Below are 227,318 nucleotides of genomic sequence, written 5' to 3' on the forward strand. Positions count from 1 at the left end.
GGATCACCGGTGACATTATACACAGGAGCTCTGCATATAGAGTTAGTGTACAGGTAATACAGGGATCACAACATTATACACAGAAGCTCTGCATATAGTGTACAGGTAAACCAGTGACATTATAAACTGAAGCTCTGTATATAGTGTCAGTGTACAGGTAATACAGGGATCATCCATGACATACACAAGCTCTGCATATAGAGTATTGGTATTACAGAGATCACCAGTGAAATTATACACAGGAGCTCTGTATATAGTATATAGAGTATTGGTAATACAGTGATCACCAGTGACATTATACACAGACGCTCTATATAGTGTAAATTGTGCATGTATATGTGATGCAGTGACTCACCAGTGACATCTCTAAGTGAAGTCCTTCATCTCTTCTTCTGGCAGAGACCACCATCACTTGTTCCTGCTAGGACTTGTCTCTGCAGAAAAAGAAGTCATTTACAGCTGATCTCATCTAGAGCACATTCCCAACTTATTCCCCGACTTTTACAGAATGCCTGATGAAGAAAAGAAGTGGCAGTGCCACCCTGCACAGTAAAAGAACCCCACTTTTCTTCCTCCATGGAAAAGTCGTCTTAAAAAATAAATTTATATTACAGTAGTAATAATGCCCCTCCACTTGCCACCATAAACTAATAATGTATGTATGTTCCTCATAGAACACAGTGGACCTACACTGTGATATGGCTCCCCAAACCATCACTGATTGTGGAAACTTCACACTAGACCTCAAGCAGCTTGGATTGTGTGCCCCTCCACAGGGCTGTGGAGTCGGTAAGCCAAACCTCCGACTCCTCAATTTCTATGACACCGACTCCACCAAAATGGGCTCCGACTCCGACTCCACAGCCCTGCCATGGCTGGCGAGTCACTAAGCCAAACCTCCGACTCTTCAATTTCCAAGACTACAACTCAACAGCCCTGCCTCTCCACTCTTCCTCCAGACTCGGACCTTGATTTCCAAGGTCTAGTGTGAAGTTTCCACAATCAGTGATGGTTTGGGGAGCCATGCCATCTGCTATATAAGCCATAATCATCAACATTAACAGAAATAAACACTTGAAATCGATCACTCTGTAATGACAATATAATATGAGTTTCACTTTTTGTATTGAAGAACTGAAATAATTTAACTTTTTGATGATATTCTAATTTTGTGAGATGCACCTGTATGTCCCTTAGCTTGGTTGGCCCCCTATATGTCCCTTGGACTGGCTGTCCCTTATATGTCCCTTGGCCTGGTTAACTCATATGTCCCTCAGCCTGGCTGTACCCCATTGACCTTTTGCCAGGTTGTACCCCATTGTCCCTAGGCATGGCTGGCCCCCTATGTCCCTTGGCCTAGCTGGCTGTACCCCCCTGTCCTGGCTGGTATAGCTGTTCCTTGGCCTGGCTGGTCCCACTGTCCCTTGGCCTGGCTGGCCTCCTATGTCCCTTGGCCTAGCTGCCCCCCTGTCCCTTGGCCTGACCCCAGCATCATGTCACATCCAAAGTAAAAAAAAATTCCTCTTACCTGCCTGCGCCCCCTTTGCTGCACGGTGTCTTTTTCTAAAAGATCCAGCGCTCTCATGTTAAAATGGCTGCCAACCTAGAAGAGGCCGGTGGCTGCTGAGAGTGGGCCCATTGCATGCGCCGCATGACAGTGTCATCATATGCTTTTTACGTCACTGCCATGCACTGGCTGCGATATGCGCACACACGTCAGCCACCGGCATCTGCCAGGACGGCGGCCTTGTTAACTATTGCGACAGAGCAATACATTCAGTTGAACCCAGCGGGCCCCCTCTACGTCCATGCTCGCGGGCCTCCTGCCAAGGTCTCACGTGGAGAATTCTCTGGTATACCAGTGGGGGCAGCCCGACCCTGGGTGCTACCATCACATAATATCAAGTCACATCACTCTGTGGGAACAGCTGTGGAGACATTGCTGGGTTTTCCAGTAGTAGATAGCCCCTTTTAATTTTTATACAGTATGTAATTTAGAGGGGGATTTATCAGGACTGTTCTTTCATGGTATAAACAAGGTGGATGTTTTGGTGCACTCCACTTTTGTGGAGATATTTGACAGTAAAAGTGGGTGGGAATGTAGCGGAAGGAGCATGCAAATCATAGTTCAACATATTTAGTATGAAACAGAAAAGCACAGTAAAAAAAAGTATAAAAATACTCTGTTGTAAAGAAGTAACAGTAAAAAGCAAGTGCTAGTAAAAAGATAATAAAAAAACGGTATTTGGTTGATACATTTTTTGAAAAAAATATATACTAAGCTGCTCTACCAAATGTCAAGGTAACCCATTTCAGAGCAGTCCCTATGTTAGGGCTGGCGGAACGCACCAAATAATAAAAGATGCTAACGAGGTGGCGTTTGGAGCCTGGGGTCCACCATGCAGAGACGATAGACTGCTGTTCGTTAATGGCGGACAGAAACTGGCGGTATAGCAAACACATTCGGGTTAACTTCACCCAGTGAATAGGAGGCGGATCCTGTTGCTTCACAGGGCCGCGATACCGCAGAGTGAACGCTATGTCTTGGTCACAGGAGCCTGCCCCAAGGACACAGGGTTAGAGTCCCTCTAGACCCACTAGCGTTCGGTGCCACAACTGCGACGCGAGGGATAGACCCTTACTGAATGCTGTGCCCTGTTAACAGACACAGGGTGCAGCTGATAGAATACCCCACGAAGTACATACAGCGCAGCTCTGGTGGACGCCACTAACCAGCCTAAGCTTTGGTCTGGAAAGCGCATTAATGGCACACGGGGCCGCTTTGACTGATATCGCTGAACGTGCGGCACCGTAGTGGCTAATGTAGCGTGGCACACACTGGCGCTAACGTGATAGGAGCTGGAGGCACTGCGGCGCTAGGCAGTGACACTACTCGGCGCTGACTCGAGACTCTAAACCCTACTAACATGCGTATCAGAGGGAAGGGGTTTCATAATGAGTCAGTCAGCGGTTCACAAGCATCCATCATCACACACTACTACAAATTACAGACTATACTAGCGCATGGCCGAGCGGCCATGCAAACCTTTTATAGCAGCGTCCTTCCGGGACCTTCCCGATGGTCCAATTCGAGCTGGAGAAGGACCTGAGCGTGTGACCCCCGACCTCCAATGAGAGGTCGTCCCACGGGCATGCTCAGAAGGCTGCAAAAAGGACTCTGGAGCTGCTCGCTGCTGGCTAGTGTGGATTGCCAAAGCTGACCCAGAGGTGGCAGCAGCAACCTACCTGACCGCCCCAACCTTGAGAAAGACCCTGGGAATGACGTCTTTGCTGAGCAGGCTCCTCTGTGGCTGGGACTGAATGGGAGATCGCAGAAGGCAAGCCTTGACATTCCTCCTGTGCAGAGGCAGGAATCTGACGCCTAACACCCTAACTGATGTATTTAAAAACCTGTTCGTGTATAGTATCTATATCAGCAGGATTCAGGCAGGTAATGTCCGATGTGGACACGCTGCAGAGGATGGCCTTTATGTGCATGGCCCACAAGGGAGGGGTGGAAAACCTCCCTAATCTTACAAAAACAAGAAACAAATACAAACACATGGGCCATGCACACAGTGAACAAGTCTGTAGGACAGTGTTCACACCACCAAAAGACTGAAACATACAAAAGCACAGTAAAACAAACGTATAAAAATACTCTGTTGTAAAGAAGTAACAGTAAACAGCAAGTGCTAGTAAAAAGATAATAAAAAACGGTATTTGGTTGATATGTTTTTTGCAAAAAATGTATACTAAGACGCTTTACCAAACGTCAAGGTAACCCATATCAGAGCAGTCCCTAACTGATGTATTTAAAAACCTGGTCATGTGGAGACATTTGCGAGTAAACGTGGGTGGGAATGTAGGGGAAGGAGCATGCAAACCATAGTTCAACATTTTTAGTATGTTCCATTCACACATGACAGCACACCTGAGAGAGGGATCCGCCCAGCCAGGACAGGAAACCTACTGAAATAAAAGGACGATACCTCTCCCCCACTTCAGTTGGTTTTCCTGTCCTGCGGGAAAACTCGCGCTGAGACCCGGGCGGGTTGAAGATTTTATTATTTTTATTCCTACTTACTCCTTTCACGGTACTAGAAGAACAGGTACATGCCTGTATGCCGTCCTTCAGGTGCTGGAGGCACCGTCTGCAGGTCGAGGGGGCCATGGCGTACGTCCCGGCGTGGGCGACACAGACGCGGGCTGGGTCGGCTCTTCCGGATCCACTGCACCTCTCTCCTTCCTCCGTCTTCTGGCCGCAGCACCATAGTGAGCCGGGCTTCCAGGGTCACGCTCCTATGACGTCACGGACATGGCACACTGGTAATGGACGTGCCCGAGTGAGGTAGGGGGTACGCCAGAAGCAAAATGGTGGTGCCCTGGGTGAAAAGCTGGCTGGGACGTGTGGAGACTTGGCGCGTCCTGGTGAGGGGAGATGGAGGATCTGAGAGGACAACAGCAGCAGCAACTTTTGCAGCAGCAGTCACCACTATCAGTGCCTGGTCACCAGCTCGGGCGCACTAAGAGGAGCAGCCACTCAAGTGGCAGGTGTGGCAGCCGTCCCGTCAGAGGTCGCAAGACTCATTGGTATCCAGGAGGGACGTCGTATGTACCCCTGATCAGCCTCCATATCCGGTTCCCTTGATATGACAGCTGTTGGTGAGTGATCTATGAGAATGTCACCTTTTTTTGTTAAGAAGGGCCATTTCTTGCTTAAATCTCTAGAGGCCTAGGAAGGCTAGCGCCAAAAGCAAGAGCAAAGTATGTGCCCTTTGTAAGACCCCGCTGGCAGTTCATTGACAGAAAAGTCTCTGCTCTGAGTGCATCCAAAAACTATACAGGATGAGACCCCTGACTTCGCCACAAGCCTTAGGTCCATGATAAAGGCTGAGGTGCAAGGTTCCCTAAAGACCCTGTTAAAAAAAGGGAACAGAAGAGCTCAGGATTAGAGATGAGCAAATTTGTTCGGATTCGGTTCCGAATATGATTGGAATCGAATATTGTTTTTGCAATATTCGTCGCACACAGCCGAACGTCATTAGAATCAATGGGAGTAGAAATTACCGAATATGTTCGGAATCGATCATAAGACGCACCTGTAAATTAAGCAGGTTCTCACCACTACAGAAGTGCCAAACATGTGGGAGATATATGTAGTTTAGGCCCACTGGGGCTCAGAAGGGAGGGGGGCATTTGGATTTGGGAGTGCAGAAGTTTCTGAATTTCTTTTGGTGGATGAGGAGCCATTTCGCTTTTCCAGAGCCTTTTTGCTACCATTAACGTGGAAGCCCCCTATATTTCCGTTAACAGATGACAGACCTGAGTGGGGACTTGCTTTTTTTGTGGATTGAGTGGAAACTTTCATTGGGAACATTTTACATAACGTTTGGGATCACATGTATCCGACGCTCTACGCTGGCCACTTACAGTTAGGTCCATATTTGGACAGAGACAACATTTTTCTAATTTTGGTTCTAGACATTACCACAATGAATTTTAAACAAAACAATTCAGATGCAGTTGAAGTTCAGACTTTCAGCTTTCATTTGAGGGTATCCACATTAAAATTGGATGAAGGGTTTAGGCGTTTCAGCCCCTTAACATGTGCCACCCTGTTTTTAAATGGACCAAAAGTAATTGGACAGATGGCAGCTTGGCATCCATCAGTGGCGTCCTCTTTTCATTCCATCCAATTTCAGTGCCCAGATCAGAATTAGCGGAGCAGAAATCAGTGGCAACATGACAACAAAGGATTCTGTGCCAGACACTGATAAGTGCTCATAGAAGCAGCTCGGGTAATAAAAGTATATTAGAAAATTGATTGTTAGGGAAGAGACATATGAAAGGAGGTGAAATAGTAGTGGGAAACAACTTTAACAGTGCTTGTGATGTGGTGGATATTCTGATGTAGTGAGGTTTAATGAGCTGTTTCTTAGTTGGCAGGCTTTGCATTAGTGAAGGTTGTTAAACTGATATATAGTAACAGGGACATCACAGAGCATCGCTATTCACAGATGAAAGCAGGTTCACAGTGAGCACATGTGACAGAGTCTGGAGATGCCGTGTAGAGCAAGATACTGCCTGCAACATCCTTCAGCATAACCGGTTTGACAGTGGGTCAGTAATGGTGTGGGGTGGCATTTCTTTGGAGGGCTGCACAGCCCTCCATGTGCTCACCTGAGGTAGTCTGACTGTCATTAGGTATCGAGATGAGATCCTCAGACCCCTTGTGAGACCATATGCTGGTGCGCTTGGCCCTGGGTTCCTCCTAATGCAGGACAATGCCAGACCTCATATGGCTGGAGTGTGTCAGCAATTCCTGCAAGATGAAGGCATTGAAGCTACAGACTGGCCCGCCCATTCCCCAGACCTGAATGCAATTGAGCACATCTGGGACATCATGTCGCGCTCCATCCACAGTCACATTGCACCACAGACTGTCCTGGAGTTGGCGGATGCTTTATTCCAGGTCTGGGAGGAGATCCCTCAGGAGACCATCCGCCGCCTCATCAGGAGCATGACCAGGCGTTGTAGGGAGGTCATACATCATCGGTAGTCACTGAGGCTGCGCAGACTCCCCACCTGATCTGCAGTAAACTTGACAGCGTGGGAAAATGTTCAGAAACGTTCCCACGCTAATGAGTTCATGTCCCATCAGACGGAGAGACTTCGCAGGCAGCTTTTCATTCATTCTGCAGTGGTTTACAGCCAGGGCGGTATCATTAGCACCGCTCCAGGTTGTAAACTATTTAACCCCTTGAGATTGCAGCATGGGACATGACTGTATGGCCCACCCACACCCTCAGTGTGGACACTCACTTTCCCCATCAGCAATGGCCACCTGGGGTCTATGATTCACTACAGAAGGTTCAGCCTTAGATTCTTTTTTTATGCATACATTATTCAGTAGCTTAAGTAATACATATATTAGCGCTTTTACGGCTACATAAAACAATAAGCAAAACAACAAACTTGTTAGAAAAGAGAATGTGTTACCTCACCAGGAGTCTCTGCTTGCACTGTGTTGTTTTAACCATTGGTCTCTAAGTTCACCTATTTTGTCTATACTGGCCCTGATCTGGTGATTGCCAGCAGGGTCGATATAATTACAACAGGTGGGTCCAATTATCTGACACATTCCTCCTTCTTTTGCTGTCAGGTAATCTAGTACTATAGTATGTTGGTTAGTAACTATGATTAATTGTCTCTGTATTGTATTAGTTTCATTAAGAACTTCAAGAATCTGGAAAATCTGATCATCCAGGTAGTCGGTAGCTTCCACTAATTTATCCCACATTTGTGTTATGAAGGGGTATATTAGCATGCTACGGAATATTTTATTTGTTATCCCCATTTCTACTAGATGCGGCCTACCATTTGGCTTATTGTCTGAAGCCCTTCTATACAAGGTATGAATTGGAACTGCTGCTGTGTCTGTTTTACTATGAGGAACTATGAAAGTGGCTGGTGTCAGTTTAGCAAGAGTGCAAACTCCTCTTATGTCCGGGTTCACTCACCTGTAGGCACGATGTCCGCAAACCAAGAATACTCCTTCAGGGAGAACACAAACGTGACCAGGGGTCTGTATACATTGGTATAAACTCAAAAGTCCTGACCTACTGTAGGCTTATAGGCACACCGAGTATTATTCATTTGTTTTCCACTTATACCAGATGTACATTTACCCCTTTCTTTCCTTATTATTTTACCCGTAGATGATTTACAGCCTTCAACACCATCTTGGTACACCGTATCATTAACCTGTGTTTGATCGCGAGTGTATATGCGGAAGCAATTATTGTCCTCACCACAGGTGTCTGCTCCAGTGTGTTGAAGACTGAACTACAGTCCATCATTGGGAATAGGGTCTGAGTGAGGAATTTCAGTCCTCCTCCTGGCGACCATATTTCCGACATCTGAGTCATATTCCCGCCACCACATTTATACCTTTAGGCCGCGTTATATTAAACTGAAACCAGGGATTAGCGGCCCATTCGACTATAGCCAATGAGGCAGATATATCATGGGGCACATCTTTTCCCCAAAACCTAGATTGAGTCCAAGTCTCATTGTGTATGCAGTGTGGGGTTAATACCTCCCATGGCTCCAGAGGTAAGGCTAAGTACGGCATAGTCCTTGCAGATACAGGGCTGTGAGTACAGATCCAACAGTCCTTCGGTTCCTTTCCTTCCATGTCCTTTATAAGAAGAGCATGATGCCGAATAAGTTTGTTATCCCAATCAGCATTTAAGAGTTTGTCCTGTGCCTCTGTAGAGTGCAGTAACCCTGTCACTGCCAGCAAGGTGATGAGGAGAACAGTCATTCTGCTGTTGACAGGACCTTCTTGCAGTGACTGGCGTGGATCCAGGTGGCTTTCCCTCAAGTTTTACTGAGGTGGATGTGGATAGCTGGACTTGGAAGGGGCCGTCAAATCGTCGGTCCAGGCTCCTTCTCACGTGTCTGCGTATAACCACCCAATCACCTGGATTCAGCTGATACACATCTGCACTGGCATTAGGATCTGGAATGTATGAGAACACATGTTTATGCACCACATTAAGTCTTTCCTGCAAGGCCTGGACGTAGGCTGTCATAGCACCGTGTTGCATTTGTAGCACCTGTGGGAAGTACAGACCAGTCTTTGGTGCACTACCAAACAGGACATCAAAGGGAGACAAGCCTGTCTTTCTATTTGGAGTGTGTCTGACTGAAAAGAGTGCAAGAGGCAAGCACTCTACCCAGCTCTTTCCTGTGTCTGCCATGGCCTTTTGAATTTTCAGTTTAATTTTTCATTTAGTCTTTCCACTTTCCCACTACTTTGTGGCCTATATGGTGTATGAAATGTTTGCTGTACACCCGGGGCCTGCATGACTTCCCTCATTATTTCTCCCGTGAATTGTGTACCCCTATCTGTTTCTGTGGCTTCTGGGACACCATTCCTGCAGATCAGTTCTTTCATCAGTTTGTCTGTAGTTATTTTAGCATTTGCACATTTTACCGGATAGGCTTCCGGCCAACCAGAGAAGAGATCTACACATACTAGGATATTTGCATACACTCCTACCTTGGTAGCTGTATGTCGTCAATCTGCAGTCTCTGAAACGGGTAGAGAGGCCTAGGTGTCGCTTTCTTAGTGACTTTTACTGTTTTACCTGGGTTGTGCTGTGCACAGATGAGGCATGATTGTACAAGTTTCGCGGCTGCGTAACTGAAACCAGGAACGATCCAGAAGGCTTCTACCATGGCACACGTGACTTTTTGAGGTGTGAGTGGGGCTATGTGCTGCTTGCGCCATCATTGGGAACAGGGACTTTGGTGGGCACATTTTATCCTTATTCTCCCATACTCCATTTGAGTTCAGCTCAGCTCCCAGTCTCCCCCGGTGTACCTTCTCTGTTTGGGCAGCCTTTTGCCGGAGGGATTTCTGGACATCTAGTCCCAATGTGGCTGGAATATGCTGACTCCCCGCCACCGTCCACTGCTCTCTCTAGGCCGCCTTGTGCTATTTTAGCAGCCTCGTTCGCCCTTCTATTGCCCTCTACCTCCACGGAGTCACCTTTGTGTGTGCTTTTACCTTGACAATGCCAACCTGGACTGGTAATATCAATGCCTCCATCAATTGTATCACCAGCTCTGCATTTTTAATGGGCTTCGAATCTGTGAAAATATTAGCGACTTTACCTGCAGCGGCTCTACACGCCTCAGTGAGTGCCTTCAACTCTGCCTCCTGCGCCGACATGTGAGGAGAGAGTGGTTCCGCTCAGATTACCTCATGTGAGGATACTACTGCATATCCAGTGTAGAATCGTCCATCCTGGTGGTATCTGGAGCCATCTACAAAAAAGAAACTCAAAGTCTGCATTAGGTTTTTCATGAACGTGTGCAAAACCAACTGTCTCCTGACTCATCAGTTCTATGCAGTCATGTTCATGCGTCATGTCAAAGTATCCTTCCTCACTTGCTAATACGGTCACCAATTCCCCCTTTTCTGAATCCACAGGCAGGAGGGTGGCTGGATTCAGAATGTTACATCTTTTGAGGGTGACATACTCAGGAATTAGTAGAGCACACTCAAGTCGGAGCTGTCTGGCCATAGACAGATGTTTTGGTTGAACTTGTACGAGTATGACATGGATGTCATGTGGGGAATAAATTGTCAAAAGAAACGTCAGTGTGATCTCACATGCCTTTCCTAGTAGTAGTGCAGCTGCTCCTACCGCACAGACACAATCAATTTTGTGTGAGGTCCCGGGTCTGATGACAAGCAGTCATAAAGTGGTTGGAATATTTGTGAAGCGGACCTTATCCAAGGCCTGCAGTAGGTCACTAAACCTAGGAAAGTGCATAGATGCTGATGTGACCTGGGTAGAGGGAGATTTTGAATTGCCTGTTCCCTGTCAGGTGTCTGGTACCTTCGGCAATATAATGTCCCAACAAATGTCACCTTTTGTTTGTAATACTGTAATTTGTCACGTGAGACCTTGCAACCCTTAGGGTCATCCACGTACTGTAATAGTACAATCAGCGGATGAGGTGATTTCCACTACTCAAGGATCCCTGCCATCGCTGCTGAATAGATGGCAGGGGATTTCTTTCCCCCTTTGTGGGAGGACTGTACAACAATATTGTTCACCTTTATGAGTAAAGGAAAAAGATACTGACAGTCAGGGTGCAGGGGTACAGAGAAAAATGCACCTGCTAAATCAATAACTGTGAAACATTTTGACATTACTGGGATCTGTGACAGTATTTTGTGTGTGTGTTAGGGACGATTGAGGTCACACTCACTGTATCATTAATGCACCAGAACCCCTGCCTTAACATACTCTCTAATATCTCTGCTCGGGGCAATTGATTTGGCTAGGCTCAAGGGGTATTGCTTTAAACAAGGAGTGTTTCCTTCTTTCATTTTAATCATGACAGGGGGAATGGGCAGCCGACCCACATCAGTTTTTCCCCTTGCCCAAACAGTGTCTGGCACCTGTCCTATTTCCTCATCCTCAGGCATTTTGGTGTCAGGTGTTAGTTTCACCGCTTTTGTCATATACACCATTGCCGCAATCTTACACAAATGTTTATATGAGAGGGGACTTGTGACTGTAATACCCTCAAGAGAGTACTGTATGGTGGCCTGGATCGCACTCAGCACATCTGCTCCCAGTAAATTCGTAGGGGTATTGTCACTAACAATAAGTTTTGTAAGTACCACAATTCCAGCACCTCACTGTTTCTAGGTCCTTAGGTCCCTTATTACGTCTCCACTGTTTTCCTTGTGCTCCAGCATACATGACAGGTCGTCTTATTGTCCTTGTTTGCTCAACTACTTTAGCCACCTTAAGGAGGTCTTTCGGACCTACATATCTCCATTCAGGTCTGGTTGTCTGTACTGCGTCTCGTAAGTCTTTGTTCATACCGTCAATGAATGCATTCACCAGTATTCTAACATCAAGTGGGTTTATGCAAATGTACCCCATGTCTGCCCATTTCAGCTGTAACCGTCCAAAGTACATCTCTACCCTCTCTCCTTTTTGCTGTGTCACATTAGTCAGGAGTACGGACTGCTCTGATTGTTCCACTGTAGCCCATTGTCTTAGTGACTCACAGTACATCTCCCCAGACCGTGCAGATTTATCATCCATGCCCCAAGCCTGATTCTTTGTCACATCTGTGTGTGTCTTAATTATATGTCTTAGTGTGTCACCTGCCTTTAAACTCACCAACCTCTCTAGGTCTGCCCAGGTACACTTATATGTCTGCTGTATTTCCTTTATGTGTCTGTAAAATGGGAATGATTGGTCTTCAGGGTCAGGCAACTGCTTCAACAAAGCTAGCTGGTCAGAGGGGCTCCAGGGATAATACACCTGCATCTTTCTTATTCTAGTCGCACTTCTAGGTCCTGATGGGGTTGGTTGTCTGATGTCTACTGTCAGCTCACTCCTCAAAGGTCAATGTCCCCACTACCCACTATCCACACTATTATGTCAGCTTCTTATGATCTTGTCTGGACAGGATTTAGCGCAACTCGCTTAGGTCAGTAGCACAGGTCACACAAGTAGCTATTCAGTCTGGGTTTGTCTGAGTCTGATCACAGTGTTTACAAGTCCATCTGTTTTGTCTGGGTCTCTGGTTAAATTTTGTCAATCAAAACATTCATAATACACCTTCCATACTGCTGCACATTCATTCTCAAGCATCATTTATTCACTTGCTATTTTCTTCCCTTGTCTGTGCCTTTTTGTACATCCAAACATTCACACTCTGGTATTTTTGCCTTTTTCAGTATTGGTCCAACCTGTTTCCTGTTTCACTGCTTCCTTTCTTCTCTGTCTTTTACAATTTGCATAGCTGCCTTGGATCCCATTGGGGGCACCGACTGTACACAGAAAAAGTTGCCATGGCTTCAACCTTTTTCTACCGACAGCTCACCTTTATTCTGAAATGCCCCTTTAGTGTGCCTAACCATATCTACGGGCGGCCACACATAGCAAGTCAGAGCGAGCCTACCAAGGTGTAGCGGGAAGGCTCCTTGCCTCTCACCCGGTAGACCTACAGGATGTAACGAGAAGGCTCTCTGCCTCTCACCCGTTAGATCAGCTGGCTAGAATAGGAACAGGCCTGCATCCTTCCAGCCCAGCTCCATGGATTGTTGTGGGAAGGCTACTTCAACTTTAGACAGCTCACCTTTATTCTGAAATGCCCCTCTAGTGTGCCTAACCATATCTACGGGCGGCCACACGTAGCAAGTCAGAGCGAGCCTGCCAAGGTATATCCAGAGGGCTCCTTGCCCTCGCCTCTCACCCACAACAAAAAAACCCGCTGACTAAAGTAAGAAGGCCCAGGTGTGATAGGCCTCTGACCTACTTTATCAGCCATACAATCGGCTACCTCCATTGTTGATCCACAATTTGCTATACAAATCAATCAATCATACAACTAGAAGCAGGTTCAAAACACATTAATGACCAAACAATCACTTACAATGACCAAACAATCACTATTTCCTTCTAAATTAGGCACCATATTTTACTTTCAATCTTCCAACTTACAAAATTTAATTCCACTTAAATTAAGTACTGTTGCTTTAAAATGCACAAATATTTCAGCGCGTACCTTACTGATAGAATTACAGAGAATTTTGAGCACAGCTCACAATCAGCAGAGATAAGAGCGTAGGGAGAAGAAAAACTGCGCAGCGGCATCATTCCCCCCTCCCATCAGAATGCAGCGTCCTTCACAGAATTCCATAGTTCTTTAGACTTATCAAAATCAACTTCTACAAAGAAATTCAAAATCACGGGATTTCACTGTAAGAGCAGATAACTGTATAATGAGATTAACTGAGTCTTGCCCTTTTTCTGGCCAAATGCATTCAGGAAACTTTACAATGTAATGCCACATATAACACGAGCTATATCATTACTCAATTCATTCAGTCTCAGATGTAGATTTGAAATATCTATAACGCATCTGTCCGGGATTCCACCACAACTAGACACAAAAATGATCTCTGATGATTAATTCATACGTGCTCATTCAGGGATTTTTTTATACTCAATTACTCATCTCTCATCTTATTCAGAGGTTCTCATAGATATATATACAAGGATTCACACAGCCTGACTATCTTGCACTTTGGATTTGATTTTAACCTACAGCAGTGTCCACTGACACTCCGAGAACACCAAAGCCAACTTCTTAAACAACAAGAAACATTGAAAACCAGAGCAACCAAAAACCACAGCCTTATACAAATTTACCGGCAATCCAAAATAACCACTGCACAGAGTCTATCCCAGACTTTGTGCTACACAGTACACCAGTACACAACCAGTTACTATATTAGTATATTGCCAGAACAGTTTAACAGATAATACAGATGACAATTATTATCTTATTACTCTATTATTCAACTCTCATACAGACATACTCACCACTCACTGGTGATGTGGGTTCTTTTGAACCGTGTTTGTACAGTCTTACCCAGAGATATGTAGACATCCTTAGAAAGGTTGCAGATGCAGAATCAATGTAAGAATAAATGTTCTCGCCTGCTGCAGCCTGGATTCTGCATTTTCAACCTCCCAGGAAGCTCCCACATACGGATTCCGAATAGGCTGGTTTCCACGGCCCCACTTTGGGCGCCAAAAACTGTCGTAGCTGCTTTTGTTCTGACCAAGCGTCAGCTGTGCCAGATCACCAGTGAGTCCAAATTACCAGGTTTTTCGCCCTTTCTGTTGCAAGCGCTTGGAGACAAAGAGACTTCAACACACAAGCCGTGGTCAAATCACTTTATCTGACGTAATGAAATACAAGGAATGTTTTTATACCATTTACAGCAATATGTGACTCTATGGAGCTCATTTGGCCCCCACCATCACCTCAGGGTCGTACCTTGTTTACAATGTACCCAGAACACGTTGTTGAGGACACATATGATAACAAGTATAGTTTCCTTGAAGACAGAGACTAGTAGTCTACATAAGAATAATTCTAGCAATATTAGGCAAAAGGCAATTGAAGTCTTAAAGGCATTTAAAGGGATATAAAAGCAAACCATTAACTCTTCTTTATCACTATTAATATCTGCCCTCAGTCACTGGCTTTCCCTCTCTGGCGGAGAAAATTGCACGGGAGCCCAACCCAGTTTTTCCCGTGAATTAACTCTTAAATTTAACACCTACAGCTCCAATATTTTACACACATACACTACTAACATTATTAGTGAGGGACATACATAAATCTAACGGATATGCAATGGTATAATGTAAGAAAACCATGTCTCATATCCTGTCGGATTCTGTAATGATTTCATATAAGTCGGCAATTGAATTTTCACCTATTCTGCTATCTAGCTCTGTAGAAATATAAATATAAATTATATATATAAACTAGCTGAAGAGCCCGGCGCTGCCCGGGCATAGTAACTAACTGTGGTTAGTTATAGCAAATTATAATTATCCTCCATCCCATAGTCCCATGCCCATATACCCATCATACATATCCACGATCCCATAGGCCCGTGCCCATATACCCATCATACATATCCTCCATCCCATAGTCGAGTGCCCATATACCCATCACACATCCCCCATCCCTTAGTCCCATGCCCATATACCCATCACACATCCTCCATCCCATAGTCCCATATACCCATCATATTCACCATCCCATATTCGAGTGCCCATATACCCATCCTTCATCTCATAGTCCCATGCCCATATACCCATCATACATATCCTCCATGCCATAGTTCCGTGCCCATATACCCATCATACATATCCGCCATCCCATAGTCCCGTGCCCATATACCCGTCATACATATCCTCCATCCCATAGTCCAGTGCCCATATACCCATCATACATATCCTCCATCCCATAGTCCAGTGCCCATATACCCATCACACATCCTCCATCCCATAGTCCCGTGCCCATATACCCGTCATACATATCCTCCATCCCATAGTCCAGTGCCCATATACCCATCACACATCCTCCATCCAATAGTCAACCATTATGACATCATAGTGAGCGGCGGGGCTTGCAACCTATGATGACATCAGCGTCGCCATGGCAACAATTATGACATCATAATGAGGGGCGAGGCTTGATACACACACACTTTTTCCCCATTATGTAGATAGGGGCAAAATTGGTGAATTGGAACGCGCGGGGTTAAAATTTCACCTCACAACATAGCCTTGGGGTCCAGACGTGTGACTGTGCCAAATTTTGTGGCTGTAGCTGTGACGGTGCGGATGCCAATCCCGGACATACACACATACACACATACATATGGGCCGCCCTCACACCCAGGGCAGTGGGGTACTCGGTACTGGTCCCGATGGTCCTCAAAGGGGAGATGTCACGGTAGCTGGAAGCCGGCCCGTGGCCCTGGGCGCCCATTGTAAATGTTCAGTATCAATGTGTAAGTCGTGACGCCACCTGTGGTGTTCGGCAATGAAGATGTAAGCCGACGCTGCAGACAGATCCTCTGGGAGTGGTGCAGCATCACACATCCCCCATCCCTTAGTCCCATGCCCATATACCCATCACACATCCTCCATCCCATAGTCCCATGCCCATATACCCATCATACATATTCACCATCCCAGTCGAGTACCCATATCCCCATCCTTCATCTCATAGTCCCATGCCCATATACCCATCATACATATCCTCCATCCCATAGTCCCGTGCCCATATACCCATCATACATATCCGCCATCCCATATTCCCGTGCCCATATACCTGTCATACATATCCTCCATCCCATAGTCCCGTGCCTATATACCCATCACACATCCTCCATCCCATAGTCCCGTGCCCATATACTCATCATACATATCCTCCATCCCATAGTCCCGTGCCCATATACCCATCATACATATCCGCCATCCCATAGTCCCGTGCCCATATACCCGTCATACATATCCTCCATCCCATAGTCCAGTGCCCATATACCCATCATACATATCCTCCATCCCATAGTCCAGTGCCTATATACCCATCACACATCCTCCATCCCATAGTCCCGTGCCCATATACCCGTCATACATATCCTCCATCCCATAGTCCAGTGCCCATATACCCATCACACATCCTCCATCCCATAGTCCCGTGCCCATATACCCAACATACTTATCCTCCATCCCATAATCCAGTGCCCATATACCCATCACACATCCTCCATCCAATAGTCAACCATTATGACATCATAGTGAGCGGCGGGCCATGGCAACCATTATGACATCATAATGAGGGGAGGGGCTTGATACACACTCTTTTCCCCATTATGTAGATAGGGGCAAAATTGTTTGGTGAATTGGAACGCGCGGGGTTAAAATTTCGCCTCACAACATAGCCTAGGACACTCTCGGGGTCCAGACGTGTGACTGTGCCAAATTTTGTGGCTGTAGCTGCGACGGTGCGGATGCCAATCCCAGACATACACACATACATACACACACTTGAGCTTTATATATTAGATATACAGTACAGACCAAAAGTTTGGACACACCTCATTCAAAAAGTTTTCTTTATTGTCATGACTATGAAAATTGTAGATTCACTCTGAAGGCATCAAAACTATGAATTAACACATGTGGAATTATATAATTAACAAAAAAGTGTGAAACAACTAAAAATATGTCTTATATTCTAGGTTCTTCAAAGTAGCCATTTGCTTTGATTACTGCTTTGCACACTATTGGCATTCTCTTTATGAGCTTCAAGAGGTATTCACCTGAAATGGTTTTCACTTCACAGGTGTGCCCTGTCAGGTTTAATAAGTAGGATTTCTTGCCTTATAAATGGGGTTGGGACCATCAGTTGTGTTGTGCAGAAGTCTGGTGGATATGGGTCGCCCTCCCAGGGCTGTGGGGTACTCAGTACCGGGCCGGTATCAGGGGGAGGCGTCACAGCAGTGGTGACCCGGTCCGTTGCCCTGGGCGCCCAAGTCAATGGTTCGTGACGCCATCTGTGGTGTTTGGCAAGTGAGGTGTTAGCCAACGCTGCGTGCAGGTCCTCTGGGGCTGATGGTGTGTTGCAGCTTCGATGGTGTAGCTCCCCACAGGTGAAGCTGTAACCCCAGGGCAGTGTAAAGGTGGTTGGCACGGGGATGTAGCAGTGCCGACAGGGTAGTAAGCAGACAAGACACAGCGGGGTGCAGTTTCTGTACCTTTACATGATAAATGCAGTCCAGGGTCCTGATTACAGATGGTAACGGAGCAGGCTAGCCTGGAAGCAACTCTGGGATTCTCTCTCACTGACGGGCTGTGCAGTCTCCTTCCTAGCGCTTGTGTGGTGTGAAGCACTCCAGTACTTAGTTACTCTGAAGTTCCTCCTGTCAGATGTTCCTAGAACTCTACTTGTATGGCAGACAGCTGTAGCCTGATCAGGGCCGCTCACTCCCGGCTCTCTATCCAATTTGCTGTTGTGCCTCAAGTCTTAGATGGGAGTAGGGCATTTACAGCCTCCTACTCCTCTGGTGTCTGTGGCAGGACCGTCAGTGTCCGTACCACCGTGGAGACCAGGCTCCAGTTCTTGCGCTCTCAAGCTGAGGGAGCTCGCCTTCCGCAGCTAGACCTCCAGCTTCTCTCTCCACGTCTGCACACTTCACCCTCCGCAGACTAACTAACTATTCCCTCCTCCTGGCCCACAGAGAGCACTCCTCCCCTTAATCCTGGTTCAGAGTTCCCCCTGCTGGCCCGGAGTGGAACTGTGTTGCATGTAAGGATTGACTGAGAGAGACCCATCATTGCCTCCAAGCCTGGCATTACCCTTCCCTGGAGGAAGGCAAAGCCAGTGTGGTGACCATACTCCTGGGGGCGCCACATTCCCCCCTAGTGAAAGTCAGCACTCCTGGGCTGAGCAAAGAAAATATGAATAACATATAAACATTTAGACAATAATAATTTGTACAAGATTTAAAAGGAAACATTTACAAAAACCAAGTGTTTCCAAAAATGGTCCTATGATGATAAGTCCAGCATCAATGTCCATGGTCCAGTCCTGGGCAAATGGTAACTATTTATAAGGAAAGTTTTTGACCACACACAAGTCCTGTGGTTCAGTGTCCATAAAACAAACTGGTAAAATCAAAAGGGAACTCTTACAGGTTACCTGTAGGCACAAAACTTGGAAAACAGTTACATATTTACATTCAATTTCAATATTCACGTTTACTTTATATGCGGAACCTAGCTGGTAGTATTCCCTGTGTGGTACGAGTAGATCTGCATAACACTGGTGCTGTAGTGGCCCTTACTGATTGTCTGGTTCTAACTACCGGTGTAGTATGTGAGGTACTGGGTACACTACTAGGGATTCCACATGGCACAGGGGTACGTGATTGTCTGTGAACTGTTGGACTCACCAGGGGCACAACAGGTTCACCACTGGCAGGGCGAGGGTTCTCTGGCTCCACTGCTGGTGTGGCTTCTGCTACCTGATTTTCCTGATCCTCTCGAGTCACGTCCTCCTGTGCTTCCACTTGGGGCAATAACAACACTGGTACCACTATTGCATCATTAATTCTAGTCCAATTCGCAGGGAATTCCCCAAGCACGGTTCTGACCTTTTCTGCCTCTACGGGTTGGAGGTTATCTGATTCTTCTGCTCTTTCTTTCAACTGGTCAGGGCATAACTTCAAATGATCCCTGGATACTGCTGCTGAGGTTTCTCCTCCATCTTTACTAACAAGGCATACTTTAGTATTATCAAAGTTTGAGGGCAGAATGGTATAACGTTCAGCCTCCCATTGATCATCCAGCTTGTGCAACCTCCTCTTCCTTTTGAGGACTTGTTCTCCCGGCGAAAAGGCAGCAGGTGCATTCTGATTGTAAAGTTTCTCCTGCTTTTGTCTTGCCTGGGCCAGACTCTTCTCCACACACTCCTGTACTCTTCTGTACTGCTGCTGCTTCTCCTTGTCCCAGTCAGCATCTGGCGATGCGGCTTCCAGCGTGAGGACTCCCATGTCCAAATCCACAGGCAGCCTACCCGGTCTTGCTCTCATCAGGTATGCTGGAGTACAGTTGGTAGAGTTCACTGGAATATGGTTGTAGAGGTCTACCAGATCTGGCAACTTTTCTGGCCATAGATTCCTCTCCTCCAAGGGCAATGTCTTCAGTAGGTCAATCACTACCTGGTTCATCTTCTCGCACATGCCATTTGTCTGTGGGTGATAAGGTGTTGTCCGGATCTTCTTACAACCATACAAGTTGCAGAACTCATGGAACACTTCTGCCTCGAAAGCTGGACCTTGATCTGTGAGTACTCTTTCAGGATACCCATGTGGCCTACAGAAGTGCTGGAAGGCTCTGGCTGCTGTCCTGGCAGTTAGATCTTTGACAGGCACAACTACCAGGAATCTTGAGTAGTGGTCCACAATGGTAAGAGCATAGATGTAGCCCGACCGGTTTGGAACCAGCTTCACATGGTCCAGGGCTACCAAATCGAGGGGCTGTTTGGTGATGATTGGTTGCAGGGGAGCTCTCTGGCTGTCTCGATCCTTTCTGCGCAGGTTACATCGTCCACACTCCCGGCACCATCTCTCAATGGCTTTCCTCATACCAGCCCAGTAGAACCTCTCCCGGAGCAATACTTCCAACTTCTTCCATCCGAAGTGTCCAGCTCCATTGTGGTAGCTTCCAGGATCATTGGTGCCTCTCTCTTTGGGACTATTACCTGCCAGACCAGTTCATGTGCGTGGGCATTGATACTCCTCCGACACAGCTTCCCTTCGTAGATAAACAGACGGCCTCTCTCCTTCCACAACTGTTGGGTTTCTTCAGGAGCATCCAACTCTGGACGTGAGTCAGCTCGTATCAACAGCTCCTTCACCAGGCGGACTGCAGGGTCACTATCTTGCGTTTCTGCCCAGTCATGATGGGGCAAAGGATTCAGGGTGACCTCCTTCAAGCCAGACCGTCTGTCTCTCACTCCTTGAGTACGTTGGGCCGCAAGTGGCCGGTGGAAGGGAGGTAGCTCTATCTCTTCAAGAGCCTCATTGTCTTCTCCTTCATCTGGTAGGTTCGGCATTCTGGACAGCGCATCAGCATTGGCATTCTTGTGCCGTGCCCGGTACTTGATGGTAAACTCATAGATAACCGAGCCATCCATCGCTGTTCCAGTGCACCTAGCTTTGCAGTGTCCAAGTGAGTCAACGGATTGTTGTCTGTGAAGATTGTAAACTTGGCCGAGGCTAGGTAATGCTTGAATCTTTCGGTGACAGCCCAGACTATGGCAAGGAACTCCAACTTGAAAGAACTGTAGTTATCAGGGTTCCTTTCGGTGGGACGCAACTTCCTACTGGCGTAGGAGATCACTTTCTTTTCCATTCTCTACCTGCGACAGTACTGCTCCTAGTCCCACATTGCTGGCATCTGTGTACAGCACAAAGGGTTTCCCATAATCTGGGTAGGCCAAAACTTCGTCACCTGTGAGAGCCATCTTCAGTCTGGTGAAGGACCTCTCTAACTCTTCAGTCCATTCAAAGGTGGAATTTTTCTGCTTGTTCTTCTTGGACTGCCCCACCAGAAGGTTTTGCATAGGGGTAGCTATTTCAGTAAAGCCCTTGATGAATCTTCGGTAGTAGCCTACCAGTCCAAGGAATTGGCGTACTTCATGAAGGTTGCTGGGCTTCGGCCAGTCCCGGATGACTGTGACCTTGTCAGGATCTGGTGCCACACCTTCTGCACTGACCACATGACCGAGGTACTGTACCTTGGGTTTCAGGAGGTGGCATTTGGAGGGCTTCACCTTCAGGCCAAAATTGGACAAAGCTTCAAACACTTCAGCCAGGTGTTCCAGATGCTCTTCATAGGTTTTGGAGAAAACAATGACATCATCCAGGTACAGCAGGACCGTTTCAAAGTTCATGTGTCCCAGGCAGCACTCCATCAGCCGTTGAAATGTTCCTGGGGCAGTGCAGAGCCCAAATGGCATATAATTGAACTCACAGAGACCCACTGGAGTGGTAAATGCGGTTTTCTCCTTATCTGCCTCTGCCACGGGAACCTGCCAATACCCACTGGTGAGATCCAAGGTGGAAAAGTAATTAGCAGTTTTAAGTGCAGCTAAGGATTCCTCAATCCTAGGTAATGGGTAGGCATCTTTATGTGTAATGCTGTTAATTTTCCTGTAATCAACACACATTCTCATGGTACCATCCTTTTTCTTTACAAAAACTATTGGAGCTGCTCAGGGGCTACAACTGTCTCGGATAACCCCAGCCTCCTTCATCTCCCTCAACATACTCTTAGCACACTGGTACTGTGTTGGGGGTATAGGTCTGTACCTCTCCTTTATGGGTGGATGGTCTCCCGTGGGGATATGATGTTGAACCCCTTTTGCCTGCCCAAAATCTAGTGGGTGTTTGCTGAATACCCGCTCATACTCTTGTGTCACTCTGTAAACTCCATTTCTCTGGTATGAAGGTGTAGAGTCAGTTCCCACCTGCAGTTGCTGACACCACTCCTCTGGCTGCTTCACAGAACCATTGTCCTCCACCTGATCGGATGAGACCAAAGGCTCTGCTGCCTGCAAAGAGTTGTTATTAACGGTGAGCAGCTTAGCAACTGTGGCGTACCTGTTATGAGCTCATTTTCTGCTCCACCAGTTGAGAGTTCTCCTTCCGTTCTCCCTCTGGTGGTGACAGGAGGTAGTGAGGTTGGTTTAATTGGTAGTGATCTGCCACCTGGTGAGGAGGATAACGATTGGATCTCTGGAGTATCAGACTGGATATAAGACAGCCAACGCCCTATCCTGGTGCTGGTGATTCAGTCTGCTTCTCAGGTCTTGGACTCAGCTCTGTTCCAGTCTTCTCAAGTTAAGTGTGTTTTTGCTAATGTTCACACTTGCTCTTGTTGGTCAATTCAGATTTTTGTGTGGTCAGCCAGCCCGGCTAGGCTGTGCTGAATTTCCACTCGTATTTATCTGTATTTGCCAATTTGCTTTTTTTTGTCCCGTATTAGATTGGCCTCTTTTTGCTCTGTCTCAGAATATTTCAGAGTGCTGATATAGTGGGAGAAGTCTAGTGACTTCAGGGTTAATTTTGCTACCAGATGTGTTGGACATTATTTTTGGTAGGGTTTTTGGCAGATTGCAGACAGTGTCTTTCCTTTCCTGTCCTTTCTAGTTAGTTTGGCCCCATCGTTTGCTCAGCCTATTTTCCTGCATTTGTATGTGTTTTCATCTTGTTTCACCGTCAATACATGTGGGGGGCTGTCTTTCCTTTGGGGTCTGCTCTGGGGCAGTTAGTTTTCCTCTTTTCCTGCTTTAGGCTTATTTAGCTCTCCGGTTGTGACGAGGCGTCTAGGACCAACGTAGGAACGCTCCACGACTGCTGCTAGTTGCGTGGTTAGAATCAGGGATCTGCAGTCTGCATAGTTACCAACCTCTCTGGTTTTCTGAGACTTAGCTTGTGCTGTTTTTTTTTCCTTGGCAACCCATTCATAACACTATCCCTTTTTTTTACATCAACCACCCCTCTGGCTGTCAGGACAGTGGGTCTGCTTTTGGAGTATACTGGTTCTACCAATGCCTGGTAATCTCTCCCTCTAAGACCTATGGCTGCCCGACACCAAACCAACATTTCACATCTGGGGGGTATTGCAATGGGGAAGGCATCACTCACTCTGACGCTGCCAATCTCTCCGCCAGAGAGTTCCACCTGTTGTCTTTGCATCAGGGCTCGGATCTCCTTCTGCAGGACTCTTTGTTCTCCGGAACCAGCAGTCTCAGCCACCTGTTGCAACAAGACAATAACCTCGGACAGACAGTTTTCAATTACATTGGTACCAAGAGTCATCATAGGGTTACATTCACGTCTATCAATATCAACAATTATCAGACCTTGAGACTTTAATTCCACCCTCCCCACTTTAACAGTAATCTCCTTACATCCAATCTGCGGTGAGGTCTGACCATTACTAGCAACTACTGTCAGTTCATCAGTGGGACCACGGGTGAGTTCAGAATCAGCCCAATATCTTTTATACAGAATGTACGGCATAGTGGTCACCTGGGAGCCAGTGTCCAGCAAAGCGTTCATAGGGATGCTGTCAATCACCACAGGAAGGATTGGTCTCCCTCCCACATACTTGGCTCTCCAGTTCCTTGGGCCTGGGGATCCTACTCCTGGGGGTTGGCCCTCTGCCCCAGGGGTTGCTCGTTTAAAGGACAATATCTTGCAAGGTGACCTGCCTTGTGACAGCGACGACAGATGGGACGTCCATCCTGGTCATAGCGATCGTTGTTCCTCGAAGTGGCGGGGTTCTCCTCCTCTGGAGCCACGGGACATCCTCTGGACTGGAAGCAAGCTGGATCTTGTCTTTGGAGGACACCTGCAGGGACTGCACGGTTTTAGTGGGTGCAGCCATTCCTTTGGTCAACTCCTGGACCTGTAGACGCAGCTCCTCAGTTGGATCTTTGTCCAGAGTTTGTGCATCAGCCTCCGCAGGGAAGGAAGGAAAAGATGGGGCTTCCTGATGGTAGATGATGGCTAGGTGTCTAGGGGGCGCTGGACGGCTGTCAGTGGATTCCTGCAGTACCCGGATAGCCCTGTCCTTAAATTCAGCAAAGTCCAGATCAGGGTTTTGCAGGGTTATTATACGCAACTGTCCTCGGTGGGTACTGGACAGGAGTCCTTCAATGAACTGCTCCTTCAACAGTTTATCTTCTTCCTTTATGCTGTCAGGATCAACTTGCTTAACTGCTTGCAGCGCCTCCTGCAGGTTGAGAGCATAGTCCCTGATACTGTCCTGTGCCCTCTGCTTACTGCCAAAGAACCTCATCTTGATTTCAGCTGCAGGGCGGGTGTCAAAAGTGCTCTTCAGCTTGGCTAGGACCTTTACAACAGTCTCTTTATCAGTGTCCTGCCAGGATTTCACTTCCCTCAGCGCTGCACCCGTTAGCTGTCCAATCAGGATATTCACTTTCTGGCTTTCAGACAGGGGGTAAACTTTAAACAAGCTGCACAGTCTCTCTTTAAATTCACTCAGGGTATGTGACTCACCCGAGTACTGCGGTAGCCAGGCCGCTCCCGGTATGTAGGGCATAGACAGCAGCATGATGAGGACCACTGCGGTGGGTGCTCCTCCTGGCGGGGTTTGCGGCGGTGTCCGCCGCTGCATCGTTACTTGGCGCGAACATCCTCTTCCCCCCCTAGTTAACGTTAGCCAGGGCCGGGGATTGTATGAGCTCACCGGCGGCCGCTTCACAGGCCCGATGCTCCGGCTGTAGGCCTCTGCTCCTCCTCTTCTCACACGCTGTCCTCTCTTCCCGTGTGGCACTTAACTGCTTTGTGCTCTGCGGCAGGGTCCGCCCACGAAGGCCGCCCCTCTTTCTTCCCGCACGCGGCAATTGGCACCAAATTTCACACAGTACCGGGCTCCGTAATCCTGTTCGTGACGCCAAGTTGGGTCGCCCTCCCAGGGCTGTGGGGTACTCAGTACCAGGCCGGTGTCAGGGGGATGTGTCACAGCAGCGGTGACCCGGTCCGTGGCCCTGGGCGCCCAAGTCAATGGCGGATGATGTTTGTAATGTAGTTTATATGGATAGTTCGTGACGCCACCTGTGGTGTTTGGCAAGTGAGGTGTTAGCCAACGCTGCGTGCAGGTCCTCTGGGGCTGATGGTGTGTTGCAGCTTCGATGGTGTAGCTCCCCACAGGTGAAGCTGTAACCCCTGGGCAGTGTAAAGGTGGTTGGCACGGGGATGTAGCAGTGCCGACAGGGTAGTAAGCAGACAAGACACAGCGGGGTGCAGTTTCTGTGCGGCACGGGGATGTGGCAGTGCCGACAGGGTAGGAAGCAGACAAGACACCGCGGGCTGCAGTTTCTGGACCTTTACTTGATAACTGCAGTCCAGGGTCCTGATTACAGATGGTAATGGAGCAGGCTAGCCTGGAAGCAACTCTGGGATTCTCTCTCACAAACGGGCTGTGCAGTCTCCTTCCTAGCGCTTGTGTGGTGTGAAGCACTCCAGTACTTAGTTACTCTGAAGTTCCTCCTGTCAGATGTTCCTAGAACTCTACTTGTATGGCAGACAGCTGTAGCCTGATCAGGGCCGCTCACTCCCGGCTCTCTATCCAATTTGCTGTTGTGCCTCAAGTCTTAGATGGGAGTAGGGCATTTACAGCCTCCTACTCCTCTGGTGTCTGTGGCAGGACTGTCAGTGTCCGTACCACCGTGGAGACCAGGCTCCAGTTCTTGTGCTCTCAAGCTGAGGGAGCTCGCCTTCCGCAGCTCGACCTCCAGCTTCTCTCTCCACGTCTGCACACTTCACCCTCCGCAGACTAACTAACTATTCCCTCCTCCTGGCCCACAGAGAGCACTCCTCCCCTTAATCCTGATTCAGAGTTCCCCCTGCTGGCCCGGAGTGGAACTGTTGCATGTAAGGATTGACTGTGAGATAGACCCATCATTGCCTCCAAGCCTGGCATTACCCTCCCCTGGAGGAAGGCAAAGCCAGTGTGGCGACCATACTCTTGGGGGCGCCACAGATTCACAGCTGATTATTCAGTAGGACTGACTGTTAGAATTTGTATTATGGCAAGAAAAAAGCAGCTAAGTAAAGAAAAATGAGTGGCCATCATTACTTTAAGAAATGAAGGTCAGTCAATCCGAAAAATTGGGAAAACTTTGTAAGTGTCCCCAAGTGCAGTGGCAAAAACCATCAAGCGCTACAAAGAAACTGGCTCACATAAGGACGGCCCCAGGAAAGGATGACCAAGAGTCACCTCTGCTGCGGAGGATAAGTTCATCCGAGTCATCAGCCTCAGAAATCGCAGGTTAACAGCAGCTGAAATTAGAGACCAGGTCAATGCCACACAGAGTTCTAGCAGCAGACACATCTCTATAACAACTGTTAAGAGGAGACTTTGTGCAGCAGGCCTTCATGGTAAAATAGCTGCTAGGAAACCACTGCTAAGGACAGGCAATAAGCAGAAGAGACTTGTTTGGGCTAAAGAACACAATGAATGGACATTAGACCAGTGGAAATCTGTGCTTTGGTCTGATGAGTCCAAGTTTGAGATCTTTGGTTCCAACTACCATGTCTTTATGCGACGCAGAAAAGGTGAACGTATGGACTCTACATGCCTGGTTCCCACCGTAAAGCATGGAAGAGGAGGTGTGATGGTGTGGGGGTGCTTTGCTGGTGACACTGTTGGGGATTTATTCAAAATTGAAGGCATACTGAACCAGCATGGTTACCACAGCTTCTTGCAGCGGCATGCTATTCCATCCGGTTTGCGTTCAGTTGGACCATCATTTATTTTTCAACAGGACAATGTCCCCAAACACACCTCCAGGCTGTGTAAGGGCTATTTGACCAAGGAGGAGAGTGATGGGGTGCTACGCCAGATGACCTGGCCTCCACAGTCACCAGACCTGAACCCAATCGAAATGGTTTGGGGTCAGCTAAACCGCAGAGTGAAGGCAAAAGGGCCAACAAGTGCTAAGCATCTCTGGGAACTCCTTCAAGACTGTTGGAAGACCATTTCCGGTGACTACCTCTTGAAGCTCATCAAGAGAATTCCAAGAGTGTGCAAAGTAGTAATCAAAGCAAAAGGTGGCTACTTTGAAGAACCTAGAATATAAGACATATTTTTAGTTGTTTCACACTTTTTTGTTAATTATATAATTCCACATGTGTTAATTCATAGTTTTGATGCCTTCAGAGTGAATCTACAATTTTCATAGTCATGACAATAAAGAAAACTCTTTGAATGAGGTGAGTCCAAACTTTTGGTCTGTACTGTATATATATACATATATACTGTATATATATACATATAAAGAATCCATGAGCTCAAGTATTCGTGAGACACGCACATTATATATATATATATATATATATATATATATATATATATATATATATGTGCGTGTCTCACGAATACTTGAGCTCATGGATTCGTTATATGTCCATTTTGCAAGCCGGCGAGAATATCTCGCCATACGGATGCTTACAAGTGAGAAAATCGCATCCTCGTATTGCACAAGGATGACATACGGATCACTGTTCAGGGAACATTTCTGCGATTCTCATACATGTAAAACGGACCATTTTTTTATACGTTGTGTGTGACTACAGCCTTAGGGGTTTCATCTGAATCACATCACGGTGAGATTTAAATGTAAATCCCAATGTAAGTGCTCAGTGTAGAGCACAGGATAAATGTAATTCCAAATGTTATGTGAAATGTTCCATACAAAAACTTCAATTGAATCCACAAAAAAAAAATCAAGTCCCCACTCATGTCCGTCATCTGTCAATGGAAATATAGGGGGCTTCCATGTTACTGGTAGCACAAAGACTCTGTAAAAGCACTATAGCTCCTCGCACCCCAAAAGAAATTCAGCAAATTTGTGCTCCCAAATCCAAATGCCCCCCTCCCTTCTGATCCCTAGAGTGCCTAAACCACATTTAGAGTCCACATGTTTGGCATTTCTATAGTGATGACATCCCACCTAATTTACTGGTGCATGTCTCCAGAAGCATGATCTGAACACCACAACGCACTGGGCACTATAACGTACTGGTGACAACGTACTGGGCACTACACTGGCAGATTTACAATTCTCACTTGGCATCATCTACTGCTACTTGTTTCTGGACAACATGGAGTTAAAATCATCACTACACCTGTAGATAAATTCCCAAAGTGAGCACTTAGGGGCTCTGTATACAAAGTCCACAAACTAGTCTAGCAAAATCCATGGTCCAGGAGGCAAATAGTGCCAAGTCCTTCCTTAACCCCTTAGTGACAGAGCCAAATTTTTTAAATCTGACCAGTGTCATTTTATGTGGTAATAACTCTGGAAAGCTTCAACAAATCCCAGTAATTTTGAGATTGTTTTTTCGTCTAAGCAGTACTGTACAGCCACATATGGGGTATTTCTACATTCAGCAGAAATTGTAGGATAAATTTTGGTGCCATTTTTACTCATTTCCCAGTGTGAAAATAAAGAATCTGGGTCTAATTTGGTGGTAAAAATATAATTATTTTTTCTTCACTGCCCAATGGTATAAAATTCTGTGACATACTTGTGGTGTTAATATGATCATTGCACCCCTAGATGAATTGATAGGTGTAGTTTGCAAAATGGGGTCACTTATGGGGGTTCCTGCCGCCCTCTACCTCACGGTCTGTAGCAATGTGACATGGCACTCTCAAACCACATTCAGTTATTGGTGTACTCAAAAAAATTGCACAATTTTTGGGGTCCATTTTCTTCTTTTACCCTTTTGAACATAAAAAAAATCAGGGCTAAAAGAACATTTGTGGGGAAAATGTGATTTTTTTTATTTTCAAGGTTAAGCATTATAAACTTCTGTGAAGCACCGGGGGGGAGTGCTTCAACATACTCACCACACAAGTTACCTGAGGGGTATAGTTTACAAATTCAGAACATTTGGGGTTTTCCACTGTTTAAGCACATCAGGGGCTCCCCAAACGCAACATGGCATCCGATCCTTCGCTTCTGGACCCTGCCATGCGCAAAACAGTCGTTTTCCTTCATATATTGGTTATCTGAGTACTCAAGAGAAATTGCACAACAAATTGTTGTATGGTGCATTTTCTCCCGTTTCCCTTGTGGAAATAAAAAGAATTGGGGCTGAAAACATTTTTATGGGAAAAATGTAATTATTTTTATGGCTCAACATTATAAACTTCTGTGAAGCACAAAAATGGGGTCACTTGTGGGTGGTTTCCACTTTTTAGGCACATCAGGGGCTCTCCAAACGTGATATGCCCGCTAATGATGCCAGCAAATTTTACATTCAAAAAGTCAGATGGCGATCCTTCCCTTCTGAGCTCTTCCACGTGCCCAAACAGTGGTTTTCCCCCACATACAGTTGTGGCCAAAAGTATTGACACCCCTGCAATTCTGTCAGATAATACTCAGTTTCTTCCTGAAAATGATTGCAAACACAAATTCTTTGGTATTATCTTTATTTAATTTGTCTTAAATGAAAAAACACAAAAAAAATTGTCCTAAAGCCAAATTGGATATAATTCCACACCAAACATAAAAAAGAGGGTGGACAAAGTATTGGCACTGTTTGAAAAATCATGTGATGCTTCTCTAATTTGTGTAATTAACAGCACCTGTAAGTTGGCAATAACTAAATCACACTTGCAGCCAGTTGACATGGATTAAAGTTGACTCAACCTCTGTCCTTGTGTGTAGCACATTGAGCATGGAGAAAAGAAAGAAAACCAAAGAACTGTCTGAGGACTTGCGAAACCAAATTGTGAGGAAGCACGAGCAATCTCAAGGCTACAAGTCCATCTCCAAAGACCTGAATGTTTCTGTGTCTACCGTGCACAGTGTCATCAAGAAGTTTAAAGCCCATGGCACTGTGGCTAACTTCCCTAGATGTGGACGGAAAAGAAAAATTGACAAGAGATTTCAACGCAAGATTGTGCTGATGTTGGATAAAGAACCTCGACTAACATCCAAACAAGTTCAAGCTGCCCTGCAGTCCGAGGGTACGACAGTGTCAACCCGTACTATCCGTTGGCATCTGAATGAAAAGGGACTGTATGGTAGGAGACCCAGGAAGACCCCACTTACCCCGAGACAAAAAAGCCAGGCTGGAGTTTGCCAAAACTTACCTGAAAAAGCCTAAAACGTTTTGGAAGAATGTTCTCTGGTCAGATGAGACAAAAGTAGAGCTTTTTGGGCAAAGGCATCAACATAGAGATTACAGGAGAAAAAAGAAGCATTCAAAGAAAAAAAACACGGTCCCTACAGTCAAACATGGCGGAGGTTCCCTGATGTTTTGGGGTTGCTTTGCTGCCTCTGGCACTAGACTGCTTGACCATGTGCATGGCATTATGAAGTCTGAACACTACCAACAAATTTTGCAGCATAATGTAGGGCCCAGTGTGAGAAAGCTGGGTCTCCCTCAGAGGTCATGGGTCTTCCAGCAGGACAATGACCCAAAACACACTTCAAAAAGCACTAGAAAATGGTTTGAGAGAAAGCACTGGAGACTTCTAAGGTGGCCAGCAATGAGTCCAGACCTGAATCCCATAGAACACCTGTGGAGAGATCTAAAAATGGCAGTTTGGAGAAGGCACCCTTCAAATATCAGGGACCTGGAGCAGTTTGCCAAAGAAAAATGGTCTAAAATTCCAGCAGAGCATTGTAAGAAACTCATTGATGGTTACCGGAAGCGGTTGGTCGCAGTTATTTTGGCTAAAGGTTGTGCAACCAAGTATTAGGCTGAGGGTGCCAATACTTTTGTCTGGCCCATTTTTGGAGTTTTGTGTGAAATGATCAATGTTTTGCTTTTTGCTTCATTCTCTTTTGTGTTTTTTTCATTTAAGACAAATTAAATGAAGATAATAATACCAAAGAATTTGTGTTTGCAATCATTTTCAGGAAGAAACTGAGTATTATCTGACAGAATTACAGGGGTGTCAATACTTTTGGCCACAACTGTATGAGGTATTGATATTTTAAGGAGAAATTGCACAACACACTTTACGGTACATTTTTTCGAAAATAAAAATTAGATCTAAAGTAAAATTTTTGTGACAAAAAGTTAAAATGATCATTTTTCCCTTCCGCATTCCATTAATTTCTGTGAAGCATCTGAAGGGTTAATAAACTTCTTGAATGTGATTCTGAGCACCTTGAGGGGTGCAGTTTTTAGAATGGTGTCACTGTTGAATATTTTTTGTCATATAGGCCTCTCAAAGTCACTTCAAAGGTGAGGAGGTCCCTACAAAAAAAAATGGTTTTGTACATTTTGTAGGAAAATTGAGAAATCACTGGTCAACTTTTAACTCATAACTCCCTAACAAAAAAAAAGTTTAAAAAATTGTGTTGATTTAAAGTAGACATGTGGGAAATGTTATTTATTAACAATTTTGAGAAATAACCCTCTGATTTAAGGGAATAAATATTGTAAGTTTAAAAATTGCAACATTTTCACAAATAAATACGAGTTATATCAAACAAAATGTACCACTATCGTGAAGTACAATACATCATGAGAAAATCTCAGAATCAGTAGAATCCGTTGGAGGGTTCCAGGGTTATTACCTCGAAAAAGGACACTGGTCAGAATTGTAAAATTTGGCCTGGTCAGGAAGGTGAAAACAGGCTTTGGGGTCAAGGGGTTAAACAGACGAGGCCTTTTGAATCCACCTCTTACAAAGTCTGTACTAAAGGAACTAAATGGGGAATGTGATGGCTCCAGTTTGTAATGCCTAGAACCATTTCTACCTATGTCCTTTTTTTTATTTGCCTTTTGGGTTTTGTATTTGTTCATTTACATATTTTTCCAGAGCTGCTAGATTTGTGAGGCTGCCAAATTACCTTGCGCTCTAAAGGCCCCATTACACATAACGATGTCCCAGCGATCCCACCAACGATCCGACATGGATGGGATCGCTGGGACATAGTCAGGCTGATCGCTGGTGAGCTATCACATAGACAGCCCCTCCAGCGATCAGGACCAGCGAGCAAGCTGGTTTCTAATGTAAACATCGGGTATCCAGGAGCCGCGGCTCTTGGATACTCGCTGTTTACCTTGGAAACCGGCGTACACGCTGGTTTCCAAGGTAAACATCAGGTATCTAAGCCGCACGGCTCCTGGATACCCGCTGTTTACCTTGAAACCAGCATGTACGCCGGTTTCCAAGGTAAACAGCGGGTATCGAAGAGCCGCGGCTCCTGGATACCCAATGTTTACATTAGAAACCAGCGTCGCTGATCGCCGTTCTCTCGCTGCCACACTCAGCGATGCGTGCTGGCCAGCGGGAGACCAGCGATCAAAAAATGTGACAGGACCTTAAGGGTATATTCCTTCCTGTGCTTCTTGTTCCTTTACTTCAGTGCAACTTTTTTCTACTCCTGTTTTACCATCATTGTATGCCTATTTCTCCCACGTACGAGCATACGCAATTCCCATCTCATTGCAGTGGTTTCCCTAGTTACAGCTTAAAGGGAACCGGTCAGCAGGATTGTGCATAGTAGCCCACACAGTGTCAGGTCAGCGCTGTTATACTGAATAAAATGATACCTTTGTTGATGAAATTCGTCTTATGGTTGTTTCTTAATCTTTATTTTCCGTTTTGTGTTAATGATATGCTCGTGTCCTAAGGCAGGGCTGGTGTATGTGGTACTCTTGATTATATATTCATAATGCAGACTGCTGACAGGTCACTGATCTGCCCCCTAGTTTGCATAATGAATATACTAATATGTGCATTTGAAAAAAGTCACTTCATCAAAATGGCGATGCCTGCACACTATCACTTGTCAGTTAGTGCCTATTATATTGCTGTGATGAAAAGAAAAAAAAAATCACCATCAAAATGGTGGCGTCGGCTGCACCTGCAGATTAGCATCTATCGTGTACCAATAGATGCTACTGTGTAAGCACCTGTCCAGGCTCCTTGTTGCTGCAGCCAAAAAAAAAAAAAAAATTACACTACATCAATATGTCGCACCCAGCTGTACCTGTATAAGGCTGGTTTCACATTCGCGCTTTTTAAGCGCACGCACGGCCGGGGGTAGCTCCGCCCCCGAGCCGGCTCTCTGCCCGGCGTGCCCGCCCCTTCCTTGTAGCGCCGCCTCCTAGCGCACAGCGGCGCCTGCGATCGGCGCACCCTATCTTTAGCATAGGGTGCGCAGATCGTGCGCAGTCCGTGCGCTAGTTGCGCTTTGACCTGCGCTGCGCACTTTTGACGGTGCGCCGTGCGTGCCAAAATACGAAAAGTTTGATTTTGGCGCGCACGGCGCACCGTCAAAAGTGCGCAGCGCAGGTCAAAGCGCAACTAGCGCACGGCCTGCGCACCCTATGCTAAAGATAGGGTGCGCCGATCGCAGGCGCCGCTGTGCGCTAGGAGGCGGCGCTACAAGGAAGGGGCGGGCACGCCGGGCAGAGAGCCGGCTCGGGGGCGGAGCTACCCCCGGCCGTGCGTGCGCTTAAAAAGCGCGAATGTGAAACCAGCCTAAAGCAGGCAAACGGATGCAGTAACACAAAGGCGCAGAGCAAGGGTTAACAGGAGTGTGGTTTAATTAACAATGAACTCCTCGCAGGGAGATAGCAGGAAGGGGAAAGACAGCTTAAACAGGATAAATGTGGTTCAACACAAGTCTTTCTATAAACTTTAACTTATTGCAACGCTGCTTTTAGTCGCCTGTAGTCCAATAGATGATGTAATACCTGTGGGGGCCGACACTGCATCTTCAAGCTCTCCTGACCAACACACGGTCACGTTTCTGGTGTTAGCGGGTGGTCTCCGGTTTTGCCCCGCTGAGCCCCTAGTCCATTCAACGGCAAAGCCAAATTGTGAAGCTCAGCACAAGTCTCCCCTCAGCGTGTGCTCCCCTGCGCACCTGCCAACTGGATGCACGCACCATGATGTCTCACTTGGCGCTCATCCCTCGGTACACCCAGCGGTACCTGCACCATGCTGCTTTAGCCAGCGCCCTTCTCTCTGTGCGCCCAACAGTAACCGGGAGTTCTCACTGACCCCGCCCTGGGTCTCTGCTCTGCGCTGCATCTCGCTCCGCAGCGTGCAGCCGGTCCCTGCTCTCTCCCCTGCGGCAGGAACTTTCTGCCTTTTCCCGCGCTAAACCCTGCCATCTTCCCTCGCTTACCACGCCTGCTCCTTACAGGTCATGGGTTTGTTCCGTCTCCTCTTTTCTTCCACCCCTGCAACACTGTACGCGGCCTCTGCAGTTCCGGACCCGCTGTCTCAGACGTACCCACAGCCAGGTCCTCTTCCTTACACCTGCGCATTAGCATCTATCGTGTACTGATAGATGCAACTGCGCATGCGCCACCATTTTGTTGTAATGTAAATTGTTTTGGCTGCAGCAACAAAGGGCGGGCGGAGGCGATTGCGCAGTAGCATCTATTGGTACACGATAGATGCTAATGCGCAGACGACGCTGCCATTTTGATTTTCTCTTTTCATCACAGCAATAATAGGCACTGACAAGTTATAGTGCGCAGGCGTCGCCATTTTGATGAAGTGACATTTTTTTTCAAATATACACATTACTAAATTCATTATGCAAACTAGGGGGCAGGTCAGTGAGAGATCAGTGACCTGTCAGAAGTCTGCATTATGAATATCTAATCAGAGCACCACATACACCAACCCCGCCTTAGGACACGAGGATATCATTAAAACAAAACTGAAAATAAAGATTAAGAAACAACTACAAGACGGATTTCATCAACCAAAGTATCATTTTATTCAGTATAAAGGTGCTGACCTGACACCAACAGTAGGTTACTGTGCACAATCCTGCTGACAGGTTCCCTTAACCCCTTCCCGACCAATGACGCCACATAGGCGTCATGAAAACCTGTGCCAATCTGACCAGTGATTCCTATGTGGCGTCATGACTTCAGAGCCCCCCTGCGGGTCAGGTGACCGGGGTCACTAAAAGGTCACCCGACCCTCAGATACAGGGGGCTTTGTTCTTCACCACAAAGGGCGTGGCTTCACTCCCACGTGGCTACAATTGCTCTGATTGTCTGTTAAAAGTGAAAGCCAATCAGAGCAATAGTAATATTTCATCAATGAAAATTGATGAAATATTACAATCCAGCCATGGCCGATGCTGCAGTAGCATCGGACATGGCTGGAGACCCAGATCCGACCCCCCACTCCACGACTCACGGGGCCGATCGGCCCCAGATACCGACTGATGGCGGCAATGTGCCGCCGCCGTCATCATCTGCTCCCCTCCCCCTTCTCTCTGCTCCCCCCACCTTCCAACCCCCCCCCTCACCCCCCCGGTACCTCCGATGTCCCTCTCCGGCTCCTGGTGTCCCACCGTCCTGCTTCATGGGCGCCGCCGGCTGCAGATTCATTCATTCATTTTGATCACTGTGATAAACTCTCACAGTGATCAAAATAGAATGAAAAGTAAATAAACCCCCCCTTTATCACCCCCATAGGCAGGAACAAATAATAAAATAAAAGAAATTATTTTTATTTTTCCATTAGGGTTGGAAATAGGGTTAGGGTTGGAAATAGGGTTAGAGTGGAGTTAGGGTTGGAATTAGGGTTAGAACTAGGTTTAGGGTTGGAATTAGGGTTAGAATTAGGGTTGAAATTAGGGTTAGGGGTGTGCTGGGGTTAGGGTTATGGTTGGGATTAGGGTTAGGGCTGGAGTTAGAATTGAGGGGTTTCCACTGTTTAGGCACATCAGGTGGTCTCCAAACGCGACATGGTGCAACCATTGATTCCAGCCAATTTTGCGTTCAAAAAGTCAAACGGTGCTCCCTCCCTTCCAAGCCCCAACGTGTGCCCAAACATTTGGGTATCAGCGTACTCAGGGAAAATTGCACAACAACTTTGGTGGTCTAATTTCTCGTTACCCTTGGGAAAATAAAAAATTGGGGGCTAAAAAATTATTTTTGTGGAAAAAAATAGGCATTAGACCTACCGGTAATTATGTTTCCAGGAGTCCATCCTGACAGCACCAGGGAGGACGTCCCTCGCCTCCTTGCAGGGACAGGAAGAGCACACAAGAGGTTAAAAACAGTCTCCACCCCCATTCCCTCAGTGTTTTTTCCAAGTACCACACCGTGGATGATGCAACTGAACACTTTATTTACAGAATCATATTACAACATATGACAATTTTTTCGGGAAGGGAACTATCTGTGCTGTCAGGATGGACTCCTGGAAACATAATTACCGGTAGGTCTAATGCCTATTTTCCAGGACATCCCTCCTGACAGCACCAGGGAGAATACCAAAGTATACCCTTAGGGTGGGATGACTGCCTGGAGAACCATTCTCCCGAAAGCAGTCTGTTGGTTAGATAACACATCGAATTTGTAATGCTTACAGAATGTATCCAACCTGGACCAGGTTGCGGCCCTACAGATTTGGTTTACTGAAGCCCCTGCTCTTTCCACCCAGGACACTGATAAAGCCCGTGTTGAGTGAGCTTTTAACCCTTCTGGGGGAGGAACCCCCTGAGAGATATAGGCTAAACTGATTAGCGATGTTATCCATCTTGCGATGGAGGCTTTTGAGGCTTTTCTTCCTTTTGTTTTTCCCCCAAAGAGTAAAAATAGGTTATGGTCCTGATGTAATCAATCACTGCCTGGTGTACGTCTAATTTGTGCAGGGCCCTTTCTTTATCATTTGAGGGGTTCTCACAAAAGGAAGGTAAAACTATTTCCTGGTTTAAGTTTTGGACTGACGCAACTTTGGGCAAAAAGGTGGGGTCTAATCTCATGATTATTCGATCCTCCCAGATTCGGAGATATGGGTCTCGGATAGATAGCGCCTGTATCTCACTTATCCATTTTGCAGTGATCGCCACCAAGAATGCTACCTTCATGGTTCGATGTGAGATGGGCATCTCCTGACTCTGGATAAAGGGATCTGAGCAAAGCGACCGCAGGACAAGACTAAGATCCCATGGGGGGACTGACCTCCTGACTGTGGGACGTAACCTCTGAGTTGCCCTGATAAATCTTATTACCCAGGGATGGGAGGCCAAGGGGTAGTCCAGAAAGGCGCTTAATGCCGAGATCTGGACCTCCAGCGTGCTAGGCCTAAGACCTTTATTAAAGCCTGCCTGAAGAAAATCCAGTATCTTTGGGATGTCTGGCTTTCCTTCTGCTGAGTCGGGCCTGCCACAATCCAGACAGAACCTTTTCCAAATTTTGTGGTATATCGCAGAAGTTACGGGTTTTCTGCTGGCCTGAATAGTCGATATGACCTGGTCTGACAGGCCTCGAGCCCTCAGGATCTGCCGTTCAGGATCCAGGCTGACAGGTGAAGTCTCCCCGGATCTTGGTGAAGCACCGGCCCTTGGTGAATGAGGTCTTCCCTCTGTGGAATCAGGAGTGGTCGATCTTCTGCCATAATCCCCAGGAGTGGAAACCAGCTCCTCTTCGGCCAATAAGGTGCTATCAGTAGCACTCTTGCCTGATCCTCCTGAATCTTCCCGAGGATGGCTGGAATGAGAGCTATCGGGGGGAATGCATATGAGAGAGTCTGCCCCCACTTTTGGCTTAGGGCATCTACCCCTTCTGGATTGTCCAATGGATTCAGAGAGAAAAACCTGTATGTCTTCGTATTCTTTCTGGTTGCGAAGAGGTCTATCTGCGGTCTTCCCCAGCGCTGGCATAAGATCTAAAAGATCTGTGTGTTCAGCTCCCACTCTGTGGGACAGATCTTCTGCCTGCTTAAATAATCTGCCACTGTGTTTTGCGACCCTTCGAGGTGGACGGCTGTTACTGACAAAACCGTATTTTCTGCCCAGGAAAAGATTTTTTTGCCAGGTCCTGGAGTGCCCAATGCCTTGTTCCTCCCTGATGCCGGAGGAAGGAAACCGCCGTCACGTTGTCCAATAGAATCTTGACGTGTTGATTTCTTAGTTTGTCCTGATTTCTTCTTAGGGCCTCCCATGTGGCGTAAAGTTCCTTGTAGTTGGAGGAGGATCGCATGTTTGCCGGCCATTCTCCCTGAAGAATTCTGCCTTCTAGGTGAGCCCCTCAGCCCCATTTGCTGGCGTCTGTAGTGATTATGACACATGGGGAGGTGATCCAGGGGACACCCCCTCCTTAGGTTTTGTCGCTGCATCCACCACACCAGGGATCTTTTTGCTGCTGGAGACAAGGCCATTTTCTTGTCCAGGGAGATTTGGTGATGATCCCAGGCGGCCAATACTTCTTTTTGAAGGGTTCTCGCATGGAACGGTGCTCATCGAACACAAGGGATGCAGGATGTCATGAGGCCCAGAGCGTGCATGGCTATTCTGATGGAAACGCGGCCCTTTTGAAGTTCCTTCATGCTGTCCCGTATCCTTGTCTGTTTTCCTGGTGGTAAGAAGGAGGTTCTGCTTCTGGAATCCAGTAGTACCCCCAAAAAAATCTTCCTTCTTTCTGGTACTAGGTTCGATTTTTCTTTGTTTATGATCCAGCCCAGAAACTCTAGAACCTCTATTGTCCTCTCCTTGTGTCGCCGTAGCTCTTCTGCCGATCTCGCCACCAGGAGAAAGTCGTCTAGGTATGGAATGATGATTATTCCGTGATTTCTTAGGAACGCCACCATTTCCGCGATCAAGCTTCGTGAAGACTCGAGGCGCCGAGGCCAGACCAAAGGGAAGACACTGAAATTGAAAGTGGCAGGTCCGATTCTGAAGTCTTACTGCAAACCTCAGGAATCTTAGGTGATCTTAGGTGAATTGGCACCTAATAGTAGGCACTTTTCAGGTCCAGGGTACACATCAGGGCATTCTTGTCTATCAAATGGACTGTGGATCTGATTGATTCCATTCAGAATCTTTTGTACGTGACCCAGGCATTTAAGGGTTTCAGATTTATAATGATACGGGATTCTCCGGAAGGTTTTGCGATGGTAAATAGGGACGAATAGTGGCCCGCTCCAATTTCTGCCCGGGGAACCGGAATTACCACCCCTAAGTTTGCCAGTTCTGTCACATTGACCCACATCTGGGAGTCGTCTTTTATTCTGCGAGGAGAAATGGACCTTTCGGGGGGAGGGGATGAAAATTCTATTTAGTAACCCTCTGCTATTGTTCTCAGTACCCACTGATTTTTTGTGATCTGAGACCACTGGAAACTGAATTCAATGAGTCGACCCCCTATGTTGGTATAGTCATGTTCTCCTGGATCTAGTACGTGATCCCGAAGGGGGGGCTCTAGATCTTCCAGCTCTAGAGCGGGTGCTACCGTAGGAACCCCTCTGAGAGCTCCCCTGGTACCTATAGTACTGCTGCCTTCTATACCCCCCAGGTCTACGAAAGGGCTGGTCCCTAGGCTTCTTTTCCTCAGGGAACCCTTTCTTTTCATCGGATGCTTTTTCTAATATATCATCCAATGCAGGGCCAAAAACTTTTAACCCGGAGAAGGGAAGGGCACAGAGCTTATTTTTAGATGCTCCATCACCCATCCAGGTCTTTAACCAGATGGCTCTGCGTGCCGAATTCGACAAAGAGCTATTCCGGGCGGCAATTCTAACAGATTCCGCCGATGCATCGGCTAGGAAGGCTGTGGCTGACTTCATGATCGGAAGAGAATCTATAATTTCTTCCCTTGGGGTTTTGTTAGTTAAATGTTCCTCTAACTGGCCCAACCATAAACACATAGACCTTGCTACCGAAGTAGCTTCTACGTTTGTCTTAATTAAGGCTGCTGATGTTTCCCAGGCCCGCCTTAGCAGGTTATCCGCCTTCCTATCCATGGAGTCCCTCAGACTAGACACGTCCTCAAAGGGGATCGATGTTTGCTTGGCTACTTTTGCCACAGGGACATCAATCTTGGGAACTACCTCCCATTCTTTTATGTCCTCGGGGTCGAAGGGTTGCCGTCTCTTAAAGTCCCGGGATATCACGAGACGTTTTTCCGCCTCCTCCCATTCCTCCAGGACCATAGCTCGCACATGGTCTTTCACAGGAAATACCACTTTTCTCTGTGCCCTAAGGCCTCCGAACATCATGTCCTGCCTGGACTGAGGTTTCTGGACCTCCTCAATCTGCATTGTCTCTGACTGCCTGAACCAGATTGTCAGTATCATCCGAGGAAAAGAGGTATCTTTTCCCATACTCCGGTTCGCTAGTGCCCAGCTCGCCTTCTTCCTGATCTGACTCCGAGGAGTAGGACCCTTCCTCCGAACTAAGCTCCATCTCCTGCCTGGTTCGCTTAGCACTAGGGCCTGGACTGGCTGGGACAGGGTGGCCACGGAAGCCTGGACCTCCTCTTGAATCAGCGATCTCATCTCCGATAGGAGGGACGGCTGTTCGCCCTTCATTACTTTGGCCGTACAGGTGTCGCACAGCAACTTCTTGTGCTTGCTGGGGAGCTTAACACTGCATACGGGGCACTTATTGGGCTTCCCTGGGTCTTTCTCCGCCTCCTTGGTCGTGGGCGCTGTCGGTTGTGCCTTTTCCTGCATAGTGCAAGAGAGGGACAGTCAGGCTCTGACCTGGGCAGTCTGGGTCTCCGGTCGGTCGGTCTGTGCTATGCACACTTACCCCATCAGGGTCGATTCTGCCCTGGTTCTCCATTGCTGTTTGAGAGCCTCTGCGAGGTCAGGACAGGAGGACGCTGCCTGTCTCGCTGGTACCGTGCTCTGCTGCTTCAGAGCGCTCGCCAGCGGCCTGTATTTCCCGCACTCTATCACCGGAGGTGCGTTTCGGCCTCTCTGCACACGACTTCCGGTCCCCGCACTGCAGCCGGCGTCGGAACCAAGAGCCTCCGCTGCGGGAGGAAGCAGCTCTACCCAGGGGGCTCGTCCTCCCCTGGTCTCTGCGGCTGAGGGACTCCCACCCAGGAGGGTTTCAGCGCCAGGGTCACTTTGCAAGAAGGATTGGCAGGGCCGCCCGATCCCCCTGAACCCCTCCGGTAAGCAGACTCCTCTTGTGCATCCCTCCATGCAGGGACAGGAAGAAACACTGAGGGAATGGGGGTGGAAACTGTTTTTAACCTCTTGTGTGCTCTTCCTGTCCCTGCAAGGAGGCGAGGGACGTCCTGGAAAAAAGGAGATTTTTGTGTACTCACCGTAAAATCTCTTTCTCTTAGCCTTTAATTGGGGGACACAGAACCGTGGGTGTTATGCTGCTGTCCACTAGGAGGCGACACTATGCATAATCTGAAAAAGATTAACTTTGGCTCCTCCTCTGCAGTATACACCCCTGGACGGCGTCAGCCTTCTCCAGTTTTGTGCCAAAGCATAAGGAGGAACGTAATCAAATAACATAACCATGCCTGTAAGAAGGCTACTATGTACGAGCTCAAAGAACAATATGAGAACTCAACAGTAAACAACGGCCCGTAAGGGCAACAGGGTGGGAGCTGTGTCCCCCAATTAAAGGCTAAGAGAAAGAGATTTTACGGTGAGTACACAAAAATCTCCTTTACTCTGTCGCCTAATTGGGGGGACACAGAACCGTGGGACGTCCCAAAGCAGTCCCTGGGTGGGAAGCAGTGGACGAATATTGTGTTGACAGTTCCCTAGACTTGGGGTACTGCCGCCTGCAGAACCAGTCTACCCAGGCTCGCATCCGCTGAGGACTTTGTATGAACACTGTAGTGTTTCGTAAACGTGTGTAGGCTAGTCCAAGTGGCCGCCTTACACACTTGTTGTGCCGAAGCCTGATGCCGAATGGCCCAGGAGGCCCCTACTGACCGTGTAGAGTGTGCCGTGATACCGGCCGGAAGAGGGGAACTGTTAAGTCGGTAGGCCTCATGTATGGTGGACTTGATCCACCTGGCAAGGGTAGCCTTGGAAGCCGGCAGCCCCTTGCGACTACCTTCCGGAAGAATGAAGAGGGAATCAGATTTCCGGAAAGGTGCAGTCCTGGACACGTAAATCCGCAGTGCTCTGACGAGGTCAAGCGTATGCAGAGCCTTCTCCACTCTATGAACCGGAACCGGGCAAAGGGATGGCAGTGAAATCTCCTCATTGAGGTGAAAGTTGGACACAACCTTCGGAAGGAAGGATGGTACCGTGCGGAGAACCACCTTGTCCTGGTGAAAGGCTAGGAAAGGCCGTCTGCAGGAAAGTGCTGACAATTCCGACACTCTGCGTAACGAGGTGATCGCCACTAGAAAAACCACTTTCTGAGACAGAATGGAGAGTGGAACTCCTCTAAGAGGTTCGAAGGGTGGAGCTTGCAATGCTGTCAGGACCAAATTGAGGTCCCACGTATCCAGCGGACATTTGTAGGGAGGAACCAATCGGGAAACTCCCTGGATGAAAGTCCTTACTTGCGGTTTAATAGCAATGCGCTTTTGAAAATGGACTGAAAGCGCCGACACCTGACTCTTAAGCGAACTTAGGGATAGCTTGGCATCTAGGCCCGATTGAAGAAAACCTAGTACCTTCGGGAGGGAATAAGGGAGTGGGACTTGTCCATGAGATTCGCACCAAGAAAAGAAAGCTCTCCAGGTACAATAATAGAGCTTAGCGGAGGCCGGCTTCCTTGCCCTGATCATAGTTGCAATGACTGCCGGTGAAAAACCTGCCTGGGTTAGAATCCAGGTTTCAAGGGCCATGCCGTCAAATTGAGAGCCCCTGAATTCTGGTGGAAGAACGGACCTTGAGACAGAAGGTCGTGACGGTCGGGTAGACGCCAGGGGGTGTCTGCTGTAAGTTGGACGATGTCGGCGTACCATGTACGTCTGGGCCAGTCTGGCGCGATGAGGATGGTCGGAACTCCCTCTTGCTTGATCTTCCTCACGACCCTGGCGATTAGGGGGAGGGGTGGAAAAATGTACAGGAGTCGGAACTGGGACCAGTCCTGGACCAGGGCATCCGCTCCGAGCGACCGCGGGTGGTGTGTCCTGGCCATGAAATTGGGGACCTTGGTATTGAGATGGGATGCCATTAGGTCCACCTCCGGGGTTCCCCAGCGTTGACAGATTTGGCAAAAAATCTCGGGATGGAGAGACCACTCCCCCGAGTCCATTCCTTGCCTGCTGAGGAAGTCGGCTTCCCAGTTTTCTACACCCGGAATGTGTACCGCAGAAGGTACCGACCTCGTGTCTTCCGCCCAGCGGAGGATATGAGCCACTTCTCTCATCGCCTGGGCGCTGCGGGTCCCGCCTTGGTGGTTCACGTATGCCACAGCCGTGGCATTGTCCGACTGTATCCATATGTGCGAGGCTGCAAGCAAGTGATGAAAGGCTCTCAGTGCCAAGAGAATGGCCCTGATTTCCAGAACATTGATGGGCAATGTCACTTCCCTCGGTGACCACTTGCCCTGTGCCCTGTGATGTAGGTGCACCGCCCCCCAGCCTGTCAGGCTTGCATCGGTAGTCAGGATCTTCCATTGTCCTGAGAGGAATGGCTTCCCTCGTGTAAGCGAGGTTGGTTTGAGCCACCAATGCAGGGACCTCCTGGTTGATGACGTCAACCTGAACTCCCTGTCGAGGGAGAAGGGGTTCCTGTCCCAAGATCTGAGTATGGCTAATTGAAGGACCCTGAGGTGAAACTGGGCAAATGGCACTGCCTCTATTGCTGCTGCCATCCGGCCGAGGACTCTCATGGCAAACCGGAGAGATCGAGGAGGACTGCGAAGTAGTGTGCGAACTCCCAGACGGATGGCCAGTGTCTTGTCCTTGGGAAGGAGCACCAGGCCCCTGGCGGTGTCGAATACCATTCCCAGGAATGTTAGATTCCGAGTTGGGATAGTCGACGATTTCTGTAGGTTGACTAGCCATCCCAGGCGACTCAGAGTGTCTAGTGTGATTGAGACACTGACCTCGCAGTCTTTGAAAGTGGGAGACTTGATGAGGAGGTCGTCCAGGTACGGGACGACTAGAATGCCTCTTGAGTGCAGGACGTCCATGGTGGCCGCCATGACTTTGGTGAACGTTCTTGGAGCCGTGGCGAGTCCGAACGGAAGGGCGACAAACTGGTAGTGGTTTTGGTTGACCGCGAACCTGAGAAACCTTTGGTGGGCGGGAGCAATTGGTATGTGGAGATACGCATCCTGTATGTCTATGGAGGCGAGGTATTCTCCCTGGTCCATGGATGCAATGATGGACCGGAGGGACTCCATGCGGAAATGACAGACCCGTACGTAATTGTTGAGCTGTTTTAGGTCCAGTATGGGTCGGACGCCGCCTTTCTTGGGGATTACGAACAAATTTGAGTAGAATCCTCGGAATCTCTCGTTCGCGGGAACCGGCACCACAACTCCTGATTGAAGGAGAGAGGAAACCGCTTGGTGGAAAGCACAAGCCTTTTCTGGTGGTGTTGGAGGAATAGAAAGGAAGAACCGGTTCGGTGGAAAGGAAGTGAACTCTATCTTGTATCCGGAAGACACTATTTCCCTGACCCACCTGTCTTCTGTAATAGGCAGCCAGACTTGCTGAAAGAGTAAAAGTCGGCCGCCTACTGGTGGGGTGTCTTCTGGAGGTCGCGAGTCAAGATGAAGCGAAGTTCTGAGGTTTTCCTCCCTTGGGTTTTGCTTGGCCTGCTTTCGACTGCCAAGCCCTGTCCGGTCGCTGCTGCGTCCGTGGGTTGTCCCTGCGTGGAGAACGGTTACGGTTTTGCACTGGGCGCGAAACGGACCAGCCCGAGGAATTCCGAAAGGATCGGAATCGCGTCTGGTTTCTTCGTTTAAACGTGCGTTTCGGTTTTAGTTGAGGGAGAGAGGTACTCTTACCCCCAGTGGCATTGGCTATCATGGTGTCCAACTTTTCGCCGAAAAGTCTTCCAGTAAAATACGGAAGTCGCGTGAGGGACTTCTTTGAGGCCGCATCCGCTTTCCTTTCTCGCAGCCAGAGGATGCGTCGGATCGTGATGGCGTTTGATGCTATTCCCGCTACACCTCTGGCGGAATCCAGGGCTGCATGAATCATGTAGTCTGCTACCACTGCTATCTGGACCGCTTGGTCCGAGAGCTCAGGATTTGAAGCCTGAAGACCCTCCTGTAGTTTTTTTGGCCCAAGCCAGGATGGCCTTGGCTGCCCAAACTGAAGCAAACGCAGGGCCCAGAGAGGCGCCTGCCGCTTCGAAAATAGAACGAGCCATGCGTTCTACTTGCCGGTCTGCTGCGTCCCTGAGGGTTGAGCTATCCGGCAGAGAGAGTAAAGTCTGCGCTGCTAGCCTAGAAACCGGAGGGTCCACTTCAGGTGGATTTGTCCATTGTTTGGTGTCTTTCTGTGGGAATGGGTACTTCGCTTCCAAATATTTGCGATTAGCAAATTTTTTCTCAGGCTGCGCAAACTGTTTGGTAAGTATTTTCTCAAACTCATGGTGATTAGGGAAGACCTTAGGTGGTTTCTGAACACTTTCGAAGCAAATCCTATGTTCTGGGACTTCCGGGGCCGACTCTGGAATTTTTAGCACCCGATGAATGGCAGAAATTATGTCCTCAACTAGCGCTGTATTGCTAGGGGGAGAAGGTACCACGGACCTGTCCGTTTCGTTATCTGAGTCGGAGTCACAGATGCCCTCCGAATCCTGTGCCTCGCTAAGGTGATCCCTGGAGGGCGACCTGGGGCGGGGGTCTTCTGTGGTGGGGGATCCCTGTGGTAAATTGCACTGTCTGTGGCAGGGGACTGCCCAGGAGACCTGGAATGACGCTGTCTCTCCCTGGAGGGGGACGACCTTGTGCTATAGTGCGATTCAGGTGATCGAGACCTGTGGGTCCGCTTACGTCTGTGAGAGTCGGAAGCAGCGTGTTCCTGAGACAAGCTGTCCGTTTGCTGTGTACCGTCCATAGCCGGGGCCCGACTCTGCAGAGCTTGCAGCAATGTAGCAGTTAGGTTGTCTATGGACTGTGTCATGGACTGAGACATCTGAGTTGCCCATTCCGGCATGGCCTGTGACACTGAAGCGTCAGTAGGGACTCCCTGGGGTTCTGACCCAGAGTTCAGGATGCAGTCCCGGCAGTGCGGATACGTGCTGCCACTAGGGAGCATGGCTTTGCAGGCTGTGCAGAATGCATAGAAACATTCCTGCCTGGTTCTCTTCCTTGAGCCCGGCATAGTGCACAGAGGCTGGCTATAAGGGATCGTACAGGGGTGGCTACGCAGAGGGAACCCACAGAGAGCCTTATAGGAAGTATAGATTCACAGCTGAGTAATGAAAACCCAGCTGTGAGCTTACCCCACTGGTGTGCCCCTAGGTCCAGCGCCGACAGATCCCAGTTCTGTGCCCCCCAGAGACCGCTGTGATGCTCCTCTCCTGGATCTCATCCAGAAAAAATGGCCACCGGGACTCTGAGGAGAGGGAGGAGGGGGCGGAGAGCTGAAAAGGGCGCGCTGGGCTGTGTAAAAACGCCCCCTTTCTGCCTCAATCCGCCCCTTCTATGACACTCCAGTGTGTCATTTTGGTCATCTGGGGGGTGGGGCGGGGAAAAGGCGGCGGCTTCGGCTAGGCCGAAGCCGCGGTCTAAATTAGAGGCCTGATGCCCAGGAGGGCTCCAGAGCGGCGCGGTAGTCCGGGGGGGGGGGCGGATTTGTACCAGACCCCCCCCAGAATGGTCGACTGGATAGCGGTGGGGGTAGCAGGGGTAGTGGTTTCTGTATGGGGGGCCCCTGAAGCGCTATGGAGCCGCTGCTGCTGCAGAGACAGGGACGCAGAAAAAGCCCCGTCTCTGCTGTGCCATCCAGTCCGCACCCTCCCCCAGCCCCAACAGGATCCCTCAGCCGGCCTGGGGTCCCTGGAAGCTGCGGAATGCTGCCTGATCTCCGACCCTACCTGAGGCGTCTCAACCTAATGCCCACTGCGGGAGATTAGGGAGGGTGCGTCTGTCACCATCAGGGGGTCTTCATCCTCGCCTCAACCTCAACCCAGACCCCTTAAAGGGGTTGGGGAAGGAGGGGGGGTCTCGACCTCGAACCAGGACCCGAGGGACTGGGGAGGGAGCGACATGGGTTATAGCCACCTCGACCTCAACCGGGTACCCCTAATAGGGGACCGAGGAGAGAGCCATGCCGGGAGTCTCGCTGGAGACCCTCTTTTCTTCATCTGTATTTCCGGACGAAAAAAGGAAAAAAAACGGAAGAAAAAAGGTGTGCCTCCTTGCGACACTAAGCAAAAACTGGAAAAGGCTGACGCCGTCCAGGGGTGTATACTGCAGAGGAGGAGCCAAAGTTAATCTTTTTCAGATTATGCATAGTGTCGCCTCCTAGTGGACAGCAGCATAACACCCACGGTTCTGTGTCCCCCAATTAGGCGACAGAGTAATAATTTTTTTATTTTCACGTCTCTGCGTTATAAACTTCTGTGAAGCACTTGGGGGTTCAAAGTGCTCACCAGACATCTAGATAAGTTCCTTGGAAGGTCGTTTCCAAAATGGGGTCACTTGTGGGGGGTTTCTGTTTAGGCACATCAGGGGCTCTGCAAACGTAATGACGACCGCAGACCTTTCCATCAAAGTCTGCATTTCAAAACGTCAGTACTTCCATGCTGAGCCCTTACGTGTGCCCAAACAATGGTTCCCCCCCATATATGTTGTACCAGCGTACTCAGGACAAACTGGTCAACAACTTTTGGGGTCCAATTTCTCCTGTTACCCTTGTGAAAATAAAAATTTGCGAGCAAAAAAAAATCATTTTTTGAGGAAAAAAAAAAGATTTTTTATTTTCACGGCTCTGCGTTATAAACTTCTGCGAAGCACTTGGGGGTTCAAGGTGCTCACCACACATCTAGATAAGTTCCTTGGGGGGATCTAGTTTTCAAAATGGGGTCATTTGTGGGGGGTTTCCACAGTTTAGGTACATCAGGGGCTCTGCAAATGTAACATGATGCCCGCAGACTATTCCATCAGTCAGCATTTCAAAATGTCACTACTTCCCTTCCGAGCCCCGACGTGTGCCCAAACAGTGGTCCCCCCCTACATATGGGGTACCAGCATACTCAGGACAAAAACTTTTGGAGTCCAGTTTCTCCTAGTACCCTTGTGAAAATAAAAAATTGCGCACTAAAAAATTTTTTGAGGAAAAAAATATTTATTTTCACGGCACTGCGTTATAAACTTGTGTGAAGCACTTGGGGGTTCAAAGTGCTTACTATGCATCTAGATAAGTTTCTTAGGCGTTAAAAAAACATGTGACATGCACAAAATGTGAACAAGTCGGTCAGACAGTGCTCACGCCACCCAATGGCTGAAATAAAACAAGAAAACACAAAATGACAAATTTGCAAAAATACTCTGCAGTAAAAAATATGGCAGTAATCAGCAAGTTTTTTCCTTGCTCAGCATGGTTTGGGAGACCCCACCCCTCTCTTGTGTGACATGCACATAAATGAGCTGCAATAAACCACAAGCCCATATACTAGGAGGCGCCTGTCTGTATCCTGTTCATTTAGACACTGTCCACATGTTCAGGTTTTAAATACATTAGATAGGGACTGCTCCGTGAAGGGTTACCGTGACGTGGTGGAGCAGCTTGGCATATATTTTTTGCAAAAAATGTATCGACTAAATACCCTGTATTTGTTATCCAGCACTTGCTGATTACTGCCATATTTTTTACTGCAGAGTGTTTTTCCAAATTTGTCTTTTTGTGTTTTCTTGTTGTATATAAGTTCCTTAGGGGGTCTAGTTTCCAAAATGGGGTCATTTGTGGGGGTGCTCCAATGTTTAGGCACACAGGGGCCCTCCAAACACGACATGGTGTCCGCTAACGATTAGAGGTAATTTTAATTTCAAAAAGTCAAATGGTTCTCCTTCCCTTCTGAGCCCTGCCGTGCGCCCAAGCAGTGGTTCCCCCCCACATATGGGGTATTGGTGTACTCAGGACAAACTGGACAACAACTTTTGTGGTCCAATTTCTCCTGTTACCCTTGTGAAAATAAAAAAATAGCGTGCTAAAAAATCATTTTTGAGGAAAAAAAATTATTTCACTGCTCTGCGTTATAAACTTTCGTGAAGCACTTGGGGGTTCAAAGTGCTCACTACACATCTAGACAAGTTCCATAAGGGATCTAGTTTCCAAAATGGTGTCACTTGTGGGGGGCTTTCACTGTTTAGGCACACAGGGGCTCTCCAAACACGACATGGTGTCCGATAACGATTGGAGCTAATTTTCCATTCAAAAAGTCAAATAGCGCTCCTTCCCTTCCGGACCCTGCCGTGCGCCCAAACAGTGGATTATGACCACATATGAGGTATCTGTGCACTTAGGAGAAATTGCCCAACAAATCTTAGCATCCATTTTATCCTGTTGACAATGTGAAAATGAAAAAAACTGAGGCTAAAAGAAAATTTTTGTGAAAAAAAAGTACTTTTTGTTACGGATCAATTTGTGAAGCACCTGGGGGTTCAAAGTGATCACTATGCATGTAGATAGGTTCCTTGGGGTGTCTAGTTTCCAAAATGGGGTCACTTGTGGGGGAGCTCCAATGTTTAGGCACACAGGGGCTCTCCAAACGCGACATGGCAACCGCTAAATATTCCAGCATGTTTTCCATTCAAAAAGTCAAATGGCGCTCCTTCCCTTGAGCCCTGCCATGCACCCAAACAGTGGTTTATGACCACATATGAGGTATCGGTGTACTTAGGAGAAATTGCCCAACAAATTTTAGGATCCATTTTATCCTATTGCCCATGTTAAAATGAAAAAATTGATACTAAAAGAAAATTTTTGTTGGAAAAATTAAAATGTACATTTTTTCTTTCCACGTTGCTTTAGTTCCTGTGAAACACCTGAAGGGATAATAATCTTCTTGAATGTAGTTTTGAGTAGCTTGAGGGGTGCAGTTTTTAGAATGTTGTCACTTTTGGGTATTTTCTGCCACATAGACCCCTCAAAGTGACTTCAAATGTGAGGTGGTCCCTAAAAAAATGGTTTTGTAAGTTTTGTTGTAAAAATGAGAAATCACTGGTCAACTTTTAACCCTTATAACTTCCTAACAAAAAAAAATTTGGTTTCCAAAATTGTGCTGATGTAAAGAAGACGTGGGAAATGTTATTTAGTAACGATTTTGTGTCATATAACTCTGGTTTAACAGAATAAAAATTCAAAATTTGACATTTTTTTTTCAAAATTTGAAAATTGCGAAATTTTCTAAATTTTTGCCAAATTTCTGATTTTTTCACAAATAAAACGAAAAAATTATCGACCTAAATTTACCACTATCATGAAGCCCAATATGTCACGAAAAAGCAATTCAGAATCGCTAGGATCCGTTGAAGCGTTCCTGAGTTATTACCTCATAAAAGGACACTGGTCAGAATTGCAAAAAATGGCCTGGTCATTAAGGTCAAAATAGGCTGGGTCATGAAGGGGTTAAATGCTGGCTATTCCATCTGGTGCACACCTTTAACTTACATGTAACACCTGACACCCATATTAATTTTCGGCACATCTTTTTAAAGACCACAACCTCCTACACATTGCCTTCCATATAGTGACAGCTGTCACATTCCAGCAGTGCTGTTTATCTCACACATATATGTTCCTTTCTTCGGCAACCCAATAAACAGGCTGTGACATCTCATATCTTTACCAAATTCTTATGAAGTCAGCACTGAACTACTGTACCCACTTTATTATATATTTTAGGAGTCTGTCCATTTTATACCAGCTCCACAGCACTGCATACAAGATCGTCATTTAATTCATTATGTGACTGCTGAATGCAGTGCTCTGCTGGTAAAACAGTAGACACAGAGAATGAATGAAGAGGAGGTTGAATATGCTCAGTCACTCCATTCTCATGGGCATAAAAGCTCCCTTTTCAGGCGCTGGGCCCGCCACTGATCTATTAGCTGTGAGATATAATAAAATCCTTTCTGAGGTGGAACTGTCCCACAATATGTGGCACTACTTTCTTGTTGCAGACCAAGAGACAAATTGAGCAGCAATGACAGGTAACAATCACATTCAGGAAAACACACCACTGAAGGAACAGGTAGGGAATCTTTACCTGTGGCTGTGTTGGGATTGCTCAATGCTGATGTGTGATACAAAGCAGAACCATAAAGTAATCCAATTTCAGAGATTATAAAGCCTTGTGAAAGTGAATTCACACACAACGGCTGCAGAACCCTTTGGGATACTATACTTCCATGTACCTGCTATCCATGAGTAAAAGAAACTGAGTGGACATTTGGAGAGTTCTGTGGATTAAAGTTTCTGAAATTGTATTGATCCATGGAACAATGCCATTTCCAGTATGACTGAGCACCCAAGGCTAAAGTTATAACCAGGTGGCTCGGTGAAAAAAATATTTTGGGTCAATGGCCAGGAAAGTCCTCAGATCTCAAACCCATTGGGAACCTGAGGTCAATTCTCAAAAAGTGGGTGGACAAACAAAAACACTGAAATTGTGATATACTACTCCAAGCACTGATTAGACAAGAATGGGTTGCCTTCATTAAGGATTTGGCCAAGAAGCTGATATCCAGCATGACAGAGCAAATTGTAGAAGTTTAAAAAAAAATAAGGGTTAACACGGTAAATATTGGATTGATCATTTATGATTTACAGTTGTGTTTCATTTGGACCTCTGTCTTTGTTGGTGTCAAATGAAAGGTTTGCTTTAAAATCCTTAAAGTGAGTTCCCAAATATAAAAAAAAGTGGCTCGGTTTAATTGATCACAGCTTGTGAGGCTTCAACTCCACTAGGAGGCACCACACAAGTTATCTGCTACTGTTTGTCATATGTCTTAAAATATTTTGTATTTCTTTGGGAAACTTTTACAAAAGAACAGTTTTCTGGATATTGGCTTTTTTTATGCCCATTCAGCTTCAGCATTGAAGAAAAAAACAACATATTTGATACTCAAAGCAATCTTTTAAAAATAATGCAATTTATTGCAGTATATGGAGTGTAAGAGCAAACAAGAATTGCCATAGGAGTTTACATGCTTGCAACGTATAGGAGCTTGCTAGAGAATGTTCCAGCTTATGTAATGCAAAACAAATTTTTATGAAACCACGCGGTTGGACTCAAGTATTCACAGCTTTAAAAAAAACAAAAAAAAAACAAAAAAACGAAAAACAGGAGGACCTCAATGGGGGTTTTACAATAAAAGCCATTTATTACTTATCCATTGAAGCGGTGACTGACCAATGTATCTTAATTACATCGGTCAGTCACCATGAGTCCCATATTCACTGAATAAAGTGGAAGCGGACATATGCAACCATGCTGCTTCTTTGATTTGACTTCTTACTGTAGACTGTCCATCTGGATTTGGAGATGTATTCTTGCGATTAATAGGATTTCCAAGCAGTGGGGCTCTAACCATTTTACTTATACTTTTGTTAGGTGATAAATATGCTTTGTGCGAAAACCCATTTAAGTGGTGCAATAAGAACCTCTGATTTAGTGGTAAAGCTTTTGTAAAATTGCTTAAGGTAAAAAAGGTCCAATTTTTTTTTTTTAAAGGGAATGTGTTGTCAGAAAACTACCTACTGTTTAAATAGTTTTTGAGTTACATGTATTAAAAAAATATGCCATTTTTACATATGTGTATTACGCAACAAAACTACTCTTGCAATTTTCACACTGGCAAATGGGGCTATACTAGATTTGTAATTTATGCACATTCAGGAAGAGCTTTCAGCAGCCTCATTATCATCAGAGGCAGGATTACAATGACCAGTAACTCTTCTATATGTAGCTGATAACATATTCTAACTAATGTACATGCAAATTTCCTAAAGAATGAGTTTAGAATAACCCTAGTAACCAGAGTGAATATTGCAATAGTTATACATTTTTTAATATACATTATAAAATAGTGTATTTCTAAAAAAAAACCCAAACATTTAAACACAAAAGCATGATTAAACAGTGGGTAATTTTCTGATGATTAAGTTGATAAATTTCCTTTACAGAACGGGAAGGATAAACTAAGTGTCTTATTGAAACATAAGTAAGGCAGAATACATAGGATGAAATTAGTAGTTTACCCATCATTCTTCCATTCAACAGCTTATGTAATATTGTTCCCAATAAGTAGATACGCATCATTGAATAACAACACAAATGTCTGAGACCTGACATGATATAAATTATTCATATATTTTATTTTTCTTAATGGATTTAGGAGAAAACACATCAAATGTCTCCAAGTTCACCGTTTCGTTGTTATACGGATATGTAACTATGGGCTCATGACTAAAGTATATCTCCTTCATCGAGTGCTTTTTCTTCAATTTTCTCAATCACTATTAAGCCAACCCTTACATTGGGCCTGCTTAGCCTAATTGAAATTTCACTTCTCATACCGACTTATACATTTTCAGAAATTATGATCCCTTTCATCATCTTCTAAGAACTTTGTTTGCCAAAGACAAACCTACTTGACCCAATAAAATTCTCAGTTGGACATAGAGAGCCATGTTTATCCCATGACCAGATTTTCTTAATGCGCTCTTTCAGACAGTACATTATGTTATAGCAGCAATAGAAAAAACTAAGGTCATCTGGCTACAGCGGTTTGCTCCTTCCCAGCCTGAGAGTAGGTGACAGACACAAAAAAGGGCAGACGATGACTTGCCACTGAGCCACATTGCACCCTTTTACATTATTAATACTATTCATTATAGTACAAGGCACCATGTACTTTTCATATATAACTATGGTAGAAAAAGAATGTATTAACCACAGGAGCCTAAAGAGCAGACATACTAGAACCAAAGTGCGAAATGTGGTGAACTGCGTTGCTGGTTACCAGTGACATCAGTTGAATATTACCCAGTAAAGTTCTTGAGCATTAGAAATCCAGCTGCTCACTGCAATCCTCTGTTCTGCTCAATTTGTCACAAAATCGGTTTAAAAGGTAACAGCAATAAAATGAAAGTTGGTCCGAATGGGGTCAGAAGAAAAGTAGACCACATCTACAAGGTTCCACAGTGGCTCCTCCACACAGAGGGGTCAGCTTATACAACCAGCAAGCGGATCCTGCCAGTTAGCGCTCGAATGGGATTTCTTCCTACGAATGTTGTACACTCATATACCGATGGACTGCAGGACTCGACGTTCAGTGTCATTCAAATGGTTGGAGAAAGCAGAAAAGCATGGTTGCTGAGAGAACTGTTGCAGAAATTCCGTCAAGTATATCTGTAAAGAATAAGAGCAGAGACAAGGATGTATTGAAAAGACGACAAAGTTTGAATAGGATTAATACATGTAATTACATAAGACCTACTTGAAGATCAATCTGGTATAGAGGGTCCTTCAGTACATCAGGATCATCCTCCTCGTCATCCTCATAATAATCTTCATCTGTAACATTATATGATGAATTATTTATTGCTCAGAAAAGAACACAGGAATTTTTACGCAACATTTAAAGGGAATATATGTATCACAAAATTACATTAAAAGGGTTGTCCAGTTTAAAGAAAGTATGCAGTCACTATGTTTGCAATGATGCACACTGTCACACTTCCCTGTGTGGGTGGTCACATGTGGACTGGACTCTCCTCCGCTATAGCATTGAGAAGTGGAGGTCTAGTCGGAACGTGACGGCAAGTACGATACTGCACTGCCACCCGCAATACATTGGAATTGTGACACTATATGCATTTAGCCGTCTCAAGGCACTAAGTGACTTCAGACTTGTCTTCTAAGGCTGAGTGAACACGGACTTTTTTGCCCTGCGGATTTTTCCGCGCAGAATTGAAGAAATCCACAGGTCAAATGACCTGCATTTTTCCTGCGGATTTCTTCCTTTTTTATTGCGGTTTTCCCCCTGCGGATTTGGAGAATGGAGCAGGTGGAAACCTGCACAAAACAAGTGACATGCTGCATATTTTGTACCGCAAGAAAACCGCGCGGAAAAAAACCACAGCGTCTGCACAGCGTTTTTTTTTTTTTTTTTTCAATTGACTAACATGCTACTGTACATCACAATGCGGATATGCAGCGTTTCTGCGAGGTAAAATCCGCTGCGGAACCGCTGGAAATCTGCATCATGTGCACATAGCCTTAAACCTGTTTCACACATCCGTTTTTTGACGTCCGTCAAAATCCGCCGTTTTGGAAAAAAAACGGATCTGCCATTTTTATGGCGGATACTTTTTTTCCCCACAGACTTGCATTAGTGGCTAAAGCGGATCCGTCCAAAAAACGGATCCGGTAGCGTCCGTTTGTGGCAAAACGGAAACTGATCTGTTTTTTCACACTCTGGCGGACGTAAAAAAAACGGATGTGTGAAACAGGCCTTAGACTAGACAATCCCTTTAGATTTCTACAATTTTTCTTCAACGGACGGTAATCACACACTCCATCCTTGTCCTATATTTTCGACTATCTTGTGTACGTTTCATTGCCTGTGTTGCACAACCCCCAAAGGTAAACTCATTCTCCTGTAACCAACATGCACATATACCTTGGCATTGGGTATACTGCTCTATGAAGCAGTGTTTTTCTATCTTTTCAACAGTTTTCAATTACCTTTTTCTATGTCACTAATCATTTAAAAAAGAAAAAGCATTTTTTTTTCTAGCTTAAAGAATAATCATTATTTTAATTCTTAGTCAATAAAATAATTGTACAAGTGAAATCAACTATGTAATAATAGATCTCAGAAATCAGCTTTCTCCACTAGGACTGATCAGTCATCAATATTCTCAAGATCGGAGTACTCAAGTAGGGTGTAATGGTCAGCAGTCTTTTTATCAGATGGCAGAAGACTCATTGTCAGATGACTACTGTACTGCTGGAGGCCTGGAAAAGAGAGGCTTTAGCAGCACTATACCCACAGATAAGGCTCTACCATGTCTCTAGGGGAGTGACAGTAATTCATAGGGCTCATGCATGGGACAATAGTAGGCTGGAATCAGGCATGCAGTTTTTACAGCTGAACACAGGAGTAAATAAACAATAAAATATACAAAAATTGTCATCTCATGCTTTTGATAGGATCATTTACATAAATGGACTGATCGCACTAAACATTTACCAGTTGGCGGTCGTTTCATATCCTGTGTACACAGGCAGACTGCGATAGACTATAGGCCCCGTCTCACATAGCGAGATTGCTAATGCGTCACCAATTTTGTGACGCAACAGTGATCTCGTTACAAGTGAAACGCAGCAGCGACCGGCACCCCTGCTGGATATCGCTGATCGTGCAGGAATGTCCTGGCCATTTTTTCGGCGTCCCGCTGGTCAGCATGCATCGCTGTGTTTGATCACTGGATCGTTGCTGTGTCACTGAAGAAATCTGCCTGTTTGGCAGCTTACTAGCGATCATTTAGCGACGCACCAGCGATCACTACCAGGTCGCATCGTTGTCAGGATCACTGGTGCGTCGCTAAGTGAAACGGGACCCTATGACACTAGATTGCTCAGTACACAGCTCGGCACAGAGTCCTGGTCACATAAGACGATGCGCTGCTGAGAATGATTATCTTTTGCTTGTAGATCAGCAGCATGTTTACACTAAAAGATTAGCACAAAACAAGCGTTTACAATAATATTTCAGTGTAAATGTACCTTAACATTATAGCCAAAGCACATTAACACTTTGCACATTCGATCCCATTCCTTGACGGATTCCATATATCAAACACTCTTCATTCTTGCGATCAGCGAGTCCCAGCCGTTACGGCCACACTGATTGCCTATTGTTGGCAGATCTAGGATATACTATCACAAACAATAGATAATAAGTAACGTGTGAAATATTTACCATATTTATTGCTAGAAATAATGTCCGATAAAAGCTGTCCAGCCAAACCTTCATCATCCTCTTCATCTTCCCACATATCATTTGCATCATCTGAAGAAAAAATAAATACATAAACCAATAATGAAAAAAGTATAAAGGAGGGCATATTGTTTCGATAAAAGTGGAAATGTGGCAGCAGAACACTAGTGATGGCACTGGTAATTAATAGACAAAAAATACTTTAATTTGAATGGTTTGTGCCATGACCACAGATGGGAATGGCACCATAAGAAATTGACAAATTAACATCTGGCTGTTCCTGATGCTCCTATTTGGCTCTATAGAGAAGGACCTTCCATAATCAGAAAGTAATCTGGTGGAATAGTTCAGACCCCAATGCCGCAAAATGGATTTATTCTTCGAGAAAGCCTGTAAAGCTATTCTACCTCATGATATACCTTTTTATAGTGGCCACCAAGCCTCTTAATTCTACAGGTAACAGCAGCCGAGCAGGTAGATTAGCACAGATATATAGAGTAGTTTTTCAGAATCAGCAGTGCAGGGCAATCAAGAAGTCATCCTAGATCCAAGGGACATGGGACAGCATCCAAACTTGAGAATACCCTCTTTAAAGGCGACTTTTGAGTTCCATATTTAATTTCTCAAAAAAAGAAAGGACCCAGTCTCTAGTAGTATAACGGGTTATTTACGGTGAGAGCAGTAAAGCTTTTTATATAGTGTATGCATCACTACAAAAGAGCCAATTAAGCCCTATGGAATTTTATCCTCTCTCTAGTCTAGATGGACCAACTGACAAAGTTTTTAAAGACTACATATTCATAACCAATCCTAAGCATTCATGCAATAAAGAGTAAGAATTCAGCGTACTGTATATAAATGGAGTGACAAGTACTACAACCTCCTGGTAAGGTAGAACGTTATTGGATCGATGAGATGTTGATGCGCTTCTTGATTATACCGATCCCTTTGTCTGGACTGTGTTAATCACACAAGACTTCACACAAACATAATGAACATAAATTCCCTTAAGAACAGTTTTTAATAATAATCATGTTAAAAAACACACCTTTCCCAGTGAAAAACAGGCCAATACCCAAAATATGAAAAAATACAGACCAGAAAAAATCTATACATGCCCTACAACAGGTCTGTCAGCCTGCCTTGCTGTGGAGATTGGCACCCTAAAAGAAACGATATTTTGGTGCCCCCACTCAACGAAGACGGTCTCTCATCCCCCCAACTCATCCTGACAGTGCAGGTGTGAAAACAATAATCCGATAGAACAGAGATTATGGAAGCAAAAAAACTGGTCATAAAAATTTTAAAAAAATCCCCAGTAAACCAAGATCAAAAAAGTCATCCTATACCACTGCTCCGAAAGATATCTAAAGCCAAAATAGGCGTAAAATGACTGAACATTCAGCCCTCGTAATAAATTACTTCTACGGTATGCCTAAATCATTAGCTAAATAGAAAAACATCCTATGCATCCTAAACAGCAGATGGCAACATGTCATTTCAGGGCATGCGCAGTAGGCTGGAACGCACGCTGGATCATCATCTTGATCTTATACTTGTGAGTTTAAAGTTAATTGATCCAGTTTACGCCGCCAAATATCATAGGGGCGGGACCTACAAATGACCTGAGTATCCTATCCCGATAAATCCCCACATTCTGCATCAAGGGTTACCCCTATGATATTTGGCGGGGCCTATCATGACACTTAGAATCTAAGAGTTATTTAAATCCACCTGTTCTGACCGCCGTTCATGCTATTCATCCTTAATGGCATCCGGCATCTTTATCCATCACCATCACTAAGGCCTCCTGATGAACCGTAACTGCGGGGAAACGTGTTGGGGCGCATCCTACACATAAGTGACTTCAATGAATATTATGCATTAATTGGACTAAATGTGGTTGGGCATCAAAGCTTGTTCAATATCTGATTGTTGAAGTACTGCTTAGGACGGTTTTTCTTAGGGTGCACTCTGTGCATGATAAATGAATTGGAGTAGGTTTGATTATAGAGCTTGTCCATGTTGTCATCTGCTGTTTAGGATGCATAGGATGTTTTTCTATTTATCTAATGATTTAGGCATACCGTAGAGGTCATTTATTACAAGGGCTGAATGTTCAGTTATTTTACGCCTATTTCAGCTTTAGATATCTTTCGGAGCAGTGGTATGGGATGACTTTTTTGATCTTGGTTTACTGGGGATTTTTTTTCAATTTTTATGACCATATTTTTTGCTTCCTTTATCTGTTCTATCGGATTATTGTTTTCCCATCTGCACTGTCAGGGTGAGTTAGGGGAGTGAGGGACAGTCTTTGTTGAGTGGGGGAGCCAAAAAATTGTTTCTTTTAGGGTGCCAACCTCCACAGCAAGGCAGGCTGACAGTTAGGCCTGTAGTAGGGTATGCCGACATTTATACTGGTTGGTATTTTTCCATATTTTGGGTATTGGCCTGTTTTTCATTGGGAAAGGTGTGTTTTTTAACATGATTACTATTAAACACTGTTTTTAATGGAATTTACGTTCACACTTTTTGATTTAATTCCTAGGATAATTGATTTTGTAATAATAATAATAATAATAATAATAATAATAACAATAATAACAATAATAAAAGCATCAAAAAAAGTGAAAGGTTGAGAGTGTGATGTATATTAGGTGTCACTAAAGAGGTGTTCTATCAACTATTATATTGATTGGGAAAACACGTTATGCTGGCAACCTTTGACCTTTTTTTTCTTAATGTGACATTTGTATGAAGTCTTGTGCGATTCAGAAATGCGTCAACATCTTATCCAACCACTAACATGCTACCTTTCCAAGAGGCTGTAGTACTTGTCCATCCATTTATATATAGGAGTGGCGCGGTATGGTGAACTCAACTTTTTTTTACTCCATGAAAGCTATTTGATCGACAGACCAGGCTGGTTCTGGGCAAGGGTCACCTGCGGCAGCTCCAATTTTGAAGACCTTTACCAGGCACACACAGGTGATGTGATTTGAACACAACACCCTAAGGTGGGAGTAAATATTCTAGGAGACGGGAATCTCAACTATAATGCTTAAATGCATTCCCTATGAAGCACTTTCCCCTTTCCTTTTTCTTCTAGCAATTTTTTTCTCAGTCCTAAGCAGAGACTATCAATGTGTGATTTAGGAGTTCAAAATCCCATGTACCTCCATGGTGTGCAAAATGAAGGTGGCCTTGGCACTATTTTTTCCCTAAGATTAGCAGTACATTTATACAGTTGTGGCCAAAAGTATTGACACCCCTGCAATTTTGTCAGATAATATTCAGTTTCTTCCTGAAAATGATTGCAAACACAAATTCTTTGGTATTATCTTCATTTAATTTGTCTTAAACGAAAAAACACAAAAAGAATTGTCCTAAAGCAAAATTGGATATAATTCCACACCAAACATAAAAAAGAGGGTGGACAAAACTATTGGCACTGTTCGAAAAATCATGTGATGCATCTCTAATTTGTGTAATTAACAGCACCTATAACTTACCTGTGGCACCTAACAGGTGTTGGCAATAACTAAATCACACTTGCAGCCAGTTGACATGGATTAAAGTTGACTCAACCTCTGTCCTGTGTCCTTGTGTGTACCACATTGAGCATGGAGAAAAGAAAAGACCAAAGAACTGTCTGAGGACTTGAGAAACCAAATTGTGAGGAAGCATGAGCAATCTCAAGGCTACAAGTCCATCTCCAAAGACCTGAATGTTCCTGTGTCTACTGTGCGCAGTGTCATCAAGAAGTTTAAAACCCATGGCACTGTGGCTAACCTCCCTAGATGTGGACGGAAAAGAAAAATTGACAAGAGATTTCAACGCAAGATTGTGCGGATGTTGGATAAAGAACCTCGACTAACATCCAAACAAGTTCAAGCTGCCCTGCAGTCCAAGGGTACAACAGTGTCAACCCGTACTATCCGTCGGCGTCTGAATGAAAAGGGACTGTATGGTAGGAGACCCCACTTCTTACCCCGAGACATAAAAAAGCCAGGCTGGAGTTTGCCAAAACCTACCTGAAAAAGCCTAAAATGTTTTGGAAGAATGTTCTCTGGTCAGATGAGACAAAAGTAGAGCTTTTTGGGCAAAGGCATCAACATAGAGTTTACAGGAGAAAAAACATACCTTCTATGTCTGTTTGGTTTTGACTTCTGCTTGGCCCTGACTATCCGTTCTGTCTCATCCCTGGTACTATACTGATATCTCTGTGTATGACCTCCGTTTTGCCTGACTCTTAGCATTTCTGTATAGTGTCCTGCCATCTCTGAAAGCAGGACGCTAAGCCCCGCCCCCTTGCAGTCACATGACCGTAGGTCCTGTGACTGCTTGCTAAACTTCAGCGTCCACAGGTCCTGTGTATCTGTACTTTCCGGCTGTACCTGACCCCGGGTCCCCCTACAGTGCGGGTGAGTCCCTGCTCAGCGGAGGCTGCACGCCGGCGCTGACAGGATCCTGACATTATAACTGACCGTTAAGTTTTTGCGTTTTTTTTTTTTTTCTTTCTCTGCTGAGAAATATGGATCCCATACAATCTCTTGCTGAGCAAATGAAAAATCTGAGTCAGATGTTTCAGGGTTTATCTCTGGAGCAGCAAGCTCTGGCTCGTTCTCAGCAGCAGGTTTCTGAGACAGTGCCGGGGGCTTTAGCTGCTGGGTCTCTGTGGGCTGGGGCGAGTGATGATGTTTTGGTGTCCCCAGAACCACCTGTTAAACTGCCTGATTTCTTTTCTGGGAACAAAATGGAGTTCAGGGTCTTCATGGAGGGGTGCAAACTCTCCTTTAGTTTGAGGCCACGTTCCTCTGGGGACGAAAGTCAGAAGGTTGGGGTCATGTCTCTGTTAAGAGGGTCCCCACAAGCTTGGGCTTTCTCCCTTCCTCCCACTGGCCCTGAGTGTCTGTGAATGCGTTTTTTGAGGCCCTCGGGCACATATATGATGAGCCGGACCGGGTGTGATTGGCCGAGAACATGGTGATGAGTGTCTGTCAGGGGAAACATTCGGCTGAGTGGTTTTGTACAGAATTCCGCCGCTGGACCGCAGAGGTCTCTTGCGCACTCCGAGGACTCTTTCGCAGAGGCTTGTCCGAGCGGTTACAGGATGCCTTGGCATTACATCCCCCACCTAACTCACTCGAGGACGCCATGACCCAGGCCGTCCGGATGGACCGCAGGCTGCGGGCCAGGGGGGTGATGCAGGTTGAGACTCCATTGTTCCCTAGTGGAAAAGAGACTGTTTCTGTGCCCATGGACATAGGGGCTCTCTCCCTGAATGAAAAGGAGAGAACGCCGGAGAGAAAAGCAGTTATGCTTCTACTGTGGTAAAACGGGACATTGGAAAAGGGAGTGTCCTGATTGTCTATCCTCAACCCGGTCGACGGGAAATGACTAGGTCTGGGTAGTCAGCGGGGAGACTACTCAGACCCTCAGGTACCCTTTTCCTCGTTTTCTAAGGTGTTGCTTCATGTGGAACTGTTAGTGGACGATTGTTGTTTTCCCTCTACAGATTTTGTGGACTGCGGATCATCCATCAATCTCATTGACTCCCAATTGGTCACACGCTGTAAGATAGGGACAGTGAGACTTAAGGTTCCGATCAAAGTGGTGGCCATTTACTCCTCCCCCCTCACTAAAGAGGGAATTCTCTTTATGTCTGACTTGTTTTCGCTCAAAGTGGGCGCTACCCATGTGGAAAAATTAAGTTGTTTGGTTCTGGACAATCTACCAGCAGGACTGGTGTTGGGCATGCCCTGGTTACGCCGCCATAACCCAGTCATTAACTGGAAAACAGGGGAGATTGTTCAGTGGGGGTTTAATGATTCGATGTTATGTGATAAGTCTGCACTATTGGTTGAACCTGTTAAATTTGTATCTGTGTCATCTGTTGAGCTGGAAGTTATTCCGGAGTACCTGAAAGAATTTGAAGATGTGTTCTCTGAAAGCGAGGCAGAGACGTTGCCGCCACATAGACCCTTTGACTGCGCTATCGAGTTAGTCCCGGGGGCTAAATTGCCTAAAGCCTGTCTGTTTAATTTATCTGGCCCTGAGCGCTTGGCCATGAAAGATTACATTACTGAGAGTCTTCGCAAAAGACACATAGGTCCCTCAGTCTCACCTGTGGAGGCAGGGTTTTTTTTTGTAAAGAAAAAAGATGGTGGTTTACGTCCCTGCCTCGATTTTCGTGAGCTCAACAAGATTACTGTACGAAATACGTACCCCCTTCCGTTGATTCCCGATTTGTGTAACCAACTTTCAGGGGCAAAATGGTTCTCCAAACTGGATCTTTTGAAGCAGTCCAGGGAGACGCTGAGTCCGCTGCTCCTCCTGTTTTGGTCGAGGGGCAGGTGGAGTACGAGGTTGGTCATATCGTAGATTCCAGGTTGGTACGGCGGTCGGTACAGTACCTGGTTCATTGGAAGGGGTATGGACCGGAAGACAGGTCCTGGGTACCGGCCCGGTTGATGCATGCTGATCGCCTGGTGCAGGCTTTCCATGCTAAGTACCCGGGCAAGCCTGGGGGTCCAGAGGCTCCCCGTTGATAGGGGGGTACTGTCATGATCTCAGTGCGGGTTTGACTCGCACATGTGGGGTTAATGTCTGGAACCAGTGCTGATGACTGGCATTTCTGGGGTTAAAGGTTGTGATCCCAGTGCAGGCTTTCCTGCACACCTGGGGCATGATTGTGTCCTCTCCCTGGTTCTGGGAGAGGCTTCTTATAGCCTCAGGACGCTCCCATCCCCGTCAGTTATACTTTCGCCCTTGGCATTGTGTGGTGACCCCGAGTGTGTTTGTGCTGTGTTCTGGTTGCTTGATTCTCTGTGTACGACTCGGTCTGTTCTCTTGATATTGCTTTGGATTCTGCTTGGTACCTTCTATGTCTGTTTGGTTTTGACTTCTGCTTGGCCCTGACTATCCGTTCTGTCTCATCCCTGGTACTTTACTGATATCTCTGTGTATGACCTCCGTTTTGCCTGACTCTTAGTATTTCTGTATAGTGTCCTGCCATCTCTGAAAGCAGGATGCTAAGCCCCGCCCCCTTGCAGTCACATGACCGTAGGTCCTGTAACTGCTTGCTAAACTTCAGCGTCCACAGGTCCTGTGTATCTGTACTTTCCGGCTGTACCTAACCCCGGGCCCCCCTACAGTGCGGGTGAGTCCCTGCTCAGCGGCGCTGACAGGATCCTGACAAATACCAAAGAATTTGTGATTGCAATCATTTTCAGAAAGAAACTGAGTATTATATGACAAAATTGCAGGGGTGTCAATACTTTTGGCCACAACTGTACATGCGGATGTGCCTGATACAGGAGGGTCAGTCCAATTCACTTTCACTTTAATTAAAAGGCAGCCACAGGCATGTCGGATTGGTGGCTTACAGCTTGATCAAGTGCATGCATTAGCATACCAGAAGACAGCAAGCAAAATCTTACAGACTACATTTCTCCCATCAATTAGCGGGGTTACATAAGCCAATATTGAGCCATTTGAAAAATGATACCAAGAATATTTTACCTTCTAATTTAAAAGGTTGTCCAATTACTTAATAGCATACCCATAATATTTGTCATAAAAGTCTGATGTTGGTCCCACACAGATCTCCAAAGGAGAATGACCACCAGTAAATGGAGCAGTGGTGCTTTCTCATACACTGCTATGGGAGTTCTGAATACAACCAAAAACATCTGACAAATGTCTAACAGCGGTATTTAAGCAGTGCGGTCTGGGGGATACTCCATACTGGGCACCCATAGCCACTCTACATTTCATGACGCAATTCCAAAGTGCTGATGAATTGCCAAGACAGTTGGGAGGCCTGCAGGTTCAAGTCCCCTGAGGGTACTTAAACAGTAAAGAAACAAAAAAAAAAAAAGGTAGAATCACCATCTTTTCCTCCCACTGAAAATGATGCCTTTAACTAAATAAAAATATTTGGCATCTTCATTCCCGTAAAGGTCCAATCAAAATACATTCAACCCATAAAGGAAAGGTAAGTGAAAGAAAAGAAGTACATTTCTTTTAGGCTGTCACGCACGGGTAAGGAGACCCGAAGCCAGTATGTGCATTGTGGTCCATGATCAGACCAACGTCCACAGGTGCCTGCATGAGTGTAACAATGATTCAGTCCCCCAGTAACAAAATAACAGAAAAGTGTATGGACACAAATAGGGATCACCATACACTAATATAGTCAAAAATCAAATTTTATTATAGTGAACACAACAAGCAAACACTTAGTTTAAAAACAATTAAAATGTCTGAACTCACAGACACACACAGACAAACAAAAACAATGGGTCATGTTAATAGACAGTTAAATACTGTGGGCCCCAGAATTAACCATTTAATCAAATAACAAATATCTACTGAATTTCAATATCTGGGATCTAACACCACAGGTTAACAATCCCAATCTTATTCATTGTCATAATATCATGGTGTTAATACAAATATACCAGAATATCTACATATCAAGTCCTATAGGGAAACACTGTGATTGCATAAGGGATACACAGGCAAAATAAATGCCATGTGTATGCATCAAATTCTCAACATGTTGCCACTAAATCAAATACCAGAAAATAGGGACAACATAACCCCTTTCCCTAACATGATATCACCTGGTTTCTGAGGACAAGCAGACCAATGGTTTGGGGGTCCCATACAATTTAACCATTGGTCTGCTTGTCCTCAGAAACCAGGTGATATCATGTTAGGGAAAGGGGTTATGTTGTCCCTATTTTCTTGTATTTGATTTAGTGGCAACATGTTGAGAATTTGATGCATACACATGGCATTTATTTTGCCTGTGTATCCCTTATGCAATCACAGTGTTTCCCTATAGGACTTGATATGTAGATATTCTGGTATATTTGTATTAACACCATGATATTATGACAATGAATAAGATTGGGATTGTTAACCTGTGGTGTTAGATCCCAGATATTGAAATTCAGTAGATATTTGTTATTTGATTAAATGGTTAATTCTGGGGCCCACAGTATTTAACTGTCTATTAACATGACCCATTGTTTTTGTTTGTCTATGTGTGTCTGTGAGTTCAGACATTTTAATTGTTTTTAAACTAAGTGTTTGCTTGTTGTGTTCACTATAATAAAATTTGATTTTTGACTATATTAGTGTATGGTGATCCCTATTTGTGTCCATATACTTTTCTCTTAATTTGTTACTGTGATAATTTATTTATATGCACTAGGTGATCCCACCTGAGTATATATTGTGGATGGTGCCCGTTTATCCCTTTTAGTCAAATGATTCAGTCCCCCACTTCCTTACTACCAAAAAAAAAAAAAAAAAGATTCTGTGTTCCACGACAGTTACACTTCTAAGAATCCATCGTCTGACCTGGCGTCAGCTGTAAGTAGTTCAGATAGACATTTGTTTAATCTGTGGACAAGAGAAGCAGGAGTCTCACTCTTACCATTCGACTGGGCCCATTCCTCTTCTGTATTTCTGGTCGCATTAGCTTCAATTACACTTGACAATTCATTAATTATTAGCTTGTAAATCTTGATCAATAAAGGTATGCTTGTAAAACGTGGAGGATCTTCAAGTAAAAAAAACAAAGATGCATAAAAAAAAAAATGAAATATTATGATAATTTTTTATGGAGATATGTGAAGCTTTATTGTACAGTTCAATTGTGGCCAAAAATTGAAGCAAACAAATTTTAGTTTTCACAAAGTTCGCCGCTTCAGTGGTTTTAGAGCTATTAGTCAGATGTTTCTATAGATAATGATTTTTAATTATAGGTATTTCATATGTTTATACCTTTATTGACAAATACCTCAGGGTTACAAATACAGACTGATACACTGCATCTGACATAGTTGCAAACCGTGCGGAATAAGGGAGGGGAAAAAAAAAAAACAAAAAAAAAAAAAAAACACACACTTGGGGGTCATCACCAGACCAACAGGTTGCCAGGACTATCCCAATAATAATGTATAGGGTGCGTGGCCTGAACATGGCACAGGGGGAGCACACACTGAGCTCTCTACAGACCGTATACCTAGGGAGATTTCAAGTAATTTACAGCGCCCCATGTCTTTCATTCTCATAAAGTATGACAAGAGACCAGAGGTTAATCTGAGGTCCTCACCCTCTGTCAGCACATCTGCTATGCAGCATTTATCAGAGGGCTACTCTTTCCCACCAGACAGCCAGTGCCATTATTGCCCCACCTCAGCGTGGCACAAGAAGCAGTCTTAACCCTTGTGATGCCAGACCTCCCAAATCAGCATGTACTGCACCAACTTCTCTCAAAGTTGGCCTCACAAGTAGAGTTGAGCGATACCGTCCGATACTTCAAAGTATCGTATCGGATGGTATCGGCCGATCTTTAAAAAAAGTATCGGTATCGCCGATTCCGATACCGGAAGTCCCATTCAAGTCTATGGGACTTCCGGTATCGGAATAAGAAAAACCCTTTCCTGCCCTTGTACAGCCTCTCTGGGGTCTGTACGGGCCTTTCGGGGGGCTGTGCCGGCCTGCCAGGGGGTCTGTGCAGGCTCCGGTGGTCTGTGCCGGCCTGCCGGGGGGCTGTGCCGGCCTGCCAGGGGGTCTGTGCCGGCCTGCCAGGGGGTCTGTGCAGGCTCCGGTGGTCTGTGCCGGCCTGCCGGGGGGCTGTGCAGGCTCCGGTGGGCTGTGCCGGCCTGCCGGGGGGCTGTGCCGGCCTGCCAGGGGGTCTGTGCAGGCTCCGGTGGTCTGTGCCGGCCTGCCGGGGGGATGTGCAGGCTCCGGGGGGCTGTGCCGGCCTGCCGGGGGGCTGTGCAGGCTCCGGGGGGCTGTGCCGGCCTGCCGGGGGGCTGTGCAGGCTCCGGGGGGCTGTGCCGGCCTGCCGGGGGGCTGTGCCGGCCTGCCGGTGGTCTGTGCAGGCTCCGGGGGGCTGTGCAGGCATCGTCCGATGGGACTACAAGTCCCATCGGGCGATGCCTGCTACCATGACAGTGATTGACACATTAGCCAATGATGGGACAGTAGTAGTCCCATCATCCGGCTAATGTGTTAAATGTAAAAAAAAAAAAAAATTACATGCTACATACATACAACATGCATACTACATACATGCTACATTCATACTACATACTACATACATGCTACATTCATACTACATAAATACTACATGCAACATACATACTACATATATACTACATACATACTACATATATACTACATGCATGCTACATACATACTGCATGCTACATACATACTACATGCTACATACATACCACATATATACTACATACATACTACATACATACTACATGCATGCTACATACATAACACATATATACTACATGCATGCTACATACATACTACATGCTACATACATACCACATGCATGCTACATACATACTACATGCTACATACATACCACATACATACTACATGCATGCTACATACATACTACATGCATGCTACATACATACTACATGCATGCTACATACTACATGCTACATACTACATATATACTACATGCATGCTACATACATACTACATGCTACATACATACTACATGCTACATACATACTACATGCTACATACATACTACATGCTACATACATACTACATATATACTACATGCATGCTACATACATACTGCATGCTAAATACATACTACATACATACTACATGCTACATACATACCACATATATACTACATACAATACATTCATACAATACATACATAGACATACAGTACATATAACATAGAGTAACATACTTACCAATACTTGTCACATTGTTCCCCGAAGCCATTGTCTTTTCCGGAATAAATATTAACATAACAAACCACAAAAATACTCACCCACGATCCGAAGCAGTCCACGAGTGTGTCCCACGACGATCTTGGGTAGAGAACTGCAGCATCAGCTGATGCTGCCGTTCTCTACGGGCTGCAGGAATCCAATGACGGAAGGTAGGTATCCTTCCGCACTGTATTCCTCCGCCACTTAAAAAAAAAAAAAAGTCCCTAGTCTCACTTTATGCCATTGCTGTGTGGGAATTTCCCACGCAGCAATGGCATAAAGTGAGACTAGGGACTTTTTTTTTTTTAAGTGGCGGAGGAATACAGTGCGGAAGGATACCTACCTTCCGTCATTGGATTCCTGCAGCCCGTAGAGAACGGCAGCATCATCTGATGCTGCAGTTCTCTACCCAAGATCGTCGTGGGACACACTCGTGGACTGCTTCGGATCGTGGGTGAGTATTTTTGTGGTTTGTTATGTTAATATTTATTCCGGAAAAGACAATGGCTTCGGGGAACAATGTGACAAGTATTGGTAAGTATGTTACTCTATGTTATATGTACTGTATGTCTATGTATGTATTGTATGAATGTATTGTATGTATGTAGTATATATGTGGTATGTATGTAGCATGTATGTAGTATGTATGTAGCATGCAGTATGTATGTAGCATGCATGTAGTATATATGTAGTATGTATGTAGCATGCATGTAGTATATATGTAGTATGTATGTAGCATGTAGTATGTATGTAGTATGTATGTGGTATGTATGTAGTATGTATGTAGCATGTATGTAGCATGTAGTATGTATGTAGTATGTATGTAGTATGTATGTAGCATGTAGTATGTATGTAGCATGCATGTAGTATGTATGTAGCATGCATGTAGTATGTATGTAGCATGCATGTAGTATGTATGTAGCATGCATGTAGTATGTATGTAGTATGTATGTAGTATGTATGTAGTATGTAGCATGTATGTAGCATGTAGTATGTATGTAGCATGCATGTAGTATGTATGTAGCATGTATGTAGTATGTATGTGGTATGTATGTAGCATGTAGTATGTATGTAGCATGCATGTAGCATGCATGTAGTATGTATGTAGCATGCATGTAGTATGTATGTAGCATGCATGTAGTATGTATGTAGCATGCATGTAGTATGTATGTAGCATGCATGTAGTATGTATGTAGCATGCATGTAGTATGTATGTAGCATGCATGTAGTATGTATGTAGCATGCATGTAGTATGTATGTAGTATATATGTAGTATGTATGTAGCATGTAGTATGTATGTAGTATTTTTTTTTTTTTTTTTTTTTTAACATTTAACACATTAGCCGGATGATGGGACTACTACTGTCCCATCATTGGCTAATGTGTCAATCACTGTCATGGTAGCAGGCATCGCCCGATGGGACTTGTAGTCCCATCGGACGATGCTTGCACAGACCCCCGGACATCAGCACAGCCCCCCGGCAGGCCGGCACAGCCCCCCGGCAGGCCGGTACAGACCCCCACAGGGTGCACAGACCACCGGCAGGCCGGCACAGCCCCCCGGCAGGCCGGTACAGACCCCCACAGGGTGCACAGACCACCGGCAGGCCGGCACAGCCCCCCGGCAGGCCGGTACAGACCCCCACAGGGTGCACAGACCACCGGCAGGCCGGCACAGCCCCCCGGCAGGCCGGTACAGACCCCGGGCAGTCCACACAGCTCCCCGGCAGGCCGGCACAGCCCCCCGGCAGGCCGGCAGAGACCCCCGGAAGGCCCGAAATGACGGCGCATCATGATGCGCACACACCGCGCATCATGATGACGTCAGTCTGTCAATCAACTTTGAACTTCCGATTCCGATGCCGAATTCCGATATTGAAAAAATATCGGAAGTCGGTATCGGAATTCCGATACAGCAAGTATCGGCCGATACCCGATACTTGCGGTATCGGAATGCTCAACACTACTCACAAGATAACTCTAAAGTCTCTCTGTACTCACCGGAGCCCACATACTCAGTAGCGCTTGCTTCACAGGGGAATTTAGCCCTCCCTGCCAAAGGGGACTGTTATATGGGGAATGCCATAATTTATTTAAATATTGTGTCTATCCCTGCTAAACAAGACGTGGAGAAGATGTACAAAACTGGAATACAGTCCCTCACTTCTGGCATGTCAGAGCTTACTGACAAGGTACAGAGATTAGAGAATGTTGTAATACAAGTTGTGGGCCATCAATGCTCATAAAGAAACACTGGATCTTCACAGCCAGCAAACAATCTGTTCAACCCCTTCATGACCCAGCTTATTTTGACCTTAATGACCTGGCCATTTTTTGGAATTCTGACCAGTGTCCCTTTATCAGGTAATAACTCAGGAACGCTTCAACGCATCCTAGCGATTCTGAGATTGTTTTTTCGTGACATATTGGGCTTCATGTTAGTGGTAAATTTAGGTTGATAATTTTTGCATATATTTGTGAAAAAAAAACGGAAATTTGGCAAAAATTGTGAAAATTTTGCAATTTTCAAATTTTGAATTTTTAAACCAGAGAGTTATGTGACACAAAATAGTTAATAAATAACATTTCCCACATGTCTACTTTACATCAGTACAATTTTGGAAACAAAATTGTTTTTTGTTAGTAAGTTATAAGGGTTAAAAGTTAACCAGTGATTTCTCATTTTTACAACAAAATTTACAAAACCATTTTTTTAGGGACCATCTCACATTTGAAGTCACAAAAATTTTCTTTTAGCATAAATTTTTTCATTTTTACATGGGTAACAGGATAAAATGGATCCGAAAATTTGTTGGGCAATTTCTCCTGAGTACACCGATACCTCAATTGTGGTTATAAACCAGTTTGGGCACACGGCAGGGCTCAGTAGGGAAGGAGCGCCATTTGACTTTTTGGATGGAAAATATGCTGGAATATTTAGCGGACACCATGTCGTGTTTGGAGAGCCCCTGTGTGCCTAAACATTGGAGCTCCCCCACAAGTAACCCCATTTTGGAAACTAGACCCTCCAAGGAATTTATCTAGATGTATAGTGAGCACTTTGAACCCCCAAATGCTTCACAGAAGATTATAACGCCGAGCAGAGAAAATAAAAAATCATTTTTTTCTTCAAAAATGATTTTTTAGCCCCCTATTTTTTATTTTCACGAGGGTAACAGGAGAAAATGGACCCCAAAAGTTGTTGTCCAGTTTGTCCTGAGTACGCTGGTACCTCATATGTGGGGGGGAACCACTGTTTGGGTGCACGGCAGGGCTCAGAAGGGAAGGAGCGCCATTTGACTTTTTGAATGGAAAATTAGTTCCAATCGTTAGCGGACACCATGTTGTATTTGCAGAGCCCCTGTGAGCCTAAACTTTGGAGCTCCCCTACAAATGACCCCATTTTGGAAACTAGACCCCCTAAGGAACTTATCTAGATGCATAGTGAACACTTTGGACCCCCAGGTGCTTCACAGAAGTTTATAACGCAGAGCCGTGAAAATAAAAATAAATGTTATTTTCCTCAAAAAATGATTTTTTTTTAGCCCGCTAATTTTTATTTTCACAATGGTAACAGGAGAAATTGGACCCCTAAAGTTGTTGCCCAGGTTCTCCTGAGTATGGTGGTACCCCATATATGGGGGGAACCACTGTTTGGGCACACGTCAGGGTTCGGAAGGGAAGTTTTGAAATGCTGACTTGATGGAATGGTCTGCGGGCGTCGTGTTACGTTTGCAGAGCCCCTGATGTGCCTAAACAGTAGAAACCCCCCCACAAGTGACCCCATTTTGGAAAATAGACCCCCCAAGGAACTGCATAGTGAGCACTTTGAACCCCCAAGTGCTTCACAGAAGTTTATAACGCAGAGCCGTGAAAATAAAAAATCATTTTTTCCCCTCAAAAAATGATTAGCCCACAATTTTTTATTTTCACAAGGGTAACAGGAGAAATTGGACCCCAAAAGTTGTTGTCCAGTTTGTCCTGAGTACGTTGGTACCCCATATGTGGGGGGGGACCACTGTTTGGGCACACGTCGGGGCTCGGAAGGGAAGTAGTGACGTTTTGAAATGCTGACGTGATGGAATGGTCTGCGGGTGTTATGTTACGTTTGCTGAGCCCCTGATGTGCCTAAACAGTTGAAACTCCCCACAAGTGACCCCATTTTGGAAACTAAACTGCCCAAGGAGGAACTTATCTAGATGTGTGGTGAGCACTTTGAACCCCCAAGTGCTTCACAGAAGTTTATAACGCAGAGCCATGAAAATAAAAAATTATTTTTTTTTTCCACAAAAATAATTATTTTAGCCCCCAATTTTTTATTTTCCCAAGGGTAACAGGAGAAATTAGACCCAGAAAGTTGTTGTGCAATTTTTCCTGAGTACGCAGATACCACATACAGTATGTGGGGGTAAACCACTGTTTGGGCACGTCGGGGCTCGAAATGGAGTGAACACTGTTTGACTTTTTGAACGCAAAATTAGCTAAAATAAATGGTGGCGCCATGTCGCGTTTGGAGACCCCCTGATGTGCCTAAACAGTGGAAACCCCTCAATTCTATCTTCAACCCTAACCCCAACACACCCTAACCACAACCCTAACTCCAACACACCCCTAACCCTAATCCCAACTCTAACCCTAACCACAAGCATAACCCTAATCCCAACCCACCCCTAATCTTAACCCTAATTCCAACCCTAACTCTAATCCCAACCCTAACCCTAATTCTAACCCTAATGGAAAAAAATATTTTCTGTATTTTATTATTTGTCCCTACCTATAGGGGTGATAAACGGGGGGGTTTACTTACTTTTTTTTTTATTTTGATCACTGTGAGAGTTTATCACAGTGATCAAAATAAATGAATCTGCAGCTGGCAGAATCCGGCCATTTTCCAAGATGGTGGCGCCCATGATGCGGGACATCGGGAAAGCCAGAGGGACAGGAGGTACGGGGGAGGGTGAGGGTAGATCGGAAGGCTGGGGGGAGCGGAGGGAAGGGGAGCTGATGATGACTGCGGCGACCGATCGCTGCAGGCAGTCGGTGGCCGATCAGTGCCGTCAGTCAGAGAGGGGGGGGGGGGTCTCACCGGTGTCTGCAGCCATGGCCGATGCTATTGCAGCATCGGCCATGTCTTGATTGTAATATTTCACCAAATTTCATTGGTGAAATATTACAATCGCACTGCGCATGCGCCTGCCATTTTCCAAGATGGCGGCAACCATGAGCCGGGACACCGGGAGCCAGAGATGGACTTGGAGGCACCGTGGAAGGTGAGGGGGGGTGATTGGACTGCGGGGGGAGCGGAGGGAAGGGGGAGCAGATTGTGACGGCAGCAGCCAATCGCTGCCGCCGATCGCCCCCGCCAGCCGGTGTGTGTGTGTGTGTGTGGGGGGGGGGGTCAGACTAGGGTCTCCAGCCAAGTCCGATGCTACTGCAGCATCGGCAATGGCTGGATTGTAATATTTCATCAAATTTCATTGATTAAATATTACTATCGCTCTGACTGGCTGTTGAAAGTGAAAAAGCCAATCAGAGCGATCGTAGCCACGTGGGGGCTAAGCCACCCACCCTGGGGTGAAGTACAAAGCCCCCTCTACCTGCGGGTTGGGTGACCTTTCAGTGACCCCGGTCACCCGACCCACAGGGGGGGCTTTGAAGTCATGACACAGCATATGTGTCATGGGTCGGATTGGCACAGACTTTCATGACGCATACGCTGTGTCACAGGGCGGGAAGGGGTTAATATGGTTGACGACAAAGAAAATTACAATCGCTGGATAGGGGTTTACCTGAAAGCATCAATGCACAGGCGATTATACCAACCCTGCAGACATCATTCAATAATATCCTTGGTGACCCAGGAAAACGAGCAGGCGATTGACAGCGTGCACTGTACACTAGGCCCTCATCCTTCAGGAAACGCTTGAAAATCTAACAAATTATAACCTGAAACCCTTGTCCTGGTTTGGTCGTATTAATATGATCAAAATGGACATTTTGCCAAAACTTCTTTATATATATATACCAGACTGTTCCTGTGTGCGTTCCACAGACCCTTTTCTCCAGTCTTAACAAGGCCATTAGTACGTTTGTATGGGGAACTCTTATGAAAACAGTGGACTGGTTCACGTCTGTGGAACATAAGCAATGGGTGAAAGTGGAAGGGGACCGCGCTACCTGAACATTGACACAATAAATTACCAATGCTCACTCAACATTTTTTGCAAAAAGTGGGAGCAAATCATAGGCTGCGTTCACATGTCGCGTGTTTTTTTGCGTTTTCGCGGCGATTTTAAACGCGCGATTATGCTGTGAAAACGAAAAAAAAAACAGCATCCCGTGCAATCCTACGGGATTCCGCAATGCTGTGCTAATGCTGCGGATTTTTCCGCGGCGGAATCGCATCGCGGTAAAATACTCATTAATTTTGCGGAATCGCGGCAATTCCGCCCACATAGGAATGCATTGTTCTGCTTACTTTCCGCATGTGGCTGTGCCCACCATGCAAAAAGTAAGCAGAACATTTGCGGATGGTACCCACGGTCTGGAGGAGAGGAGACTGTCCTCCGGGCTGTGGGTACCATATCCCTGTAAAAATAGAATTAAAATAAAAAATATTATTATTCTCACCTTCCGGTGTCCCACGCAGCCTTCCCGCCTCTCTCCACGCTCCCGGCATCTTCCGGTCCCAGTAATCCTTTGTGAAAATGACCGCGATAACGTCGCGGTCTCGCAGGAGCACGACGTCTCTCAGTCATTCGTGCAAAAGATTACTGGGACCGGAAGATGCCGGGAGCGTGGAGAGAGGCGGGAAGGATGCGCGGGATGCCGGAAGGTGAGAATAACATTTTTTTTTTTTTTTTTTACATCCTATCCTTACTATTGATGCCGCATAGGCAACCTCAATAGTAAAAAGTTGGTCACACTTGTCAAACACTATGTTTGACGAGTGTGACCAGCCTGTCAATCAGTTCTCCAAGCGATGCTACAGATCGCTTGGAAAACGCTAGTATTCTGCAAGCTAATTACGCTTGCAAATCACTAGTTTTTCCACGGGAAAATCGCGTGAATTTAAAATGCGATTTTCCAGCGGAATGGAATTCCGGAATTCTCGCGGTAACTTCCGCGGGAATTCCGCTACGTGTGAACTTAGCCTTAATCTCATCATCCATATCACGTAGATTGGGTACATTAACGCCCACCCTAGTTTGATTTCGCCTCTGCTTCAGGTGCAGACTCACTGCTAGCAGAGTGACACCCTCACCCCAAATAGGCCTACTTTCTATTAGTCTGGATTCAATCTCAAAGACAAAGAAAAATATCTTTGGGCACTAACAGCTGTTACTGTAAGTCAATTATTCCATGTAATAAAAATGAATTGTGCATGATGACAGTTGTCTCAAAGTTTTTCATCGCAAATGGATATTATTCAGTGAGGAGAATGACCTGGCATTCTGGTCATCAGAAAACACTTAAAATAGAATGTTATGGTGATGTGGCCTGCTTTCAATAAGTCGGGTTTCTCCACCCCCTTTCCTTCCCATTCTCTTTCTGCCCTCACTTCATTTCGTTCCACCAGCACACGCACACATTTGGCTATATGAATACCTTATCAAGCTGGTTATACGTCTATTCTATTGTTTAACAATAACTTATTAACAACAGTCAACTTTTTTTATTATTATTAAATGCAATTGGAATGTTCTGATTTCATATCAATGATGTTAAGACCCAATACAAATATATAAAGTAAAAGTATAATTTATGAATCATAAAAAGATGGGGTATAAGATTTATTTATTTTACGGCTCCTTAAGCTTCACAGTGCAGATGCCACCTCCTTAAATTGACAAGTGCTGTGATCATTAGAAAGCACATTTCAGCGTGTCAACTGTGGGGCGAATGCCTACAATGTAAATCAGCCCTTGGCAAAGTGTGGCTCGCAGATTGGGAGAGCCAAAGGGCTTTATGCAGTGGTGCCCCTGCACCACACGGTGCCCACAGCCCAGCATCTCACATCCACCGGGTATCTGCATTCTCTGGATACGATAACAGTGAAGACATTAATGGAACAGGGAGCCATCGACAGACAGCTCAACCTTCATCAGTGACGTGCTCCTCTCTTTCCATTACATCCTGAACTCAGGATTGTTTCGGACATAACAGCACAGGAAGGAGAGCCTGTATGTCACAAAGGATAGCTTCACCCACACCCACCTCTCAGAGAAGTCAAGCCGGTAATGAAAGAATATTAGAAAAACTACTTTTATGAGTAGTTAGGACACATGAAAGGCGATCAATTAGTAAATGTCATCACTAGAAGGCTGTTGCCTGCCATTCTCACCCAGTCCTTGACTGTATATAAATTACAGACATCGCCCAGAATCAGACGACAGATGCTACCACCAAAGACTGCTGAAGATGCCATTATCTAACAGAACACCACAGATACAGTTTTCTGAAATCTATTAAAAGGGTTGTCTTCACATGATTATAAAAGGGTTAAATAAACAATGTGACAGCATTAACTTGAGTTATTGAATGACTAATAAATGTGACTTATTTGCTCCATCATACCCTATGTGGCTATTTTATGCTGCCGAATTAGTGGGCGGGCATTTTATTTGCATCCTTAAGTTTCACTATCTTTACTCAATATTAATGTAAAAAGAAGCTGCTCAGATATTGCAGTGCATGGGAAATGAGCTATTCCAACAGAGAATGGCCATTACTATGGTGCTCCGGCTCCATGCACTGCGCACTCCTTGCCACAATGGGACCTACAAATAGCGGATTGGTAGGGGGTGCCTAACTGATTGGAGATTTTTAGCTTACTTTAAGTCCCAGCTCTCCAGCCTCATATGGTATATGTGCCAGCAATATAAACATGTTATTTCTTTCCACCATCTCAACTTCAAGAGTTATTCGCATCCTCATAGAATGGCATCATTAAAAACTACAACCCGTCCTACAAAAATTAAGCCCTCACACAGCTATGTGGATGGAAAAATAAACAGTTATGGCTCTGGGAAGACGGGGATTAAAGAAAAAAAAAAAAAAAAGATGCAAAAATTGAAAATCTGCCATGTCGAGAAAAAGATTAGCTTCAAAATACTACATCAAACCTGATAACATGATTAAAATATAATGCCGCAAGAGGAAAAAAATGTATGATGGATAAACCAAACAGACTGCTAGATGAACGTACATATACACAATAGACACTTTTGAAGATTACATCCAGTAAATGTAGCAATAAAGTGCAAATACAAAACTGCTGGGGTGAACATCAGAGCGGACAACTAGGTGACCTGTCTGGATGTTAAAAGAACCAGAATAGCCAATAAGAAACAAAGTGAGCAGCAAACAACTAAAAATCCTGTCTGCTGCTTGCTATGAGTCTTACTGACTTCCTCTTCTTGCATACGGGCATAATTGTGCAAAATGCACCATGTTCACTATGTGTGCTCACTCCACACACAGCAGGTGCTGGCTATTCAGTATTAAATAGCCAGCATCTGCCCCAACAACGGCCGCTAAATTAAGTCACAACCAGTGTGCACCGGCTCAGATTGGTCTCCTGTGATGTGATCTCAGGGTGCCGATTGGTTACTATGACAGGCAGGGGCTTGCTAAAGGCTCCAGTTGTTGCCGTTTTGGTCCTTCTTTTATTTGATTTAAACAATATACAGCAATATTGTGTGTATGGCAGAATATAGCACAAGTGTTCAGAGGTTAAAGTCCCCTGTGAAGAATCTTAAAAAAAAATCCATATATAACAAAAAAAAAAAAAAAAAAAGTCTAAAAATTTGAATTACTGTATACAGTATACTCGAGTGTAAGCCGACCAGCGTATAAGCCGAGGCACATAATTTTGCCACGGAAAACTATGTAAGCTTATTGACTTGAGTATAAGCCAGGTATGCATTGTCCCCTCATCACTGTCCTCGAATGTGTGGCTCCACCCCGTCCTGTCATGCTATGTGCTGCTCCCCCTGTTGTATACATGGCTCACCCCCCCCACCAATCCCATCGTTGTATGCATGGAGTCCCCGTCATACTCACCCTCCTCACACCGTCGCTGCATCTCCATTGTCCCGGCACGGCAGCTCTTCCTGTGCTGAGCGGTCACATGGTACCGCTCATTAAGGTAATGAATATGCGCTCAACACCTATGGGTGTGGAGACGCGTGCATATTCATTACCTTGACTGCTAAGCACAGGAAGAGCTGCCAGGATAGAGATGCAGGGACATAGATGCAGCGACGGTGCGAGGAGCATGAGTATGATGTTTTCTGTTAGTCGGAGGCTGCAGCTGTCACTGTGCCATAGCCGCCGGCTCCTTCTGCCGCTCCCCCTCCGGCTTTCGGGACAATGACTCGTGTATAAGCCGAACGGGTTTATGCAGCACGAAAAAAATGTGCTGAAAATCTCGGCTTATATACGAGTATATATGGTACCCCATTTCCCCCCTATTAACAATACATACATTTAAATAGTAATAAAAAATACAAATCAAAATACAAACTGAATTAACCAAATCAGTAAGAGCCATAAATGAGAAGAAAACCAAAATAATTAAAAGGCCAGAAATGCCTTTTTCAGTTATCAACCCTCCTTAAAAAAAACAAACCGTGATCAAAAGCAACCCAAAAAAGTTATCAATGAAAAAAGTTACCTCGAAACCCAAAAACAAGCACAATGGTATAGATGGAAAAGTAAAAGTGTTACGGGGCTAGGAAAATTATAATTACATCTTAACTGTACTGACCTGGGAATCAAGATTCTAGGTCACTTTTACTATACCGCAATTACCGTAAAATCAAAACACAGAACAATGGCAAAAAAATATATTTTCACCATTTCAGCCCCAACTGGAATTTTTGTCCACAATCATTCAATACATTTGTACAATAAAATAAATGGTGTCATTCTAAACTACAACTTTTCCTATAAAAATATGATCTCATACAGTTAGGTTGATGAAAAAACAAAAGTTGTAACTTTTGGAAGAGGAGGAAAAAACATGGATTTTTGTGAGTACTCACCGTAAAATCCTTTTCTCCGAGACGCTCATTGGGGGACACAGAGACTGTGGGTGTGTGCTTCTGCCGTCTGGAGGCCGACACTAAGTGTACAAAAAAAGAGTTAGCTCCTCCTCCGCCGCATACACCCTCGCCCCTAGGCCGGGCGTAACTCAGTTTAGTGCATAAGCAGTAGGAGAACGCGCCTTAAACTCAGGCAAGAAACTATATGTCTGAAAAAGGGGGCCACCCTAAACCTTGTACAAGGATTTGTAAAACTCAAAATAAGTAAATGCCAACTGGCTGATAGGGTGGGTGCTGTGTCCCCCAATGAGCGTCTCGGAGAAAAGGATTTTACGGTGAGTACTCACAAAAATCCATGTTTCTCCTTCGTCTCATTGGGGGACACAGAGACTGTGGGACGTCCTAAAGCAGTCCTCTGGGCGGGATCTTAGCTCACCCAATCCCTGCTAATTTGCGCCCCTGATTAGAGGTGCGCAACTGCTGCCTGGAGAATCTTTCTTCCCAGGCTTGCATCCGAGGATGCCTGGGTATGTATGTTATAATGTTTGACAAACGTATGTAAACTGGACCAGGTAGCTGCTTTGCATACCTGCTCCGCTGAAGCCTGGTGTCGTAGTGCCCATGAGGCACCCACTGCCCGTGCCGAGTGAGCCTTGATCCCTGCCGGAACCGGCGTGCCACTGATTTGATAAGCTTCTTGGACCGTCAGGCGAACCCATCTGGCCAAAGTCGCTCTGGACGCAGCGAGCCCCTTCCGCCGTCCCTCTGGAACCACGAATAGAGCGTCTGTCTGGCGGAATGGCGCCGTCCTTGTCACATACCTCCTAAGAGCTCTTACCAGATCCAGGGTGTGCAAAGCCTTCTCTACCCTGTGCACCGGTGCCGGGCAAAACGAGGGTAAAACGATGTCTTCGTTGATATGAAATGCAGACACAACCTTCGGCAAGAAGGGGGGAGCTGGCCTTAAAACTACCTTATCCTTATAAAAGGTTAGGAACGGTGGTTTACAAGATAAGGCCGCCAATTCCGAAACCCGCCTAATAGACGTTATGGCTACTAGAAAAACGACCTTTCTGGACAGGTAAGGTAAGGAGACCTCTTGCAATGGTTCGAAAGGGGCCTCCTGAAGGGCTCTGAGCACCAAGTTCAGGTCCCATGATTCCGTCGGCGCCTTATAGGGGGGTACTAAATGTGCGACCCCCTGCATAAACGTCCTAACCTGCCAGACGGAAGCGACTTTTCGTTGGAAAAGTACCGACAGGGCCGAGATTTGCGTTCTGAGGGAACTCGGGGCCAACCCTGCGTCCAGCCCTGCCTGTAGAAAAGCCAGTACGTTGGGGATCGAAAAAACCAGAGGAGCCACTTCACGATCCCTACACCAACGGAAGAAAACTTCCCAAGTTCGATGATACACCCTCGCCGAGGAAGGCTTTCGGGCACTCACCATCGTGGCCGCCACATCGCGTCTGAATCCTGCCTGTGTTAACAGCCAAGATTCAATGGCCACGCCGTCAAACACAGGGCCCCTAAGTTCGGATGGCAGATCGGCCCTTGGGACAGTAAGTCCGGCCGATCTGGAAGACGCCAGGGTACGTCCACCACTAGTTGGACCAGATCTGCGTACCAGGCCCGCCGGGGCCAGTCTGGGGCCAGCAGAATTGCTGGAACCTTCTCTCTCCTTATTTTCCTGATAACTCTTGGAAGCAGCGGCAGCGGGGGGAACAAGTACGGGAGACGAAACTGGCTCCACGGGAGCACCAGCGCGTCTGCTGCGATTGCCTGCGGATCGAGGGATCGAGCGACAAACCTTAGTACTTTGGCATTCTCTCTGGATGCCATAAGGTCCACGTCTGGTGTCCCCCACCGTTGGCAGATCTGCTGAAAGATCTCGGGGTGCAGGGACCATTCCCCTGCCGCGACCCCCTGTCGGCTGAGAAAATCTGCCGCCCAGTTTTCGACTCCTGGAATGTGCACCGCTGAAATTACCACGCGGTTCTTCTCCGCCCAACGTAGTACCAGTCCGACCTCGCGCATGGCTGCCTGGCTGCGCGTGCCCCCTTGATGGTTGACATATGCTACTGCTGTAGCATTGTCCGTCTGGATGCGCACCGGCTGGTGTCTCAGGAAACACTGGAAATGTTGTAGGGCCAATCGTATTGCCCGTATCTCCAGAATGTTGATCGGGAGAACTATCTCCTGAACGGACCACCGCCCCTGGGCTATGTGACTCTGGAAAACTGCTCCCCAACCTTGCAGGCTTGCATCGGTCGTCACCACCAACCATTGTTCCGGGGGAAAGGGTTTCCCCTGGACCAGAGACGAGTCGCGAGTCCACCACCGGAGTGAACCCCGTACCAGCGGAGACAACTTGCACCGATGACTGAGAGACAGCAGCCTCCGGTCCCATGCTGTCAAGAGCGCATGCTGAAGCGGACGGAGATGGAACTGGGCAAACGGGATTGCTTCTATCGCCGCCACCATTCTGCCCAAAACACTCATGCCATACCGGATGGATCTGGAGCCCGGCTGTAGAAGGTTCCGTATCCCTTGCTTGATTTTTTGCGCCTTGTCCTGAGGGAGGATCACCAGCCCCCGGGAGGTGTCGAAAATCATGCCCAGGAACACGATTTTTTGGGCTGGAACCAAAGACGACTTGCTCCAATTGATCAGCCAGCCCAGACGGGCCAGGGTATCCAGAGTAATACTGACATTGTCCTGGCACTCCTGAAACGACGGCCCCTTTACCAAAAGGTCGTCCAGGTAAGGTAACACCGTTATGCCCCGTGCATGCAGGATGGCCATAACCACCGCCATTATCTTTGTAAAGACTCTGGGGGCAGTGGCCAGACCGAAGGGCAGAGCCACGAATTGGAAGTGACGTCCTCCGATCGCAAATCGCAGGAACCTCTGGTGTGGGGGGAATATCGGAATATGCAGATATGCATCCTGCACATCGATTGAGGCCAGGAATTCCCCTGGATCCATGGCTGCAATGACCGAGCGGAGGGATTCCATCCGGAATCGCCTGACCCTGATGAATCTGTTTAGGATCTTTAGATCCAGAACCGGCCTCACAGTCCCGTCTTTTTTGGGGACCGAAAAAAGATTGGAGTAAAACCCCTGCGACTCTTCGCCCTGCGGCACTGGGGCGATGACCCCTTTGTGCTGTAGCGATGTTACAGCCTGTAACAAACTCTCCGCCTGCGAATCTGTTTTGGAAAGTCGCGAACGGAAGAATCGCTGAGGTGGCCGTCCGACAAACTCTATCTTGTACCCGGACGATACAAGTTCTGCCACCCAAGTGTCGCGTGTCACTGCGACCCAAACGTGGCTGAACCTTAGTAGGCGTCCGCCCACTCTGTCGTCCGTAGGTACGGAGTGCCTCCAGTCATTTAGCTGGAGGCTTTTGGGGCTTGGCCCCCTTCGCTCTGGGTAAATGGCCTCGGCCTCTACCCAGCGGATTGGCCCTGTAAGAGACTTGTTTTTCCCTACTTTGGCCATCGTTTGCGGAGGAGTACGCCCTGGCCGAAGTCCCCCCCCAGGGGCTACGAAAGGGTCGAAAACGCCTTTGCGTTTGCCTGAATGCCGGGCAACTTCTCTGCTGCGGAAGGAAACTACTTTTCCCCCCTGTGGCTTCTGAGATAAGCCTATCCAGCTTCTCACCGAACAGTCGATTGCCCTGAAACGGCAATGAGGTTAAGGATTTTTTAGAGATAGAATCCGCTTTCCACAGTCTCAGCCATAATGCACGCCTAATGGCGATCGCATTCGCCGCCGCCACCGCCGAGCACTCGGCCGCGTCCAGTGAGGCGCTGACAAGATAATCACTTGCTCCTGACATCTGATTTGCCACCTCTAAGACCTCCGCGGGGAGATCCCTGTCCTGGAGGGCCTTATACAGAGCGTCCCCCCACGAAACCATGGCCTTAGCCACCCAAGTCGCCGCAAAGGAGGGGGCCAGAGCCGACCCTGCTGCCTCATATACCGAGCGGGCAAGCCCGTCCATGAGGCGATCAGTTGGGTCCTTTATAGAGGAAACACTGGGTATCGACAATAGCGATCTTGATGCTAAACGTGATACCGGAGGGTCCACTACTGGCGACTCTACCCAAGCCTTATGGAGCTCAGGGGGAAACGAATACTTTGCCTGCAGCGCTTTTTGCATAGCAAAACGCTTATCCGGGTGATCTCTATGTTTCTGGACTAGCTCCTCAAACTCCGGATGCGTGGCAAATCTTCTATGTGGTCGCCTGGATTTCTTAAAAGAGACCTTGTGACCTGAGACTGTGGGCACATCGTCCTCGATCTCTAATGTCTGGTTGACTGCCTCAATGAGACTGTCCACCGAATCCTGGAACCCCAGACTTTCTAGATTCCAGGCCTCTTCCTCCTCTCCTTCATCCTGATCGCTCCCAGAGCTCAGTGACGGGGAACGGGATGCCCTAATACCCGCCGCCGAAGCCCCGGAGGGTCCGGCCGACGGGGAACGAACCCTCTTGATATGAGCTTGCCTGGTACTGGAGCGACCTCTAATGGTTGGAGGGTCCTGAGACGAGGACGAGCTCTCTTCCGCTGGCAGACCCCCCTCCCTGTTCCTGCCCGGGCCCTGAAGGGATTCAATTGCCCTTGTAAGGGACAGCATAGACTGCGATAAGGACACCGCCCATTCCGGGGGGTCCTGACCCCTGGGTTCAGAAACAGTGGGGGGCTCCTGGGCGCGCTCCGACTCACAGGCTTCACAATATTTACCCGCCTGTGCCTTTGGCAGCCTGACCCCACAGGACACGCAAACCGCGTAAAGGAAAGAGTGAGCTTTCCCTTTGGCAGACATACTTGCACAGGCTGAAGGCAGAGTAGAAGGAGGAGGAGGGTAACCTCTTCCCTGACAAGCAGCGTGGTTCTCCAAACGGAGTTACACTCACCCACCGGCTCCTGTCCGCAGTACCCCTGCGTGGATGCGAGGTGTTAGGGCGGAAGTCTCTCCGGAACCTATATCGCGCGTCTCCGCATTCGCCGCCGCCACCGCCGCGTCAGCGGGCGGGACTTCCGGCTACCACCGGAAGTCAGCGGGCGGGACTTCCGGCTACCACCGGAAGTCGGCGCGCGGCTTCGGCAGCGGCTCCGATACACGCGGCGTGCGGAGCCCGGGTGCAACGCCCTAGCTACCGCTACTCACCAGCGCCAACTTGCGGTGCGCTCCAGGAGCGGATCCCCCATATATTAAAAGGTGAGCAGGACCATCCGCCGTGCAAGGGGGGGGGGGCTCTGTCGGTTTTACTCGCGGCCTCTTCCCCCTGTACCGGATCCCCCGCTCCTGGGCGCGCTCTCACCTGCGCCTCCGATTCAGCCCCCTGGACTCACAACCAAGGGGTGGACGGGGCCTCCATACACTGCTGTTGTAGGAGAGGAACAACGTGGAGGCTGACCACTGGTTCTGCTCACACGCGCCTGATGAAGTTGTGGGGAAACCGAGTCCTCTAATCAGGACGCGTTGCCCCTCTTTCGTTAAAAAATAGATGTCTGGAAAAAAGTCCCAGATGTGTCCCTCGGTGCGGGAGAGGACACGTGGAGGGTTACTCACACGTGGTCGCCCGTTGGTGATTTGGGGAGATCGGATCCTCTCTATAGGATCCGTCGCCCCTATCTTATCTTCATAGAAAAAAGGGAAGGGAAAAAAGAAAAAAAAAAAAATCTAGTCTGGAACTCCAGACTGCGTGTGCCTCCATCAGACACTAAGCAAAAACTGAGTTACGCCCGGCCTAGGGGCGAGGGTGTATGCGGCGGAGGAGGAGCTAACTCTTTTTTTGTACACTTAGTGTCGGCCTCCAGACGGCAGAAGCACACACCCACAGTCTCTGTGTCCCCCAATGAGACGAAGGAGAAATTAAAATTCAAACAAAAACAAAAAAGGTGTCTGGGAGTCAAGGGGTAATAATCCTTACTTGATATGTTTTACTTGTATGCTGCTCACTTTGATTTGATTTTTAAGGTTTGATACAATATTTTGAAGATTTATATAGAACTATATTTTTATATTCTTGTTTTTATGTACTACATGTTTAATTTTTTTTTGTCTATAAGCATCAAGTTGCACCTGTTAGTAGTATTTATGTTTTCTGAAGTTAGCAGAGAAATTGTATGCTTCACCAGTGTAGCAAAAAGATGGTGTGAACATAGCCGAAGATTAACACATCTTCCTCATGCAAACAATCTCTGGAATGGTCACAGAATATCTGAAATTGATGTGAGGATAAGGGTGATGGAATACACATAGAATATATGAGAAAAACAATTATGCATGGTTTAAAGGTGCAGGTAAATAACAAATATCCATTTAGGCTGGCATCCACTGCAGGCGATAGGATATTATAGTTCATAAACTTATAAGAAACAAATTCCTAGCTTAGAAAAAGGTTTTATGCTGTAGTTCAGCCTTCATGAGGAATATTGAGGCAAATCAAATCTCAGATTGTAAGCTTGCGAGCAGGGCCCTCATTCTTCTTGGTATCTGTTTTGATGGTTATGCTGTAATGTCTATTGTCTGTACAAGTCCCCTCTATAATGTAAAGTGCTGCAGAATATGTCGGCGCTATAGAAATAAAACTATTATCATCATCATTCCAAGCCCCAACCAAAACCATTACAGTTGGGGAATATTTCATGGCATTCTAAAGATTGTGGACAAAATTCGGTTTGATCAGCATGCTGCAATTGAAGGTAAAGGAATCATACTGCTGGCCAAGACAAACGCTTCTATTTATCTGTTGAAGGATTTGACTTGATTCGAGATAAAAATTTGAGCTGGATATTGTACATCACATAGTGGTATCTGGAATGATGAGGAATTTGGGTACTTTGTTGTGGTACCAAAGGAGAGTAAGTAGACTGTGTAAAGCCAGGTAGGCTAGGGTTAAATCCCAGCAATGCAGGTCTTTATTAGATGCACCTGGCTAGCTTTGATTAAGAACCAGGACATGTTCTCCTTGCTCTCAGTCAGCTGGGGAAGCGGAAAAGAGTGGGTTGTGTTGGAGCCAGGAAGAGACAAACCAGAACCTGTCTGAAAGGAGGGGGGGTGGACGATCGAGGCCGGGTGTCAGCTGATTCTCACACAACAGACACCCGTCACTGAGTGCCAGGAGCGGTGACGAACTGCTCCCAGAACTTTAACCCCCGGAACACTGCGATCAAACAATTGGATCAGAGACCCCACGGCATGACGTGGGGTCCCGATCGCTGCCATGGAGACACGATGTCATCATGACGACATCCGGGTCTCCAGAGCTGACAGACTTCCTGTCATGCACAGTGATGACCAGGAAATCTCTCAGGTCAGTGAGTGTATTGAAGCTGTAGCGCTGACAGCTTCAATAGCGTGCAGATCTGCATGCTATAGAAGCGATCAGCCTGCACAAAATGAGTGTCCCATAGTGGAACAAAGTGTAAAAGACAGAATTATATATAAAACATTTTTTTTAAATAATCGTAAAAATATTTAAAAAAATAAACTATTCAATCAATAAATATTTAAATTAAAAAATCTAAACAATAAAAGTACACATTTAGAATCGCCGCGTCCGTAATGACCCGACCTATAAAACTGTCCCACTAGTAAACCCCCTTACTGAACATAAAAAAAAAAAAAAACACAAGGCAAAAAAACAATGCTTTAACATCATACTGCTGAACAAAAAGTGGAATAACGCACGATCAAAAACACCGCTGAAAATGTCATCTTGTCTCGCAAAAAACGAGCCGCCCTACAGCGTCATTAGCGAAAAAATAAAAGTTCTAACTCACAGAATAAAAGCGATGCAAAATTAATTATTGATATGAAAGCGTTTTTATTGTATAAAGGCGCCAAAACATAAAGATATAAATGAGGTATCGCTGTAATCGTACTTACCCGAAGAATAAAACCGCTTTATCAATTTTACCACATGGGAAACGGTATAAACGCCCCCACCCCCAAAGAAATTAATGAATTGCTGTTTTTTGTTCATTCTGCCTCCCGAAAATCGGAATAAAAAGTGATAAAAAAAATGTCACGTGCCCGAAAATGGTACCAATAAAAACGTCAACTCGTCCAGCAAAAATAAGACCTCACATGACTCGGTGGGTCAAATTATGGAAAAATTATAGCTCTCAAAATGTGGCGATGTAAAAACTATTTTTTGCAATAAAAAGCGTCTCTTAGTGTATAACAGCTGCCAAACATAAAAACCTGGTAGAAATAGTAAATTAAACCCCTCTTTATCACCCCCTTAGTTATGGTAAAATGATAAAATAAAAAAAATGTATTTATTTCCATTTTCCCATTAGGGTTGGGAATCAGAGTTAGGGGTGTGTTGGGGTTAGAGCTGGAGTTAGAATTGGGGGTTTTCCACTGTTTAGGCACATCAGGGGCTCTCCAAACACGACATGGCATCCAATCTCAATTCCAGCCAATTCTGCGTTCAAGAAATCAAAAGGTGCTCCTTCCCTTCTGAGCTCTGCCATGCACCCAAAAAATGGCTCACCCCCACATATGGGGTATCAGCGTACTCAAGACAAATTGCACAACATTTGGGGGTCCAATTTATCCTGTTAGACTTAGAAGAATACAAAATTGGGGGCGAAAAGATCATTTTTGTGAAAAAAAGGAGTTTTGGTACTCACCGTAAAATCTCTTTCTTGGAGCCTTCATTGGGGGACACAGGTAACCATGGGTGTATGCTGCTGTCGCTAGGAGGTTGACACTATTCAAATAAAGTAAAATAAGCTCCTCCTCCATAGCATACACCCACTGACAGGCAGGAAGTACCTCAGTTAAGTGTTAAAGCAGTAGGAGAAGCAACCAACAAACTCCACATATGTACCGGCTCAACGAACAAGGCAGGTAGGCCCAAAACCAGTACAAACAAATAGGGAGGGTGCTTTGTCCCCCAATGAAGGCTCCAAGAAAAAGATTTTACAATGAGTACCAAAAATCCTTCTTTCTTTATCGCTTCATTGGGAGACACAGGTAACCATGGGACGTCCTAAAGCAGTCCCCAAGGGTGGGAACAGAAAGAATGCAGAGAAAAAAAGGACTGAGGATGCCAGTGCGTAACCGCCGCCTGCAGCACCATTCCTTCCTAGGCCTGCGTTGGACAAGACATGAGTATGAACTTCGTAAAACTTGCAAGAATGTGCGAAGATGACTAGGTCGCGGCCCTGCAACCTCTAAAGCCAAGGACTAGCGACAAACTGTCCCAGGAGTTATCCAGAGTATGGACCGGATAGGGGCAAGAGGGACCTAGAGAAGAAAGGACAATGTCTGCACTAATGTGGAATGGCAGGATAATGCTGCCAACTCAGAACTCCCCTGATTTCTCTTCTTGGTAGCCAATAAGGCTAAAGGAACCAAATAGTTGTACTTAATCCACCTGAATCAGATCTTCAGTAACTGTCGTAGAAACTTGAGGATGCAAGTTTTCTGGCCCAAAGCATGGTCAGAATGACCTGATGGGAAAAAAACCCAGTCTCTCTCAGAAGTAGGCCTCAAAGGCCATGGCGTTAAACTTAAACGACTGAACTGTGGCGGAAGAGGGGCCTTGCGGAAGAATACCTGGACGGTCTGGAAAGCCCCAGGAGGTGTCCATGAGCATGTACGCCAGCTCCGGGTACCAGGTCTGACTTATCAGCTTGTAGTTGTCAGGACTACTGGAAACCCTTCTGACTGTGATTTTATTTTTTATTTTTACTCTTGTGATTATGGGAAGAGTCCGGGACAGAAAAGGCATCTGAAACTGGGACTACGGAATCACAAGTGCGTCGCAACAGACAGCCATCGGATCCTGGGACCTGGTAAGGTACCGGGGAACCTTTTGGTTCGTTTGAGAAATCATTAGGTGGGCATCCGGAATGCCCCACCTCCGACAAATTTAGCTGAAGACGGCGGTGTTAAGAGGCTACTCGCCTGACGCGAACTCTCGATGATACAAAAAAAATCGGCTTCCCAGTAGTCTACTCCTGGAATGTGAACGGCTGATATGGCATAGACATGGCCTTCCGCCCAACACAGGATCATTGCTACCTCTACCCTGATCTTTGTGCTGTGAGTCCCACCTTGGTGGTTTATGGAAGCCACGGCTGTGACATAGTCCGACTGACTGCGGACTGGCTTGCTTGCGAGGAAAGACTGCCAGCGGAAGAGGGCAAGAAGAATTGCCCTGATCTCCAAGAGATTGATGGGGAGGAAGGTCTCCTGAACGTTCCAGCGACCCTGCGCTGTGAGATTGAGGATGTCCGCTCCCCAACCCTGAAGAATGGCATAGATGTAGATGATCTGCCAACGGAGTGTGAGAAATGACCTCCTGCGCAGGGCAGAGACGGATAGTCTATCAAGAGAGGGACTGCTTCACATTGAGAGGTAAAAGCACTGGCCGATCCAGGGAAACAATTCTCTTGTCCCAGGTAGACCGGAGGGCCAACTGAAGAGGGCGGGTGTGAAACTGGGCATAAGGCACAGTTTCAATGACCTCCGCCATGACCTTCGTGCAGACCCTAGTAGCGGACGCCAGGCTGAACTGGAGTGCCGTGAACTGGTAATGGTGCTCCTGTATCGCAAACCGAAGGAACCTCCAATGCTGTACACAAAAAGAAATGTGCAGGTAAGCATCCTGAATGTCCACAGAGCAAAGTAAATCCCCCTGCTCCATGGAGGGGATCACCGAACGCAAGGACTCAGTTCTGAAGAGGCGAATCCGAAGGTGGCAATTCAACTGCTCGAGGTCTAAGATCGGGCGGGGAGAAACTACTTTTTTTTTTATTTAGAGAGTACGAAGAGGTTCGAGTAGAACCCAGAAAACCGTTTGAGCCAAAGAATGGGTACAATGACACCTGAGCTTAGGCAGGGAAGAGACGGCTTGGAGGACCCATGAGAGGGTTGATTTAGCGGGAAGGAGAAAAGTCTTCCTGGGGGCGAAGAAAATTCCATTTTGCAGCCGGGTGTAAGGATCTCCCTGACCCAGGCATCGTTGACCGCTGACAACCAAGTCTCCGTGAAAAGAAGAAACCTGCCTTCCACCCTGGAAAGATTCCCGGGTAGAGGAGAATCTGTGGTAGGGGGATCTGGAGGACTTAGAGACACGGGTCCTAGGCCTCCAGTGAGGAATAGCTTGAAGAAAGGTTTTCCTTCTTTCCCCCTTGTGCAGAACACCGGTCCTGCTAGAAGGAACCACCAGAGGAAAGGCAGAGAGGTGCTTTTACCTCTGGTGGCGTTTGAAATGACCTGGACCAGTTTGGTCCCAAAGAGCCTGGATTCCTGGAACGGCAGGCCAGTGCTAGATCGGCTAGCTCCTCTGTAGGAGCCACCGCCATAATGCCCCAGTGAAGTATCTTGGCCCAGGCCGATATGGCTTTCAGCACTCAAGTGGAGGCTAAATTAGGTCAGGGAGAAGTGCATGACGCTTCTAAGGCCGATACAGTTAAAGCCACAATCTGTCTGTCCGTAGCGTCCTTGAGAGATGCCGCATCAGGACTGGACAGAACTGTTTGAGAGGCTAAGCATCAAAAAAGGCGGATCCACCCAAGGGGAATCAGACCATATGCTGACAAGGTCTGAACCAAAAGGGTAGAGTGTCCAGACGTTTTCTTCCCGGGAAGCGTTTGCCGGGATGTTCCCAGTGTCTAGCGGTGGTAGCCTCAAACTCTTTGTGAAGAAAATGCTGGAGGGACGTTTCCCCCGTCTGAATGAAACGGAGACGTCCTGAGCAGCCGCATGCTCCTCTTTTATATCGAGGGTTTGAACAATAGCCAAAATAAGGCTACCTACCCATGTCCATTGTCCCAGAAGTCTGATCCGCATCCGAGTCAGACTCTGACTGAGAAGCTACAGTCGACCCGACGTCCGCCTCCGAGGAGGGGGAATGGGTAGAGAGGGGCATTCTGCATGCCGCAAAGGGGCCCGGTGAACTGGATGAGGAGCTAGACAGAGTCCGCTTCCTAGATCTTTCTCCTGATCTGTCCCTGTGGAGGTCGTGGTCGGGTGCATGCGAATCACCATGGGAGGTGTTTATTTTCTAGACAGGTCTGAGGCCGATTGAGACATGGCAACAGCCCACTCAGGAGGGAGTTGAGTGCCGTCCTCCCAGACAGATGCCGAGGGACTTGGGCTCGCTTCCCTTGTTCCGTATCAGAAAAGTCCTTGTGACCATCGTGGACAGGTGCTTGCAAATCACCAAAAAAGGTGTTCGGAGCACTGGTGCCAGTAGACCGATGCAACAGACACTCCAGGACCTGGGTCGTGGACTATGAAACTTCTGTCAGGTCAGATATCGACTGAGACATGGCAGCAGCCCACTCCGGAGGGAGGGGAGTGCTCTCGTCCGGGGCATTCGGGGACTGCTGAAGGGCAGACACGGTGGAAGAGCTGCAGTATGGGCATAAATAACGGAGACTGGTCAGAAGGCCACGGCTTTTATACAGATGGTGGCCAAAGGGAGAGACAAAGACTACTGCTGGGGATAGATAAGCCCCTATGAGGTAGAAAAAACAACCAGCCTGGGCTGGCGCTACCTGAAACTAGAGATGGCGCTGTCACTGCTCAGGCTGCAGTGTCTCCCAGATCCGGTGCCGGATAGAGATGGGTGCCTGCTGAGGCCGCTGGGGATGCACGAATCTTTGTCCGCTGTTACAGACAGAGACACACCGCCTGTTGTGCCCTCTGGGTTCTGAGGCAGATGGTGATAGACAGTGCACAAATCTACAGATCGTGCATGATCACTAACTTGCAGGCATTGAGACGCTATACTGGGGTCGTGTCTCGGGTGACAGGGAGGGAGGGCTAGAGAGGCACACTCACTGATTAGTCAAACGTGGCCATCGGGAGGGGGAGTGGCTAAGCCTAAGGCGCACGCCGATTGACCTGGTAATGCGCAGGGCGCGCACTGATTGGCCGAGGGTCACTGACTGGCCTGAGGCCGGTAAGAGGGCGTGGCTATGTGGAGCCTGGGAGAGAAAGCCCAAAGCCGGGGGCTCAATTAGCAGAAGGAACAGATAAGCCGCGCCGTCTCAGGCTAATGTGCCGGCCGTCGAAAAACAAAGAAAAGTGCCCCTCCTAATGGCTGACACGGCGGGGCGCCAGTAGTGACCGGATCAGGGGAGCCAAAGAGAGACAGGTACAGCGTCACACTGCAGAGTGGTGGACGTGATCCTGCCGAAGCTGCGCTGGGAAGCGTGTCCTGGACCTAGCCAGGATTATCTGACCCAGCTCCCATCAGGCAGGAAAGAGCGCGAAGGACGAAAGCTGCGGCCCAATAGGCTGACAAGCAGAGGAGGTGTGTGCGACCTGAAAATGGCCCAATCGCCGACGCGCAGATAGGGTGACGTGCCCGGCGGTGGAAAAGGCGAGATAATATGGCACGTCGGAGGGGGGTGCGTGTCTGGCATAGAAGATGGCTACGGCAAACTAAACACGCCAAGTGGGGGGATGGTCGATGAGGGCGGCTTACAGGAGGCATGCCGGGGGGGCCGTGCTCCTGACATAAAATGGCCGAAGGGAAGAAGAAAGTCTGCAAAATGCTGGGGCTGCACGCAATGAGAGGAGGAGCCAGTTTTACTTAATTTGCATAGTGTCAGCTTCCTAGCGACAGCAGCATACACCCATGGTTACCTGTGTTCCCCAATGAAGCGATAAAGAAAATATGATTTTTTTTTTTTTTTTTCATTTTTACAGCGCTACTTTATAAACTTCTGTTAAGCACTTGGGGTTCAAAGTGCTCACCACACATCTAGATAAGTTACTTGCGGGTCTACTTTCCAAAATGGTGTCACAATATCAGAATCACCGGGATCCATGGAAGCGTTCCAGAGTTATTACCTCATAAAGGGACAGTGGTCAGAATTGTAAAAATTGGCCCGGTCATGAATGTGCAAACCACCCTTGGGGGTAAAGGGGTTAAAGCATTTTAAAGTTAAAAACTGAACTTACTTCGGGATGTCTTGGATCTTGTGCGGATACCTTCTTGCATGTCAAATATTTCATCTCCTTTCACTTTGATATCTTGAAGTCTCTTGTCATCCATGGTAATGCCATACTGAAGAATTTTACAAAGAGCCACTGAGCTGTGGAGCAAGGGGTACAAAAGGTAACTCAAAAGTTGCCACAGTAACTTATTACATCGCCTGGTACTTTATAATTCCAAAAAGATAGTATTTTAAAATTTCCTGGCTTTATTTTTTTTATTTAACTTATGCTGGAAGTTCTTCCTCCTAAACGTATCCCCTGCCTTCTATGCCAATTATTGCTTGGCATCAAAAGACTTGGCCCTCTCTTGAATCTCCTCATATCTCACCAACCATCATTTAGGAATGAATTTATGGAAGACACTATACAAGAATGCTGGCGTAAAAATGTCACAAATTTTGGCACAAATCCTATTTTTGCGCCTAATCTGCAGCGAATACTTTATAATGATCTCGCCACTTCCTCAGGTATGACTTAGTGGGAAGCTGCATAGAAATTTCAGACAAATTTACTATATAGTATGCTTTAGTAGAGTACAGATGAAAAAGTAAGCAAAATGTCTTCCAATCACCTACCTTCTCAGCTTACCCAGTCTCTATAAATGCCTCAAATATATGATATGACCACAGCTATTCATTTTTTTCCTCCACTTTCTAAAACTCAACACCTGGGGAAAACAGACTCCATTACCTTTCTACTATCTCACCTACCCCCCACTTCCCCATTAGGCATGTAAATTATAATTAGCGCCATACTTTCCTCAGTCTCAGGTTAACCTTCTGCCCCATCTTTTAAAAGGCATAACCAAACCCTTATCACCTCTAATGGCCCTTATATACATGTTAGACTATTGTTGGCCAAACCCATCGATATCAACAAGTTTGGCCGGCTGTCTGAAGAATGCGGGCCTCCCAATGATGTCAGGACAGATGAACCCAAGCATTTCTGATACCTGAATGCCGATCTTTTTGCTTTCTAAGAGCTAAGCCACATCCAAAAAGGAGTCTATGCGCCGCTCTGTCTCTCAGTCAGAGGTTTAACACAGGCTCGGTTGTCCAGCTGAGTGCTCCTCTGCATGAGAGAGTTAGGTGTTCATCATTTGGCTGACAGCTATCAAAAGTGTATGGGGGTAGGGCGCTTTACCCAAAAATATTTCTTGAATTTGGTCTTTTCAAAACTTGGAATCAACAAAATATCAGCAGGATATCCTCATCTTCCTTTTAGACTGCTTAAACATCTTTATTTGCGGCAACAAGTTTACATCCCCAATAACTACCTTCAATTCTGCCACTTACCCATTGGCCAAAGAACTCAGTTTAAGCCTGTCCCCTCCATACATATGACAAGCTTTTATAACTATCATACTTTAAATCTCCAATGCTTACAAGACATTTTTGCACTCCTCTTTCCTAAAGTTTAGCTTTTTTTTTTTTTTTTAAAGTGTGATTACTTCTGTCTGGTTGTTTTGGTGCCATTTTCCTGATGATTTTAGTAAACCTGAAGCAAATGGTTGTCAGCTATAAGGAAGAAAATTGTGATTGACATAGTTTTATCCCTTTATGTTAGTTTTCAACACTTGTGTTTTGCATTTTTTGTCATGAATTGTCAAAAAAAAAAAAAAAATTATCAGCAAATTTATCAACAGATGTCAGGGAGCTTATTATTCTGAGCGTGAAGTCAGGCAAAAGCCAAAAAGCAGTAGCTATGGAATTCAACTGCTCTTAGGCTGTGTGTGCACGTTGTGGATTTGCTTGTGTAAAATTCTGCCTCTCTTGGCAGAAAATGCAGTTGAAAAGCCGCACGGTTTTTATGCGGATTTGATGCGTTCAACCTCTATTTCATTCTCCATTGAATACCATAATATCATTACACACCATGTTCAAATATAATGTTTACACACAAAAACAAAAGTGAATATAATAATTCTAAATATTATATATATATATATATATATATATATATATATATATATATATATATATATATATATATATATATATATATATACACACACATACACGCACGCATACATGCACATATATACAGCTCTGGCAAAAATTAAGACCACTGCAAAATTTTCTGTTTGTCTGATTTTTCTCTTTATAGGTATATTTTTGAGTAAAATGTAAATTGCTCTTTTATTCTATGAACTACTGACAACATGTCTTTGAATTTCCAAGCACTAAATGTATTTATTTTCAGAAAATGAGAAATGGTCAAAATAACAAAAAAAAATGCAGTGCTTGCAGACCTCAAATAATGCTCAGAAAACAAGTTCAGAATCCTTTAGAAACAACCACACTAATGTTTTAACTCAGGAAGAGTTCAGAAATCAATATACTGTGGAATAACCATGATTTTTAATCACACCTTTCATGCGTCTTGGCATGCTTTCCACAAGTCTTTCACACTGCTTTTGGGTGACCTTATGCCACTCCTGGTACAAAAATGTAAACAGTTCTTCTTTGTTTGGTGGCTTGTGACTATCCATCTTCCTCTTGATTAAATTCCAGAGGTTTTCAATGGGTTTAGGTCTGAAGATTGGGCTGGCCATGACAGGGATTTGATGTGGTGGTCCTTCATCCACGCATTGATTGACCTAGCTGTGTGGCATGGCACATTGTTCTGCTGGAAAAAACAGTCCTCAGAGTTGGGGAACATTGCCTGAGCAGAAGGAATCAACCGTTTTTCCCAGAATAATCTTGTATGCGGCTTGATTAATACGTTTTTCGCAAAGGTTAACCTGCCCAATTCCAGCCTTGCTGAAGAATCCCCAGATCATTACCAATCCTCCACCAAATTTCACAGTAGGTGCAAGACACTGTTGCTTGTACGCCTCTCCAGGTCTCAGTCTAACCATTAGACGACCAGGTGTTGGACAAAGCTGAAAATTAGACTCAGCAGAGATGATTACCTTACTCCAGTCCTCCATGGTCCAATCCTTATGGTCTTTGAAAAACTTCAGCCTGGCTCTCCTTCGCTTCTCATTGATGAAAGGATTTTTTCTAGCTTTACATGATTTGAGCCCTGCTTCTCGGAGCCTGTTACAAACTGTTCTTGCCGTGCACTTCACCCCAGCTGCCATTTGCCATTCCTTTTGTAGGTCACTTGAGGTCATCCTGCGGCTGCTGAGTGACATTCGAATAAGATGGTCATCTCGGTCACTGGAGAGTAATTTTCGCCTTCTGCCAGTCTGTAGCTTTGTTGTCCCCAATATCTGCTGCTTGACCTTGTTGTAATGGACTGCAGTCTTAGATATTTTAAGGATGGAGGCAACATGACGCTCACTGTATCCCTCTGCTAGTAAAGTCAGAATTGAGCCCTTCTTTTCCTCACTCAACACTTTTCAACTCGTTTGGCATGGTTAAAAGTTATTTTTTCATTCCTATTACTTTTGGGATATTACTAGCACTTGTTTTGCCATCTAGCTTGCTCAATTGAAAGAAGATTGTGACCACCACAGCAGGGTTTTTTTTTTTTATACTTTCCTTCGTTAAATAAGATTTGGTTCAGGTGATCACCTAATCAGAAGCACATTAAGTAGAATGAGTTGTACTAATCAACTGACATTGGAATGGAATGGCTGTCAGACATGTAGAGAAGCTGATTTTTATAAAACTGTGCAGTGGTCTCTTCATTTTTACCAGAGCTGTATGTATATATATGCTGTATGTATCAGTGCTGTGGAGTCGGAGCCCATTTTGGTGGAATCGGTGTCATGTAAACTGAGGAGTTGGAGGTTTGGCTTATCTACTCAACAGCCCTGGTATGTGTGTATATATCATATACACACAAATTTAACAAAACAAACAAAAAAAACACTCATCTAACTAAGTCTCACCTGACTTTGCCTTCATACTGTCCATAGAACAAATGCTGTCGGCTCATCCACTCTGACATGACAAACTCTAGAGCTGGTTTACCAGTTGGGCCAGGAAGACTGCAAAGGAATTCAAGCAATGGCTCCAATTGTGAGTTTGCAAGGTGTGCAAACACCATGATCAAGGACTAGGGGAAAAAAAGGAGATTTTTGTGTACTCACCGTAAAATCTCTTTCTCTTAGCCTTTAATCGGGGGACACAGAACCTTGGGTGTTATGCTGCTGTCCACTAGGAGGCGACACTATGCATAATCTGAAAAAGATTAACTTTGGCTCCTCCTCTGCAGTATACACCCCTGGACGGCGTCAGCCTTCTCCAGTTTTGTGCCAAAGCATAAGGAGGAACGTAACCAAATAACATAACCATGCCTGTGAGAAGGCTACTATGTACGAGCTCAAAGAACAATATGAGAACTCAACAGGAAACAACGGCCCGTAAGGGCAACAGGGTGGGAGCTGTGTCCCCCAATTAAAGGCTAAGAGAAAGAGATTTTACGGTGAGTACACAAAAATCTCCTTTACTCTGTCGCCTAATTGGGGGACACAGAACCTTGGGACGTCCCAAAGCAGTCCCTGGGTGGGAAGCAGTGGACGAATATTGTGCTGACAGTCCCCTAGACTTGGGGTACTGCCGCCTGCAGAACCAGTCTACCCAGGCTCGCATCCGCTGAGGACTGGGTATGAACACTGTAGTGTTTCGTAAACGTGTGTAGGCTAGTCCAAGTGGCCGCCTTGCACACTTGTTGTGCCGAAGCCTGATGCCGAATGGCCCAGGAGGCCCCTACTGCCCGTGTAGAGTGTGCCGTGATACCGGCCGGAAGAGGGGAACTGTTAAGTCGGTAGGTCTCATGTATGGTGGACTTGATCCACCTGGCAAGGGTAGCCTTGGAAGCCGGCAACCCCTTGCGACTACCTTCCGGAAGAATGAAGAGGGAATCAGATTTCCGGAAAGGTGCAGTCCTGGACACGTAAATCCGCAATGCTCTGACGAGGTCAAGCGTATGCAGAGCCTTCTCCACTCTATGAACCGGAACCGGGCAAAGGGAAGGCAGTGAAATCTCTTCATTAAGGTGAAAGTTGGACACAACCTTCGGAAGGAAGGATGGTACCGTGCGGAGAACCACCTTGTCCTGGTGAAAGGCTAGGAAAGGCCGTCTGCAGGAAAGTGCTGACAATTCCGACACTCTGCGTAACGAGGTGATCGCCACTAGAAAAACCACTTTCTGAGACAGAATGGAGAGTGGAACTCCTCTAAGAGGTTCGAAGGGTGGAGCTTGCAATGCTGTCAGGATCAGATTGAGGTCCCGCGTATCCAGCAGACGTTTGTAGGGAGGAACCAATCGGGAAACTCCCTGGATGAAAGTCCTTACTTGCGGTTTAATAGCAATGCGCTTTTGAAAAAGGACTGAAAGCGCCGACACCTGACTCTTAAGCGAACTTAAGGATAGCTTGGCATCTAGGCCCGATTGAAGAAAACCTAGTACCTTCGGGAGGGAATAAGGGAGTGGGACTTGTCCATGAGATTCGCACCAAGAAAAGAAAGCTCTCCAGGTACGATAATAGAGCTTGGCGGAGGCAGGCTTCCTTGCCCTGATCATAGTTGCAATGTCTGCCGGTGAAAAACCTGCCTGGGTTAGAATCCAGGTTTCAAGGGCCATGCCGTCAAATTGAGAGCCCCTGAATTCTGGTGGAAGAACGGACCTTGAGACAGAAGGTCGTGACGGTCGGGTAGACGCCAGGGGGCGTCTGCCGTAAGTTGGACGATGTCGGCGTACCAAGTACGTCTGGGCCAGTCTGGCGCGATGAGGATGGTCGGAACTCCCTCTTGCTTGATCTTCCTCACGACCCTGGCGATTAGGGGGAGGGGTGGAAAAATGTACAGGAGTCGGAACTGGGACCAGTCCTGGACCAGGGCATCCGCTCCGAGCGACCGCGGGTCGTGTGTCCTGGCCATGAAATTGGGAACCTTGGTATTGAGATGGGATGCCATTAGGTCCACATCCGGGGTTCCCCAGCGTTGACAGATCTGGTAAAAAATCTCGGGATGGAGAGACCACTCCCCCGAGTCCATTCCTTGCCTGCTGAGGAAGTCGGCTTCCCAGTTTTCTACACCTGGAATGTGTACCGCAGAAAGTACCGACCTTGTGTCTTCCGCCCAGAGGAGGATATGAGCCACTTCTCTCATCGCCTGGGCGCTGCGGGTCCCGCCTTGGTGGTTCACGTATGCCACAGCCGTGGCATTGTCCGACTGTATCCGTATGTGCGAGGCTGCAAGCAAGTGATGAAATGCTCTCAGTGCCAAGAGAATGGCCCTGATTTCCAGAACATTAATAGGCAATGTCACTTCCCTCGGTGACCACTTGCCCTGTGCCCTGTGATGTAGGTGCACCGCCCCCCAGCCTGTCAGGCTTGCATCGGTAGTCAGGATCTTCCATTGTCCTGAGAGGAATGGCTTCCCTCGTGTAAGCGAGTTTGGTTTGAGCCACCAATGCAGGGACCTCCTGGTTGATGACGTCAACCTGAACTCCCTGTCGAGGGAGAGAGGGTTCCTGTCCCAAGATCTGAGTATGGCTAATTGAAGGACCCTGAGGTGAAACTGGGCAAATGGCACTGCCTCTATTGCTGCTGCCATCCTGCCGAGGATTCTCATGGCAAACCGGAGAGATCGAGGAGGACTGCGAAGGAGTGTGCGAACTCCCAGACGGATGGCCAGTGTCTTGTCCTTGGGAAGGAGCACCAGGCCCCTGGCGGTGTCGAATACCATTCCCAGGAATGTTAGAGTCCGAGTTGGGATGGTCGACGATTTCTGTAGGTTGACTAGCCTTCCCAGGCGACTCAGAGTGTCTAGAGTGATTGAGACACTGACCTCGCAGTCTTTGAAAGTGGGAGACTTGACGAGGAGGTCGTCCAGGTACGGGACGACTAGAATGCCTCTTGAGTGCAGGACGTCCATGGTGGCCGCCATGACTTTGGTGAACGTTCTTGGAGCCGTGGCGAGTCCGAACGGAAGGGCGATAAACTGGTAGTGGTTTTGGTTGACCGCGAACCTGAGAAACCTTTGGTGGGCGGGAGCAATTGGTATGTGGAGATACACATCCTGTATGTCTATGGAGGCGAGGTATTCTCCCTGCTCCATGGATGCAATGATGGACCGGAGGGACTCCATGCGGAAATGACGGACCCGTACGTAATTGTTGAGCTGTTTTAGGTCCAGTATGGGTCGGACGCCGCCTCCTTTCTTGGGGACTACGAACAAATTTGAGTAGAATCCTCAGAATCTCTCGTTCGCGGGAACCGGCACCACAACTCCTGATTGAAGGAGAGAGGAAACCGCTTGGTGGAAAACACGAGCCTTTTCTGGTGGTGTTGGAGGAACAGAAAGGAAGAACCGGTTCGGTGGAAAGGAAGTGAACTCTATCTTGTATCCGGAAGACACTATTTCCCTGACCCAGCTGTCTTCTGTAATAGGCAGCCAGACTTGCTGAAAGAGTAAAAGTCGGCCGCCTACTGGTGGGGTGTCTTCCGGAGGTCTCGAGTCATGATGAAGTGAAGTTCTGAGGTTTTCCTCCCTTGGGTTTCGCTTGGCCTGCTTTCGACTGCCAAGCCCTGTCCGGTCGCTGCTGCGTCCGTGGGTTGTCTCTGCGTGGAGAACGGTTGCGGTTTTGCACTGGGCGCGAAACGGACCAGCCCGAGGAATTCCGAAAGGATCGGAATCGCGTCTGGTTTCTTCGTTTAAACGTGCGTTTCGGTTTTAGTTGAGGGAGAGAGGTACTCTTACCCCCAGTGGCATTGGCTATCATGGTGTCCAACTTTTCGCCGAAAAGTCTTCCAGTAAAATACGGAAATCTCGTGAGGGACTTCTTTGAGGCCGCATCCGCTTTCCATTCTCGCAGCCAGAGGATGCGTCGGATCGTGATGGCGTTTGATGCTATTCCCGCTACACCTCTGGCGGAATCCAGGGCTGCATGAATTATGTAGTCTGCTACCACTGCCATCTGGACCGCTTGGTCCGAGAGTTCAGGATTTGAAGCCTGAAGACCCTCCTGTAGTTTTTTGGCCCAAGCCAGGATGGCCTTGGCTGCCCAAACTGAAGCAAACGCAGGGCCCAGAGAGGCGCCTGCCGCTTCGAAAATAGAACGAGCCATGCGTTCTACTTGCCGGTCTGCTGCGTCCCTGAGGGTTGAGCTATCCGGCAGAAAGAGTAAAGTCTGCGCTGCTAGCCTAGAAACCGGAGGGTCCACTTCAGGTGGATCTGTCCATTGTTTGGTGTCTTTCTGTGGGAAGGGGTACTTCACTTCCAAATATTTGCGATTAGCGAATTTTTTGTCAGGCTGTGCAAACTGTTTGGTAAGTATTTTCTCAAACTCATCGTGATTAGGGAAGACCTTAGGTGGTTTTTGAACACTTTCGAAGCAAATCCTCTGTTCTGGGACTTCCGGGGCCGACTCTGGAATTTTTAGCACCCGATGAATGGCAGAAATTATGTCCTCAACTAGCGCTGTATTGCTAGGGGGAGAAGGTACCACGGACCTGACCGTTTCATTATCTGAGTCGGAGTCACAGATACCCTCCGAATCCTGTGCCTCGCTAAGGTGATCCCTGGAGGGCGACCTGGGGCGGGGGTCTTCTGTGGTGGGGGATCCCTGTGGTAAATTGCACTGTCTGTCTGTGGCAGGGGACTGCCCAGGAGACCTGGAATGACGCTGTCTCTCCCTAGAGGGGGACGACCTTGTGCTATAGTGCGACTCAGGTGATCGAGACCTGTGGGTCCGCTTACGTCTGTGAGAGTCGGAAGCAGCGTGTTCCTGAGACAAGCTGTCCGTTTGCTGTGTACCGTCCATAGCCGGGGCCCGACTCTGCAGAGCTTGCAGTAATGTAGCAGTTAGGTTGTCTATGGACTGTGACATAGACTGAGACATCTGAGTTGCCCATTCCGGCGTGGTCTGTGACACTGAAGCGTCAGTAGGGACTCCCTGGGGTTCTGACCCAGAGTTCTGGATGCAGTCCCGGCAGTGCGGATACGTGCTGCCACTAGGGAGCGTGGCTTTGCAGGCTGTACAGAATGCATAGAAACATTCCTGCCTGGTTCTCTTCCTTGAGCCCGGCATAGTGCACAGAGGCTGGCTATAAGGGATCGTACAGGGGTGGCTACGCAGAGGGAACCCACAGAAAGCCTTATAGGAAGTATAGATTCACAGCTGAGTAATGAAAACCCAGCTGTGAGCTTACCCCACCGGTGTGCCCCTAGGTCCAGCGCCGACAGATCCCAGTTCTGTGCCCCCCGGAGACCGCTGTGATGCTCCTCTCCTGGATCTCATCCAGAAAAAATGGCCACCGGGGCTCTGTGGAGAGGGAGGAGGGGGCGGAGAGCTGAAAAGGGCGCGCTGGGCTGTGTAAAAACGCCCCCTTTCTGCATCAATCCGCCCCTTCTATGACACTCCAGTGTGTCATTTTGGTCATCCGGGGGGGGCGGGGAAAAGGCGGCTTCAACTAGGCCGAAGCCGCGGCCTAAATTAGAAGCCTGATGCCCAGGAGGGCTCCAGAGCGGCGCGGTAGTCCGGGGGGGGGGGGGGTGCGGATTTGCACCAGACCCCCCCAGAATGGTCGACTGGATAGCGGTGGGGGTAGCAGGGGTAGCGGTTTTTGTATGGGGGGCCCCTGAAGCGCTATGGAGCCGCTGCTGTTGCAGAGACAGGGACGCAGAAAAGCCACAGCCAGAGTCTCTGCTGTGCCATCCAGTCCACACCCTCCCCCGGCCTCAACAGGAGTCCTCAGCCAGCCTGGGGTCCCTGGAAGCTGCGAGATGCTGCCTGATCGCCGACCCTACCTGAGGCGTCTCAACCTAATACCCCCTGCGGGGGATTAGGGAGGGTGCGTCTGTCACCGTCAGGGGGTCTTCATCCTCGCCTCAACCTCAACCCAGACCCCTTAAAGGGGTTGGGGAAGGAGGGGGGTCTCGACCTCGAACCAGGACCCGAGGGACTGAGGAGGGAGCGACATGGGGAAAAACCTCCTCGACCTCAACCGGGTACCCCTAATAGGGGACCGAGGAGGGAGCCATGCCGGGAGTCTCGCTGGAGACCCACTTTTCTTCATCTGTATTTCCGGTGAAAAAAAGGAAAAAAAAAAAAACGGAAGAAAAAAAGGTGTGCCTCCTTGCGACACTAAGCAAAAACTGGAGAAGGCTGACGCCGTCCAGGGGTGTATACTGCAGAGGAGGAGCCAAAGTTAATCTTTTTCAGATTATGCATAGTGTCGCCTCCTAGTGGACAGCAGCATAACACCCAAGGTTCTGTGTCCCCCAATTAGGCGACAGAGTAAGTTAAATAGAAAATAATCTTGATTTAAAAGGGGTGTCCAGGCGTGGGACAAAAGTGTCCAGTCACTGTATGAGACTGCCAAAAGATTACAGCATGCAGTGCACGCACACTCGCGAATGCCCAAGTATTGCTGACGCGAGTAGGTGGTCTCATGGCCGTGTGTCTGCAATTCGCATACATGAGGTCATGTGCTGGTTAGACATGTAAGGCTTCACTCAACAAGAGGGAATTTAGAGAAGCTGGATAAGACTAGTTGGCACGTGACCGCCTGCTGCCACCAGCAATCTTGGGGAACCATGCCAACTTGAGCTTCACACAGTCAATTTGGGAGTCTGCAATTACAGAATAACAGACTTATCTCCCAAACCTGGACAACTCCTTTAATAATGGCAAATAGATGAAATGTTTGTAATGATCATAATGTTTCTGTATTAATACCTGCATGACACTGAGCGTCTCTGCCTGCTGCATCTTGCTGAGAATTGCTCTCAAAATCTGGTCCAAGTTTTCACCCAACTCACGACCAGCCTTAGAAATAAGTGTAGATACAAGACGTCCCACAAATGCCGCTGTGAATTCGGACGTTCGAGGGTCAAGAAGCTGGCTAACTACTTGCATAACATACCAAAGACCACTGTGTCCCTGATCATCATGCCACTGTGCAATTTGTTCCAGTGCAACTGAAACATAGGCACGAAGACATTCGCCACCATTCTGGGAAGAAAGTAAAGTCAAAATACAACTGATTAGCAACTCACTAGACGTATAAAAAAAAAAAGCACAAAGAATGAAAGCACAATACTAGGATTACCTGCATGATTGCATTGTCATCTGTACGCAGAGTACACTGAGCTACTGCAGGGAAAGCTTGACAGATAAGAAGTTCTGAAAGAGGTGTTTTTGTGTTCCTCACAACGGTGGTCAAAATATCAATTGAAGTCTGTAACAGTTGATACAAGACACTTGGATTAAAGTAAATGAAAACTGCATATAGTCTGCAGATATCAGAAACATTTCAAAGACACTGAATGTACACATCTGCATTAAATATTCACTGTACATGTATACCTATTGGAATGAAGCAGCACCTGCAAAGTATATATATCGATTACAGACACAACCTGAAGCTCCTGGTCTACCATTCTATCTGTAAAAGGGTCCTACACCTAAAAAGCCTTCTGTTGGCTGTGATCTTCATCTGTAGGGCTGACAGAGCGCTTCCTTCTTTAGGGTAACGTTACGCTTAGCGATGCACCAGTGATCCCGACCACGGTATGACCCGGTCAGGATCACTGGTGCATCGCTAAGTGGTCGCTAGTGAGCTGCCAAACAGGCAGATCTCACCAGCGACATAGCAGCGGTCGGGGGTCGCTACTTACCTTTCAGACAAGGCGATCCTGACATCCTCCCGCCCGCATCCACACGTCGCCACAGCAGGAAGCTGACAACGAGAAACGGCCCAGGACGTTCTCGCGCGATCAGCGATAATCAGCGGGGGAGCCGGTCGGAGGTAAGTATCACACATAGCGATATCGCTAGCAATATCGCTGCAGTGTCACAAAACTAGTGACGTTATAGCGATATTGGTAGCGATATCGCTTAGTGTAACGGGCCCTTAAGTCTCAGGAGCTGCTTTATTACACTCTCTATTTGGCCTCATTTACATGGCCGTGTTTCAAATATGTGTGGTATCAGTGCTATGCACATGTATTTTCTTTCCAGTAGCACAGATGACAAAGGCCAATACAAGTCTGAGTCTGTGAAAAACATACAGGATCCAGTTAGTTTAGAAGGTGATTAAAAACACATGTGACATGCACAAAAGTGAACAGGTCGGTTGGACAGTGTTCACACCACCCAAGGACCGAAACACAAAGAAAAAACACAGTATGACAAACATGCAAAAATACTCTGCTATAAAAATATATAATAGTAGACAGCAAGTGCTAGTAAAAGATAATAACAAAAACAGGGTATTTAGTTGATAGTATACATTTTTTGCAAAAATAACCTAAGCTAACTCGCCAACGTCACGGTATACCCATCTCGGAGCAGTCCTAACTAATGTATTTAAACCTGATCATATGAACAGAACCTATATGAGCAGGATTCAGAAAGACGCTTCCTGATGTGGGCACGCAGTGCAAAGACGGCTCTTTATGTGCATGTTACACAAGAGAGGGGCGGGAATCTCCCAAACCTTGCATAAGCAAGGAACTAATTGATTGAAAACACATATGACATGCACAAAAGTGAACAGGTGGGTTTTTTTTTTTACAGCAGAGTATTTTTGCACGTTTGTCATACTGTGTTTTTTCTTTGTGTTTCGGTCCTTGGGTGGTGTGAACACTGTCCAACCGACCTGTTCACTTTTGTGAATGTCACATGTGTTTTTAATCAATTAGTTCCTTGCTTATGCAAGGTTTGGGAGATTCCCTCCCCTCTCTTGTGTGACATGCACATAAAGAGCCGTCTTGCACTGCGTGCCCACATCAGGAAGAGTCTTTCTGAATCCTGCTCATATAGGTACTGTTCACATGATCAGGTTTTAAATACATTAGATAGGACTGCTCCGAGCTGGGTATACCGTGACATTGGTGGAGTGGCTTAGTATACATTTTTTGCAAAAACCGTATCAACTTAATACCCTGTTTTTGCTATTATCTTTTACTAGCACTTGCTGTCTATTGTTATATATTTTTGACAGCAGAGTATTTTTGCACGTTTGTCATACTGTGTTTTTTTTTGTGTTTTAGTTTAGAAGGTGGCATTGTTTTTCTAGACTTGTCATCCCACTAACCATATTCACCAAGCCCCTGTGGATGCGATAATATAATTAGACCTACCAATAATTCCTTTCCTAGAAACCCTCAAAGACGGCACCCACAGCAGGTTGGCTTCCCACCCTAATAGGGACAGGAAACACAAAAAGGTTAAATAACTCCTCCCTATCCTCAGTGTTTTGTTGAAGGACCACACTGGTATGAATGTTTTATATATTTAGCATCAAGGAATAAGGGACTACATAAAGAACATAAAGGCAGGAACTCACGTGCTGTCACGATGGGTTCCGAGAAAAGGAATTACCAGTAAGTATTCTATTTTCTCTAATCACCCTCCAAGACAGGATCACAGGAGGAATACCAAATATCATCACGGAGGGACGATTGCTTGAAGGACTTTCCTCCCAAAAGCTAAGGTAAAAGTTTAATGGATAACACAGGTCAACGAAAAAAATTTTTTTTTCTGGTGTCCAAAATATTTTAATGAATTTGGGGTATTTTTGGGGTGCTGATTCTGAATATGTCATCAGTTTTGCCAGATTGGCTCAAGTTTTTGAGATTTTTGGTATCTTATTTATAGCACTTGTTGGTAAATGCGACGCATCATCTCATTAATTTCTTTGGATTAGTACTTGAACTGAGCAGTTCTCAATATAGTTTTGTGTTAATTAGTGTTCTAAAAGTTTGTTCATAGCTTGATTTTTGCACTAACTTTATGTTGTTGTCTGTTTTCCAGTGAAAAGCATGAACTCATCATGAAGAAGTTGTCTTAACGATCCAGACTCATTCTGTTACATTTGTGGTGAATATACACTGCCAAAACATAGAAGAAACATAACAGACTTCGTAAAAAAAGTGTATTTTGCCTATTTTGGGGTTATGCTTGGGGACCAAGACAAGTTTTGGGCACCACACATAGTGTGCAAAGCATGTATCGAATTATTACGAAAATGGAGCAAAGGACAAAGAAAAAGCTTCAAATTTGGTGTTCCAATGGTGTGGAGAGAGCCAAAAAATCATCATGATGACTGTTATTTCTGTGCAGTGCAAGTGCAAGGATTCAATAAGCATAAGAAACGAAAATGGGAGTAACATGGAATCTGCAAGAAGGCCTGTCCCTCATTGTGAAGATGTGCCTGTACCTGTGTTTACCATAAATAACAGTCATCATGATGATTTTTTGGCTCTCTCCACACCATTGGAACACCAAATTTGAAGCTTTTTCTTTGTCCTTTGCTCCATTTTCGTAATAATTCGATACATGCTTTGCACACTATGTGTGGTGCCCAAAACTTGTCTTGGTCCCCAAGCATAACCCCAAAATAGGCAAAATACACTTTTTTTACGAAGTCTGTTATGTTTCTTCTATGTTTTGGCAGTGTGTATTCACCACAAATGTAACAGAATGAGTCTGGATCGTTAAGACAACTTCTTCTTGATGAGTTCATGCTTTTCACTGGAAAACAGACAACAACATAAAGTTAGTGCAAAAATCAAGCTATGAACAAACTTTTAGAACACTAATTAACACAAAACTATATTGAGAACTGCTCAGTTCAAGTACTAATCCAAAGAAATTAATGAGATGATGCGTCGCATTTACCAACAAGTGCTATAAATAAGATACCAAAAATCTCAAAAACTTGAGCCAATCTGGCAAAACTGATGACATATTCAGAATCAGCACCCCAAAAATACCCTAAATTCGATGAAATATCTTTGGCACCAAAAATGCTGTTGACCAGTGTAATTAATCTCATCTATAATGTTTAGAGGAGGCATAAACCGAGGACCAGGTGGCAGATCTGCTCATTGGTGGCACTTGCCCTTTCGGCCCAGGAGACAGGCATGGCTTTTGTGGAGTGAGCTCTTAGGCTTTCCAGAGGAAATAGATTCTGTATTCTATATGATTCACAAATCGCTTTTTTAATTCAGTTTGCGATGGTATCCTTTGAAGAAATCCCTTCCCTTTGTTTTGTTCACAATATTGCACAAAGAGATTATGATTCTTCCTGCAGGATTTCGTTTGCTGAACATGGTGAAGAATGGTTCTCCGGACGTCTGACGGGTTACATTTTTTTCCCTCTGTCGTTTGTTGGATCTTGACAAAAAGAAGGGAGAATAAGCTCTTAAAACATGTGGAATTCGTATGCCACTTTGGGCAAAAATGATGGGTTTAGGTAGAACGCAATTCTATCTTCCAGGATTTTAAGATGGGAATCTCTCTAATGGAGAGAGCCTGAAGCTCACTGGCTCTCCTAGCTGTTATGGCTACTAGGAAAGCTGCCTTAAAGGACAGTTTATTTAAATCCACTAATGCCAATGGTTCAAAAGAAAGAAGAGCTAGATTCTTGAGGACAATATTTAGGTCCCAAGGTGGGGTTATGTTGGTCCTTCTTGGATGTACCTAGGAGGCTGCACTCATGAATCTCCGTATCCACCGATGATTTGCCAAATTTTGGTCGAAAAAGTAGCATGAAGGCGGACACCTGGCCTTTAAGAGTACTAGATTTTAAGCCTCTTCCTTGACCATCTTGCAAGATTATTGTTATGTCTAGATGAAACTGAACCGGAGTAACAGATTTTTACCATCAAATAAAGGCCTCCATATATATTTTTTTTAGATGGCTTGTTATTTGTTTTCTGCTTATTTGAAGGATAAGTATAGCCTTGTCTGAGAGACCTTTAGCTTTTTAAGATTGTGGCTTCAGAAATAAGGTATCTAGAGACAAATTATGAGACACTGGATGGCATCAGACCTTAGTATAGAAGGTCATAGATCAAAGAGAGGATAAGGGTCTTTCGACCTAAAGCTGTTCAATGTCCCTAACCAGCTTTTCTTTGGTCACAAAAGGTGCTACAAGGACTGTCTTGACACTGTCCTTATGTTTTGCAACATTCTTTGTAGTATAGGAAACGGAGGAAAGGTAAGGCTATGTGCACACGGTGCGGATCCTCCCGTGGATTTTTCCGCGCGAATGTTACTAAATCCGCAGGTCAAATGACCTGCATTTTTCCTGCGGATTTCTTCCTTTTTTTGCGGTTTTACTGCCGTTTTTGTGCGGTTTTCCACCTGTGGATTTGTAGAATGGAGCAGGTGGAAAACTGCAGCAAAACCGCACAAAAGAAGTGACATGCTGCTTTTTTTTTTCGGCGGAAAAATCCGCAGCATGTGCACAGCGGTTTTTTTTTTACATAGGCTATAATGGTGTCAAGGTGAAAATATATTTTCTTATATAACTTTTATATTTTTATACTGTGAAACAATAAGTTTTTCCTAATTGCTTGCTAATGCAAATGTAACTGTATTAAAGATCGCTGCCAGTGTTCACTTTCACTTAAATTCAGTGTCTAAAGAGTTAAGTTAAGTTTCATTTCTCCTAAAAAAGATAACTCAGGAATGTGAAGAAGTAACCATCGGGAGACGTTTTGACGAATCAGAGAGACTGGACACTAGATGTATACTGCATAAACCCCGCCTAATGCACGCCTTCCCCTAACACTCAATATAGTATTGTGTATTTGTAAATAAAAGCCAGTTGTTGTACTGCTCCTGACAGGTGTGGATGCAGGACATTAGCTAAGACTGAATCAGCTGCGTGTCTGAGTCATTCTTAATCGGTACCAGATGTTTTGCGCTCGCACAATGATTTGGAATGACTGGTGAATGAGGATTCATTGTCGTTTACGACCCCGACAATTTGGAGCCCAACGGGGGGCGTGGACAGTGATCCGAGGCTCCTCTGGACCCATGCCTGGATGTCTGTGGATGATACCTGTAGTGGCTGACCTCGAGGACTGATCACCCTCCAAAACACGGTAAGTGAGATCATATACACTGTATGTGTCACACTTGCTAGTGTCTCAGCCATTATTGGTTTGTCTGTGGTCTCCTTGGGTCTGAGGGGTGACCGGTCGAGTGGTGAGACTGAGTGCGATCCTGTGCCACGCTCTGAACCAGCAACTGAGAGACGTCGCATTCTGCGCGTCCTCGTGTACACCACACCTCCTCCACCGGTCATTGTACTCCATTCAACCACCCTACCCGTGACTATTGTCTAGTAGTGAAGTGGAGTGATAAATTGAGCTAGTTGCAGATTGTGGGGCAACCTAGAGGAAGGGATAGGAGACGCAGCCTCTGTGATATTGTACCAGCTAGGTAATTAAGACGTCCCGAGAAGGGACCACCTGTATTTCTGTGGAGGGCTCTCACTAGGAGACCGCCTCCCGACTGTTGGAATATCGTGGCAGGATAATCTGTTAATCACTGCTGTTCAAGGTTAGGGAAAGGAAATATTGAGCGCGAGGCTCTTTTCCTAGTACGTCGAACGTGAGGCTCCGTACTGTGGAACATCAGTGTTGATATCGCTACCAGTGGTTTTTCTGCAGAGAACCATAGTATTCTGTAAGAGTCATGCTGCGTATCTTAAAGCAGAAGTCTGTGCCCCACAAGTTAGATGAGGATGCTGTGGAGGTCAAGCCAATAGTAGCGTCACGGGAAGGCAAGAAGGCAGTCAAGAATGTTGAGAGATTGTATAAGCATGTAGGATTGCCCTCGTCAGGGAGATTACAGCCGGCTATGTGGCATAATCTCATAGAGAACAAACGAGGCATGTTGAAAGATAAAGGATTGTTAGAACAAGCACAAGCTCATCTGCGAGTTGCGCGAGGCTTGAAGAATGAAGGATGGAAAGAGATTGATGGGGAAGGAGGATCAGACAATGCGGAACCTGTGTTTGGTTATAAAATGCCTTTGAACTGTGATCTTATAGATTGTAAAATGGCCGCCGTGCCACTGATGATGAAAATGCAGTCCCAACCACCGCCCTATAATGGCGACAAGACGAGCTCTCCAGAAGCGTGGGTGTGTCCTGTTTGTGGCGTGCAGAATCCAACCTGGGTGGAAACCTGCCGTGTGTGTGGGGCGGGCCGTCCTTGGGGTTCCGCCCAGACCATGGACGGAAGTGGGGCATGCCACGCCTCCACCGGCAGCCATCTTGGTGCACCCGGAATTCCTCCCCAGCCACTATGTCAGCTGGTAACACTTTCCGGCGAGTACTACCAGGGACCACCACTTCCTGAGAAACCTCCGGCACCGACCGATGCTGTTCCCACCTCTAATGTTCCTGTTTCTGTTCCGGCCTCTGGGCCTAGTCTCCCAATGCAACCCACTGTGATATTTGTAAATACACCTGGTCAAGGTCCCTTCACTCTTGATGCCCTGACCGGCAGTACGGCTTTCCGGTCCGTAATGCGTATGAGGCGCCAAGCTATCGGAGATGATGAGGGATCAGAAGATTCTGACAATCAGGTTGCTACAATTCCCCCTGCCCCGCCACTGCTATTAGGTCCGTTCGAATCCCCCCAGCCCGGAAGGAGCCCACTACCTACCCCTCTCAACAAATCCTCTAGGTTGCCCCATGACCCTGAAATCTGGTTCCCCTGTCATTCACGCTATTACATCACACCTCAGGGCTCCCAGGTTCTTTTCTCAGTGGGGTATGGGGACATAGTTACCCACCAGGTAGGAGCCATAGTGAACCCAGCTAACTCTACCCTGTCGCATAGAGGTGGTTTGGCCCAACAGATAGCTAAAAAGGGAGGCCCAGCCATAACCCAAGAGTGTCAGGCCTACCTTACCAATTATGGCCCCTTGCATCCAGGAGACGCTATGTCCACCCAGGGAGGGAATTTGCCCTGTGATATAGTGTTACACACTGCAGGCCCTATATATGATTACAGGACACCCGAGCATTGCCGTACAATATTGCAGACCGCCTTACAGACAGTGCTTATCTTTGCAGGACGGCTAGGGAGAGATACACTTCCTCGTAGAACTTTGGCTATACCATTGATATCTTCAGGACTCTTTGGATACCCACTGGGCCCCTGTATGAAGGAACACGTTGAAGTCATCAAGAATTGTCTCCAATCAACCCCAGATCTCGATTTACAAGAAGTTAGGATCGTCTGTTACCATGAATCCGGATTAGAGGGCATCATGCCCATGGTAGCTGAATACATGATACCACTGATGCACACAGGTATAAAGTCCCTGGATGAGGTAATACCCACAGCACCCCCAACTGCCCCGAAGGATGAGGCAGTGACACATGACGAAGAAGAAGAAGGGCTGAAGCTGAAATACAAACCCTTCACTCCGGTACAAATTGATGCTATTGTTAACAAGTTACCTGACCCGGACAAATTTCCCATGCAGTATGTAAGGAAACTGGAACAGACTAGGAGCATCTACGGGGCTACATGGTCTGATCTATCAGGCATCACCTCAATCAAAGCCTCCGAATATTTTCTCCCCACCATCATGAAGGAATTGAACCCCACTAAAGCAGGACCTCTCAACAAGTTCAAGTCTGGAAAGGAGTTTATCGCTCAACTCACAAAGTGGGCCCAGGATCGTCTCTGTGACGAAGCAGGATCAATACAGGATATACAACAAGAATCTGGTGAAGCTGTGGAGAAATACGCTGCCAGACTAACTATGCAGTTTGAAGACTTGGGTTATTCAACTCATGTGAAGACGCAGGCAGCCTTGTTGGTCCGTGCTTTTATTGATGGTCTGGAAGATCCACTGAAGGATAAGGTCATGAAGCTTCGTCCCGAATTACCTGATGGTCCCCTAAAACAGGCCCTCACTGTTGTGAAGAGTTATCAGAAAATGCTTCAAAGGGAAGAAAAAGAAGCAGAAAAGGAAGCAGAGAAGGAAGCACAGAAGGACAAAGGCAAGAAGAAACCAGCCATGTATATGGCAGAAGCCTCAGAAGTACCTGTTATGGTGTATCAGGCTCAGGATCGGTATGGATCACCACGCTTGAGGCCGAGAGGGTCCCAGGGCCAAAACTACAGGGACAGCCCAGTTCGTGATGACCAAGGGAGACCTCTGTGTTGGGAGTGTGCCAGCCCTGGTCATATGAGAAGAAGTTGTCCTCGCAGGGGGCACCCTCAGAGACCTCTTCCTCCTCCACACTCATGAAGTTCAGGCCAACCGGTGCCCACTTTTCCCGCCACCTGTACTTCCTCTTGTGGTACAGTGACCCTGGAAGTGGACAATCAACCTCTCAAGTTCTTAGTGGACACTGGGGCGGCCACCTCTGTTATCTCTTCATCTCAGCTGCCTCCTACAATCTCCCTGTCTTCAGATTTCCTCACATGTATTGGAGTTGAAGGTCAACAAACCTCATCACCACTCACTGTTCCCGTCCCAGCTGGCCCATTCTCTGGTGTCTTTGCCAAATTTCTGGTGTCTGAAACCTGCCCCGTCAACCTTCTAGGAGCTGACCTCCTTCAAAGGCTTCACGCTACCATCATCTTCGGTGATCAAGGGATGGAATTGCAATTACAAGATCCTGCCTCACAACAAGGCACTGAAGATCGTTGTGTCCTTAAGGCTTTCCCTCTGATGATGATGACTCTGCAAACGACACCTTCCCCGGATTTGCCCAATCTACCTACCACTCTGTGGTCAACTGGACCTGAGGATGTGGGTCTGCTCAAAGTGCCTCCAGTAAAAGTCCACCTCAAACCTGGGCACCCATACCCCAGACTACCTCAGTATCCGCTTAAGGCTGCCCAAGAGCGGAGCCTTGGAGTTCAGATTACCTCCCTCTTACATTCTGGAGTGCTAATCAGATGTGTTTCACCCTGTAACACATCCCTGTTTCCAGTGAAGAAGAAGACAGCTCCTGGAGACCCTCCGAAGTACAGACTTGTACAGGACCTCAGAGCAGTCAATTCAGCCACCATCTTGGAAACTCCTGTGGTACCCAACCCAAACACCTTGCTTTCTCAAGTGCCTACTTCAGCAACACTCTTCACCGTTATTGACCTGGCTAATGCTTTCTTCAGTGTCCCGCTTCATGAAGTCTCACAGTTTTTATTTGCCTTCACGTTTCAAGGATCTCAGCTGACCTGGACCAGGACACCACAGGGTGCCCAGAACTCCCCTAACCAGTTCACTCATGCTATGAAGATGACCCTGGATCCGTGGGTGTTACAGAATCTTCATGTCACGCTTCTCCAGTATGTTGATGACCTACTCCTCTGTGGAACTGGAGAATCTGTTTGCTGCTTCTGAGTCCTTGCTCCTTTTTCTTCATTCTGCCAACTGCAAAGTCTCAAAGGCCAAGGTCCAGTGGTGCAAAGAGAAAGTCGTCTTCCTCGGACACTGCATCTCTCAAGGCTCGAGACACCTCACCGAGGATAGAAAACATGCAATCGAGGATATCCCTTATCCAAAGACATACTCTGCTATGCAGTCTTTCTTAGGACTCATTACCTACTGCAGACAGTGGATTCCGGATGCTTCAAGACTCATGCAACCTTTGTATGATTGCCTCAAGACTGGAGGACCGGACTGGGATCATGCTGAAAATCCGTATATCTATGCTCAGCAAAAGGACTGTTTCCTGGCTCTCAAGGAAGTTGTTGTCAGCGCCCCTGCTCTGGGTCTCCCTGACTACACTCAGCCGTTTCATCTCTTTGTTTCAGAATCTGAAGGACATGCCTCTGGTGTGCTGGCACAGAAACATGCTGATCGTTTCCGTCCTCTGGCCTACTACTCAGCCAGGCTAGACCCTGTTGCCAGAACTGCTCCTTCCTGTCTCAAGGCTGTGCATGCAGCCCATGTTCTTCTGGATAAGTCTGCTGACATAGCACTTGGTCATGACTTGGTCATTCAAGCTGGACATGATCTCTCTGCTGTCCTCCAACAAACATCTCCTAAGCATCTAACGAGCCAAAGACATCTCAGACTTCAGTGCTCTCTACTTCTGCCCTCCAACATCACCTTCCAGAAATGTACTACCATCAACCCAGCCACTTTGCTTCCACATTCTAGGGGGGAGTTCCCTGACGGGTATAAGGACTTACCAGACGGGAGGTCACCTGATGACCCGCATGACTGTATAAAAGCACTGGAACAAGAAGCCTCTGCACCACAAAATGTGGTAACTCAAGAACTTCTCAACCCTGATTTGCAACTATGGACTGATGGATCTCGATTTGCAGACTCTTATGGCAAGTTCCACACTGGATATGCGGTCACCACTGAAACAGAAGTCCTTCTGGCTGAAGCCTTGCCACCTCACCTTTCGGCTCAAGAAGCCGAACTTGTGGCCCTACAACAAGCATGTTATCTAGCAGAAGGGAAGACGGCCAATGTCTACACTGACTCAAGATACGGCTATGGAATCTGTCACGATTTTGGATTCCTGTGGAAGTCCCGAGGGTTCATTACGGCTACAGGAACCCCTGTTAAACATGCACTAAGGATTAAAGCCCTGATGAAGGCATTGGAGCTACCTGTACAAATTGCGGTGATCAAGGTCAAAGCTCACGGGAAAGTCAATTCGAAGGAGACTAGAGGAAACCATTTAGCAGATCAAGCTGCCAAAGCTGCTGCCATAAAGAATGTCTCAGCAAAGTGGGAAGAAGAAGAAACAGCACCAGAAAAACCCTGTTGGGAAGGCACTGATACACCTGTGATGCCTGTGCTTACCAGAGCACAAACAAGAGAACAGGCAACCAAAGAAGCTACCCAAGCCGAAGAAGAACGAGACTTTGAGAAGTCCGAAGCCCGAAGAAAGAGTTGATAGAAGACATGGAAATGGAATACCCTGCCACCGGATCTGTCTGGAAGCCAGCCCGACCACCTGAAGAGAGATTGTGGGAAGAACAAAAGTTGACCTCTAAAGAAGAAAAGAAGCAGTGGGAAGCTGCAGGAGCCATTCATGGGAATCGTAGTTCTGCCGGACAATACCAATTTCCTAGACTCTATAAGGTGGATGGGAAACCCTGTCTACCCAAAAGAATGTATCCAGCCGTTGCAGCATGGGCTCATGGATCAACTCATCGAGGAAAGAACCAAGCTCTGGCCTGTATCAAGAAGCTCTACTGGGCCCCAGGAATCTCTACCACTGTCACAGCCTACTCAAGAGCCTGCCCAGTCTGTGCCATCTGTAACCCAACAGCCACCGCCAAGGTTCCACTTCAGCATCTTGCCAAACCAGACTACCCTTGGCAGAGAATCCAGGTTGATCATATTCAGATGCCCAAGTCAGGAAAGTATGAGTACGTCCTAGTGGCTGTGGATATGTTCTCAGGATGGCCCGAAGCCTACTCAGTGACCAACATGACTGCCAAAACTACAGCTAAGAAGCTCATCACTGAAATTTCGTGCAGATTTGGAATTCCCGAAGTTGTTGAATCAGATCAAGGCCCAGCCTTCACTGCCAATGTCTACGAGGAATTGTGGCACATGTTAGGGACAGATTTGGGTCTGCACACCCCCTATCACCCCTCCAGTTCAGCCAAAGTTGAGAGAATGAACTCCACAATTAAGACCCAGTTGCTTAAAATGAGCCAGGACTACCCACTCCCATGGCCAGATTTTCTCCCCGTGGTCCTATACCATATCAGACACACCCCACAGGGAAAACACGGCCTGACTCCCTTTGAGATTCTTTTTGGTGCTCCACCTAAAATAGGAGACATTAGGCCACAAGAGTTGTCTGAGACAAATGATAAAGTTGTACAATTTGTGATTGCATTGTCTAAGGAACTGTCTAACACCCACTCTACAGATTCTGCTTCTCTTCCAGAATCCACAGGTGACGTGGTCCATGACTTTGTGCCAGGAGACCTGGTGTATGTGAAAAAGTTTGTGCGCAGAGATTGTCTCCAGCCGAGATTTGAAGGACCCTACACGGTGATCCTGGTCACCCCCACTGCAGTAAAACTTGAAGGAAAGAGCACCTGGATTCACGCTTCACACTGTAAAAGAGACCGAACCAGTGTTTAGTCACAGTAGTGACTGAAGGGAAATGTTGCTGTTGTTTTTGACCTTGGGACTGGGGGCCATCCTCGCCCCTACCTCTTCGGCCCCTATTGTAAATAAGAATTCTGGTCCCTTTATTCTCTGGGTAAACCTGACAGCCCCAGTGAATATCTGGCGATTTGATTTCTGTGATGTAGTCAAGTGCCTTGAGACTGAACGGGTGGTAGAGGGGATCATCCAGTTCTATATGTGTGTTACCAGACAAGACAACAATAATTGTCATTATTGGACAGATGCTGCCTGGAGTACGGGGAATGATTGGGGATATAAACCTAGCGAAGCCATGTTCCCCAAGGATGGGACGGGTAGGAGTCTTCGTGAGAGAATGCATCTAACAGCCCTTCTGCAACCATTTAGGGGCTGTAAATGGGGTAGAAGCTGTCACCCCCTTCTCCTAAATCTTGAAAGCCCTCAATCTGCTGATCTGCAGACGTTCGTACTAGGAAGGCATTATAATTATGTATTTAGTGCTGGACCTTATGCGTATTTAGGCCATATACGGCTTCAGGATATTCGCTTCAGACCAACCAAGGCCCCCGTTACCAGTACACCTAAAATAGGCCCAGGTGAGCGTTTGCAAAAAGTAGTTAATGAAGTGATCCCCATTCCAGGTCTCAGTTGGCAAGAGGTTTTCTCCATAGAAACACAGACAGCCCCAAGGAAAAATTTGTGGTTAGAATGGGTGAGGTACAATGTAAAAGTCCAGAATATCTCTGTAGGATGTATTGCTTGTGCTGCTGCGAATACACACCTATACACACATGCATTGCTTTTCCCTGATGACAACACCACTGCCTGTGTCATGAATTTGTTGAAAGGTTTGAAGCCCACTGATTGCCCAGATTACGTCCCACTAATTCATAAGGAACCCAAACTAAAGGTCCCAGGAGAAGTAACTGTATTAGCTGACAATTACACCTGCTATAATTCCCACGACACCACAGGTACACCAGTAGGGATCTTCGAGACAGGTTTCTGCAAAGAGAATAGTTCTCTAGATACTGACTTGTTAATCAAACATACACAATATATGTATGACATTTATTGGTTATGTGGAGATGGTAAGCTCCGTCCTAGGTTGCCAAATGCCTGGACAGGCCAATGCACCCTTGTTAAACTAGCTATGCAGTTCAAGATTCTACCCTGGGATCCAAAGATACCTGATGAACCTACCAGGAAAAGGAGAAGCCTCGATCAGCTCCATATGAGTTATGAAGAAGATCCACTAGTATATATTGATGCTATTGGAGTGCCAAGGGGGGTGCCTGACCAATTTAAAGCCCAGAACCAGATCTATGCTGGCTTTGCTTCTATAATCCCACAGGTGCAGATTAATAAAAATGTTGAATGGATCAATTACATATATTACAGTGAACAAAGGTTTGTCAATTTCAGCCAAGATGCCTTCCAAGGTATAGTTGAAGAATTGGGCCCTAACACTAGAATGACACTCCAAAATCGACTAGCCCTTGATATGATATTAGCTGAGAAAGGAGGAGTTTGTGGGATGGTGGGAGAGGAGTGTTGTACCTATATCCCTCAGAACTCTGGAGTGAATGGAAAAACCATGATAGCCCTTAAAAAGATAACTGGGTTAGCAGCAGAATTGAAAACTAATGCTGGAGTAGACACATCTTTCTTTTCCGGCTGGTTGGGTGGACTCAAGGGATTCCTTCAACAAGCTTGTATAGTACTGATTGCCCTCCTTGTAATTGGATCAATAACTCTTTGTTGTGTTATTCCCTTGTATAAAAAGGTTATTGCCAAAGCAACTCCGACTGGCACCTTCCTCAATCAAGAAGTAGACCCACCAGAGTACAATGGTACTGATCTAGGGGAGATCCCTAAGTATATTCCCCTCAAGAGAGTAGACAAAACCCCCCATTCTCAGATGATGTTAAGAGACTTAGTTTAGGGACAGCGGGAGAACTCCATGTGAGGTTAGTGAAGGGTTCAGCTGCCTGGAGGCCTCTCGCTAGGGGAGAGCTTCTGAGGTGTCTGGATGAAGAAATCCACCTCCCCTTTTCCCATCACATGGACAGTCTCGAAGGATCTTTCATTAAGGGAAAAACTTAGTGTTTAGGGGGGATTGTCAAGGTGAAAATATATTTTCTTATATAACTTTTATATTTTTATACTGTGAAACAATAAGTTTTTCCTAATTGCTTGCTAATGCAAATGTAACTGTATTAAAGATGGCTGCCAGTGTTCACTTTCACTTAAATTCAGTGTCTAAAGAGTTAAGTTAAGTTTCATTTCTCCTAAAAAAGATAACTCAGGAATGTGAAGAAGAAGTAACCATCGGGAGACGTTTTGACGAATCAGAGAGAGACTGGACACTAGATGTATACTGCATAAACCCCGCCTAATGCACGCCTTCCCCTAACACTCAATATAGTATTGTGTATTTGTAAATAAAAGCCAGTTGTTGTACTGCTCCTGACAGGTGTGGATGCAGGACATTAGCTAAGACTGAATCAGCTGCGTGTCTGAGTCATTCTTAATCGGTACCAGATGTTTTGCGCTCGCACAATGATTTGGAATGACTGGTGAATGAGGATTCATTGTCGTTTACGACCCCGACAATGGTACTGTACATCACCTGCAGTTCTGCTGCAGATCCGCAGCGGCGGATCCGCAGTAGAAACCGCACCGTGTGCACAGAGCCTAAAGGCTAACTTGAATTCCCAGGGTTTGGGCGAACGCGTGCACTGCAACACAGGTGTCATGTGGATTGAGATAGACGTATCGCCCTACTTTTGTGCTTTGACGACTTGCAAATAAGTCTACTTTTGCATAACATCATCTCCTGGTAACCATCTAAAATATCTCAGTATTCAGACTCTACTTGCCCGGATGTATGTCTTCCCTGCTCAGGAAGTCCGCTGGGGTGTTGGCAGAGCTTCTTAGATGGAATATCGATAGGGACAGTAGATGTTGCTCTGCCCAAGATAAGATTCCTGTTGCGACTGACTGTAGATGCCTGCATTTTGTGCTTCCCTGATGATGAGTATGAGCTACTGTGGTTATTTTAGGGCTGTGGAGTCGGTAAGTCAAACCTCCGAATCCAACTCCTCAATTTCCATGACACCAACTCAGACTCCACAGTTTTGGATTATTTCAGAATATATCCTAACATGGGCCCCCTGAAGTAACGTTACAGAAATACTAAGGGTCTCTTCTATAGCTTTCAATTCTCTGAAATTGGATAATTATCTCTCTTGGCCAGATCCTTTGACAGGAGACTCTTGGAGAGCACTGCTCCCCATCCTCTCATGCTGGCTGGCTTCCATCATTACAGTTGTTAGACTTCAATCCAAGAAATTCCTTTTGTTTGATTTTGTAGATTGATCCACTTGGCGAGGGAGGATACCACTTAGACAAGCAATCAAACTTTGCTGGGGATCTGTCCCTGCAGGACTGAATGCAAGTTTGAAGACTTCTTGTACAAGCCTGGGAACAAGGCACTGCTTGATGTTATGGACACCATCACAGATATCGCAACCTTTATGATGGCTGCCTTCTCATTTTGCAGAGCAGAAATTCTTGATCTTATTTGTATTTGCTTGTCTCTGGGTAAAAAGATGCTTTTCTGGTCGAAGGTTTTCACCCCATAGTGACTGGGCCAAATTTTTGATATCTGACCAGTATCACATTATGTGGTAATAACTCTGGAATGCTCCAACATATCCCATTAGTTTGGAGATTGTTTTTCATGACACATTGTACTTTATGATGGTAAATTTAGGTTATGTTTTATGTTGATTTTTAAAAAATATCAGAAATTTGACAAAAATGTTTAAAAAAAAAAATTGCAATTTTCAAACTTTGAATGATTATCCCTTTAAAGGGAATCTGTCACCCCTTTTTTTCGAATATGACCTGCCGGCACCGACATCAGAGGCTTATCTACAGCATTCTGTAATGCCCCCGATGTAACCAGAAAAAGAAAAAAGGAGTTAGATTATAATCACCGGGGGGGCGGTCCGGTCTTGGTCCGATGGGTGTTGCGGTCCAGTGCCTCCCATCTTTATACGATTCCGTCCTCTTCTTTCCTTCCTGTCGTGGCTCTCGCGCAGGCGCACTTGATCTACTCTTTTGAGGGCAGAGCAGAATACTGCTGTGCGCAGGCACCGGACCTCTCCCGCAGCCTGCGCACTGCAGGACTCTGCTCTGCCCTCAACAGGGCAGAGCAGTGCGCCTACGCAGGAGCCACGACAGGAAGGAAAGAAGAGGACGGCATCATATCAAGATGGGAGGCGACGGACCAAACCGCGACACCCATCGGACTGGACCGAACGCCAGGGTGAGTATAATCTAACTCTTTTTTTCTTATCTTTCAGGTTACATCGGGGGCTAATCTACAGCATTACAGAATGCTGTAGATAAGCCCCTGATGTCGATACCGGCAGCTCATATTCGAAAAAAGGGGTGACAGATATCCTTTAACCCCTTTCCTTCATTGGACGTAATATTCCGTCCATGTGCCCTGGGCCCTAATTACCATGGATGGAATATTACGTCATAGCGATAAGCGGCGCCCACGTTGTGAGTGCCGCTTATCGCGGCCAGGTGTCAGCTAATTATCATAGCCGACACCCGGCAAATTGTGTCAGGGGCGGTCACGGACCGCCCCGACACGTTAACCCCTTGTACACCGCGATAAAACACTATCGCAGTGTACCGGGGGTTAAAGGGAAACATCGGCAGGGAGGGGGCTCCCTCCGTGCTTCCCTGAGCCCCCCCACGGCAGCGCAATGTGCAGCGCTGCTGCGAGGGGCTCCTTTCCTGCAGGTCCCCGGATCCAATATGGCGGCGGGGACCTCCGGGGGCCTGCAGGAAGCTGGCTTCCTCACTGCCTGCAGAGCACAGGCATGAGGAAGCCTGCAGCAATAAAAGTACACATAGTTCGTATTGCCGCGTCCGTAACGACCCGCCCTATAAAACTGTCCCATTAGTTAACTCCTTAAGCGAACCCCTTAAAAAATAAAAAAACGAAGCAAAAAATGATTTATTATCATACCGCCAAACAAAAAGTGCAATAACGCGCGATCAAAAAGACGCATATAAATATCCATGGTACCGCTGAAAACGTCATCTTGTCCCGCAAAAAACGAGCCATCATACGGCATCATCAGCGAAAAAATAAAAAGCTATAGCTCGCAGAATAAAGCGATGTAAAAATAATTATTTTTTTATATAAAATTGTTTTCATTGCATAAAAGCGCCAAAACATAAAAAAAAACTACATAAATGAGGTATCGCTGTAACCGTACCGACCCGAAGAATAAAGCTTTATCAATTTTATCGCACGCGGAACGGCGTAAACGCACCACCCAAAAGAAATTCATGAAACGCTGTTTTTTGTAAATTCTGCGTCCCAAAAAACAAAATCTAAAGCGATCAAAAAATGTCACATGCCCGAACATGGTACCAATAAAAACGTCAACTCGTCCCGCAAAAAATAAGATCTCACATGACTCGGTGGGTCAAAATATGGAAAAATTATAGCTCTCAATATGTGGTAATGCAAAAACTCTTTTTACAATAAAAAGCGTCTTTTAGCGTGTGACAGCTGCCAAATACAAATACCGCCATAAATAGTAAATCAAACCCCCCGTTATCACCCCCTTAGTTAGGGAAAAATAATAAAATTAAAAAAATGTATTTATTTCCATTTTCCCATTAGGGGTAGGGCTAGGGTTAGGGTTGGAGTTAGAATTGGGGGTTTCCACTATTTGCGCACATCAGGTGCTCTCCAAACGCAACATTGTGTCTGATCTCAATTCCAGCCAATTCTGCGTTGAAAAAGTCAAATGGTGCTCCTTCCCTTCCAAGCTCTGCCATGCACCCAGTGTTTCACCTCCCTCATATGGGGTATCAGCCTACTCAGGACAATTTGCAAAACAACTTTAGGGGTCTTATTTCTCCTGTTGCCCTTAGGAAAATAAAAAATTGGGGGCAAAAATATTTTTGCGGAAAAAGATATGATTTTTTTATTTTCACGCCTGGGCATTATAAACTTCTGTGAAGCACTTGGGGGTTCAAAGTTCTCACCACACTTCTAGATAAGTTCCTTGGGGGGGTCTAGTTTCCAAAATGGTGTCATTTGTGGGGGGATTCCACTGTTTTGGTACATCAGGGGCTTTCCAAACGCGACATGGTGTCCGATCTCAATTCCAGCCAAAAAAGTCAAATGGCGCTGCTTCCCTTCTGAGCTCTGCCATGCGCCCAAATAGTCGTTTACACCCACACATGGGGTATCAGCGTACTCAGGACAAATTGCACAATAACTTTTAGGGTCCCTTGGGAAAATAAAAATTGGGGGTGAAAAGATCATTTTGTGGAAAAAAAATGATTTTTTAATTGTACCGCTGTACGTTATAAACTTCTGTGAAGCCCTTGTGGGTTCAAAGTTCTCACCACATATCTAGATAAGTTCCTTGGGGGGGGTCTAGTTTCCAAAATGGGGTCACTTGTGGGGGGTTTCCACTGTTTAGGTACATCAGGGGCTCTCCAAATGTGACATGGCGTCCGATCTGAATTCCAGCCAATTTTGCATTGTAAGTCAAACGGCGCTCCTTCCCTTCTGAGCTCTGCCATGCGCCGAAACAGTGGTTCCCCCACATATCAGGTATCAGCGTACTCAGGATAAATTGCACAATAATTTTTGCAGACCAATTTCTCCTGTTACCCTTGATAAAATAAAAAAAATTGAACCTGAAGTATTTTTTTTGTGAAAAAAAGTTAAATGTTCATTTTTTTTTTAAATATTCAAAAACTTCCTGTGAAGCACCTGAAGGGTTAATAAACTCCTTGAATGTGGTTTTGAGCACCTTAAGGGGTGCAGTTTTTAGAATGGTGACACTTTTGGGTATTTTCTATCATATAGACCCTTCAAAGTGACTTCAAATGTGATGTGGTCCGTAAAAATAAAATGGTGTTGCAAAAATGAGAAATCGCTGGTCAACTTTTAACCCTTATAACTTCCTAAGGCTGGTTTCACATTCGCGCTTTTTAAGCGCACGCACGGCCGGGGGTAGCTCCGCCCCCGAGCCGGCTCTCTGCCCGGCGTGCCCGCCCCTTCCTTGTAGCGCCGCCTCCTAGCGCACAGCGCCGCCTGCGATCGGCGCACCCTATCTTTAGCATAGGGTGCGCAGATCGTGCGCAGGCCGTGCGCTAGTTGCGCTTTGACCTGCGCTGCGCACTTTTGACGGTGCGCCGTGCGCGCCAAAATCAAACTTTTCGGATTTTGGCGCGCACGGCGCACCGTCAAAAGTGCGCAGCGCAGGTCAAAGCGCAACTAGCGCACGGCCTGCGCACGATCTGCGCACCCTATGCTAAAGATAGGGTGCGCCGATCGCAGGCGCCGCTGTGCGCTAGGAGGCGGCGCTACAAGGAAGGGGCGGGCACGCCGGGCAGAGAGCTGGCTCGGGGGCGGAGCTACCCCCGGCCGTGCGTGCGCTTAAAAAGCGCGAATGTGAAACCAGCCTTACAAAAAAAAATTTTGGTTCCAAAATTGTGCTGATGTAAAGTAAACATGTGGGAAATGTTACTTAATAAGCTTTTTGTGTGCCGTATCTCTGTGATTTAAGGGCATAAAAATTAAAAGTTGGAAAATTGCGAAATTTTCGCCAAATTTCCGTTTTTTTCACAAATAAACTCAAGTTATATGAATGAAATTTTACCACTAACAAGAAGTACAATATGTCACGAGAAAACAATGTCAGAATCACCGGGATCCATGGAAGCGTTACAGAGTTATGGCCTCATAAAAGGACAGTGGTCAGAATTGTAAAAATTGGCCCGGGAGTTAACGTGCAAACCACCCTTGGTAGTGAAGGGGTTAATAAAGCTAAGGCCCCGTCACACACAGCGAGATCGCTGATTTTGTGACGGCACAGCGATCTCGCTGTGTGTGACATGTATCAGCGACCGGCCCCTCTGCCGGGTATCGCTGATCGCGCTCGAACGTTGGGCTGTTTTTTGATCATTTGTCTCCCGCTGGCCAGCGCGCATCGCTGTGTGTGACAGCGAGAGACCAACGATCAGCGATGCTGAGAGCTGGTTTCCAATGTAAACTGCGGGTATCTAAGAGCAACGCGGCTCTTAGCTACCCGCTGTTTACCTTGGATACCAGCTTGCTCATTGGTGGGTCTGTCTATGTGACAGTTCACCAGCGATCAGCTAACTATGTCCCAGCGATCCCATCCACGTCGGATTGTTGGGACATTGATGCTTGTAACGGGGCCTATAGTCATACCATAGCAAAACATTAATAAATAACATTTTCCTCATGTCTGCTTTAAATCAGCACCATTTGTAAAATGTTATTTTATTTCGTCAGAAGTTTAGGAGCTTTTAAAGGGAACCTGTCAGGCCCCCCCCCCCCCCCCAAGTGTGAATACATAACACACTTGGGGGCGGGATCTGGGGCCTCCACAACACGCAGGCGCAATAGCCTGATGTCGGTTCTTGGGCAGCGCACACTGCGCATGCCCGAGAACTCTTATAACAGCGCAGGCGCCTGCATTCAAAACAGGAGGATGCAGCGACCCACAGGGGCATCATGATGGATGGATGGTGGGCGGTGCCGAGCCACAGGACAGGCATGATGGACGGATGGTAGGCGGCTATTACAGGGGGACACACCATACCTATGGGACACATTACAGGTATGAGGAGCCATTTATAAAAGTCGTTATTTCAGCATTACTAGGGGTCAGAAACAGAAGAGCCACCTTTACAGAATGCAGCCTTAGTGCTGCTGAAGGTGGCTCTTTAACTGAAAAACGCCCTGGGTGGGGGGGGGGTGACAGGTTCCCTTTAAAATGTAGCAGTGATTTTTCACTTTTCCAAGGAAATTTACTGGTACAAAATTTTTTGGGGGACCTATCCAGGTTTGAAGTGACTTTGGGGGTCTTATGTATCGGAAATCCCCCAAAAGTGATACCATTTTAAGAATAGCACCCCCGACATATTGAAAACTGATGTCAGGTAGTTTATTAACCCTTCAGGTGCTTTTCAGGAATTAATGCAAAGTGACATGACAGGAATGAAAACGTGTATTTTTACCTAAATGTCGTTAACTTCTGTACAGGTTACTATAGTCGACAGATTCTAAAGCCACTATTTGGTAGTGAATTGCCATGGCAACAATCGGGACCACACAGTCATGATCTCATGATGTCGATGGGGATGAAAGAGAGCCCCCACACTGTTAACCATTTATATGATGGAGTAATTATTGACAGCATCTAATGGGTTAAACAGATATGGACAGTGCATTGATTGTGGCTAATGCAGCAAGATGTCAGCTATAGTGTACATCCGACTGTTGCTGGGTTGTAACCTGTATGGGAAGGCTAGTCTCTTACATATCAGTTCAGTAAAAAGACGTATTGGAAGTCATTAAGTGGTTAAGTCTGCCTTCTGATTTACCAGCTATTCTAGTGATGTCAATATCTGAAACTTTATCTGAACATGTTCTCTAAGAAGCGTTACAGAAGGAGCCTGGAAGTGAAGATTCTGCTGCTTCGTAGAGATCGCAAGTCTCAAAAATTTCTGATATGCTGGATGTAAGGGAATATGATAGTAAGTGTCTTGCAAATCGATGGTTGCCATAACAAAGTCTTTCCCAATCAGAGGGAAGGTGGAGTTTATGGACTTCATATCGATCCTTCTGTAAGCGAATTAGGGGTTTCAGATTTATAATTACTAAGTAGGCTCCACTTGGTTTGCTCATCAGTAAAAGACAAGAGTAGTAACCTTTGCCGTGCTCCATTTCTAGAATTGGTGAGACTACCACTGATGCTTGCCGATCTTGAAAACCTGACAACAGAGCCTTCTGTAATTTTTTTTTAGATAAAAGTTACGTTCAGGTTTTCAGAGGGTAAGAGGAGAACTCTATTTGTGTCCATCTGATGGATTCCAGAACTCCTTGATCTAAAGAAACCTGCCACTGGGAAACAAATTCTGAGATTCTGTCTCTTACATGCCTGAAATCATAGTCTATCTTGGCACGCGTTTTGAAAAATGTTCAGCGTCCCGTTTTTCCCTCCCCCTCAACTGAGGGGGTTGTGTCTGGGATGGACGAAAGGATCTTTCCTGAAGGCTTTTGGTTCAGGCAGTGACTTTTTCTTACCTGATGTTTTCTCCAATAGATAGTCTAGAGGAGGCCTGAATACATATTCCCCCCGGAATAGAATGGAGCAACCTGTTGTGCTTGATAATATCGAAGACCTAGCTGCTACCCTGACTGACTCTGCTGAGGCTTCTGCATGGAATTTTCTTTGGGAGTACCAATAGTCAGGTGATCCTCCAGGGCATTCAGCCATTGGAACATGTAGCTTGCCACACAGGTGGACACCACATTTGTTCTTAACTAAGCCACCGACGCCTCTCAAGACTTTATCGACAAACCATCCATCTTACGATCCAACAGGTCTTTAAGTTGTGAAAAAGCATCAAATGGCAAAGCTGTCTTCCAGCAACCTTAGCAACTTGAATATCGATCAGGGGAATCTTGGGCCATCATTTAGCTATCGCTTCCGGTTATAGAAAACTTTGTTAGATCGTCCAGAATAAATAAACGTTTCTCTGGGAACTCCAACTCATCCAGAATCTAACTGTAGATACTGTAATGAATAGGGAATATCATCTTCCTTTTTAATCTTAATCCCCCAAATATTTTATCCTGAACTGTTTGAGCAGCCAAATTTAAATTCAAAGAAGCTTTATTGGCAGTACTAAATGCACATTAGTTTTGCCAAAGCAATTGTACACAAGGGAATGGGGATAGGGACTGTAGGGATGTTGGGTAGGGGCTGTAGGAAAGGTGGATGGGGGCAGATCCAGGATGGGGCTATAGAAGTCCATGGCATAGGGAAGGTGGATGGGGGATAGGGGCTATAGAAGTCCATGGCATAGGGAAGGTGGATGAGGCAGATCCAGGGTGGGGGCCATAGAAGTCCATGGCATATCATATCTCTTCCTCGCAGTCTATGACATTCGCTCACATACCGCGCTGCTATTTCCACTGCTCTCTCTTCTTCCCCCAGCAGGATATATGTTTTCTCTTCCTCCTTCATGGTGATGAAATCCAGGAAGAGATGTGAGAGTCTCCTGAAGTGAGTGTCCCTCACTACTGAGTATTTGGGGCAGTGTAGCAGGAAGTGTGTCTCATCCTCCAGGGCCTCCTGGTCACAGTGTTGGCACAATCTTTCCTCCCTGGGCTTGTAGCTCTGCCTGTGTTGGCTGGATTCGATGGCCAGACTGTGGGCACTGAGTCTATATTGGCTCAGGATCTTGCGGTCTCTGGGGTCTGGGAGTTTCTCCAGATATGGGGCCAGTCTGCAGTCTCTCTGTAGACTCCGGTACATGGTCAGTTTCTGTGAGCTGATGATGTCGTTCCAGTCAATAACGTACCTCCCCTGGCCTTCGTCTACCATCTTCCTGATTCTGGCTTTTGTCAGGTTGTTGCGATTGGTGTTCTGGTCAGGTTGGGTTTAGGTGAGCTGTTCCAAGGGTCCTGGGTTTTCTATTTCACCTACATGTGGCAGGGATTTATGGTGATGGAAGCTTGGATTGCTCCTACGTAGGTGAGCCCGGAATGACAGTGCCCTCTTTAGAACCGATAGGTGTAGAGGGAATCTGCCCAGCTCGGCAAGCACTGTTGGAGGTGCTCCGATGGACTTGGAGAAGGTGCTTGCAGAATTCCAGGTTTAATATTTCTGTTGGGCTTGAATCCCACCTTGACCAGTCTGGGTAGGTGTGAGGACCCCAGACTTCGCTGCCATACAGGAGGATTGGGGCGATGATAGAGTCGAAGATTTTTAACCAGACCTCACTGGTGGCTTCAGATGGTAAAGTTTCCTTTGGATGGCATAGAAGGTTTTGCAGGCCTTGTCTTTCAGGGTCTATATGACTTGTTGAAGCTCCCTGACCACTGAATCTCTAGGCCCAGGTAGGTATATTTGTCCGTTCCTGTAAGGGCACAGTTGTTGAGGACAAATGAAGGGTGCTGGTCTGATTTTCTCTTTCTCTTCTGGAACACCATGATGTTGGTTTTCTTTAGGTTGACCGGTAGTGCCAGGTGGAGCTGAATTTCTCTAAGATTTTCAGGTTGTCTTGGAGGCCTTTCTCGGTTGGTGACAGAAGCAGCAGGTCATCTGCATACAGCAGGAATTTCCCCTGCGCATCGTGGAGGGTGAGACCTGGTGCTGTGGAAGATTCCAGAGCGGTAGCTAGCTCGTTAATGTAAATGTTGAAGAGCGTTGGGCTTAGGCTGCAGCCTTGTCTGACTCCCCGGCTCTGCTGGAAATAGGCCGTTCTTCTGCCACTCACACTGCAGAGGTTCTCTGTGTAGGAGCTTTTGATAACATCGTAGGTCTTTCCTCCTATTCCACTCTCCAGCAGTTTCAGGAATAAGTCTGGGTGCCACACCGAATCAAAGGCCTTTTTAAAGTCCACGAAACAGGCATATATCTTCCCGTTCTTTGTATTGTGAACGTGGCTCTGAATGAGGCTGTGCAGGGTATAGATGTGGTCAGTGGTGTGGTGGTTTGCCATGAACCCTGCTTGGCTCTTGCTGAGGACGTCGTGCTCGGAGAGGAAACTGAGGATCCTCTTGTTCAGGATGCTGTTGAACAGTTTTCCCAGGTTGCTGCTGACACATATTCCTCTGTAGTTGGCAGGGTCGTACCTGTCCCCATTCTTGTGGATAGGTGTGATGAGGCCTTGGTTCCAGGTACGAGGGAAGTAGCCGGCACTTAGCACAATATTACAGAGTTTAAACATTGCGGCCTGTATTTCTGGTCGGCTGTACTTCAGCATTTCTGGTAGGATTCCATCCAGGCCACCGGCTTTTCTACACCTTATGGAAGAGATTTTTTCTGCTACTTCCTGGAATGTAATAGGTGTATCCACGGGGTTTTGGAAATATTTAACTTTTTCCTCCATTGCTTTTAGTTTTGCCATTATGCTTTCCTGTTCTTGGCTTAATTCTTCCTTTTGGAATGTCTTTATAGAGGTCTCTGAAGTACTGGAGCCAGATGTTGCCATTTTGGATATGGATGTTGTTTTCCTTGCCTTTGTGCTCATTTGGTTCCATAGTTCCCAGAAGGAGTTGTCTTGGAGGGCATCTTGGAGTTGGTTAAGCTTGGTAGAGATGTAACTCTGCTTCTTCCTCCTGAGGATGGTTTTGTACTGCCTTTGTATGGTTTCATAGGCTTCCCTCAGACCCGGGTGGTTGGGGTCTTTGTGTTTCTTGTTTGAGGCTGTTCTCAGCGTCTTCCGTATGGCTTTACAATCTCTGTCAAACCATCCATTGATCTGTTTTTCTTTTGATCTCTTGTAGTTGACTTTAAGGTCGGACAGTCTGGCCACTGCATAGAATATATTGTTGAGGTCTTTTGCAGCTCGACTCACTCCCTTTGGGTTAGGCTGGTACTCGTAGTTGCAGAAGTGGTGGAGCATACGCTGTATTTCAGGTCTGCTGGGAGCCTCTTTATACTTTAATGCCGACATTTTGTGCCATTTATAGGATGGAGGCCGGGTAAAGAGGCCGCTCTGCTGTGGCTTTTGAGTGGATGGTTTCTCTGTAGATTTCAAGTACAGAAGAAGTTGGCTGTGGTCTGATAGGTGCGTTTGTGGGGAGACTATGAAGGTGCTGATAATTGCCAGTTTCATATCTGTAATGGCATAACCTACGACACTTCTCCCTACATTGGAGTTTAGTGTACACCTCCCTAAGGAGTCTCCTTTGGTTTGTCCATTAAGAATATGAAGTCCTAAACTTCTACATATGTTCAGGAGCTTTTTACCACTTTTGTTGACTGTACTGTCATAGCTGTTTCTCTCTGAGTACTGAGTCTTTGCCGTCATTCTCTGCTCCAAATATGTAGATGTTCCCATCCGTGGTCAGGAAGTCATTTTCTCTCCCTGTTCTTGCATTGAGGTCTCCAAAGATGAGAACTTTGCCCAGGCCCTGATAGTGGGTAGCTTCTCTTTGTAAGATCTCAAAGCAGTCTGGATTGAAGTAGGGTGACTCTGGTGGGGGTATATAGGTGGTGCAGAGATAGACATCAGACAGAGGTGAGGATGGAGCTGCTGATCCTGATCCATATGTGGCTGCCTCCTCTCTTCACCGGTTTGATGTACTGGTGGAGCTCCTCTTTATACCAGATCAGTATTCCTCCTGAGCTCCGGCCCTGTTTGATGTTATCTTTCAGGGCAGGGACAGATTTCCCTGTATCCAATGGGCACCAGAGATTCGTTTTCGGCTCTTGTCCATGTTTCCAGGAGGATCTGAATGTCTATATTTCTCAGTCTTTGTATAAAGTCAGGGTCATTTGTTTTACATCCAAAGGCCAAGGTGTTGAGACCCTGAATATTCCAGCTGCTCATTGTAAGTGAAGTCATTTTTCTACAGTTGTGGCCAAAAGTATTGACACCCCTGCAATTCTGTCAGATAATACTCCCTGAAAATGATTGCAAACACAAATTCTTTGGTATTATCTTCATTTGTCTTAAATGAAAAAACACAAGAGAATGAAGCAAAAAGCAAAACATTGATCATTTCACACAAAACTCCAAAAATGGGCCAGACAAAAGTATTGGTACCCTCAGCCTAATACTTGGTTGCACAACCTTTAGCCAAAATAACTGCGACCAACCGCTTCCGGTAACCATCAATGAGTTTCTTACAATGCTCTGCTGGAATTTTAGACCATTCTTATTTGGCAAACTGCTCCAGGTCCCTGATATTTGAAGGGTGCCTTCTCCAAACTGCCATTTTTAGATCTCTCCACAGGTGTTCTATGGGATTCAGGTCTGGACTCATTGCTGGCCACCTTAGAAGTCTCCAGTGCTTTCTCTCAAACCATTTTCCAGTGCTTTTTGAAGTGTGTTTTGGGTCATTGTCCTGCTGGAAGACCCATGACCTGTGAGGGAGACCCAGCTTTCTCACAATGGGCCCTACATTATGCTGCAAAATTTGTTGGTAGTCTTCAGACTTCATAATGCCATGCACACGGTCAAGCAGTTCAGTGCCAGAGGCAGCAAAGCAACCCCAAAACATCAGGGAACCTCCGCCATGTTTGACTGTAGGGACCGTGTTCTTTTCTTTGAAAGCCTCTTTTTTTTTCTCCTGTAAACTCTATGTTGATGCCTTTGCCCAAAAAGCTCTACTTTTGTCTGATCTGACCAGAGAACATTCTTCCAAAACATTTTAGGCTTTTTCAGGTAAGTTTTGGCAAACTCCAGCCTGGCTTTTTTGTGTCTCGGGGTAAGAAGTGGGGTCTTCCTGGGTCTCCTACCATACAGTCCCTTTTCATTCAGATGCCGACGGATAGTACGGGTTGACACTGTTGTACCCTCGGACTGCAGGGCAGCATGAACTTGTTTGGATGTTAGTCGACGTTCTTTACCCAACATCCGCACAATCTTGCGTTGAAATCTCTTGTCAATTTATCTTTTCCGTCCACATCTAGGGAGGTTAGCCACAGTGCCATGGGCTTTAAACTTCTTGATGACACTGCGCACGGTAGACACAGGAACATTCAGGTCTTTGGAGATGGACTTGTAGCCTTGAGATTGCTCATGCTTCCTCATAATTTGGTTTCTCAAGTCCTCACAGTTCTTTGGTCTTCTTTCTTTTCTCCATGCTCAATGTGGTACACACAAGGACACAGGACAGAGGTTGAGTCAACTTTTAATCCATGTCAACTGGCTGCAAGTGTGATTTAGTTATTGCCAACACCTGTTAGGTGCCACAGGTAAGTTACAGGTGCTGTTAATTACACAAATTAGAGAAGCATCACAAGATTTTTCGAACAGTGCCAATACTTTTGTCCATGTTTGGTGTGGAATTATATCCAATTTGGCTTTAGGACAATTCTTGTGTTTTTTCATTTAAGACAAATTAAATGAAGATAATACCAAAGAATTTGTGTTTGCAATCATTTTCAGGAAGAAACTGAGTATTATCTGACAAAATTGCAGGGGTGTCAATACTTTTGGCCACAACTGTATATATCTTGGGTGTGTATACCTTGTAATGAGTATGGCTGTGTAGGACACACCGGATCTCTGACTGATTTATTAATGGTTGGTTCCATCCAGTCACATTAGTTTTCTGCACACTGTGTTGAGCAGAGTCTTTATCTCCTCCATATCTCTGCTCTGTATGTCTCTGCTCTGGATGCCTCTGTTTTGCATGTGTGTGAGGTCGGTGAACTCCTCCTCTGATGGTCCAATTTTGGGTGAGGGTGTATGTTTTCAGCTTCCTTTGATATAATTGTTTTTTTCCTTATTGTCGGGGGGCTTTTCACAGGATTCTGGTTGGTGTTGGCTCCAGGCCTAGGGTGGTCTCTGTTTAGTACAATGTCCTTCAGCTCTTTGGCCAGAAGGCTGACCACTGATTTGTTCAGGTGTTTACTGTCATAGAGGTGATGGTGATTTATGGAGGGGTGTTGCGCCAGAAACACTCCTGGCACAGATTTCATTCTTGCTGTTAGGTCTATATTGATGTTCTGGATGTTGTCGTTGGATATATCCTTTCTTGGGAGCAGAGATGACAGAATGATTTTGCTGTCAGGAAATTTTAGTTGTGCCGTCTTTGCTAGTTGGGCAAGTTGTCCTGGGATCTGCTGGTGCTGGTCTGGCAGATTGTTTGTGCCAGTGTGTATAATGATATGTTTTGGTTTGGGTTGGAAAACCGTGGATTACGGATACCTAGCCCCGACCTATCAAGCGCGCTTTGAAAACCCATCTCTTGAAACAAGCCTACCACATCAACTACTCAGTAAACTTTGCCCTGTTCCCTCCTTCCAAATATTATTCTGAATCTGCACCCTACTATTCATCTGTCTCCACCCTCCATGTCCACGAGAACCGCACTTGATACATGACTATTGCACTTAAACACACGGGCTGACAACTGGATCATGCAGCTTTATATTAAAATCCCTATCATAATTGCCAGACCTGAAATAACAAGCACTTTTCACCTACTGTGTCCCCCCCATTTCCTTGTAGATTGCAAGCTTGCGAGCAGGGACCTCACTCCTAATGTCACTGTTTGTCTGTACATGTCCCCGCTTAATTGTAAAATGCTGCGGAATATGTTGGCGCTATATAAATAAAAATTATTATTATTGATGACTGCTGTCATCTGCTCAATAGTTGCACAGCGGATTTTTTTGACCCTTTTTCCTGGGAATAGCCGCCTTGTATTCAGGTATTTCCCATTTGAGTCCATTATGAGGACGGTGTCAGGACTTTGTGATGTTTTTGGTGGGGGATGTGGCTGCTGATGGGGGTCTGTGCTGGAGATTATGCTGGTAGCAGGTTCTCTTCTCTCTTCTATAGGTCTTATTTCTGGCTCACTTTGATTAGACTTGGGTTCCTAAATATTGGGGTTGTTTGGCCTCTCAGCCTCCTGGCCAGTGGAGGTCATGTCCTCTGCACTCTTCATTTCCATGGCCACCTCCTGGCTCAGATGTCCAGGTGTTGGTGGTTTCAGCTTTTCCATCTCCTGTCTCAGCCTGGCATTTTCTCTCTGCAGTTCACACATTGCTGCTCTTATTTCCTGCAGGGATGACCTGTATTCACATTTCAGTTTGTTTATCTCATTAAATATGTGGTCATTTCTGTCACCAGTGTTTCTCAGATGATCTTCCTTAAATTGGACAAAGTCTATTTCTAGTTGGGATAAACAGTCTCTGAGGGCCTGGGGTGAGGGGTGTGAAGCATTGGGGCAGTGGTGTCTCTGAAGGGGTGCGGACATCAGAGGTGGCTGTAATGGTGTGAACATCAGAGGTGGCTGTAATGGCGAGGATGTTGGAGGTGGCTGTTGTTTGTTGTTCTTTGTGAGATTGGGCCTGGAGTTTAATATGAGGGAATCTGTCTTCAAATTGCTCCAGATTGTCCTCAGTCCCTTGTACCAGGACGGTGCCACTGTTGTACAGAGTGATGGTAAGTGAGCTGCACTCGTCGTCTTTATGGTTTCTGACTCTAATCTGCTGGCCATTATTGGTATCAGACTTGGTTGTATATTGATATTGCTTGCACAGGGCAGTGTGGCAGGCCAGGAGATGCTCTGTGGAGAATAACACATTGGTTTCCCTTTTATCTTCCTCACTAGATATAAAGTCCACATACAGGGTCTCTGGGTTTTCTGTAATTGTGGCAGTTTTTATGGCTTTCTTTGTATGACTGTTCTTCTGCCCTTCAGGGTATGTTATCTCCAGGATCTTTGGTCTCTATCAGAATTTACTTTGTTCTGTTTCTCTTGTTCCAAATTAACATTTTCCATTTTTATAATTCTAATTCTTATTTCTGATAGTTTTAAGTTCTAGCAAGATAATGAGTGTGGTGAGGCTGAGGATGGTCCTACCTGAGGGTGCTTGCTGTCCTCTGGATGTGAGACCTGGTGTTGCCTGGTGGTTGCTGGCTGTCCTCCAGTAGATTCTTGTTTTGTCTCTTAGAACTTATTTTTCCACCTTTTTCATAGAAATCTTTAGTCCGGCTCCATCCTGCTCACTTCTGTATTCCACGGGGATGAATTTTTCCAGGTTGTGTCCTAAAGTTTCCTCATTACAAGGTATAATGTGATGAAAATTCAGGAGCTCATGTTCAATGCTGCTTACTCCTGGAATGGTGGGCAGGACAGTATCTGGTCGGGACAGATGGGTCAGGTCACGGGACAGGTGGGCGGGACAGTCTTCACAGCCACAACTTCCATAGTATTACTTAATCCTGTAAATATTTGCTTTACGTCTTTGGCGGAATAATAATTTTTCCCTTCACCCATGACAGCACCACATGAGAGAGGGATCCGCCCCGCCAGGACAGGAACCTACTGAAACATAAGGGGCGGCACCTCTCCCCCGCTTCAGTTGGGTTCCTGTCCTGGAAAGGAATCCCTCTGACAGCGGCGGTGCCTGTCAGGATGAAAAGACCCAGGGCCGTCCCGGCGTGTAAAAATGCAGGGCTGGCTTACCTGCGACGCTGGCCGTCGGCAGCTGGTAGCGCAGTCCCCGGGGTTTTCCTCATACGGGCCCCGGGTTCGTGCGGGCACGTTCCGATGTCCTCCCTTCGGAGGTTCCTCCCTGTGCCGCCCTCCCCCTGCGCGCGCGCCCGTTCCTTCCCCTGCATGCAGGGGAAGCCGGGGGCAGAGACCGGCGTCTGACGTGGGGGCGCGACCGCTGACGTCATCAAGACGCGACGGTCATGGCGCCGGGCGCGACGCCGGCCAGGAGAAGCGGCTGGCGGTCGCGGGGGGGGGAGGGGTAATGAGGGGCTCACTCACCGCATAAAAGGAGCAGAAGCGGCTGCAGGGGCGACAATGGCGTCTCAGGAGGATCGCTCACCGTTCCCATTGTCTCTGCCCCCATCGCAAGCTTCTGGTCGCAAGAGCCGCTCGAGCGGCAAAAGCAGCAGCCGTCCGAGTCACCGATCGAGGGATTCCTCGAGATCAAAAGAGCGCAGAGCGCACGCTCCTTCGCAGCCCCAGAGCCCGGTATCCGTCTTTCCTGGGTGGTGAGTGATCTCCGTGAAAGATAGACAATAATAGGCTTTCCTATGTCTTGTTTTGTTTTTTTTAGGGAGGCAAAAAAGCTATAAGCAAAAAGAAAAATAGAGAATGTGCCATATGCCACAGCCCTTTAGCAAAAGACTACCAAAAGGACTTATGTGTCAGCTGTATCCAGCGGACTATGGCTGAAGAGGTGCCGAGCCTGGCAACAAACCTCAGATCGATGATAAAACCTGAGGTACAGGGCTCACTTAAAAAATTGTTAAAAAAGAAGAAGAGTAAGAGTAGGAAAGCCTCCCCGAGTTCCTCGTCAGGCTCCTCCTCTTCGGAGTATCAAGTTGAGCACGGGTCATCTTCATCCTCAGACAGTGATACGGGGGGCAGACCTTGCTTTCCCGTAGAAGATACGGACGCTCTCCTTAAAGCCATCAGGTCCACTATGTGCCAGCATGAGGAGAAGGTAGAGAGATCACTGGAGGATGTAATGTTTGGCGGCCTGCAAGAAAGGAAGAAGCGTACCTTTCCGGTCAATGACAAGGTTCAGGCCCTAATCGAAAGAGAATGGAAGAAACTGGAGAAGTCAGGTAGCCTTCCCTCCTCTTCAAAGCGAAGATACCCCTTTGAGGCTAAAGACACGGACGTCTGGGACAAGGTCCCAAAGATTGACGCAGCAGTGTCTAGGTCTTCCAAGAAGTCGGCCCTGCCCCTGGAGGATTCAGGGGTTTTGAGAGATCCCTTGGATAAAAAAGCAGACTCATACCTAAGGCACACTTGGGAGGCAGCGGCAGGGGGTCTGAAACCGGCAATAGCTGGCACCTGCACAGCCCGGTCATTAATGGTCTGGTTGCAACAACTTGAAGACAAATTAGTCTCCAAGGTACCAAGAGAGAAAATATTAGGAGAAATGTACTTGCTACACGGAGCTGCCGCTTTCTTGGCTGACACCTCCGCCGACTCGATGAGGTTAACGGCAAGAGCAGCGGGGCTATCGAACGCCGCAAGACGGGCGTTATGGCTCAAAGGCTGCCCTGGGGACATTCAATCTAAGGCGAACTTATGCTCGTTACCATGTGATGGGCAGTTCCTGTTTGGGAAAAACCTGGATGACATCTTGGAGAAGGCCGGGGATAAAAAGAAGGGCTTCCCCAGATTCATGGGTGATCAAAGGAGACCGCCCTTTCGGAGGGGAAAGTTCAATCGGGGCCGTCCCCCGGGAGAGCGGAAAAGGTGGGACGACAAGAGGAAAAAAGAACCAGGGTTCATGTTTGGGGGAACTACCTCAACCGCCAAAAAATCCCCGCAATGACGCCAGCCCTCCGGTGGGGGGGAAGATTGAAGCTCTTTTCTCAAGAATGGGAGAAAATATCGGCCAACAATTGGATTCTGAGCATTATAAAGAATGGCCTAAAAATCCCTTTTTTCCAGCATCCAAGAGCTTCATTTGTGGTGACCCCCGTCAGAAAGGAACCAGGGGAGCAATCAGCCATAGAAACAGAAATTTTAGGACTGTTGGAGAAACAAGTTCTAATAGAGGTCCCAAAAGATCAAGAGAGAAGGGGGTTCTATTCTCCCCTCTTCCTAATAAGAAAACCAGACCTCTCCTTCAGAACGATAATAAATCTCAGGCGCCTCAATCAATGGATCATGAACCAAACATTCAAAATGGAATCAGTGTCTTCGGCCATAAAGCTGTTACACCACAACTGCTTCATGGCCGTAATAGATTTGAAGGATGCCTATTACCACATCCCGATGCACCCAGAATACCAGAAATACCTGAGGGTAGCCCTATACATCCAGGGCGATCTCAGGCACTTTCAATTTACAGCTCTTCCGTTTGGCATCTCCATAGCGCCAAGGATTTTTACGAAAGTAATAGCGGAAATGACAGCTTTCCTTCAAATCCACAATGTGATTATGGTGCCTTACTTGGACGATTTTTTGGTCATTGGCAATTCAGAACGTCACTGCGCACATCAAGTAGAGAAAATAACAGAAACCCTGCAAAGACTGGGTTGGATGGTAAACTTAAAGAAATCAAAACTTCAACCCCTAAGGAAACAAACATTTCTAGGTTTCGTCTTGGACTCCGACCGTCAAGTTTGTCTCTTGCTAGAGAAAAAACTAGAGAAAGTGAGAGAAATGACCCTTACAGCAATACAACAACCGCGCATGACCCTAAGAAGGGCAATGTCCCTGTTGGGCACGCTAACAGCCTGTATCCCTGCGGTCAACTGGGCACAGTTTCATACCCGACAACTGCAGGCGGAAATCTTGTCAGCCCAGAAACTATTGAAAGGGCGTTTAGAAGGGAAGCTGGAACTTTCCGAAAAGGGGAAAAACTCTCTCACTTGGTGGCTAGACAGCACAAATTTAGCAGGGGAAACTTTGTGTCCGATGTAATATTGACGGACGCAAGCTCCTTGGGATGGGGGGCACACCTGAGAGAACAAATAGCCCAAGGGTCCTGGGGTCACCTAGAGCAGAAGGCTTCCTCCAACTTAAGAGAGTTAAGAGCGGTAAACAGAGCCTTGGGGGCATTCATTCCCAGGCTACAGGGTCAAAATGTCCGAATTATGTCAGACAACAGGGTGGCAGTGGCGTATGTCAACCACCAGGGAGGGACAAGGTCAAACTCCCTAATGGACGAAGCCAAAAGAATCTCTCTCAAAGCAGAACAACATCTAACCTCCCTGACGGCCCTACACATCAAAGGGACAGAAAAAGTTCAAGCCGACTTTCTAAGCCGCAACAAGTTAAAACAGGGAGAGTGGGCCTTAAATCGTGTAATATTCCAGAAGATAGTCCAGTTATGGGGGCAGCCAGTGATCGACCTCTTTGCCACCAAAAACAACCGGCAGGTGAGGAGGTTCTGCTCATTAAACCCAGGGGAAAACCCGTGGGCAGTAGACGCTCTGCAAATCCCGTGGCTGTTCAAACTGAGCTATGCCTTTCCCCCAGTAGCGTTAATCCCGGCAGTGGTAAAAAAGATGAGACGAGCAAGCCACAGTAATCCTCATAGCCCCGTTCTGGCCAAAAAGACCGTGGTTTTCACTACTGCAAATGATGTCTCTCTCGGACCCGTGGGTACTGCCAGAAATTCCAGATTTATTAGCTCAGGGGCCGATATTCCACAAACAAGTCAAGGGGTTCCATCTGACGGCGTGGAATTTGAGAGGGCACTTTTGAGAGATAAAGGTTTTTCCCCGGGGTTGGTGACTACTCTAATGAAAAGTAGAAAACCAATAACAACCAACATATATGGCAGGACGTGGAAGAAATTTCTACAATTCCTGGGAAAACCGTTAGGTCAAGAACCCCCAATCGAGTTCATCTTGGAGTTCTTGCAGACAGGTCTACAGCTAGGCCTGGCGGTTAATACCCTCAAGGTACAGGTTTCAGCGCTGGGTGCATTATACAATTGCAATATAGCGGCAAACAGATGGGTAGCCAGGTTCATAAAATCTTGCCACAGATCTAGGCCAGTTTCCTTACCAAAAATAGCTCCATGGGATCTAAATCTGGTGCTGGAAGCCCTTACGAAGGAGCCGTTTGAACCCATACAGCAGATTTCAACTAAAAACCTCACCCTAAAAACCATCATTTTGGTAGCTCTAACGTCGGCACGTAGAGTTAGTGACTTGCAGGCCCTCTCAGTCAACCCACCATATACCCAGATATACCAGGATAGGGTGGTTATGAGAACAGACCCTGTTTACTTGCCGAAAGTAGTAACTAACTTTCACCGAAACCAAGAAATTGTCCTCCATTCCTTCTGTGAGAATCCGAAAAACCCAGGGGAGGAGAAATTTCATAGCCTAGACGTTAAAAGAACCCTAGTAGAGTATATGTCTATAACCAGCCAGTGGAGGAGGTCCCAGTCCCTATTCGTAGCCTTCCAGGGGGCTAGGAAAGGTTATGGAGTGTCAAAGGGGACTATTGCCCGATGGATTAGGGAGGCCATTAGTGTAGCCTATTCAGCTAGTGGCGTCCCGGTTCCTGACGGCATCAAGGCTCATTCCACCAGAGCCGTGGCGACCTCCTGGGCTGAGAAAGCAGAGGTATCAATAGAGCAAATTTGTAAGGCCGCTACCTGGGCCTCACCCTCAACTTTCTTTAGACACTATAGACTAAATCTATCCTCCTCTGCTGACTTGACCTTTGGTAGAAGGGTGCTGCAAGCGGTGGTCCCTCCCTAAGGTGTTCGAAGTCTCCAGAATCTCTCATGTGGTGCTGTCATGGGTGAAGGGAAAACCACCATGGTTACTTACCGGTAGCCAGTTTTTCCGGAACCCATGACAGCACCCGTATATTTCCCCCCCCTTTTTCACCGCTTGGGTGTGCACAATAGTCGGGTGTATTTGTGTGATGTGGTGTTGGATAAATATGTAACTAACCGGGAAGTCCTCTCAAATGCTCTGTAATCCAACTGAAGCGGGGGAGAGGTGCCGCCCCTTATGTTTCAGTAGGTTCCTGTCCTGGCGGGGCGGATCCCTCTCTCATGTGGTGCTGTCATGGGTTCCGGAAAAACCGGCTACCGGTAAGTAACCATGGTGGTATTTTCTTCTTTGTCAAAACCATAAGATGGGGTTAATTCCCCTTCTTCTAGTCATTCTTCAGGAATTGATAGATGGGCGTCTTCTCAATCTGAAGTATACTGTAAACTAATCTTCCTATTCTGTCTTCACCATCCTCTCTCAGTTTTTCTAGCACCCCACATGACAATTTCCTGACGCACCACCTCCCTTATCTCCTCCATTAGGGAAGGCTGTTTTTCCTTAATTTTTTCCGTACACCCTTGACAATTTTTTTTATGGCAAGACGGAAGCTTCTTACTACAAATGGCACATTTACAACCCATAGATTTGTCTCTAGCTTTTGGTTCAGGATCACTGTCTCCCTGAAAGAGAGTGGAGAAGGCAATAATATCCATATCCTTCTCCAAAAGAGAGGCCTACCCATACTAGGATTACTTATTTACTGTGCCTGGGATGAGCATATGTGGAGCAAAGTGAAGACGTTCTCTCCATAGCTATAAAGGAACAGTGCCACCTTAAAGGAGTACTCCGGGGAGATACAAAATGTTTGTACTGTCCTTGCCCTCAAACTATAAAGAGGAGATGCCCAGTTCAGTCCTATTACCTTTAGAATACTTGTCATTCAATGTGACAGGAGCTGTTCCTCACTGCTCCCTTCTGGGACAATACATCACATACCAGTGTGAAACTGCCAGCTGCAATAGCCAGTCCGAGAAGAGGAGGCGCCGCAAAAATGTTCCTAAGCACTAACAAACATGTAGTTGCTACTTACCTGCCTGTTGTGTCTGGCGCCATTCTTCCCCAGTACAGAGCAGTCACAGACTGCTCCACCCAGGAATTCAGAAGCCTCTGCTGAAGTCACATCTAAAAAGCAGAGGCTTCTTTTTCTGTTCCACTCTGTAGACGGAGCGGGACTTCCGAGGTAATTCTGATTGACCGCCGGCTCCCTGCTGCCTAACTGGGGGAGCTGACTGTCAATCAGAATGACCTTGGAAGTCCAACCTGTCACGTACGAAGACGGAGCTGAATCCCCAGCAGTAGCGGTATGTGACCGCTCTGTACCGGGGAAAAGTTGCAATTTTTCAATTACCTGCCTGTTAGAACTTAAATCCATTTTTTTTTTTTTTGTAAAGTCCCGAATATACCCTTTAAATACAAATTGCTGGTTAGACATGTCAGTTTTAGCCATTGAGCAGGGTCTAACAAGACACCATAAAAGGCAGAACCCATAGATTATAGTTTGTCCTCCAGTTGCGATGGCAATGATCTGCATCACACAATTGTGATGTGGGGTGCTGGCTGTATTAAAAAGAGGGAGCGAGCTCCCTCGCAACCTTCTAGATGCTACGGACAACATCATTTAGAGGGTTAAACATCCACAAATGATGCTGTCAGCGACCCTGGATGTTGCAGTAAGAGCTTGGCTGTCTGAGCTACCATAGTAACCTCTTAGTTTTAGGGCACAGTCAGACAGCCGTACAGATTGAACTGGCTGTGGATCTAGAGCTCTCCATAGCGTGACCGCTGCTTAGAAATATACGAAACGGTCATGCTTGGTCTGGAGAGCACAGTGAGAAGGATAAAAAAAATCCACATAGGATCAAGAAAATAAATTTTATTCTCTTATTGCATACTGGGAATTCACAACCGATAAGTAATTATCCAGCAGAAAAAATTTTGACATATCATTTATGTATTATATGTGTAATTCTTGTTTAATAGTTTCTCTATTAAATAAATGTATTGCTACTGAGGTATATGTCATATGCAGCATATGATCAGTTGTATAACTGAAATATGAAATATTTATTTTATGATACTGATTGTACCTTGTATTTATTTGTTAGAATACACCCTTGATAAAGGCCGAAACATCGGGTCAAGAAAATTTCTGCTGGATAATTACTTATCATCGGTTGTGAATTCCCAGTATGAAATGAGAATAAAATTTCTTTTCTTTATCCTATGTGGATTTTTTTCCTTCTGAGTGCTCGAGGTTGCTCTATACATATTGATTGGATATTTTTTTCCTCTGAAGCACAACGTTCATAATCCTTTTGAGTGCATTTTTGACCCTGATCCCTGTATATTACTGGTCTGGAGAGCCGCCGGCCAGTCTTTGCACTGTGGTCTGATTTATATTGCCATCTGACTGTGCCCATAAATGAATCATGTAGTAGCATGCTATAGTGTTCAGCATGCTGACTGCATGAATATTGCTAAATCAACTAGTGTAGCCTGTATACTAAACCCATTGTTTAAAGGTTGCAGAACTGTGAATCTGTCCAATGTATTTATGGGAACTCACCCAGCTCTTCGGACACTGACAGTTTTTCCCTATCTAATAAGGAAGGGTATGTGCACACAACAACTTCAGAAAACGTTGGCTTTTTTCCTGAAGTTTTTTGTTGTTGTTGTTTCGCTGAAAAAGTCACCTGGGCGTCACTTTGTATTGCCAAGTGTAGATCATCTTCAGGGCAGAAAATACCTGAAGATTTGTGCACTTTTAACTGCTTGAAAATCGGACTGCAATGCATGGACTGGCCGGCGGGTCTCCAGATCCAAGCATGACAGTTTCATATATTTCTATGTAGCTGTAACGCTCTGGAGAGCCTGAGAACTGAGGCCAGTCCGAGCACTGTGGTCTGACCTATACACCATCCTGGAAAACCCGAAGCAGTTAGAAGGCACTTAATAAATTCAATGTATTAACAGCAAAACATTTTTACATAGAAATAATAGCACAAGTGGTTTTTCTGAGTGAACCCACATGAAAAAAAATGTGTGCACATACCCAAAAAAAAAAAAAAAAAAAAGCTGTCAATCAGCAACAGGATGGCCAGTGTAGTTCTCATTAATATATCAGACAGCGCTCTGCAATAAAAAATCAATATCAAACAGCATACAAAATACTTACCGCACAGAGACCGCTTGGAATTTTCTCAGGAGGAGCCTGCATTATGCTGACAAGAGTTGGAATAAGTCGCATTTGCATGGCATTCTGGCACCCTTCTATCTGAGCCAATTCTTTAAAAATATCTTGAGCCAAAGATGCAACAACAGGATCTTCAAAAGAAGAACACAAAACATTCTTCCTATATACTTAGCTATTTAGGTCTCCGTTTCTTCCCAGAAGGAACAAGACATACCATTGCTGTACTTGAGGAAGATGGCAATAGTGAAAGGGCAGATCTTGGATTCGGCATTTGCTGTGAACACTGGATCCACACTGCAGACAATGCACAGAGTTTCCATTACCAAATTCAAAACCTCCGACGTGAACTGAGCAGCAAGGTGTATAAGTCCATCAACCACACTGGGCAAAAAGGGCTGAAGAACATGGGTACTTTCAGAGACCTTCAGCTGATCACAATACCTGACAAAATAAACAAGTTTTAAATAAAAATAATGAAAAAAAAAAAAAAATACAAAACTTATTGTGAGTGGTACAAGGAAAATGAAACGCACCCCCAAATAGCTCTGACAGCAGAAATGCGCACAGACGGAGGCTGATTATCATGGAGTCCACTCACTGTAGCCTGGAGAAACTGCTGTATCAACTCTGGAGACATGGCAGCTGTGAATCGACTTGCTGCCCACAGAGAGCGCCCAAGTAGGAAAGGGGAAACTGGGAGAAAAACAGCATTAAAATGTTATGGTGACGCTCACTGCAGGCATGATGCAAACAATGAAAGTTGCTTTTTAACTGTTTTTTTTATCCCATAGGTAATGATTGGAGTTACATTGCAGCTACAACTTTCTGTAGTCATGCGGCCTAATATTAACCCCTTCATGACCCAGCCTATTTTGACCTTAATGACCAGCCCATTTTTTGCAATTCTGACCAGTGTCCTTTTATGAGGTAATAACTCAGGAACGCTTCAACGCATCCTAGCGATTCTGAGATTGTTTTTTCGTGACATATTGGGCTTCATGCTAGTGGTAAATTTAGGTAGATAATTTTTGCGTTTGTGAAAAAAAATGTCAAATTTTGACTTTTTATTCTGTTAAACCAGAGTTATATGACACAAAATCGTTAATAAATAACATTTCCCACATGTCTACTTTACATCAGCACAATTTTGGAAACAAAATTTTTTTTTGTTAGGAAGTTATAAGGGTTAAAAGTTGACCAGCGATTTCTCATTTTTACAACAAAATTTACAAAACCATTTTTTTTAGGGACCATCTCACATTTGAATTCACTTTGACGGGTCTATATGGCAGAAAAAAAACAAAAGTGACACCATTCTAAAAACTGCACGCCTCAAGCTACTCAAAACTATATTCAAGAAGATTATTAACCCTTCAGGTGCTTCACAGGGACTAAAGAAACATGGAAGGAAAAAAATGGACATTAATTTTTCCAACAAAAATTTAATTTTAGCATCAATTTTTTCATTTTCACATGGGTAACATGATAAAATGGATCCTAAAATTTGTTGGGGAATTTCTCCTGAGTACACCGATACCTCATATGTGGTCATAAACTGTTTGGGAACACAGCAGGGCTCAGAAGGGAAGGAGCTCCATTTGACTTTTTGAATAGAAAATATGCTGGAATATTAGCAGTTGCCATGTCGCGTTTGGTGATCCCCTGTGTGCCTAAACATTGGAGCTCCCCCACAAGGGACCCCATTTTGGAAACTAGACCCTCCAAGGAACTTATCTAGATGCATAGTGAGTACTTTGAACCCCCAGGTGCTTCACAAATTGATCCGTAAAAAAAAAAGTACATTTTTTTCACAAAAATTTTCTTTTAGCCTCAGTTTTTTCATTTTCACATGGGCAACAGGGTAAAATGGATCCTAAAATTTGCTGGGCAATTTCTCCTGAGTACACCGATACCTCATATGTGGTCATAAGCCACTGTTTGGGTGCTTGGCAGGGCCCGGAAGGGAAGGAGCGCCATTTGACTTTTTGAATAGAAAATTAGCTCCAATCGTTAGCGGACACCATGTAGCGTTTGGAGAGTCCCTGTGTGCCTAAACATTGGAGCTCCCCCACAAGTGACCCCATTTTGGAAACTAGCCCCCCGAAGGAACTTATCTAGATGTGTGGTGAGCACTTTGAACCCCCAAGGGCTTCACAGAAGATTATAACGCAGAGCAAATAAAAAATCATTTTTTTTCCTCAAAAATGATTTTTTTTTAGCCCGCTATTTTTTATTTTCACAAGGGTAACAAGAGAAATTGGACCCCAAAAGTTGTTGTCCAGTTTGTCCTGAATACGCTGGTACCTCATGTGGGGGGGTGGAACCACTGTTTGGGCGCACGGCAGGGCTCAGAAGGGAAGGAGCGCCATTTGACTTTTTGAATGGAAAATTAGCTCCAATCGTTAGCGGACACCATGTCGTGTTTGGAGAGCCCCTGTGTGCCTAAACTTTGAAGCTCCCCTACAAATGACCCCAATTTGGAAACTAGACCCCCTAAGGAACTTATCTAGATGCACAGTGAGCACTTTGGACCCCCAGGTGCTTCACAGAAGTTCACAACGCAGAGCCGTGAAAATAAAAAATTTTTGCTCCTCAAAAAATGATTTTTTTAGCACGCTAATTTTTATTTTCACAATGGTAACAGGGTAACAGGAGAAATTGGACCCCTAAAGCTGTTGTCCAGTTTCTCCTGAGTACGCTGGTACCCCATTTGTGGGGGGGGGGGGGGGACACTGTTTGGGCACACGTCGGGGCTCGGAAGGGAAGTAGTGAGGTTTTGAAATGTCGACTTGATGGAATGGTGCGGGCGTCATGTTACGTTTGCAGAGCCCCTGATGTGCCTAAACAGTGGAAACCCCCCCACAAGTGACCCCATTATGGAAACTAGACCACCCAAGGAACTTATATAGATGTGTGGTGAGCACTTTGACCCGCCAAATGCTTCACAGAAGTTTATAACGCAGAGCTATGAAAATAAAAAATCATTTTTTTCCCACAAAAATAATTATTTTAGCCCCCAATTTTTTATTTTCCCCAAGGATAACAAGAGAAATTAGACCCCAAAAGTTGTTGTGCAATTTTTCCTGAGTACACTGATACTCCATATGTGGGGGTAAACCACTGTTTGGGCACACGTTGGGGCTCGGAATGGAGGGAGCACTTTTTGAACGCAAAATTGGATGGAATAAATTGTGGCGCCATGTCGCGTTTGGAGACCCCCTGATGTGCCTAAACAGTGGAAACCACTCTATTCTAACTCCAACCCTAACCCCAATACACCCCTAACCCTAATTCCAACCCTAATCATAACCCTAACCCCTGCACATCCCTAACCCTAATCCCAACTCTAACCCTAACCACAAGAATAACCCTAAATTCCAACCCCAACCCACCCCTAACCCTAATCCCAACCCTAACTGTTGTGAGTTCATTTTCTGGTCTACCAGTCAGGCTCTCTCTGGTGGTAACAGGAGGTAGTGAGGCTGATTTAATCGGTGGAGATCTGCCACCTGATAATGAGGATGACTATTGGACCTCAGGAATCTCAGATTGGATTTAAGACAGCCGACGCCCTACTCTGGTGCTGGTGATTCCTTCTGCTTGTCAGGTCTTTGTTCTCAGCTCTGTTCCAGTCAGCTCAAGCAAGCACGCTAACCCTAATTCCAACCCTAACCCCAATTCCAACCCTAACCCCAATTCCAACCCTAACCCCAATTCCAACCCTAACGGAAAAATAAAAATATTTTCTTTATTTTATTTTTTGATCACTGTGAGAGTTTATCACAGTGATCAAAATAAATTAATGAATCTGTAGCCGGCTCATTCCAGCGGGCGCACTGCGCTCCTCGGTGTCTGCAGCCATGGCCGATGCTATTGCAGCACTGGCCATGGCTTGATTGTAATATTTCACCAAATTTCATTGGTGAAATATTACAATCGCACTGCGCATGCGCCCATTTTCCAAGATGGCGGTGCCCATGAGCCGGGACGGCAGGACACCGGGAGCCAGAGCGGGACTTGGAGGCACCGTGGAGGGTGAGGGGGGGGTGATCAGACTGCGGGGGGAGCGGAGAGAAGGGGAGGGGGAGCAGATTGTGACGGCGGCGGAAGATGGCTGCCGTCAGTCCGTGGCGGGGGCCGATCGCCCCCGCCAGCCGATGTATGTGTGTGTGTGTGTGTGTGTGTGTGTGTGTGTGTGTGTGTGTGTGTGTGTGTGTGTGTGTGTGTAAATTAGTGTCTCCAGCCATGTCCGATGCTACTGCAGCATCGGCCATGGCTGGATTGTAAATATTTCATCAATTTTCATTGATGAAATATTACTATCGCTCTGATTGGCTGTTGAAAGTGAAACAGCCAGTCAGAGCGATCGTAGCCACGTGGGGGCTAAGCCACCCCTCTGTTGTGAAGTATAAGGCAATGTGCCCACTTTAGCGTTTTTAAACGCTCAGGAAACGGGTCTCCTTCCCAGAAAACGCGCAGAAAAAAACGTGCGTTTTTTTTTTTTGGCGGAAAAACTCTGCGTTTTTTTCCGCGCATCTTCTGGACTATAGGAAATAGCCAAAAACGCAGACCTAAGCGGAAATTAATTGACATGCTGCGTTTTTTACCGCAAAGAGTTTCCTTAGCGGTAAAAAACGCATCCATTGGCACAAAAAGGCCAAAATGCATTCAAATGAATGGGATGCTCCTTTTAAGCGTTTTGACCCCGAAAAACACATAAAAAACGCTTAAAAAAACGCAACGCGGGCACACAGCCTAAAGGGTCCTGAGTGTGTGGGTTGGGTGACCTTTCATTGACCCCAGTCACCCGACCCGCAGGAGGCTGATTTATACCATGACGCCTACGTAGGCGTCATGGGTCGTTTAGGCACGACTTTTCATGAGGCCTACGTAGGAGTCATGGTTCGGGATGGGGTTAAGGCTGCATTCACAATCTCACTTTACTTGGTAATAGTGCTTCTACATATCCCAGCTATTGAGATGGCTTTTGACACCGTGTAATTTGTTACTGGTAAATTTAGAATAAAATGATTTACAGTTGTCAAAATATCTTAAATGAAAAAAAAAAAAAAAGTTAATCAACATTGACCATAGGTCTACTTTAATTCAGAAATTAATGCAAAGTGGATGAAGAAAATGAAAAAAAAAATATTTTTAAGCTAAAATGCTGCTCAATTCGAGAGCCCCTCCCCTTTAATGCTATGGACGCTATTGTCCGTTACATCAAGAGGGGTGAACAGCCAGGGACGGTACTAGATGTTGGGCAGTAGCTCAACTGTCCGTTAAGAGGAGGACAACTCCTGCAGCAACACTTAGGCTAAGTTCACACATAGCGGAACTCTGGCAGAAATTACCGCGAGAGTTCCGGAATTCCATTCCGCGGGAAAATCGCATTTTAAATTCCCGTGATTTTCCCGTGGAAAAACTAGCATTTTGCAAGCGTAATTAGCTTGCAGAATGCTAGCGTTTTCCAAGCGATCTGTAGCATCGCTTGGCAAACTGATTGACAGGTTGGTCACACTCGTCAAACATAGTGTTTAACGAGTGTGACCAACTTTTTACTACTGAGGCCGCCTATGCAGCATCAGTAATAAAAGATAAAATGTAAAAAATCAAAAAAATAAAAAATGTTGTTATTCTTACCTTCCGACGTCCCGCGCAGCCTTCCCGCCTCTCTCCACGCTCTCATTCCCAGTAATCCTTTGCGAAAATGCCCGCGATGACGTCCTTTCTCGCGGGATCGCGAAGTCTCGCGGTAATTCGCGATGACGTCGCGCGAATGACCGTGAGACTTCGCGATCCCGCGAGAACGGACGTCATCGCGGGCATTTTCGCAAAGGATTACTGGGAACGAGAGCGTGGAGAGAGGCGGGAAGGCTGCGCGGGACGTCGGAAGGTAAGAATAACACCATTTTTTATTTTAAATTCTATTTTTTACAGGGATATGGTACCCAAAGCCCGGAGGACAGTCTACTCTCCTCCGGACCGTGGGTACCATCAGCAATTGTTTTGCTTACTTTTCGCATGGTGTGCACAGCCACATGCGGGAAGTAAGCGGAACAATGCGTTCCTATGGATTGCCACGATTCCGCAAAATTAATGAGCATGCTGCGTTTTTTACAGTGAAGCGATTCCGCCACGGTAAAAACTGCAGCATTAGCACAGCATTGCGGAATCCCATAGGAATGCATGGGATGCTTATTTTTCGCGGCAAAATCGTGCAGTTAAAACAGATGCGGAAACGCGAAAAAAACGCCACGTGTGAACTCTGCCTAACACCTGGACATACCAGTACATGAATTTGTTGGAACATCTTGAAAAATAGGACGTACCAGTAAGTATAAAATTGGGAATAGGTAAAGCAAGCTTAAAGCCTTATGACACTGGTAGAAAATTGGGAATGAGAATCCCTAGGAAAAGCTCATTTCCTCGATTATAATTGAACTGTATAAACAGATAAGCACAGCAAGAACAAGATAAATCCTTGTTTGTCAGGTGAAATGATTGTTTAAATAGCTTAAAAATCATTACTAGCATCACAATAACACGTGCAAACATACATGTACTGCAAAGAACCTGCCATCTAAGGCCTTAAAGGCAATCGGTCATGTGAAAAATGCTAATAACCTGCAGATATGGGGTTAATCTGTTCTGACTCTGCCTAGCGCCTGCATTTAGACCTCCAATGCTAGGAGGAAAAGAACTTTATTCCTCCTGGCATCGTTTGGCATCCAGGCACAGGGTTTCCCACGCCCGTGTTCAGTCAGCGATCTGTGTATAAAGCTTGGCGGCTGAGACCGTGCCCCTGGCACGGACTGACAGCATGATCAGCATTAGAGCTGGCTAGCTGTGCCGGGGGGCATAATGACTGAACTCGTGCCACCCCTATGACTATAAGCCAAAAGCTGCTGGGAGGAGAAAAGTTAATTTCCTCCTGGCATCGGGGGTCTAAGTGCGGGCACTGGTCAGGCTTAGAAAAGTATTAACCAGCAGATTGACCTCATATCTCCATGCTAATAGCATTTTTTCATATGACATGATTCCTTTAAATCTTCTCAGTCAGCAGACCCTCTAGACAGAAAGGACTAAAAAATTACAATTTGCCCACGCATAGGATCACAAAAAAATCCATGGCAAAGGTCTGGGAGGTGGTTATTGCCTGTAATTACAGATTGGAATTTTGAGACTGGAGCAGGCAAGAACGGCTGGTGACAACTAAGGCCTGTTTCACACTTCCGTTTTTGTGTCCGCCAAACGGATCCGTTTCCGTTTTTTTGACGGAAACTGATGCAAACGGATCCGTTTTTAAAAAACCGGATCCGTTTTTTTTGACGGATCCGCGGTAACCACTAATGGAAGTCTATGGGACAAAAAAAACGGATCCTGCAAAAAAATGGCGGATCCGTTTTTTTACGGAAACAAACGGATTTTGACGGATTTGAAAAAACGTAAGTGTGAAACAGGCCTAAGCAAGAGTAATCACCACCACCCAATGATGCTTATCTCCCTCTACAGGGGCTAACATGGAGCGCATGGTTAGGGTCCCGTTACACTAAGCGACTCTCCAGCGATCCAGACAACGATACGACCTGTAAGGATCGCTGGTACGTCGCTACACGGTCGCTAGTAAGCTGCCAAACAGGCAGATCTACTCAACGATGCAGCAACGATACGGCGATCCGTATAACGACCTCGGCGGTTGTTGGGACATTGTCACACAGGAGATATTCTAACGACTTACGCCTGCGTCCCTGAGTTCTGCGTCGCCAACGAGGTCGCTCGCCGGCATCAAACACAGCGATGCATACTGGCCAGCGGGACACCAAGCGATCGAAAAATGGCCTAGGACATTCGAGCAGATCAGCGATATCCAGCGGGGGCCCGGTCGCCGCTATGTGTCACATGTAGCGAGGTCGCTGGCGAGGTCGCTGTTGCGTCACAAAACCTGTGATGTTTCAGCGATCTCGCTAACGATCTCGTTATATGTGAGACGGGGCCTTAAGGGACTGAACTGTACTAGAACCACCAGTGGCCACACCTAAATCCTCCAACTAAATGATTTTGAAGGCAATAAGTATAATTTGCATTGTCAGCCCTATTTGACAATGACCCGCATTTCTGGCTGCTCTTTCAGATCCGGAAACTCCAAGCTAATCAATAAAACATACCTGAAAGGTTGAGATCGGAGAGAATAACTCCAGTCAAAAAGCCAGGCATATCAAAATGAACTCTTCCACGCTGAACACCCTCCGTAAGAATAGACTTCACTGAACCCAAGGCCAGCAAGCACGCTTCATGTACCTTCCACCTAAACAATGTAGGAAAGTAAAACTAAGTGTGCTTTAGCTAAAATGCACAATGTCAAGGCAAATATTGTAATATGAATTAAAAAGAAAGAAAAATTGCCACATAAAAAATGTTTCGCAAAAAAAGTGAGGAGAGGCGAAACATTTTGGAATTATTAAGCCATCATAAAACTAAAATAAAATTGGTTGTCTCAAAGACCACCACATAATACCAGTTATCTCTAGCTCCCAGCTGGTGTGTGCTCTACACAGTCCACCATTTATCAGAATATCTGGCATGTGATACTACATATTTCTTACACTGCAATAAGCCGAGCCCTTGACTGTCTAGAGTAGTTCCGGTTTCCACCTTACATGCTTTTTTAATAGAACTGAATTACTTGTGCATGTACAGACTTACACTGACCCATTCAGCAACTTTATTTTAACATCTCTTTTCTTTAGTAGAAAAACTGATCACAGGTTCTGACTTAGATGACCAATGTCTATTCACTGTCATTTTCAATGGGAACCCAGCAGCGTGATGTAGGGACAGAGACCCTGATACCAGTGATGTATCACTAAGTTTATTGGATGGAGCAGTTGGGATACAATCTCAGTTTTCTCTGCTGAAGATCCAGCAGAGCTTGCAATGCTGAGCCCTGTTTAACCCCGCCCACATCAGTGATTGGCAGCGTTCTGTGTATACTGTATATTGACAGAAAGCTGCTAATCAGTGGTGCAGTGTTAGAATCAGCAGTTGATTAACCCCTTAGCGACAGAGCCCATTTTAACCTTAATAAACACGCCAATTTTTAAAAATTTGACCAGTGTCACTTCATGCAGTAATAACTTTGGAACGCTACAACATATCCCAGTGATTTGGAGATTGTTTTTTGTGACACATTGTACTTTACGTTAGTAGTACATTTAGGTTGACGTGTGTTGCTTTTATCTGCGATATCTGAATTTTGGCAAAAAGTTTGAAAAATTCTCAAATTTCATATCCTTAAAGAGGTGGTCTATTACAATCTTTATTGTGCATATGGAGTTAAACCACTGAAATAAGTACTTTTTCTAATACATTTTTTCATATTTGCCTGTGAGCAGCACCATCTCTGCTCGCTCAGTGCCGATCATGTGACCCGAGGCTGCAGCCGCCACCAGTATCAGGTGAAGTCACGTCAATTTCCGGACTCTGGAGGCGTGACCCAGTCTGACTGCAGCCACACCCTGATTGGTGGCGCTGTGGGAGGCGTTTCACCGCATGACAGTCCAGTATAACAGCGCGTGCTGTAGAAGATTTTACTCTCTCCTTCTCAGCTTTCATTGGAACATACTTGCAGCGTTCTCATGACCAGTTAGTCATGATGTACAAAATTAATAAATAACATTCCCGATACATCCACTTTAAATCTGCATTATTTTTCAAATGTCATTTTGTTTTGTTAGGATATAAGACAAGTTAGTATTTGAATTTTGGAATACAAATTTGTCTGAATGCATTATAGAGTCACAATCCATTCTAGCACCCCAAGGTGGGGAGTATGTAGAATGGGGTAGTAGGAGCCAGGTAGCAACGCCGCCTTTGGTTTCCAAGTGTAAGGGGGGGCCCCCCGTCCAGATGCAATGTCGCCAATACCGCCGCCCTATGACCTTGAGAAGTTATGATCTTTCATAGGTTTTGGAAGATGTAGCTACAAACCTCCACGGGAGGGGGATAAGGACCCTGCCTGGGGCAGAAAAGGGTGTGTCCAACCAAGGAGATAAAGGCTTGTGTAAGGTCATATGCTCGGTTATGCTAGCTGTTCACTTCGAAAGTGAGGGCCACGTCGAGTAAACTGCAGTGAAGGGACTAGGAACCAACTAGCAACCCATGTCCCCTGCAGCTAAATATCAAACCAGTAATTGATATAATCCATCTGCTTATATCTTTTTCACTACCACTATTTGCATTTGCATATTGGACCGTTGTATATGTATAACCATTGCGGATATAGTGTATTGTCTAGGTGTGACCTTATGGCGATTAAAAGGGGTATCCAGCACTTTGCATAAAAACAAAAAAATATACCTAAGCACTAAGAGAGGTAAATGCAGCTTACCGTGCCTATTGTGTACGACACCATGTTTTGTTCTGGACAATTCGAAATTGCCAGTTTAGTGCACATACATTGTCCCACAAACATTGTGCCCAGCTTGTGCTTTGGCAGACACGCACCCCATAAATTGTTAAGTGCAGTCTCCCTACCACAATAATGCCAAACATGTGGCTGATAGTTGCAGTTTAGGCACAGTGGGGCTCAGAAGGAAGTGGGCATTTGGGAGCACAGTTTTCATTGGATTTTATTTGAGGGGGTGGGAGCCAAGTTGCTTTTCCAGAGTCTGTGCTCTAACAGTAACATGGAAATCCTCAAAAAGGCACAAAAACTGCCGATCAATATTTCAAAATGAAGTCAAGTGTATATATATTAAATCCCACTGCTAGGTACGGGATAGCCACTCCATTTGACCCTATAGGGCCCTACAACTTTTCCCTGCCTAACAGCGGAGGTTGGCACCCTCTTGGAACGCAAATGGCGCCCCCGCTCCACGGTGGCTGCCCCTACTCACCCTATTACAATCTGCATATAGATAATACAATATTAAAAAACGACAATTGCTGAGTTCAATATATCACAATCAGAAAAAACTCACGCCAAAAAAACACCATAAATAAAGAAGGGTGAGAAAAGTAGCCAGAAATACACTTACTTAATGGGAAATTAGTGCATGGGGGAATAGAATTACCTATACATTCAGTCCCTATTTGAAGGTCGCCCTACCTTACAGCGGAGCTGTTTCACCCTAAGTTGTTCTGGTGCTCCCGGCTCTACGTAGGCTTTCCCTGTGGTGGAAAATATGTGCTGAGGCGGGCTTCCGGGCGCTAACCATTGTAGCAACCACATTCCGTCCGAACCCAGCCTAGGTTAGAATCCAAGATTCAACGGCTAAGCTGCTAAACACGGGGCCCCTGGAGTAGCTGCACCAGGTTTGCGTACTACGCCCGCCGAGGCCAATCTGGGGCCAGTAGCATCACTGGAACCCCTTCTGCCTTGATGCTCTTGATGATCCTTGGAAGTAGTGGCAGCGGGGGAAATAGGTATAGGAGGTGAATACTGGTTCCATAGCAGAACCAACGCATCCCCGGCGATTGCCTGCATGTCCCGGGACCGAGACGACCAACACGACCACCTTGGCGCCTACCCTGGAGGCCATCAGATCCACGTCCGGCGTTCCCCAACATCGGCAACTTTGCCGGAAAACCTCGGGGTTTAGTGACCATTCCCTGGACACAAGACCATGCCGGCTTGAGGAAGCCTGCCGTCCAGTTCTCTACGCCCGGAATGTGGACTGCCGAGATCACAGAGTGGTTCCTCTCGGCCCAGTGAGGGATGTGCCTCACCTCGTGCATGGCCGTCCAGCTGCGAGTGCCCCCAGGTGATTTATGTCAACCACGGCCGTGGTGTTGTCTGATTGAATCCAGACGGAGCGGCCTGCTAGAGGATGATGAAAACGTTGTGGAGCCAGCCGGATTGCTCGAATTTCTAAAGAGTTGATTGGGAGGCGTGCCCCCTGCAGCGACCACTGTCCCTGGGTCGCGTGATGGCGAAAAAAATGCTCCCTAGCCGAGGAGATCGGCGTCGGTTGTGACCACCAACCCATGGTCCGGGGGAAAGGGTTTCCCCTGAAGACGGGATGAACTGACTGTCCTCCACCCGAGTGCCTGTCTGACCTGCCTGGACAACCAGCATTGGTGGTTGAGTGTGAACGAGTTCTTGTCCCATGATGCAAAGAGGGCGTGCTGCAGGGGGCGAGGATGGAGTTGGGCAAATGGAATTGCTTCTATTGCTGCCACCCTCTTCCCTAAGACCCTAATGCAAAGACAAATGGTGTGAGGGACTGGCTGGCGAAGTATCTGGACTCCTTGCCGAAGCGCTAGGGCCTTGTCTCGAGGGAGTATTACCAACCCTCGGGAGGTGCCGAAGATCATCCCTAAAAAGGAAATCCTCTGAGCTGGGACCAGGGATGATTTCTTCAGGTTGACCAACCACCCTAAGCGGGCAAGAGTATCTAGCGTGATGTTGACGCTCTCCTCGCATGCTCAATATGAAGGGCCCTTGATTAAGGGGTCGTCTAAATGAGGCAAGACGACTTTGCCCCGGGAGTGCAGGATGGCCATGACGACCGCCCTGACCCCTGTGAGCACTGCGGGGGTGGTAGCTAGCCTGAAGGAGAGCTGCAAAGCTGAAAGTGCAGGTACGCATCTTGGATGTCGATAGAACAGGGAGAATATTTGGCCTCTATGGCAGCTATGACCGAGCGGAGAGAATCCATCCGGAAATGTCTGACCGTGACAAATCTGTTCAAAAGCTTAAGGTCCAGAATGGAAGTGACAGTCCCATCCCTTTCGGGGGCCGTGAACAGGTTGGAATAGAAACCCTGACATCTTTCGTCTTCCGGTAAGGGGATGACCACCATTTTGCCGGAGCAATTCTATGGCCTTGAACAGGGCCTGTGCCCGGGATTCCATTTTGGGAGGACGAAAAAACAAAAAATCGTCTTGGGGCTGTGTGACAAAGTCTAACTTGAACCCCGAGAATACCAGCCCCCTTACCTATGTGTCACGCACGACGGATAGCCGGACATGGCGAAACCAGAGTAGGCGACCGGGTACTCTGCTGGTGTTGCCCGGAACTTGCCTTGAGTCATTTGGCTGAAGGTCCCCTTGATCTGGGCTGTTGGGATCGCATTCTCTCCAGTAGGTTGGCGCTATATGAGACTTGATGATCCTTGTCCTGGTTGGGTCGACCTGCAACGGCGGGGATGGTTGCTGAAGCCCACCCGGGGTTGAGAGAGGACCGAAACCGTGTCTGAAACTGGTAATGAAAAAGCTGTTTAACCCCTTCTTAAGGGAAAAAACTGCTCTCACCCCCTGTGGAGTCAGAGATGAGCTGGTCCAACCTTTCACCAAATAGGCGGCTGCTCTGATAAGGTAAAGAAGTTAAGGACTTCTTGGAGGTTGAATACGGACGCCAAGTCCTCAACCACAGAGCCCTTCTAATAGCAATTGCATTTGAGGCAGCGAGTGCTGCGCAGCTAGCCGCATCCAAAGGCGCATTAATCAAGTAGTCTGCGGTCAACGCAATCTGATTAGCAATATCTGCTACCTCCGCAGGCAGGTCCATACCCTGCAAGGCTCTGTTTAATGATTTAGAAAAAGAGCCCATGGCCCTAGCCACCCAAGTTGCTGCGAACAAGGGAGACACTGAACCAGACGCCTCAAATACTGAGCGAGCCAGGCTCTCTATGAGACGGTCGGTGGGATCCTTGATAGACGACCCATTAGGTATGGACAACAGGGCTTTAGAGGCCAAGCGCAACACGGGTGGATCTACAGTCGGGGATTCCGCCCACCTTTTACGGAGATCAAGGGCAAGTGGGTATCTTGCCTCGAGCGCTCTCTGGCCTAAGAAATGCCTGTCCGGTCGTTCCCTGTGTCGTTAAATCCTGGGTGATCGACAAATACTCTATGAAGCCGCTTGACCCGCTTAAATGACCCCTTGTGCCCTGAAGCCAGGGTGGATTCATTGACAACCCCAGGGTCTGGTTGACGCCTCGATAAGGCTGTCCACTGTTTCCTGGTAACCTGGAGTAACTAAGACAAGGGGCTCGTCTGAGTCGTAATCAGAGTTTTGCTCGTTATCAACTACTGGCGAGGGCGAGTGAGAGGCAGAGCTCAAGGATGCCGAGGCACCGGACAGACTGGGAGACGCTGTGTGGGTTCCTTTCCCCCCACGTCTGCCTAGTGAGAGAGCGGCCCCTGCAGGCCGGAGGCTCCTGTGAGGTGGAGGACCCCTCTAAGACAGGCGAGCCGCTATCCCTGCCCCTATCTGGGGCTTGAGGGGACTCGATTGCTCTCGTAAGCAAGGCCATAGACTGCGACAGAGACAGAGCCCATTTTGGGCGGACTTCACAGATTTGCCTACTTTGTGCATGTGGGAAGGCGGACCGACAGGAGGTGCACACAGCATACAGAAACGTGTGCGTCTTAGCTGCTCTGGACATGGTGGCCCTGCTAGGTGATATGCCTGCGGGGTTCTACTGCTTAGCCTCTGGCAAAAAAACAGAGGGTGGCCTTCCTCCTTCGGGGGTAGCACTTACCCCAGTCCTGTGTCCCCAGTCCTGGATCCCCTTTAGGCGTCCAGCCTGTCGAACCGCTGCATCCTTTTCCAAAAAGTGCGCCTCGGCGTGTGGGCGGTCCTGCAGGAATAGAAGGCGCCGCCGGTGACATCCTATGGGCCAAGCTTCTGCTCGTGGTCTAGCGCCGGGTGAAGCCGCGGACTAAATTTTTCGGCACCCGCCCGAGGCTCCGGGGGCGGATCCGCCAGAAGTACACGCGTCACGGGGGCGGGACTTCCGCCCGCGGCCTAGTACCAGCAGAAGCCGGGGACTAAATTTACCGCGCCCGCCCGAACACGGAGACGGGACCGCCAAAAAACAACAACAGAGGCCTGTCAGGACATGCGCTGCCGAGCGCTACCGCTGTGGGGGAGCATGCTGGCGCCCGAACCCGTGCTACCGCCCAGGGGAATGCCGACCCTGGGGGTTTCAGGAGCCCTCCCAGCCCACCTTCTTCCGCGCCTCACCCCTGGAGCTCCAGCTGATCCTCAGGTTGGGAGGGGGGCTGCATCCAAATCAAGGACGGTGCAGGCACCCTAGCTCCATCTTTCCCTCCAAGGGACGAGGAGAGGGACCGTCCGCCTCCTTCCACTACCGCAGTCCTTGCATTGGTGGTGCAGAGGGAGGCCGCACGGACTTTACCTGTGCCTCTGTACAGCCTAGGGTTTCAATACCTTAGGGTGTAAGAGAAAACAAGGGCGGGGGCGCAGACATAGGGCTTCACCTGGTATAAATCAATTAAAATATAAAAGTACTCTGGAGTACTCACCCTTTATGGGTTGTGTTCAGACACAACCACTCTCAACGTTTGTTGTAGTCATATAGCTGCTGCAGAGCTCGTGCAGGTGGACAGCGTCCACTAGGTATCATAAGTTGAGGATCCAAGAAAAGCACTTCTGAGCATCCGCGCTGCTTTAGTGATAAGAATTCTTCAGAAATCCATATAACTCTGTACTGTAACCTGAAGAAGAGGTGCGGTTTGTCACCTCGAAACGCGTAGTTTCTGTAGTACATATAATAAAGAACTTGAAAGATTTATATGGATTTCTGAAGAATTCTTATCACTAAAGCAGCGCGGATGCTCAGAAGTGCTTTTCTTGGATCCTCAACTTATAATACCTTAGGGTGGTCAGGGCGAATCCGGCATCCCACATCGCGGGAAAGGATACGTGGAGATGACACTTGCACGTGCTTGCCCGTTGTTGGTTTGGGGAGATCGGACCCTTTCAATAGGGCCCGTCGCCCCTGTCATCTTCATGGAAGGAAAAAGAAAAAACAAACGTGTGCCATCATATCCCACGTTGCGGGAGAGGATACGTGGAGGCGACACTCGCACGTTGTCGGTTTGGGGAGATTGGACCCTTTCAATAGGGTCCGTCGCCCCGGTCTCATCTTCATTGAAGGGAAAAAAAAAAAAAAAAAAAAAAGAGTCTGGAAAAAGACCAGACATGTGTGCCTCCTAGGACACTAAGCACGAACTGGTTTCGCCTGCAATCGAGGCGAGGGTGTATACTGCGGAGGAGGAGCTAACCTTTTTTTAATTCACTTAGTGTCAGCCTCCTGGTGACAGTAGCATACACCCACTGTCCTGTGTCCCTCAATGAGGCGAAGGAGAAAAACATTTTTTTTTGTTGCAATTTTCTCGGAGCTGTAACTTGTTTTTGGGTGAACAGAGCTGTTTGAGGGCTTAATTTTTACGTGAGTTGGAGGATTTTTTTGGTACCATTTTCAGGCACATAACATTTTTTGATCGCTTTTTATTCCAATTGTTCAGACGCAGAACAAAAAACAGCAATTCAGTTATGTTTTTTCTCTTTTGGCAGTTCACCATGCAGGAAAAAACAGGATTTTTTGGGTTGCTTACCGTAAAATCTGTTTCTCGGAGCCTTCATTGGGGGACACAGAGACCATGGGTGTATGCTGCTGCCACTAGGAGGCTGACACTATGCACAAAAAAAGGTTAGCTCCTCCTCCGCAGTGTACACCCCACCGACCGGCAGGAAGTTCCTCAGTTAGTGAGAAAGCAGTAGGAGAAGTAACAGAATAGATTGAAAGCAGAACAAACAACTCAACTGTAACAAACCGACAAACATAAGAACAGGAGTTGTAGAACATGGGAGGGTGCTGTGTCCCCCAATGAAGGCTCCGAGAAACAGATTTTACGGTAAGCAACCCAAAAAATCCTGTTTTCTCGTTCGCCTTATTGGGGGACACAGAGACCATGGGACGTCCCAAAGCAGTCCCTGGGGTGGGAAACAAACTTCCATCAGGCCAGTGGACTCGCCACCGCAGCCTGCAGAATCCTTCTACATAGGCTGGCGTCCGCCGAAGCGTAGGTGTGGACCCTGTAGAATTTCACAAAGGTGTGAACCGATGACCACGTTGCAGCATTGCAAAGCTGCAGCGCGGAAGCTCTGTGGCGCACCGCCCAGGAGGCACCCACCGCCCGGGTAGAGTGCGCTCTGATCCCTGGAGGGGCCACTCGATGCTTGACCCGGTATGCCTCCAAAATTGCCGATCTGATCCAGCGCGCAATAGTGGCCTTTGAGGCTGGGTGATGAACAGAGAGTCTGACTTCCGCAATGAAGTTGTCCGGGCTAGATAGACTCTCAATGCCCTGACTAGGTCCAGCTTGTCCAAAGACCGCTCCCGAGGGTGAGCTGGGCTCGGGCAGAAGGATGGCAGAACAATGTCCTCATTGAGGTGAAACGAAGATACCACCTTCGGAAGAAAAGAGGGCGGAGGCCGCAGAACTACCTTGTCCTGATGAAGGACCAAAAAAGGAGAGCGGCAAGAAAGTACCGCTAATTCCGACACGCGCCGGATGGAGGTAATGGCCACCAGAAAGGCCACTTTCCAAGAAAGGAGGGAAAGGGAAACGTCCCTGAGAGGTTCAAAAGGAGGACCCTGAAGAACCTGAAGAACCAAATTAAGATCCCAAGGATCCACGGGAGCTCGGTACGGAGGAACCGTGTGAGCCACACCCTGGAGGAAGGTTTTGACCTGGGGCCGGGAGGCCAGCGTTTTCTGAAATAAAATGGACAGTGCCGAAACTTGACCCTTCAAGGAACTGAGAGCAAGCCCCGCATCCAGCCCTGCCTGAAGAAACGCCAGAATAGAAGGGAGCGAAAAAACCAAGGGCGCAATGTCATTGGCCTCACACCAGGAGAAATAGGCTTTCCAAGTACGGTAATAGATCTTCGAAGAAGAAGGCTTTCTGGCGCGGATCATGGTATGAATTACCCGATCAGAGAATCCTGCCCGTCTCAAAACCTCGGTCTCAACAGCCACGCCGTTAAATTGAGCGACCGAGAATTGGGGTGGCAAATCGGGCCTTGAGACAGCAGATCTGCCCGTCAGGAAGCTTCCAGGGGGCGTCCGCGAGAAGGTTGACAATGTCTGCGAATCAAGACCTTCTGGGCCAATTCGGGGCGATGAGGATGACTGGAATCCCCTTCTGCTTTGATTTTCTTCAACAACTTGGGAAGAAGAGGCAGAGGAGGAAACAGGTAGGGGAGCACGAACTGTGACCAAGGGACGGCCAGAGCGTCGGCGCCCACTGCCAGAGGGTCCCGAGACCTGGACACGAATTGTGGTACTTTCCTGTTGAGGCGAGATGCCATGAGGTCTACATCCGGGGTTCCCCACCGACGGCAGAGCAGATGAAACACCTCCGGATGTAGGGACCATTACCCTGCCGCGAGACCCTCGCAGCTGAGGAAATCGGCGGCCCCGTTGTCCACGCCGGGAATGTGAACCGCGGAAATCGTTGGAACAAAGGTCTCTGCCCATTGAAGAATTCTGGACACTTCCGCCAGGGCTGAGACACTCCGTGTCCCCCCTTGGCGGTTGATATACGCCACCGCTGTGGCATTGTCTGTCTGAATCCTGACAGGCAGGCCCTTGAGGCGCCTTTCCCAGTGGACGAGAGCTAGATGGATCGCCCGTATCTCTAGGACATTGATCTGCAGAGCTGATTCCTGAGTCGACCATCGACCCTGAACAGTGTGATTGCGGAACACTGCACCCCAGCCGATGAGGCTGGCGTCCGTAGTGACAATCTGCCAGTGAACGGGAAAAGACCGCCCCAAGAGAATGAGGGGAGACGTCAACCACCAGTTGAGAGACCGCCTGATCCGGCAGGAAAGGCGAACCGGACGATCCAGAGACAGAGCCGACCTGTTCCACCTGGACAAAATGGCCTGCTGGAGTGGCCTGGCATGAAATTGGGCAAAGGGAACTGCCTCTATCGCCGCCACCATCTTACCCAGGACCCTCATGGCTGACCTGAGGGATGGAAATCGTGTGATCTGTAATGATCGCACGCCCTGCTGCAGGGAAAGAATCTTGTCTTGTGGGAGAAATACCCTTGACCGACGAGTGTCGAACAGAAGGCCCAGAAACACAAGGCGTTGAGTAGGGACCAGACAGGACTTTTCCCGGTTGACGATCCACCCAAAACTGGACAGGGTGTCTAGAACGATCGCCACACTTAGGCGGGCCTGTTGAAAGGAGGGGGCCTTGATCAGGATATCGTCGAGGTACGGAAAAAGAACGAGACCTTCCATCCTCAAGAAGGCCATCAACGCCGCCATAATCTTCGTGAAGACTCTGGGAGCGGTGGCGAGCCCGAAAGGAAGCGCGACGAACTGGTAATGTTCGTGAAGAATCGCAAACCGCAGGAACTTCTGATGTCCGGGAAATATGAGCACATGTAGATAGGCATCTTGGATGTCTATGGAACCCATGAATTCCTGCTCCTCCATGGAAGCAATTACCGAGCGAACTGACTCCATCCTTAAGTGGCGAAGGCGAACTCTCTTGTTGAGTAACTTGAGATCCAAGATGGGTCGAACTGTCCCGTCCTTTTTCGGCACCACAAACAGGTTTGAATAAAACCCTGTGAAGCGTTCCGATTCGGGAACGGGCACAATCACCCCAGAACTGAGAAGAGAGGCGATGGCCAAACCGAACCCCGGGACCAAGGCCGGATCCCTCGGCGGACGGGATTGTAAGAAACGATCCCGTGGAAGAGAAATGAACTCTATTTTGTATCCTGTTGATACAACCTCTCTGACCCAAGCGTCCTCTACTGAGGCGAGCCAGACGTCGCTGAAGAAGAGAAGTCGACCTCCCAATTGGAAGGGACCCACGGGAGACCGATGGTAGTCATGCGGACGTAGACCGTCCAGATCTAGATCTGGACGGTCTTCCCTGGGAAGAGTGGGACCGCCAGGACGGAGTGGGCCTGAAGGAAACCTTCTTTCTTTCCTGACGTGCCTGTGGCCTTTGCTGGTTGGAAGGGTTTTCCGCCGTATTGAAACGGCGGAAAGTCCGACAGGGACGAAACTGACGCCTTGGAGGAGGTCTGCGAGGCTTGGAGGGGAGAAGAGAACTCGTACCTCCAGTAGCGTCCTTAATAATCTGATCCAATTGTGATCCGAAGAGACGCACTCCCTGAAAAGGCAGATTGGTCAGAGACTTTTTAGAGGACAAGTCCGCCTGCCAGGCCTTGAGCCAAATTGTACGTCGGATTGCCACGATGTTACTTGACGCCTGAACTGCGCAAGATGCGGCATCCAAGGAGGCAGAAAGCAGATAATCCCCCGCATGGGAAATCTGATTGGCGAGATCGGCCAAATGCTCTGGTCGTGCCTTATCCAGAATGCCCTGCCGAAGGTCATCTGCCCAAGTGGATATGGCCTTTGCTGCCCAAGAAGAAACAAAGACTGGACATACCGCTGCTGATGCCGCTTCGAAGGCAGATTTTGCTAGAGATTCTATGATCCTATCATTAGAATCTTTTAGCGACGCCACCCCTGACAGCGGAAGGACCGTATTATTAGAAAGTCTGGACACGGGAGGGTCCACCGAGGGAGAAGCGGCCCAGTTGTCCGTGAGCTCTTTAGCAAACGGGTACAGCACGCCGAGACGCTTTCCTCTTTGAAAGCGTCTGGTCGGATCTTCTCTCTCCTTTGTAAAAATCTTTCCAAACTCAGAATGGAAGGGAAACACCCTGGATGGTGTTTCCGCCCGTCTGGACGAAACCTCCTGATCTGAGGATTTCGCAGGGGCGTCAGCGATGTCAAAGGTATGGTGAATCGCGGCAATGAGGTTTTGCACCGTAACCTTCATGTTCGCATCCTGGTCCGAATCCAGCTCTAAGACCCCTTCCGATTCCGAAAGCACTTCGCCTGACTCGGGGGAGGAGGCCCGAGAGGGAGACTGCTGGGGACTATGGGGTGAGGTAGGACGAGGGGAGGACTCCGCCTGGAGGTCCTGCCTGGGCCTCTTGCGACTGCCGCTGGCTGGGTCAGATGGGACGTCCTGAGACGTGCTGGGTCCCGCCAAAGCTCCCAAGGGCAACTTGTCCAGAACGGCTACTAGGGACTGAGACACCTTGATGAGGTCTGCCACTGACTGTGATTAAGAGGAGGCCCAACCCGGCATGGGGGGCTCACTCGCCCCTGGGGCTATGGATGGCTCCTGAGCGGCGTCGGGCTGGACGCAGAGCGGGTACGATCAGACTTAGCGTTGGACATAGTGAAAAGAGAGGCAGTGCCGGCCAGTTGGGGGACAGAAGGCAGAGAAGGGTGTCAGTCTGCAGGTGCAGAGCTACTCACGGTCCGGTGTTCCCAAGGGCGACGCTCTCTGATCTGGCTGCAGGATGAGGCCAGGCCAATCCGGCTGAAAAAAGGCCCAGCGACCGAAATCCGGCAGGGAATGAGGTCCGGCTGGCAGGCTGAGAAGATGGCGACCACCAGGGAAAGGGAGCGCTGCCAGAGGGAGAAGAAGGGCGGAGCTCGCCGCAGAGATCCCCTTAGCACCGCCCGCTGTCCAATAGCAGGCTGGTGTGAGGCAAGGGGGCTGGGAAGGCCTAGGACGGGCGGGAGAGAAGCCCGCTTAGAAGAAAGGGGCAGGGGGCGTGGCCGCGACGCAGCGGTAGGCCCGAGATGAAGCCGGGGCCTAAATTAATAGCGCCGGCCGCCTGTCAGCAGGGGGTCGACGCGGAAGATGCGCCGCAACACCGGGCCGCAACCCCGGGCCGCGTCCCTGCTTCCCACAGCCCGACCCCTGTATACCCCTGCCGGGATGAAGAAGAAACGGGGGGGGGGGGGGGGCGCAGAACAAGGCCCGAAAGAAAAGGGGCCTTCATGGATGCGGCGACCGTGGGGAGAAGCGGGCGCGCAGGCCCTACCGTGGTCCCCTGGCGACCGCCTTAGGATGAAAACGCCGGGGGACCGCTAGACCGCATACTCACCCAGGCCGGGGGCCACAATAAAGGTACCTGAGAACCCCACGCTGTCTGTCGTCTTTATGGAATCCACGCCTCGTCCAACCGTCAGGCTCTGGTAGGCGAGATGGTGGGAGGCGGGGGTCTAGGACCGTCCGTATAGCTGGCACGCACCTGTGCGAGGCTCCTGGTCCTGCCGCGGAGACCTATGAGGATACGGGGTGGCAGTACACGCCGTACTCATAGTCTCTTTGTGGGAGTACGGATGTGACTGTTCACTCCGTATCCCTCCGAAACCTGTAAAGGAACGACGCACGACGAGGTAGATAGGGGTCTAATAAAAGACCCGTGTCCACCTCCTACTGACACTAAGCTAAACTGAGGAACTTCCTGCCGGTCGGTGGGGTGTACACTGCGGAGGAGGAGCTAACCTTTTTTTGTGCATAGTGTCAGCCTCCTAGTGGCAGCAGCATACACCCATGGTCTCTGTGTCCCCCAATAAGGCGAACGAGAAATTTCTTTTTTTCAGTACGATTGCAGTGACACCAGATTAAGGCTGTGTGCACACGATGCAGAATTCCTGCGGATCCACAGCGGATTTTACTGCGCAGAAACGCTTTACAGTAGCATGTAAATCAATGACAACAAAAAAAACGCTGTACAGACGCTGCATATTTTTCCACGCGGTTTTCCTGCAGTACAAAATCCGCAGCATGTTACTTCTTTTGTGCGGTTTTCCACCTCCCCAGTCTCCAAATACGCAGGGGGAAAACCGCACAAAAAATGGAAGAAATCCACAGGAAAAATGCAGGTCATTTGACCTGCGGATTTCTTCAATTCTGCGCGGAAAAATCCGCAGGGCAAAAAAGTACGTGTGCACTCAGCCTTATATTTTTTTTTTTTATGCTTAGCTACTTTGACAGACTAAACAATATTTTACAAAAATGAATGTTTTTGCATTGTCACTTTGAGAGCTATAATTTATTTATTTTTCCTGAATGAGCCATATTAGGCCTTGTTTTTTGTGGGAGGGTTTGGCATTTATTTATACAATTTTATTTTTTTTACATATGACTTTTTGATTTGTTTTTATTACATTTTTTGTGTGTCAAGTATGATGAAAAAACAACATTTTTGCTGCTTTTTTTTTTTTTTTTTTCATTTTTTATTTTCTTTTCCTTTTTCACTAAGGCTACTTTCACACTTCAGTTTTTTGACATCAGTCACAATCCGTCGGTTCGACGGATCCGTCGCAGATTGTGAAAAACCGATGCGACTGATTTGTTTTTTCGCCGGATCCGACTGCCCTACCTGGCAGGTTTATATACATTTGGGGCTGTGGATATTGGAGCATGCTCAGTTTAAAAAAAAAAAAAAAAGAATCCGTCGCTAGATTCAGTCATTTGATGGATAGCGACGGATCCAGCGCCCATAGGCTTCCATTCTAGCAAATGACGGACGGCGCCGGATCAGTCGCTGTCCGACTTTTCGACGGAGACAAAAAACGTTCCTATGTCCGTTGTCTCTGGACAAACAATTTACGACGGATCCGGCGAACGACGGATGAAACTTGCGGCCATCAGTCGGAATCCGTCGCTAATACAAGTCTATGAGAAAAAAAAACAGATCTGGAGGCATCAGTCGCTGGATCAGTTTTTTTCATAATTTGACGGATTGCGACTGCTGGCACAAAACTGAAATGTGAAAGAGGCCTCAGTCACAATGTGAGACATGCACATTTCTTATGTTGATCATTGGGAACATGCATTATAGCACATGTACACTGCAGTTCCTGAGCAGGAGCTTACAGGACACAGTACCCTGGGGTCATCAGGGTACCATGGCAATGACCAGCAACCAGATTACAATCACAAGAGGAGGGGTGGGGTGGGGTCAATCTTGCCATAGGGGGGTCTTTTAACCACTTAAATACTGATGTTGCGAATGACAGTGGTATTTAAGAGGTTAATTTGCTTCAGTCGGTAACAAAACCAGCTGTCATATGCAGCGGTCATACGTGAGAATTGCACGGAGAGTGGGGTTTGTATTCAGTTATTCCTCAGTAGCAGGAAAAAGCAGTGCTGAGGAAGGCCGGATAATGACAAAATAAAATGCGTATTGGCAGTCATTAAGGGGTTAAGAGGTATGAAACACCTAGTCCTGTATTCTCCTGCTGATAAAACACTGATTTTATTGAAACAAAAACACAGCCCAGTAAACAGGTATGTGCATTGCAAGATAATTGTCAACAAGAGTTGTTAAAAACGCTCGTTTCATGATTATCTTGCTGTGTAAACAGGCTACACATCACCCAATGAACGAGCAAAATTCTCATTTGACGGATAAAAGGATCTTTTGCGCAGAAAGATCATCACTCTCAGTGGTGTATCGTCCTGTATAAACAGGACTTGCATTCCCGAAAAGCATGGAGCCTATGCGCACTGAGAGATTTTGTAGATCACTCAATGTGCATCGTTTCCTTTGGTCTACCTGTGCAAACCTGTTTAAACCAAACTGCCAATCAGTAAAAGTTTACAGATCATACTCTGCACATGTTGGTCTGTGTAAATCAACTTTAAAGTGACAAATCTCTGGAATTGGGGTCACTGCCCCTACATCATGTTGCTCTGAGGTTAAATAGCAGAAATATAGCGAGAGATTCCCTTTCAGTAGAACTTTAGGAATGTAGCATAAACCAAAATACAATGTCACTTCTAAATAGACATTCTTGTGCATCTCTATTACAAAATACTAGAGAGAGAAGAGAACAGTAACAAGAACTGTAGAGAGCAGAGAAAAGTAACAAGAACTGTAGAAAGCGTAGAACAGTAACGAACTAGAGAGAGAAAAACAGTAACAAGAACCAGGGTTGTGGACTCGGAGCCTATTTTGGTGGTCGGAGTTGGAGTCTGTGTCATGGAAATTGAGGAGTTGGAGTCGGAGGTTTGGCTTACCGAATCCACAGCCCTGACAAGAACTAGAGAGAGAAAAGAACAGTGACAAGAACTAGAGAGAGAAGAGTACAGTGACAAGAACTAGAGAGAGAAGAGTACAGTGACAAGAACTAGAGAGAGAAGAGAACAGTAACAAGAACTAGAGAGAGAAGAGAACAGTAACAAGAACTAGAGAGAGAAGAGTACAGTAACAAGAACTAGAGAGAGAAGAGTACAGTAACAAGAACTAGAGAGAGAAGAGTACAGTAACAAGAACTAGAGAGAGAAGAGAACAGTAAAAAACTGTAGAGTGGAGAACAGTAATGCAAGAACTATTAACCCACTTACCAATGCTCTCCACCTTGACCCTTTAGTTGTTCAGCCTCCTGGAAGTGACGAGTAGCAGCAGCAGCGAGTGCGACTGCACTTTCGTTCTGGAATTCACTGGAAACTGCCTGGGAGAAAATAATAAAAAGAATATCTAAATAGTGAAATAACAAGCAAAAAACCACACTCACTTTTGCACTCACCAATAAAAGATCCTGGGCTGCTATGCGGACAGTGTAAGAAAATGTGTCATCATCTTCATCCTCAACAAACTGTTGGGGATTTGCAGTCCACACTTTTATCTAATTGGTTAAATAAAGAAAGAAAATTAGAGACGTTTGCTTTATGTGATGACGTGACAAGATCCCTGCCTCTTACCTGCTCCTCGGTGATCTGCATGTAGAGGATAATATAGTAAATCAGTTCAGGTAAAGCCTTCTTCACGGTTCCTTTGAACTTGTTCTCCAGCAATGTGTGCACAAATTCAAATATACTAAATACCAGGTTCTCAAAGCCAAGCACTTCACCTGTTAAAAGGAGAAACCAGCAAGAGCACATAAAAAGGAGCTCAGGGAAAATGTAAAACACAATCTAAAAATATGCTAATGAGCAAATGGCGGAAATCTAACACTTCCTGCGAAGTAAGAGAAGTTGTTCTACAGCTGATATATAAATGCATAAGCAAGCATACCGTCCGAATCGACAGGGTCTTCTATTTCTTCTGTATCATTTACTTCAGTCCGAACATAAGTGCAAAATTCATTAAGGAAAACATGACTTTTTTTAAATTCACTATATATTTATAGATACATCTACTACTAAACCTCAAACTCTGATTGGTAAATTTATATACTGATTAATGACTGACAGGTCCAATTTTAGGAATAAGCAGAGGATATAAAGCGGCGCTCTCAGTCAATGTATTCCACACAATAGGTAGGATCTGTTGCATTGAGGAAACCATGTGCTTAGGGAAGTTCTTAACCAGTGCAGTCACAGCCTGGAGACGTCAGAAAAGGCAAGGGTTAATGGAAGGCAAGAACATAAAAAAGATAACTAGAAACAAAATCAGGATCTAATTTCTGAACACCTAACATTGTAGATTCAACAAAGACTAATGGTCTGTTTCCATAACAATGGGTTCCCAAATTAACTGCAGTAAGAATTATTTAGTCTACAGCACTTTTCTTGCTGTAAAAAAAAATATATTATATATATACACACACACACACACACACACACACACACACACACACATATCAAAAGGAGATCATGTGACCACATTGTCCATGAAGAGATGCATTCCCAAGTGGTCACATGATCTCCTAATTCGGAGCTACCTATAGTAGTCCTGCTCTTTTCTCACTGCACCAGCTCAGCAGAAGCCTGTGCTGGATGAGAAAAGTATGTGACCGCCAGCCATAGTGTTACAGTATCCATCGCTACAATTTACTCTCCAACAACCCACCCCTCACAATTGTACCTTTAACACCTCCATCTTTAAACCGCTATCAGAAGTGGGGCCATCAGGCATTTGTAGAGACTGGACGAATGCCTCTGTGAACTGCTGTATCACTGGGAAGATGAGTGCATGCGCCACACCCTGTGGAAATGAATACAAATTAACATTTACGCCGAGCACACACGGTCGCGTAGCTTTTTTTTTGCCTCAGTCGCACCAGAACCACATTGTTTTCCCAACACGGAAAAGAACGTAAATCAGTCGCAACATGTGAACGCAGTCATAGAATCATTCGAGTCTAAGGCTGTGTGCACACGCTGCGGATTCCGCTGCGTTTCCGCAGCGGTTTTGGCCGCTGCGGACCCGCAGCAGTTTTAGCTGCGGTGTACAGTACCATTCAATTGCATGTCAATTCTTTCTGCGGAAACCGCTGCGGGTTCCTATCTCCACCATTGTGGAGATAGTGAATCCGCAGGACCAAACCGCAGGCAAAACCGCAGATAATCCGCAGGTCTTTTGACCTGCGGATTATCTGCGGTCTTTGCAAAATCCCTGCGGATTAATCCGCAGCGGATTCCGCAGCGTGTGCACACACCCTTAGAGTACTTTCACACAAAGCGCAAGGGCAATTACACTGAGTATTTCTATACATTTCTATAACAAATTTATGCAGCTTTGCAAATCAAATTTTGGCTGCAGGACAAAAAAGATGGATTTTTGGTTCTTACCGTAAAATCTCTTTCTTGGAGCCTTCATTGGGGGACACAGAATACCATGGGTGTATGCTGCTGCTGCTAGGAGGCTGACACTATGCAAAACAAGAAAATTAGCTCCTCCCCGGCAGTATACACCCACCGACAGGCACTAGGCACCTCAGTTGGTGAGAAAGCAGTAGGAGAAGCAACGGAAACTCTCTAAACATATGTACCAACCCAACAGGGGACTCAAAGACCCAACACGGTACAATTTAAAAGGGAGGGTGCTGTGTCCCCCAATGAAGGCTCCAAGAAAGAGATTTTACGGTAAGAACCAAAAATCCATCTTTCTTTATCGCCTTATTGGGGGACACAGAATACCATGGGACGTTCCAAAGCAGTCCCAAGGGCGGGAACAGCAATAAGGAACGAAAGAACAGGAAAGGCTTAGGTCGGCCGGTGCGCCACCGCCGCCTGCAGAACCTTCCTACCAACAACTGCATCAGACGAGGCCTGGGTATGAACCCTGTAGAACCTCGCAGCCTGGTGTCGAACGGCCCACGAAGCTGCCACAGCCCGGGTGGAGTGAGCTCTCACTCCCGGAGGGGGCCGTTTTTCCTGAAGTCGGTATGCTTCCTGAATGGTAGAACGAATCCAGCGAGCGATCGTGGATTTGGATGCCGGAAGCCCCTTCCTGTGACCTTCAGAGATGACCAGCAACGAATCGGATTGACGAAGTGAAGCGGTCCTAGCGAGGTAGACACGCAAGGCTCTAACAACATCCAGCTTGTGGAGTGACCTCTCAAGAGGGTGAGAAGGAGCCGGACAAAACGATGGAAGAACGATATCCTCGTTGATGTGAAAGGAGGAAACCACCTTTGGCAGGAAGGAAGGAACGGGCCTGAGGACGACTTTATCCTGATGGAGCACCAGATAAGGAGAACGGCATGACAAGGCCGCTAACTCAGAAACTCTTCTGATGGATGTAATGGCGATCAAAAAGGTCACCTTCCATGACAAAAGTGACAAAGGAATGTCCTGGATGGGCTCAAACGGCGCCTTTTGGAGAGCGCCAAGAACGAGATTGAGATCCCACGGTTCTATTGGTGAATGATGAGGAGGAGCCACATGAGCGACTCCTTGAAGGAACGTCTTAACCTGCGGTAAGGAAGCGAGCTCTCTATGAAAGAGGATAGACAAGGCAGAAACCTGGCCCTTCAGGGTACTGAGAGACAGACCCGAATCTAAGCCAGACTGGAGAAAACCCAGTATGGACGGAATGGAAAAAGCCATTGGAAAAACTTTTTTATCGTCGCACCAACGGAAAAAAGCCTTCCAACACCTGCGGTAAATGCGGGAAGAGGCTGGCTTCCTGGCTTTGATCATCGTCTGAATCACCTGGCTGGAAAAACCTGATTCTCTTAGGATTGCGGCCTCAACGGCCATGCCGTTAAATTCAGAGACCGAGAATTCTCGTGGTAAAGGGGGCCTTGCGAGAGAAGATCCGGACGGACTGGAAGTCTCCAGGGAACGTCCGCGAGCATGTTCACCAGTTCCGCATACCAAGGCCGTCTCGGCCAGTCTGGAGCCACAAGAATTACTGGAACGCCTTCCGATTTTATCTTCTTGACCACTCTTGGGATCAAGGCAAGATGTGGAAAAAGATAAGGGAGTTGGAACTGGGACCACGGAATTACTAGGGCATCGCAAGCGACGGCTAGAGGGTCCCTGGACCTGGCTACGAAGCGCGGAACTTTGTGGTTCATCCGAGATGCCATGAGGTCGACGTCCGGAGAACCCCAGCGCTCGCATATCTGATCGAAGACTGAGGGATGGAGAGACCATTCGCCTGACGCTAGGCCTTGACGACTCAAAGTCGGCTGCCCAGTTTTCCACCCCTGGAATGTGCACGGCGGAGATTGCTGGGACGTAACGTTCCGCCCAGCGCAGAATCCTGGCCACTTCTGACATGACTTGGTGGCTGCGTGTGCCGCTCTGATGGTTTATGTACGCCACAGCCGTGGCGTTGTCCGACTGAATGCGGATCGGCTTGCCGACGAGAAGGGGTTGCCAGCGAAGAAGGGCCAGAAAGATTGCTCTGATCTCGAGCAGATTGATAGGAAGAAGAGCTTCCTGAGGGTTCCAGTGTCCTTGAGCCGTCCTCTGATGAAAAACCGTTCCCCAACCCAGGAGGCTGGCGTCGGTGGTGATGACTTGCCACCGAAGCGGGGGGAAGGACCTCCCCTGGAGGACTGATGTAGACATCGTCCACCAAGTGAGGGATTGCCTCACTTTGAGGGGGAGAAGAATTGGCCGGTCTAAGGACCTCGTCGTCTTGTCCCAGGCTGAAAGGAGGGACAGCTGAAGAGGACGAAGGTGAAACTGTGCAAAGGGCACTGCTTCCAAGGAAGCTACCATCTTCCCCAGAACTTTCATGCAGAATCGAAGGGGAATGGGCGCTGGCCGTTTGAGGGCTCGAATCCCTTTGAACAGAGCCGCAAATTTTTCCCTCGGAAGAAACACCCGGGCTAGGTTCGTGTCGAACTCCATGCCTAAAAAGGTCAGACGCTGAGTGGGGCTGAGGACGGACTTTTCTTTGTTGACTAACCATCCGAGACGGTCGAGAGTATCCAGGGTTATCTGAAGACTTAGACAGTCTTGACGGGACGAGCCCTTGATTAAGAGATCGTCCAGATAAGGAATGATGAGAATCCCTCTGGATCGAAGGATGGCCATGACCGTCGCCATCACTTTCGTGAAAACACGGGGAGCGGAGGCTAGGCCGAAAGGGAGAGCCGTGAACTGGTAATGATCGTCCTGAATCGCAAACCTGAGATATTTCTGATGCTGCAAGCAAACAGGGATGTGAAGATAGGCATCCCGTATGTCCACAGAGCAGAGGAATTCTCCGGGTTCCATTGAAGCTATCACCGATCGAAGAGACTCCATTTTGAAGTGAAGAATCTTCACGTGGCGATTGAGCAATTTGAGGTCCAGGATTGGCCGCAGGGAACCGTCTTTCTTCGGGACTACGAAGAGATTTGAGTAGAACCCTGAAAACCGTTCGTCTGAGGGAACGGGAACAATCACTCCGGCGGAAAGAAGGGAGGAGACGGCCTGAAAGAACCCTGGAATGTGGGACCGTTGTCTTGGAGGATGAGACAGGAAAAAACGCCTGTCTGGCGGGGAAGAAAATTCGATCTTGTAACCTGATGCGATGATTTCCCTGACCCAAGCGTCGTCGACAACCGACAGCCAAGCGTCCACGAAAAAGGAAAGTCTGCCTCCCACCCTGGAAAAATTTCCAGGTGGGGGTGCCCCGTCACTTGGAGGCAAACCTACCGGAACGGGCACCTGAGGACCTAGAGTATTGTCCTCTAGATCTCCAGCGGGGAGCGGGCTTGTAAGGTTTCTTCTGCTCTCGCTCCCTAGAAGCGGAAGGACGCTCTTGCTGGACAGATCTCTCTGTGGACGAGAACGGACGAAAAGGCCTAAAGGGCCGAAAACCCTTTCTATTAAAAATGCGTCTTGGTCGAGACTGGGGGAGAGAAGTACTTTTACCCCCAGTGGCATCGGAAATTATTTGATCCAGCTTGGCCCCAAAGAGCCTAGAACCATGGAAGGGCAGATTGGTGAGCGACTTTTTCGAGGTGGTATCCGCATTCCATGACTTTAACCAAAGAACTCGGCGTACAGCTACTATATTGCTGTTAGCCCTAGCTACACAACTGGCCGCATCTAAGGAGGCGGCTAAAAGGTATTTACCCGCGTGATTAATTTGATCTGCTAGATCTGCCAGCTCGTCCTGGGGAGCTGCCGCTAAGATGCCCCTGCGAAGAATTTTTGCCCAAGCCGAAATGACTTTAGCTACCCGGGAGGAGGCGAAAATAGGGCAGAGGGAGGCACTGGAGGCCTCAAAGATAGACTTCGCCAAAGATTCTAACTGCCTGTCCGTCGGATCCTTAAGCGATGCACCGTCTGGAAGGGACAGAACTGTCTTAGAGGCTATGCGAGAAACGGGAGGGTCCACTTCAGGGGCTTTGGTCCATTTAGAAAGCAAATCAGCCTCAAATGGGTACAGAACATCCAAATACCTGCGGCCCGAAAAGCGTTGCTCAGGGTGCTCCCAATGTTTGACTAGAGTAGTATCAAACTCGTGGTGGTTTGGAAAAGTTTTAGATGGAGGTTTTGAACGTTTAAATGGAACAGAACCATCCTGAGGAAGGGGCTTGTCCTGCTTAATCTCCAGGGTTTGGAAAATAGCTGAAAGAAGACTATCTACCATACTTCGTGTTTTAGACATGTCATCTGCTTCTGAACTAGATCCTGATTGTGGATCGTCATCTGACCTAAGGTCGTCCACTCAAGGAGACGGACACCTGGGTGAAGCAGACGGGCCTAGCGAACTGGAAAACGAGCCTGATAGGAGACGCTTCCTGGACATCCTATTCGGCCTGTCCCTCTGAAGGTCGCGGTCAGGAGCGGACGACTCACCCCGAGAGGCGGTCGGAGCAGCGGTGGCTGAAGATAGCTGAGGCAAACGTTCTAGGACCTGGACCAGGGACTGAGAGACTTTGGTCAGATCGGAAACCGACTGAGACATAGCTACGGCCCATTCTGGGAGAGAAGTGCCCCCATCACGGAATCTGTGTGCTCCTGAGAGGCCGACATAGCTGAAGGACTGCAGGACGGGCAGAAAGGAGATGGCTGACCCGAAGCCCACTTCCTTTTACAGCGCGCACAGGCGTAATGAGTAGCGGTGGGCCTGAAACAGAGCTCCCCTGCAGGGTTGGGCATATGGAAAACTGCGCTGAATGGCCGCGGAAATTGGGGAAAGAACTGCGGAGGAGGGCTAATATCTCTGCATAGAGCAGAGCCTACCTAGTTCCGGCGAGCAGCAGAAACGCTGAAGTGTCCCCCAAGCAGCGCAGAAAGGCAGGACCAAAGAAACAGGAAATGCCTGATGAGGTGAGCGGTGGGCGGAGCTTAGCGGCTGAGCCGCAATTGGAGCTGACATGAAGGAAGGGGACGAGGAGCCCTGTGATGGGCTAAAAAAGGCGCGAGGAAAGCGCGCTCAGAAGAAGGAGGAGGCGCCCTGAGAGCGGGAGCAGAACTGAAAGTGAAAGTGAAAGTCAGCACCGCAGCCCCGTGATTAAATCGCCCAGGAAGGAGAAGATAAAGTCCCTGTAATGGAGGTACTGGCGCGCAGGAGAACTGTGGAAAACCATGGCCAGCTATGAAAACAGGGAGAGAAAATCCCTGTATTCAGCCCTTTAATATGAGTGGAGAGGCGCGCGGCTGGAGAGAGCGGCGGGAAATTCAAATTGCCTGGTGATGTCCAGTTACCCACCAATGTGCCTCTTGGGGATGCTGCGGGCTGGAGGGATCGTTCAGGCACCTACCTGAAGTCCCTGAAGAGGATGACCACAGGGACCTCTCACAAGGGTAGTGGCAAGTCGCTGGCTGCTGTCCTCTGTACCCGCTTTCTGTAGAAGACGGCATTAACCTCTTGATGGCGAGGGGAATCTTGCGATCGCCGTCTTCCTCTCAGTCCTGTCCCGAGAGAGGGGTGAGGAGGGGAATTTTGGCAAGGACCAGCCACCTGTCCGCATCCCATAGCACCCGGAGGTGATATGGGACAAAGTCCTGCCAGCGCACTGAGAGTTGCGATGTGGGATCACCACACTGCTCGCTCAGCCGCCTGATATGGGAAAGCAGAGTGAACTTTCACCCTGTTTCCCGACTTGAATCTGCAAAACAAAAGACAAGAGAATTAAAAAGTTCCACTAGAACACCTAAGGAAAGAAAAGGTTAATTGCGGATCTGGGAAGATCCCGGTCCGCCTCCTACAGACACTAAGCACAAACTGAGGTGCCTAGAGCCTGTCGGTGGGTGTATACTGCCGGGGAGGAGCTAATTTTCTTGTTTTGCATAGTGTCAGCCTCCTAGCAGCAGCAGCATACACCCATGGTATTCTGTGTCCCCCAATAAGGCGATAAAGAAAAAAAAAATGCCACAAAGTGTCTTACTAAAGATGCCTACTTCCCACGAGAGAAGCTGCATACATTTACAATTTCAAATTTAATTTCCTATGCTCTAAACATAATACACAAGAGACCACGGCTTGCTCACTAATCTGGGGTTTCCATGTGTAACTTTTTTCTCATCGCATAAAAGGCTTAATGTGTGAAGAAAATAACAAAATAATGTGTTATATGCAGTCGTGCTCAAAAGTTTACATGCCCCGGCAGGATTTTTGCTTTCTAGACCTTTTTTTTCAGAGAATATGAATGATAGCACAAAAACTTTTTCTCCACTCATGGTTAGTGGTTGGCTGAAGCCGTTTATTGTCAAACTACTGCTTGAAAAATATGCACGAGTCGCCGCCGCTGCATGTCTCGCCGCTGTTCGACAGCCGCAACACCTGCAGGGATTGCCTGTTTGTTAGGAAATACCTGCATTTGTTGTGGCTGTCAAACAGCCATGAGACATGCAACTGTGGGGACATGTGCATATCATTCGAGCACGCCGTAATGCTCGATTAGCACCTGAGCGCATGCTCAGATAATGCCTTATGCCAGCACGCTCATCACTAATCAGATGCAACAGTACAACCTAATGGGCTACCTGAGAGCTGCACAACTGCTGGTGACAACGAATATAACATTGTCTAATAAACCTGATTGTTTGCGGGTTCAAAGGCAGTTATGAAAGAGGAACCGGATTTAGAATTACAATCTGACAGAAAGTAAACAAAAATAGATTATTTGATATGCACAAAACTATATTAGAATAATGCAAGACCCCCAACCTTTTCCATCTCCTCCATTGTGCAGATCATGTGCGCGCATGTAGTAAAAATCTCCACAGCTCGAGATCGGGTACGAATGCCATATACCTGCAGATATGGAAGAGAGCGAAAGAATGAACTAAAACAGATCTAAAAACACACTACCATTAGCACAATTCTAAGTGAAGGCCGTGTTCTATCATCATCAAAGTAGGAAAAAATGAAACGACCTGTTGGCATGCTGACATTTCTGTGCTCGTTATCATCTACCATCACCATAAAGAAACCTTCCTTACAAAACTGCCACTGTTATGCATCCTGGAAAAGAATACATTGACAACTGGGTATCACCATTCAACTAGTCCTTCACTGGGACACTGCCCAATCGGTGCTGACCCCGTCAACTCTAGGAATGCCATCAATGAGTATAGTCATACATTTCCAGGAGGAATTACAGATGATATTGGTGTTTAAGACAAAACGCTTCAGAATTATTGTGGATGCAACTACTTACTAGAACAGGCCTGCGGAGAGCTGTATAACCATGGTTAGTCATCACGTCACATTATAAATGGCATACATTATTAGGGCAGTTTGGGCGCAGTCAGACGGCTGTGCAAATTGGATCAAGATCAGAACTCAGAGCACAGATTTTCCAACTGTTTTCCAGATCCGAGAGTGACAGAAATACAGGAAGCCGTCATACTTGGGTCGGGAGAGCCCGTCCGTGCACCACGTTGCGATCTTGATCCAATTTATCTGCATGGCTTTCTCTGAAATTGTGGCAAAAATGCTGCATTTTTTCTATGAAAATTAAGCAAAAATTATGCAGCTTTTCTGCAAATTTTGAAAAGAAAAGAGACAACAACAGCAAATCTTATCCTCCACAGTCACGCCAAATTTGGCTATGTATTAAAAAAGAATAAACAAAGTTTCCTTAGAGAGATTTTCCACTCTCAAATCCCCATTATAAAACAAACAGAGCAGGCCCTCACCCTCCCTGGGTACAGTACTGGCTCTCCACCACTGCTCAGCAATGACATGAAGCCAGAAGCAAAGGATCACCGCTGCAGCCAATCACTGAACTCGACAGCATGCGCAGTCTACCTTGGCAGAGAGCCACTGGGCTCAGCGATTGGCTACAGCAGCAAGTACCTGCTCTGTTATTTTAGAGTGTTTGGAGTTAGTATTCTGAAAATATTTATATTACCTTCTGTCTCACTTTGAGAAACAATAAGTAAACCCTAAACAGTACATTATACTTCGTAAATGCACTTATTATACCTCACTCATAGTGAAGATCTTGTACATCTCTGGGAGAATGACAGGAGCTACCAAAGGCATTTGTGTGTCAGTAACCTCACGGGTGAACTCTATGGAAAGAAAACAAAATAAAAGCATCTTACAAACTGTAGACACTACTGTTTAAAGGGAACGTGAGCAGGGTGTTGCTATGTAATTTGAAGACAGTATGAGGTTAAATTACAGATAGCACTCCAAGATTTTGTTTACTCACAATGACACCAGGAGCTTATCATTGCTTGGACATACGGTAGTAGTGTGTGCATATTAGTCTGACAAGCCCCCTCCTGCGATAGGCAGCTCACTGTCTATGGACTTTGCACATGGAGAGCCTGATGTGGGCGGGGGCAGCTTCCTCAGCTCTGCTGTATTGCTAAATCTAGAAACCACCTGTCAGAACGGCTGCACCCAGCAATCTAAGTGATACATGGTTGGATTCATCTTCTCTTTGCCTGCATCAGGCTGCTCTCAGATGAGGTAGCAAAAACCTGCTGACAGATTCCCTTTTACATACCATGCCCAGAAATCACTACAAGTTCTGTGACAAAAAGGGAGGCTTCCTCTATTTGCATTACAAGAGCTATGTAATACCTTAACGACTAGGCTACTTTGGGCCTTCAGGACAGGATCACTTTCTTCTTCATCTCTGCTGATGTAACCATAGGAGGTGGATCTTGTTTATTGCCTAACAAGTCGCATTTTTCATTTTCATTATTCGGGAGTACATACCACTCATTAACTACATTATATTAACTGTCTGCGTCTGCAAGACATGTGCCGTGTGACAATGATATCGCAGTGTCACACAGCAACATTGGATGCAGTGATTTCCGAGTCACAAAGATTGATAAACGTGTTCAATTTTGTGTCGCTGGTTGTTAAATCGCACACAACACAACTTTTGCCTGACGTATCTGCAATTTTGGTGTGTTAATAACAGCAAAATCAGAGCTCGAAAATAGTTGTGCAACAAGTTGTACTAATATTTTTTGTTGTACGACGTTTTAGAGAATTGCTGGCGCGTGGCATGTCACCATGTAATCTCAGCCTAAACTAAGCAATCAACACAATTAGACCTCATTCATTTTGTGTGTGTGCTATATCCACTGAATTTTTTGTTCTCGTGGGGAGCGGAATGCCACAGGTGTGGGGTGACAGAGGGACCCATCTCCCTCTGTCAAACTTCGTATATGATGCAGTATCAGCTGCCCGTGGGATTTTAAGTGTTAACCGAGCTAGTCTAGATGGCCCAGTGCTTGCCCTCCACCACTGTTTCCATGGTTGTATGAAATAATTTTTTTTAATAGCTGGACACTATTAAATGGCAGTGTAGATAGAGAATCGCTAACCGTAGACCAAAATGTTTGCCAACATAAAAGAACCACAACTGCTTGTACCTGTCAAGACTCGCATAGCACCATGGACAGCATTGACTTCCCCGCTTACTAGCATCTCCATGAGCAAGTTAAAAAGCTGCGGCCAGGCTTCAGGCCAATCCCAGTGGGCAATGGCGGACACCGCATAAGCTACACTGGAACGCACTTTACTTATGGACTCTCGAAGGCCTCGAGGAAGAAGTTGACGGATTGCTACTTTAGCCTAATAAAAAAATAAAATGAAAAAAAATTAACAAACCTTTGTATCCAACCCTTACATACCAACTTCACCTAGTAGATTAAGAAAATAATTAAAAACTACTCAGGATAACTTACTCTTTCAGTAGTCTCGGGTAACCTGAACTTCTCGGATTGGGAACACCAATGATTTTCAACATACTGCTTTAACACCACTGATGCCAGCTGAGTAAAGAGTGAACATATTAATGGTTAGGAGTAGTATGAAGAAATAAGCCCATTTGCCAATGATTTGGTTCCTAACTGGACCTACATTATTTATTTAGATTTCAAATATCATTGAACCAAATATATACTGGGGGGGTACATTTCCTGCCAAAAAGCCGCTTTGAGCACTTAAAAACAACAACAAAAAAATCAGGAACATGCATATTTAGGCCATATTCACAGTTGTGGAAAATTTTTGTTCACAAATCTGCATGTGATACTTTTGGATTTAATGGCTGATATGACCCTACTCCATTACTAAGCATTGAACAGGGTAAAATCCACACACTACAGATTTTAAATCTGCATTATGCTTTCATCTTTGTGCAGATATTTTTCTGCAGCGTGAATGAGATTTTGAATAAACCAGTTACGTGTTTTGTAAATCTGGTCAGTTGTAAATCAGCCTAAAACATTGTTCCTATTAAAGGGCTGTTTCCATCTCTGGCTTTCCTGGCCATGATGGTGATAAATGATCTGGGTCATCCCACCAGAGGCGGGATATCCTCACCAACATTGGCGGAACTCCCAATGAGACACAAGCATAGTGTATCACAGCATGCTATTGGCGGAACGCCCATTCATTTCTATGTGGGTTCTGCGCTCAGCTGTTCTTGTAACCCCACCTATGGTGGTTGGGACCTAGAATGCAGGGGGGGCATTTATGTACATGTAACCTAAGTAGATGTATCAAAGTACGCTGGCAGGCATATATAATGGTATTTAACTATTTCCAGCAACTTCACTGAATCCTGCATGTGTCCAATCTCTATCATTCATCTTTGCAGCATATATAATGGTATATAGTTATTTCAACTCATCCTGCTTGTCCCCTTATGCTATTGAGGTCAAGTAACTTTTCAAAGTGGTTTATGATCCATGTAGGCCTGGACACTTGTTTATCTGCTAAATACATTTATTGTGTCCTGCTGTCCTAACTTAGTTTGATTGATTGCTAACGAGTAAGGAGAGAGAATAAAAAAAAAGGAAGATCTTAGAACTGGCCTTCTATAAATTCAGAGCTAGCCTGGGGAAGGCATTTATTTACATGTATCTAAGTACGCTGGCAGTTATAACATGGCAGTTAGACAGGGCAGGAGACAGGTAAGATAAATAAATCTATTCCCTGTACATTTGGGCAACCCCAAATATTTACCATATGTATTTGTCTAATTTATATCCTGGCCACTGCATTTATACACATCCACCGCCCTGGTATTAACTCTCTACACTCCGTCCATATTGGCCCCTCACTCCTTTCCTCTCCTATGTATAGCACTCACGCTCTTTTCACATTGTTAAATTGCACAGATCCAGTCAGTCCCATCATTTAACATCAGAGACGCTCTCACAAATCACTTAACCATCTGCTCACTCTTTCTATCCTCCTCCTAGTCGCAGGAGACATTGCTCCCAACCCTGGTCCCCCATGTTATACCCCCCAACTGCTACACTCAGAAACCCCTCTAATCTTATCAATATTCCCTGCCTGCCATCTGTCTCTCTTAATTGTGCCCTTTGGAATTCTCACTCTGTGTGTAACAAACTCTCCTTCATTCATTACTTTTTCCTTTCTAATTCTCTTAACCTTCTGGCTCTTACTGAAACCTGGATCCAGCAATCAGACACTACCGCTGCTGCTGCCCTTTCATACTGTGGACTACACTTCTCCCATACCCCAAGATCAGACAATAGAGCAGGTGGAGGCGTTGGTCTGCTCCTATCATCAAAATGTACCTTTCAGGTTATCCCTCAAGTACCCTCACTTGTCTTTCCTTCTTTTGAGGTCCATGCCGTCAGACTCTACACCACCTTCTCCATGCGAGTGGCGGTGGTATATCGTCCTCCCGGCCCCTCCCATCAGTTCCTGGATCATTTTGCCACTTGGCTTCCACATTTTCTCTGCTGTGACATCCCTACCCTCATCATGGGCGATTTCAACATCCCCATTGCTCTTCGCCTCTCCCCATCTGCTACTCACCTTTTATCTCTAACCTTCTCATTTGGCCTTTTGCAGCTTACTAATTCTCCAACGCATGAAGACGGAAACTCCCTCGACTTGGTCTTCTCTCGGCTTTGTGCAGTGGATGATTTTGCAAACTTCCCTCTCCTGCTCTCTGACCACAGCCTTCTTTCATTCTCTATCAAGAACTGTCAGGCTGCTCAGGTCACCCCCACTGTCCATTTTTATAGAAACATACAGGCCACTAACACCCAGAAACTTATGAAGAACTTGCAGTCTTCATTGGCCCCCCATCTCCTCCCTCTCATGTCCTGATTCTGCATTGAAGCATTACAATGAAACACTTCAAAGTGCCCTGGATGAATTTGCTCCTCCTATACATAGAACACCACAACACAGACGGCAACAACCCTGGCACACCCTGCAAACACGTTTCCTGCAGCGGTGCTCCAGGTGCGCTGAACGTCTGTGGAGAAAATCCAACCTACCCGAAGATTTCATCCATTATAAGTTTATGCTTCGAACATACAACACTGCCCTTCACGTCTCCAAACAAACCTATTTCAACACCCTCATCACTTCACTGTCCAATAACCCTAATAGTCTCTTTGACACTTTTCATTCTCTACTCAACCCAAGAGTACAGGCCCCAACCACGGAGCTTCGAGCTGACGATCTGGCCAATTATTTCAAAGAAAAAAATGACCAGATCCAACAGGAAATTATCTCCCAATCCCCTCATACCATGCACTCTCCTCCCTCCCCCACTGCATCTAGCTCACTGATTTTGAACCAGTCACAGAAGAAGTAAGCAGGCTCCTTGCACCTTCTCGCCCAACCACTTGAACCAGTGACCCATTTCCGTCACATCTACTCCAGCCCCTTTCCCCTGCTGTCACCCCTCACCTAACTAAAATATTTAACCTCTCTCTTCTGGTATCTTTCCCTCCTCATTTAAGCATGCCGTCATACATCCACTACTTAAAAAAACATCCCTCGACCAAAACTGTGCCGCTAACTATAGACCTGTCTTTAATCTTCCCTTCATCTCTAAACTCCTGGAATGCCTGACCCACTCCCGTCTTATCCGCTATCTTTGATAACTCTCTTCTCGACCCTCTCCAATCCGGTTTCCGCTCTTTACACTCTACTGAAAATGCCCTCACTAAAGTCTCTAATGATCTACTAACAGCTAAATCAAATGGTCACTACTCCATGCTAATTCTCTCGGATCTCTCTGCAGCATTCGACACTGTGGATCATCAGCTCCTCCTCACTATGCTCCATTCCATTGGCCTCAAGGACACCATTCTCTCCTGGTTCTCCTCCTATCTCTCTGACTGCTCCTTTACTGTATCTTTTGCTGGCTCCTCCTCCTCTCACCTTTCCCTTACTGTTGGGGTTCCTCAAGGATGAGTCCTAGGCCCCCTCCTCTTCTCTTTGTATACTGCCCCTATTGGTCAAACAATCAGTAGATTTGGTTTCCAGTACCATCTCTATGCTGACGACACCCAATTATACGCTTCTTCTCCTGACATCACGCCAGCCTTTGTAGAAAACACCGGCGATTGTCTAAACGCTGTGTCTAACATCCTGTCCTCACTATATCTGAAACTGAACCTGTCAAAGACTGAACTCCTGGTGTTTCCTCCCGCTACTAATGTACATATACCCGACATTGCCATTTCCGTGTGTGGTTCCACTCTTACTCCCCAGCAACATGCCTGCTGTCTTGGGGGTCATACTTGACTCCGAGCTTTCCTTTGTCCCCCACATACGATCACTGGCTCGCTCTTGTTACCTGTACCTCAAAAACATTTCTAGAATTCGACCGTTTCTTAAGGCCCTTTTACATTTAGCGATGCACCAGCGATCCGACCCGGTCAGGATCGCTGGTGCATCGCTAAATGATCGCTAGTGAGCTTCCACACAGGAAGATCTTACAGCGATGCAGCAGCGACGCAGCGGACGATACTTACCTTTCACACACAGCGATCCAGACGTCCTCCCGCCCGCGTCCAGCGTCGCTCGTCTCATACAGCAGGAATATGACGATGAGAAATGGAGCCGCCCGATCAGCAACAGACAGCGGGGGAGCCGGTCGGAGGCAAGTATCACACATAGCGATATCGCTAGCAATATCGCTATAACGTCACAAAATCAGTGATGTTTTAGCGATATTGCTAGCGATATCGCTATGTGTAAAACCCCCTTTACTTTTGACTTCGCAAATGTTTCTCTTATTCATTCTCGTCTCGACTATTGTAACTCCCTTCTAATCGGTCTCCCTCTTATCAAACTCTCCTCCCTCCAATCTGTCTTGAATGCTGCTGCCAGGATCATAATCCTCACCAATCGTTACACCGATGCCTCTACCTTGTGCCAGTCATTACACTGGCTACCCATCCACTCCAGAATTCAGTACAAACTCATTACCCTCACCCACAAAGCTCTTCATGGCTCAGCACCACCCTACATCTCCTCCCTTGTTTCAGTATACCAGCCTACCCGCGCCCTCCGTTCTGCTGATGACCTGAGGTTAGCATCCTCAATAATCAGAACCTCCCACTCCCGTCTCCAAGATTATACACCTGCTGCGCCAATTCTTTGGAATGCACTTCCCAGGTCAATACGAGTAGTCCCCAATCCCCACAAGTTTAAGCGTGCCCTGAAAACGCATTTATTCAGACTGGCCTATCGCCTCAACACATTAACCTAATCTATCCCTTTGTGGCACAGCCAAAAGTTTTACCATAACCAGGTTCCCCGCATCATGTTCCCACATGCTTTATGCATCCATTAGCCCTCTGTCTGTACTGTTACACACTTAACATTATGGCTGGTCCATACAATCAGGGCAACTGTTACCACCCACCTTTCGTGTCTACCTCTGTCCTCATAGACTGTAAGCTTGCGAGCAGGGCCCTCTTTCCTCTTGGTATTTGTTATAATCTATGTGATTGTTATGCTGTAATGTCTATTGTCTGTACAAGTCCCCTCTGAAATGTAAAGTGCTGCGGAATATGTCGGCGCTATAGAAATAAAATTTATTATTATTAGAAGCAATTATTCCCGTCTTGGCCATGATAGGCAGAGATGGGCATCACAACACTCATGATCTTTTAATCCAAAAATTCAGTAAAACATTTGAATACTCTAAATGTAAGAAACATGGAGAGACCGCAAATTTTAAAAGACATAGTATGAAGAGAGACTAAATATAAGTTTCTACAAGAAATGTGATTTACTGTTTACTTTTTTAGCACTCGCAAATGGGTGGGGCTTAGTAAGTAGGGGTGTGGCTGGCAGCATGATACATTTACATCAGCAATTGACATGAAATATAGCACACATACACCAGCCCATAGCTTACTCACACTTGGACAAGCCACTGAGAGACCTGAGCATCTGGAGAATTTTGCCGAGTTTTACTAAATTGCATTTATCATTAAATGGAATCTGTCAGTAGGATCAACCCTCCTAAGCCGTCTACATGGGCATGTGAAATTCAATGTCTTATTCCACAGAAATAATTTTTTTTACTATGTAAAGGAAGTGTCCCCAGTGTGAGACACAAAGACTGAGTCTGCTCTCCTTTTCTCAATGCAGAGCTGCAGATGTTGTAATGAGACAAAGCTCAGCTCTGCTGTACTGTAGTAGTTGAAATCATTTTATTCCCCTTAGACTGCATAGGAGGGCTTATCCTACTGACAGGTTCATTTTAAGGACTAATTCAGATGTCCGTGTTTAAACAGGTACATGAAAAAAATTGTACCGAGTCATCAGCATTTGGCTCAATGTGACATCAGTGTTTACGCCATTTTTTCGCTTCAGTTTTTTTTACAGATTGATAAATTACTATTGCAATGTTAAATCGTGGCAGCATAAGGATGGAACAAAGATGCCCTCCGTGTACTGTACATGTTGTTCACATGGCCCATAGACTTGTATTGGCCCTTTCCATCAGTAATATTGTAAAAAAAAAAAAAAAAAAAAGACACCTGATTCTTTTGCACGGACAGTGTGGAGAACAAAAAGGACATGAATAGCAACAAATTATAATGGGTGCGTGTTGTATCCGTGAAAAAATAAGAAACGGATACAACATGTACTAGCAATACAGACATCTCGATGAGGACAAAAACTGACGTAGAAACAACTGCCTAAAGTAAATGTCCCCCTACAAATATGAATTGTAAAGGGAGGGCAGGTAAATTTACATTCCAAACCTTCTGTATATTCCAGGCTGGCGGTAGATGCTTTTATTTCATAAGTGAAGGCATCACAGCCATGCTGGTCTGACTGTTGGGACACCCACAGACCCGTAGAATAATAGGGCTGCAGTGCCGATCTAGGGATGCTCCACGGTGACGATTTCCGACCTAGTACTCTGGCTAGGCTTACATGACATTTTCCACTTATGTTCAACTTATGGACAGACAGGAGCTATACACATATGACAAACGCATGTAGTACTTTTTTTTAGTTGCCTATTGAGGACATTTGCCTAACTGTGCCCTGTAGCGTGAAATATCTGAGTTATCCATAAACATACACTGGGGACGACACCCGACATACTGACAATGGAAGTCTCAAAAGTGACGTAAACCAAGTCTAACCTGAACCATTTATCCAAATTCAAACATTTGGGAGAACTGACCACAGATGTTCTGTGGATGTACGCGTGCACAAATCCTTCTGTCTCCTCGTGTAATTCCACACAGCCTTGATAATACTGAGATCAGGACTCTGTGGAGACTATATACTCATAGTTCTTTAAGAGAATCTGTCAGCAGCTTTTTGCTATGTAATCAGAGTGCAGTGATGTAGTGGTTGAGAGCCGGATTCCAGGGATGTGTCACCTACTGGGCTGTGTTTTGCTGTTTCAATAATGTGTTTCATCACTACAGGACAACTGGCCTCGTGACTGCTAGTCCAACCCTGCATAAGCACGGATTAGCAGCCTTCTGCCAATACACAGCGTACATAGAAAGTTGCCAATCAGCGATGGAGTAAAGGTACTGTCACACTTAGCGATGTACCAGCGATCCCGACCAGTGATATGACGCGGTCAGGATCGCTGGTACATCGCTAAGTGGTCGCTAGTGAGCTGCCACACAGGCAGATCTCACTAGCGACATCGCTGGGGACGGGGGTCGCTACTTACCTGTCACACCAGGCGATCCTGCGTCCTCCCGCCCGGCTCCACGCGTCGCTCGTCCTCACAGCAGGAAGCTGACAACGAGAAACAGCCCTGAACGTTCTCGCGCGATCAGCGATTACCAGCGGGGGAGCGGGTCGTAGGTATCAGACACAGCGATATCGCTAGCAATATCGCTATAACGTCACTAGTTATAGCGATATTGCTAGCGATATCTCTTAGTGTGACATGCCCTTTACACAAGGATCAAGAGTCTCAATCTGCAATTGATTCTATCAAAACTGATTCTATCATAACTGCGGCACCCAGTATACTAAGTGACATCGCTGGAATCAGGGTCTCTGTCTCTACCCCGCACTGCTGTCAGATTACATATCAAAACCTCCTGACAGATTCCATTTTGATGACATTGGTTGCATGTTTTGTCCTTTTAAAGAATAAGTTGGAGCCAATCAGAAGCCTTCCTGAGGGTGTAAGTATCTGACTGTACTTCTCTGAATTGAGAACAACAAGAAATGGGCAACAGAAATTGGAAGGTGTCCTGTATTGACAACTCAGAACTGGCAGCTACAAGTGGGACCCAGCAACACCCAATTAATGTTCTGAAAAGTGTAGCCAGAAGTGATCTTCAGGTAAGAATTGAGGAAAAAAGTCATTGACATGAAAACAGGGCCAAGCGGCTCAACTATGCACAGATCCACATGGAGACATGTCAGTTTTTCCCGGCACCACAGATGACATCTGTGGGATATATATCAGAATAGAATGCAGAAGAATGACAGTAAGCGCTCTGGACAGATAAGTCAAAATGTGAAATTTTTAACTGCACATGACAGCCGTTTGTTTGCCAAAGGGCCGATAAGCAGTACAATAAGTCCTACAGTGAAGCATGGTGGGAGCTCCTTGCGTTTCAGCAAATGGAGTTTGGGATTTGGTAAGGAATAAGTTTCCTCAATGCTGAGAAACACAGGATTAATACCATCATGGAGGCGTCTGATCGGCTACATTTATTCTGCCGCAGGACTATGACCCCAAACACACAGCCAGTCATTAAGGACTCTCTTTAGTGTAAAGCACAAGGGGTACTAGAAGTGATGATTATGGCCCCCGATCTCAGCATCATCTGGTCTGTCTGGGACTACACGAAGAAACAGTTCTCGGATGTTCCCCTGCGGCGGCCTTTGTCCGTAAGAGCTGATGCTGTTTAAAGGCGAAAGTCAGTGCCAGCAAATACTGGCAGGACTTTACATTGTGTTAATTGATAAAACTATTAACACTCAGCTTCATTCTCCCCACAGCACTACACACTGGAGCGGGGTCCCTACATGAGAAGACCACCCTGCCAGGCAGAGGCACCAACACCCCGAGCCGCAGCCATTGTCTTACCTGCCGTATGGCGAGAGCACCTTGGGGGTCAACAGTCAGCTCCGCCAGGTGCACCCCGAACTCTACAAGACAAGAAGCCCAGCGTCAGTGGTCTGCTGATCCCCCACCCTGCCCGCAGCGCCCATCCTCACCCTCACCCTGCCCGCAGCGCCCATCCTCACCCTCACCCTGCCCGCAGCCCCCATCCTCACCCTGCCCGCAGCGCCCATCCTCACCCTGCCCGCAGCTCCCATCCTCACCCTCACCCTGCCCGCAGCGCCCATCCTCACCCTCACCCTGCCCGCAGCTCCCATCCTCACCCTGCCCGCAGCCCCCATCCTCACCCTGCCCGTAGCGCCCATCCTCACCCTCACCCTGCCCGCAGCGCCCATCCTCACCCTCACCCTGCCCGCAGCGCCCATCCTCACCCTCACCCTGCCCGCAGCGCCCATCCTCACCCTCTGTCACTTCCAGCACTTTCAGCTGCTCCTCCGCCGCCGCTCGCACCTCGTGTCCAGGGGAGAGGATACCACCGAGGGTTTCCAACAGGGCCTCCCGCAGCCCTGCCTGCACAGCGGGGAAACCGGGCGGCATGCCCTGCGCCATTACACCGATACGCTGCCGAGCATCGGCCGGGAAAACTTCAATGCCTTCCTCTACAGCGCGCCAAACACCGCCCGCCAAGCCGCGCACGCAGGGAGAGCGGAGGGCGGGACCACGCTGGGGCGGGAGGCGGAGACACGCGGGTTCAAGGGTCAGAGGGAACGCGCAGAGCCGCAGGATGCTGGGGCCGTGCGGGAGGCAGCGTTACCCTCACCCGTGCACTGCCCTTTGTTGTGGTCTTTGTGCAGTGGCTCTTGTGCTGCACTGGTCCTTGTCCTCTGGTCCCTGTGCAGTGGCTCTTGGGCTGCACTGGTCCCTGTCCTGTGCTCTGGGCACTGGTTCTTTTGCTGCTCTGGTCCCTGTGCAGTGGCTCTTGGGCTGCGCTGGTCCCTGTCTTGTGCTCTGGTCACTGTGCAGTGGCTCTTGGGCTGCTCTGGTCCCTGTCTTGTTCTCTGGTCACTGTGCAGTGGCTCTTGGGCTGCACTGGTCCCTGTCTTGTGCTCTGTTCACTGTGCAGTGGCTCTTGGGCTGCACTGGTCCCTGTCTTGTGCTCTGGTCACTGTGCAGTGGCTCTTGGGCTGCGCTGGTCCCTGTCCTCTGGTCCCTGTGCACTGCCCCTTGTGCTGCGCTGGTCCCTGTCCTCTGGTCCCTGTGCACTGCCCCTTGTGCTGCGCTGGTCCTTGTCCTCTGGTCCCTGTGCACTGGCTCTTGTGCTGTGCTGGTCCCTGTCCTGTGCTCTGGTCCCTGTGCAGTGGCTCTTGTGCTGCGCTGGTCCCTGTCCTCTGGTCCCTGTGCACTGGCCCTTGTGCTGCGCTGGTCCCTGTCGTCTGGTCCCTGTGCAGTGGCTCTTGTGCTGCGCTGGTCCCTGTCCTGTGCTCTGGTCCCTGTGCAGTGGCTCTTGTGCTGCGCTGGTCCCTGTCCTATGCGCTGGTCCCTGTGCAGTGGCTCTTGTGCTGCGCTGGTCCCTGTGCACTGGCTCTTGTGCTGTGCTGGTCCCTGTCCTGTGCTCTGGTCCCTGTGCAGTGGCTCTTGTGCTGCGCTGGTCCCTGTCGTCTGGTCCCTGTGCACTGGCCCTTGTGCTGCGCTGGTCCCTGTCGTCTGGTCCCTGTGCAGTGGCTCTTGTGCTGCGCTGGTCCCTGTCCTGTGCTCTGGTCCCTGTGCAGTGGCTCTTGTGCTGCGCTGGTCCCTGTCCTATGCGCTGGTCCCTGTGCAGTGGCTCTTGTGCTGCGCTGGTCCCTGTGCACTGGCTCTTGTGCTGCACTGGTCCCTGTCCTGTGCTCTGGGCACTGGTTCTTTTGCTGCTCTGGTCCCTGTGCAGTGGCTCTTGGACTGCGCTGGTCCCTGTCTTGTGCTCTGGTCCCTGTGCAGTGGCTCTTGTGCTGCGCTGGTCCCTGTGCAGTGGCTCTTGTGCTGCGCTGGTCCCTGTCCTCTGGTCCCTGTGCACTGGCCCTTGTGCTGCGCTGGTCCCTGCCGTCTGGTCCCTGTGCAGTGGCTCTTGTGCTGCGCTGGTCCCTGTCCTGTGCTCTGGTCCCTGTGCAGTGGCTCTTGTGCTGCGCTGGTCCCTGTCCTGTGCTCTGGTCCCTGTGCAGTGGCTCTTGTGCTGCGCTGGTCCCTGTCCTATGCGCTGGTCCCTGTGCAGTGGCTCTTGTGCTGCGCTGGTCCCTGTGCACTGGCTCTTGTGCTGCACTGGTCCCTGTCCTGTGCTCTGGGCACTGGTTCTTTTGCTGCTCTGGTCCCTGTGCAGTGGCTCTTGGACTGCGCTGGTCCCTGTCTTGTGCTCTGGTCACTGTGCAGTGGCTCTTGGGCTGCTCTGGTCCCTGTCTTGTGCTCTGGTCACTGTGCAGTGGCTCTTGGGCTGCGCTGGTCCCTGTCTTGTGCTCTGGTCACTGTGCAGTGGCTCTTGGGCTGCTCTGGTCCCTGTCTTGTTCTCTGGTCACTGTGCAGTGGCTCTTGGGCTGCACTGGTCCCTGTCTTGTGCTCTGGTCACTGTGCAGTGGCTCTTGGGCTGCGCTGGTCCCTGTCCTCTGGTCCCTGTGCACTGCCCCTTGTGCTGCGCTGGTCCCTGTCCTCTGGTCCCTGTGCACTGCCCCTTGTGCTGCGCTGGTCCTTGTCCTCTGGTCCCTGTGCACTGGCTCTTGTGCTGCGCTGGTCCCTGTCCTGTGCTCTGGTCCCTGTGCAGTGGCTCTTGTGCTGCGCTGGTCCCTGTGCACTGGCTCTTGTGCTGCACTGGTCCCTGTCCTGTGCTCTGGGCACTGGTTCTTTTGCTGCTCTGGTCCCTGTGCAGTGGCTCTTGGACTGCGATGGTCCCTGTCTTGTGCTCTGGTCACTGTGCAGTGGCTCTTGGGCTGCGCTGGTCCCTGTCTTGTGCTCTGGTCACTGTGCAGTGGCTCTTGGGCTGCTCTGGTCCCTGTCTTGTTCTCTGGTCACTGTGCAGTGGCTCTTGGGCTGCTCTGGTCCCTGTCTTGTTCTCTGGTCACTGTGCAGTGGCTCTTGGGCTGCACTGGTCCCTGTCTTGTGCTCTGGTCACTGTGCAGTGGCTCTTGGGCTGCGCTGGTCCCTGTCCTCTGGTCCCTGTGCACTGCCCCTTGTGCTGCGCTGGTCCCTGTCCTCTGGTCCCTGTGCACTGCCCCTTGTGCTGCGCTGGTCCCTGTCGTCTGGTCCCTGTGCACTGGCTCTTGTGCTGTGCTGGTCCCTGTCCTGTGCTCTGGTCCCTGTGCAGTGGCTCTTGTGCTGCGCTGGTCCCTGTGCAGTGGCTCTTGTGCTGCGCTGGTCCCTGTGCACTGGCCCTTGTGCTGCGCTGGTCCCTGTCGTCTGGTCCCTGTGCAGTGGCTCTTGTGCTGCGCTGGTCCCTGTCCTGTGCTCTGGTCCCTGTGCAGTGGCTCTTGTGCTGCGCTGGTCCCTGTCCTATGCGCTGGTCCCTGTGCAGTGGCTCTTGTGCTGCACTGGTCCCTGTCCTGTGCTCTGGGCACTGGTTCTTTTGCTGCTCTGGTCCCTGTGCAGTGGCTCTTGGACTGCGCTGGTCCCTGTCTTGTGCTCTGGTCACTGTGCAGTGGCTCTTGGGCTGCTCTGGTCCCTGTCTTGTGCTCTGGTCACTGTGCAGTGGCTCTTGGGCTGCGCTGGTCCCTGTCTTGTGCTCTGGTCACTGTGCAGTGGCTCTTGGGCTGCTCTGGTCCCTGTCTTGTGCGCTGGTCCCTGTGCAGTGGCTCTTGTGCTGCTCTGGTCCCTGTGCAGTGGCTTTTGGACTGCGATGGTCCCTGTCTTGTGCTCTGGTCACTGTGCAGTGGCTCTTGGACTGCGATGGTCCCTGTCTTGTGCTCTGGTCACTGTGCAGTGGCTCTTGGACTGCGATGGTCCCTGTCTTGTGCTCTGGTCACTGTGCAGTGGCTCTTGGGCTGCGATGGTCCCTGTCTTGTGCGCTGGTCCCTGTGCAGTGGCTCTTGGGCTGCTCTGGTCCCTGTCTTGTGCGCTGGTCCCTGTGCAGTGGCTCTTGGACTGCGATGGTCCCTGTCTTGTGCTCTTGTCACTGTGCAGTGGCTCTTGGACTGCGATGGTCCCTGTCTTGTGCTCTGGTCACTGTGCAGTGGCTCTTGGGCTGCGCAGGTCCCCGTCTTGTGCTCTGGTCCCTGTGCAGTGGCTCTTGGGCTGCGCTGGTCCCTGTCTTGTGCTCTGGTCCCTGTGCAGTGGCTCTTGGGCTGCGCTGGTCACTGTGCAGTGGCTCTTGGGCTGTGCTGGTCCCTGTCCTGTGCTCTGGTCCCTGTGCAGTGGCTCTTGGGCTGCGCTGGTCCCTTTCTTGTGCGCTGGTCCCTGTGCAGTGGCTCTTGGGCTGCTCTGGTCCCTGTCTTGTGCGCTGGTCCCTGTGCAGTGGCTCTTGGACTGCGATGGTCCCTGTCTTGTGCTCTTGGCACTGTGCAGTGGCTCTTGGACTGCGATGGTCCCTGTCTTGTGCTCTGGTCACTGTGCAGTGGCTCTTGGGCTGCGCTGGTCCCTGTCTTGTGCTCTGGTCACTGTGCAGTGGCTCTTGGGCTGCGCTGGTCACTGTGCAGTGGCTCTTGGGCTGCGCTGGTCCCTGTCTTGTGCTCTGGTCCCTGTGCTGTGGCTCTTGGGCTACGCTGGTCCCTGTCTTGTGCTCTGGTCCCTGTGCAGTGGATCTCGTGCTGCGCTGGTCCCTGTCTTGTGCTCTGGTCACTGTGCAGTGGCTCTTGGTCTGCGCTGGTCCCTGTCTTGTGCTCTGGTCCCTGTGCAGTGGCTCTTGGGCTGCGCTGGTCACTGTGCAGTGGCTCTTGGGCTGCGCTGGTCCCTGTCTTGTGCTCTGGTCCCTGTGCAGTGGCTCTTGGGCTGCGCTGGTCCCTGTGCAGTGGCTCTTGGGCTGCGCTGGTCCCTGTGCAGTGGCTCTTGGGCTGCGCTGGTCCCTGTCTTGTGCTCTGGTCCCCGTGCAGTGGCTCTCGTGCTGCGCTGGTCCCTGTCCTCTGTCGATATGAGAACTTATTTTTTGGGGGGACGAGTTGTAAGATTGATGCCATTTACATTGCCATGTACTGTAAAAAAAAAAAAAAAAAAAAAATGCAAGTAGCCTGAAATGGTTACAAAAATGCAAGCTTATTTTTTACTAGATGGAGGCCCAATGCGAGGCGGTAATGTCACGATGGGGGCAGGCTTTGCAGCGTTGAGAATCTCTCCCCCCATGTGCTCACCCACCTATCCACTCTCTTTCCCATGTGCTGACTTCTCCCGTCTGTGCTCTCTTCTTTGACCTGTCTACCCCATGTGCTATCCCCCTTGTCTGCTGTCTCTCTCCTTCCTGTGCTGTGTTCTCTCATGTGCTGTCCCGTTTGAGCTGTCTCCCCCCCTGTGCTCTGTCTCCCTCACCCCTGTGTCTGACCGTGTACAGAACATACCACAGATTCTGGGCAGGGGAGGAAGCAAAAGACAATACTGACATTACAGCAGGAGATCGCAGAGGATACATTTTGTGAGGTAAAATATTTTTTAAAAACAATCAATGAAATATTTTACCTCACAAAATGAATCCTCTGTGAATCCCCTGCTGTAATGTCAGTATTGTCTTTTGCTTCCTCCCCTGCCCAGGAGCTGTGGTATGCTCCGTACACAGTCAGACACGATTTTTAAAATGAACTTTTGTTTGTGGGAAAACCCCTTTAATGTGACTGGTTTCCTCTGCCTGTAGACAAGTCGCGCATCTGCCGCTGGGATCAGCCAAATGATTCACTGCCCCTGCGTGGAATTCGCGCACTGCGATGGTGATCCTCTGGTGGTACCGCGTAAGAGGCTGTGAGTGTGTGTGTGGTGCGTACGGTGTTCTGGAGGTACCGCGTAAGAGGCTGTGAGTGTGTGTGTGGTGCGTACGGTGTTCTGGTGGTACCGCGCAAGAGGCTGTGTGAGTGTGGTGCGTACGGTGTTCTGCTGGTGGTACCGCGCAAGAGGCTGTGAGAGTGGTGCGATGGTGTTCTGGTGGTACCGCACAATAGGTTGGTACCAGCAGCAGTTTCCATATTGAGACACCCATCACTTGGGTGTCTCAATATGGCAGTCGGTGAACTTCCTCCGCTTGGAATTCTGGGATATGGTGACATCTGGACAGAACAGGAAATGAAAACATTACAAGGCAATTATATAAATAGATGATCACTGGTCAGTGATGGACCTGCACTATTTTAATCTATAGATGATTTCTTGTATTTGGGGAAGATGACTAAATAAAAGAAGGAAAAAAAAGAAAACTGCAAGTGTGACAGGTTGTTTTTTTTTGGCTTACACTGTTTACCATACGGGCTTATTTTATATCTTCGTATATCAAACTTTTCATGACATACCAAAGGGTTTTAATTTTTATTTATTTTTGGATTGGGAAAAGGAGGCTGATAAATCCTTGGTTTATCTAGCTCCTCTGTTAGAGGCAGATGCTGGGTGTATAGCGCAGCTGGCACATGCTCTGTTTGCAGCACGCTCAGCTCCTGAGGCTGTCCGTACACCTGCACTCGGTGTACGTCAGTCACATGTTGGGAAGAGGTAACCAGAGTATCTCGCACATCACAGACCCGCAGGGAGCGCAGCACGTGTGCTATCCTGACCGCACTCTGATTTGTGCCACTTTTCACACAGGTGCAAGAAAAAAAAATAGTGCAGGAAAGAGTAACGTGGGAGATTCTGCCCAATCCTATTTCGTGTGCTGAAACCTAAATAGTGCACCTCGTGAAGACCTTAAGGCTAAGTTCACACATTGCATTTTTCCAGCTTTTTTAATGCAAACTTTAAGCTGCATTTTACAGTATCGGCAAAAGCTATGAGATTTCAGAAATGTCATGCACACACCATGGTTTTGTTTCCTGACTGAATAGAAAAACTGCTGCGTTTTTGCAAACTGCGGCATGTCCCTTTCAGCGTTTTTGCATTGTTTTTTCACTCATCGAAAGCAAAAAGTGCAAAAACTCAGCAATAAACAGTAGTATTGGGTTTTGGTGCTGAAACGTCAGAAACTTGCATCATGTTTTTCCCTTCACCCAACACCGCACACTTGAGAGAGGGATCTGCCCACCGAGGACAGGAAACCTACTCTCCCCCGCATCAGTTGGTTTCCTGTCCTTGATGAGAACCTTGTGCTGAAATCTCACTGTGAGGCTATGTGCCCACGTATGCTGAAAAGTTCTGCATGAAAACCGGACTCCTTCCTAGAAAACGCGGGTTTTTGATGCGTTTTTTCCGTGCGTCCCCAGGCTCATGGAAAATAGCTAAAAACGTGGACTTTTCCGCAAAATTAATGAGCATGCTGCATTTTTTTACCGCAATGTGTTTTTTTTCGCGAAAAAAAACGCATCAATATGCACAAAAAGTGCAGAATGCATTAAAATGAATGGGATGCTTCTTTTAAGCGATTTTTAAGTGTTTTTGCCAGTAAAAACGTGAAAAAAACGCTTACGTGGGCACACAGCCTGAAAGTAGAAGGGAAGATAGAACTTTGTTTAGAAACTCCCTCTCATGGTGGGCAGACAGGGCAAATGTAACATCAGGGGTCCAATGGTTAAAGCAATGATGGACAGAAACAGAAGAGGGCCCATGTGTAAGGAGAGTTTAAGTGGGCTTTGCAGTCATCAAAATGGACAACTGCTAATACTTTGGAGCTAGAAATGGACCCCCTTAGAACTTGTGTCCCTGTGCTAAAGCCGGTAAGGCCTGGATCACACTTCCGTTTTTTTAAATCCGTCCAAATCTGTCGTTTTCTGTTAAAAGGGTCCGCCATGTTTTTGGCGGATCCGTTTTTTTCCCATAGACTTGCATTAGCGGCTACCGCGGATCCGTCAAAAAAACGGATCAGTTAGCGGCAAAAAAACGGAAACGGATCCGTTTGGCGGACATAAAAAACGGATGTGTGAAACGGCTAAGCAACATGGTCACAATCGATGAAAGCAGATCAGGTTGGGGTTACACCTGAGAGATCGTGCAATTCGGGGTTCTTAGTCACTCTTCAAATTGTCAATTGCCAAACCTGAGGGCTCTAGAAAGATCTCTAAGGGGTTTTCTTCCTTCCTTCCTTGGTTGCCATGTGTATATCAACCACCAGAGAGGAACAAGGTCCCACTCCCTAATAGAAGCAGCAGACTCTTCCTTCTAGCAGAGGAACACCTTTTGTCCCTAACAGCGCTGCACGTAAAGGGGACAGAGAACACCAAGGCAGCATAAGCCGCAACAGGCTGAAACATGGGGAATGGACCCTAAACTTCCAGATGATTCAGAAGACAGTTCTCTCATGGGGGTTGCCAGAAATAGACTTGTTTGCTGACAAACAGAACCGGAAAGTGAAAAAAAAAATTTCAATAAACCCGAGGGAAAACCATTCGGCAGTAGATGCCCTTCAAGTCCCCTGGAACTTCAGGATTGCTTGTGCTTATGTTCTCCAAAACTCTCAGTCCAGGCAAGGAGGACATTGATCATAGAGGCAGCACAGTGACCAAAGTTCTGAAGGAGCTTCAGAGTTCCCAAGCAGAAACTGGAGTATTTGCCATACAACCACAATAAGCCGTACACTCCATAGAGGTGGCATTTGTGGAAGAGTTGCCAGAAAAAAAGCATTTACTTGTGCACAACAGTTGTAAGGCTCATTTTTTAGTTTGACAAAAGACGTGGGAGACTCCCAAAATGTATGGAGGAATGTGCTGTGGTCAGATGAGACCAAAATTGAACTTTTTGACCACCAAAGTAAATGCTATGACTGACACCAAACTAAAAGAGCTTACCACCCCAAGAACACGTTGGGGGCAGGCAAGCTAAGCATTTGCCAGGGGCCCCCAGTTAGTGGCGTCTGCTAATATCGGTCCCCCACGCGGCCGCTATGGGGCCCGTGAGTCAAGGTGCCAGCAGCGGCTCTGCCCCCCTACGCATTCAACTGTAGCAGCATCATAGATACCGATACAGTTGACATTAATGATGGAGGAGAGAGCATCAGGTGATACTCCCTGTCCCATCATTCCACCTCTGCTTCTGATGCAGCGGGTGCAAAGACGTCACTTCATCGTATACCACGCTGTGCCAAGCAGTGGAGCTGCTGAGTGGACGTGCTGCAGAGATCGGAGCAGCGGGGGAACGAGGAGGGGTGAGTAATTATTTTTAAATTGGTGAGTACTTTGTGTGCATTACACTATATGGGGCTGCGTTATTCTCTATGGGTTGTAGCGCTATGTCCAGTGCCCCTGCATGGTGTCCCTTTCTCCCTCCATGCAGGACACCGGCTTACTCACCGCCCTGGCCTTTGGTGCGGTCCCCGGCGTGCTGCCTGCTCTGTGTGTGCTCTTTTGCTCTTAAAGGGGCAGCAGGGGCATGTAGTAAATGCCCTCAGCTTGTAGCTGAGAGGCAGTTAGTATAATTTAGTGCACCTGCAAGATTTCTCACAGCCAATAACTGGGAGTAGTGTAGCTACTGTGAGGGCCCCGTCACATGAAGAGGCTCACTTGAACTCCCGTCCGCTTCTATGAGGATTCACAAGCCTGCAGTCACGTACAGCAATTTGTAGTTTTAGACAAGACAACCCCTTTAATAATTTCAGAATAACAGGCTAATTATTTGTATAAAGTTCTTAAAGGGAACCTGTCACCAGGTTTTCCCCATATAAAGTACTGTCATCATCTTTGAGCTCTGTTACAGCAATCTAGTATGCAGGGCCGGTTTTAGACAAAGGGGCCCTAGGCAAAGTTTAAAATGGGGCCTCAAATGCTAACATATTGCACATCACACAGAAGCATTTTGATTGAATTTACATTCGCGGAGTTCAGGCCATGAGTGTGATCAACAATATTGAAGACGTTCAACACTTGTTTCTCGGCCTCTTTCCACCGTCTGAGAAAGAATGATGGGGACAGAACAATCACTAATGGATCACTAACAGATCACCATACAGTATCATGTTATCAGCAGCACATCTACAATTTACACTCCATAGTCCTCCACATAGTATAATACACTCCCTATAGTCCTCCATATAATATAATGTGCCCCATAGTCCTCCATATAGTATAATACACTCCTCATAGCCCTCCATATATTAAAATACACTCAGTCCTCCATATAGTATAACACACTACTCAGTCCTCCATATAATATAATGCACTCCTCATTGTCCTCCATATATTAACATACACTGCTCAGTCCTCCATATAGTATAATACACTCCTCATAGTGCTTCATATAGCATAATACACCGCCAGTCATCCATATAGTACAATTCACTTCCTATGGTGTAATGCACCCCATAGTTCTTCATATAGTATAATATATTCCCCATAGTCCTCGATACAGTAAAATGCAGCCACCCCATAGAGCATAATGCAGCCACCCCACAGAATAATGCAGTCCCGCCATACAATATAATGTAACCCCCATAGAATATAATGCAGCCCCCCTCTTATAGTATAATGCAGCCACCCCTCAGAATATAATGTAACCCACCCATAGAATATAATGCAACACCCCTCATATAGTATAATGCAGCCCCTCCATAGACTATATAGCAGCCCCCTCATAGAGAATAATGCAGCCCCCATAGAATATAATGCAGCCCCCTTATATAGTATAATGTAGCCCCTCCATAGAATACAATGTAGCCCTCCTCATATAGTATATTGCAGCCCCAATAGAATATAATGTAGCCCCCTAAAAAAGTATAATGAAGCCTCCATACAATATAATCTAGCCCCCCATAGAATACTATGTAGCCTCCTCATATAGTATAATGTAGCCCCCTCATAGAGTATGATGCAATCACCCCCCATAGAATATAATACAGCCCCCCATAGAATATAATGTCGCTCTGAATAGAATATAGTACAGCCCACCTCGCCATAGAATATAATGTAGCCCCCTACAATATATAACAGTCTCCCCCATAGAATATAATGTACCCCCCATGGTATATAACACAGCCACATAGTATATAAAACAGCCCCAGGTGTTATATAGCACATCCTCACATGGTATACTGCACAGCACCACATGGTATATAGCACAGCCCCACATGGTATATAACACAGCCCCACATAGCATATTACCACCCCCCCCCCAAGAATGGCACCATAGTCTAGTACTCACTGTTACATAAAAAAAATAACAAAACACACTCCTCACCTCTCCTCATGCCCATGCTGCTCCGGGCTCCTGTCTCAGCTGCTGCACTGCCGGCACACAGTCAGTGCGTGATGATGTCATCGCACACCTGCTGTGTCAGAGGCGGAGCAGGGAATGATGGGACAGGGAGAGTCAACTGACGCTGTCTCCATCATTGCTTTGAACTGTACCAGCAGACGCTAGTATAGTTCAATGCGGCGGGGGGAGTCGGTGCTGGCAGCAGGCGGGCCCCCCTGCCTCACGGGCCCCATAGCAACTGTGTGATGTGCCGCTGGCTGGGGGAGCGGGGGCCCTAGGCAGCTGCCTGGTCTGCCTACTGCCAACCCCGGCCCTGCTAGTATGCTATATGTAAGTCTCCAGTCCTCTGTGCAAGGCCCAAAAAAGATCTTCTATTACACTCACAGACGGTGTGGTCCAGTATGATGGACGGCTCTGGTCATGATCTGGCACCTCCTTCCCTGCTTCCTACGTCATCGACACAGTCTCCCTGGCATCGCGCTCCAGGGCTGGTGTACTTCTCTCTCTACTGCTGAGGGCAGAATAAAGTACTGTATTGCGCATACGCTGGCCTTACCTACGTGTCATCGGCACTCTTTGGACTATCCCAGCACATGTGCATTATAGTACTGTGCTCTGGCCTCGGAAGGGCAGAGAGAACTGCTTCTGCACATGAGCGCAATGGAGGAGACTGTTAATGACATCAGATGCGTCATCCACACGAATGCAAAACAACCCAGCTGCATAATCAGTGTTAACGGGTGGATTAAGGGTAGTAAGCCACCCGAACACCTGATACCAACTACAAATAATCATGAAAAGGCAAAAGAACAAGGAGTAAACGGTAGAAAATACTACAAATTTTATTAAAGAACAAAACACACTTATAAAAACACATACATAATGATAAAGTGACACATGCTTCCAGAGACGTCCCAAAGATACGGGAACATCCTCAAAAAGAACAAAAAAATTCCATGATAACGAAAACCATTACCATAAGGAGTTACCATATCCAAAAAAATCCATGTCACATGGAATGGTACCAAACAGTAGCGCCCTTTATATTACCCATAGTAAGCTACAAAAAATGTAAAGACCATTGTAAACAGCACATCAGGGAAAGAAAAAGAGCTTACCAGTCAATAAGGGGTTAAGAGAGGGGACCCCACGCCAAATGTCACCCCGACACGCGTTTCGCTGACATTACACGCAGCTTTCTCAAGGGGATAGTACTGGGACGGGAAAAGGACCTTAAAATAGCCTGCCCAACTAATCACATGATCCCAAAGGACGAGTAAGAAATGGCCATAGCGGCGCATGCACTGTGGCAGCCCCAGGTCCTGCAGCAACCAAGGCGTCATTTGTCAGCGCACGCTTACTCGAAACGCGCATCGGGGTGACATCTGGTGTGAGGTTCCCTTAACCCCTTATTGACTGGTAAGCTCTTTTTTTTTTCCCCTGATGTGTCCTTACATTTTTTGCACCTTACTATTGGTAATATAAAGGGCGCTACTGTTTGGTACCATTCCATGTGATATGGATTTTTTTTGGATATGGTAACTCCATATGGTAATGGTATCCATTATCAAGGAATTTTTTGGTACTTTTTGAGGATGTTTTCCCTGTATCTTTGGGACGTCTCTGCAAACGTGTTACTTTATCATTATGTATGTGTTTTCATTAGTGTATTGTTCTTTAATAAAATTTGTAGTATTTTCTATCATTTCTCCTTGTTCTCTTGCCTTTTTGTCATCCACACGAAGTAGGACCGCAATCATAAGAAGAGTGGAGGGTCCAGATCACGACCAGAGACACCCATTGGGCCGGACCTCATCATCTCTAAGATTAAGTAAAGGTGTTTTTCGTGCCTTGCAGAGCGGATTGGGGACTTGCATAAAGCATACTAGTATATTGTAAAAGAGAGCTTACAGGTGTTGGTCGTACTTTTTTTTTATAGGGAAAACGTGGTGACAGGTTCTTTTTAAAGTGGTTGTCCGGGCGTTGGATAAAACTTTGCAGTCACTTTACATGACTGCATACTGCCAAATCATGACAGGATGTTGTGCGCCTGATGTAATGAGTCTTCAAAATTACATGTGATTAGGAGGTCATGCGACAGAGTGTATGCTATTTGCATGATTCTCATTTGGTCTGACATGCACTGTGAGCTGTGAGGTCTTATATAGACAGGTGAGTGCCTTTACAGCCCTATCAGTTTAGTTAAACACAGCTGGACTCCAATGAAGGAGTAGAACCATCTCAAGGAGGATCACAAGGAAATGGACAGCAAGTGACTTAAATATGAGTGTCTAAGCAAAGGGTCTGAATACTTATGACCATGTGATATTTCAGGTTTTCTTTTTTAATACATTTGCAAAAATTTCTAATTTTTTCAGTCAAGATGGGGTGCAGAGTGTACATTAATGAGAAAAAAAAGATGAACTTTTTTTAATTTACCAAATGGCTGCAATGAAACGAAGAGTGAAAAATTTATAGGGGTCCGAATACTTTCCGTACCCATTGTATAGCAGTACTTTGTGGGACCATCATGCTATGTATGGGGGATTATATGTGTGGGGCTTTCATACTATATATGGGGGTTTACAGGTGGAATAATCATACGGGCAGCACGGTGGCTCAGTGGTTAGCTGGGTCAGGTGGGTCCTGGGTTCGAATCCCACCAAGGACAACATCTGCAAGGAGTTTGTATGTTCTCCCCGTGTTTGCGTGGCTTTCCTCCGGGCACTCCGGTTTCCTCCCACACTCCAAAGACATACTGATAGGGAATTTAGATTGTGAGCTCCATTGGGGACAGTGATGAAAATGCGTGCAAACTGTAAAGCGCTGCAGAATATGTTAGCGCTATATAAAGATTATTATTATATTATATAAATGTCATAATTAAATGATAACTATGCACTAATCTCCAAATCCCTCCATAACCCCGCCCCCATATCATATAACCAAAGTCCCGCCCCTGACCCACTTCCGGCCAGCAGGGCCATGGAAGAATGGTCTTGCTTGAAGCCGGTCACTGGTGCAAAATAGGTTGGGGACCACTGTGTTAAATGATAGCCAGGGCTGTTACCTAGCACCAAATGGTCACTATACGTATGGTATTATTATCGGTGTCGGTCCTTGTCTAGAGACTGGATTTTAGTAACAGTCCTGTGATCTGCTTAGGTTCCCCTAAACCTATTATTAAGATTCGCAACCTTAGTTGCAATCAGGGTTAGCGGTTGGGAGCTCATGCAGATGTTTGCCCCCCCCCCCTTAGCTGAACCCCTAGCTACTCCTTTGGCTGGGAGTCATGAAAGAGGGTGGTGTTGTTATGGACAGTAAGCGACACGCTGCCACTTTAAGAGACAGCACCCCCTTGGTTGTTTTGATGGTACGTTCTGCTCTCCACTGCAAAAGACTGTGTGATGTTCTGCAAAGACTGTGTGATGTTCTTCCAAGACTGCAGAGGGCAGGGGCTGAGCCTGTGTGTGCATTCTGAGCTGGAGATTCTACAGAGAGTTTCTTTGCATGGAGCTGTGAGAAGAGGATGCACAGCCTGGGAATGACTTGACTTCTGAGATTGTATAGACTCTTCAGGGATAGCAAAGGTGGCTGTCCTGTGCTATTTTGAGAAGCTACAAAGAGACCGAGAAAGGAATCTGCAGTTTCCAGGAGCATCTCCGGGACCCTCAAGCAAGGAAAAGACCACGTTTCACGGATCTTCCAGACAGACGTGCGCACCAACGTACAGGACTGCTGGAGGCCCCCGGGACCGGACTGAGTCCCCAATATTACTGTGAGTTTAATCCCGCTTGTGCACATGTTAGGGCCTAGGGTAGGCTTCAATAGACAGAGCACGGCAGCCGTGTGGCCGGTGTAGCAGGCTACAGTTAGAGTAGCATCATTCTGTGTTCATTGTGTTGTTTTGCCTGTTTGAAATATATTGATCTGTAATAGTTGGAGCACCGTGCTATTTGACGGTCCAGCTAAAGAATATTACTCTTGTAAATTATCTTTTGCCATTGCATACCCCTGTTTGCACCTTCCTATCTACTTCATTCCCTTGCCTTTCAGTAAATTTACCCCTTGTTGTTTGCACCTCATCTTCTGTACCGTAATCTCCCTGCACTGTGGTGATTTTCCCGGCCATCGCTTCAGTCATCCTGTATAAAAGACTCCCTCTCCCTTTGGGAGTCGCCAAGCAACGAGTTGAGTCATTAGGTAGTTGTTCTACCAGTGCAGTTGTGAGGACTCCTGATCCCAATGCAGCTAGGGCTCTGAACATAGTTCCCCAGTACTTGTGCGGCCAGTCCTGAACATAGTCCCCTGGTCCTCGTGTGGCCAGTCCTGAATATAGACCCCTGGTCCTGGAGTGGCATTCCTGTCTTTGAAGTCCCCAAGCAATGGTGAAGCCAGTCCTGTTCCTGAAGTCCCTTGGTACCAATGCGGCCAGAGCCTGAACATTGTCCCCCTGTCCGTGTACGGCCAGTCCTTGATCCACTATCCGAGACCAGTGTTTCTGAACACAGGCCTAATCATTGTCAGCGAACCTCAGCAGCTGCAGTACTGGGATCTGCCCAGGAGTAGTACCTGGCGGCTACCTGCAGCCCAGTCTGTCTTCACCATCAGGAGCTCCAGTGAACGCCAGGTAGCCACAGCTACATCTTCTTACTGGACAGGCCCGGCAAAGTGGGTCCACAAGTGGTCCACAAACCCACATGCGCCACCCTTGGACGTAACAGTTTGATTGGCCAAACTGGAAAAGTTTACTTGACCATGAGCCCCGCTGATTCCCAGTCCTCTCTGTGCTCGAAACTGTATCGGCAATTGTGCTACCAGCGAGAGAGCCAGGAAAACATTTTGTTTCATCTGATGACACTAGATGCCCAATTTGAAGACCTGACGACTGGACAACCTGACACTTGTGCTCCTAGAATGTAGCACATTCTTTTCTAATCCACCTCGGTACGATGAGGATCTGAAGCAGTGCCGAGGGTTCCTGGAGCAGTGCATGCAGCATTATGAAGTTTCAGCCAACAGTTTTCCTCTGATCGGGCCAATGTGGGATTCCTGATGTCCTACCTAGCAGTAGATGTCTTCGCATGGCTCATTCCTCTATGGGAGAAAGGAGCTACTATCACCACAGACCTGGAAGCCTTCCTGGTGGCCTTCTGTATGGTCGTCGAAGAGTTTAACCCAGAACCTTTAGCAAAAGCTTTCCTTCACAGCTTCCAGCTTTTAAAGTCCACCCGTTCCTCAGCCTGCTGAGGCAGCTACCCGTGCAAAATCCGAGAAGGTCGACCGTGTTTGGCAGACTGAGCAGAAACAGGAACTCAGTCGTGAGATGGGATTGCAGTATCGCTGCGGTTGTGGGGAAAATCCTGATGGTTTTTGTTCGGTGAAGCCTAAAAAACTCCAAACCCTTGGGCCAGTGGGAGTATATTTGTCCACAGTACACTGATTTGGTTCTTTATCTAAATACTGCTGTAAAGCTAACCTTAGTATATGGCTCCTTCTTTTGGTCTCACTTCATCATTGCCCTCTACTGCATTCGTATGGTAATTAAAAAGGGATTATACTAATATTTTTTTCTAAATGCTTTTGAAATGATGCCTTATTTCCCATTTACAATATTGTCTGACCACTATAGTATGTATGTAGGCAAAAAAACACGGCACTCCAGAGAAAAAAAGGACGGTTGTTCGGTGCTCAAGTAAGGTTTCCAACCCGTAAATATGTACAAAAATACTTGGCACTCAAAAATGAAGAAGCAGTATATTCTTTATTTAGCATCCAGACAAAAATAGACTCATATCGTATGAACGTTTTCGGTCCAACAACGGACCTTCATCAGAAAGGTTTTTTGGTTTCTTTTGGTAGAAAACTGCAAAAGATACCGATAGGGTAATAGATATCCTTACGTGGTAGCAAAGTCTATGCTGCTGGTATTATATAGAGGCTGGAACACGAGTCTATCTGGTTGGAATTAGATAAATGTGACTGGATCAAGCAGGGCTACAGGAATGGGTTAACAGCACTAGGAGTGCAGGCTCTGCAAACAGATACAGCGCTTAGTGCCTGCAGGAGAAATCCAGGGTGCCGATTTCTCCTGCAGGCCCTAAGCGCTGTATCTGTTTGCAGAGCCTGCACTCCTAGCGCTGTTAACCCATTCCTGTAGCCCTGCTTTATCCAGTCACATTTATCTAATTCCATCCAGATAGACTCGTGTTCCAGGCTCTATATAATACCAGCAGCATAGACTTTGCTACCAACTAAGGATATCTATTACCCTATCGGTATCTTTTGCAGTTTTCTACCAAAAGAAACCAAAAAACCTTTCTGATGAAGGTCCGTTGTTGGACTGAAAATGTTCATACGATATGAGTCTATTTTTGTCTGGATGCTAAATAAAGAATATACTGCTTCTTCATTTTTGAGTGCCAAGTATTTTTGAACACTATAGTATGTATATCTGAATTTTATTGTATCACATACTTGGAATTATTATACTGCTTTAAGTTTGAAGAAGGTCTTGTTGACCGAAACGTCACTAATTTCATTTGCTGAATTGCGATTCTCATTAAAACTAAAATATTGCTTGCAACTTTAATTGTGCTGGATTCTGTTTCTTTCAAAAATAGGGAAAGTGCTCCTTGTCTAAATCTCTGGATGTTGTTTCAGCAACAGGCACAACACTGTAGAGGTCATGTGAGTCCACTAAGGACGGCTGCAGCTCCAACCGCTGGTTCGGATACTACTAGAACTGAAATGAACGTTTGAGAATCAAAAAAAACTTTTGGGATTATCCAGGCGCTCCTTCTAAGGAAGGAGTTGGATTGTTCTGCCTTCCTCCATGTATGACACCGTGTGGATTCCAGCATACGGCTAAACCCTTCATCCACTCCCAGTAACAAGACTGTATGGGTGCTTAAGTCTATATTTATTGGGATGATATGGACAACAATGCGAGATGATAACAGATGGTATAGTACATGAGATTGTTGAACACAGCCGTTGATGAAATCAAAGGTTGTTGAACACAACTGTGGATGAATCAGAGTTTGATGTACAAAGTTGTGGATGATTTCCGGTAAAAACTATAAGGGAACAGACAATGCAGCGTTTCAGTACAGGCAGACAATATCACAGCAATACAGAGTACTATCACAACAGTAGCAATGATACAGAGTGGTTTTATATCGGTAGCATGCATTATACAGAGGCTGAGCAATACAACATACACAGCAGTAAATGAGAAAGAGATATCTAAACAACTTATGGCTGCTAGCCTTGCATTAACTGAACAGAGGATGCATATAACTAACATGCAGTGTAATAGCATTACAGGAACAGAATATGCATTGCAAATATCATGGGGCATGCACTATGGCCAGCTAATACAGATGCATAACATATATTACATAGCTGCATTAAAACCTTACCGAAATCCGGCTGATATAAGCAGTGATTTTGCAGAGAGCTGAGTACATGTGAGCTCCTCAGATATCCAGGAGAAATGGTTACATGATGTTGACCAGGGAAGGATGAAGGGGCGGTTCTGAACAGAATAACCATTAAAGGAACAGGATTCTAAACACATGAATAGGAAAGAGAAGGGCAGCTATGACATCTAATGACCATAGCTGGAACAGCACTTCAGAAATGTCTCGCTGCACAGAATGGGCAAAACATGGATCAACTCTGGAACGTGTAATACAATAAAAAAAACTCTTCATCTACCAGACTTTGGACATCCCTCATCCACTGGCAACGTCCAGAATATCCCGACAGTTTTTTCTAATGCTCAAGCATTTTATGGAACTCAAGCAGTGGGAGGGTCTGTTGTACATACACTAATGAGCAAAAGGGTAACAATGTTTTGAACTTTTGAATTTCAGGCTCCATATCTCACCATCCACTACTGCTTTGATCATGAGACTACCATCATTTTATAGACAATCATCTTGGCTATCTCATACATAAACTTTACATAATTATTTAGCATATGATTAGCTATGCAGATTCTTGTCATGTCACTGCATTGTTACTGCTTTGCTCCTGGTGGTGAAAAATCTTTTTTTCCTGTTTACTACAAAATACAACCTATTCTATCATTCACTAATAGCTCAGTGTGTTTTTGAGTTGATTCCCAAGCGAAAGGTCTCTGGTTCGAACTGAGGAGCAGCCATGAAGAAGATTTCCCAAGAAAAGAGAAACAGCGTCATCAAGATCATCAATAGAGGTCTGTTGGCCAAGAAAATTGCCAAGTTGAATCATATGAGTGCCAAGACAGTTGGAAGAATACGAAATGAAGTCCGTCCAGCCATTCAGAAGCCAAAAGGTGGATATCCAGGCAAAATATCAGAGTCAACAAGTCGGCACATAACAAGGTCTATCAGTTCTGTCACAACAAATACAGCAATGTATGCTTCGTAATAGATCACAGATGTCCATACAAGCACCATGCAATGCACGTTACACAAGTCTGGAATGGTGGCCCAAAAAAAGGTGAAAAACCCTTGACCTCAATATTGCGTTGGATTTTGAGCGATGAGCCAAAAGTCGATAGATTAGGCTCTGATGGGTGCAAATGGGTCTGGAAGAAACAAGGGGAAAAAGGGGCTAACGGATCAAGAAATTGAAGGAACTGTCAAGATCGGTGTGGTTATTTCTCAACCAAAGCCGTTGTATGCTTGACCAGGATCAATGGTGGTCTCAATGCTGAGCTATATGTGAGTATCCAATCTAGTAACCACAGTAGTGTGACAGCTAGAATGGAGTTGCTGCAGTGAGGAAAGCATGGAAAGCACTGCTTGCACAGAAATCATGAACCTCAGTGCAGCAAGTCCGATCTAATCATCTCTGTAATGAGACAGCTAGAATGGAGTTGCTGAACAGTGGACATCCTTATAGACTGTACTGTATGCACAGAAATCATGGACCTCACTGCAGCAAGTCCAATCTAATCATCTGTGTAGTGAGACAGATAGGACATTTTCTGTACAACAACTCCATTCTATTAGTGCTGTGTGCAGCAAGTCCGACCTAGTCATCTCTGTATTTAGACAGCTAGAATGGAGTTGCTGTACAGAGGACATCCTTATAGACAGTGCTGTGTGCCCAAATATCATGAATCTCAGTGCAGCAACTCCGATCTAGTCATCTCTGTAGTGAGACAGCTAGAATGGAGTTTCTGTACAGAAGATGTCTTTATAGGCAGTGCTGTGTGCCCAAATATCATGAACCTCCACGCAGAAACTCTGATCTAGTCATATCTGTAGTGAGACAGCTAGAATGGAGTTTCTGTTCAGAAGATTTCCTTAGGCAGTGCTGTGTGCCCAAATATCATGAACCTCCGTGCAGCAACTCTGATCTGGTCATCTCTGTAGTGAGACAGCTAGAATGTTCCCTGACTTTCCTTAACTTGGGGGGTACACTTGATGGTAGTGAGGCCCAAGTCATCGACTAGTCCCTATCTCCTGTTTATCCCTGTGCTAAACCCCCAACCCCCTCCCCAGGAGGTGAGACAGGGAAAAAAGTGAACTGCACCAAAAACCAAAGGAAAGCTAAAACAGACACCTCTGGGTTAAATCAACTAAAAAAAAAAAACAACTTAGCTTTCTCTGCTGCCAATGCTCCGAGCAGCAGAGTAAGGCTCCAGATCAGCATTCAGCTGAAGCTCCACTGCACACAGCCAGCTCCTGTGTTCACCAGGTTGGTATCAAAAGGAAGTGTATCACCAACAGTGAGTTGCAGCACCTGGTGACCTTTAAAAGGAAGGTGGGAGTGGTCAACCACCAGCTAACTAACTAAACATGTAGTAACACCAGTGGCCACTCTGGGGAAAAACTGACATTAACCCCCAATGGCCAGAAAGGAAAAAAGTTTAAATGTGAGCAGCCTAAACTGACACAGATCCAAAAATGGATCGTGACAATGATAAATATAATCCACCTGTGTGTAATCAAGTCTCTGTATAAATGCACCTGCTCTGTGATAGTCTCAGGGTTCTGTTTGATGCACAGAGAGCATCATGAAGTCCAAGGAACACAAAAGGCAGGTCCGTGATACTGTTGTGGAAAAGTTTAAAGCCGGATTTGGATGCAAAATGATTTCCAAAACTTTAAACATCCCAAGGAGCACTGTGCAAGCGATCATATTGAAATGGAAGAAGTATCATACCACTGCAAATCTACCAAGACCCGGCCGTCCCTCTAAACTTTCATCTCAAACAAGATGACTGATCAGAGATGCAGCCAAGAGGCCCATGATCACTCTGGATGAACTGCCAAGATCTACTGCTGAAGTGGAACAGTCTGTCCATAGGACAACAATCAGTCGTATGCTGCACAAATCTGGCCTTTATGGAAGAGTGGCAAGAAGAAAGCCATTTCTCAAAGATATCCATAAAAAGTGTCATTTAAACTTTGCAACAAGCCACCTGGGAGACACACCAGATGAAACCAAAATCGAACTTTTTGGCAACAATGCCAAACGATATGTCTGGCAAAAAGGCAACACAGCTCATCACCCTGAACACACCATCCCCACTGTCAAACATGGTGGTGGCAGCAGCATGGCTTAGGCTTGCTTTTCTTCAACAGAGACAGGGAAGATGGTTTAAATTGATGATACAATGGATGGAACCAAATACAGGACCATTCTTGAAGAAAACCTGTTGAAGTCTGCAAAAGACCAGAATCTGGGACGGAGATTTGTCTTCCAACAAGACAATGATCCCAAACATAAATCAAACTCTACAATGGAATGGTTCATAAATAAACGTGTCCAGGTGTTCGAATGTCCAAGTCAAAGTCCAGACCTGAATCCAATCGAGAATATGTGGAAAGAGCTGAAAACTGCTGTTCACAAACGATCTCCATTAAACCTCACTGAGCTCGAGCTGTTTGCCAAGGAAGAATGGGCAAGAATTTCAGTCTCTCGATATACAAAACTGATAGAGACATACCCCAAGCGACTTGCAGCTGTAATCGCAGCAAAAGGTGGAGCAACAAAATATTATGTTAAAGGGGCCGAATAACATTGCACGCCCCACTTTTCAGTTTTTGAATTCCCACAAAAATTTAAAATAACCAATAAATTTTGTTAAACTTCACAATTGTGTCCCACTTGTTCTTGATTCTTCACAAAAATATTACATTTGGTGTCTTTATGTTTGAAGCATGACATGTGGGATAAGGTTGAAAAGTTCCAGGGGGCGAATACTTTCGCAAGGCACTGTAGCTATGGCACTTTGTGCATTTTCTTTTTTTGGCAATTAATAAAATTTGCATATTTATTATAGCTTTTCGTAATATAAATAAATCGTACATTACACAGATTGTTTAGTTTTGATAGAATTCGACTTTGCCCTTAAGTACACATGATTACACCAAAGAACTGTTCTATATATTTTAAAAAAGGGATTTCAGAATAATAGAACCACAGGAGGCCAAGTTGTAATTAAACAACAGGCTAAAGGCCCCGTCACACTAAGCGATATCGCTAGCAATATCGCTGTAACGTCACTGGTTTTGGGACGTAGCAGCAATATTGCTAGCGATATCGCTATGTGTGATACTTACCTCCGACCGCCTCCCCCGGCGATTATCGTTGATCGCGCGAGAACGGTCTGGGCTGTTTCTCGTCATCAGCTTCCTGCTGGGGCTTCCTGTGGCGCCGACGAGCGACGCGTGGACGCGGGCGGGAGGACGTTAGGATCGCCTCGTCTCACAGGTAAGTAACGACCCCGACCCCTGCGATGTCGCTGGTGAGATCTGCCTGTGTGGCAGCTCACTAGCGACCACTTAGCGATGCACCAGCGATCCAGATCGTTGTCGGGATCGCTGGTGCATCGCTAAGTGTGACAATACCTTAAGTGAAGAGAACCAAAGTAGCAAATTAAAATTTAATGTTTATTGATAAATAGTTAAATCGAGGGACACAAGACATAAATATACAAAAATACCCAGAAGGGGGACTGATAAAAAAAACCTACCCAAAGATAAAGTGCCAGTGCATATAGGTGGCTCCAAAAATTATTTCCATAGAAAATAATGCAGATACTATATTAACTTTAAGACATTGTTCTTGTTTGGAAGCAACTAGCTTTGACATGGTACAGAGAATTAATACCGACACAAAGTGCCTGAGGCATCTTTTAGTAACTATAACCATATCAAAGTTTAAGGTAAACAGGTAAACATGACTAAATGCAACGATACATGTGAAGTAAAATTATTTCCTAGATTATGGAGATATAACAGCAAGCATTGAAGAGTGGCAGACAATGCGGGTGGTCCAATGGTTCCCCCTGAGCCCCAACGCGCATTTCACATTTTGAAAGGTGGGCAGAGCTTCGCGGGAAGGACCATGATGGCGTAAATTACGACAGAAATATCCTCCAGTGACCTCGTACAATTCTGTCATAATTTCCATCACATTTGTGTTGTAAATTAGGATTATCCTGTCAGCTGTGCTCTGTTTCGCCCCTCCACACGAAGTTCCGTCCACTCTTCAAAATGGTGTTGCTGGCCAATACTTGTGTATTTATAGTAAATGTCGAATTCAGGCAAAACTGAACAGTCAGCGCTGTGTGTAAATTTTTAGATTACGAAAAAGTTTTATTAATCAGAAAAAAAGCAAAATTTGTCAGCTGTATAACATAGTAACATAGTTTTGAAGGCTGAAGGAAGACCTTATGTCCATCTAGTTCAGCCTATTTTTAGTGCAGCTGTTCTGCATTGTTGATCCGGGGGAAGGCAAAAAACCCACAGAGTAGAAGCCAATTTTCTCCATAGGGAAAAAAATTCCTACCCCTAAGCTGGGTCAACCATCTACCTATAATATTCTGTTATTCGTAACCTTCTATACTGTTACTCACAAGAAAAACACCCATTCCTTTCTTAAATTCATTCAGTGAGTTGGCCATCACCACTTCCTCAGGAAGAGAATTCCAGAGCCTCACTGCTCTTACCGTGAAGAACCCTCTTCTATGCTGGTGCAGAAATTGTCTTTCCTCCAAACTAAGAGAATGCCCCCTTGTTCTTGTCACAGTCCTTGGTACAAACAGTTCATTGGAGAGATCTCTGTATTGCCCTCTGATATACTTGTACATATATATTAAGTCTCCCCTAAGTCTTCTCTTTTCTAGAGTAAATAGACCTAATTTTGATAACCTTTCTGGGTATTGTAGTGAACCAACTCCATTTATCATTTTAGTAGCCCGCCTTTGAACCCTTTCAAGTTCAGTAATGTCTTTCTTGAGCACCGGCGTCCAAAATTGCACACAACACTCCAAGTGTGGTCTGACGAGTGATTTGTACAGAGGGAGAATTATGTTTTCATGTCGTGTCCCCAGACCTCTTCTAATGCATCCCATGACCCTATTTGCTTTGGTGGCAGCTGCCTGACACTGGGCACTCCAATTTAGCTTCTTATTGACTAAGATTCCTAAGTCTTTTTCCATGTCTGATTTCCCCAGCAGGTTCCCATTTAGTAAGTAATTGTAGCATCTGTTTCTCCTTCCCATGTGCATAACCTTACACTTATCTGTGTTAAACCTCATTTGCCATTTTTCAGCCCAATTCTCCAATTTACTCAAATCTGTATGTAGGTGCAAACTGTCCTCCTTTGTGTTAACTACCTTACATACTTTTGTATCATCTGCAAATACTGATATTTTACTGTGTAAGCCATCCACTAGATCATTAATAAATACAGTGGGGCAAAAAAGTATTTAGTCAGTCAGCAATAGTGCAAGTTCCACCACTTAAAAAGATGAGAGGCGTCTGTAATTTACATCATAGGTAGACCTCAACTATGGGAGACAAACTGAGAAAAAAAAATCCAGAAAATCACATTGTCTGTTTTTTTTTCATTTTATTTGCATATTATGGTGGAAAATAAGTATTTGGTCAGAAACAAAATTTCATCTCAATACTTTGTGATATATCCTTTGTTGGCAATGACAGAGGTCAAACGTTTTCTGTAAGTCTTCACAAGGTTGCCACACACTGTTGTTGGTATGTTGGCCCATTCCTCCATGCAGATTTCCTCTAGAGCAGTGATGTTTTTGGCTTTTCGCTTGGCAACACGGACTTTCAACTCCCTCCAAAGGTTTTCTATAGGGTTGAGATCTGGAGACTGGCTAGGCCACTCCAGGACCTTGAAATGCTTCTTACGAAGCCACTCCTTCGTTGCCCTGGTGGTGTGCTTTGGATCATTGCCATGTTGAAAGACCCAGCCACGTTTCATCATCAATGCCCTTGCTGATGGAAGGAGGTTTGCACTCAAAATCTCACGATACATGGCCCCATTCATTCTTTCATGTACCCGGATCAGTCGTCCTGGCCCCTTTGCAGAGAAACAGCCCCAAAGCATGATGTTTCCAACACCATGCTTTACAGTAGGTATGGTGTTTGATGGATGCAACTCAGTATTCTTTTTCCTCCAAACACGACAAGTTGTGTTTCTACCAAACAGTTCCAGTTTGGTTTCATCAGACCATAGGACATTCTCCCAAAACTCCTCTGGATCATCCAAATGCTCTCTAGCAAACTTCAGACGGGCCCAGACATGTACAGGCTTAAGCAGTGGGACACATCTGGCACTGCAGGATCTGAGTCCATGGTGGCATAGTGTGTTACTTATGGTAGGCCTTGTTACATTGGTCCCAGCTCTCTGCAGTTCATTCACTAGGTCCCCCCGCGTGGTTCTGGGATTTTTGCTCACCGTTCTTGTGATCATTCTGACCCCACGGGGTGGGATTTTACATGGAGCACCAGATCGAGGGAGATTATCAGTGGTCTTGTATGTCTTCCATTTTCTAATTATTGCTCCCACAGTTGATTTCTTCTCTCCAAGCTGGTTGGCTATTGCAGATTCAGTCTTCCCAGCCTGGTGCAGGGCTACAATTTTGTTTCTGGTGTCCTTTGACAGCTCTTTGACTCCAAACTCCACTATGGTGAAGACTAGACTGTTTGAGGGTGTGCACAGGTGTCTTTTTATACTGATAACAAGTTTAAACAGGTGCCATTACTACAGGTAATGAGTGGAGGAAAGAGGAGACTCTTAAAGAAGAAGTTACAGGTCTGTGAGAGCCAGAAATCTTGATTGCTTGTTTCTGACCAAATACTTATTTTCCACCATAATATGCAAATAAAATGAAAAAAAACCAGACAATGTGATTTTCTGGATTTTTTTTTTCTCAGTTTGTCTCCCATAGTTGAGGTCTACCTATGATGTAAATTACAGACGCCTCTCATGTTTTTAAGTGGTGGAACTTGCACTACTGCTGACTGACTAAATACTTTTTTGCCCCACTGTATATTAAATAGCAGGGGGCCCAATAGAGAACCCTGTGGTACCCCACTAGTAACCCTGGCCCAATCTGAGTATGCACCATTAATAACCACTCTTTGTTTTCTATCCCTAAGCCAGCTACCTACTCATCTACACAAATTTTCCCCTAGCCCAAGCGTTCTCATCTTACTTACCAATCTTTTATGTGGGACAGTGTCAAATGCTTTAGAGAAGTCGAGATAAATGACATCCAATGATTCTCCTTGGTCCATTTGAGAACTTACATGCTCATAGAAGCTGATCAGGTTAGTTTGACAGGAGCGATCCTTCATAAATACATGTTGATATGGAGTTAAACATTGAGATATTCCATAATGGTATCCCTTAGAAACCCTTCAAAAATTTTACCCACAACAGATGTTAAGCTTACCGGCCTATAGTTTCCAGGTTCCCTTTTACACCCCTTTTTGAATATTGGTACCACATTTGCTTGCTGCCAATCAAGAGGAACAGACCCTGTTTCTATAGAGTCTTTAAATATAAGGAATAGAGGCCTGTCTATCACATTACTTAACTCCCTTAATACCCGAGGGTGCATGCCATCAGGGCCTGGTGATTTGTCAATTTTAATCTTACTAAGGCGGTTCTGCACTTCTTCCTGGGTTTGGCAGGTAATACTTAATGGGAAGTTTACATTATCACTCTGCATTTCCCCTGGCAAATCCTTTTCCGGTGTGAACACTTTTGAGAAAAAAGTATTTAAAACATTTGCTTTTCCCGCATCGCTCTCTATGACTTCACTCTCATTGTTCTTTAAAGGGCCGACACCATCAATTTTAATCTTTGTACTGTTTATATAAAACAAGATAAAAGTGTAAAAAAAAATCTTATATACAAGTTTTGAAGTGTTTTCTTCAAGAACCAAAAAAAAAAAACCATTAAAAAGCCTATAGATCATTATATATACAATGTGTATGGAAAGTATTCAGACCCCTTTAAATTTTGACTCTTTGTTTCATTGCAGCCATTTGGTAAATTTAAATAAAAAAAATCATTTTTTTCTCATCAATGTACACTCTCCACTCCATCTTGACTGAAAAAAAAAAAACAGAAATGTAGAAATTTTTGCAAATTGATTAAAAAAGAAAAACTGAAATATCACATGGGCATAAGTATTCAGACCCTTTGCTCAGTATTGAGTAGAAGCATCCTTTTGTGAACGTTGGTGGACAGCCATTTTCAGGTCTCAGATGGATTTAGGTCAGGGCTCTGGCTGGGCCGATCAAGAAAGGTCACAGAGTTGTTCTGAAGCCACTCCTTTATTATTTTAGCTGTGTGCTTAGGGTAATTGTCTTGTTGGAAGGTGAACCTTCGGCCATGTCTGAGGTCCAGAGCACTCTGGAAGAGGTTTTCATCCAGGATATCTCTGCATTTAGTTGCATTCATGTTTCCTTCAATTGCAACCAGTCGTCCTGTCCCTGCAGCTGAATAACACCCCCATAGCATGATGCTGCCACCACCATGTTTCACTGTTGGGATTGTATTGGGCAGGTGATGAGCAGTGCCTGGTTTTCTCCACACATACCGCTTAGAATTATCACCAAAAAGTTCTATCTTCATCTCATCAGACCAGAGAATCTTATTTCTCATAGTCTGGGAGTCCGTCATGTGTTTTTTAGCAAACTCTATGCAGGTTTTCATATGTCTTGCACTGAGGAGATGCTTCCGTTGGGCCACTCTGCCATAAAGGCCCGACTTTTGGAAGGCTGCAGTGATAGTTTACTTTGTGGAACTTTCTCCCATCTCGCTACTGCATCTGTGGAGCTCAGCCACAGTGATATCGGGGTTCTTCTTTACCTCTCTCACCAAGGCTCTTCTCCCACGATTGCTCAGTTTGACTGGACGGCCAGGTCTAGGAAGACTTCTGATGGTCCCAAACTTCTTCCCTTTAAGGATTATGGAGGCCACTGTGCTCTTAGGAACCTTGAGTAATGCAGAAATTCTTTTGTAACCTTGGCCAGATGTGTGCCTTTCCACAATTCTGTCTCTGAGATCCTTGGATAAAACAGCAAAAGGTAGAGCCAGCTCACCTGTTGTGGCGTGTTGTCAGCACGGACTGCAAGTGGATAACTTGGAATCTTGATGAAGAAAACTGAGAAATAGTCCAGCTGATACAAGAAGGCTGATTTATTGAAAAAATATAATTAAAATCGGTATACCGCAGACATGAGCGGTGGCACAGCAACGCGTTTTGAACACAAGGTGTGTTCTTTGTAAGAGCTGCATAATGATGTTACCGGAGACAATTTATACATACAAAATGATCAAACCACTCCCCCAACAAATCATGTGATAAAACCACCTGTTATACATGCTAATGAAAACATGAAAACTAATCAAATCGACATAAATACTAAAAAATAATTAAAGGCAAAAAACTAGAAAACTGAATATAAAAGTTCAATAATGAAACAATAATTCCTTTTGGAGATTGAGTCCAAAAGGATGGCAGGTATTCAGAAGGAACATCGAGAAGGCTTTGCGATCTCGCAAGTATTTTCGCGTATCCCCTCCTCTGGCTAATGGAAAGATTTTTTCGATCGCAAAAACCTGGAAAGAAGCGGTATTACGTTCGTGTTGTTGTACAAAATGTCTGGAAGCCTGTGAAATATTACGAGAAGAATCAGAAATGTTGTACATATCCCCCAAATGTTCTGAGATACACTTCTTCAGATTCCTAATGGTACAACCCACATACATTTTACTACTGATAGAGCAATTAATAACATAGGATACGTACTGGCTGTTACAATTTAGAAATTGATTCATATTAAAATATTCAGAAGCATTTGAATTGGTGAAAATTTTAGTAGTGGAAACAAATTTACACATTTTACATCGGCTCTCACCACATTTAAAGAAACCCTTGCAGCTAAGCCATGTGGACCCACTGCGTTTTCTTGTATTATTTGGTGCTGATAAAAAAATTACCCAAAGTTTTAGCCCGTTTAGCCACCACTGCACAACCAGGTTCCAATATTTTGGACAGTGTTGCATTCTCCTCCAAAAGAGGCAGATATTTCAAAACAATTTTTTTTATGTCATAAAATTGCGTACTATATTGTAAAGATAATACAGGTTTATCCTGCCATATTTTTTGGATGCAGCATCATCCAAAAGTCCAAAAGATCAGATCGTTTTTTCTTTTCCACTATTTTTTTAGCTCTATTTAACATCCAATCAGGATATCCACGATTACTGAGCTTTTTTTCACTTTCCTTCAGTTCACTGGTTAACTTGGTTTCATCATTACAATTGCTTTTTATGCGCGTGAATTCACCTACAGGTATAGACTTGATAGTGTGTTTTGGATGACAACTATGCGCATGCAATATACTATTGCCAGACAGAGGTTTAGAGAAAGTGGAAGTCAAAATCATATTACCTGCACCCTCCAAAAACAGATCCAAAAATGAAATAGAAGAAGTGTGAATACTAGATGTAAAAGAAAGACCATACGTATTATTGTTAATGTATTCAATAAAGTCAGGAATTAAAGTAACATCCCCCTTCCAAATGAACAGGAGGTCGTCGATAAATCTTCCATATGCTCTGAACGAAAGGATTAGATAAAGCATAAAGATGATTTAGTTCCCAATAGGACATTACCAGATTAGCTACTGCAGGAGAAAATTTGGCCCCCATTGAAACACCCTTGCGCTGCAAATAAAATTGATTGTCAAAAAGAAAAAAATTATGCGTCATCAGAAAAAAAAAACAAGTCTAAAATGGAATTAATTAAATCTTGAGAATAGTTACTATAATGAGACAAGTGAAATTTAAGCGCCTCCAAAGCAATCTGGTGGGGGATGCAGGTGTACAGTGATACATCACAGCTGACCCAGGAGCACAAAGGATCCCAGAACACCTGTGATAATTGTTGAAGAACATCACAGGAGTCTTTCAAAAACCGCATGAACGCTGGACTAAAGGCTGCAGCATAGAGTCAAGTCACTCACCCACACGTTCAGTAACTGACCCGATTCCAGAAATGACTGGTCTCATGGGGGGTGGATAAAGAGTCTTGTGCACTTTTGGTAGACCATGTATATGAGGAATAGTTGGATAATCAATGGTCATATATTACATTTGTTGTTTGGTTAATACCCCCAACACAAAACCATCATTAATAATGGAATGGGTTTCCTGCATAAAGGTTTTTAATGGATTACCAGACAATTTAGTTTATGTGGAAGAATCTGATAATAAAATGTTAATTTGAGAATTATATACCTCCATATCCAAAACCACCACTAATACCCCCTTGTCAGACATTTTTATGATGACATTATCCATAGATTTAAGCTCTTCAAGAGCTAAAGATTCAGCACGAGTGAGATTAGATTTCCTCGAATCAAATTGTACAGCTATGTGAAGTTTCTTCAGGTCTCGCTGAATTGCCTCCTGGAACTGATCCATAGCATCAGATCTAGACTGTACAGGGTAGAAAAAAGGATTTTTTGTACGGAATTTAGCCACATTTTCTAGTAAAACCTGGTCATTATTTTCACTTTCATCTAAATCTTGCAAATGCAATAATGCCAAACGTTCCTCAAAAGTTAGTGCACGGTATTCATTAACCGACGGTAAGGACGTCTGAACACTGTCTTCAACACAATTGTCCCTGTAAAAATGTCTTTTTACTGTAAAATTGCGGACAAAACGATTAATGTCTAATAAAGTTTCAAAAAGATTGAATGACCTTGCTGGCACAAAATTAAGACCATAGCTAAGCACCCGCATATGCATTGGATCCAACTTCTGTTGTGACAAATTCAGGACATTGGTATATTGATCACTATTCAAAACTTTTTCTTACGTCGCGTTGCCATTCCTTGGACGTTTGTGGTGCTTGCGTCCTGCCTGCTTTTTGTTTTGTTTTTGCCTTTCTGAAATAAGAAAAATCCTCACGAGAAGTGTTAGATTCTGGCTCAGTGTCATTGCCATCAGAAAAATCAAAATCAGATGAATTGAAACTGACATGTGTTCTGGATGAGATCCTCTCCAAAGAGCTTGTACGCTTCAAAATGGATTTGGGATTTTTTCCCATCGTCCCCACTCGTACACTTGATTTGATTTATAGTCATTACTATCACAGTGAAATTTGGACTGTTTCCTATTTATAATTGTGTCTTCCAGGTTAGATATATCCTTTCGGATTTTTTTGATGATGTCATCAAAATCAGACACATTCAACTTAGTTTTTATATCATTTGTCACAGCCTCTATCTCACTTTGTAAAGATTTCAACTTAGCATCCTCCTCTTCCACAATTAGTTTAATAAGTTCCATTGAACAGTTGGACAATATATCATTCCATCTGTTAAAGAAGGTATGGGAATAAAGGCCCCTTTACATTTAGCGATGCACCAGCGATCCGACCACGATACGACCCAGTCAGGATCGCTGGTGCATCGCAAAATGGTCGCTAGTGGGCTGCCAAACAGGCAGATCTCACAGCGATGTAGCGACGCAGCAGCGGTCCATTACTTACCTTTCACACGCAGCGATCCTGACGTCCTCCCGCCCGCGTCCACACGTCGCTCGTCGGCGCCAGCAGGAAGCGCCCGACGAGAAATGGACCCGGCCGATCTTGCGCGATCAGCGACAGACAGCGGGGGAGCCGGTCGGAGGTAAGTATCACACATGGCGATATCGCTAGCAATATCGCTGCTGCGTCACAAAATCGGTGATGCTTTAACGATATTGCTAGCGATATCGCTATGTGTAAAACCCCCTTAAACAGTAGTTGGTATCTTCTTGATACGTAGACCCCTGGGGATCATTTTCTTCTCCAGATAACTGGTGAGAGTGGTGTGATCCCACCATACCTTTGTTTCGGATATCATGAATTTTTCCAACTTGCTATATTCAGCAAATACATCCGAACTGAAGGAATCAAGTGTAGAGTCATTGGTGGAAAACACCTGAGCCGCTCTGCGGATCCGATCATTGTAAACATCAGTCATAGTAAAACAGCGTAATCAACACGCCACATTTATAAAAAAGCATGCAATGCTTAAGGACAATAATGGAAATGTCCTCTGAAGTATAAATGTGTCCAATACAGAACCAAAAATTTGCACAATAAAGGTGAGCAAGGCAAAAAAATCCAGTGATAAAACAGCAAAAGGTAGAGCCAGCTCACCTGTTGTGGCGTGTTGTCAGCACGGACTGCAAGTGGATAACTTGGAATCTTGATGAAGAAAACGGAGAAATAGTCCAGCTGATACAAAAAGGCTGATTTATTGAAAAAATATAATTAAAATCTGTATACCACAGACATGAGCGGTGGCACAGCAACGCGTTTCGAACACGTCTGCGGTATACCGACTTTACCGATATACCGGTATACCGATCCTCTTGGTATCTGTTATGATCTATGTGATTATTATTATGCTGTAATGTCTATCGTCTGTACATGTCCCCTCTGAAATGTAAAGTGCTGCGGAATATGTCGGCGCTATAGAAATAACATTTATTATTATTGTTATTATTAATTATATTTTTTTCAATAAATCAGTCTTTTTGTATCAGCTGGACTATTTCTCCGTTTTCTTCATCTGAGAGCCTTGGCCAGTTCCTTTGACCTCATGATTCTCCTTTGGTCTGACATGCATTGTGAGCTGTGAGGTCTTATATAGACAGGTGAGTGCCTTTACAAATCAAGTCCTATCAGTTTAATTAAACACAGCTGGACTCCAATGAAGGAAAAGAACCATCTCAAGGAGATGTTTTTTTTTCAGTCAAGATGGGGTGCAGAGTGTACATTAATGTGAAAAAAATGAACTTTATTGAATTTACCAAATGGCTGCAATGAAACAAAGAGTGAAAAATTTAAAGGCGTCTGAATACTTTCTGTACCCACTGTAGGTATTAAATCCTAGGAAAGAAACACCCTCCCCTGTAATGTCATTATTCCTGGGCCTCAGTGTACCCCCTCACTGCAGCGACCTCTGTAATATCATTATTACTGGGCCTCAGTGTCCCCCTCACTGCAGTGACCCCTGTAATGTTGTTATTCCTGGGTTTCGGTTTCCCCCTCACAGCAGTGTCCCCTGTAATGTAATTATCCCTGGGCCTCGGTGTCCCCATCACTGCAGTGACCCTTGTAATGTAATTATTCCTAGGACTCGGTGTCCCCCTCACTATAGTCATCCTTGTAATGCAATTATTCCTGGGCCTCAGTGTCCCCCTCACTGCAGTGACCCCTGTAATGTCATTATTATTGGGCTTCAGTGTCCCTCTCACTGCAATGACCCCTGCATGTCATTATTCTTGGGCCTGGGCGTCTCCCCTCACTGCAGTGACCCCTGTAATGTCATTATTCTTGGGCCTCAGCGTCCCCCTCACTGCAATGACCCCTGTAATTTAATTATTCCAGGGCCTCAGTGTCTCCCTCACTGCAATGACCCCTGTAATTTAATTATTCTTGGGCCTCAGTGTCCCCCTCACTGCGATGACCCCTGTAATGTCATTATTCCTGGGCCTCGGTGTCCCCTCTCACTTCAGTGACCCCTGTAATGTTATTACTCCTGGGCCTCAGTGTCCCTCTCACTACAGTGACCCCTGTAATGTCATTATTCCTGGGCCTCGGTGTCTCCCCTCACTTTAGTGACCCCTATAATGTCATTATTCCTGGGCTTCAGAGTCCCCCTAACTACAGTGACCCCTGTAATGTTATTACTCCTGGGCCTCGGTGTCTCCCCTCACTGCAGAGACCCCTGTAATCTTATTATTACTGGGCCTCGGTGTCCCCCTCACTGCAGTGACCCCTGTAATGTCATTACTCCTGGGCCTCAGTGTCCCTGTCACTGCAGTGACCCCTGTAATATCATTATTCCTGGGCCTCAGTGTCCCCCCTAACTGCAGTGACCCCTGTAATGTAATTATTCCTGGGCCTCAGTGACCCTCTCACTGCAGTGACCCCTGTAATGGCATTATTCCAGGGCTTCGGTGTCTTCCCTCACTGCGGTGACCCCTGTAATGTCATTTTTCCTGGGCCTCAGTGTCCCTCTCACTACAGTAACCCCTTTAATGTCATTATTCCTGGGCCTCTGGGTCCCTCTCAATACAGTAACCCCTATAATGTCATTATTCCTTGGTCTCGGTGTTCCCCTCACTGCAGTGACCCCTGTAATGTCATTATTCCTGGGCCTCCGTAATGTCATTATTCCTGGGTCTCGGTGTCACCTTCACTGCAGTGACCCCTGTAATGTCATTATTCCTGGGCCTTCGTGTCCCCCTCACTGCAGTGACCCCTGTAATGTCATTATTCCTGGGCCTCCGTGTCCCCCTCACTGCAGTGACCTCTGTAATGTCATTATTCCTGGGCCTCCGTATCCCTCTCACTTCAGTGACCCCTGTAATGTCATTATTCCTGGGTCTCCGTGTTCCCCTCACTGCAGTGACCCCTGTAATGTCATTATTCCTGGGTCTCCGTGTTCCCCTCACTGCAGTGACCCCTGTAATGTCATTATTCCTGGGCCTCCGTGTCCCCCTCACTGCAGTGACCCCCGTAATGTCATTATTCCTGGGCCTCTGGGTCCCTCTCAATACAGTAACCCCTATAATGTCATTATTCCTGGGTCTCCGTGTTCCCCTCACTGCAGTGACCCCTGTAATGTCATTATTCCTGGGCCTCCGGGTCCCCCTCACTGCAGTAACCTCTGTAATGTCATTATTCCTGGGCCTCCGTATCCCTCTCACTTCAGTGACCCCTATAATGTCATTATTCCTGGGCCTCCGTGTCCCCCTCACTGCAGTGACCCCTGTAATGTCATTATTCCTGGGCCTCCGGGTCCCCCTCACTGCAGTGACCTCTGTAATGTCATTATTCCTGGGCCTCCGTGTCCCCCTCACTTCAGTGACCCCTATAATGTCATTATTCCTGGGCCTCCGTGTCCCCCTCACTGCAGTGACTTCTGTAATGTCATTATTCCTGGGCATCTGGGTCCCTCTCACTTCAGTGACCCCTGTAATGTCATTATTCCTGGGCCTCTGGGTCCCTCTCAATACAGTAACCCCTATAATGTCATTATTCCTGGGTCTCCGTGTTCCCCTCACTGCAGTGACCCCTGTAATGTCATTATTCCTGGGCCTCCGGGTCCCCCTCACTGCAGTGACCTCTGTAATGTCATTATTCCTGGGCCTCCGTATCCCTCTCACTTCAGTGACCCCTGTAATGTCATTATTCCTGGGTCTCCGTGTTCCAGTCACTGCAGTGACCCCTGTAATGTCATTATTCCTGGGCCTCCGTGTCCCCCTCACTGCAGTGACCCCTGTAATGTCATTATTCCTGGGCCTCCGTGTTCCCCTCACTGCAGTGACCCCTGTAATGTCATTATTCCTGGGCATCTGGGTCCCTCTCACTTCAGTGACCCCTGTAATGTCATTATTCCTGGGCCTCTGGGTCCCTCTCAATACAGTAACCCCTATAATGTCATTATTCCTGGGTCTCCGTGTTCCCCTCACTGCAGTGACCCCTGTAATGTCATTATTCCTGGGCCTCCGGGTCCCCCTCACTGCAGTGACCTCTGTAATGTCATTATTCCTGGGCCTCCGTGTCCCTCTCACTTCAGTGACCTCTGTAATGTCATTATTCCTGGGCCTCCGTGTCCCCCTCACTGCAGTGACCCCTGTAATGTCATTATTCCTGGGCATCTGGGTCCCTCTCACTTCAGTGACCCCTGTAATGTCATTATTCCTGGGCCTCCGTGTCCCCCTCACTGCAGTGACCCCTGTAATGTCATTATTCCTGGGCCTCCGTGTTCCCCTCACTGCAGTGACCCCTGTAATGTCATTATTCCTGGGCATCTGGGTCCCTCTCACTTCAGTGACCCCTGTAATGTCATTATTCCTGGGCCTCTGGGTCCCTCTCAATACAGTAAGCCCTATAATGTCATTATTCCTGGGCCTCCGTGTCCCCCTCACTGCAGTGACCCCTGTAATGTCATTATTCCTGGGCCTCCGTGTCCCCCTCACTGCAGTGACCCCTGTAATGTCATTATTCCTGGGCCTCCGTGTCCCTCTCACTTCAGTGACCCCTATAATGTCATTATTCCTGGGCCTCCGTGTCCCCCTCACTGCAGTGACCCCTGTAATGTCATTATTCCTGGGCATCTGGGTCCCTCTCACTTCAGTGACCCCTGTAATGTCATTATTCATGGGCCTCCGGGTCCCCCTCACTGCAGTGACCCCTGTAACGTCATTATTCCTGGACCTCGCTGTCCCTCTCACTGCAGTGACCCCTGTAATGTCATTATTCCTGGGTCTCGCTGTCCCTCTCACTGCAGTGACCCCTGTAATGTCATTATTCCTGGGTCTCGCTGTCCCTCTCACTGCAGTGACCCCTGTAATGTCATTATTCCTGGGCCTCGTTGTCCCTCTCACTGCAGTGACCCCTGTAATGTAATTATTCCTGGGTCTCGGTGTTCCCCTCACTGCAGTGACCCCTGTAATGTCATTATTCCTGGGTCTCGCTGTCCCTCTCACTGCAGTGACCCCTGTAATGTAATTATTCCTGGGCCTCGTTGTCCCTCTCACTGCAGTGACCCCTGTAATGTAATTATTCCTGGGTCTCGGTGTTCCCCTCACTGCAGTGACCCCTGTAACGTCATTATTCCTGGACCTCGCTGTCCCTCTCACTGCAGTGACCCCTGTAATGTAATTATTCCTGGGCCTCGTTGTCCCTCTCACTGCAGTGACCCCTGTAATGTAATTATTCCTGGGTCTCGGTGTTCCCCTCACTGCAGTGACCCCTGTAATGTCATTATTACTGGGCCTCGTTGTCCCCTCTCACTTCAGTATCCCCTGTAATGTCATTATTCCTGGGTCTCGGTGTCCCCTCTCACTGCAGTGACCC

The 227,318-nt window shown here is 46.6% G+C and overlaps 1 protein-coding gene across 1 annotated transcript; it reads right to left on the bottom strand.

Moving 5' to 3' along the window:
- Positions 1 to 52,960: 52,960 nt before the first annotated feature.
- IPO9 (importin 9) lies at positions 52,961 to 190,655 on the bottom strand. The gene is made up of 24 exons (XM_073542545.1): positions 190,318 to 190,655; positions 189,881 to 189,942; positions 181,242 to 181,328; positions 180,927 to 181,128; positions 179,512 to 179,600; positions 178,249 to 178,335; positions 170,764 to 170,883; positions 170,180 to 170,280; positions 169,972 to 170,030; positions 169,659 to 169,807; positions 169,484 to 169,582; positions 169,302 to 169,408; positions 152,448 to 152,587; positions 144,813 to 144,972; positions 144,494 to 144,720; positions 144,262 to 144,410; positions 104,443 to 104,571; positions 104,070 to 104,345; positions 97,273 to 97,439; positions 93,396 to 93,529; positions 66,068 to 66,193; positions 56,599 to 56,688; positions 54,109 to 54,185; positions 52,961 to 54,020 (listed from the first exon to the last, which is right to left on the bottom strand). Exons 1-24 carry the CDS (start codon positions 190,463 to 190,465, stop codon positions 53,910 to 53,912), a joined length of 3,096 nt encoding a protein of 1,031 aa, XP_073398646.1. The 5' UTR covers positions 190,466 to 190,655; the 3' UTR covers positions 52,961 to 53,909.
- Between the last annotated feature and the right edge of the window lie 36,663 nt (positions 190,656 to 227,318).

The sequence above is a fragment of the Dendrobates tinctorius genome, unplaced genomic scaffold, assembly GCF_039654945.1.
Source record: "Dendrobates tinctorius isolate UK_male_01 unplaced genomic scaffold, ASM3965494v1 ptg000127l, whole genome shotgun sequence".
Taxonomy (NCBI): domain Eukaryota; kingdom Metazoa; phylum Chordata; class Amphibia; order Anura; family Dendrobatidae; genus Dendrobates; species Dendrobates tinctorius.

Bases quoted from the DNA above. Each gene is read 5' to 3' on its own strand.
- IPO9 (XM_073542545.1), bottom strand. From the start codon at position 190,465: ATGGCGCAGGGCATGCCGCCCGGTTTCCCCGCTGTGCAGGCAGGGCTG. The intron at 170,281-170,763 runs GTACAATTGTGA...TGACGTCTCCAG, and splicing joins TAAAGATGGAGGTGTTAAAG to GCTGTGACTGCACTGGTTAA. The intron at 56,689-66,067 runs GTAAGAGTGAGA...TTTTTTCTTCAG, and splicing joins GGAATGGGCCCAGTCGAATG to ATGATGCAAATGATATGTGG.